This window comes from Pholcus phalangioides, unplaced genomic scaffold (assembly GCF_987345545.1).
Source record: "Pholcus phalangioides strain wild (caught in Gottingen) unplaced genomic scaffold, Ppha-v1.0 ptg000018l_1, whole genome shotgun sequence".
In the NCBI taxonomy this organism is placed as follows: domain Eukaryota; kingdom Metazoa; phylum Arthropoda; class Arachnida; order Araneae; family Pholcidae; genus Pholcus; species Pholcus phalangioides.
Genome location: NW_028301611.1, coordinates 873,997 through 1,162,354, shown reverse-complemented (window position 1 = coordinate 1,162,354; position 288,358 = coordinate 873,997). Strand labels below are relative to the sequence as shown.

Genomic DNA, 288,358 nt, shown 5'->3' with positions numbered 1-288,358 from the left:
ATTAAACTCAAATATATTATCGAAAGACTAAGGATGTAGAATAATGGGAAGAGAGATCAATTTTTCTATTACACTATACGCGTTTTTATCATGTAGATTAATGGATAAAAACACCTAATTTTTATTTTTTCGAAAAAGAAAAGAAATAGGCATGTTTGTGTTCGAAATACAATTTGTCTACCTCGATATGAATATTAATGATAGCGTGACGTTACATGTGCATTACTTGCGTTATTCCGCGAGGAAAAATAGCATTTGTAATCCGCTCTTTGCTACGAGAAAAAAAGAAAAGAGGACGTTTTTTTGCCTCTTCTAAAGAAAATTTTCTGCTGCAAAATCTTATCTCGCGTTCTATCTTCCGAAGCTCAATTCCTTTGATAAATCGACCCGAAGAGATGCTTATCTCTTATCTCTGGGTATTTGATTATTTTGTTGCCTGCGCTAGGAAAACTGCCGCTAATCTCTACAGCAAAAAAAAAAAATCTAACGTGAATGCGTATTGAAAAGAAGAGATCAGTGAGAAAAAACTTTGTATAAATTATTCATTACACGAATCCTCGAAGGGGTTTTAAGATATAGGAATTATGTTGGTTCTATTATTGAGGAAACACGAGTCGTAAAACATAATTTTTTTTACCTATGATGCACTCTATTTGTTGTACTGGTATATATATACGGGGTGATTATAAAAAAAACTATCCCGACATATGGGCCCCTAACTATCATACCATTCACAGAAACTGAATGAAATTTTGGCATAAGGTATTTTGATGTATTCGCTCAAGAATGATATGGAAAACAACAGTGCCACTCTAACAGTTACGGTTACGGTGAGAAAATATCAAATGGCAACACCAAGTTTTTTGTATTGGAATGCGATCTCCATTGTGAAAAACCCTAAATAGCGTTCGAACGGCAACTGTAGCATGAAAATCACCGGCGGTAGATAGGCTGAAAGTGAGGACAACCAATAAGGACAGAGAAGCAGCATAAAATAAAGCATTTTATTGTGTTTCACAAATTTTCCACATGACCTCCTTCACACACGATGACACTTTGCATGCGGCAGATGGTGGATAGCACTGCAGCACGTACCATGGCAATAGGAATCTCTTGAATCGCAGTTCTGATGGCATCTTTCAAATCAGATGCAGTTTGCGGACGAAACTGATACACTTTGGATTTCAGATATCCCCACAGCCAGAAATCCATTGGTGTGAGATCAGGAGACCTTGGTGGCCACGGAAACTGGAAATGACGGGAGATAACTCTGTCACCAAACTGTTGACTTAAGACATTTTGACTGAAGACCCTACTTGTGGAGGAGCGCCATCTTGCATCCACACAACTTCAGATAGAGCATTTTGCCGTTGCATTGCGGGAATCGCGTAACGAGTTAACATGTCCAGATAGCTAGTAGTATTCAGTTGCGAGCCGATCTCCCCGTTAAAAAGTCTCGCCACAGAGAGCAGCAGTCCTACAAACAGTACAAATATTCAGTCACTACACATCACTCACTTCACTTCTGAGATATAGATGGCAGCACTGAAAAATCATACACAACACCAGATACGCACTCAGACTGTTAGGTACACACCCTTACAATTCCGGCACAACTCGGTAGGTAGTAAATTGCCTATGGTGGTAGACCTGAGTTGTGCTCGGTAGGAAAGAAAAGAAAGTAGTATTCAGTAGTGTATATATATATAGATGATTTTTACTATACTTGTTATTAATTGTTCGGAAAAATCACGATCTTTTTTTCTTTAAATCAAAGTTACAAATATTTTTAGTGATTGTAAGTAAATTTTGTCAAATAACGTGAAATACTGTCTATATCAGGGTTCTAATTCAGTTACCAGGGATGGTGCACAACCCCCAATCTTAACCACTTTACGATCAAAGGCGTAATATTGCGTCCAAATGCCAGTGGAATAAATTGAAACCAGCTCTTTCTTGTTTTCTTTCCTCTCTCCTCATCATCGCGAAACTTTGCTGCAACCCTATCAAAAACAAAAAAAGTACTAGTTCTTTTTCACCTCCGCGATGTATCCCTCTACTGCAGTCGGTTCTCGTTTTAACGAATACCGTTATACAGAAAATCTCGTTTTAACGAAAACTTTTCCCACTGCCCCACATAAGTTTACAGAGAAACAATATAAAAATCAGGAATTCATTTATAACAAAATTTCGTTGTTACAAAATGATTGATTCCTCCGGTCTCTTGGAGTTAGTTATAATGTGATTTGACTGTGTATATATATATATGTATATATATATATATATATATATATATATATATATATATATATATATATGTATGTATACAGGGCGTCCATAATTAAAAGACCCTATTTTAAAGTGGCCCACAGGTGAAACCAGTCATCAGAAAATTTCGAAATTTTGTGAACTTCATGAAGTGATGGGAATTTGTTTCAGGGGAAAAATTAGTTGCACATGTCGCCACCAGAGGACGTTCTTTTTAAGAAATTACACATTTAGGCAAATGTTTACCATTTTAACAATGGTTAAACACTTTTACAATTGGTACTCAACAATACATGTCCCACATGATGGCCATCATTTCCAGATACCATGTGAAATCGCAAGATGGAATGTTCCACAACTGACCGAAGTGTGTGCGGGGCAATATTCAGCACGTGGCATGAAATGCTGCTGCTTTACGGGTCAGGTTCTTTGATTGTGAAGACTTACCAGACGTTTCAAATGCCCTTATAGATAAAAATCGCATGGATCAAGGTCCAGGGATAGGGGAGGCCATAGATTAGGGAAGTGCCGGCTGATGACACGTTCTTCTGTAAAATGTGTTTTAACAACATTCTTAACACACACTGCAATGTGTGGAGGAGCTCCGTCTTGCATAAAGATTGCGTCTGTAAGGCAGTGACGTGCTTGCAGAGAAGATAGCGTATCCACGCCTGACACTAGTGCTACCACGAGAATTCGAAACTCTGTCCTCTTCCGCCTGAAGCGAAACCTCTTGTACGACCAGGCCCGTCATTTGGGGGGGGGGGGGGTGGGCAGGGGCCCCTGGATTTTGAAAATACACTACAAGTGGTACATATATATATATATATATATATGCGTACCTTTAGTACATGCTCTTTGCCCCCCCCCCCCCCGGAAAAAGTTGAAATGATGGCCCTGTGTCCAGGACGAACAGCCAACGATCCTGTGATTTCAAATTTCATTATCATACTCCGAAGGTTTTAACATTCAATGGACCTTTTCGAATCCTCTTCCAAGTCCGATATTTCCGTAGAACCGTTACTGCGGAAAATTGCTGTTTTGGTAAAACAGTTTGATCAAGAAAGCCTGATCTCGTAAATTTACTGTCATTGTGAGCAGGAAACACATTGAGAAACAAGATCTCCGAGAACGTTTCTAGGTTTTATAACAGCTGCTGCGAGACATCACATAAATTTACATGTTTACTACAGGTATCCAAAGTGGAACGCCCTCTGGTGGCGACATGTGCAACTAATCCTCCGCGGAAACAAATTCCCATGACTTCATGAAGTCCTCCACAAAATTTCCCACTTTTCTGATGACTGGTTTCACCTGTAGGCTACTTACTTTAAAATAGGGTCTTTTAATTATGGACGCCCTGTATTTAAGAGAACAGGTAGGTAAGGGTGAAAAGAGAATTCTACTTCAGATAAGTAAGAGAGTATAATATGATAAATAAGTATATCTCTTATACAGTTGAATCCCGTTTTAACGAATACCGTTATAGCAAAAATCTCGTTTTAACAAACACTTTTCTAGATACGTTTCATAGGAACAATGCACAAAACCTGGAATTCCTTTATAACAAAGTGATTTCTCCTGTCTCTTGGAGTTCGTTATTACGGGATTCGACTGTACTTTTGTATTATGTTTTTTTCCTTCGTTCTCCTTCCTTTTTTTAACATGCGGTTGGGTTAGGACAAGATTACTATATTTATCTCCGATTCATCAAATTGAGATCATCCTAATTTCTTGCCAATCACTTGTAAGCGAAGGGGTTAAGGAATGGGCTCACCCATGCCTCACCACGGCACGGCCCAAGAGGCTCACAAAAATGAGATCAAAATGTTTTCTAGAATTTGCCAGGTAGGGCCTCAGAAAAATCACTTTACACGGGGCAATGATGCTCTTGACAGACGGCCCCAGTAAAGGGGATTTCACCCAGCCCGTGAAAGGTGTTCCGGTGGATAGATATCAGTAGTAAAAGCTTGCCATATTTTTCCTTCATAAAATTACGGGAAATCGGGATCCGCATGGAACTTTGCCCATTATCATAACTATCAAAGGTAAATTGAGTTTCCAATAATAGACATAAAAAAAAATTCAAAGGTAAGTAAAGGTGTCAATTATAGCCAAAAAAATTGTCAAAAGTAAAGTTGACAATTATGACCAAAAGCACAGGTAAAAGTATGGCAAGGTTTGACATTGTCAAAGGTACTTCAAACGGTTGCTTCGCAACAATGAATACCATACGATTGTTTCCTTTTTTGTGCAACAATGAGTGTCACACAATTTTTTTTTTTGTACAGCAATCGGTTATTAGATATTTGTTTGTATGACAATGAGTTCCAGATAATTTTTTTGTACCACAAGGAGTTCCAGATAAATATTTGTGCAGCAATGAATTTCAGACAGCTGTTCGCAGCTCGAGTTGTCAATGCGTGTATGTTCAATAGCATGTGTTTGACAGCACGAATTTCTAACAGCCATTCGTACAAAAAAGGAATTTCTCACAGCTATCTTTATTTCGTATTCTTGACAATTACTTATGTCTTTGTCTACGCAACAATAAATTAAAAAAAAAACTGTCATAATATCGACTTTCTGACAAACATCCGAACATTTGATTTTATACCAGACTGAAAATCAATAAATTTCTAACAGCTGCCACTACAACAATGTTTCAGCCAGTTGTGTGTGTAACAACGACTTTCAGACAGTTGTTTGTGCTACAATGAGTTTTAGGCAGTTTTCTGTAGACAGAGTGTTTTACTGTACAGTCGGTAGTTCTCTAATATGTCTCAGACAGGAATGAATTTCTAACAGCTGTCTGTACCACGTGGTCTTAACAATGACTCCTCTTTGTCCATTCAACAATATGCATTTCAAAGATCGGCCGTGCATCGAGTTTTTAAAAATTCGTTCATAGCTGTCTGAAAATCAACAATTTTCCAACAGGTCTCTACACAACAATGTTTCAGGCAATTGTTTCCGCGACGATAAGTTTCAGAGAATTGTTTGTACACACATCGATCTTATGATAAATGTCAGTAGGATACGTTTAAGATAGCAAGGAATTTCTCACAGCTGTCAGTATCACGTGCTGTTGGCAATGGTTCTTCTCTTTGTGTATGCAACAAACGTTTCAAAGAAAGGCCATAACATCAATTTTTTGACAAACGTCCATACATCTAGTTATTAATAGCTGATTGAAAATCAGTAAGTTTCTATGCGCTATTTATAGTGGTAGCAATGCCCATCAATAAGTTTCAGACAGTTTTCCGACCATCAATGAGTTCCAGACATTTTTCCGACCATGTAGAGTTTCACATAGAGTTGTTTCGGAAACAATGAGTTTCACACAGACAGTTGTTTGGGGCCGTTCAAGTATTACGTCATCATCGATGGGGGGGGGGGGGGTTCCGATTTGCTGACTTTTGATGACAAAGGGGGAGGAGGGGTTTGGATAATGCGTACGTCATCAACCACCCTTTATGAAAATATGAGTTAGGATTCAGAGGGGCAGAGCTGATGACGAAATTTTGCTGACAAGGGGGGAGGGGGGTCAAAAATGGCTAAAAATTTGCTTACGTAACAACACTTGAACGGCCCCCTTTCGGAAACAATGAGTTTCACACAGGCAGTTGCTTCGGAAACAAACAACACAGACAGTTGTTTCGGAAACAATTAGTTTTACACTGTGGCGATGCTGTCGGCAAGAGTGCGTAGGTGTTGGTTTCGAATATCATAAATCTGCCAACACCTCGTTATGTGTGCGCGCCTTTTTCTTTGCCTCTCTTCCACTGTTCGAGAGAGAAGGCTTTGGTTTCTTTCAGAGTCAAGATGTCTTTTTACTGTGTGTCCGTGTATTCCTGTTTCGTGTATATGTGTTAACGTACCGTGTGTTTCTTCTAACTAATAAACTGTATATTTAACCGTATCTACAATCGAACAGTCTTAGTGGAGTCAAATCAAATTTAACTATGGATAAATAGCCACTTTTCAATTTAAATGCCATTACACATCTCCGGCAACCATAACACAAACTGTTTGGAAAACCATCTGTTTTACACAAACTGTTTGGGAAACAATGAGTTTGACAGAGTTGTTTGGGAAGCAATGAGTTTGACACAGTTGTTTAGGAAGCAATGAGTTTGACACAGTTGTTTAGGAAGCAATGAGTTTGACACAGTTGCTAGGAAAACAGTGAATTAGACGCAGACAATGAATTCGACTGGGAAAAAATGAGTTTCGTAAAGTTGTTTGTACAACAACGATTTTCTGACAATTATTTTATCAACGACAAGTTCTGACAATTGTTTGTGCAACAGTGAGCTTCAAAAAGCCGTTTGTAAAACAATGAGTTTCTCGCAGCTGTCTATACCACGTGTCCTTCACAACACTGTCCATACAATTTTTTTTTTCGCTACCGATGTTCCAAGTAACGCTTTTTTTCGAGTTTCTGAAAAAAAAAACGATATTCAGCAACAATATTTCAAAATACGATGGTATTTATTAATTCTTTAGTCTTGTTTAAAAATTGATCAACTTCCCACACAAATTTCAAACTACAACCAAGAGTACTTCCACGTAACCTAAGATATCGATTTAGGTATCCTTTAAAGTTTCCTTGTGAAAACTGAGAATTTTCATTAAAACTGAACCCCAAGAAGAAAAAATATATATATACACATTCAAACCTGAAACACGTATTAATGAGATTAATGAAGCGCAAATTTTTCTTTCCTTAATTTGTTTTTAAGAATAAGAAAAAAAAAAAGAAGGTAAAGGATGTCATCATAATGATTGTTAATTAATTTGAAGCCCCGGGCTTCACGTTGTGAGCTCATTTGTTAAACATGAGAGTTATAATAAAGAGCGAAAATAGATATAAAGTAATAATAATTTAGAAATTTAAAAAAAAAAATAGAGTGTTCTTAATGTGTGGTTTCATTAATTTGAAGGCTTTTCAAGAAATTCGAACCTACGGCGATCGAAATTTCAAGAAGAAGAAGAAGAAAAAATTTCAATAAAACTAATGAATCACGATTTTTTTTTTTCGAAGATGGAAAAAAAAAATTGTTCTTGGAAGAAAAATTTGATGAAATAAAGAAGAATAAATTTTCTTATAAAAGTTGTGAGGAAAAATAGAAGAGAGTCTATCTTCGGCTCGTTCATTAGAGATGCCTTCCGTTTCCGAAAGGCTAATTAAGAAGAATGGGAATTATATGATCATTGTCTGAAGTTAGAAGAAAATTCAACGATCACTGAATTGATAATGATCTTTGCCATTTGTGTTTTTTTTTTTTTTTTTCTTTCACAAACGCTATCAAGTGACTTCTCTTTTTTTGAATTATTTCATAGCTGCGGTATGATAATCTGCATAAGAAAGATCGAGTGCTAAAATCGTAAAAATACGATTGAGAAATTAATTTCTGATAAACGTTAGAAATGCGCTTGAAACTAGTCACGATAAGCTGATATATTCCCTCGAGAAGACTTGAGATGCTATGGAGATACATAACAAGAAAATACAGGACGTCGCCAACTGTCGCTAAAAAGTGCCAAATGTGAGCAAAGTTGCCGATCATCACTGAAAATACCAAAACATCACCAATGGAAGGAAAAAAAAAGTTGTATACAGGGTGTCCTGTAAGTGCTGGTACGGCCTTTATCTCATTAACCGTCTTCCGTAGAGGTATAATGCCAATTTAAAAAATGCTCGACAGGCGTTCAAAAATTTCCCTGTACCAGTTTTCAGAGTGGAAGTACAGTGTGTGTCACAAAATAAAACATCCAAATTTTAAATGGTCCCCTCCCTTTTGCTCAAGAACCCAGTTACAAAGTTGTTGCCCTGTCTCTTGACTGCAAGAAAAAAATTCCATGTTTCTAAGTGCAATATACCCTAACAAATTCAAACAACGGAGGAAATTCGGAAAATAACACCGTTAAATGCGGGTAAAACGGTTTTTCCACATTTATCGCTGTTCTTTCTCAAATTTCCTCCGTTTTTCGAATTCGAATATCTCTGCGAATATTGCACTTAGAAACATAGAAACATGTATTTTTTCTTCTTTGTCTTTTTCTTTTTTTTGCAATCAGTAGAGAGGAGAGACAGGGAAACAACTTTCTAATTGGAAGTTTTTCCTTAAATATTTTATTTTGCGACACACTTTATTTTCACGCTCAAAACTGATGCAGGGTAATTTTTGAACTCCTGTTGAGCATTTTTTAAATTCGAATTATATACCTCTACGGAATACGGTTGATGAGGTAAAAGCCTTGCCTTGCCATCGCTTACAAGACACCCTGTATAATACTATGAACTGCAAATCGAGGTGGTTATGGAATGTTTTACGCACGACAATTATAATCGTCAAGTCCCCTTCGTGGAATCGAAGTCCTCCCACCGTGGAATCGTTTAGGAGTCTTGTACGGGCGTATCCGTAGAAATGCCCCAAAAATCAGGGCCGCCCTCACCAGATGCGGAGGCCAGGTGCGTCTCAACAATTTCGGGGCACAAAAAATGTTTAGGACCTCCTTTGCCCCGATTTTATATATTTTGTGGGAGGATCGGCATCCTTATTTCAGCATATTCAGGAATGCTGGGAAATATCCATGCCAAAAAATAATTTTAACACACAATTAAATGTAAATACGCAAAAATTGATGAAAACCTCTGCACTGAAAGTAATTTTAAACTATTGAGAGAGGAAAAGGTTCCCGAAACTAATGAAAGTTATAGAATTGATGAATTAAAAATGACTGAAAAAATGATTCCAGCACCAATGAAAATTCTGAATTAATGAAGAAATTATTTCAGTGTAGATGAAAATTCAAAACTAACGGAAAAAATAATTCTATTTATTGGTGAAAATTCAAAATTAACGGAAGAAAAAATCCTAGAATTGATGAAAATTCAATTCGCGCGGGGCCCGGTGCCACCACACCATAGACTAAAGATATAAATAGACCGCGCACGCTATTCATAAACCTTGTCGAACGTGAAGAAAAGATGAGCTGTATTGTCGGGGGAAGAAAAGGTTCTGCGCTATTACATTTGGCTCCTTTTCGCAGAACCTGGTGATTTCGTGTTAATGCTAGGATGTTGCTGTAACGAAATTTGACTCGATGGAGTTGATGAAAACTTTCCTTCATTTGTTCAATGAATTTCATTCATTCTTTTGTAAAATATTTAGGGAATGTGGGATTTGAAAAAAACTATAACATAAACAAATATTGAAAAACGAAATTGTTTTATTTTCCAAAAGGGATAATTCCTAATAATTTAAGACTTTTGAGTTTTTAAATCTTATTATATAACCTACCTCTTATATATACAGCCTATTTCATTTATATTTTTAAATATTCTCTTCTCATTCACTTTACGACTTTTAATTTCGAAAATTTATTTTAACTAGGGGTTATTAAAACATAAAAATTATCTTCCAAGAACATTAAAATTACTTTAATCATACATTTATTTTGAGTATATAATTATAATGCATCATATTATGTTATGTAATGTAACACATTCACACTCATACCATATTCAGTCATGAAATATTTAAACAATGAGTAAAAGTCATTCTCGAAAAACCTTTTATAACCTTATCACACAAAAATATAAACACTTACATAATATTTCAGGAATAAAATGAATTTTTCAAGAAAATTGCAAAACCTCATCGTCAGTACTTTTCTAAATTATAAGAAATGAAATTTCATGTAGCCTATATATGTAATAATACGTAATGTATGTACGTAAATGTATGTTACATGTGACATATGTGTAACCTCTTCGCTCCAGAAGTATACATATGTGAATCTTCATTTTTTTTTGGCATTAAGTAGTTTTTAGAATGATTCTTTCTTCAAGTTAACATCTGAGGTACACATAGTGACTTCAGATATTAACTCAGATGGTCCTAATAAAGATATTGACTGAAAATTAATTAATCAATTAATTAATTGATTTTTATTGTTTGAGGGCAATTTCACATACAACAAACACAAATTAATCAATAAAAAAATTTCTTTTCTGTAATAGTTTTATCTCAGGCGTGAAGAGAGGTAAAAATACTATTTTTAGAGGTAGTTATACATTTTTATGCAAAACTGCCATTGTCTAGAGGGTGAGTTTTCATTACATTCTATTTAAATAAAATATTTGCCATAAATTCCTCATTCCGAAAAGCATATTTTCTTCAAGTTGAGCGAAACTCGAATAAACTCACTAGCTCGCCAAATCTCGCAAAATCTTGCGGAGACGTATATTTCAGTTAAAAATTAATAAAACTCATTACTTCAATCATTTATTACCAAAAATTCTATTAAAAAATTTAATAATGGCTCATGACATTTGAATTTTACCAAAACGTGGAACTTTAATTGAATTAAATCCAAAATGGAATCGTTAAAAACTGAAACTGAGACAGAAATTCATTGAATCGTCAATTTAATATTCCAATTTTTAATTTATAAGAAGGGGAATCAGCAAAAAAGTACTCAATTGTGAAAGGATACTGGCCCCCCTTTCCTAAACCGTTCAGAACATCCGAAAGCTGCGCAAGTGTTGGCCATTCTAATCAAAAATAAGACAGCGCGTGTAGATCGCCATACGAATAGCCATAAGGAAAGCATTGAAAGCGAGATTCCCTGACCAGCCTTTTGACCGGAGTCACGTGACTCCGGATCTTTGCTTCACATTGTAACCCCTCGCGCGCTCTCTATATTATTCTTACTCTGTGCACCACACCTGTCGCGCACCCCTAAGGGCATCTCTACCAAAAATTCGAAAAGGCGTGCGTATCACATGAAATGCATAAGAGACTTGACATTCCTAAAATGCGTAGAGGGCGTTCTTACCCTAGGAAGCTTGCCCTTGTGGAGTGCGTATGCAGATGAGTCTTGCGGTCCTCTAGAAATGCATATAGCTGTTGCGGACCTCTAGAAATGCGTAAGAGGCTTGCGTATCCATTGGATCACATAAGATGTTTGTTGATCCCTGAACATGCATATGAGACTTGCGTACATCCAGATATGCGTAGAAGGTACGAGTAACCCCTTTAAAAGCATCGGATGCTTATTATGGATACGATTGATGCTCGCCTATCCTTGAGAATGCGCAGAAGATGTGCTTATACCTTGAAATATGTAGGAGGTTTACATATCCGTAGGACAGTGGTTCTCAACCGGTGTTCCACAGAGCCCTTGGGGCTCCGCGGCAACCCGAGAAAAATACAAAGGAACAGTAAATTCGGAAAAAATAATTATAAATATTTTTGAATAATAATAATAATAAATCAGTAACTTTGATAAATGAATGAAAAATAGGCTTACGGGGTTCCTCCATAGAATTATATACCAGAAAGTGCTCCGCGAGTCAAAAAGATTGAGAAACGCTGGCTTAGGAATTTGCGATAGGCTTGCTTATCTCTACAAATGTGTATGAGGCTTGCGTATCCCTAGAAACGCGTCTGTGCTTGCATATCTCTGGTAATACGTAAGTTTGTTTGTTTACCTCCAAACGTATATGAGGGTTGCGCACACACACCCGAATACTCATAGAATACGTGCGTACCCTTTGAAAGGCGTAGTATGTTTACTTTTCCCCGAGACATACGTATGAGGCTTTCATACCTCCAGAAAAATGCGTACCTCTTATGAACCTCTATAATAGAGCGTTAAGGGTTTCACGTACATCCCGAAAAAAGTCTCAAAATAAGAAACTTGCATATCCTAGAAATGTCTAGGGCAAATTCATTACTCAAAGAAAATGCGTAGAATGCTTGTTAACGCTTTGCTCTATCTTATTACTTTTCTCGTTCTTCCCACCATTTTGTTTATTCATTTATTTATTTATTTTAGTACCCCTGAATGGCCCCTATTACGTACCTCACCATCCTCACCCAAAGGTACCCTTACGACTGCCTTAAACGAATCCGTAACTAAGCGATTCCTATTAAATATCCGAGATCAATGTAATAGTCCTCGCGAATATTCGAAGGTAAATTTTAATCCCACGCGTTCTTAAAAAAAAATATTATCAGTTACCGTTATTACAGAATTAAAGCGTTAAATCAAAGTTTTAGAAATTTATCCGGTTTTTGTTTTCGGTATCCATCAATTCGAAATTTCACATTGGAAATTAGTTCGTGTCCGATCGAAATGTTCCGCCGAATATAAGTTTCGATGCATTTTTAATTGCCTCTTTCTCGTCTCTCTTCGTCCCCCTCCACACGCACACGCACACACACACCCATTATTATTTTCTAGAATGTTCGATTCGAGAAGAATGACGGAAGACATTTAAACCGTTTAAAGACGTTAAAATCAATTGCGAGTCCATTTGGCCACCCTCCCTCCGTCGTTAATCTCCGATGAAGGGACTCGTTTCTATTTTTTTTTTTTTTTTATATATATTTCGTAACTCTGTTAATTTTCTCGGAAAAAGTCTTCGCAAATTACAGCCGAGGCTCCAATTATCGAACGATGGAGTTAAATTTAGTCTCTCGATGAATTATTAATTGAATAAATACCAGAGAGTGTGGAACGTCCGTCTTTCTTCTTCTTTTTTTTTGCAACTCCCATCTCCCTTAATGATCTGATATTCGATCCGAGTGTATCGATGATTTTGCTCTAACGTTATCGATTTCGTTTCGTTTTCATTTAATTTTTTGTGATATTTTCAAGCTTCTATAGTGAAAGTCAATTTGGAGAGTTTCATGATTACACTTTCAAGAATCTCTCGTTTTTGTATGGATGTACATAGAAGCGGTAGGTGCCATTCAAAATAATACATAATACGAGGATGACGAAGAAAGATCCCTTCTAAAATAATTTATTTAGGAACAATTCTGTGGTGTTTGGTCAGAACATGATATCTCCAAAATATTGTTTTTTGATCTAGTAGTAAGTCTTGCCAATTATAACTAATTAGAAGTGAGATAAGTGCACAAATACGTGCGTACGGCTAAACAACATGCTGATGTATGATATTTTCATTTGCATTTGCGTGTATGCTTTATTTTTGATTTTTAAATGCCAATGAAAATGCTTATATCTCACAAGTGGGATTTTGGAGTTATCCTGTTCTGACCAAACACCACAGAATTCTTCTACAGTAGATGCTCGAAGTTTCTTGCCAGACGTATTGCATCGACGCTGCATGGACTGCCTCACCTTTTTCTGTATTGCGCATTGATACGCGTGTACTATCCATTGTATGCCAATACGTGGCTGTCTCGCACGGTTTTCTTCACTTTTTTGCTTGCTCCCCTAATTGTTTTGAGCAGTCTAGATAAAAATTACAGGTAACTTTTCATATACAACCCCATTTTACCGTTATCGACAGTGGCGGTTAGTGGTAGGATATTTTGGGAGGCACAGATTTCCAAAAATGTACCACAATCTCCCAGTGAAAATATGTAGTCAAGTACATGCAGGGCCGTATAACTAGGATTTTTGACACCCCCCCCCCCACCAATATTTAAAATTTGATCATTTTATATAATGGTGTTCTTTGTTCCCCCCCCCTAAAACTTGCCACCCCTAAATTTTTTCCGCCCGATGTAATCACCCTCTCTGCCCCCCCCTTCTTCAGTTCCGGCCCTGAGTATATGTACTATTTACAATCAGTAAAGTATATATACTGTATACAGTCAAACCTCGTTAATGAGTCATAATTTTTGCTTAGGAGAGCAAAAATATGACTTAGTAAACGGAGTAAGCCATAGCTGTGCAAATTCCTACCTGAGGACAATTGGGACTTTCCAAAAAGTGACCCGGTAAGCGGAGTGACGTGTTAACCGGGTGACGCACTAACGAGGTTTGACTGTATATATATATATAGCACTGCATTCGATCATTTTTCTTTACCACAAATTATTTTTCACATTATCGGTATACTGTACATATCTATGCAGCACGAAAATGATAATGCTCTATCAACGCAATTCGCGCAATGAGCCTTATCGATATCGGAAAACATCAACGTTGGAAATCATTATTCAGGTCCTGCAGTTGCCATCGGCAATGGTTTTTTGCAAATTGTGAAAATTCATGCTCTTGTTATTCTAATTTAAAAGATTTATTATATTTTAATGATAAAGTTTTCTAAGCATATAAAAAATTATTTTTTTATATTTAAATAGTATATTCCACTTTTTTAAAAAATGCAAAAGATAAAACAGATTTAAAAAGATGATAGCTGATAGATGACAGCATCAACGTCCGCGGCGCGTTTTTTGCGCGATTAAAACGAGCGTAATACAGTCTAATCCCGTTTTAACGAATACCGTTATAGCGAAAATCTCGTTGTAACGAACACCGTTATAGCGAAAATCTCGTTGTAACGAACACTTTTCCAATCCCTCAAATAAGTTTACATAGGAACAATGGAAACAACCTGAAATTCCTTTATAACGAAATTTCGTTATAACGAAGTGATTTCTCTGGTCTCTTGGAGTTCGTTATAACGGGATTCGACTGTATAACTTGTGTTAGCACTATCTCCTTTCTCCCTTCTCCCGTGCTGCTCAGTAATAAGGGTATCTCGTTTGGCCGCAGGACGGAAAGCACCTAAAGAGGAAAGAAGAACATGTCTCCATGAAAAGCTCCACCGAACCTTGACCATATGACCTGTACTTTACGGGACATTTTTTTTTTTATCAGTGCCTCTTGAAATTATTTCTTTCCTAATTTAACAAATTCATTTAAAAAAAAATTTCAATGGTACCAAATCCATTTGAATTATTAAATAAATGAGTTGAAATTTTCAAGGGGGGTGCACGCCGTCGTGCCTCCTTGCTATAGAACAGAGGGTGCACGCACAACCTCCGTCCCGCGAATCAAATATTTTGACACCACAGGTTTTTGTGGAACCTTCGATATCGTTACAACCGCGTTTGATTGTAATAGTCTCATAAATGTCGCAATGAATCAACAATAATGGTGGTTGTTAGACTGCATAGTTGATATTGCCGGAGTTTTTTGCAGGGTACCGTAGTATCAAAAACTATAGTATCTACATTTGCGAAATACCAATACAGTGATACTTCGGCTAACGAAGACGATTCGTTCCGGAGTCATGTTCGTTAACAGCAAGCATAGTCTACTATAAAGCTCGTGTTTACACAACCCAATCGAGTTCGTAGGAGTCCCCCATCGATTTGTGGTATGATCAGCTAATTTCTGCGACTGATACATGCAAGTGGAAAAGATATTCTCTTATAATGTTCAGACTGTTCAGTTTGATGCTGAGAGTCCTGCACTGAAAAGAAGCGCGCTCTGAAATCATAGGCTCATTTTCTTTAATGAATTTTCTATCAGCTGAATCTTCCATTTTACATGAAATGATTCAGAAACTTTAAAAAAGGGAACTGGAGGTGGCAAAGGGCAATGTGGAAAAAGTTTCCGAGGTGGATAAATGAGTTTATTGGGCTCTAGTAACAGCAATTCTGGTGATGATTGGCGTCAATATTCAGCTTCCAATTTATTATTGTTATAATGCATTATTATTATGTAATACAATTTATTTTATTTTGTTTCTCATTATTATTTCCTTGCGCCCCCCTTCCTTCCCCCGCAATGTCTTGATTAACCTATGGCTCTGCAGAGAATGTGTAATTTTATTCTAGTATTTGCTGATCTCGCAAAACGGGAGCAGCTTATAGAAAAAAATTAACTTATGGTTCGTTTTTTTTCCTAATCTCTCTCTCTCCCCTCGTTAGATGGCAGCTTTGTTTGTGCTGTGCGACATTTTATTTTTCCGCTATCATAATTACTAATAAGTTTCAAATATTTTTCCTATCTCAAATTCCACGACACCCCGCAGTTGATTACGGGGGCCGTTCAAGTATTACGTAAGCAAATTTTTAGTCATTTTTGACCGCCCCCTCCTCCCTCCCAGTGCCGTCTTAAGGCATGGGCAGACCCCGGCACGGCCCGGGGGCCTCAAGCGAAGTGGGGTCTCACAAAAATGAGATCTGGTTGAAATTTTCGAGAAGTTGTTTGCTAGGGCCTCAGAAAAATCAATTGGCCCGGGAGCCCATGATACTCTTAAGACGGCCCTGTCCTCTCCCCCCCCCCCCACTTGTCAGCAAAATTTCGTCATCAGCTCTGCCCCTCTGAATCCTAACTCATATTTTCATAAAGGATGGTTGATGACGTAAGCATTATCCAAATCCCCCTCCCTTGTCATCAAAAGTCAGCAAATCGGAAACCACCTCCCCCCCCCCCATCGATGATGACGTAATACTTGAACGGCCCCTTAGTCAGACGCCATCTTGAATTATGCTGCTCAGAAAAATCGTTGAATCTTTCCGATTTCCCATTATAGTTCACTTTTAGAAATATTCGTCTGTGAAAGAGTAAACTACCAAATATTGTAATAATTTCAGCATGGAATCACTTTCATATCCATACAGAAGTGATGAGTATCGGTCCTCTCATGACCCATGTTTTACTTCATGTTTTAGATAAGAACGCCATAATCTTTTTTATGGGCAGTGTATTATATATATATATTATAATATTTTTGGTGATATAGTTTTTATATTGGATTGCGTATTTCGGTTTATATTTGGCATTCATAATTTTTTTTAGCCACCTTGTTGGTAAATTTTGCCTTTTGTGTTTGCACAAGCTTTCGCTAATCGATCATTGTAGTCAATTTTAATTATTACAGCTCTTTCCGAGACTTTATCCCTCTCAAATCCGGAAATCTCCATTAAAATCCAATTAATTCCCTTTAACGTTTCACAAGACAGGCAAACCAAAGCCGATGCCCCTCGCCTGATCGATAGACAAAGTTGAGTGACTTACCAACCCGCGTCAGTTTTACAGCATTGAAGCGCGGCCAAAGTCAGGTCCGCGTTCAAAACCACCGCGGGTTCGAAACTTATTAGGACACGCCACTCAAATGCTCTCAATTCTCTCTCTCTCGCTCACTCCCTTCCCCCGAGCTCTGTGTTCATTTTCGACAGCTTCTCACTGGGCCTCGAGGGTTAAATATAAGAGACCTGGACGTACCGAAACGGGGAATAGATGTAATCCTGGCTTAACCCAGGCTGTTGTAGGTGGTTGGCCTTTGATGTGTTTATTTCCCCCCAACGAGGCATCGGCATCGTGAGTCAACGGTCTGAGCCCCCTTAAAGCTGGTAGTTGATCAACGCTTCCCCCACCGGAGACAATGAACACAATTCTCTCCATGTCAGCTTATTCACTGGAATGATCAAGACCCCGGAAAACTCGCACCGTGAAGATGGAATTCTCCTCAAGATAAGACCCTCCGATTTTTGAAGATTTCCGGATGAACATGAAAAACAAGGTCATTGGAATCATCCTGAAACAAACGAAGTAATAGATATACAGGGTGCCCATAAATTTGTAAATTGCTTAAAATTTCATTAAAATTGAAAAAAAATTAGTACAGTCGAATCCCGTTTTAACGAATACCGTTATAGCGAAAATCTCGTTTTAACGAACACTTTTCTAATCCCCTAGATAAGTTTACATGGGGACATTTTTAAATAACCAGGAATTCCTTTATAACGAAATTTCGTTGTAACGAAGTGATTTCTACGGTCTCTTGGAGTTCGTTATAACGGGATTCGACTGTATATCTGAAATGTAGTTTGCGAAAAAGTTATTCTCACGAAATGGGATTTTTTTTGTCACAGATAAAAAAAAAATCTTTTTTCTTTCGTCAATAGAGGGAGCTGAAGGAAAGAAAGTCACAGAATTTTTGGACCTATTCCTTTCTTCGATCTCTTCTGTGCCCGAAACGTTCGTAAAGCCTCAGCCGGTGATTCGTAGCTTAGGCAAAACAACTTCATCAGTGCTTTATTTACCAATGTCAACATCACAACGAAATCGTCATTTAAGCGACGGTAACAGGAAAATTCAAAAATGAGCTCATAATCGTACACCCGGACCCTGTTATAAGACTCTGATTTGCATATTTCAAGTGATTTACTTTCGTGCGTAGCGCCAACTATCGACAAAAGTTTGAACAATTTTTTTTAAAAACCCCTTCGTGAGAATAACTTTGGGCAAACCACATTCAAAACACTAATTCTTTCAGTTTTTATGAATTTTTAAACCATTTACGAATTTTTGGGACACCCTATATTTTACTATTTGCGTAAGATTCTTCACACAAAAAATTCCGTTGTGTAAATACAAAATTTTTGGTTAATGTCGAGGTACTATATTATGGTCCACTTGAATTTGGAAAGGTAATTTTTGCAGGGATTCATAACCTATGGGTCGCAGCCTCAAGTTTGGATGGACTTCGAGATGAGTCACACATATCCATTCAATATCCGGTTATATATCCATTTGTTGCACTATTGGTGAAACGATTTTGGTGTTGTGGACTGGGATCCAAACATTTTTTGGTCTCTCTTGAGTCATAATGTTACATATACATTTTTCAAAGGACTAGTCAATATTACTGAATGTACACAAGTATGCTGAAAATAATCTTTACAAAAATATAGGCACTGATAGAAAAACTAATGTAAATTCATAAATGATCAAAATTTTAAATTAATGAAAAAATACATGATTCTAGAATTAATAAAAACCAGAATTAATGGTAAATAACTGAAAATTAATGAAAGAAATGACTGAAAACTAATGAAAGAAATGACTGAAAACTAATGAAAGAAATGACTGAAAATTAATGAAAGAAATGATTGAAAATTAATGAAATACCTAAATGAAAATTAATGAAAGAGGTGACTGAAAATTAGTGAAAGAGGAGACTGAAAATTAATGAAAGAAATGGCTGAAAATTAATGAAAGAAATGACTGAAAATTAATGAAAGAAATGACTGAAAATTAATGAAAGAAATGACTGAAAATTAATGAAAGAAATGACTGAAAATTAATAAAAAAATTATTGAAAATTAATGAAATAACTAACTGAAAACTAATGAAATAACTAACTGAAAATTAATGAAATAACTAACTGAAAACTAATGAAATAACTAACTGAAAATTAATGAAATAACTAACTGAAAACTAATGAAATAACTAGCTGAAAATTAATAAAAAAATTATTGAAAATTAATGAAAGAAATAATTCAGAAAAACTCTCCGTGAAAAATTTATGACCCCTGTTTGATTCAGGACCCTGGGCTCAGGTGTCCGAATAAAACAACTGAATGGTTTTTTCCTAAATTAGAATTCTGTTGATGAGGAATATTTAATAGGCATTTTTTAAAATTAAAAATACACCCATGAATTGCGAAGTTGATCGTTTCCATTCATTTGGGGCCGTGGCTACAAACGGTCAAGAAACCCTAACAAAGAGAAACTCGCTCAACATTTGGAACGCTGCCCCTGAATAGATATGGTGATTATCTTTATACTTTCCGATACTGTATTATATGTTGTTATTAGGATGTATAGTTTACTTTTTCCTATAAGCATAATTTTCAAATATCTACACACCTTTGATAAACTCCCCTCCCCCCTCCCTCCGGAATAGAACATTTTGCCCCCGTAGCTTCTGCTGGTGCAACTCGTGAAATCGAGATTTCAAAAACTCCGAAATCCAAAAGAACACTGTAAAGTGTTAAAACAAGCCGGTCCACATATCACTTCAGCGTTACGACATCCATCCATTCCGTAAGAAGACAGCGAGAGGCAAAACTCAGACGCTGGGAGAAAAAGCAAACAAACTGATATTCGTATCAAAAAAGGAACACACGCACACACCCACATACGAACGAATCACGATAAAAGCACGGAGGTCATTACTAATTCCGCTCGAGTCTACGCAGGAGTTTGTATTATTGCATCTGATGTAATGGTTGTTTCCTCTCTCTCTCTCTCTCCTCAGGTATGTACGTATATATTTATACACACACACACGCACACACATTTGCATTGAGTCAAACCAACAAACACAACCCAACGCTGCCAACACGCGAATCCAAGTTAAGCTCCCGGAGAACAAACAAAAATTAAAAACTAAAGTAGGAAGGCACAAACTTGAAGCATTTGCACGAAACTCACCTGGATTTCCGGGAGGGGGAAACACCAAAATACACAAGAGAGATAGAGAGAGAGAGAGAGGGTGTGTGTGTGTGTGTTAAAGCCACCGATACCTCTTTTTACTCCAGAAAACCACGAAAACCTTCAAACAAAAGCCGCAAAACCGGAAATTAAATCCAAACTCGAAACAACCCGGAGATAGAGGAAACTCCAGGGGAAAAAAAAAAAGAGATTCAGAGAGAGAGAGAGAGAGGGGAGAGAGACTAAAACTATTTAAAATAGTTGCCTTATTTTTCACTTCTTCTGTGCACGAATTAATTGCGATTCCAGCACAAAAGTCGGTAGCGTTCCAGGGAGAGAGAGAGAGAGAGAGAGAGAGAGAGAGAGAGAGAGAGGTCACCGAGGAGGCGGATGCGGATAAAGTTTAATCAACAACATTTTAACGATAATAAACATTTAAAAAATAACTTTTTGAGGAAACTCGTCGGAAAGTTCCGGGAAAAAAAACAAAAGTAAAATACGAAAAAAAAAAACCTGATAAAACAGTGTTTCTCCAGGAAAATCAGACTAATTTTCGACTGCAAACACTCCGAGAAATTAAAACTCCGGAGAATATCCGGAGGTTATGTTAAACAAATTTCTATCTCTCTGTAAAACCGGCGCCCAATTACTTAGAGAATTATAGTTTCCTCCCCCCCCCCCCCAAAAACTTGAAAACATACAAAAAGACATTATAAATGGCGTTGGTTTCCAAAGAAACGGGAAGAATCAAAATGGATTTTTCCTATTTTGAAATTACGGGAGAACATCGTTCCTTGGGGCGTAAAATGCGAGAGGGATAGTCCGACGAAAATCGAATTAGGATAGGGGGGGGGGGAGTGGGTGGAGAGAAATATTTTAAAATGTGTGCAAACTATGACTTTAGTGATGATAAACTAATAAAGTCAAAAGGATTTTTCTCCTCCCTCGTCCTTTTTGAACAAAATTACAAATTCCTTTTAAAGTGGAAATTCCTTTTTAAGTGAATATGAGCGAGTGCGAGAGATAGAGAAACGGTGAGAAATTCAATTGCGAGAGGAAACTTGTTTGGGAAATACATCTCGAGAGAAGATAGAGACGTTTTTGGCTCGTTGGGAAATTGATTTTTCCTCTACGAGTATTTTCTCTTGTTACTACTACTGCTGTGCAGATACTGCGAATCGTACAATGCGAGGAAAGGATGCGTTTAATTGCATTTTCGTGGATTCGCGGAAACAACAGATATCGTGTTTTTCCCGGGCAATGGAATTCAACTTATGAAATTTCGCGTTGTAGAAGAAGTCAGTGATACGTAGAGAAACGTAAATTTCGCAAATAAAAAAAATACAAATTTCGCAAAAAATGACAATTTCGAATCGGAGATTTAGCATTTATTAGCGAAATAAGAAAAAAATTAAAAATTCTCAAGTTAATGATTTCGCATTCATCCGTAAAAAAATTCCAAATCAAAAAAAATTTTGCATTCGTCCACAAAAAAAATTTTGCATTCGTCCACAAAAAAAATTTTGAAATCAAAACTTTTTTATTCACTTGCAAAAAATCGAATCAAAAATTTCGCATTCGTTTGCAGAAAAAAAAAAAATTCAAATCGATAGTTTTGCATTCACGTGCAAAAATATTTTCCAAATCAAAAAGTTTTGCAATTTATCCGCCAAAAAAAACTGCATGCCTTCACCATCCTGTAGCAGGATCCCTATGCTGAGATTTTCTCTATCTCCCACCCCAGGCCAGATTTTTCACGGGCCCCACATAGTGAATTTATATTGCTAAAAAACAAGAATGATAATAATAGACCCGAATCTTCAGGCTGTAGGCTTGTCAGCCTCCCTCCTTTGTGGGAGATATGGCCCCCACATCCTGGAGCGGGGCGCCAAAGCTGGGAATTTTGGTAGCCCCCCCCCCAGACCAGACTTTACACGAGCCCTTTTATAGTCAATTTATAGCGTGAAAAAATTAACAAAATGAAAATGAACCTCAGGGTCCCAGGCTGGAGTCCTGTCAGTCCCACCCTCCTGGGGGCCATGGTGGGAGCTGTGTTTAGGGTACATGCTCAGAGCCGTTTTTACGGGGAATAAATCACTTCACCCTGACGGCCCATAAGATATGGTCTCGTATTTATACTGTATTAGCACATCATAAATTTAAAATTTTCCAGCCAATTCGATTATTGAAAATTCTCTTAGAATTTTGGAAATCGGATTATATATAATATTTTGATCCAGGGGTCTTCAACACATGGCCCACTGCCACTTGTGGCCCACCGAGCTTTTTTGTTGACGTATGTGTATTACAGCTAAGTGGCCCGCGGGACTCAATGAAATGTAAAATGTGTCCCACTCTGTGCCAACAGTGGAAGGCGTTCGTTTAAACCACAGTTTCCCGAACTTTTTGTTCCATCACCTCCCTCTATACTTCAGTAATTTTTTTCCTCTCATGGCCCCTCCCCTTACTCAAATTAACCCAAAGGATCCCATGTTAGATCAGTAGTATAGTCCCTTCCCCCGGACCATTCCATCGCCCACCAGGGGGCGATATTGCCCACTTTGGGAAGCTGGTTTAAACCAGTGTCCCAAACTTTTACCGCCCCCCCCCCCCCTCCCAAATCATTCAATCGTTCTCCTGGTGACGATGTTACCCATTTTGGAGAACACTGAAAAACATTGGGTCAGTATTTGTGAGACTTGGTTGGTCAAGCTCCCAGGTACGTCACGAGAAATATTTCCATATTTGACAGAGTACGATAAGAATTTCTAGAATGAACAGGAAAAATTATTAATGAACTGACGTCACGGGTCACGTGGGAGTATTTTTTTCATGAATGAAAAATGAAAATCTGAGAAATTTATGAATGAATGACGTCAGAGGTCGGTTTTTACATGGAAGTGACCTTTCTGTGACCATTTTTTGTTTACATTCGTGAAGTGCTATTAGTAGTACATAGTACTGCAAGTGAGGTCATTGACCCCAAACATTCCATGCATTGTAATTAACGTCTGATATTATTCATTCATTCTTAGTAATTCCACTATATCAGCGTTTCTCAACCTATGGTCCGCAGGCAGACTTGATAAAATTATTCACTCACTTAATTTCTATTAGTAATATCCATCTATATGTAACCTGGGGAAGAAGAAGAAGAAACCGCATACAAATCAGTCCCACTGGCGGATTGGGCAACCCTGTGGGGACACGCTCACCGTACATTCGTGCTGCCTTTGTGGTACTTACGTTTGCAGCTACGTAAATGAAATGCATGCCTGCTTTTTCAGTATTACTAAAGTGCGCCATTATCCCGTACGTTACAACTGTCACAACGGTTGCACGCTGGAATAACTTCACGGGGCTGGCGTCCGCGCCTTTCATTCACTATGAGGCAGTATTCATACCCCCACTTGTCATCAACAGTCAGCAAATCAGAAACCCCCCTTCGCTGTTTACGTAATACTTGAATGACCCCTTACCACAAAAAACAACGTTTGAAGAGAATAGTCATCGTTTTCATAATTATTCAGAACACAAACGATCACAGAAATAACAATTTCTACCGAGTTTTTTGTTACATAATGTGCTTCAATAGTTTTTATAACGATTAAAATTGCGCAGAAAACTAGTCCTTACACTTAACGACGTTAATGGACGTTATAAATAGATAAATGTTATAGGAAAAGGCACATATAAGATCAATATATATTCAAAATTTACTCAGCAAAAAAAAAGACAAAGACCTTGGAAGTTGTCGAATTCAATGCCCCCCTAAATAAGGAACAAAAAAAACGTAACCTTAATCAACAACAAAGTCTGGATCAAAAAGAAAATGATAATTAAAAACTTCCACTTTGTGTGTGTGTGTGTTGCTGATTAATTAATTTTTTTCCCCTCACGTTTTACTCTCACTGCCGTAACTTATTAACTTTGACTCTGATCCCGTTTGTGTTTTTTTTTGGCTTTTTTTTAGCGACATATTTTTCAGAAACTCTTAATTAACTGCGAAATCCCCTCTGAATTTCACGGCGGAACAAAAAGAAAAAAATGGAAAATTTATAAACATTTTCATTCTTTTTTGGGAAAACTCAACTCCTCAAATGTCTTTCCTTGTTCGGTGCTCCGTTTTCACAAAAATTGACTTTTTATCCCTTTTTTTTTTTTAAATGTTAAAATTCTACTTTTTTTCTTTTTTTTTGATAAAATTAAAATTCACTCGAAAAATAATACAAAAATAGTTTCAATCTGCGAATGATGTCGCTGTTGGACGAGACGTGTTTCCTATGTTCGTGTGTCGCCATTTAATCATTTATTTACTGCCTTTTCGGCGAATACTTTTTGGTTTCGTTGCAGCGTTAATTAAAAAATTGTTTCTTAAATAATTTTGTTTTGATGTGTTCTGGAATGTGAATGTTTTGGATCTTCTCCGGGTTCTCGTACTGCTTATTTCTCTGATGGTTCGGGAGATTGTAGATGAATGTAAAATGTCGTCAAAGAGAAAGTTTTCCCACATTCGTAGAACAAACATTTCTAATAATGTTTCAAGAAACAAAGGCTTCTTGATAGATTTTTCAAGAAACAAAACTTCTGAAGATTTTTGAGGAACAAAACTTCTGAAGATTTTGAAGAAATATTGCGTATTTTCAACAATGTTCAAAAACAATACTTACATCAACAATGTTCAAAAACAATGCTTACATCAACAATGTTCAAAAACAATGCTTTAACAATACTTTCATCAACAATGTTCAAAACAATACTTTCATCAACAATGTTCAAAAACAATACTTACATCAACAATGTTCAAAAACAATGCTTTAACAATACTTTCATCAACAATGTTCAAAAACAATACTTTCATCAACAATGTTCAAAAACAATACTTTCATCAACAATGTTCAAAAACAATACTTTCATCAACAATGTTCAAAAACAATACTTTCATCAACAATGTTCAAAAGCAATACTTTCATCAACAATGTTCAAAAACAATGCTTTCATCAACAATGTTCAGAAACAATACTTACATCAACAATGTTCAAAACAATGCTTTAACAATACTTTCATCAACAATGTTCAAAAACAATACTTTCATCAACAATGTTCAAAAACAATACTTTCATCAACAATGTTCAAAAACAATACTTTCATCAACAATGTTCAAAAACAATACTTTCATCAACAATGTTCAAAAACAATACTTTCATCAACAATGTTCAAAAACAATACTTTCATCAACAATGTTCAAAAACAATACTTTCATCAACAATGTTCAAAAACAATACTTACATCAACAATGTTCAAAAACAATGCTTTAACAATACTTTCATCAACAATGTTCAAAAACAATACTTTCATCAACAATGTTCAAAAACAATACTGTCATCAACAATGTTCAAAAACAATACTTATATCAACAATGTTCAAAAACAATACTTACATCAACGATGTTCAAAAACAATACTTTCATCAACAATGTTCAAAAACAATACTTTCATCAACAATGTTCAAAAACAATACTTTCATCAACAATGTTCAAAAACAATGCTTTCATCAACAATGTTCAGAAACAATACTTTCATCAACAATGTTCAAAAACAATACTGTCATCAACAATGTTCAAAAACAATACTTACATCAACAATGTTCAAAAACAATGCTTTAACAATACTTTCATCAACAATGTTCAAAAACAATGCTTTAACAATACTTTCATCAACAATGTTCAAAAACAATACTTTCATCAACAATGTTCAAAAACAATACTGTCATCAACAATGTTCAAAAACAATACTGTCATCAACAATGTTCAAAAACAATACTTATATCAACAATGTTCAAGAACAATACTTACATCAACGATGTTCAAAACAATACTTACATCAACAATGTTCAAAAACAATACTTTCATCAACAATGTTCAAAAACAATACTTTCATCAACAATGTTCAAAAACAATACTTTCATCAACAATGTTCAAAAACAATGCTTTCATCAACAATGTTCAGAAACAATACTTTCATCAACAATGTTCAAAAACAATACTGTCATCAACAATGTTCAAAAACAATACTTACATCAACAATGTTCAAAAACAATGCTTTAACAATACTTTCATCAACAATGTTCAAAAACAATGCTTTAACAATACTTTCATCAACAATGTTCAAAAACAATACTTTCATCAACAATGTTCAAAAACAATACTGTCATCAACAATGTTCAAAAACAATACTGTCATCAACAATGTTCAAAAACAATACTTATATCAACAATGTTCAAGAACAATACTTACATCAACGATGTTCAAAACAATACTTACATCAACAATGTTCAAAAACAATACTTTCATCAACAATGTTTGAAGAAACAAAGACTATTAACAATGCTCCAAGAAAACTAATAAACATTTCTGCAGGTTTGAAACTAAATATTTCGTCAGCTGGGGCAAGCATGCGTTTTGGCACACCTTGTAGTGTAGAAGGAGCTTTTAAAGGATTAATTCAGTGCACCCCCCCTCCTCTAGTTCAGCGCCCAGACTACCAGACCCACCTACCCCCCCCCCCCACCCCTCAATTTGAGGCCCTGCATTTCTGCCAGTATTTGTCGAAGCAAAAACTTCTAACAATGTTCCATTGTTCTAATTTCTCTGAGACCCCTCTTCCCTTGAGGCCCCCAGGCCGTGCCGGTGTGGGCCCATGCGTTAAGACGCCACTGTCGCGGAGCCCTTTCAAGTAAAAAAGTTCTATGGCGGTGCCCCGTAGGCCAATTTTTTAATTATTTATCAAAGTTACTGATTTATTTTTACTATTTGAAAATATTTGCAATTACTATGTTTTAGCTTTTTTTTGTAAATTTCCTTCGAGCGGCCGCGGAGCTCCTGGAGAGTGCACAAGGAGCTCCCCAAGGGCTCCGCGGAGCACCGGTTGAGAACCGCTGGTCTATAGGAATGCGTGATATTTGCGAGGGGTTAAACCATTAGCGACATTAACTTCGAAGGAGAAAAGAATGCAAAAGCACGTTGTTGTCCAGCATCACCATCATCATCATCGGCGCGTGGCTTCATACAATATGCAAAGCTCACTCCAGCGCGTACCGTAATAATAGCCGCGATAAAGTACCTATCCTCGTACGTGGGATATCGCGTGTAAAACACTGGGGAACAATGACTTCAGAGAGTAACACCGAGCAAATTGCACTCCCCGACTTACGCACGGATTTGTTGTTTGTTGTTTTCGCACAAACAAAGCAATAATCTCGTAATTGCACTTTCTCCAAAAAATGGGGGGAATTAATAAACTTTTTTTTTTTCTCCCATGTAGGGCAGTATTTCCCAGAGTGGGAAATTGCATTGAAGGAGTAAAATCGAAATGATTCCAGGCATATACAGTCGAATCCCGTTTTAACGAATACCGTTATAGCGAAAATCTCGTTTTATAACGAACACTTTCCTAATCCTCCGAATAAGTTTACGTAGGAACAACGCAAATACCTGGAATTCCTTTATAATGAAATTTCAGTATAACGAAGTGATTTCTTCGGTCACTTGGAGTTCGTTATCACGTGGTTCGACTGTGTGTATATATATATATATATATACACACACACAGTCGAATCCCGTTTTAACGAACACTTTCCTATAATCCCCCTAATAAGTTTACATAAGAACAATGTTAGGTAACCTGTAATTCTTTTATGAAGTGATTCTTGGCGTTCGTTATAACGGGATTCAACTGTATATCAAACTTGCTGGAAGATTGTTCTTCTTTTAAAGATGGGTACAGACGACAGTGCTCATGTGACCAGAAAAAAAGTTGAAGACCTCTGATATAGAGCAAGGGTGCTCAACGTTTAGGAGAGTGCGGGCTTCTTCATCGGTTTGAAAACGTATATTGCGGGTCACTTGAGTGATCTAGAATGGCGTGGCTACATAAATGATGTGGAAACTGCACCGCGGGTAACTTTGCTGTCCTAAGAAAATATGCTGCAGACCGCTGTGCCGCGAGTAACTCAAGTGATGGAGAATTTGTGCGCCGCGGGTGACTTAAGTACTATGGAAACTGTGCCGAAGGCCACTTAAGTGATTTGAAAATATTCCGCGGATCACTATGTATGTTGTTACTTCTAGTTTAATTGAGGGGGTCCCCTGAACATCACTTTGCCCGAGGACCCACCATGTTGAGAGATGGCTTCTTCATAAATAAAACCTCCAAATAATAAGGAAGCTCACTGAACTCTAGCGCGGCCCAGGGTAGGTGTGGACACAGGGTGATGTCCGGGAGGTACGATTTATCGTGTAGGTTCGTAGGATCTTCGTCTAGTATTTGACGCAGACCTATTCCCCCCCCCCCACATAATCCGGCTCTTGGTGATCAGTGATCAGATCGTATATTCGCTTATCTATAGCACAGAAGCTTAACCCATTGTCCACAGTCCAAATGTGACCCCCTCGGAATTATGTGTTGTGGCCCGCGACCTCAAACCTAATTTTTTTTTATAAAGGAACTATGTGGTACATTTACGGATCACTCAAGTGGCCCGCGACACATTTACAGACCTCCGGTGTGAAGCTCCACATCGCTTAAGTGAACCGCGGTGCATTTAAAGGTCATTGAGTGACCAGTCGTGACGCAGTTCCAGAGCACTTAAGAGACCCGCAACACATTTTAAATATTTAATTTACATATCACTAATGATATTTACATATTACGTAAATATGATATTCACATATCACTGATATGTGGCATGGTTCCAGAGCATTTCAGCGGCCCGTGGTGCAGTTCCATATCACTTACTCGCGGCACACTTCCATATTCAGGGCCGCAATCCGGCCCTGAAATCGTCTCGGGCTGGAGTCACGTCAGCCCCACTTTTGTGAGGTCCGTGGCCAGTGCAGTCTTAACGCATGGGCCCGGGGGCATTAAGAGAAGAGTTGCCCCACAAAAATGAGATCTGATTGAAATTTTCTAGAATTAACCAGGTGGGGCCTCAGAAAAATCACTTGGGGCCCGGAGGCCCATGATGCTCTTAAGACGGCCGTGTCCATGGCCGAATATTATCCTTCATTAGAGACCGTGTCCTTAATCTTATCGTGTGTCTGCTGGCACATACAGTTGCACATAGGTACAACAGGTCAGGCCCGTAGCCAGAAATTTCGTTCGGGGGTGGGGGGGGAACCAAAATGATGGAACAAGAGATTCGATTATCTTTCTCCCTTTTTTTCGGTCATTTTCTTGCACTTCGGGGAGACCAGACCCGCATGTCCCCTCCACCACGCAGGGCCGTCTTAAGAGTATCATGGGCCCCCTGGGCCAATTGATTTTTCTGAGGCCATACCAAACAACTTCTCGAAAATTTCAACCAGATCTCATTTTTATGAGACCCCTTTTCGCTTGAGACCCCCAGGTGGGCACATGCCTTAAGGCGGCACTGCTAACACGGCCTTGCAACAGGTCCATTTTAGCTATTATTTTTTTTCTTTCCCATTTATCACGATTATGCTTAAATTACCACGTACGACAAAAATTCCGAATTCCTATCACCAGCATCTCGTTTTTAGATGGCAGCACTAACTACTATCCAAATTAGTAATTTCCGAAGCGATTTTTTTTTTCAAATTAAAACTCTATACGTTGCTAACAGATGGCAGCACGAAATCAGGTAACGTGATTGTTAGCTGAACGCTGACCATATTTAAAGCCGGGTTTTCCTAGGAATAGGTTTGTTGTGCAGCGTGAACCGATGAGACTATTTCGCGCCGACAGTGGTTATCGTCCATTAAAATGAACTCAGGGCCAACTGCACCCCTGAAAAGGCGAGCATAGGGCTCCAAGACCTCATCCCTATACCTCACACCAGTCACAGTCCCTCTTTCAAAGACACGGAGAGGTGTGCGGCCATCCAACATGATGCCTGCCTAGACCATTAAACCTCCTCCGCCATAATGGTCGATTTCGCGGACATTGGAGGGTAGGTAGCGGGTCCCTGCTTATCTCCATATGAACGTACGGCGAGAATCGGTGCTTAGGCTGAACCGGGACTCATCAGTGAAGAGAACGGTCGTCCATTGGTCCATACTCCAATCTCTATGCTCTCTGCACCATGATAAACGGATTCTCCTGTCCGTAGAAGTGAGCGGGACGCAAACAGCAGGTCTTCTTGCAAACAACCCTCTCTCATGAAGTCTTTTGGAAACAGTCACCCTGGATACACGGGTTCCTGTGGCTGCATACAAGTCACGAGAGAACTGAGAAGCTGTAGCACTCCTGTTACGCTTCGCTATAATCGACAAATGGCGATCTTCTCTGGCCGTCGTGGCTCTTGGCCCAGGCTTTCTCTCGATGGATCCTGGAACTGTTTCCATAAGTTACACACGACGCTGGGCGTTAAATTGAACTCTCTACAAATCTGGACTTGAGATTGGCCTGCTTCTAGCCTCCCCACAATTCGCCACCTCATTCCATCATCTAAACGTTGGTGGTTACTCATTTTTACTGTTACAATTTGAAATTAACCGATTGCTGCAAAATAACACCAAGAAATTCGCCGAGGTGTGATAGCGAACGAAATGCGTCTTAACTTACGCGCGCTTATAAAGCCTGCTTCTCTACTGGCTCCGCCTACACACACGTGTACGCTTACGTATTTGACGTACAAGATTTGAATTTTTGTCTAGAAGCAGTGGTTTTACATTCAGTTCAGTTCTTTTCATGAAATTCGATAAAATATGCAAATTCTCTTAATTTATTTCACCAGTGTAGTATATGGCCTTTGCATCGGCTACTCTGTCGTCTGCATGCTCCGGTTTGAATGGAAGGAAAAGAAAACACACAAGACTGAAGAGAATATCAGCGAAACCGCAGCGCACGACGCATTTGACTCCTCCAGAAGCAGTCGACCAATCACGCCCGACGTAAAGCGCTGTCGTCAGGCGTATTGCGCTCTGTAGGAAAACAGTCATGCTGCTTTTTTTACTGGTGAATGGACGGCGTGTCGCGCTGGGTGAATCACGTTGCGCGCGGTACAGAAAACCTGCTCCTAGGAAAACCCGGCTTAATGGAAGAAATAACGGGCATTAAAAATACTTGTTGATTTTCACATAAAAAAAAATAATCATGAGCGGGGATACGAGTTCATGACAGGGTTCGAAGCTCACTGTTGGGGGAAAGAAGATTTTTCAAATCTCTTAAAAAAAAAAAAAAACTGTCGCAGCATGTCGTGACCATATGTACTGCATTTTGTCCTGTATTTTCCATGATAGTCAGGGTTTTTTTTTGCTTTTTTTCTCCATCCCAACTTTAAAAAAAAAATGTCTCGATTTTACCCGTTTTATAGTCGATTTTTTGTTGTTCAATATTATCACATGGAAATTCTGAAAATTTCATGAATTATCGCATTTCGCATGTAGGGGCGTACCCACATAGATCCACCCGTGGTTCATGATGGAGCCGACTGATCTAATTTATATCAATGCAGTTTTGGGAATTCACATCATCGCTCCACCCCAGGGCCTCTTCCTCTTGAGTTCATGCCCTTAGCAAACAAAGTTTTAGGCCCACTCCATAAACAGTCGAACCCGCTTATAACATTCTCATTTAGGACGTTTCCGCTTCGCTTGTTACGACTTATTTTCGCGGTCTTAGCTCTAGTTGCCATTAATATTTCCACGTTTAAAGCGTTTTTCCGCTTACAACGTCTTTTCATAACGATTTTTTAAAAAACGATACAAACGGGATCAACTATATAGTCTGAGTCATGGTTACCAGTCAGTGACTTCAGAGCCAGGGGGTGCAGTGAGTGCTCGAGCACCCACTGTATATTGGAGCTCCGATTTGAGCAGCCCCAGAAGTAAGGGGGTCCTTCAAGTATTACGTAAGCAAATTTTTAGCCATTTTTGACCCCCCCCCCCCTTCTGTCAGCAAAATTTCGTCATCAGCTCTGCCCCTCTGAATCCTAACGCATATTGGTGGTGGGATCAGAGACGTACACGGGGGATATAAGGGGCTCGTGCCCCCTTATACCCCACGATCTAAAATTGTAGATTTGTATAGAGAACATACACACACACAGATAGAAAATCAATTTTATATATACAGATAATAGAAATATTTAAATCTGTATATACTTTTTTTTTTTTTAATAATGTGTTTTTATATTCAATGTTCATGTATTTTATATTTTTATATGCATAATAAAGCACCCGACCACGCCCAGCCCCCTCATCCGGGGCAACGGCTAAAATTGACAATGGTCGATAGAGTCTGGGCGGTGCACGGAATGAAATGAAATGAAATAATGATAACTCAGCATATAAAGACTCAACAGATGTCACTGCAAATAGTTCGTTGTCTGTAACAAATATAAGTAAACAAATCAATCTTTCACCAAGGCCTAAAATGTAGTAAAAGCTCAATACACTTCTCTAAGCTTATGTTAATGTATCAGCATATAAAGACTCACTAGATGACACTGCGAACAGTTTGTTGTCTGTAACAAATATAAGTAAACAAATCAACCTTTTCCCACAACCTAAAACGTAGTAAAAGTCCAATATATTTCTCTCAGCTAATGATGATATCATGGCATATAAAGACTCACTAAATGCCACTGCAAAGCAAATAGTTTGTTGTCAGACACAAATATAAGTAAACGAACTCAAACTGGTACCAATGCCTAAAAAAATAGTAAAAAGACCAATATTATTCTATTATGATCAGCATCATCTATGATTATGTCATAGTATTTCGCAAACTCACTAGACGTCACTGCGAGATACATATTGTCTATTACAAATACCAGTGGACAAACTTATTTCTCACCTGCTATCAATGATTAAAAAGTGGGCTGAGAATATTATTGGCTCGAGTAAAATACGTAAAATTTTTCTTCGAAATACGGGTCATTGCCAATAATCGCCAAAAAGTGATGCTAACAGTGAGCAAAGTTGCCAACTTGTACTAAAATCACAGAGAAGTCACTAATCGAGGAAAATGAAGAGCCATTTCTCAAATTGCAGTGAATTTTAAAAAAAAACATGACAAAAATATCTACTCTGTAAAATAAAATCACAAACTCGAAAAGGGGTCGTTTCTATGTAACGGAAATTAGTGACGATTTTATGTTACGGAAGTCGGTTACGATTTTTTGGGGGTCCAGTTTTCATTTAACTCCTGAACACATCGGAAACTGCTTGACCTGTAGGGTCAAGTTTTGTGCATGTACCCAGAGGTATGTGCAGAAGTAACATCACCAGTACTCCCAGTATGTTCACAGGGTCCGGGTGCCCAGGACGCAGCATTGGACAGATATCAATTGAGAGGTTTCACTTCGAGTCGAGGATGAATCTCATTGTTTTGCTTTTCATTGCGCATTGTGCTGCATTTGCTTATTGTGGTGCATTGCAAATAATGGTGCATTGCAAATAATGCGGTGCGTTGCATATTGCGGTGCATCGCGTGCTGTATTGCTTGCTGTAATGCAGCGTTATTGCGTATTGTGGTATATTGCGTACTTTGTGCTGTATTGCCGAATTGTGGTGCATCGGGTAGTATGATGCTGCATTGCATATTGTGGTGCATCGGGTAGTATGATGCTGCATTGCATATTGTGGTGCACTATATTACTGATACACACATCACTCATTGTGATGCTTTACGTTCTGTAGTGCACTGAGTGCTGTACTGCTTATTGTAATGCAGTGCTTATGCTTATTAGTAGTATAAGCATGTCATTAATTGCGTGTTATGGTGCTTTGCTTATACGATACATCGCGTATTATGCTGTATTTCGACGTTGCATTGATTATTGTGTGATGTGTGTAGTGTATTAGTGCTTTTGCTTAACGTAATGCAGTATTGCGATGCATTCCTTATCATGGTGCACTACTTATTTTGCTGCATTGCCGAGGGTGTTGTATTGCATTTTGTGCTGTATTTCTCATTGTGGTGCACTGCATATACTGGTAGTATTGTGCTTTATTGCCGATGATGGTGCTTTGCCTGTTGAAATTCACCGCATATAGTTGGGCATTACTTATTGTGTATCGCCTATAGTTGTGTATAACGTATGTATTGCTGTGCATCAAGTATTATGTTGTATTCATGATGACAGTGCATTACTTATCGAAATCAGAGTGGGAAACTGGCAATTGAACGACTATTTTGATGCACTGTAAATATTAGTCAATTGCTCATTTTTATGCATCATGTATTTCAGTGCATCACGTGCCATATTGCTTATAGTAATGCAGTGCTGTTTTTCGCGTATATTATGGGCTTCGCTTATTGCGATACATAGCGTATTGCGGTGCATTACGTTTTATGCTGTATTGTGTGGTGCACTGTAAATATTGGTGCATTGCTTATAATGTCTGATGCATCGCGTGCTGTATTGCTGGTTATAATGCAGTGCGTATTGCATTTCGTGCTGTTTCGCTTACTGTAGTACATTGCTGATTGTACTGCGTTGCGTATTGTTATGCATTATGCATTATAGTGAATCGCATGCTGTATTTCTCATTGCAATGCAATGCTTATTACGTATTGTGGTGCATTGCGTATTGGGTTGTATTGCTTATTGTGGTGAACTGCAAATAATTGTGCATCGCTGATTATAGTGCATCGCTTTTTTATCGTATTTCAGTGGTTATGGTGTATTGTGGTGCTTATTGCGATGTATAGTGATGTATTGCGTATTGAGCTGTACTGCTTATTGTGGTGTGAGTTGCGTATTGTTAGGTTGTAGTGTATCGCGTGCTTTATTGTTTATTATAATGCAGTACGTATTGCGTATTGTGGTGTATTGCGCTTTGTGGTGTATTGCGCTTTGTGCTGTATTGCGCTTTGTGCTGTATTGCGTATCGTGATGCATTGCTTATTGTTATGCATTACGTATTTAGTACGTTGTGTGCCGTATTGCTTATTACAATATCGTGCCTATTGCTTATTACGCTGGTATTACTTATTGTGGTGCACTGCAATACGGAGAATTGCTGATTGTGGTTTATGCATCAATGCATTGTGGTGTATTGCAATATGATGCATTGCTGTTTGTGATGCATTGCATTTATTATGCATTGCTGTTTGGGATGCATTGCTGTTTGGAATGCATTGCTGTTTGGGATGCATTGCTGTTTGTTATGCATTGCTGTTTGTGATGCATTGCATTTGTTATGCATTGCATTTGTTATGCATTGCATTTGTTATGCATTGCATTTGTTATGCATTGCTGTTTGTGATGCATTGCATTTGTTATGCATCACGTATTGTAGTGCATCGCGTGCTGTATTGCTCAATATGGTGCATTGCTGTTTGTGGTGCATTGCTGTTTGTGGTGCATTGCATTTGTTATGCATCACGTATTGTAGTGCATCGCGTGCTGTATTGATTAATAAAATGCAGTGGTTATTGCTATTCTGCTGTATTGCTTATTGTAGTGCACTGCAAATAGTGGTACAATGCTGGTTTTAGTGCATCGCATGCTGTATTGCTTATTATAATGCAGTCGTATCGCGTATTTTGCTGTATTGCGTATTGTGATGAATTGTTTATTGTGATGCTTCGCCGATTGCAGTGCATTGCTGATTTTGCTGGTTGCGTACTGTTTTGCATTACGTATTGTAGTGCATACGTGCAGTATTGCTTATTGTAATGCAGTGCTTATGTGCAATGCTTATTGTTGTGCTTTGCTTAATGTGAGACATCGCGTATTGTGGTGGATTGCATATCATATTGTATTGCTTATTGTGGTGCACTGCAAATAGTGGTGCATTATTGATTGTAATGCATTGCGTATTGCAGGGCATCACGTTCTGTATTGCTTATTTCAATGAGTGCTTATTGCTTATTGCAAGTAGTGGCGCATTCCGTATTGTAATGCATTGCAACGCAGTTCGTATGGGGTGGATTGCGTATTATTGTGCTTTGCTTAGTGCGATATGTTGCCTACTGTGGTGCATTATATATTGTGCTGTATTGCTTATCGTAATGCAGTGCTTATTATTATATATTGTGGTGCATTGCATATTATGGTACTTTGCCTATTGCGATACATCGCGTATTGAGCTGTATTGCGTATTGTGGTGCAATCCTTATCATGGTGCACTGCAATTTTGTGCACTTATTTTTCTGTATTGCCGATGGTGGTGTATTGCTTTATGTGCTGTATTTCTCATTGTGATGCACTGCATATAGTGGTAGTATTGTGCTTTATTGCCGATGCTGGTGCTTTGCGTGTTGAAATTCACCGCATATAGTGATACATTACTTATTGTGTATCGCCTATCGTTGGGTATAACGTATGTATTGCGGTGCATCGAGTATTACGCTGTATTTATGATGGCAGTGCTTTTCTTATCGAAATCAGAGTGAGAAACTGGCAATTGAATGAATATTTTGCAGGCTTTCGAAGTGCCTGAGGAATGCTTTGCTTGATAATTAAAGATGTGATGAGTAGTTAGGTCCATTGGAGGACATTGGAGGACAGGCATTTGGGGGGGGGGGGGTTTAGACGCCGAAGCCGTCAGATGAAATAAATATTCTTATATTCGTAGTTGTAATTATCGCAATGTAATTTCTGAGTTGGGAAGATTATTTTAATCGTTGACTTGAAAGAATGAAAGTCAAGTTGGCTTCGTTGAAATTACATGAAAAACCGGGACATTTTTGCAGAAAAGTCGGGACAGTGAGAAAAACAAAAGAAACCGGGACTGTCAGATCACTAAAGTAATAAAAGCCCAATACTCCCCTTTCAGCTTATGATAACGTCATAAAGACTCACTAGATGTCACTTTGTTGTCAGTCACAAACATGAGTAAAAAACATCGACCTTCCACTAATGCTTGGAGTGACCATACGTCCCGTATTTCCTGGAACAGAATCGGCATTTTTCTGCTTCCTTTAGGAGTCCTGACTTTTTTGCAAAAATGTCTCGGTTTTTCACGTAATTTCAACGAAGCCAACTTGACTTTTTATTCTTCAAATAAACGATTGAAATTACCTTTCCAACTCAGACATTACATTAGGATAATTACGACTACAAACGAGAAGATTCATCTGACATATATATATATATTTTTTTAATTCACTGCAATTTGAAGTGGGGCTTCATTCTCCACGTTTGAAGACTTTTCTGCGATTATGAGTTGGCGACTTTGCTTACTATCAGCATCCTTTTTGGCAATAATTGCAACGGCCCATATTTTCCCACATTTCCGAGCCCGATTTCCCGTATTTTTCTCGAGCAAATATGGTAAGCCTAGCCATACCAAACAAGTGCGCCTAATATTATTGAATTACGCAAGATTTTTATAAGTTGGAATTAATGCTTTAGGTATAGCAGATGTATCTTTTTATAACATTAAATAAATTTCACTTCCCCTAATATAATTATGTATGCAAATTAATAACTGCACAATCTTTTGCAGAGTTTGACAGCGTCTTCTGCTTGGAAAAAACTTCCCGACCCTTCAAGCGGAAGAAACTAGTCTTCCTTCTGTATTCATCATTTTCAATACAATGTAAGATATGGCAAATACATTTTGACACTTCTAATAAATTTGAATTAGGCCTGTGAAAATTTAACTATGCACATGTAAAATCAAATACAAAAATTATATTGGGACGTGGTAGCCCAGGTCGATAAGATACTCGCCTAAAGTACCAAAGGATAGTTAGAGGTGTCGCGAGTTCGATACCTGGTCCGTCCTTATCAGAAACCTTTTCTGACACAAGGGTACAACATAAACGGCGACATGACCACAGAAAAAAATGCTACCGCAGGGATTCCCCCCATCGAGGGGTTAGCGCATCAGCCTCTTGACGAGTATAAAAAACAAGCCTGCCGTTCGGAATCGGCGATAAATTGTAGGTCCCGGTTTAATTAGCCCTCGTGTACAGAAAATGACCGTGGTGCGACAAAAATGATCAATGATCACAAATTATATCAAAGGATCCTTTAATCAATATCACTTATCTAGCTGAAGCTTTTCATTAGACTTGGAGAAATCTCATTGAAAGTTTAAAATCCACTCATCAATTTCAATCTAATTGAAAAAATTATTTTTAACTTAAGTAACAAAACAATTGAACATTATTCATCTATTAAACAGCACTGATCTCTTTCGTATTATTGAAAATGAAAATTTCATCTTATTTTAAAGATCATTAGAAAACAGATTATTATTATATAAATAATTACAGTATCAGGAAATATTACCAAAATCCTAATTTTCCTCACTGCAGTGCAACATTGAACCGAGCCGCAACTAGGGAGGAAAGATCAGGCGGGTCTCCTGCCCCAGGCGCTAGACCCGAGGGGCCGCTAATTTCATCCTGAAACCTCTCCTTCAACAAGGGGGCGTCAAAATGTGCGCTTGTCCCGGGTGACCAAGCATCTAGTTGCGGCCCTGAAGGCCCAAGCGAAAAAACAAAACAAAAGTTTTCCAGCAGTTGCATGCTCTAATCTCGATTTCTCAACTTAGAATAAATGAATGCAAAAGACGAGAAAAATTCTTTTGAGTCCAGCAGAACATGGAGTGCTTAAAAGCATTTCGACATATCTACAAAGTTCATCAGGTACGTCGCTGCCACGGTTAGGAAATTTTCGCAATTGCATAAAAAGATCGAAGATTTAATGAAGCAACTATAACTCATTTTTGTATGGGTTTGCTCTGTATTTCAATGTATCAGCTACAGAGAAATTGCAAATATAATGCTGATTCTTGTCACGAATGAATGGGGCTTTTTACAAAATGCTGATTTGATGTCTTATTTCTAAGTCATAAAATTAAGATATGAAAAGAGGCCACTATTCCCTTAATAAAACCTAGAAACATTCGCGGAGTTCTTGTTTCTCAACGTGTTTGCTGCTCACAATGACCATAAGTTTACGAGATCGCGCTTTCTTGGTCAAATTGTTTTACCAAAACAACAATTCCGCAGTAACTGCTCTACGGAAATATCGGATTCGGAAAGGTCCAATAAAAGTTAAAAACTTTCGGAGTATGATAATGAAATCTGAAACCACGGGATCGTCGTCCTGGAAGAGGAAGAAAAGCCGCTTCTATAGACGCAGTACAGGAGGTTCAGAACTGCCGAATTTGGGAACCAGAAAATCCGCACCCTATCTTAAAGGTTCCGTTGCATTCACCAAAAAGTGACGGCATTTTGTAGATTTACTGCATCATTTATATATTCTCGGTCTCTACTTCTACGAGGAGTTACGTTCTACGACTCCAGTGACATGTTCGATCACCGGGAAGCGATATGCATTGCTGTTACAGAACGAAATTGTTCCGGCTCTGCAAGCACGTCACTGCCTAGCAGATACAATCTTTATACAAGACGGAGCTCCTACACACATTGCAGTGTGCGTTAAGAATGTTCTTAAAACACATTTTATAGAACATGTCATCTGCCGGCACTTCCCTAATCTATGGCCTCCGGGCCCTTGATCCATGCGATTTTTGGCTTTGGGGAGAATTTGAAACGTCTGGTAAGTTGTGACAATCAAAGAACTTTACCTGACCTTAAAGGCAGCATTTCATGCCGTGTGCTGAAAATTTCCCCGCACACACTTCGGTCAGTTGTGGAACATGCCATCTTGCGATTTCACATGGTATATCAAAATATTGGTCATCTTGTAGAACATGTTTTGTTGCAATAACAATTGCAAAAATGTTTAACAATTGTTAAAATTGTAAGATTGCCTGAATGTGTTTCTTAATAAAACGCCATCTGGTGGTGACATGTGAGACTAACTTTTCCCCCTGAAATAAACTCCCATCCACTTCTGAAGTTCTTTTTAGTTCTACAATTTTCTGATGACTGGTTTCGCCTGTGGGCTACTTTAAAATAGGGTCTTTTAATTAAGGATGCCTGTGCTCAGGGCCGTCTCAAGAGTATCATGGGCCCCCAAGCCAAGTGGTTTTTCGGAAGCCCTACCTGGTAAATCCTAGAAAATTTCAACCGGATCTCATTTTTGTGAGGGCCCCTCTTCTCTTGAGGTGCCCGGGTGAGCCCATGCATTAAGACGGCACTGCCTGTACTTTAACTAAAAATTAATTAGTGCACATTCTTATTTTCTTCCAGTTTCTTCTATTGTTGAGTTTCTTCCATTAACAAGTAAAAAATCAGCGTTGGGTTTCTTACTTGTTAATTAGTTTTCAAATCGAAGTATGATGATACTGTTTGTCTTGTGATGCCCATCGATGCAAAGGGTAGGGCATATTACGCTTAAAAAAATAAGAAATGAAATAATATCTTATCAACTATATAACAGGTAATATCTTTATTACAAACTATAAATCATTACACTTTGAAAATTATGATTGAAAAAAAAGGAATATATTTTTCCTCCATTTCGAATAAAAGACCGATTAAATGTCATATGCATGCATTTGAATAAGCAAAAGAAAAGAACAAAGTTACCAGACCTGCTGTCTATGCAATAAAAATATAACTCAAAATTTACCCGAAACACAATCGCAAGAGATATTTACACCTGCGAAAAAGTTATATATATTTTTTTTACGAATTTTTCACACCAGTTCGTTATTTACAAAGAAAAAAATCATTTTGTTCACGTAGAATTATTGATTCCAAGTATCGTCATACAAAGAAATTTGTCCTTTCACACACATACCTTAATTTACAATAGATAACTTTAGACACCATTTATATAATCCTCACACATTTTTTTTTTTTCTTTCTTCTGCTCATTGCACATAGGAATAAGATTTGTTATCTCGAAAGTTATATATAAATACATATGTATATATATTACACTTTATTACATTTTTTTTTACCTCTCTCTGGTATAACGAGAATATACTGAAATTCCATGATTATAAAAAAAATTCAGAATCTGCACACAAATATAAAGCTTAGTAAATTTATGCTGTTGCAAACGAAAGCTCAAATAACCGAGAGGAACATCAATTATAAAAGCAGCCAAACCAATGGTGTGTTGTTCTCTCGTATAGTACATTTGCTTCGCACCATTTCACAAATGCACTTTTTTTCAATATCACAAAATATCTTCCCACTAAGAAAAACTAACCATAATTAATGCAAAATCTTGCATTAACCAAAACATTGGGTCGCTGGACCCACAATATGCATTTTTCCCCACCACCATCCAGCTCTGTCACACAGACAGTGAGCTGGATAAATGGTAATCATCTTGTGAAATGTACGAAACGGCCCAGGACTTGCAACAGCAGAAATCTGAATCAAATTTGTCAACACAGAACAAGTTGCAGTGGAATTGATCGTTTGAGGAGAGTTTTGTTTCATCTGAGGTTATAGTAGTTGTTTTTCTCCTTAGAAAGTCTGCTTCTCGATTTCCATATTTTCTCGTACTATTTTCATGGTTTTCAATACAAATTCATCTCATTATCATACTTTCTCTTTTAAAATTATTACCATGGGTTATCTTTGTTCATATACAAATGATTTAGCACCATGCTTGTATTACAGAATCCTGTTAAACTCGCTTAAAGTCACTCACCAAAAATCAACTTCAGATTTTTTATTCTTATTTGCTCACATCAATTAAATCGCATACAAGACAATACAAGCAAGCTACAGATTGGTCACATCCCCCAAAGAAAATTATACAGAAAACTATGACGTATGTCTCAGAATAATCTCGGAAAGAATTTCATGAAAAGTGAAGTAAACACTATTATATAAATTTGAACTGCAGAACATATACAACCAGCAGAGGGCTTGTTGAAGAATAATACAAAATATTCTGCTTGGGTGGGGGGGGGGTGGTCACATTGATAATAAATCTAAATATCGCAATGCCCTATACAGCCGGAGGAAAAGACAAGTAATAAAATTGCAGTGAAGTATATATTAAACTATTTTGCCCCTGGTTTTTTTTATGGGATGGTTTTCATTATCACCATTTAATATATCCAGCACAGATTGTGTGATTAAAAAGTACTGTTATATCGTCACTCTTACATTGATCAGTCATCAGCAGTGCACACAAAAACAATAGATGCCTGACTCTCATAATAATAGTGATAGTGCGAACTCGCCATCTTAAACCATAGTTACAATACAACAAGTGATACAAAATGTTCTTTTAACCAGATTTGTCGTTCAAGCACGTGTGAATTTTATTTCCATAGTTCAAGTCGACAGATAAGAGATTAAGGCTTTCAAAAAATAATTTTGAACGAATTAAAAATCTATATCCTTGCAATATGGTCACTCAAATGCCTTTTGGTCAGTAAAAGAGTTAACCCCTTCACGTGCACGCTTTTTGCAACAAATTTGTATAATCTCTATTACAAGTAGCGTGATAACTCTGGTAGCCTTGTTCGCACATTAAAAGAGGAAGGAGGGAGAGAAAGAAATAGAAGTAAGAAAAACAGTAAAGTAAACCTACACAGTAGATTACTCTTCCACCCTCCCCTACGTGTTCTGTGTGTGGGGGAAAAATCACTAAACAGAAGTACAGAAAGCACAAGAAAGAGAAAAAGAAACAATTTCTTTTCATAGAGTTACAATAAAACTTTGGAACGAGCAGAAAAGAGGTGAAAAAAAAATAGACAGCTGGAATGAATTTATTCTACTGGCATTTGAACGAGATATTTCACCCATGATCGTAAAGGGGTTAAAACAAATATAATTAACATCAAACTGACGGAATGATCTGTTTTGTTCCTTTCATATTTTATTATAATTGAATCAGTGAGAAAAAGAACAGTGCTAGTCAAAAATTCTCAAAATTCCAGGTAATCAAGTTTTAAATTTGAAAACAGGTGTCGTTCTTTTATTAGTTCAAATTTAAAACATGCCTGGAACCAATGAAAAAAGGCCGGTATAGTACTGCTCTTACACTAAATGTTTAGATCTGCATTTATCAAACCAATTCATATAAAAATAATGCAGGATTTAGACTTGTACTGCTCTTCTTGTTACCGATTCAATTTAATTCCTTTATTTATATATTTCTTGACACATATTTTTTGGATGATGTGAAGCTGAAATATCGCTAAACAGTCTTCAAATCTGGAATCTTGGTTCACACGTAGAAAATTGGGGGAAAGAAACGAATTAATTTGAGTGTTATTCGTTATGGACCAATGCCTTTCTTTTATTTCTTGTGTGTCCAGGGAACCTGTCGAGTAAATTTTTTTCTTATTACAGTATTTTCAATCCAAAAGAAGGTAAAAACAGTTACTGAAATTTTTTCGAACCTCACCCTACGGCAGTGGTTCTCAAAATTTCGTCACCCACGACTCCCTCGCCTATGTCATGGTTTGTCCGTGGCTCCCCAGTATAGTTTATAACATACAATATAACCATTAATATTTTCACTCATAAAAGAATCACATCAAAACATAAATAGGCACACAAATCAAAATCTCCAGCTCGCCACGACACGCCTGACAAAGGTTGGTGATACACACTTTGAGAAACACTGCTCTATGAATACAGAAAAAATGGAAATTTACATACAATATTTTTAAATTCACTAAGGTCAGATAGCTTGTTTTTGAAGAAAAAAAAGTTCAATTTTGCATCTCTGGCAACATGTAACACCTCATTCACACTCACTCGGTTTATTTATTTTACTTATTTTTTGCACGCAAAATATTTCCAAGATTTTTGTGGCGGGGGGAGATGGATAGGCAAGTGTTCAAACCCATACAAACTAGAAAACATGGAGATATCATTAAAAAATAGCACATAGAAACTTTCAGTCTCATTCCTAACTGCATATAAACACCAGAATACACTGGCATTTAATAAGACAAGTGCACTCACAATTTCCATACACATATTGCAAAGATAAATACTGTGATCAAGAAAAAATATTCTCGTAATGTAGAAAAATCAAAATTATTTGGGGGGGGGGGGAACTAGAAGAAACACAAAACTATGATCCAATATATGCATAAATCAAAATAAAATGATTGCAGTTCTCTCGATCAAATCCTTGACACCAAATTTGTGATGATTGAAATTATTGCTGCAGTGCAAAACTCGAGACAAAATTCATGAAAATAAATACTTTATAACCAGCAACCAACACAATTTTGAATTGTGCAACAGTAGCCCCTTGATAAAATGGAAAAAAAAAGAGGAAAAACTAGAAAGAGATCATATGTTCAGTCCATGTGGAACGTTCAAAGTGACCCCCCCACAGAAACTTAATACAGATTTTTTTTCCCTTCTTAATCTACATTACGGTCACTTCAATGTTTAAAAAATGAAAATCTAATTCATTTCACGAATGCAGCATAGATGCCCCAAACAGCTTCGTTAACATTCGGTTTCATCGCCTCAGCCTCTATGTCCAAATCCAAGAGCTCTCTGACTCTTTTCATGGCTATTTCGTAATCGTCATCGGATAACGGGGCAAAGGCATTCTCGAGAACATCAGAAGAATGCGCTAGAATGATTAGGGATAGTATTCTTTTATCCATGCGGTGCGGGTCGTTCACCCACTTGCTAAGAACAGCATCTTGGACTTTTTTGATCAGTTTGGCTTTTGCCGAGTTGTCTGTTAGAGGATGCGTCGTCATGTCGAAGAGTAGGAAATTCTGTTTCTCAGTCGTACACACCCCTTTCTCCACGAGGTTTTTTGCCAATCTCTCCCTCACATTTCGGAGCTGGTAGCGCAACTTGAGAGGATTCCAAGTTTCTCCTGAAATATAAAGGAAACAAAAGATCAGCATCCAAGAAACTGAATAAAAAAATATGTACATTCTTACGTGAAAGCTATGTTATGTGTTCATTTTTATACAAAGCTATCATGAAATAGAGCAAAGCCTTTCAAACTTTTCTTTCTCATCAACTCCCCGCCCTCAGAAAAACAAATGCTAGAAAATAGCCAGATACAAGAAGACTGAAAGACCCAAGCTGCCTGGTCTCCCTCATAGGATGCTACTCAAAAAATTTCAAAATCCAGAAGACTGAGGAAAAAAATTCAGTTTTTAGTTCTATACCCTCATACAATCACAAGAATATTTGATAATGCTATGTATGAGAAGATAAATGAGATCTTTATTAAAAACTTGACCATTTATCATGTATGTATAACAAGGAAAGACATCCAGACACAAGAACGATGAACCAAACTAAAAATGCAGTTGCACACAGGACTGGAAGTATAGTACGATGGGGAAGAAGCAGAGACAAAGGACGCAACTGTCCTGGGCAGCAAACTTTAGGGAGCTGCAAATTTTTAGAGATAGAACAAAAACATAGCTATAAAATCTAACTTTACGATGGCAAGAGTGACAAAATAATGTTTACCCCACACACACAAAACGAAAATCTTAGTTACACAGCCACAGTAGCACTGTGAAGAAGCGCGAAAGAGGGTGCACCCCTTTTTGAGGGTATGTGAAAGTAGCGCACTGGAACTATAAAATATTTTGCAGTCACTATGCTGGAGTAGCGAGGAAACTAGCACACCAAGTCAGCAGTCAACAGCTCCTGTAGGTTTTCTAGTCTTCTTTATTCCAAGCTAATAGGAATATATTCCAATTTCCCCCTTTTTTGAGAGGTGAAATAGAAATATGTTGGGTCTTGTTGATGCTGAGTCTTCCAGCAACAACAATATCCTAGTATAAGGCGGACCTCAGTGTACATTGTCAGTGTAGTAGCAATGCTCGCATTGAAACAAAGCAAGAAAAATGACGCCATGAAGGTCAAATTTCAGTATTGTGATCACTGTAAACTCAAAGCATGTATGAGCAGAAGACACTGTGGCAAACCTAAAGATGTGTTACGATGAAAGTACCCACGATGCTCGACTTTGTATTCAGGATGTGTAGCTAACTCCTTGAACTACAAATTACTCTCAAACCATTAATCCTAGAGGCATACTTCCAATTAGAAAGGGTATCCAAATAACATATAGCCCTCAGATGCATCATTCATATTGGAAGTGGGTTGTATAGCTATTAAAATAAAATAAAAATAACTTTTTAGACAAACACCCTGTGCTTAAAACCCAATTAGAAAGTTGTTACCCTGTCTTGCCTGAAGCCAACAAAAGAAATTCCACATTTCTAAGTGCAATATTCCCTGAGATATTTGAAAAAATGGAGGAACACTGCAAAAACTGCATAAACAACGAAAAATCATTGAAAAAGCATAGTTTGTTGTTTTTTTCAAATTTTCGCCATTTTTTTAATTTAAATATCTCAGCGAATCCTGCACTTGGAAATTTGGAATTTCCTTTGTTGGCCTAAGGAGCAGAGTCACCCTTAGGGGGGTGTGCAACAGGTGCGGTCGCATCAGGCTCCAAGCTTAGTGAGGGACCTGCATTTGTGGTGAATTATTGGAAGCTTCCAACAATTCTTAAATTATTTTACGCATTAATTCTGAATTTTCGTGAATTGCGGAATTCTGGAAATATTTATTTCATCGTGGTTCTGAATTTTCATTGGTGCTGGAATTATTTGTATGTCCTTCAATAATTTTTAATTCATCAATTCTAAAATTTTCATTAGTTTCGGGGATTGTATTTCTCTCATTAGTTTCAAATTACCTCCTTGGTACTAAATTTTCAGCAAATTTTTTTTTTGTACTAAAATACATTTAATTGTTTTTAAAATATTTAGTAATAATATTTATCAGCATTCCCATATATGCTAAAATAATAGTTGCTCATGCCCCCACAAAATATACATAAAATTAGGGAAAGGGGGTCCTCAACACCTTTTGTGCTCCAAAAATTTTTAGACACACCTGGCGCTGCGTTTGATAAGGGCAGCCCTGCTCAGGAGAGACAGAGTAATAACTTCCTAATTGGGTTTTTGAGCACAGGGTGTTCAGATAAAAAGTGAATTTTTTTTTATAATAACTGTACAACCACTTGCATGGCGCAACTGAGGTCCAAGTATTATTTGAATACTTTTTCTAATTGGAAGTATGCCTCTAGGATCAATGGTTCGCCAATAATTTGTGGTTCGAGGAATTAGCTATGCAACCAGTATGTATGATTTCCATTACATTGCCCTCATTTTAGAATTAGACCTGAAAGTATGGTTTGGTGATTTTTTTAATACTGTTCAAAAATGCAAAGAAATGTTTCAAAAATTATCATGTTGAAAAATGTATAAGAAATATTCAATTAAAAACTAATTGGATGATAATAATTGATAGATTAACAGATGAATCGGTACATTTAAAGAAAACAAAATATTTTGTTGAATTATGAGGATTATAAAGAAAATAGTGGCAACACTATTGCACAAATACCTATACCAATATCAGTTACATACCTACCCTCCCTCAGAGCAAATGAACTTCACCTTACCATTACACATGTCCACACACAATGACAACGACAACAATTATTGGAAGCAAGTGGTCTAATGTAGTACGGTCACAATATGTTCAAAACAGAAAGCAGCAGAGGTGGATCTTAATTTAATCTGTGAGGAGGTTGCTTAGCTTTCCAATATCACCAAGGACTCAAAGAGATTTGTAGGTCTCTCTCATCCACTTTACCTTACAGAACTGGAGCACAAAATGGGTTTGAACTGCAGTTGACAAGCCTTCAACAAAAACCACTCGATATGGAAAAACAACTGCTTGAAGAATGTCTACAACTATTCTCCAAAGTAGAATATGCTGAAAACTGCAACATATGTTGCAGAATAATCAATGCTGCTGCAGAACAATCTCAAAGAATTTTAAGAAAAGAATAGAAAGCACTATTATGGGAATGTTTACTACTACTACTTAACCGAACATGCACCTTGTACACATTCCTCTACGGAATTAGTAACGAATCGGCACATGCTGGAATGTGTGTTCTGAGTGTATGCTCAGCCATCACATATTTATGTTGTCGAGTTGCGCTTGTTTCGTGTTCATGCTGGCATCTGTCTTCCATTTTTTGAAGAGAAGATGAAAATGCTTGAATTTTCATGTTTTGTCACTATAGTGTTGTAGGCCTGCCTGCTCTCTGCAGAGAGACTTTAAAATGGGGAATGTTTACTGCAGAACATTTCCAGCCAGCCGAAGGCTCGTTGCCGAATGATGCAAAAAAAATCTGCTTTGGGGAAACTGGGAGTCACAATGTGGGTTTTCCCATCTTAGATCACAGCTAAAAAACTCATCATAAGACAAAACTCATTCTAAAGGTAGAAGTCACAAGCACTGAGAGCATGGGGAATGATAGAGCACTTCTCCAATCCCAGCGATTGTCAAAAAAATCAACTTTTGCAGCTCCTCCTTCTGCAGAGGCTTTAAGCCATCCTGCTATGATTAGATGCCTGGCAAGATTTTTTTGCAGTCCTCGATGACACTGTACAGCAGCACAACCTCTTACGCATCCAGCTTTTAATCCTCTTTCTGTATGGAAATGTTGTAACCATACTATGTCAGACCTCTAGTCTATTATCATTTCTTCTTGTCATCACATAGTGGGGAGAAAACACTGATTCCCTTTTGAGGCAAAGTAGGTAAGTAACTATCATATGGTGTAGCAGCATTGCCTCGCTCTACTGTTTAACATTTCTACAACAGTGTTGCCACTGTTCTTTACAGCCCTTGTATTGATTAACAACATGTATTGCAATTTTCCTACTCCTTGAAGTTTTTCCTACCATCCTGAAAAGAAAAAAATTTGTTAGATGAAACAAAACTAATTTAGATTAATATTTGGCTCTGGTACTTCCCATATTCACAATATCAACAGCTATTGACACCACATATATAATAGGGTTGGAAGGGGGGGGGGGGGTACGTATACACTCATGAAACTACCAGAATTAAAAAATAATTTGTGTTAGTACCAAGCTCACACAGATAAGCTACATTTAGAAGAGAAACGTAATTACCACTCAAATAATCTATCCAGCTTTGAAGATTTTCAGGAGGACTTGTTTCCTTGATATGCTTCAGCGCTTCATCCAGAAGTACATCCCCGGTAGGCGAGTCATTTTTCATGAGAACCTTTCGCATCAGCAAACTCCTGCGTCTCATTCCTGCCTTTTCAAGTTCAATACGTCCTCTGAGTGCCAGCTCTATCAGGATACATCCTCTCAATCCTGACGATATACAGTCATTCCAAAATGATGTGTATCCCTAATGGGTTGATGAAATCAACATTAATAAAATTAGTCTTTTATTCATCTGCTCTTGAATAAGAAAACTAAATAAATAGTGATACAAGCCAATGCGACAAACTTACAAGAGAAGGGAAAAAACAGAAAAAATGCATAGCTGCCAACTTGGAAGAACGAGAATAAAGCCGGGATTACACTATAAAAGTTTGATAAAAATTCTTTTATAAAACTTAAAATATGCTACACAATAAGATCATTGGTTGAATTTTCTAGAATGTATTATTGATGGCATTTTTCAAGTTTTATAAAAGTACTTTTATCAAACTTTTATAGTGTAATTCCAACCTTAGGGAGGTTTGCAAGTGGATCCAAGTCTCTGTACAAACATAAATAGAAAAGGGATTTCTGAAAAAAACAATAACTCATAACCAGATCATAGGCCCACGGCTGTCTCAATAAAGAGATTTTAGCAGGTGGTCCAAGAAGACCTGGGCCATACTGGAACAGGGTTTAAGCTACGGTCGTATTTTTCGCAAAATGCGAAAGAAAATCGTAGAATGCAAAAAAAGTAGTAGCCACTTTCGCAAAAATGCGTACAGGAGGTAGGCAACGTGTAGACATCCAACCATCAATCATTACATTAGGGGTCATTCAAGTATTACGTCAGCATCGGGGGGGGGGGGGGTTTGAAGGTTGCTTACGTCATCAACCACTCTTTGTCACAAAACCTAGAATAGGCCTATGTATTTAACTGCTTTGTTATGCAAACTGTTGTTTCACCTATGCACAAAATGTATAACATAATTTTGAATGATGAATGTTGGTTACTGTTCAAGACCATGGAGTATATAGTAGTTCCAGGCAAGAGAATATTGGCTTTCAAGCACATAAGAACGCAAGGTGCAAACACTGAGCAAAATTATGAACAGTTTTCGATTTTAAACGGTGAATTATCCATATTTCATGAAAAGTAGTTTTAAAAAATCAAATTTTTACATTTATTTATCAAAATTAACAAATTTCACATTTATCGGGTCATTAATTTTTCAAATTTTGCATTTCATAAATACAAAATTTACGTATGCCTAGGCATTAGCAATACCTGATTGACAATTTTACTTAACTTTGGCAATGACTAGGCGATTTTTTTTTTTTTTTTGGCAATATTAACAACTGACAATTTTATTTGTGTACCTTTAAAATTTTTTTGGGCAATGATTGATGATTTTCCATATCTTACATAAGCAATGGTAAATATGGGAAGTATTTCCCATCATTAAGACTGTATTCGTGCCTTTTATAAATACAGCCTATTTATAAAGGCATATTTTTAGGTTTTTATGGCATATTTTTAGGTTTTTATGGCATATTTTTAGGTTTTTATGGCATATTTTTAGGTTTTTATGGCATATTTTTAGGTTTTTACGGCATATTTCAAGTTTTTTATGGCACATTTCAAGTTTTTTATGGCATAAATGCATTTTTTTACCGAGCAAATTCTGTCGGTTTCTAGCTCATAAAAATCCTAGTCAGAGTTCTAGCAATATCTAAATGATTACATTATCCGTGATTTTAATAAGCCTCATCTACTGTATAATAGATCACAGCTAGAACAGCATCTGTCCTGCTTGGAGGCAACTTGAGTTCTGGTTTTCTTCGAATTTAGTCAAATTCTTGATTAGGAAGGAGGATAGTCAAAAGAAAAAAAACCTCATCCAAAAAATGTAAAATGAGGACAAGGGAGGGGGGGGGAAAGGGAGAAATTTAAAAATATATACAAGTATGCTTAAAATGACATTAAAAATGAGGACATGATTGGATATGGATAAATTAGAATCACTTGTAACCCTAGCTAAGCATCTAGAGGGGAAAATTTACATAAATGCATCATTTTCCAAAATTTTGGGTGTGTTGCGTCCAATAGTGTCACAGTGACATCATTGAGTCTAGATGTATTGCCGTTGGTATTCTTAATTTGGAAGTGATGCCTAGCTAGGTTAGCTCATCTGTCTACGATCTCGAACAAAAGTTCTCCCAATGGTAGATAAACCATTTGGTGGACTAGTTTGTAGCACATCTTCAGCAATTCTACGCCCATTCCAGAGAGTGTAAACCCAGAAATTCAAGTCTCTTGCACTAAGACTAGCTCCCACTTATGTCAACTATTCATTTGGTAAAGGACCTCTGTGGCTTTTTCAGGAGCTTTATGTCTTAAATATTGTAAGGGCTCCATACTTGTGAACAGAACTCCACAACCAGCGAACATACATATGGGGAGCATATCATAATGTATGAGATAATCCCTAAAGCATAATATGCTAAAATCTTCTACCTGCATCACAGAACAATTCAGAAGAATTTTAAGAAAAATGTAGCACTATCATGGGAATTTTTACTGCAGAACATTTTGAGTCTCAGCCAAAGGCTCGTTGCAGAACAATGCAAAATATTCTGCTTTGGAGGAGATACTTAACCCCGGCCTGGCAAATTGTCATACAGGGTTTCCCTGAAGGGTTTAATTTCTTTGGAAATAAAATCATATGGCAACGTATGAGCATCACATTTACAATATGTTGTGCATAACATGTATGAAATTCTATTAACTTTGTAAACTATGCAATGATAATGTTCAGTATAAGCCAGGATGCAGTTCATCGCAATGCATGTATATAATTGCTGCACCATTTCATTGACTAGGTCAGAGGTCAACTTTTTTTCTAGTCGCAAGCAGTGCCTGTACCCAACATCAAAAGAGCATCATTACGGCATGTTTGACATACAAATGCATGAAATTGGGTTGATTTCAGTCCTTAAATATAATTTGTACAAGGTGTTTAATTGCAACGTTGACCAATGCTTGCAAGCACGGACACTAGCTTTGAGCACTCTGGATGCTCGCAAGAAATGGGTTGAAGATGCCCCTGGCCTATAGCTGATAATATTCAGGATCGGTCCGTCAGCCAAAATGCATTGATCTGCTTTTTGATATTGAAATAGGAAGTTTATACTGACAACTCTACTGTAAAGTTTGTTGGCTTGAAATTTTAGATGAAATTTTCACCGATGCATAACATGCAGTGATATCATTGATGCGCTACAATGTGCCAAATACTCAAAATTCGGGAAAAGGCCGTATAAAATTGTAATTTAGGAATCCCACCATACACTTTTTACATGTCAAGGACCCAAGGTCCTCAGTTCCAGGGACCCAGAAGTTCAAGTTACCTAGAATCAAGTGACATCACTGTGTACCATAACTTAGATCCTTATAAACCTTTCCTATTTTCCTTATCTTTCTCTTAGGTTCCTATAATCTTTCTTTCTTTTTTTCATCATTGCTGCAGTGCCCTGCAACATCAACAATTCAATCAGTGATGTAATAATTAAAGACCTATACTATTGGAAATTGGACCAAACACTTCAATGAGACTTTCATCATCATGGATCCCGAGTGCTAGGCTGCTAAATTAAAGGGTTTGTTGGAGCTATCTTGCAAAACAACAACCAAATTAGAGATACAAAGAAATAAATAAATAGTCTCCAATCTGAACCTACAAGGATGAAGTAATTCAAAGAGACTCAGGTGGTCAAACAACAAGGACTACCTCTACCGCATACGATATGAATACAATGATTTATGTGCTTTTAATAATAGATATTTACCTCTTTATCTTTGAGGCCGAGCAGTAGGACTTCTTCCATGAGAGTCAAGCGCGTCTCTTTCGAATCGACGTCCTCTTCTTCTTCGTTATTTGAATCGACATGTCGATTATCTTTCTCGGTCGCCTCTTTCGCCTTATCGACATTTTGAGCGACGGCCGCATTTTTTCTCAACACGAGTCCCTCTGGTCTATTCATAGCGGATGCCCGACACCGAGACTCACCATTTAAAGAAGAGTGGAAACAACGATAAGTCTCTTGGTTCAAATCAAACACCGATAATATGTTTACTACCAATACAAAAACAACGATCATCCATTATGGCCGAGCAGGGAACAACACAATTATGTACGATATAAAAATAATAATAATAAAGCGAAACGGAAGTGGAATTCCTACACAGTGACGTATCGCCATCTGCTTCCGGAATTCAAAAGGCTCCACTGGCAAATTACGTCAGTAAAAAAAATTGATGAATGAATCAAAAGTTAGAATAAACTGCAATAACTATAATCAATGTGTTTATTTAAATTTTTTGCTCTGATTGAAAAATTTACTAGTGTTCAAAATTTAGAGAATCGACAAAAATCCAATAAAATCCGCCTTTCGAGTAGTTAGTTGATTTGAACGAATCAAAATAGGTTTCAGTTTTAATATTGTTATGTTTTGAATAAGAGTTCTAACGTGATTGAACAGTGATTTTAGATAGTTACGTCACTATTATGACATATTAGCATGGTATTGACCATATTTTCCAGAGGAAAAAATATAGGATGTTGTGATCAAAGAAAATTTTCATCAATTGTCACCAGTAAAGCCGGGTTTCCCTAGGAATAGGTTTGTTGCGCAGAGTGAACCGAATTAGACTATTTCGCGCCGACAGAAACGTGTTACATAATCACGCTACGCGTTTGTGTTTTCCTAGCGAGGCGCATCAGATCAGGGCGGCTATATAAAGTATATGGCTTTGGCATCAGCTACTCTGTCGTCTGCATGATCCGGTTTGAAGGGAAGGGAAAGAAAACACACAAGAGTGAAGAGAATATCGGCAAAACCACGGCGCATTTGACTCCTCCAGAAACAGTCGGCCAATCACGCCCGACGTAAAGCTCTGTCGTCAGGCGTATTGCGTCTGTAGGAAAACAGTCATGCTGCTTTTCTTACTGGTGAGTGGACGGCGTGTCGCGCTGGGTGAATCACGTTGCGCGCGGCACAGGAAACCTGCTCCTAGGAAAACCCGGCTAAAAGTTACGAAAAGTGCTTAAAAGTTGCCAACAATATGAATCACAATGATTTGAAATGTATTTTACGAATAAAACTTTTGAAACTTGCGATGGACTGGTTGAAAAAAAAATCGAATAAAAGGGGCAAAAATCTAATTTCATCAGTTTTAAAATTTACTTTAAAAATTGAAGCTCACAAGAAAATTGACATTTGAAATATCTCGTAAGCTTCAACTTTTCAAAGAAATTATTTACGAGAATCCAAGTTTGGTTCTGGTCGCCTGTGGAGAGATGCAAACTTTAAACGAATCAAAGAGCATTTAATTTTCAATTTGCTGTTATTGCTGATAAGAAATTTCATATGATTCGACAATTGTCCGAAATAAAATACATGCTATTTATCAAAAACTTCAAGATGAATTTTCATTTCATAATAAAAAAAAATATGCGCCGATAAAATTTTTAATTTGAAAAAATACAACGAGTCTCGTTGTTCAAGCTTGAAAATATATTTCATGATAATTTTTTTTGAAACATTTTTGGAAGATAAAAACTTTCTATTCCCAAAGCTTCGGGGAATCTGTTTCCATTGTGATTTGTAATCGGCGTGAAAGAAACGTGGTTCTAAATATTATTTTAATCGAACTCGTCATGACAGACGTCAGGATCCGGCATATGAAAATAAGAAGCGGTGTCGTTAAAAGGTTTGGAGTTGAATTTCTATCGTTGTAGTTGTTCTGTCTTTATGCCATAGAACTTCGCGCTAGTAACAACTTTAGCTTGCTTTGTTTATAATTTAATGTGTTTAATTAAATCTATCGTTCGTAGTTTTGAATGTTAACTTGGAATACCTCCGGGCTCTCATTTATCTGTCAGTTTATCGGTGAATTTATTTGTTTTCGGTGTCACCGACGGCAGTTTCTCCCCCCGCCCACCTTGAAGCTTTCGTCATTTGTGTACGGTCCCCGTACTAGTCGCCATCTTGGTTTCTCCAGTAGAGTTGATGTCCGCAGTTAATGCGTGTGAAGCATTTGGGGTAGAGTTTCAGAACAAAAACTTGTTTTTTTTTTTAATTTCTCTCCATTAAATCGGTGAGTAATGGATTCGAACGAAGGTAATTTGGGCGATAAGGATCCGCTGGAAGGCGCCAGTTTTCTTTACCGCACGATGGCCGACAGAGAGCGGGATCCGACAAAGCGCAAAGTCAAGCCAGTCGAGAACCACCTACAGCTGTTGGACTTCGGTGACCTCGACGACAGCTCCGACGACAGTGACTTCAAAATCGGTGACCAGTCGCAGGATTCCAACGAGGAAGAGGAGGAGGAAGATACCGGCGAGAGCTCGGCCGGAAACGATGACGGCAGCGATGACGAAGAGGAGGACGAGGAGCGGGGCGAAGCCGGAGATGACCATGGCGGTGCCGCCTCGAAGGTCAAGATGGAAGAGTCCGGAGGTGACTATGAGGTGGGAGAGAAGATTGTGACCGAAGAGTCGAAAGAGTCCGTGGAAAAGTCCCTCCTCCTGCACCAGGAGGATGTCAAACCGAAGGTCGAAGGACCGGCCAAGAAGCTCAAGGTGCTCATATGTAGCGTTTGCCTTGGCGACGTGAGCCTGCTGCCGATCACGGTCACGAGACAGGGAGAGAAGGTATTAAGTGAAGAGGATGATGAAATCGTTGAATGCGATTGCTGTGGTATATCTGTTCACGAGGGCTGTTATGGTATCAGCGACACCGAAACAGCTGTTAGTACAGTATCTTCCTACTCTACTGAGCCTTGGTTCTGCGACGCTTGTAAGGCCGGCAACATGGAACCTTCCTGCGAGCTTTGCCCAAACTCTGGCGGTATCTTCAAGGAAACAGATGTCGGGAAGTGGGTCCATTTGGTATGCGCTTTGTACATTCCCGGTGTGGCTTTCGGGGATGTGGATAAACTCTCGCCTGTGACCCTGTTCGAGATGCCTTATTCGAGGTGGGGTGCGAAAGCGTGTTCTCTATGTGAGGATGAGAGGTTTAGCCGCACCGGGGTGTGTATCAAATGCGATGCTGGGATGTGCCGGAACTATTTCCATGTGACGTGCGCGCAGAAGGAAGGCTTGCTGTCGAAAGCGTCTACAGAAGAAGACATAGCAGATCCTTTTTTCGCTTATTGCAAGTTGCATTCGGACAAGGCTGTGGCAAGAAACAAGCGCCGTAATTACCTTGCACTGCAGTCACAGTCCAAAGGTAGTAAGCTGAATAATGATCCCGATTCGGATGAGAAAAACAGAATTGTTCGCAAGTTGGCTTGGCAACGGGAGAAGTATCTGGCGGAGAAAGAAAAGAGACCTCAGCCGTGGGTTCCGACACAGAAGATGCCAAGGCTGTTGACAACCAGTCCTTCTGCGTGCAAAAAATTGTTGAAGAAAGCTGAGCTTCTTGGATTGAGCTCTTCCACCCACATTCCTGGTGCCGAGATGTTTGATATAAGACGGAAATGGCATGTGCCTCCGGCTTTCAGTGCAGAATTTGTCACGTATTATCTTGATCGTAATGCGAGGATGGTGTCGATGCAACATAGGTTGGATGAACTGATGCAGCAAAATGGACGTTTGCAGGAGCAAGAACAAACATTCAGGGCCTCATACGAAAGAATTGTCACCCAGGTTGAGGCCCTCAGAAAAGAGAACTCTGATATGATGGAGCTTGGCATGAAATACTGGCGTATGTTGTCTGACTTATGTGGAGAGAAGTTCCCTTTACCTGAGGCTTTGAAGCCCAGGCCAGTTGTGAAATCGCCAGGCAAGAACAAAAAGTCTGATGCCAGCTCAATAATAGCTGAGTGTGGCATATGCCATAAATCCCATGACCAGCACCAGCTGGCCAAGTGCGACAGCTGTCAGTTACACTACCACCTCGGGTGTCTTGATCCTCCGCTTTCACGCATGCCCAAGAAAACGAAATCTCTCGGGTGGCAGTGCAGCGAATGCGACAAGACTGAAAATGACGAACAGGTGGACGATGTGGACCCAAATGCTCCCAGGAAATTGCGTCATGGAAAAGGTGGCAACCCATGCCAATTCACTCCTCCTGAGAAGGGAAGACGTGGTGGCCGGGCACGGAAGAAAACCATCGATGCTGTCACTGGGGAAGAAAAATCTAGCGAGATATGGATATCTTCAGGCAACGAAGAGGATCCCAACATGGAAGAACAGGTTAAGCCCAGAAGTTCTGGGAAAAAGAAGCGTAGATCATCGGATTTGGGCTACCGCAAGTCCCGCAGGAGGAGTTCGAAACGCCGTGTCCCTAGAGAGAGCTGGACGGAAGATGAGGTGACAAATGAAGAGCCCGAAGCTAAGGCTCCCAGACATTCAACAAGAAGAACATCGTCAAGTTAATGAAATAAGACCATGGTGTATATCCGAGATGTATCCCATCTCATCTTAACAAGGATTGTCGATTTGTCGTTTTTTCCTTTCTGATCGTACAGTTAGTGTATTTGTGCATGTAACAAAAGTGACTTGATTTTTTTGTTTTATCTGTCATGTGCTGCACATTTTGTGAATTGTGAAAATGACGTGCGAGTTGACTTGTGACGAACTTTGAATATTCTGTAATATCTTGAGCTTTTTGTGACTGTCACTTTTTTTTTTTTCTGTTTTGTTGTGGATACTATACGTTTCGTATTACAGCGATACTATGTACTAGTAAGACATGTCTTCCTCCCTCTCTTTTATTTCTGATGTGTGTATAAAAATTGTACTTTCGCAATGAATAATATAATCTCGTGTTTCATAAATAGGGGATAGCTATAGTATAATCCCATTTGGTGAGCTTTTTCTTGCCGAGAAAAAATTTTGTGAAAATCATGTATCGTAGAAACCTATTCGTTTTCAGACAAAAAAAAAGTTTTCTTCAACAATGTAATATATTTTTACGTAATATAGCATAGCTGCCAAGTCTCCTGGACACTTTCTGGGAAGCTATTTCTATTTCATCTCCCAGATCATAATATTCCAGTGATTGTGAAAAATCCCTATTTGTGGAGGAAAAATTATTCTTAAGTTCATCCGGAAAAAAGACAGGTGCTTTTGTTTTAATCTTTTAAATGTCACAAGCGTAATGTAAGTTGTCCCCGTTATGTTAAATCATAGAAAAATGTTTCATTATCTCGGGGAAAAGATCTGCTTTGACCTTATATCCTGTAAAATTTTTATACTTTTTTCGGGCTCAATAACTTTTTGTTTTCCTACCGTAGTAATAAAATGTAACTTCCCAGTAATAAAAGGTAATTTAACCTGTTTCATAAATTGGTGTTAATCAGCGATGGCTTATACCATGTCACATATTTAAAAAGGGAAAGATCCCTACAATTTTACTTTGTCTTTGGAAAATTGCTACATTTTTCATAAAATCCTTTTTATATTGACTAGAGATGTAAAATTCTTGAGAATAATCTTTTGAGAATAAGTTCTTGATGAGAATATTATCCTGTTATTTATAATATAGTTACATATAATATCCTTGAAAATATTCTCTAGAAGGACTACTTTCATAAATTACTGGGGAATATTCTTATAGAAAATAATTATTCTGAAGTTATTAATAAGTCCTTCCAGAGAATATTCTTTAGTTACCGAAATCTTTCTGGAGAGTATTATCAAGAATATATGTAACAACATGTTTTATAATAATCTCGAGAATAATTATTATTTTCAATAAAAATATTCACTAGTAATTTATAATAGTAGTCCTTTCAGAGAATATTCTCTGTCCCTCTTTCTATTCAAGATGGGAATATTGAAGTTTGTAGACCACAATATTAAAGTTATGCAATTCAACCATGTTGGTTTAATTTCAAACTTTTAAAGAAATGTGAGTGATACAGAATTTAAGTGTATGTGCATTGTAGAAAACAACAGTTCTGTAACTTAGAATGAAGGTGATTATATAAGAATAGCTTCCTTATCAATCAACTTTGATTTAATTTCTTTTGTTGTGAACTTCTGAAAATTCATCTAATTTTAAAATAATTTTTTAAGGTTTTAATCTAAAAATTTCTAAAATCTTTATAACCAAACTTTTAAAACCCTCTCATCATGACCTGGAGAATATTCTGGAACTAAAGTTGTCATTGGGAGGTGATCATATCAAAAATTGTTTTGTTGTAAATGTTTCAGGCAATGAAAACTGATTTATATTTTACAATATAAACAAAATTAGTAAAAAAATTGAAATTATTTAAAAGAAAAATGAATATATTCTCGATTATTCTCCAATTTTTACATCCAGGAGAATATCCTCACATCTCTAATATTGACTTGTACAGAATTTGGATCCATGGGAAAACCTAAATTCTCATGATTTAATGGCTACGATATAGTTGCAGACGCTGTTGAATTTAGATCCCAGACTCCTAAAAACTATTTAAATCCCCAGAGAAAAAGTCACTTGACAAAAGGAGGATTATGCTATAGCTGTTCCAAGAAGAAAATAACTGCTGTTCACATGTTTAGACTTGGTTATTGTAGCTATATAAATCTTGGTATGAATAGCAGTTTCTTTTTTGTACTAGTGCATGCGCTTATTAGATTGCCTTGAGGTGAGGTTTGCCATTCTATTATTATCTAGACTTACACATTTTCATATTTGTAATGAAGGGCTTGTATGTAGCTGAAGCAAGTGCAATTTTATTATGATGTCCCTTCCGTTAGCGATTATTTGCGATCGTGTCTTTTCCCCCTTTATTTTATGTGTTTAATGTTATAAATTTGCGTACTTATGGATATATTTGTATGTAAAAGTTATGTTTTGTTTATGGCAAGTTTTTCTTTTCAAAATAGTATTGGAATATAATCAGTTTCTGTGATAACTACTAAAATATTTCAGTTTGATAAATTTCTTTCAAAACAGATTGATTTACCAACATAATATCAAAAACTAAGAGTTGGTTGTACTCAGGGGATAATATAGTAAGTGAATATCTCATTATGAGTGATTTGCTATATCCTATTAACAAGCTAATGTCACGATGAATGGGGTTTTTTTTTTCATAAAGTCAACAGTACAAATTTTCTAGCTGCAATAAAATGCAAGCATTCAATTCTATGCATTATCGCATAAACAATATCCATCTGTTATGAGTAAAATTTTTGCTTGTCACATAGAATTTCCCTTCAGTCCCGAAATAGACTATTGGCTATACCTACCTTTGTGTTCATACCTTGCATATTTTTTTCTAATCACAAACTGTCAAGCAAAAATCAAATAAGGCTGATTGAAATAAAAAGTAAATGTGGTGTCAGGTGTGCGAGAAAAATTTAATTTCCTTTGTAAGAAAAAGAAAAGACGGAGAAAATGTGATTGAAGCTTTTGAGAGTATATTAAATGGTCAGATGTCAGACAGATAAAAGATTGTACGGCAAAATAAATACATTATCCTGAGACATGAATTTGGCTATTATTTTGAATTTCCAGCTCCTGGGATGGCGGGAATTGAAAATGACGCAAGAAAAATGTGTAGTTCTGATAATCGATGCACATCATTTGAAATCTGTGACAGGAATAATTTTTCCATATTTCTGGGAGCACCTTTCTTTACATCAAAATTGTTTTGAAAGCTGTATTGCAGGGATGTAGCCACTTTTGTAATTTGAAATTTTAGCTGAAGTTTTTGCAAGCAACGTGAAGTGAAAGTGCACTACACCCCCCCCCCCCCACTTTCCATCTCTAATTTTCAGTGTCCTTTTATCAGCTTTCAAAATTGTTTGCAGCATTCAACGATTTCTGGGCATTCAATGTATATACAGCAAAGATTTCTTCAGTATCTATAAAATAAAGCATTCGGCTACAGAAATCCAATTCAATGTATCTGTAATTTAATGTCCTGGTAAAGTTGCATAACAAAACACATAGCAACTTGTTAAAAAATGTTGCATCTTTCTCGAAACTGGTGTACATCAGGACATGACTGATCCGGGGGGGAAAAAATTATGTGTCAACAAAATTTTGTAGACACACGCCAAACACATTTTTTTCTTTGCAAAAACAGACCAAAATAGTGTATTTTTTCAATTGTGTTGGGACTTAGGAATCCATTTTTTATGCTGCGTTCCTCAGACTTGATAAGGTTATCCTTACCTGCAAAACATTATGTGTCTGTATCAATTTTCTAGTCGCCAAGGCGACCGTGGAATGTGCATATGCATATTCTATATCCCTTGCTGAAAACAACTGGTGTCTCTGCAATATATCACAGTGTAACCTTTTCCATTTACTTTAAAACATTTTTCCCCTAGTTTCCATCAGCATATCTTCATGAAACTTATCAAATTTATCTAATCAAAATACCCATAAGAGTGAGTACAGTTTATTGTCTATAGCATATTTATTTTTTGTTGTCTTTGAATATGTCTCACTGTGCTTTCAAAATCAAAAGTATGAGTTTCCTATCGGAATTTTTTCCCGTTTTCAAATTGTGTTGACAGAAGGAAAAGAAGTTGAACCCTAATGATGTTTAAATTTAGTAAACTTTTTCGATAGAGTATGTCCAGCCAGTGTTATAGGTTTTGTGATGTAGGAAATCATTTCTACGTAAAAGTGTTTCAATCGATTTGTTATAATAGTGTCGATGTGAGGACATTGAATTTTGATTATCATGTCCTTAAAATATTTGGCACTTGACATTTCGAGAAAATAAAAGATTTATCCCGCATTGGAGAAGTATTATTATAGATCCTAAGCAAATGAAAAAAACATTTTTTTGTAACTTGTCTTCTGTCAGGATGTTGCTCTAATATAGAAATTATGTTTTCGTATGTTTCTCTCTGAATTAATATTGAAAACAGGTTTTTTTTTTAGAATAATCTGCTAATAGGTTTGGTACCTATTATGTAAATTTATGTAAAACGCTTTGCGAGTGTTATGTGTTGGTGCAATGGTGTGAATTTATTTCGTAGCTTGCTCGTGTATCAATAAAACAAAATTGCTTGGAAATATTTTGCGTTGGTTTTTGTATGTTAAGGATGTGGTTATTTCGACTCCCTTTTATAGTATACAACGAGGGGCTCTATGAGGGTGCCACTCTGTAAGAAGTGGGACATCCATCCGAGTTGTGGAAGGGCGAAAAAAAGCTTTGTCTACCAAAAACCTATTGTCTGTAAATCTGCACTAAGAAATTTGGATTTTTTTTTAACCAGTGTTCGTTCGAAGAAAAATTTGGTGCTTGTCGAGAAGGCAAAACTGCAAACACTAAAATTATTACGATCATCATACCAAAATAAAGTTTGAGCAATGTTATTTTATTCATTACCATTAATGTGTGTGTATACGTCAATGCAAAAGGCCGAAATTGGCCAGTTTGCACATTGACCAATTTCATTGTTAATTGACCCATCCAAAATCCGATAGAAGACATGATTCAGGGTCATTGCCAAGTTAGCATATTTTTCCGTGACAATTATGTCCACATTATCTATGCCAACCCATCAATCTGTAGTCATGATGCAGTAATAATTTTTAAAAATTTGACAAAAAACTGTCTGTTATTATTTTTATAGTTTTTCCCTCACTATATGGAGCTAATCCAATACAGCTGTTGTATATAGCCATGTCTGGTGATGGAAAAAATGGATTTCGCACCTACCAAACCAGCTTACATTGAACTTTGGCCAATGTTTTCCGGTCACTTCAAGAATTGGCCAGCCAAAGCCAGAGTAATTTCTGGAAATCAGACTTCAGCCAAAACTGTCACTTCCTAAATTGGCCACACTTTTGGCTTTGGCAGTAACATATGCACACATTCATTTCACTAGGGGAACTGTCCAACAATTTATTTAACTGCCTGGCTAGGATATCACTAATACTGTGTTGTGTATAGCTACTTAAATGTTTTATATCCCCACAGAATAAACTGAAATGAGCAATAATTTTATTTTAATGGAGACAGTTTTATTTTGGCAATGTTATCGAGACTATGGCAATCAAACCGAGACTTCCCTTGCTACTACTCCTAATCATTCGAGCATAACATGTCATAACATGTCAGGGAAAATTATATTCTCTTAGATGCTATATATAGCCAACCCTGAATTTTTCCTTATCTCTTTTTCAACAGCTTCACTTATTGATGTGTTGCTCATGGTTATTGGAGATGATTCTTACCGAGTTTTATTTACAACAAGCATTAACAAAACCAAAAATATAGTATTGAGGAATGAAAAGAGCACAGAACTTTTTTTATCGTGACTATCTCCTGTAAAAAGAAAGATTAGAACTGTCGCATAAAAGAGGAAAAATGCACAGCTAGCCTAAACCACTGTTCCTTCTTTCGTTTATTGTATCTGAAGAAACACAAAAGGGACATCTGGAGAAACAGATAGCTCCTGCTGTGGGTGGAAGATGTCAACAACTGAACTTCATGCAAAACTGAATGAAAAATTGTATCCTGGTATTTTCATAATTCAACCAAATAAGATATTAAAAAAATGTATATATATAACTGTTTAATGGAAAAAAGCACAATAGCGATATTTGTGGGGAAAATTTCTAGGATATCTTGCCAATCCCCTAGGATTGTGGCTATAGATTTTTGGTAACCATTATCAATATTTTTTTCAAAATTTTAAACCAATAAACATCAATTTGAAATGATATTTTTCCAGTATTTTTTTTTGCAAAATCATAGAAAAAATTGAAATACTCTGTATAAATGATCATCATAAACCTCTGATGTATGGGAACTGTGGGTCTTTTCTGCAGCCACCCTCTACCTTTCCCTTCACTGCAAAGTTTATCTGGAACGGACAAGGAACTGGAAAGGAAAGGTCAAGTTATGTGATCTTGCTCGTTTCATAGGTTGCAATGGAATGGGAGAAGAGTCTGATATTCTTCAGAGTAGGAATCCACATTGCTGAGAGAGTCTGCACTTTTCTTCTCATATTGTAGGAATTATTTTGCCGTAGTATTTCAATGGCCTCTGTACATTTGAAGAAAGGAGCCAACTTCGTTTGTCAGTTTGTGTTAGAGAATTCATTTTCATGATTGTTGTTGAGAGCTTGTGCAGCTATCAGTGACTTCTGCTTGACCCAATACTATTATTTAGTGTCCACACCATAGCACACTATTTATTAGTGTCCACACCGTCTTGACTAAAGTTATCTGAGATGTGATAATGGCAACCAGTAACATTGAAAACGTGATGAGAAGAAAATTAACTTATTTACAATGGCTCTGAGAAACCCTTTTATTTAATCAGTAGCTCTCCGAACCCTTATTTTTGTAAACTGAAGATATCGTGACACGATTTTCTAACAAATGCAGTGGAACTTAGTTAATTTTAATTTTGGATAACTAAAACGTTTACGAGACATCCCCCCCCCTTTGTGTTCTATCTGATTTAATGTTAAAATTTGTTTTTGATTTTTTTTTTCTTTTTTTTTTTTTTTTTTCTTTAATGCTTTAGATAATTTGAAGTTGGCTAAAAAAATGTGGTTTTTGTGTGAGCAAATTTAGCATAAAAAAATTCTGTAATCAGTCTGATTTTGTTTCTCTCGACCAAGTTATTATAAAACAAATCTTTGAAGACCAGAAATAATTTTAAAAATCTGACATAGTTTCAGTACACTGTGGGTGCCATGTTTTCGATCTTAACTTCTGATTCAAACTGCCCTGCGAACATCCTGTCTGTTGAGCAATGTGAAAAGAAAAGTGCAGCCAGTCCTGGAGATTATACTCAGTATAATAGACTTTTGATTATATAAAAACGAGTGCTACTTTTTTTGAAAACGGTACCCTTTTTATAAAACATGCATCCGAATTTGATTTGCTTTTCGCATTAGATTTATTTTCTTAACAAACTCAATTCAACAACCATTGTTGATCAGTAACCGGAAAACTGTGCTGACTGAATCCAACAAATTTGCTTCAATGACGATGGAGCTATTTCAAATAATGAATTGTCAGTATAAGAAAATACGAAATGTTAATTTATAAATTTTAACTGTTTTTCCTCTTTTTGATATTTTAATGCCCTGTTTGATATTGTTTAGCAGGAGTGCATCGAGAACGATTACCACTTGATACAAATTACTTTCAACCTATGAATCAAAGCTGATTTTTGTTCGAACAACCAAGGTTCACTTACGAATTTAATGGTGTTATTATTCCAGATGCAACTCTGGTCACCGATCTGAGTATTATTGATGCATGGCTTAGGTTTTCTGAACATTGTGCAGAGGTGGTCAAAAAATCGACAAAAGGGTCTCTTCCTCCTAAAGCGATCCTTCCACTTTTCCAGGGTTTATTTCGTCTTGGATCGGAGTATGCCATCATGTTTTGGAGACCATACTTACAGAGAGACATTGACTTGATCGAGAGGGATGCAGAGAAAAGCCACGCGTGCTCTTGATCGCACGCAGGGCTTAAGCTATAAAAAGAGATAAAATTTATTTTTTGAAAATGTTTACATTGGAAGAGTGCAGATGTCACGGGAATATGATTGAAGTGTTTAAAATTTTCAACAGGATTAATAAAATCGACCGTAAGATATTAATGCATCATCAATCAACTGCTTCAACTAGAAAACACCAGTATCATTTAGTAATGGATAGCTCTAGGTTGTGGTGTCACAGGGAGTTTTTTTATAATAGGGTTGTGAATAAATGCAATAGCTTACCTCTGGGGGTGGTGAATTCTAACAAGATTGTGACACGTTTAAAAATAAATATAATAAACATACTGGGATAAATCAAGAAGCTATCCATATTTAGATGAGACAAACCATAATTTTTTATGGGCAGTATATATTTTATCATAATTATTGGTTTTTTCATTGCTCTTATTGGGTTGCTGTATTTTTTCATATAGTTTAGATATGTATTCGGTATCCGTATTTTGTGTGGGTATTTTTTTAGCCACCTCGTTGGTCATTTTGTCTGTTGTGGCCTTTGTATTCGTATAAGTGTACCATTTAAAATCTAAAACTTCTTATCATTTTAAGAGTCAGGAAAATATCAGAAATTAAAAATTACAGTTATCAATCACACACTAAAATTTGAGGAGCAGTTTCGTAACGATCTAATTTTTATAATTGATAAGCGTCAATATTCACATCGGATAACAATTAAGTTGCAATTTGTAGTCATTTTATGGATGCAGCCCCCACCCCGAAGGAGAATATGTTGAAGTCTCGTATACGTTGCAGAACAATCAGTGCTTTCCAGTCAGCCAAGAGTTCATTGCAGAGCACTGCAAAACATTCTGCTTTAGGGGATCCAGGATAGATTAATTGGATAATTTGAAGTTTGGATGACACAAACTTTTTCACCATTGACTTTGAATTAGCAAAGTTTGCTTTGACTGTACATTCTTCGTTTCAGGATCGCAAAAGAAAAGATTTGCTATGAAAAGGAAATAGAACAACAAAAGAAAAGGATTGAAAAAATGAAAAATGAAGGCAAAGATGAATATGACATCAAGAAACAGGTAAATGTTAATTTTGTTAGAATTTTTTTTTTCCTTATTGAACATTGAAACTTTTGTAAGTTGACTCATCATTTTCATAAAATCATGGGTAGGTAATTGATTTAGCAGCGTACTAATGCTCTCGTGATGAGAACAGATTAACTGTTGAAACATAAAAACTGTCTATTAATTGTGTTATGTGTTTGATCTAACAACCCAAGAATAAGGAGTTATGATTAATGTACACAAATGACAATATTATTTTGATGTAATTGCAATGTTCTATCCAATGTCCAAATCTATTTTTCCAAATAGATTTGGAAAAATATTCAAAAGTAGAGAAATACTGAACACGCCTTTGTCAAAACATCATACTGTCTCCAACTTATTTTTTTTAAAAAACAATGATTATAGAAAATAAACTCCAACCAGAAATACGTAATTAATAAATGCTTATTATTGGGCTAGGATTTTTATGCTCTAAAAACTTCTAAAAAATGCTGTATAAAATATACATTTATGTTCTTTAAAAACTAAATAGGGCCTATGCCCTATAAAACAAAAAATATGGCCTACAAATTTTTTCATTCCTATCTCAAATAACATTAGTTTTAGAAAAATAATATGATAATAAGAAGTGTTGATGCAGTCCAAACTATTTTGAACAATTACTTATTGTATGAACAGAAATTCTTCGTTTTACTAACTAACCTCATCGAGCTAAAATTTCTCTCAAAAATTTCCCTTTTGAGCAAGTTTTTCCCCTCCAAATCCAGAATTAATATGCTGCCATCTATAGGTAAAAATACCTAGCCAAGTAGTGTATTTAGTTTTAAAAAAGCACAAAATTAAAAATAAGTAAATAAATCTTTTTATTTAATAAAACTCAACATCTCCTACAAACGTTAAAAAATTCCCCCCCCCCCCCATTCACTAATTTTTCCCACAAGTTGCCATCACTGACACCGATTCAGATGATTAGTCTGTTTGCAGCCGCACACCAGTGTCGTTGAAAGGCTAGTATTTTTATGCTCTAAAACAATTCAATGTCATTTGCTGATTGATTGGTAAAAAATCCTTAAATTCTGGTTTTTCAATCAAGAAGAACGTTCCATTTTTAGTGAATAAAAATCCTAGCCCCAAGAGCTCTTGTCAGAGGTAGAAACCACAAAAACCATTCTGAAGCGGGATTGAAATAGCAAGGAAAAAATTCACTTTTTATCAAAAATCATGAAATATGCAAAATATGCCTTAAAATTTTAAACATACTCTATCACGTAAACATGGCGAAATATGCAAAAAAATAAAAAAATATGCAAAGACATAAAAATCTGAGCCCTACTTATATATAATTACGGTAAAGCCTCATCACGGTGATCTCAATATGACAGTAAATCCCTGAACCGAGATATTTTTTCATATCTTGTTTGGAATTGCCTATAGTGGGATGTTAAAATTGTCTTGATACAGCGATATCCTTCATTATGATAAATCCCTCTTGATTCCTCTTACTCTATCAATAACTATAATCACCAAGGTTTCTCATCATAAATATCTGGGCGTAATCATTTTTGCTGGCATCTGTTGGAACCTCCATGTCAATTACGTCATTCTTGAGTGTCTTCAAAAACTTTTTTTTCTTTGTCAAAACCTTAAAAACTCCACCCGTCACCTCAGACATCTCTGCTTCCAAACCTATATCCTTCCAGTACTCTCATATGCTCTCCAATATAGAAAAATTAGAACCATTCAAAATAAATCTGCCAGCTTTATTTTAAAACTGCTGGTCATCCTCCACCTCCGTTACTGGACCTCAACTCAATATTCAACCTTTTTCTACCCGTAGACATATCTCTCGATTAACCTTCCTTTTCAAACTCCTCCACAGCCTTATTTCATATCAGCACCCCCAATATTCTAACCAAACCTTCACACTTTTCCGAGAGAATTACCCATTCCCAAAATTTTAAACCCATACTTGCATCCCCAGACTGTTTTAAATTCAGTTTCTTTCCTCAAATGGTAACTGATTGGAACAACCTCCCAGCAAACATTGATTGTACAACAGTTTCTGATTTTATTTGTAACATCAACTGTCTCCTCTGTCAAATTTCACAACCACATTCCTTTGTATTGGCCTTAATATTAAATAAATAAATCCCTCTATAACAACATTTTGTAGGAGATTTTGCAACTGCTACAACAATACTTTTGTATATTTCTCTCAAAATCATTACATTTTTAAATTCCTCGCCAGCTTTTGTTTTTTTCCGAGTGTGTTTAATAACATCAGTATTTTGTGTTATCTTTCTGTCCTCTGAAAGTGTAAATGATGTTGTTGCTAAGCTGCTTTCTGTGTAATGCACAACAGTAGTGTGTGTAGTGAAAGACTTTACAGTGTTGAACAACTAAGTGAATTTTATTAATCAAAGCAATCAGTTCTCTGCGCAGTTGCCTATAACCAGAAATTGCATAGGCTTAGATTGGGAAAGCAAGGTGGTCATTGAATAGGAGAGAAGTAACTGGTGACTACTCTTTCATGTCTCTGTGATGTGATGCTTTAAAAACTGTCATACATAAACTCTCATACCAGGTGACTGAATATGCAAAATCGATGAACAGGATTGACTGTCGTTTTCCTTTGTTTTTGTAGATGGCATTTGGGTGCAGGATTGACATTTCATTTCGTTTTGCTTCTGCTTGACATTTCATGCTCTTGACTGCATTTTATGTGAACTTTCTGCTGTTCCCTACCCCTTTCCTTTCACCAGAAGATTTTAGAAGTATTATTTCTGTGATGTCATATTCTCTTGTAATATTTGTGTATTTTATTTTTATTATGCTTTTATTTTTGGTCAAGCTACTGATAGTGTATTGTCACCGTAATTAAGGTCACACTATTGATCAATAAAAATTTATTTTTTATTCACGTATAAACTTTCAATATAATCCTGTTAAATATTACTGTGTTTTGTCTTGTCATGTGTAATTTTTTCCCTTATCTCTCAGGAAGAAGTTCTTCAAGAATCCCAAATGATGATACCAGACTGCTTGCAACGCCTTCGTGTGGCATATGGGGATCTTAAGAATATTCTTGTTAGTATTATTCTTAAATTCTTTTTTTATTCAAGTTATTGATTCTTTGATTATGTAACGTTTTGTTAAAGTCCATTTGCTTGAAATAAAGTAGAATCCAGCTATAAATATTAAGTAAGCATGACTTATTTTGTAGTATTCATATTTTGCTGGAGTTATTGTAATTTCCTATGTGTAATCAGTATAAACAGGTTCTGCGACATTGAGAAAAAATGTCATTCTATAATTCGTAGTTGCATACAATATGCTTTCAGACTTCCAGTTGTTATCACTGTAATGATATGTTAAGGAATGTTAAAGTTTTTGTGGTTCATGTCCAACAAAGACTTTTTATTATCTTTTACTTTAACTTTATCTTACCTGGCGTTGCATGCCAAGAATCGTGGGGCGGACCTTGTAGGGTCATTGGTCTGGGTATTTTTAGAAAAAAATGTAGGTCTATGCACCCACATCTTTGCTCCATATGTTATTTATGAATTAAAATAAATATTTATGTAAAAATACTGTCAAATTGGCAGAAACAGATAAAAACCTTCACGTTACCATTAGTCTCATCAAACTATCACACTATGGTAACTATTACTATAGTATGATATAGTAATTGAGGTTCTGGGGCCATTCTAAACCTTCAGCTTAAACAAATCTCATGTGAATTTGGTGAAATCTCACAATGTGCCAAGAGACTATCGTATCTGATTTCTCACATGTATTGTAAATGAGTAACTTGACACTTATTCATGCATTAAACATATTTGCATACTTATTCTAGAATATTCTTCTCTTATATATATTGCCCCCCCCCCCCAATCAAGTAGAACATATCAAAATGCTGAAACAACCACAAAAAAGATTCACTGAAGTCCTACCAGGTTTCTGAATTAAAAAATCCTACAGAAGACTGGAATATTTGAATCAACACTCACTTAAATGGTGTAGACTCTTGATCTAGTAATGCTCCACAAAATACAGAAGATTAAAATTCACATAGCAGTTGATCTCCTTACTTATTCAACAACAAAAGCCCATGAATTTAACAATCAGAATTTCATTTTGTCAAAATAATACAATGTACCATAATTTTTTTCATTCGCACAGCTTGCATATGAAACTCATTATCCAGCGAGATTGTGATGAAGCCTACAATCCATCAGTTCGAGGCTATTTCAAAAATCATGATCTGTCTTCACATGTTCGATGCTATGCTTTTTAACCTTTTTTTTTTTACAGCAGAATTTTCACTTTTTATCATTGTTGATCCAGTTTTTATTATGTCACTGTGCTTTTCACTCATCATTACATTATTTTATGTAATTTTAATTTTACACACCATTTTTTTTAAAAGATAGAAATTTCGAAGATATTTCTTATTTTTTGCATTTGATTTTACTTATGTAGTTTGTAAAGTTTTTGCATTTTCTTGTTTCTTTTATACGGTAATAATTTTTTTCCCCTCAATGTTTCTTTTATACATACTCATTCACTTGTTTTAGTCTTGCTTATTTACAGTCAACCCTTAGTTTACGAACTTAATTCATTCCTGGCATCTGTACGCAAACCAAAGTAATTTTTCTTATACAAAAAAATTTAAAATGAATTAATCCATTCATGGGATTCCAAAGATTTCTAGTGTGAACTTTTACAGCAGTTCCTGTGCATAGCGAATGATTGTCATCAAATCAACAATACAACAATGAAAAAATTGCTTTATCATAATTTGAAAGTGTTGAAACGCAAATGGAATAAAAAAGATTTGAGTCTGGAGATAAAGGTCTGGAGTTTCGTGAATATGTATCATCAATAATCTCAGTGTCAAAGCCCTCAAATCAGATGCGGTAGCCCAGGTTGATAAGATACTCACCTAAGGATGTTTAGAGGTGTCACAAGTTCTTGATACTCGGTTCGTCCTTGTCAGAAAACTTCCCTGAGGCAGGGATACAACAGAAACGGCGATATGGCCACAGAGAAAATAGCTACTGCAGGCAGTCCCCCTTCGAGGGGTTAGCGCACCAACCTCTCAATGAGTATAAAAACAATCCTGCCATTCGGAATCAGCAATAAATTGTCGGTCCCGGACTAATTAGCTATCGTGTGCAGAAAATGACCATGGTGCGACAAAAATGATCAAATGAAAGCCCTCAAATCTCTGCTTGCAACATTATCTGGCCACAAAATGTACTCCAAGCCAAATTGATGGTTCTGCAAAGCTTTGTAAATGAGAACTATGCTATATAGATAGTAAAATTATGTTTCCAAGCATTACTGATTATAGTTTTATGTCAGATATTATTGTAAAACATCTTTGAAAAATTTATTTTTTCCAGAGCCTCATAAAGTTTGAAATCACCTGCTGATCTATAGGCTGAATAAGAGGAGCTGTATTTGGTGGCAGAATCTGATGAAATATTATTCTTTTATTAAATTCTGTCAAAGGGGAGGAAAACTGTAATCTCAGACTTCTGAAGTGTGTTGGGATCTAGGCCACTTTACGTGTTCGTAAACTGAGGGTTGACTGTTTTATTTTATTCCTTTGTTTATTTTTTGTGGGTTTTTTCCAAACTTCTTTATGAATGCTGAACCTGCCATTCACAAATGATGTATATAAATTTATTCTCATTTGAACCTCTTGGGGAAAAAAAAAGCAAATAACATGCATAGGGCTATAATCTGAACCCAGAAACTTAGATGGTTTTTTTTAATCTATAATTAAGGGGTTATCAAACTATGTGCCGCCAACCTTTGACAAATGTTTTTCGAAGAGACTGTTTGTTAAACTGTTCTAGGGAGTCATGGATAAGTGTTGATTAGGAAAAGGGGTGATGCAGGTGGAAAAAGTTTGAGGACCCTTGCTCAATGGTTGACCTAAATAAAAAAAAATATAACAAAAAGACTAAGATGTTTGTAAATTGAATGTTAGCATATTGCACACTGGCGAGAATAACGTCACAACTCAAAAATTCACAAATTTGGGTTAACTCCATATTCAAAACAATTTTTTTCTTTACAAGTCGGTAATATTGACATTCCGTTAACTACAAAACTGGCCGCTAAGCAGCAAAAGTTTGGTTCTAGTAAACAGCCTTTTTTATTGAAAAAGTGAAGTTTATTTTTGTTATTCTGCAATTTTAGGTTTTTTGAGTCGTGGCGTTATACTTGCTGGTGTGTGATATGTTTAATTTAAACATGACATCAATACAACAATTTAATTAATTAGGAATAATTTTCAGTTCCCTTAATCAGGGCCATCTTAAAAGCATCAAGTAATTTTTCTGAGGCCCTGCATGGCAAATTCTCAAAAAATTCAACTTATTTTTCTGAGGTTCCCAGGCCATGCCTGGGTGGGCCCATGCATTAAGACAGCACTCTCAATTTGGTGAAATTTTATAAATCACATGAAATTTCACCAGCTCTCAAAAATGAGACTGATGAAGAATCAACTTTTTTACAATAAAAAAATGGTTGTACTAATTTAGCTTTATTTTGTACAGAAATGGTACTAAAAGATGTGCTTTCTAAAATGGGGCAGGGGAAAGAAATGAAATTGGTACAATTCTGTGGTTTTTTTGACAATGTACATTCTAATATATGGGACCCTGGAAGGTTAGCGTGTAAAAATCTGGAAACTGAGTTACATAGAGCTGGACCAGCACTCAAAATTAAACATGTAACGCATATTTCGATTTTTCTCCTGTGTGAGAAATGAACACAGTGAATCTTGACAAAGGGGTTCTCAAACTATGTGCTGCCAACCTTTGTTGGGGGTGTCATGAAGTGCCGCCTTGACAGATTTTTCAAAGAGATTCTTTATTAAACTGTTCTGGGGAGCCACAGATGAGTTGATCAGGGAAAGGGGACGCAGCGGATGAAAAAAAGTTTGAGAACCCCTGGTATAATCCATTGATTATATGCAGGAAATTATGGTGGTTTGAAACCCTATAAAAGAGTAAATAATATATGTGGCAGGTGCACTCACTCAGATTTATATTCATTGTATCAGTATTGGCCGATTGGCCTTGTGAAACTCTCTTCTCTTGAATATGATATAAATAAACCGTTATCTTTAAATGCTTACTGTATTTTTTTTTTTAACTTTTGTTAAGGACCAAGAATTGGATCTTTCTGACTCTGAGGTTTACCAGAATTCTCAGTCCATATTGAAGGATGCTGAGAAGGTCTTGAAGATCTAATTTCCCATGCTGGTACTTTTTCCCCACTTATCAACCATAACAGACTCAAGTCATTTCATCATTAGATGATTTATTTCAGGTGGAATTTTATGCAGGGGAAGTACTGCTGGAGCTGTTACTATGTGCGGACACAGTTTTTGTTATTGTATAGGAGTATTTTTCTCTTTTTGCCTACCCTACCCTTGTAAAGAAATTTTCCCCTTAGAAATTTTCTGAAAATATTAAAAAAATCAAATTAAAATCAAAAATTTTAAAAAACAAATTCACTGATAAAAAAAAACGTCTTTCTGCTCTGCAAACATATGAAAAGCTGTAAGTAGCATAATAATTACAAAATACAAAAATTTATTAATCTGCCTCTTTTATTTCAAATTTTAAAAACGAATGGCAGCTCTCTCAACATACTGTGCCCATCTCTGGCATCAAAAATATGTTAAGGGCATTCAGATACGAAGTTTGTTTAAAAAGTATCTGACCACAATTTTTTGTGCATAAATGAAGAAGTGCTGGGAAGGCTGGTTTGGTCCACATATATGGGCAATTCTCATGCACATGCGTGAATTTTTTTTTCTTCCTTCAGAAGCTGCCAGTTGCCACCAGATCGCTGATATTTTAGGAAGTGTGAGTCAGCTCTGTCAAATTTTCGTTTTTGACAAAATGGCAGTGAATCCAGGACTCATCATAATGGCTTACCCATAAACCTAGGACTTGTTGCATTTGAACACTGTGTTGAGGAAGTTTTGATCATTCTTTACAGTCTCCAGCATGTCCTATACAATCTCTGAGCAAAGTTGCTTCTGCTTGACCATTAGCAGCTTCAGCATGAACTTCGCTAAGATTCTCCTGAAGCTCAAATCATCAGTCAAAATAGAATGAATGGATCAAATGATAATGCTTGCTTTGTTTGCAAGTTCTCTGATTGTGATTTGATTATCTTGAATCATCGGAGTCTTCGTTTTGTCAATGGTAATCTCATTTCTGAATGTTGAGGGCCTACCAGAACGTGCTCTCTCTCCACTGATGTGCGGCTATCTTTAAAGCAGTTGTACCACTCTTTTATTGGTGTGGTATCTATTGCTTCATCTTCAAAGGTCTGTTGAATCTTGCGGATTGTTTCACTTGGAAATTGCCAAGCTTTACACAAAATTCAATGTAATAGCATTGTTCAAGTTTTTCTGCTATTTTGTCGAAAACAAAAATCTGACCAACTCGGTCTCTGGCGACAGACAGCTTCTGCAAGGAGAAAAAAATCAAGCATTTACACTAGGAGCGCATCAATACATGCATCAAACTATGCTTCCCTAGCTTCATTGGTTTGTACACGAAAAATTATGATCCGGTACTTCATGAACAAACCACACAGACACGTACATACAACATATTCCTGCATTCACCTATTCACTGAGACATTCCTGAGGAATTTTTCATATTATACTTTTTGATAAACTGAATAAACAGTAAATACTCATTTTTGCAAACTTACACAGACCACTGGAAAAATTAGTTCATAAAATTGAAATTTTTTTGTGAATGGGGAAAGATACTCAAAGAAATTACACATTGTTCTGGATCAGAAGACTAGTTTGTAAAATATGTCAGTTTGTGAAATTGAGTAGCGATTGTACTCAACAGTCCTGAATTATATGATGAAGAAACTGGTTCACCAGTAAGTGAGAATCTCAGCTCTCTTGAAGTTTGTAAGATAAGAGACTGATGTATATTTTTTCCATTGAAACAGTCAAGCAGCATTCTTGGTTTCCTTGTGTGGAAGATTATGTAAAGCATGGGGTGATGTAATGCACCCACCCCTCCCCCTCCTGCCAGCCTTTCATATCCATATTCCCCTATGCATAGGGCTCCAGTCTTTGAATGTTTAGCTTTTGCTGGTAATGTTGAAGCAGGATGGCAACCAGATGCTTGGTCAGCCAGAGTACACATTTATTTTTTGCCGCCTCTCAAATGTTGAAAGATTAAAAGAGTAAAATTTATGCCTTCTCCATTGTGTTCTTCCTAGCTGCAGCCCTGTGCTTAAGTTACACAAATGGTAAACCTTCCTAAAATTTCTGTTAGAATGGCTACATTTGTCCAATGAATCAGAGATGCCGCTGTACTGGGACCCATTCCCCTGGGAGCTAGGTTATTGGCTGAATCTGGGTCCTTTTTGAGTGACAGTGGGTCCCTCTCGAAAAAAAAAATCAAAGTATGCCCCCCCCCCCCCCCATCATTCACTGGTATCCCTGTGAATCAAATAATTCATTTCTAAAAACATGTTCAATCTAAAGGTTCATTGAAGAAAAAAAAAATTACCAATTTACCAGCTTATAACTAGATTCTTTTATTTTCATTGTCTACTAGGGATGCGTAGAACCAAATTTTTGTGCATGCTTTTCTGAAATCCCGAGTATTTGCCGCGGCATCTCTGATGAATGATACATTTTTAGAAAAGTTGAGAACCTTTCCTCAGTCAATTCTCATTTTTAAGCTTCAGCGATTAGGTCATAAAATCAAAAGTTTGTAAATGAAGAAAGACATTAAAAATAATTAGATCATTCATGACAAGAAGACTAGTTCCTAAAATAGAGTTTGAACTATTTTCAGTTTTGTATTTCTATAATAGAGACTGTGCATTTTTAGTTTTATATAATGCTTCATATTTTTCTTTTCAGGCCGAGTTTCGGAACCTACTGCTTTTCAATTTGTGTTTTTCTTGGCATTCTGTACTTATGTTTGTTTCTTCAAGATGTTCACTTTGCTGTTCAAAATTTCTAGAGCTACTTGGAGATATTTCTCTTCTGAGAAAGAAATTTTTAACCCAAATAAAAAAGATGAGTCTGATATAAATGACCAAAAAACTGCAATTTCGCTTGATGGTACTGTAACAAAAATTAGTTCCTACCAATCTTATGGCCTAATAAATGATGAGATATACTTTTCATTTGATGTTGTTTGTGGCGAAGAGAAACTCCAGGTGGGCCAGTCAGTTTTTGTTAATGCCATGAGGAGATCATCAGAACATGGGTGGATAGCGATTTCTGTCATGCCCCACCATAAACAGTGGACTGAAGATGTTGAGGTAGATGCTAGCTATCCAGAAATCCTGCCAAACGAAATCGCTGGAAGTGATGAGGCATGCAAAAACAACACTCTAGAATTAGAAGTGACTGAATGCTATGGCCGGTATGGGGTGGTGGGCAAGCAGTACAGGTTTAACATGCAAGATTGTAAGGTATGTTTTTCTCCTATAATTGGGGACATTCTGAGGGTGACTTTCAATGCCATTGGTAATCGAATCATTGAGTGGGAACCAAAGTCGTTGAAAACAGTTGAGGGTGTTATAACTTCTCACGAAATTGACTGCGGTATAATAGATAATGATGTAATATTCTTTTTCTCATCTTGCCAGTGTAATTTTCCATTGAAATATAACATGAAAATCTCGGCTGTTGTAGTAGAAAGCAATCAACAACTGTTCAAATGGAGGGCATTTGTACTGAAGAGATTAAGTGATACTGACTGCGGGAAAGAAGCCACAAAACCTTGTTGCCATGACCATGCATATGTGTCTATCTCGAAAGAAGTTGATTTTGGTCGTGTCTGTGTCCTGAAAGAACATGAGTTGGACGTAAAGATTGCTAACAAATCAAAAAATAAGCTCAATTTATGCTGCTGCCATTTTCAGAGGCCTGTCAAAACGTCTCCATTTTCGATATCCAAATCTTTCAAGCCATGCGCAATCAACTCTAATTCTGAAATTTCTGTCAAAATAAAGTTCAGTCCTACCTCCTCTGGCATAGATGAAGTCCTGCTGTTTCTAGAGTTCAATGACTTCATAATCAAGCGCAAAGTACATGCTGACGTGTTTGACCCCATGCAAGATATATTGAATCCGATCGCCCCATATCATTGCAAATCAAACAGCCAAAGTTCTTTGAGAGATCAAGAAGAGTGTGCGTTAATCATTCCTGGGGAGAAAGTGAGGTTCCCGAAAGCAAATTTTTTAGGACATCAACCCAGTTATCAAGTTCCGAAGCAGTTGAGACTCATTGTTGAAGGTAAAGGATGTGCCATGACTGAGAAGTTTCCTGTACTGCTGGAAGATCCTTGTTACAAAAATTACAGGGACAAATTTACCTTGTTGCTACATCTCGAAGAAATAAAAATGTATCAGCAGATGGACAAGTTTGACATGTATGAGGTTGTAATGGTCAGAAAAGGAGAGTTTTTGAATCTGAATGTTCCAGGACTGGCAGATGGAAGGCCATCTTTGTTGGTCGGAGATAAGGCTATGCTTCATGTTCCAAACGGAACTGAGTACTCTATTTATGAAGGATTCATTCATGAAGTTCATCGAGATGATATAAGTCTAAAATTCAATGATATGTTCCAAAACTCTTATAATGGAGAAACCTATAATGTATCATTCAAGTTTAACAGGAGTAATTTCAAGGCTATGCACACGTGTTTGCGAAATGTTTTCAAGACCAGCCCCACTATACTGTTTCCAAATCACCTCAGGCTACAGAAACCTCTTGTGTTGGTATCCACTTCATCGTCTGAAAATTACGTTAAAAAGATAGATTGGCAAAATGGCAGTTTGAATAATCGCCAAAAATCTGCTGTCTCGCATATTGTTGAGGCAAGGTGTAGACCCCTGCCTTACATAATCTTCGGACCACCTGGAACCGGAAAGACTATCACTCTTGTCGAAGCTGTCCTCCAGATATTTGGGATGTTCAGGAACTCTCGGATTCTTGTTTGTGCGCCGTCTAACAGCGCAGCTGACTTGATTTGCCAGAGGTTAGTGGAGAGCGATGTGGTTGGTAAATCTGATATAGTCAGGATGAATAGTTATCAGAGAAGCAGCGAGAGCATTCCCGAATTTATCAAACCATACTGCATTGATAAAGATAAAGCAGAAGACGCCGTGCGATTTCCGATCATTGTAATGACATGTTCTACTGCAAATGCACTGTGTAGGTTAGAACTTCAGTCAGATCATTTCACACATGTAATTATAGACGAAGCAGGGCAGCTCACAGAACCAGAGGCCATGATACCTATAAGTTTGATAAGTAATCACAAAAATGGCAGTATCGTCATGGCAGGTGATCCGAAACAACTGGGCCCTGTTCTCATGTCTGATTTGGCCAGAGATAATGGTTTGGGACTGTCATTTCTTGAACGACTGATAGAAAGTGCCCTGTACCGTCACTCGAAAACTTATTCAAGGACCAGTGGCTTTAACTCGGACCTGGTCACGATGCTGACTGATAGTTACAGGTCTCATCCAGCCATACTGAAGTTTCCTTCCGATATGTTTTATTTCTCAGAAGTGAAGAGTGTGGAAAAGAGGGATGGTCTGGCAAATCTGCCTTTCCTGCCCAATAATAATTTCCCAATAATATTCCATGGTGTGAGAGGCATCGAGGAAAGAGAAGAGAACAGTCCATCTTGGTTCAACTCCGCGGAGGTTGTAGAGTCTGTTAGTTATTTGCAGAAACTGTACGGACAAGGTCTCACTCCCACAGATATTGGCATCATATCTCCTTATCGGAAACAAGTGGAGAAAATCCGGCTGCTCATCGGGGCTCTTGGAGCTGAAGCTTGCAAGATCGGTTCAGTGGAAGAGTTTCAGGGTCAGGAAAAACGAGCCATCATAATATCAACAGTGAGGTCATCTAAAGATTACATGGAGCATGACGTGTTGTACAACCTGGGTTTCGTAAGCAATCCGAAGAGATTCAATGTCGCGGTCACCCGCGCCAAAGAGTTGCTGATTGTCATTGGTAATCCGCTAGTATTGAGGCAAGACAAGATATTTTTTGAATTCATCAGGTTCTGTATTCTACACGGGTGTTATACTGGTTGCGATGTAAATGTTTAGTGAGATGTGCTATTCTTTTATATTTTTGTGTGCATTCCACTTTTTATGGCATTTGTATATATATATATTGTTTGCATTTTTAGCTAACATTAACTTGGAATAAGGATAACCACATTTCTCTCTCGAAAGAGCGACAAGGTTTCATATTTAGTGTTCAATGTTTCTTTTTTTAATGGCATATATATCAACATGTACTTTTTTTAAATTGATTCAGGATATCTTTAGTGTCCCATAACTGCCTCAATGGAGGGAAGACATTTTTTGCTGTAAATCAGAGAAGTGCACAACTTTTTCAGTCCACTGGCCAGATATGCTGTAATTCTGCTGCTCGCGAGGCCAGAAATTTATATATGGGGTGACCATATGACTTGTAATTTTATGGGACATTCCAGTAATTTCCATTTTCTTAACTTTTTGATAAAATGTTAAATCTTTTCCTAATTTTATTTAGTTTAAAAAAAGTTAATTTTCATGACTTAATATAAATTAATGCTTTTGACAATTGTTTTGGCTTTTATAACAACACTTTACTCGCCTTAAAAATTTTTTTGGCTATTTAATTGCCAACTTTCTTTCCATTAGACAATTTTTTGTGATAATCAACAACTTTAATTACATGTAAAATTACATAAAATTATACATACTTTTGTGATAATTTTCTCAGATGGTTGGTGATATTTTGTATGGATCCTGATTTCCTATATTTTTATGAAGGAAATGTGGTCAGTTAGGCGTTTATTGTGTTGTGTGTATTGATATTTTTCTACCAGAGATTGTGCACCCCTGTTTAAATCGAAGTGATTATGTTTGCGATGAACAATATATTGAATTGTGTTGAGTTTTTTGCATCTAAATAATTTTGGGGGGGAAATAATGCAGATGTAATTAATACCTGCAGGTGCATGAGGAGTTTTTTGGTAAGGTAGATGGGGGAAGGCTTTTAGTAGGATAATCTAAATTGAATCACACTTTTGCTTTTCCGAATTCACCCTAAGTCTCATCGGAGGAGCGAGATGTTGCTGGAAGTATGCAGTGAAAATGAAATATGTATTTGGATAAAAATTGAAACACTGCCAACTCTTCCATTGTTTTTCAAAAGGCCTCCCTTGAATGCCTTAAATAAAGGAATTCTTTGATATTCGGAAAGATCATGTTTTAGGTTAGATTATGAAAGGCTGATAGACATGTAGAATTCTGAAGGTCACGAAAGAACATCTCTTTTGTATGATTGTTATCATTTTTCCAAGAATAAGAACCAATGTTTACTTTTGTGTGTAAATTTAGTGGGGTTTTTTTTTTTTTGTCCCACTCAAACGTTATGGTAATAATCACAATGTAAAATTATATTGTTATCAAGTCTTAATGTAAAAGCCACTTTGTTCCACCGAAAAATTTGTTTCCAAGAAATACTTTCGATGTAGAGTAAATTGGTGGAAAATATGAACATTCTCATAGAAATTAAGTTGTACAGGGGTGTCAATATTCGTTGTGGAGCATATGGTCATGAATGCAGCCTGGTGATGGCAGGAAGGTGACACAGAAAGGCATTTTAACTGGAGACATGGATGGAAAACTATGTAACTTGGTCAGTGGTAAAGTGCTTATGCCCTATTAGATACAGCCAGAAACAGTATCTTTCGTGCGAGCGCTATACCTTCTGCATCAGCGACGTTCATGTCCAATTCGGATGTCTGCACCTTTTAATGCATAACACATTCACCTCAGACACTCATAAATATATTAGAAATATACATTCATATAAAACTTTGCAGCACGCACCAATTTCTTAGAAGGAAGATTAGGAGATACATGTGAGGTTTAGTATCGACCCTGGTGGGGGAAGTTAGGTACTGAAAATCTGAAATGAAGGACACTTCCATATACACTGTATGGTTTTTTTTTGTACTATTTAAATGATGCTTTTTATCTACATTTGTTTTAGATTTTTAATGACTGATTCTGAAATCTTCCACTGGGGTTTCTGTTGTACAACTGATAAATAATGATGTATTAAAGTAGCCAACCCTAAGTTGCATGGGGGTAGCTTTCTCTATTCAAGTCTCTTTCTGTGCCGTCTTGTGTGGTTCTCTGTACCAGCACTAGGCTGTGTTTATGCCATCACAAATGCAGAAATAAAATATTTGATGATATATTAGAGTGGGTTTGGTATTTGTTATACAGTCCCCTTGGATCAGAGCGATTACTTTGAGGATACTTCATGTATATAGAGACTCTTTTGAACTTACATATCCAGTGGGATTATGTGTTCGGAATGCAAATAAATACAGTGTGTGTATCATACAGATTTTTTAGTTTTTTATTGTCAAAAAAGACTGGCCATTGATGATATTGTACGCTATAATGTTTTTTTTTCCCATTTTTTACTCGCTTATTTTGGCAAAAAGATTGTTTTGTGGTTTTTTTTTTTTAATTGTGATATATTTTTTATCATGCTAATTTTTTTTTAATTTCCCATTTTATATTTTTTATAATCGCTTTGTTCTTACTTTTTTTTTTATCATCAATGTTTCGATGTACAGGGTTGCATGGGAAAGCCCTTCTACCCTAAAATAACTTGTAAATCATGGAAGCTGCAGCTATGGCACTTAGACAATCATAGGCACACACAGAATTTTCTCGAGGGAGGGTTTCAAATTTTTTTTCCTTCCGGGGAGGTTACGTTTTTCCCTGCAAAATAACACTAATCTTGGCTCAAGGAGGGGGGTTAGAACCCCAAACTCCCCTCTGCGTACGCCAATGTACACAGTGGTATAGTAAAGTGACTGGCAAATGAGATGCTAGAAACAAATATCTATTTGGGGATTGCATAACGTTTTTTGTAATTCCCTCAATTGTTTTGCACATCTGATCAGGTGTTGCCACTTTACCGTCGTCTAAGTTTCTTGCATAGCTGTAGTATATGTATAGCTGCCTCCCCTCAAGTTATTTCAGATGAAAGGAGCTTTTGTGTGCACCCTAAATAATAAGTAACACTTGCGTATACTGTTTCGTTCAGAAATATTTGTCTGGTGTGTTCTTCTGTACTTTGAGTAAACTAGAACATTTTTAGTTTGATTATTCTCTGGGTATTTGTGGTTTTTAGATTTTTCTAGACGCTCTAAGATAGTGTTGGTCGTGGAAATCTTACAATGTTTGTTGGAACACTATATCAAATACAGTAAAACCTTTCTTAATTGCACCCCCCCCCCTTTTTTTTTACAACCCAATAATTTACCCGGTTTAATAAAAATATGCATTTCGAATCCTTGATTCAAAAGGGTCACCCCTTTTTTATTGGCAAATTCTTTTGCCCTGCCAGTGTATACAAAAGAGGGGTTTTACTGTATTTGATTTGTGAGCTTGAGACATACAAAGAAACAAATCATTAGACATGCAGAAACTTGTGTTTTGAACGAGTATGTCTTGTGAACAAAAGTGCTTTCATTCTGCATAGAACTACAGTGCACTAGTGCTATAAACCTACCGATTAATTTTTTACAAATATTGGAGTATAGATTGGTTTGAAGAAGTTTGATTACGCCTTGTTCAAGTATGAGATAAGACTTGGTTATGTCATGTTGAACGATTCGTTAAGATAGTGATTATATATTGAGTGACAGAGTGATAAATGTCACTCACAATCACTACCTCAGACCTTACGTCAGTGACTGATCTTTCAGGGTTGATTCCTCCTACAAAGGAATAGAATCATCCGATATGACATAGCCTAGTCTCGTGTTGTACTTGGAACACTATGCGGAGGCATCGTGAAGTCGCTATTAACCTGTCAAAATTTTGTTCGCTGTTGAACTTGCAACATCAGTTACTAAAAGCAGTGGTTCTTAAACGTCTGTCACATGCGGCTTTCTTGCCCTGGTCAACTTTCATGTGCAGCTCCTCAGAATGGCTCAAAAAAGAACCTTCCAGAACACTGAACAAGGGACAGCTCACCGCAATGCCCCTAGGAGCCACGACTCTCACTTTGAGAACCACTGGTTTAATAAGGCACTTATGCAGTGGAACCTATCGTAGAAAGCAGGCATACCTTCAGCACAATGCTTATATAACATGAAAATTCAAGCGTTTACTATCTTAACTTTAAAATATGGAAGACATCGCAGCACCAGCAGAGCATGAAACGAGCAGTCAACTCTGATAGCATAATTGCATTAGGGGCCACGCATATTTAGAAGAAAAAAAAAACTTGGAGCACGTGTACCGATTTGTTAGAAATTCCACAACGGGTGTGCGCAGGTAGTCCCAACTAGGGTTTCTGCTCGATAATTCCCGCCCGCCCATTCTCGGGAATTTTTTGCGATTTCCCGGGAAATCGGGAAAATTACTGTTGTGACACATTAATACTGAAAATGACATATAAAAGATTTTTAAAAAATCAATGAGAATATTTGTTTAAAATTTAATTCTCTTAACCTATTGCATAGCATTGCTTGGAAAAGAGAGATGGGGCTGGAGAAAGAAGAGTGAAAAAGAAAGGGTGGGGGGGGGGGCTTTTAGTTTGGGTAACTGCCACTTGCTACTTTTCCAACAGATACCCTTTACGTTAGAGGTTCCGTAAGAAATATTAACGTGGGTATCTGTCTGGTAATTCAAGTTCAAGCAACCCTGTGGCTTACTGTGAAATCCTGTACTGTTTTGGGAAAGTGGGAACAACACCCACACACGAGAGATGAATGGAGGAGATAATATCTGTAAAAAGGATGTGGTGGTGTTAGGATTCCGGGCCTGTTGTGATTTCTAAATCGCAACAGGCCATCATGAACAATTTCATGCTAGAAATCACATTCTTCTAGCATGTCAGTAGCTATCCCTATTCTATGTATGGGGTCCGTCCATTTCTCACAAAGACTGAAGGTTCTTCAATCTTTTTCAGAACTACTATTCTGAAGTCAAACATTTATAGCCCTACTTAAGGGGGTCCCCTTTTCCATGGAGAATAATTGCGTAATACCAGCACCTCCTGGAGATAGGTCTCCGCACGGGTTGCCATAAACGTCATTCAGACTACCTAGTTAGTTTGCCACATTTTGAAACGGGGCGCGGTAGCCCAGGTCTTTAAGATACTTGCCTAAAGTACCAAAGGATGTTTAGAGGTGTCGCGAGTTCGATACCCGGTTCTTCCTTGTCAGAAAACTTTCCTGACACGGGTACAACAAAAATGGCTACCCCATCGAGGGGTTAGAGCACCAACCTCTCGACGAGTATGAAAATCGAGCCTGCCGTTCGGAATCCGCATTAAATTCCCGGTCTAATTAGCCCTCGTGTGTAGAAAATGACCGTGGTGCGACAAAAATGATCAGATCAAAACATTTTGAAACGCAGCATCCTACTTCGTTTCTCATGTTGGCGTAGAATCTTCCCGATTAGCTCACAAATACCGCATAGTGATTCTTTTCCTCACTGGCACAACCAGGGAATTTTTTTTCCCTGAATATTCTGAGGGAAAATGGACTACTTGCTGACGTCACAAGCTGAGTGCGGAGGCCTTCTATCTCTAGGAGGTGCTGGTAATACCAGTACTGTCTTGCCTTTCTTCTCTCTACAACCTCTTAATACTTAAAAACTTTTGTACTTTTCGCCTAACCACCTGCAAGTGACACAGGAAGTTTTATGGCTTTACGATGCGCAAGTTTTGGTGCATATATTTTCCCCTTCCCTGGGAAAATTTTTCGTTTGCAAGTTTTTAAGAAATCCTGCAGGAAAATAAAAGTGGGAGTTGCCTATTTTACTTTCAAGTAGGGTGGCCACTCGTCACGATCCGCTTTAAAAAAAAACCGTGAAATACGGGGGGGGATGATCACTATGCAACGGACGCTATAAATTTCAAGCGTTTTAAACGCAGTTTATAACGCAGAATTCTCGAATGCTTATTATGTGTTAGTGGGATAGTGGATATAAATTATTATCAAGGCCCGGATGATGTTGACCTAAAAAATTGCAAAAATGACCTGAAAACAAAAAATGCCGGAAATCTTCAAAAACAAATTCCTGAAAACGACAAAACATGCATCAGAATAACAATGCGAAGTCCTTGAAAACCAGTTATGTTCAAAAGTCTAAAAAAATGTTTTAAGAACAAAATCAGATTTTTCTCTTATTACATTTCATCAAAAATTACCAATAGAATTTTCCTGATAAAAATGTAATTTTTGAATGTGGTATGTAATCTGAAAGCAAAAATATATATATGCAAATATGTACCGCGAAAACTCACTTTTTTAAAGGTTTAGATGTTATAGGGGCATATTTGGAAGAAAAAAACTGATACAATCACAGTTCGTCTTCAATCTCGAAATTTTCGAACTTTCCCGTCAAGACGGTAGAAATTTTTTTGAGGGTAGTTAAGTGCACTGTTTTTTTTTCAATCACTCTGTGGAATTTCGCTACAACATATTGGCCAACTCCGCCTTTGGCATGCCTAAGAACTTCCACTGGATAGCGGGGAAACCAAAATACTGAAGTTTGACTTTATGTACTCCAAAATTATGTCCTTGTCCTTCAATATTCCCTTGGCAAAACAAAGTTTGTGAAATTTTAATGCATGCAGAACTTCCTTATCGAATTCATTTAGTATGGATTTGAAAATTTTCACTAGAATATACAAGCATTTAGCCATGTTCCCCCATCGCATAGTAAGCTTTTTGGAGGCAAAGCTAATGTAGGAATTTGGCTTTAAAAGGTTCTATGCGATAAACGGGATGTCCCAAAAACTTTTTAACAGCATCTTTAAACTTAAACTGCTTCGCAAAACCTTTGCCAGTACACAGTTTGGTCTGGTTTTTCCCTGGTCTAGACATTAGGAGCTTATCTTCATCTGCCTGTATCAGACACAAATGAGTCGACCAAATCTCATAGTTGGGACGCCTATGAACTTCACTGAGTTGTGTTGGTTCCAGCTTTTAACAGACTAAGCTGGTGTCGGTTGTTTGCATAGTACAAAATAAAGAGATCTTCAGTATATCTCATCTTCCTGTATATTCTCATTTATAAAATTTTGAAGCTGTGCATTTTAGCCTTTAGGTCAGTTTTTGACATTTTTATAGCACTCCTTGGTGTTTAAACAAAACATTTAAAATTTTGACAATACCTAGGACAAACCAAACTATTTTCCATAGCTAAAACCACTAGGTTTCTGAGGAAGATTTCGCATTACGAACATGATTCTGGAACAACTCTTTGTTAGCCTAGGTATTAGGGCAGAGGTCTGCAACCTCGTATTCAGTCATTGCACTTCACTACTGAAGTATAGATAGCAGCACTGAAAAATCATACAAAACACCGTATACGCACCTAGATTGTTAGGTACCCACACACACACACACTTCCGGCACAATTCACTAACGTCGGTATTACACTAAAAATTGGATAAAATTCCTTTTATAAAACAAAAAATCCAACCAATGAAGCTCATAGGTTACATTCTAGCAAATGCATCCGATAATCTTATTGGTTGAATTTTTCAAGTTTCATAAAAGGACTTTTAGAAAACTTTTATAGTGTAGTACCGGTCTAAGTAGTAAATTGCCCATGGCGATAGACCTGAGTTGTGCTCGGTTAGGGAAAAAAAAAAACCTTTCTCGGTGCCGAAAAAGAGCACCCCTTATACCGCAGAGCTGCCATAATTGTAATAAATTGAATGCAATTTTTGCAGGGTATTTACTTGGAGTATTAAGTTCTCGCTAGTACGAAATCGGGTACGAACACTTTGCACTCTTGATGCTTTCAGAGAGCATCATGGTGCTCGCGAGCAAGGGGTTGAAGATGGCTGTGTATTAGCGGATTCTTTTTATATTCAACAAAACAGTGATACCTCGGCTTACGAACATTTTGGATTACGATTTTTTTTGCCTCTGCTAACCAATACAAATTCGGCTGCGGATGATTCGATGCGGAACGAACATTTTAGTAGATATGGATGTATGCGGCTGCAAAATTTTCAGTCTCAGGCCTACAACAGTAAAAATCTTCAATCATTACACTTCACTCATGGTTCGAAAAATAGGAGGCAGGTGGCAGCACTATAACAAGCATTACACAGAAACAAGCTTCACATTAGGTTCACAACACGGACACGTACATTCCAACAATATGTACCAATTCGTTAGAAGTTCCGCAGAAGAATATGGACGAGGTGCATGTGTGGTTTAGTAGTAGTCTCATGGGCTGTGCGCTTTCAAGAGGTCCTATTGTATTTTTGTATTTCCCAACTTGTTATCTGAGGTTTTCTAACTTCGAGGCGTGAATTCGAGTTGATTTCCCATTTGAAAAAGTCTCTTCGCAGACCAATCAGACCTACAACATGGTACTTACATTTAACATGAAAAATCAAGCATTTACCATCTTCACTTTAAAATATGGAAGGCAGGTAGCTGCACCAGTAAGAACCCAAAATAAAAAAGCATAACACTGACAAAGTAAGTACATTAGTGGCCGCACATCCACTCAGAACACCTTTTCGCTGGCATAAACTGATTCGTTAGAAATCCTGCAGCTGAGTAAGAGGTGCATGTACGGTTTAATTGTATAATTGATCAGGGCTTAACAGAAAATTGAGGTGCCAAGCACTTTCTGTTTTCCGAAAAACGGTCAAAAAAATTTTTTTCAGCTTGTCCGGGACTTGGCAATCCTTCTCTATGTGCGTATTAGACAAAATTTTCAAATATTTTGTCCTATTAGACTATGGTGACCTGGTGCCTAGGCTTGGTTAAGTTATACTTGCTCAACCCGTGGCACGCATGCCAAATGTGTTCCTCTGAGTTATCTGATGTGGCCAGTGCCACATTTTCAGGTCACTTAAGTGACCCACTGCACATTTCCATATCGCTCAGGTGGCCTGCTGCAAATTTTCAGATGACCTCAGTGGCTCAAAGTACATTTCCAGATCACATAAATTGACTTACTTTTATTACCAGACGCACCCCGCTCCCCATCCGATACAGACTTCAGAGCGTTCCCGAAGGTCGGACACGCCTGTAAAATCAAGCCAACTTTTCCCCCTTCGCCAACGGACGAAGAATTGAATCGTAATCACCGCCAATGGACGGACCAAATCTTAATCATTAAAAATCAAGAATAGATGACATGATATAATCTTTGTCTTGAGCATTCTTTGCACGCCCGTCGTCATATCAGGATCTATTGCGTCTAAAAATATTTTGAAATTAACAGTATGATTAGGATTTTAAATTTCTATCAGTAATGATCGATTGATCTATTTTTTACCTCTGGAGTAGTGACGGACTCGCATCGCGAGAACCCGGGTTCAAATCCCACCATCGCCACAGTGGTGGTCGGCTGAAGTTGGTTTTCTGTGGTTCCAAACTTCGAGGCACAAATGTGAGCCAATCTCCCCGTTAAAAAAGTCACGCTGCAGAGAGCAACAGGCCTACACAACGGTATATTATTCAATCATTACACTTCACTCACAGTTAGAAAAACTGGTGGCAGATGGCAGCACTACACATAACAAGCATTACACAGAAACAAACTTCACGTCAGGTTTCACTACACGTACACACACATATTCCCGCATGTACCAATTCGTTAGAGGTTCCGCAGAGGAAGAGGAGGAGGGACATGTATGGACGAAGTACATGTATGGTTTAGTAGTAGTAGTAGCTCCGGTGGTTCATTGCCTACTATTAAATAAATTACATCTGAGGTTTAGGCTGATTGCAGCTAGTGTTGTTAATATTCGACACAACCTATTCCAGAGCGTCTTGGATTTTGTTTGTGGCAAGAAACGGTTTTAAACAAGTAATAACATTGAAGAGTTCATATACAGTGAATCCCACTTATAGCGTTTTCTAAAAACTCATGAAAAACGTTGGTGCTGGGAAAACGTTTGAAACGGGAAATTTCAATAGGTGTTAAATTTAGAGATCACGAAAATAAGTCGTACTAAGCGAGAAAACTTTTTAAATGGGACCGTTAAGCGGAATATGCTGTAGTAATTTTAAATTAATCTACATTTTCTCAAATGTAGTTCTAACGTGTTTTAGAATGTTTTTCTATATTTTTGTGAATTCCACATCCCCCTCCCCACATCCTGGAGTAGGGCCCCAAGGTTGAGATCTTTAGCGGGCCCCAAGACCGACTTTTCACGGGCCCTTCTGTAATGAATTTATTGCGTGAAAAAAAATTATAGTTATTGTCCCGGATCCCAACGCTGGAGCCCTGTCAGCAGTGACGCCACGGCAAGAGAAAAGGGGCCCTCAACAAATATGAGATTATAGTTGAAATTTTCGAGGAGCATACATGTAAATTTGCCTGGTAGGGCCTCAGAAAAATCACTTAGCCCGGGGGCCCATGGTGCTCTTGAAACGGCCCTGGCACCCGAACAAAGTGATATATCGGAGCCCAGGCCCGTCATTTAGGGGCTTTTGAAAATACACTAAAAATGGTATATATATATATATATATATATATATATGCAAATATATATATATACCTATTGAGTACATGTGTTTTGCCCCCCCCCCCCCCGGAAAAAGTTGAAATGACGGCCCTGTGTCGGAGCCCCTCCCTTCTGGATGGAAATGCTCACCTAATAATTTGTTTGAAAAATGCTCCGAAAAAAAGTTCACTAAATATCCTATTATTCTGCCCCCCCCCCCGGGTGGACCCTGGCCCGTAAAAGGGTTGGGGCAACCAGAGTCCTGCCTCGAGCAAATAGGGGGGGGGGGCTTACAAAAAAATATACACTTATTTTGCATGATAATAAATCATTTCAAGAGGGCCCCAAGAAAGTCTGCCCCGGGGCTCCGAGAAGTCACGCTACCTCCATGGGTGGACCCCATAGGATCCTTCCCACAAGCAGGGTCGCAACATGGTCTATGCTTGGTCAGCAGGGCAATATCACATTTTGGCGCCCTTTGTAATGTTTGGTGCCCTCTCTTGTCCGGTGCCAGGGGCACTAGACCCGCTTGCCAACACCCACTAATTGCGGTCCTTCCCACAAGAGTAGGCAGGATTGCAACTAGATGCTTAGTCAGCCGAGGCAAGGACGCATTTTGGTGCCCACTCCCTCTGATCCGACGCCCGGGTCACAAGACACGCTGCTCCCGAGGGCCGCAACTAGAGGGGAGCAGACACGGGACGATAATTATTTTTTTGTGTATTTTCCCACATTATAAACTTACTACAGAGGGAGGGGGCATGAAAAGTTTGGCCTGGAGACGTACCAGAAACCCCAGCCTAGGAGCCATGCTATATAGGATATGTCATCTCCATGGCTTTTATAAATTCATTACAGAGTAATGAATTATAGTTATTGTCCCGGATCCCAGCGCTGGAGCCCTGTCAGCAGTGACGCCACGGTATCCGGTAAAAAATCTGACACAGTGGCACTCCTTCTGGAGGGTGGAGGGAGGCCTGATGCACCAATATGCGTTAAGAGCAGGGGTGATTCGAGACCCCTGCGGACCCATGCGGAGAGCGATCGCCCCTCCCAAGACCCGCAAATATGAGTCTGTCCCGTGAAATACGGATGATCCAATGCACCTACACAGGAAGTCGCTTCTCCGACACATCGCCCTGGATCCGCCTACCTTCACTCCATTCAAAGCTGAAGATGTCTGCCACGGCTTTATTCGCAGCTAAAGATGCCTGTCTTGGCTTCATTAGCAGCTAGGATACCTGCCTTCGTTCCATTCGCAGCTGAAGATGCCTGTATAATAAGTATAGTCCACCGATCACGAGAAGAACACTGGCTACGTCACGTCGGACGATTCTATTATCTACTTTGAGGTAAAGCAACTGCCCATCGAGAATAGCGCATTAGCAACGGCGCTTTCCCGTTTGGCGTCTTTAGCGCTATTTTGGCCTCCTAGAAATTTCACTAAAAGCGCCACGGCAGTGTTCTCGATAACGTCGTCATCGCAGTGTTTTTGTTACGTAAACACCGGCTGTTCGACAGTGCCGTCTTGAGGCATCGTCGCATTAGATTCACAAAAATAAGATCTGGTTGAAATTTTCCAGAATTTACGTGGTAGGGCCTCAGAAAAATCACTTGGCCCGGGTAAGCCCGTGCTGCTCTTAAGACGGCCCGGCTGCTCGAGCACTTACGGCACATTATTTTAATACAAAAAATATATTTTTTTATTCGTTCATTATATTATTAAATGAGAAGATTAAAGATGCGCACGAAATATATGACTGATTGCCTTGGGAAAGGGGAACGGGAATATCCGGAAAATCCCTAATTCTCGCGAACGATTTCGCATGCATTTCGATGGGTTGCCGTGACGTGAAAAATATTTCGCTCTTGAACACCTTTGGTGAAAATATATAGTAGCATGTATTTCAGGTCTTTGTATGGCATAGAAATAAAACTGGGACGGAAAATCGTCAGGGAAAACTTGTGAGCGGAATCATTTCAAGATCCGTGTTATTAAAAACTCGTTTTTAACTGGCATTCAAACTTTAATTTTATTCATTAAACATAATAAATGCATGTCTATTCGTAATGTAATTGTAGAAAGATTCGGTTCAGCAAGAAAGGCTGGAGCAGCCTTTTTTTAATAATCAGTTCCATGTATCAAGCTGAAGCCGAACACTGCTCATTTAAAACATTTTCGACCATGGCCCCCAGAAGGATAGGCTACTACACCGCACACCAACTCCGGTCATATATCGCCAGACGGTAATTTCCAACCAGTGGAGTCGGGTGGGAAATGAAGGCTCCATCCATCGGTGGTCGCCCTAGGCCACGACCACATAGATAACCTTTTTTTTTGTTTTTCTTTTTTTTTTTCAAACCGAGCACAGTCAGGTCTATCGCCGCAGGCAATTTACTACCTAGTGAGTTGTGCCGGAAGTGTAAGTGTGTGTACCTAACAGTCTGAGTGCGTATCTACTGTTGTGTATGATTTTTCAGTGCTGCCATCTATATCTCAGAAATGAAGTGAGGTGGTCGTGTCTACGCTCGGTAGGTAAAGAACTTGCTTCGAATGTTCTATGCCCGGATTCGAACCCATGGACCTTGATGGTAACCTTTGTAGTGGCAGACGAGCTGAAGACGAAGGATGGGCTGACAAAATCCAGCCTATAGGAGAATTATTGTAATTTTCTGTTTTTTTTCCACACTGTAAATTCAGAATGGACGGTCGGTGAGAGATCCCAGCCAGGATCCCTGCTGCAGCATGAGAGGACCATGCTTCCGATGCCCTTAAGCAGGGGCGTAGCCAGAAATTTCGTTCGGGGGGGGGGACCACTTTCATTTCGGGGGGGGGACCAAAGTGACAGAACAATGGATTTGGCCATCTTTTTCCCTTTTTTCGGTCATTTTCTCACATTTCGGGGGGGGGGACCAGACCCCCAAGTTTTTAAATTAAAAAATTTAATTCACTTCCAAAATTTATAATTTTCGAGTAGTATGTACATCTTTTAACAAACGCCAACACAAAAAGCGCAGCTCACTCAAGCGTGAAGACTGACGGAGTTCACTGAAGCGTGAGGAATACCCACATACAGGTATTTGCGCCAAGACGGCCTTTACTGGCAACCTGGGATAATTTTTATCCTTTCCCCGCGCCGAAATGGACCCTCTCCAGAGAGGGGGTTTCGCGTAACTCTTCTCGTCATCTGAGGACTATACCTCCGCTCCATTCGGAGCTGAATATTTCTGCCTCCGCTCATTTCGCAGTTTAAGATGTCTATCTTAGCTTCTTTCCCAGCTGAATATTTCTGCCTCTGCTCCATTCGCGGCAGCTGAAGATGTCTGCCTTTGCTCAGGAACGGATCCAGGGGTGGGGGCGATAGGTAAGAACCGAATAATATTGGAAAATTTTCCTGTCCCGTAAAATAAAGGACAATCCAACGAACTTACACAATTCGTCTCTCCCGACACATCGACCTGGATCTGCATCTGGCGGTGCCCCATACAGCCGAACAGGTCGCACGGCCAAAGAACCGTCCCTAGTTAAGAACACCGATTATGGTTTCTTCTCTGAATTGTTTCCAACTCTGTTTCAACATTGCAAGAGGGTGCCAAAATGCTTGCTTGATACAGCTGACCAAACCTCTATCTTAAAGTGGTATTGATGTACAAATGGGTAGGGGCAGAAAAGAGAAAGGCATCTCTGCCCGTGCGGGATCTATTTTTGGTGCCTCAGATGACGTTTCTCCAGCTCAACAATTTTTTTTTACCTTCCAACTCGGATTTGGCACCCTTTAATAGAGAGGTGCCCCGTGTGGCTGCACAGGTCGCACGTATTCTGTGGGGGCTGAAAGGATTCAGCCTAGTTTCTTATAATTTTTGCTATTTTTTCATGCTATAAATTCTTTATCGGGGGACCAGTGAAAAATCTGGCCTCTAAGGCTCCAACAAAGATCCCAGCCTAGCGACCCCTGCTGCAGGACGTGGGTACAATAAATGCATCCAGCCTTCCCGCTAGGCGAGTACGTTCTATAGATATTGTATCTAGGAAGTAATGAGTCCCGTATATACCGGGTGACTCGAAACGTTACGCCATCCGACAATAGCAGTTTTTTTTTCCTTCTAGCACTTGCAGCGAATTCACAATGGCACTAACAATTTTAAGGGAATTAAAATTAATATTAATACTCTAGAATACTCTAAGACATTTATTTTTAAAAATATTGTTGGTGCTGCTACCTACTTTCAAAATCAGAAGTACCTTATGTGGTGATGACGAAGCTCAGGTATAAAAAACTAAGTTCTTCTCTCTCTCTCTCTTTCATTTAGCTTTGCTCCTTATAAACAAAGCTCATAAACTGACCTGAAAGATCAAACTTCCAGTTCAGTAACTTTTTCAAGACCCAAAGGAACTCCACACAAGCAGATGACAGTTAAGATCGTAAAAAGTGCATTTTTCCACATTCCACTTTAGAGTAATGTGCTGCCATCTAATTTTAAATTTAAAAGTGACTCAAGTGGTGATAATGAAGTTTATTGTAAAAAAAACTATATTCTATATTCCGCTTGGTTCCTTATAAACAAAGCTCATAAACTGAACTGGAAATTTAAACTGAAAGTTCGGTTATTTTATTTGAGAATAAGGAGACGTCCAAAACAAATAACCTCTTAATGAGCAGACGACAGACAAGAAGTCGGTTCCCAACGAGCTCAGCTCACAAACAGAACTGGAAGTTCGAACTGCCAGTTCAGTAATTTCTTCAGGACACAAGGAGACGTCCAAAACAAGTGACCTGGAGAGAAGCAGACGACAGAGATTCTTGCATCGAGCTTATATTACTGGGGGGAACATCCAGCCGCCGCGACTGCAGCGACATCGAATGTAAGGAAATTACGTGACTCGGTGAAAACAAAGTTCCCACCTGGCGATTTGCCCATAGAAATGTACAGTTCGGTCTCTAAATATTGGGTTTTAAAGATTCAAAAAAAGGATTGGGAACTCATCTAAAGGTGAAAAAAGATTAAATTATTTGTTTCATTAATACTGGATTCATTTCTTTCATCAATTCTTGAATTTTCCTTTATCAATTCTGGATTTTACTTCATTATTTCTTGAATTTTCTTTTATTAATTCTGGAATTATTTCTTTTATTAATGCTGAAATTATTTCTTTCATTAGTGATGAAATTATTTCTTTTATTAATGCTGGAATTATTTCTTTCATTAGTGATGAAATTATTTATTTTATTAATGCTGAAATTATATCTCATTGATTCTGAAATTATATCTCATTGATTCTGAAATTATATCTCATTGATTCTGAAATTATATCTCATTGATTCTGAAATTATATCTCATTGATTCTGAAATTATATCTCATTAATTCTGCAATTGTCTCTTTCATTAATTCTGCAATTGTCTCTTTCATTAATTCTGCAATTGTCTCTTTCATTAATTCTGCAATTGTCTCTTTCATTAATTTTGGAATTATCTTTTTTCATTAATTTTGGAATTATCTTTTTACATTAATTTTGAAATTATCTTTCCTTCATTCTGGAATTATCTTTCATTAATTTTATTATCTCTTTCATTAATTTTTGAATTATCACTTTTACCAATGCTGAAATTATCTCCTACATTAATTCTAGAATATATTGCTTTCATTAATTCTAGAATATTTACTTTCATTAATTCTAGAATATTTGCTTTCATTAATTCTAGAATATTTGCTTTCATTAATTCTAGAATATTTGCTTTCATTAATTCTAGAATATTTTCCTTCATTAATTCCGGAATAATCTCTTTCATTAATTCTGGAATGGATGCCATAAGAAAATAACGGGGGATCGTGTTTGTTTTCGCCGAGTCACGTGATCTTTCGACGGAGATGGGGGACACCGTTCTCAGCACTGCCAAGGCGAAGACCGCTGACGTCATACTCTCTTCAGTAGTAATATTAAGACGCCTTCATATACGTGTATCACTGAGCTATAAGTAAAGTTTACTTATAGCTCAGTGACGCGTATTAAGGGGTTCTAGTAATATGAACTCGATGGAGGCTCGATTTATATACTGTTGGTGCTGCCATCTAATCTCGAAATTAGAGGCAACTCATGCGATGATGAAAAAAGAGAGAGAAAGAGTGTTCTTTTTTGTGTGTGTTATTTTTTAGCAAAATTTCTCTTATGAGACGAAAATTTCACTAACAAAATTCGTACATTTGCAATAATCGATTTTATGTGGAAAAAATATATTATTTCTTTCCACAAAAAAATTCGGACAATATGGATGATCGAACAAATAAGTGAAAATACGGATTATGTGGTCTTAACGCATGCCTCCTCCACCCCGGGCCGTGCCCGAAGGACCTCAAGAGAAGAGGTGCCTGAGAAAAACGAAACGTAGTTGAATTTTTCAGGTATGGCCTCCAAAAAATCCCTTGGCTCGGGGGCCCATGATGCTATTACGATGACCCTGCCTTTCAGCTCCACCCTTGTGGGGGGGTCATGGAATTCCAGTACTTGATTCCTTTACTTCTATTAATTTACATTAATTAAACAACAACAGCAATAAAAAATTCGAAAAATTATCAAAGTTATCGAATTGCAACGTATATTTGATAAAGAGATGATGAAGCGCTTTTAAAAGTGTGATATGTCTGTTCAATATGATTCGAGCCACGATGAAGTGTCAGCAGGTGGATCACGTTAATTGTTATTAATAATTTATGAATTTTGTAAAACTAATTTTTACATGTCATTCCCTCTCAATGGATGGTGTTTGATTACGATTCAGACTATCAACGCGTTCCTGAAATAATAAAAAAAATGAGTGTAAGGGAATGCGTTTCTTTGTGAAAAAAATTTCCCCTTCAAGATTTACGTTCGTAACTCGAAAAATTTGTAAGTCGGGGAGCAACTGCATAAAATTTTTTAGAGGGGGCCCGCAATTTTTTTTTTTTTTTTGCATTGGGCGGCGAAATTCTTCTAAGCCCGGACCTGCCTCAGATTTGTGAATTTAAATATCTCGGGGAATAATGCAGTTAAAAACATGTAATTTGATTATACGAAGTACAAAAGCCTGGAAAACCAAGCGGAGATCGGGATGTAGTTCGGAAAGACAATTCACATTCCTTTCTCTTCTTTCTCTCTTTCCTTCATTCTTTCCGAACTACATCCCGATCTCCGCTTGGTTATCCAGGCTTTCGTATGAACAGCGGAGTGACATCGTTTCTCTATCTATGTCGCCATCTGGAGGCTAACGTCGTAAGAGCTATTAGCTGAGCTAGGAGGCTGTCCATGCGCGGTCCCGTTCAGCATTCATACATATGCTGTAAGGCAGTGTTTTCCAAAGTGAGCAATATCGCCCCCTGGTGGGCGATGGAATGGTCCGGGGTGGGGGGGCGATAAAAATTACAGGTTTAACATAGGATCCTATGGGTTCACTTGAGTAGGGGGCGATGAGAGAGAAAAAAAATTCTGAAGAAGGGGGTGATGGAACAAATAGTTTGGAAAACTATGCTCTAAGGAATGAAAATACCTATCTTCTGTAGTTCAATGGTTAGAACACACGCCCTGACAATGAGAGATTGGTGGTTCGATTCCCGACAGAGGAATGTGAATTTTCTTTCCGAACTACATCTCGATCTCAGCTTGGTTATTCAGGCTTTCGTACTTCGTATGAACAGCGGAGAGTGACATCGTTTCTCTATGTAATTTGTTTGTTGGGCTCAGAAGAGAAAGAGCAACACTGCCTAATTGGAAGTTAGAGGACGGGGGGATCGTATAAAAATTTACATTTTCTTTATTTTGTGTACACTATTTTTTCACCCTCAAAACTCGTACAGGGTGATTTCTGGTCACATTTTGAGAACTTTTAAAATTAGAACCATACCACTACGACGAACAATTGATGAGATAAAGGCTGGCGTAACAACACTCCAAGGAGAAACCATTGAATGACTATAATATTACAAATAGGCAGGGCCGCAAGTAGTGGGGGGGAGCAGGCGGGTTTGGTGCCCCGGCGCATCACAAAAGGGGGGGGGAATTTCACCATTCAACCTATCCTTCAGCATTACGGGGGGAGGGTGCCTAAATGAGTGGTTGCCCGGCTAACCAAGTATCCAGTTGCGGCCCTGCCAGTAGGTATCTTATTTCTGACGAATCACCGTTATATAATTGAGTATTTTTTCTTTTAGATACATTCTCAAGTTTGCAATTTACACCTGGTAGCATTTCTTTTACTTCTATGGATCAAACTACACAGTTGATCCACTAATGACCCACAAAAATCATGTCCTTATTCTGTATAACTTGGTTTACAGCATGGGCCCATCTGGGCACTTCTGGAACCGGGGTGTCAAGTGACAATTAGAACTGGTTCCGATTTTCAAGAGTAAATATGCAAATAGGTAGGTAGGAGTGCCTCTTTCAGAAAAATCGCTCTGTATGTGGGCGTATGATGATGTTAAGACAGCCCTGGGCGTACTTTATGAAAATTGTGAAAAGCTAATCAAAAACTCAGCAAAATAATGTGGTCTAGTTTGCAATATTAATAGTTTCTCATCTTTTGTGCCATCCTTGTGATAAGGATCTTCAACTATACAATCAAGTGTTCTTACAATTTTAGGATCTTCTATCGGATGATCGATTTTGAAAAAATTGTACATTAAAAAAAATACCATTTGATATCTTTTTGTGGTGACCCTTTTGTACTGATGCCCTAAGCACGTGCTTATTTTGCTTAATGGTTAATGCGGCCCTGATTAAGCGACATCTGCTTGGCCGAAATAGTTCGCCCAGCAGACGCAGCATTGAACAGCTTGACGCATACAGCTGTGCAAACATCCTATACTGTCATCTGGTCAATCTTCGAGGCGTTCCACAAGCAATGATATGAACTTAACGGACTGGTCTTCTACCCCTACGGCGGAGGAGTATGCACGTTTACGGACTAATGCTAGTACTGTTCAGCAGTCTCCTGATGAAAAAACGGTATTTCGAATACTAGGCGGCTGCAATCCGAGACTGTATGAGCTGAGAGATCAGGCGTTGGATTGTCGAGCGCATGACAGTCAGATGCTGAACTGTGTTGATGTACTGAAAGAGGGAATCAAACCAGGGAACAAAACAGACAGTTACCATGCGGCGAAGAAAATCGATCGACCAAAACACGCCACCAACCACGTGACACAGGGCAGTCTGATGCCCACCAATCCAACAGTTGCTCAGGATAAGCGTGGACACTTGGACATGCCTACGCTTACATTAGAAGACTTTCCTAATTTCAGGGCTATATGTTAAAGACAAATGGCCACAATCTCCACTTCTCACAGTGTCCTTATACGCAACCCACACTGCTGTAAATCAAGGAGATACCCAAACTATGCAGAACGCGTAAATGGCTGACCCTACAATGTATATAACCGTGGACCAAGGGTAGCCGAAGCAAAAAAAAAAACCCTCCACTGAAAAGGCCTCTAAAATGGTCATGTCGTTAAACGGCCAGCCAATAACGAAAGTCAAGGACGGAAAATAGCGCTCAGCCGCGGCAGTCATACACATGGCCCCCACATCCTGGAGCGGGGCCCATAGGCTGGAATCTTTTGCGGGGGCCTCCGGTCAGACTTTTCACGGGCCCCTTCTGTAGTTAATTTATAGCGTGAAAAACATAAATCATATCCCGGGCTAGAGCCCTGTCAGCCCCCCCCCCCCTTTGTGGGGGCCATGGTCATACACGTGAGAAGACATTGACCCCGCTATGAATCCAATGCCGAGTACTGCAGCAAGTCCTCAGCTAGGAGGCCGAGGTGGCGCAATCCGACGACGCAACGGCACCACACTTCTCGCTTGGCGAACAATGCAAAAACTCCGACACAGGTTTCAATGCGAGACATTCCTCCGCAGCTGCTCCCACCACGGCCCCAACGGTTCAATCAGAAGCGATGAGGTAATGATCGACAAGCCACATATTACTCAACTGCTGTAGATTATTCACCAGCAACACCAACGATTTTCAGAGGTCATTACTCAGCATCACAACTCGTTAGGACAAGCTATTCGATGCGACGCGATTCGGACTTACGACAGGACCAGTGGCGTCGGAGCCGGGGGTGCTGTGGGTGCCCGAGCACCCACGGAAGTTTGTAGAACGGGTCCGAGCACCCACAGAATTGATTCAAAAATCGAAATTTCCTACATGAATCTCAAGACCGGCACCCACAGGTTCAAAACCGTGTCCGGAAAATTCACCGCCAGCAATTCACCGCCGGAAAATTCACCGACCAACAATTCACCGCTAGGAAAATTCACCGACCAACAATTCACCGCCATGCAATTCACCGCTAGGAAAATTCACCGACCGACAATTCACCGCCATGCAATTCACCACTAGGAAAATTCACCGACCGACAATTCACCGCCATGCAATTCACCACTAGGAAAATTCACCGCTAGGAAAATTCACCGACTAGCAATTCACCGACAACAGTTCAATGCGAGGGAGTGAGCGATTGAGTTACTGAGTTAGTGACTGAGTGACCGAGTGAGTAAATGATTGAGTGACCGAGTCAGTGAATGAGTGACCGAGTGAGTGAGTGACCCAGTGAGTGACTGAGTGACCGAGTAAGTAAGTGATTGAGTGACCGAGTGAGTGAGTGACCGAGTAAGTAAGTGATTGAGTGACCGAGTGAGTGAGTGACCGAGTAAGTAAGTGATTGAGTGACAGAGTGAGTGAGTGACTGAGTGACCGAGTAAGTGAATGAGTGACCCCGTGAGTGACTGAGTGACCCCGTGAGTGATTGAGTGACCGAGTCAGTGATTGAGTGACCGAGTCAGTGAATGAGTGACCGAGTCAGTGAATGAGTGACCGAGTGAGTGAGTGACCCAGTGAGTGACTGAGTGACCGAGTAAGTAAGTGATTGAGTGACCCAGTGAGTGACTGAGTGACCGAGTAAGTAAGTGATTGAGTGACCGAGTAAGTAAGTGATTGAGTGACCGAGTGAGTGAGTGATTGAGTGACTGAGTGGACGAGTAAGTGATTGAGCGAGCGAGTAAATTGGTTAGTGAGTGAGGGAGTGAGTGAATGGTCAGTAAGTGAGTGAGGGAGTGAGTGAATGGTCAGTAAGTGAGTGAGGGAGTGAGTGAATTGGTTAGTTAGTTAGTTTTTAACCTAGTAGTGTCACAAATGATTAAAAAATCCGATTGTTCCGAAAACGTATTTATGATGAAGTGTTGATTTGAAGACACTTGGATCGGGCGTCCTCTTCGTCGTCAGCCGCGCTTTGACATGGACATTTGGAACTGCTTTCAAGGAACGCGTAACGATTTCCCTAATACCAACAATTCTATAGAAGGATGGCATCGAGCGTTCCAACAGCAATTATCTGCTCACCACCCAGATATATGGAAGTTCATCGGTGCCATAAAAAGAGAACAGAGTTTGAATGAAGTTCGGATGGAGCAAATTGTAAGTGGACAAAACCATCACATTAGGAGAAAGAAATACCGGGACTCTGCGCAGAGATTAACATACCCCCTGTGAGTGGCCACGAAAATTTTTAATTTTTATCAATTTTAAAACGAATAAAATCCAGGGCCCACATCTAGTAACGGGGACCCAATACGCAGATATTTAGTGGGACACCCATACACTGGATTTATCTCGGACTTCCGCTGTTGAAAATTCTACAATGTTAAACGACAGAAAAGAATGAGATTCATCCAGTGCCCCCAAAATGAAACGAGACCCCTGACTCGGAAGCCAATCGGGCATCCCCCTGTGAGGGCCACTGCAAATATTCATTTTACCAACGAATAAAATCCAGCCCCCCCCCCCCCACGCAATTACCCTTGACCGAATTCGCAAATTTTATGGGGTCCCAGACTGGATATACCTTGGGCTTCCACTATCGCAAGGACCCCTGGAAATGAAACCTTTTAACTTCCCCATGAAGGTATATGTGCAATCCCCCGGGTACCCCGACCCTGTATGTTGGGAGCACTGGTGATATATGTATATTTTACGTATACATACCTCTCGGCATGACCCCCACGATGGCAGGGCTGACAGGGGCCGGAACGTTTCTTATCCTTTGTGATATTTTCACACTATAAATTAAGCACAGAGGGGCCCGTGAAAACGCTGGTTTGTGGGCCCGCCATCTATTTCAGCTTAGGGGACCTGCTGTAGGATGTGGGAACCTCTGGGTACATGCACATAACTTGGTCCCGATATATGCAAGAGTTAAATGAAAACTTGATCCCAAAATCGTAACCGACTTCCGTAACACAAAAACGTAACAGATTTCCATCACTCAAAAAACGTCACCGACTCCCGTAATAAAAAAATCGTCACTAATTTCCGTTGCATAGGAAGTATATATATACGTATATAGTAAATATAGAGTACATATACTAGATACGCACTAAGGCGGGATTCCTGAAAGTTCATCACGTGAAATCGCGGATAACAGCTAGTTCATCATAAAAGAAATCCATTGGTTACTGATGATCAGCGATGTTTTTTATAACATCAAAGTGATAACAGGAGATGATTTTAAGCATTTTTAGGAAGTTAATTCATCGCGTATCCACCTACTTTATTATCTTTTAATTCTGTTATTATCTCTTTTAACATTTCATTAGAAGTTTCTGAGTAAAACAGAGTTAATGGAATTTTGTTCAATATACTATCTTGTATTGGGCAACAGCAATTTGTAATTTATACAATTACAACGCCACAACAGGCAAAACGCCCAGCGAGGTGGCTGAGAAAAAGATGCCCACAATAAATATGGATGTCATATATTTCAAAAATACAGCAACCCGAATCCGTATCATCTGAATTTCTTCTCATAAAGTCATTATTTAAACTTTCCGCCATGTCTTTATGATATGGCACTTATTCACTCAATAGATCACTCACTTACTAGATCGCTCACTCACTTAGCAGCTCGCTCGCTCGCTCACGGACTGACTTACTCGCTCATTGAATCAGTAACCCACTCGGTCACTCAGGGCTGTATTCACCGACATGGTTTAAACAGTAGTCACAATTTTTGGATAAGAGATCACCATAGATTGGTTAAAAACCTGAATTTAACCAATCCGTGTCGATCTCTTATCCAAAAATTGTGTGTGTGTGTGTGTGACTACAGTTTAAACCATGTCGGTGAATACGGCCATCAGTCACTCACTGGGTCACTCAGTCACTCATTCACTCACTGGGTCACTCACTCACTCAGTAACTCAATCGCTCATTCCCTCGCTAACTGACTCGCATCGAACTGTCTTCGGTGAATTGCATGGAGGTGAATTGTTGGTCGGTGAATTTTCCTAGCGGTGAATTGCATGGCGGTGAATTGTTGGTCGGTGAATTTTCCTAGTGGTAAATTGCATGGCGGTGAATTGTTGGTCGGTGAATTTTCCTAGCGGTGAATTGCATGGCGGTGAATTGTTGGTCGGTGAATTTTCCTAGCGGTGAATTGCATGGCGGTGAATTGTTGGTCGGTGAATTTTCCTAGCGGTGAATTGCATGGCGGTGAATTGTTGTCGGTGAATTTTCCGTAACACTTTATCATTTCAAACACACATTTTCAAAACACTTCCGACGCGCCTGGACAGGACGATTACACAACTGCTGAAGGTATAGTTGCAATACATAAATTGTGTGCAGCACATTCCAGTGGATCGAAACGTGTTTACAAATCAATGAAATGGTCGCCTTCTGATGACCATTTCATGACAAGTTGATGAAGCACACAAACTCTCATCAAGCTTAATTCAATGTTAAGCGCAAGTTTTATTCAAACTTTTTTTTACATTTGTGAGTTTTTTTTTTTGTTTGTAATTAATCGTGAGGACAAATTTTTTTAACCTTCAAAAAAGTAAAAGGTTTCGCATCTAAACAGGATTTCACATGAACATTGAAACAAAATTGAAAAAAAAAATTCAAATCAAAAATTCAAATATCACCGCAAAACACCATCGAAAAATCCAAATGAGGAATTAAATGCATTAAAACAAATAAGAATAAAAAATAGCAAAATAATTAAATTCATATAAACAAAAAAAAACATAACAATCTGTCTTAGGAAACGACACCAAAAAAAGGTCTCAGTCTTATTTTCGTTAAAACAACGCAATCAAAATAAACTTTGCAAAAGCAAAATACATTTATGTTATGTGTATATATATATTCTTTTTTTTTTCTTTCTCAAAATACACTTAATATATATACTTTAAAACCATATAACTGTCTTATATAATTTGTATATTAAAATTCAATCTTTGATGTACAGTATTTACATGATAAATTCAATCGTACATTGACTTGGAGCTCATATAATCTCTGAAACGTTTTATTTTTGGTCGCACGCAGTCACACCACACACATAATACACACATAAGTTTAACTATCATACAGTGGAATTGAGGGAGCTAAAAAAAAATAAATGTTGGCATTTTGTTCGTTTCATAAAAACGAATAATTCAAAAATACAAATGATAATTTCATGATTTAAAAAATATGTAATTAAACGAGATCCAACAAGAAACAGGAGACATGATTATCTAATGATTCCTGACTCGACTTTCTATGAATCAAAAGGGATTATGGTTTGCACCCAATTCAAAATAATGGATGATGCACAGGGTTAATCCACAAATACTTAAACAACTCATTGAAATTGGTGCATTTGAATGTGACTCACAAGAAAACTTTCTCATGAAATAATTGTTAACAGCGAGCATGTCTCACAATCAAGTAAGAATCAAAATTTCTGGATAATCCAATATGCATAAATTAAAATGTCTAGACCATCGGTTCCCAAATACTTTTTAATCATGGACAACCCCCCCCCCCCCCACCGAAATCTTGGTATCTATCATTGGACTCCCATTTATAGCAGTAAAAACTACAGCCATCTAAAAGCGAGAATATTCCCGAACAATAGAGGACATTCTATCCAGTACTAGTAAATGTGACTAGCAATGCAATCTACTGTGGGCTGTAAAAGAACTAAAACAATGTTTCATACTCCTATGAAAGCTGCCGCCGCAAATACAATTTTTATCAAATCATAATATTACTGCTGTAGTCAGAAATTGCTTTTGCATGTTAATTTTTATTAAAACATTTTTTTTTATAATTCTACAATTGAGTCGCAAACTTCTGGAGACCCAGGCACCCCTATTTGCGAACCGTGAGTCACTGTCTACAATGGATATCGCCATCCTTCGCTTTGCAGCTATATCACAAAGTTTTTTGAGCAACATTGGTGCTGCTCCAACCAAGCAATTCCTCAAAAGCATCATATTTGCACTGTGCAAAGTTTCTTGGATGGCGTAACACATATAAATTTTCTTCAGTATGAGAATTTCGGACTGTGGTAATAATTTCCTCATCATTCAAAAAATAATCAATATTACGATGTAATCATTAAGGACACTGATGCTATTTAACAAAGTTATTTAACCAAGGTTCTACTGTACAACAGTACAACAAATCAGTAAGTGAAAACGCTGCTAACCATGGCATGTGTCTGCCCCAAAGCAGAATAATCAATGCTACTGCTGAACAATCTCGTTAAGAATTTTAATAAAACTCTTTTGCTTAGAAAACACTGAAGAAAATTTTACCTCAGAGTATCAGTCAGTTGGAGGGCTTGCAAAACAATGTAATAAGTTCTGCTTTGGGGCATGTCTGGGTGGATGTTGAAAATTCTGTGTTGAATGGCATCCTTTGACTATGGTACACTTGAGACTTGAAATTTAAATACAAAATTAACATGTTTTTAAAAGAATTCTGCAATTTGATTTGTGAAGTGCCCTTACGATAAACATTCAAAACCATTCTTTCCAACAAATAATTTTTTCGCAAACCACAGATTTCTTAAATTGTTACAAATCCTTGAAGTATTTATGGAACACCCTTAAGTATGTATAACATGATTTCTAACTGAAGATAAACACAGTATTTTGCTCAAAAATGATTAAATGTCAGTTTTTTACTCGACTTTCAAGCAGAGCCACGTCAATAACATCATGGATCCTCTGGCAAAGCAATGTCTTGGATCTCCCCTAGCTGTCTCAAGAACATATCAGCCCATCAATTTACATATTTACTCTCCCAAGATCTTAGTTTGACATAGTGCCTTTCTTGTTTTCAGAGCAGCTCCCAGGTTTTACTCGTGTGGTCTCATGCGTTAAGATGGTCCTACTCACAAGATGAATTTGTAGAGGAAACAATGTAGATTTTGAGAAATTGAATTTTTGTCATAACATTCAGAAAATTCAATTTCTCAGTATATTTCAGGCCAAAAAAATACCATTTCTTAAATGTAGATTTTATTTGCATTGTTTATTATTTACTCATCCTCCTTTATTTTTCCAAAGAAACATTTCCACTTTTTTTTCAAAATACAGTTTTAAATAGTTTCCTTGATCTTTGGGATAAGTTTATTGGGGATAAGTTTTGGGATGGGTTTATTCAAACAGGAATATTTTTGGTAGCAATTACAATGTATCCAACTTGTTCATTTACTTCAGTATTTTCATATTCAAAAAGAAGCATAACAAAGCAGTTGTCTTTCTGGCATTAAGAGATTTTTTTTTTTAAACAACACATTTTTCATAAGTGCTTTCAAAGTGGCATTCTACAGTAGAGCCTCTCGATAACAGACACCCATGGGACCAAAAATGTTGTCGTTAATGGGTTGTAAAATCATCTATGTTCAAAAAGTTCTGAGACTTATTTATTTTATTATAGAAGAATGAATACAGATAAAACTTTTTTTTTTTTTGGTGTTTCATTCAAAGTAACTACCCTGTGCAATTATGCATTTTTTGCAATTGCTCATAAAAAGATGTAAATGTGAATTGCAAACCTTTTTTGCCGCATCTTTCAGCGCCTTCATCATTGCTTATAGCACCTTTTTGGAACATGTTGCTCATTAAGCAAATTCTTAATTCTAAGAAAAAGTCGAATGGAGAATAAGTTGGTTGTGAAAAAAAGTATCGGAATGCGATGTTTTGACAGGTAACTTGACAGCTGGAGGGATACATGGGCCAGCACATTGTCACGATGGAGCGCCCCAACTTGGCCTTTCAAAGATTCAAATCACTTGCATCTCACCAAATCCCCCAGACGTTTAAGGACTCTGGTTCCTGTTGGTGTCAGATTACATGTCAAATTCTGATACTTTCCAACCAGCTCATTCACTCTCCCCTCGATCTTGCCCCTTGTAACTTTTTCCTCAGGATTAAGAATTTGCTTAAAAGGCGATAATTCTCAGGTTCCAAAGAAGTGCAGGAACAAAGCCACTGGAAGATGTGACAAAACAGGCTTTCAATCCACATTTACATTTTCGAATGAACAATGGCAAAAATGCATAATTGCACATGGTGATTACTTCAAAGGAAACACAACATAAACAGGTTCTATCTGTATTAATTTTTACAAAATAAAATAGGTATCTGAAATTTTTGAGTGTAGTAGTACATTGAATCCTGTGGACGAAATTCAAAAAAGTGTCGGTTACTGGACATGTCCATTATAAGAGGTTCCACTGTAGAATAATCACATTTCTTACGTTACTCAGGAGAGGACAGTAAGGGTACCTTCCTTGGCTAGGTGAACCTTCTAGAATTAACAGATAGCATAGAAATTTCCAATTTTCAGACATAAAAACCAGCTCTAATTTTAATCAAAAGGTAACATTTCCACTAATTTTCTTTCAAAATGGAACATTTTGAAAATTTAAATGTCAATAACTCCCATGAATGTTGATCAAGAAACATATTTAAATATTCTTAACCACTCCCATATACTACTTATTAGGCTATTTTTACATTTTTTTTAAAGCAGCCTATTCCAGAGAAAAAAGGTTTTACCTCTACTGTAAATTCAGTAATTGTGGAAATGCTCCCTTTCAAAAACAAGCTCCTTAAATAACAAAGGCAATACATCCAGTACATTGAAAAACAGTGAATACCTTCATTCAAAAACATCTATTAAAAGAGGATAAAATTTATACGGTCTTTGTATTTGAACACAATGCAGGAGATTTTTTCCTGAGGATGCTGGAAGCCAAAAGGATGCAAAAATTTAAAAAGAGGGTGCAGGGGATTTACAAAAAATACAAAGGGAGAGTAGAAATTAAAAAGTTCACAAAAAAAGGGAGAGGGGTAGAAATTCAGAAAATATCATTTTTATGCACGTAAGACATGAAAGTGACACTGACTTATTAGACAGGCGACAGATAATTAAAACCACAAGAGCAAATGTCACTTTTCCACAAAAGGCAGAGGGAGAGCAACTGCGCTCTTCAAGGCCATAAACTTGTGCCTCCCCACATATTACCTATTTTCTACAACCTTACACCTATGTGCCCCCTTTGCCTTACCTCTGGCTCCAGCATCCTTAGATTTTCCTTTCTTGATATCTAAAAGATGTCCTAAATGAATACAGAGAGGGGGCTATCTCTCATGAAATATCTAACTAAGTGTATTCTATTGAAAAAAAATAGAAATATCACACAAGTCTATTGCCATACAAACAATTCAAAACCATTTCGACTCAAAACAGATGATTGTGTCAAATTTGATTATTGCATAACCTAACTGTGCATTTTATATACGTGAAATGCCTGTTATGTGTTGCCATCTATCTCATGAATCGGAAGTGAGAAACTGGCTAAATCAGGGTTTTTCAAACTTTTTCCACCTGTGGTGCCCCTTTCCAATGCTTATCCACAAGCTTCACTAGCTCCCCAGAGCTGTTTAACAAAGAATATTTTTGAAAAACCGTTGTCAGGATCACCACTATGCGGCACCCCTGACAAAGTTTGGAGGCACAGTTTGAGAACCCTGGGCTAAATGATTATTTTTCTGAATGAAATTTAAATGTTGCAATCTCTGTTACTCACCGTGGTGGAAATTTTTCCAATGGGAAAACCAATCTCAAAGTAACTTAGGCCATTAATTGTTTCAGGACGGGCAACATAAGTCGTGGAGTAAACTTTTCCAATGGTAATGCCTTAAAAGGGCATTAAATTAACACATTTTCTTTATTATTTTATATGTATTCATCTTACAAAACATTTCCTCCTAGAATTTGACCTAAAAGCCTCTAAGGTTTGGTCAAAGTGTGTCTTATAGGAAAAAAATATAATTGTTTTTGCACGAGACATCAATGTAAGATGAAGTAGGTCTGGGTATTACTGTACTAGGGCTGTCTGTCTACAGTGAGACAGTGATGTGATACTCAGATGAGCACACAGTGGCTGTCTCTGCAAGTGCATGATGTTTCTTTTTCAGTAATGCTATTTTTCGGATTTGATACTGAATGTTCCGTAAACCAGGGGTGCTTACATCTTTTAACTTATGAGTACCATTCATGCTTGGCACCAGAAAAAAGAGCACTCATAGTTAGCAACTCTGACAACATATTCAAATCAGGATAATACTAATCCTTAAATGAGGTTTGATCAAAAAACGTGCAATTCCAAAATCAAGCTCAAACATAGAGCAGACTTTGAGAAAAGGGATTCGCAAGCAACTAGTAGAAAACATGAATGTCCCTTACAACTTAAAAACATCACACAGCTGTAGAAATCAATATTTTTGGATTGTTCTGGATTTAGATGAATTAACTTGAGAGTAAACAATCCACTGTTTAAAAAATTTACAGAAGTTCTGCTAAAAAATTTTCTTTAGAATTTCTGACATTTTAGATTATTGATGAAAAAAAATGCATTGAGATTCAAAAATTCTTTAAAAAATAAAATTTCATAATCACATTCATTCAAAATCGAATTACGAGAACATTTTACCATTAGTATGATTTAAAATCACTCATTTCATATACACCTGATATGGGCAAGATAATACGTGCATTGGTATACTAAATACCAGGCAAGCATAGAATATTGTGAGGTGTTCAGAGTTCTTTAGGGAGCAATGTATTAAGGCAAAACATAACAAAATTTGGTGCATGCCCACACTGGAACATGTGATTTCAATTTCCAAAAGGGGGGAAAAAGTTACCAAAAAAAAGTAATTTTGGCATGGTTCACAACCAATGATCTATCAGATTCCCTGACAACTAAATCATCCTGCGATGATTTACAGCCAACTACTTCTTACAGAGATGGAGCATGACAGAAAATAGACACAGTTTACAAGGTAAAATATACAAATTGCATATTTATATCCCAAAGTGGTCAAATGGCCCGCTTCGCCAATGCTGTTGGGTATTTCAATATGCCACAGAACTTTGTGATCCACAGCTGCAGCAAGGTCTGAATTTGATATTTATTCAAGATAGTACACCACAAACCCTGTATCTTCAGGTGAAGCATGCGTTGCTGTAACATTTCTCTGAGAGAAGAATCATCATTCATATTTTGCACAGGATGATCACTATGAACAGGGCCGCAACTAGATACTTTAGCAGCCAGGGCGAGAAAGCATTTTTGCACCCCCATCTAATGTAGAAGAAGCAGTTAAAGGGTGCATTCGGCGCCCCCTTCCTTCAGCACCCGAGGCACAAGACCCGCCTGCTGCCCCCTAGTTGCGGCCCTGACTATGGTCACCTGATCAGAGTTTCCATTTCATATGGCTGAGTATTTTTGACAAATGGAGCACAGGCATTGCCCTATTGCAACTTTAAAAGATCAAATAACTTACGGGTGAGACAAATCAATTCTGACACACTGCAGGTATTACTGTGAATATTGTGAAGCACAGATGTAAAGCAGAACCCTGATATATATAGCTTAATATTTTTATATTTTTACAGGTTTCCCCCCTCCCCCCAAAGTACTGGTCTAAGTTTTGACTGCTCGTTTTTCACTATCTTCTCCTCACCCTTCTATGTGACTTAGACTTGTTTTTTTTTTCAGGTTTGCATCTCTGATGAGATCTTTCATTTTCTTCACCCTTCACAAATCCAAAACATACCCATACGCCCTATCTGGGCCGTCTTGGATTTTAAACAAACCTTGCATAGAACCAGAAATTTTCAGCGATAAAATCTTCCGTAAATGGAGATTACACAAATTCAACTGTGATTCTGTATAACATCACTCATTATACTGCTAGAATTATGTGAAATAAATGATGGTGTTAACTCAGGATTCAACTGTAGTCCTTGAAATATCGGAATGGTGGGTTATATTGAATCACATCTCTAATTGACAAATACAGTCATAATAAAAAAATTTTTAAATTGACTTATGCACTCTCATTTGGCAATTACTCGCTCATTAGTCACAAATGCATTTTTTCGCAGCGTCAAAATTTCCCCCATTGGCAATTTTTTAAACTACAAATTTTTTTGAAATTGATGTCCCACTATGAGCGCTCATCAATTTTGTTACATTTTCTACAATACAGCCCTTGCTACATGGCTCTGCAAATACCAACATTATTTTATACTCACCCAGTACTCTTATAAGATAAAATACTACAGAATATTTTGGCCGTTCTGGAGATTGAATTCGGATTTTCAAATTTTCAATGATATCTGAAAATCATTAAAAGAGATACATACATTATCAAGTTTTTTAAAAGAAAAATAAAAAACGACAAAATTCTGATTATGAAAAGGGAAAAGTTGCGAATACTTCACAGGAAAAAATTATGAGAGTGAGTTACGACTCTAAAAGCAGGTCACAGTCTACATATAAATGACGTTAACGATGAAGATGAGTATTTGAACACAGAAAATAGAATTATTTTGTGCGGCATGATGACAATATAGACATATATATATAATTTCAAAATGTTTTCTTTTTTTACAAAATGGTTTCACTAGAACGAGAGACAAGCGAACAAATCAATAGATGAAAAAAAATATGATACAATTTTTTTTCTACGTCTATTTGATCGCGCTCAGTGAGACATGAATACCTTTGGTTTGGGTTTGTTCATGTAATGGATATTCAGTAAATTAACATTTCCCATGTTTTTTTAATCTCCTGTCCATTATAGGTTGAAAACAAAAATTGATGGCAAAACCATTGTTTCTACTTTTAGAAAGAGGTTCTGCCACTAACACATGGAGTGTCACTTCCAGTCCCCTTTAGAGATGTGGCCACACTGAGTCCCACACAGCATTTTTAGTGAGTGCCACATTCAAATATAAATTAAAAACTTTTTCTTGCTGAAATAAAACAAGGTGGATGCTCTTCTTCAACTATGAAAAAACTATTATAAAATCATTAAAAAACAAAGTACCATGAGACATTGATCTCTCAATAACATAATATTATGCACCTGACAATTTTGTCCACAAAGAAGGAGTGTCACCTATTAGGTAGGGAAATGTTAGAGAGAAATGATGTCACTCTACAAACTGTTGATACCAAATACAAAAGCCTGAATACCAAGCGAAGATGAAGTTCTTAAAGAAAATTTGCATGCTTCTGCAAGGAATCAACCAACAACCCCTCGTGGACTGGGTGAGTGCTCTACCATCAAGCTACAAGACTGACATTTTCTTTCCTTAAAGTATACATGTTTGCTAAATGGAACCATGCATGGTTAGCCTCCGAACTAATGGTTTCCCTAACGACGATGGTGGCATACAGAAAGAAACAATGTCACTCTCAAGCTGTTCATATAAAGTACAGAAAACTGAAGGTACGGTAGCCCAGGTCGATAAGATACTTGCCTAAAGTACCAAAGGATGTTTAGAAGTGTCGCGAGTTTGAAACTTGGTTTGTCCTTGTCAGAAAACTTTTCTGGCACAGGGGTACAAGCGAAACGGCGACATGACAGCAGAAAAAATTGCTACCGCAGGGAGTTCCCCCATCGAGGGGTTAGCACACCAACCTCCCTATGGGTATAAAAACAAGCCTGCTATTTGGAATCGGCAATAAATTGTAAGTCCCGGTCTAATTAGCCCTCACATGCAGAAAATTGTCGTGGTGCGAAACAAATGATCAAACATAAAACTGAATGCCAAGCAGAGATGAAGATGTAGTTCAAAATATAATTCACATGCCTCTGCAAGGAATCAAACCATGAATCCCTTGTAGACCGAGCAAGTGCTCTACTATTAAGCAACAGAGGACTGACATTTTCCGTTTCTTAGAGCATACATGTTTTCTGAATGGGAAAATGCATGGGCGGCGTCCTTGCCCAGTCTTCAAGGGGTTGGTGATTATGATTTCCCACAGAGGCATGTAAAGTGTTTATGGCAAAACCGTTTCCAAACTTCATCTTTATCTCCACTTGGTATCCAATCTTTTGTACTTTGTAGAGAAATGTTAATCTCTAACCAGGGGCGTTTGACACTTATTTTGAATAAGGTAGAGGCTAAGCAATCACTTAACAGATGAACCAAACAGATGGGTCAACTTTGATCAAGTGTAGATTTCACTGTGTCACACTCATAATGAAGATTGATAGTGTGTGATTACGCGAGTCCTAGCTCTATCATACACATTCTGTGACATAGAAAAAATACTGCTTACATTAAGATCTGGAATTCTCACTTATCAAACATAATTAGAGACTATCATACTATTTATCCTTTACATTGATACCCAAGCCGAATAGATTCTCTCTCTCAGCATTTTCTTACTGATGAGAATTTACTGAATATCCAGAACATGCATTAAATATTTCTATTTTTTATTTTTTTACACACATAAATCATTGAATCTGGCAGTGAGATGAGTCAGGCTTATGTTTTGGCCCCTGTAACCCCCTTCGCTGCAAATGCAGCGTGTTCTTTGTCTGTACACTGAGAAACATTTTCTGAACTGCTACGTGAATTGGTGGTTTGTATGCTGTCTGACGATGAAGGCGAATCAGTTTTGTTGTTGGTACTGTGAAGCTTCTGTTTGCAGTAGCACGAGGAACAAAGGTAATTGGTGCTTGCTGTGCCGTACATCATACAACCTGGTGTAATGCACTGGGATGAGTAACTTGTTATGTCTCGCTTCCGGTCCTCTCTGGGCTGTGGGCGCTTGCTATCTTTCTCCCTAAGAAAGCGAGACCTCGCCGAACTTAAGTAGTTCCTTATCATTTCCTCTTGGTACTCGTGCCTGTTGTCTGTATGGATAGTAGCAGCTATTATACTGTGCGGAGTCCCAACAATACCACTGGATGACATTTTGATACTAAAAGAAGATTGGTCCTTGACTTTCTTGCTTTTTAATGAATCCGAAGATTTACTCACAGGCGTGCCCTTCAAAGAATTTGTCCTACGGGTGATGCTACCAAAGTTTTTCTTTATTTTTCTGCCCATTGTTTTGCCAATACTGCCAAATTGCCTCGCAACACTTTGAAGTTGTTTTGTAGCTTTGCTACGATGCTGGGTCGAGGTTCCATTGGGACTCGAACTCCCAGACGTGGCATCAAGTGTGCTCTCATCCGAATCGAAGCTACCTGCAGCAGACTGCCGATCAGCATCTGTGTTGTTCGATAATGTATCTTCTTCTGGAAGATCTGCTTGTTCCTGTTGGTTGTTGATGGCCATTGGTATCTCAACCACATCTAGGTACTCATTCAGCAAACCAAGCTTGTCTTTATCTGTCAGTGTCAGCTTCGACATCATTGCAGAATCATGCTCATCTTGACCCCATCTCACATCAGTACCAGGATCAACAGCAAATTGAATTGGTAAAAGTCTATGGTCAGGGTCGATAAGAGGAATGGCAGCTGGAAATTTAAAAAATAATTATTTATATATACACTAAGATTGTGTACTAAATTTTAAAAATCGTATATATATATATACATATCATATTTCTGCTCTTATATAAAGATTTACATATGGGTATATTATTGAAAAAAAAAAAAGAATATATTTTTGTTTTAAGATAGCAAATTATCATTTTTAATTTGGAAAAATGCACTGGGGACAGCTAGGAAAAAGGCATTCCCTTAGCAAACGAAAATTTGTTCGCCGCCTGGCAGTCCAGTGGTTAGGGAGCTGGCTTCTGACTGTGCAGATCTAGGTTTGATTCCCGGTTCAGGCATGGATATCTACTAATACTAACAAATTCCCTGGACAGATCGTAAAGATCTCTTGGGAAAACAAGCTGATCACGTTATTTAAAAAAAAAATTGATGAAAAAAAATCTATTGAGGAAAAAATTTAAAAACATAGTGGCAACATTTTAGAAACTGGAATATAAATAGAAAGTGACAAAAAAAAAGGCTCTGTGACATATATTTAATACAAACTGTCAGGGACACAATCCAGGCCAATTTCATGAGAATCATCCATATACATAAATAGGCCAAGGGCTACTCAAATCAAAAAATATTTTAGATGCTACCCAAATTTCTTAGGAGCTAAGAATATTTTTTGTTAAAAAACTGCAAAAATAGAATTGTGTTAATTAATAAGTATTATTAATTAATTATTTTTCTGTTTGCCTAGGATTTCTTTGTTGATAGACATGCTGATGCAATTCCTAAAAATTTTATTTTATGTTGCTCTCTAACTCCAATTTAGTAATCAAACAGAGAAAACTTTTGGTGCCAATTCTCTAGTCACCATGACGACCTGAATTTGTCAAGCCGAAAACAAGAAAAAAAAAATAATGCAATCCTCATGCACTCCCAAGAGACTCAGGGCTGAATTCGCCCCTTGTACTTAGCTGGGTTTTTCTCCTTAAGCCCACTGTTTGTCCTTAATTAAGGAAAAAAAGAAAAAAATTCTGTATTCTTCGCTTGCCTTTCCTTGCACAAGGAACACTTTGCTTCCTTAGTTTAGTTAAGGACAAAGATGGCGCTAATGAAGGAGTCAGGAGACTCTCGTTAAGCTCAAGGACAACTGCATTTTCAGTAATGGTGGTGGCGATGTGTGTGCTCTGATGGGAGTATTCTTAGATTCAGAAAATTCTTTTCATGTTTTTCTATGCTATTAATGCTTGATATATGCATTTAAGATGATACAACGAATTTAGATTAACGAAAAATACAGTAAGGAGGCCATGAAAGGAGTTGGAGCTAAGATGAAGACAAGACTTGCTGTTGAGCGGAAGGAAAGTTAACGTGATGAAACCGATTTTTCTAAATATTTTTCTTAACCTGGCATTTCTCTTACTTTGAATGTTAATGTACATTAAATAGTCAAGGTTTTTAGGAGCAAAAAAAATCCTATTTACCGACCTCCTCATAAAATATGTGGTTTCTGATTGCAAGATGATCATATATGCCAGCTATATTCGTAAATGATAAATTCGTTCAAATATGAATAACATATGTGTTACAATATTTTCAGGCTGTCATAATGATGTAAAGGAGCTCAAAGCTTTGTTCTGAAAATGCCATAGGCATATTTGGGGGGTAAAAGTTGACATGTAAGCATGATACACACACTTGCAACGTGCAGAAACGCTTAAAAATACCTGCATAAATATATAATGCATCCTAAAAAAACATGCCACCCATTCAGACCACTATATATTTTCGCTAAAAAATTTTTAATTCAACGCAAAATAAGTGCTAAATTCTATATTTAATTCACATATTTTCTTTAATTACTGCAGGCTCTAGGAGTATCATGATTTTGAATTATTTTTTAATGGTTACATGTATTACATAGTTTATTAAGCACTTTATTTATGTAACACATGAGAAATTAATTTTTATGAGTGAAACTTCAGTTTGAGTGGTATTAATGTTAATATTTTGTAAGAGCAATTGAGAGCTTAGTGTATTCTGGAGGAGATTACAAGCAGATCTCGTAGGATTTTTGCAAATTTCTTTAAAGGCAATTTTCAACATTTTATTTGAAATTTTCCTACATCTTCAACCAATTCTTTAACAAAACAAAATTCTTTTCTGATAATCAGCATGGGTATCCACCTAAAAAAATACTGAAACAGCATTATTAACTTTTACTCAATTTGTCTATGAAAACGTTGATAAATCCCACAAAGTAATAGCAAAATTCTTGGATATAAGAAAAGCTTTTGATTCAATAAATCACGATATTCTCCTTTCAAAAATGTACTCAATAAACATCAGGGGTGGCACACATGATTTGATGAAATCGTACTTGAAAAATAGAATCCAAAGAGTCAGATGTTCAAATTTCTATAGTTCTCCTTTATTAATTAAAAACCTCAGTGCTTGGTTTTAGGTCCCTTATTGTTTCAAATATTCATAAATGACATTGAAATTTTTGGTAAAATTATCTGCTTCGCTGATGATACAGTGGTCATGTATGCAAGTAATGATCCACTAGAGGTATTGAACCAAAAAATAAATGAAGATCTTTTAAAAATTTGGAATTGGTTTCTTATTACTAATCTGGAAATTAATATTGAAAAGAGCACAAATACATGAAATTTTCCCTACGAGATAATCCACCTGACCCTATTCAATTGATATACCATACTAACCAATGTAATCTCACTTCATGTTCATGTAACTGTCTTGAAGCTGTCAAAAGTACTAAATATCTCGGTCCCTATTTCGATAATAATTTAAAATGGAAATCACACGTAAACTTTCTGCATAATAAATTGAGATAAAAAAACTTGAAAATCATGTACCTCAAGTCATGTTAACAAAGTGTTCATCAGAAATTTGTATTTTTCGTGGTTTCAATCACACATGTACTACGGTCTTTGTGTATATGGTGGAGATCAATTATAGGACAAATATTACTATTGTAATCTACAAAAAAAGTAATTTGACTAATATATAAGGACTATAACACCCAATCTAATATTCTTTTTCGTAATGCTGACGTTTTAACCGTTCGCCAGCTGTACTTGAAGTTGCAATTACTCTGTACAAAAAACAATACCATTTGCCCATGCGCACCACAGTAAATCTACATAGACCAAATTGTATTTTTTCCATAACACATGCACACCAAAATATTTTGCAAAAACACTTCATTTTCCTAGCGCCAAGGTTTTTCAATTCAATACCATATGAAATGCAAACAATTACTACTCTGCCTCATCTCAAAAGAATAGATAATATTGAAATTTATTTTCACATAGTTCCGTAACTGCAAAACTTATTAATCTACCTTTTAATGTCTAATTGAAGTATAACTCAGAAAGCCAGCCACAATATGTACTTTACATGTATATACATTTCTTCAACATTTTACTTCAACATAATGAACACATTATACATATTTACTATTTAATTTCAGGATGCTTGAACTACTAATTAACTTGTTTTTGAATTTATATACATATATTTTTTTTTCCCATGAAAAGTTTATATCAGTTTTTGATTTTGTTTTTCATGATTATAGCCCCAGTATTGGCAGCCATTTGTCTCTTGGGTAGTGTTATTTTTGAGAATGTAACTGTTATTTAATAAAATAAATTGAAAAATTATAATTTTGTAACATTAAACTAACATAGGAAATATTATATAGTTAAGTGTAATTTTTAGTTCATGAAATAATGTGTATTTTATTTGAGAAGCATGCATTAAATCATTTCTTTTTCTCATCACCCCTCCCCCCAACTTGAGCAAACACATAGGACCCCATGCTATACCCGTAGTTTCTATCCCCAAAGCAGAATGTTTTGCTTTGTTCTGCAATGAGCCCTCGACTGACTGGAAATGTTCTGCAGTTCCCATAATAGCACTGATTGTTCTGCAATAGCACTGATTGTTCTGCAATAGCACTGATTGTTCTGCAATAGCACTGATTGTTCTGCAATAGCACTGATTGTTCTGCAATAGCACTGATTGTTCTGCAATAGCACTGATTGTTCTGCAATAGCACTGATTGTTCTGCAATAGCACTGATTGTTCTGCAATAGCACTGATTGTTCTGCAATAGCACTGATTGTTCTGCAATAGCACTGATTGTTCTGCGATGTACGTCGCAGAATTTGGCATATTCTGCTTTGGGGGTTTCTATCTTCCCCTTGGACCTTCCATTGCCCACTAGGGAGCAATATTGCCCACTTTGGGAAACACTGAATTAAATGAACAGGTCAGTCATTTTCCATGTTTCATAAATCAAAATCCTGCATGTTATTCTGATGTCCACTGATTGATTAAGGATGTTTTTAATACAATTGTAACAATAGCAATCATTTTTTTTTTTTCACCTGTCGTCATTAAATTACTGCTGAGCTCTCTTAGTAATAGGGTGGTTGCAGACAGATTGCAAAATATCCAATATTACAAGTTCTGAATTAAATCTTTTGATTTACTCACTAATTCAATATAATATTGCAATTTATGTCATTTGTATTAAACAATGCATCTAACTAAAATTGGTTTGTATAATTGCCACATTTTTTATGAACTTGTTCAAATCACTGACAGAGATGAATTTCAAGTTAGGGATTCTTCAGATTTTTTTCCCTTATAAGATATAAACATATAACATAATAAATTATAAGCAATAAATTCTTGACATTAATGAGTCTATAGAGAAATTTGAGGAAACCATAATCCTCTGTACTACTGTGAAAAGATAGATGGTTGTGCATTGAACATGCAACATGGGTCATAGCAATGGACTCACATCATGGGACCCAGGATCAAACCCCCCCCCCCTCCTTCGCCACACTGGTGGTCTACTGAATTTGGTTTCCTGTGGTTCCTAACTTTGAGGTGCAAATGTGAGCCAATCTTTTCGTTGAATTGGTTGGAATGTTTATGCATGTGCAGTGAATCTGATGTGAAGTTTATTTCTCTGTAATGCTCGTTATTGTGCTGTCATCTGTCATTTATTTTTCTAACAATGAGTGAAGTGTACTGATTAAATAATTGTACTGTTTTGTGCTCTGTGGCAAGACTAAAAAGAATAAAAAGTCTTGCCACAGAGCACAAAACGGTACAATTATTTAATCATTAAAAAATTGGAAATTGTTTATTATTATTTACTTGCCTGGAGGATGAGGCGTTTTATCTGCATATGTCTCCTTCTCCATAGCAACAAGAGCCGAAAAATGAGCTGCATCATACGTAAGACATAAAGGCGACCTAAGGCAATCTGAAGGAGGGCACTCCAGGGGTAAATACACTCCACCAAATGGTATCGGTGCAAAAGGTTCGCCAGTGACGTCCTTAAGAACCGTATCAGCTATGACGATAATTGGCCTTCTTAGTACATGAGACAGAGCCAGAACATGAAACTCCTCAAGGCTTTCATAGATGTCACAGGAAATCTCTTCTTCCGGTACTGGTCCCAGAGACCTGTAAAGTGAAATTTTCTGATATTTAATCACCCGCTGTGAATGCTAATTTAAATACCCACAGACATAAAAAACTAGACTAACCATAGCAAAAGAAAAATAAGAAATAGAATTTTCATCTACATCACCTTTAGATATTCAATATATGAATTGCAGTGATCTACAGAATACTGTCACCCTGTGTTGTAAAAAGCATCTGAACACCTAATGAACTGTGACTGATCAGCATGAATGTTAAAACATATCTAAACGTTCTGAAAATTTGGTTACTTAACTGGCTCCTGTATTACGTAGTGAGACATTACACATTCCCACATAACAAGCTCTGTCATATTTTACCGAGTAATTAAGTGTCAATCTGAATTAACTGCTTAATTAAGATTAAGTAGTAATTTAAATGACTCTGCTGTGGGAAAAATTCTCTGGCCTGCTCCAAGTCTTTGGGATGAACTGGAACAACGTTCCTTACCAATCACATCTGATTTCACTATCACAATTAGCTTTCATAGTGAATGAGGAATGGCGGAATATTACCAAAAATCAATAGCAAGTATGTCCAGAGAGAGTGGAGAGAGTAATTGTAGCCAAAGGTGGCCAAGCACTTCATTAATTTTTAAATAAGACTTTTCAACATTAGTATTTATGATCCAGTTCTCAACATATTTAATATCCACTACAATAACCCAATAGAATTTTTTTTCCTATAGATCAAAAACACAACTATTACAGAAAGCTGTGTCAGATGAATTAACCCAGATCCTTGACTACCTGAGCCAGGACTCTACACACACACTTTTTGAACACGTATTCAATTCACAACTACACTATTTTTCTCCTACAAGATATTGTGATACAACTTATTCTCAATCAAGAAAATTTAATTTTTTTTTTCAGAATTGACGCAATAGTAAATTGTCTCGACGACTATAAACCAGAAAAGTAGGTAAAATAGAAGTAGTGAACATACCCTTTGCATGATTTTTCAGTGCCATTTGTTTTCTGGTAAGGCTGAATACGTGGTTCTGTTGATGCCATTTTGAGTAAGGCTTCCCATTCTTTTGTCCACTCTTCTTCACAATATACAAGCCCAGCCTTCAAATTCAAAAACAGTTATACTGTCTCAAATGAAAATCTCATAGAATAATATCATGTTTCATGCATATCGTGTATCATAAATTTTATGTTCATGAGTCCATGAACAGAAACAAAACTTACCTCCTTGTTCTGCAAAGCTGTCTGCCATCGCCACCTCCTATAGAACGCTTCTGTGTAATTACTGTTAGACAAAAGGCTATGCAGAGCTTTGCGAAGTGTTAAAAGGCGATCATGGAAACCCCACATACCTATGAACATATTTTATGAAAATTATAGTTAGTCTAAACAAATATTTAAAATGATTGATGATCTACATAAATACGTCTTGCAAACTGCAACATTTCTCAAACCAGCTTGACTTTCAATAAATCATCAAAACAATTGTCACATCATTCAGATTGTTTGCATTCATCAATCAACCATTTTATTCTGTTGTCGAAGCCACTATTTACTCTAAATGTCTTCTTTGTTGCCTATAACCTTGAAAATTTGTTTTGCAGTAATCCACAAGCACTACAGGACTACTCTGAAGTTGTTTGTATTTTATGAATGTCGTTTTGCCCATGCACAGTTTCTTGATTAAAATATTAGAATTAGGGCGTATGAACTTGGATAATGCAGTGGGAGTCGAAAAATATATGAGGAACATTAAATGTGTAAAAGCTTATTTCATAGCTTAGCCTGTAATCTCAGCTTCAGATTCATTTTTTTAATAAAAACGTTAATTACTTGAAAGGTATCTTAAATTTTCAAATCTTATGAACCATAGTTATTTCATGATTTGCAAACTTCTGCCACATACACTTTTGTCTTTTGCCCAATTCATGGTTCATCTGGAGCTTTCCAGAATAGTTTAGTAGATATTTTCACTTATAAAAGAATCACTTTGAAACATAAATAGGTGTACAAATGAATATTTCAAGCATGTCCTGATGCCCCCCTAAAAGCCATAACGCACACTTTCAGAAATGCTGACCAAAGAAATCCAGCAGCATCAGAATGTTTGCTCGATAACTGATTTAACTCTATCGAGGACATTAAAAAATTAGCAAAAAAGGTATACATTTGATTATTTTTGCCGTGCCACAGTCATTTTCTGCACACAAGAGCTAATTGAACCTGCAAGTTATTGGAGATTTTGAATAGCAGTTTTTTTAATACTCATCGAGAGGTTGGTGGTGGCTCAATGTGGAACGCCCTGCAGGAGCAATCTTTTTCTGTGGTCACATCACCATTTCTATTGTACCTCTGTGTCAGGAAAGTTTCTAATAAGGACTAACCAGGTATCGAACTAATGATACCTCTAACCATCTTTTTGTACTTTAGGCAAGTATCTTATGGACCGGGCTACTGCCCACACAAAAAAGGAGTACTCATGAAACTATTAAACATTGATAATAAAACCAAAAAAGAAAAAATAGAAATAGATAGATTGGTTGAAAATAAAAAAAAATTACTGAATGATCAATTACCTAATGAAGCAGCGTGCAAAAGACAGTTACCATCACCAGTAGTTGCTAGAGGCCACAGTTTCTGACATGCCCCTTTCTCAGCCCACCAGTTCAATCTCCCTAAAAAATTGTCACAAAAAAACAATATATGCAGATATTCCAAAAAAAAAACCAATTAACGTGTAATGTCAAAAGACAGTCCAGTCAAAATTCGGGTCCGTTTTTCAAACCCTTCACAAAATTCTGAATCTGAAAAACAGACCCTTTACAAAATATAAATTAAAGAAAATAAATTTGAAATTTCATTTCTCTTGTACAAAATTAATTAGATTGTTTCACTTTTGCAAAATTATGGGTCATTTTCAGAAAAATAGGACTCTCAAAAAGTCTGACTCATGGTCAATTGTACTAAATATTATTAAATATCAAATAATTATCTCAATTATACTATTCAAAGGCTAAGTATTCAAAGTATTAACTATAATTCTTAAAATATAATAGAATGTTATAAAAAAGAACATATTTAAATACAGTAATCACTTTCTTTCTGCTGTTTTCTTCCCAATTTTTGTTTTTTAAGCTTATTTTGATTAAAAGAATCAATTTCATCTCCATTATAATTTCAACCAACCTGTTCTTTTTCTCCAATTTTTGTTACATAATTTTACAGATTTTTACTAAGGTTATAGACTCTTCTTGACAAAATATGTAATATAACTTTACTCATTAAAGATTGTGATGGCGGATTTCACAGAGGATTCCAGCAAACATGAACCTATTGAGTACAGACATTAGGACTTACATTCAACACATGATGTTACGAACCACCAATTTATGAACTAATTTTCTGATCAAAAACAATATACTATTCTCAGGCCTAGAAGTGAAAAATTGGGGAAAAAAAAGAAAATAGGAACACCACTGACAAAAAAAGACAAAACAATGGAATTCCCAAATTTTCGTAGCATTTAAAAATGTTCCGTCGTTCAGATTCACGACTTAAATATTTTAATTATAGTGTACTATCAATTAATATTTCAAGAAACTCAAGTTTTAACAAATTTAAAAATCTTCCATTTCCACAGAATGTAGTATAGAAAACAATGTATAATACAAAAAAAAAAAAAAAAAATTAAATTTCTATTATTACTTGAAAAATCCAATCAATTATCATGATACATTTTTCCCCCCAGTGCTTTTTCAAAAAAGCCCCTTCTAGGCGCCATAGAAATATAACACATGCATGCTCAACCAATAGCCTGATGCAGAGTGTGGTCCCAGAGTCATCTGATTTGGCCCACAGCCAAACCTAATTTTGCAAAAAACAGACATTTCTAGATCACATAAGAGACCCACCATAGTTTCAGGTCACTCAAGTGGCCTGTGTCATGATCACAATTTCCCCTTTGAAGTATTCAAAAAATCCCATTTCAAATATTAATTTGAAGTTAAGATGTTCGTTAACATCAACTTACATTCTTTCCCAAACTGAGAATCTTGCCACATTCACTTCATTTATATTAGATATAACCGCTCGGATCAATCAACCACATTAATGTCAATATGTGAAAGCAAATCATGACATAAAAGTCACCATGCCATAATATGGCTTGTTTTTCAAAACATTTCTGACATCAGAGAAAATATGGCAAAGTTTTCATCTTATGAATCATTGCTATCGACCCAATCCGGATTTTACCAGTTGTAATTCAAAACACATTTTCCTTTTCATGCTTTGATTTCTTAATATAAGATGAGTGCAAAAGCGCCTTATCCAACCAATCACATTCGATGTTCGCTCTGAACAAAGAAACTAAAGCTAAAACAATTCTGATTTGCCTGGTGAGACAGAGCACACACACACTCATTCTTGTGAGTTCAATAAGGGTGTAGTCCTTAGCGTCGAAGTGCTAGGCACTTCAGAATCCTTTTGTGACAATGCATCTTTAATTTCTCTTTAAGCGCTAAAAGATGCTTAGTGTGTGTAAAATAATTTCACGTTTCTAAGTGCAATATTCACCAAGTTGTGCAAATTCGAAAATTGAGGAAATTTGGGAAAAAACAGCGTTAAATGCGGGTAAAATGGTTTCCCGCATTTAATTCTGTTTTTTTCCAACTTTCTTCGAATATCTCAGTGAATATTGCACTTAGAAACGTTGAAGGTTTTTGTTGGAGACAGGGAAACAACTTTCCAATTGGGTTTTGGGGCACAAGAAGTCAGTATAAAAAGTTAACATTTTTATTTTGATAATTATGCAACCCCTGGCAACATGAATCAAATATCTGAGGTACTACACATTATTCGGGTACTTTTTCCAACTGGAAGCTTGCCTCTAGGATCAATGGTTCGCCAGTAAAATACCATATGCCCCATTACCTATGTGCCCTGTATATTAAATATAGTGCAGACTGTTATGTGAAATATATTGTGTTGTGTTTAAGCCAACTCGCACGTTGCTTCATTCGCCTGTGAGAGAGCGGCCACATTATGAACCAAAAAGCCACTTGAAGGTAGCTTGTCATCCAACAAAATATCAGATTTTCACTGTATTGAAATTGAAGTCAACAAGCTGATAATTTTCTTATTTGAGGATCTGATTATTTATATTTTCCGATGGGCTTGAGAAATCCTGATAATGAATCTTTATTATGTTCACATGAACAACAGTTTTGTCAGTGCAGCATTTTTCTGGAACAAATGGTTCAAACAAATATTTAAAAAATTTTCGCACGTAGTTTAGTTCATTTTTTTAAATTCAGAGTAGAGCTACAACATGAACCTATATCCTTGATACATGTATTATTGTTGAAAACGATGTGAAAAGTTGAACTTTTCAGTTGTGATTCATTTGTGTGGCTACTTCCTCATTACTACTTTTATCCGCATGAAGAGAATAAAATTAATAAAACTGCTTGCTACCACTTTTTGTGATTTTTATCACTACAAGAATGCACATTTTGGAAGCTACAACTGACATTTCTCAATGAAAAACCATAATTATTTACACACAAAAAACTAATTTGGAAATAATAAAAATTTCATCCAGTACAGTAACTTGATGACATTGTGTCGTCTTCAAGTGTAGAGTTTACATTGATCGCAAATGATGTATTCTATTTTTTTACTGTATTCTATTATGTTTATTTTTCTTTTATGTTATGTTATTTTCATAAATTAAAAATTAATCAAATTCAATTTCAAACATATTTACACTTAAGAAAATTTTTGAATAACTATCTTCTAATGGGAAAACCGGGGGGGGGGGGGGGTAGAAAATTAGTTATGTTCGCAGGGGGCCACGGGAATGAGAAATGGTTGAAAGGGGGCCATGGACAAAAAAGGGTTGAGAACCAATGATTTAGGTGACCCCCGCCATATTTACAGATCACACGGCACAGTTCCAGAGCACTCAATTGACCCTGACACATTCACAGATCATCTTAAGTGACATGTGGCACTGTTTCAGATCGCTGAATCAAGTTGCCCATGGCATATTTTCAAATAAATGAAATGGCCTGCACTCTAACTACTGAAGGTTGAATGGAGTGTGGGTCACTTCACTGCTTTGGAAGCGTGTCATGGGCTACTTAATAAAGTGATGTAGAACAGTGGAGTAGGCTACTTGGGTGTCTGTAAATGTGCTGCAGGTCATTTGAGTGGGGTCTGGGGATGAGCCGCAGGTCACTTGAGTGGGGTCTGGGAATGAGCCCTGGGTAACTTAAGTGATCTGGAAATTTGCCTCAAGCCACAAGTTATCTGAAAGTGTGCCACAAAGCACTTACGGTTTTATGTGTGTGCTGCACCAAGTTTATTTTTAAAAATTAAGTTTGAGGTGAAAGGACACATTAGATGACTCTGAAGGCGGCATTTGTCTCATGGGTTGAACACAAGTATGCCTTAAAGCAGGGTTCTCAAACTGTGCACCACCAACCTTTGTCAGGGACGACACGGAGTAGCAGCCTAAAAAAAAAATTTCAAAGAGTTTCTTTGTTAAACTGCTCTGGGACATCATGGGTGGAAAAAGTTTGAGAACCCCTGCCTTAAAATAACATAAAGACATCCGAAAGTTATTTTCTGACGATTAAAAAAACTGGGTTCAGCTAGCGACTACTCTGCTCGTTCCCCCCCCCCCCCCCATAAAACCAGACGTGGCCTGGGTTCGGTTCTGTCCCTTTAGGGAGGAATGCTAGTTACAGGATCCAGAGAAAAGCAGCAATATTCCTGGGTACATTTTAGGTGCAGGATCCAGGGAAAGAAACCCTAGTCTCTCCTCGAATCTCTTGTGGACACGACCTAATCCTTCCCCTCCACTTTTTTTTTTTTTTGTCTTCTCTCATTTTATGGCAAATGATTACAACATCCACAAAAAAGATTCACTTTTCCAATGAAGTTCAGGCTTGTTTTGCATTTTGACTGAGCCCTGTGGCAAAAAGATATGCTTGCCATCATTCCCAACTCCTAAAATGCACATTTAAATAATTAGAATAAAGAAAAATATTACACTCAAGGTGATGATATAGTAATACACCCTCATGGTACATTAATTAGCATATAACAGAATAATTGGCAATGTGGTTTTGAGCTGAGGTTATTTGAAAACATTTTAATATTCATAAATTTGTATTTCAAAAAACACAATTGCAGCAGTAATGCTGCAAGCATAATGATGAAAGATCATACTGACCTGCATTCTCAAGAGACACCAAAGTAGATGTCTCAATTAGATCTTTTTCAAGAAAATCTTGGAAATCATCTGGGTAAATGGACAAATCAGGTAACGTGAAGGTATATACAGGAGTCTCAAACCCAAAATGCAAATGACAGTTCTCATACCCAGAAGAAACAAACTCTTTGGCAAATTTATTTCGAGCTTTTGATACAAGATTCACATTATCTGTAGCTCTTGATATTCCTCTTGATAAACGCTTTGCTGTAGGAGAAAAAAATCAAGAAATCAAAGCATAACTATCAGAGAAAGAAATAGAACGCTGAAGAATATTGTGTTAAACACCTTTATGTAAAAACTCAACTATTCTGGAAATGGAAATTAAAAATAATAATTATTGAAAAGAAAGACAGAATTTATAAATAAACAGAAATTCATATGCAAGCAGATGGAAATATAGAAAAAGAAAATTTGGCTTCCACATCGATAGAAGAAGCTTGAAAAGGTATCAAATAAGAAAAATAGATTTAACAGAAATAACGCAATGAAACACAGTAAGCAAGCTATCACAAACTAACAAGGAAGGTATACACACACACACAAGCACCATTTAAGAGCTATGAGAAATTGCTTTTGCTATTTTTTTAACCCTTAAACTGCTTACATCGCACTCATAGACAATGAGTTTAAAATGGTGCTGAATCTCTTTATTTGAGGCGAAAAACTGAACAAGTTTTTCTCACATGCATAAAGAGGTGTATTTCTGAGGATTTGAATAATTCCAGGGGTTAAGAAGCATCAAGCTAAAAACTTTTCTTCAAACTCTCTTACCAGTTTCGACTAGATATTTAGGCAGATCTGATATGCCACATATCAGCATTGGCAAGATATCTCCCCTCATTAAAAGCCTTTTATTACGGCAATGAAGAGATCAGATGTTTTATATAGCTACTAAACCACACATACACCTCATCTGCGTTCCTATGCGGAACATCTAACGAATTGGTATATGTTGGAATGTGCGTGTACCTAACGTGAAATTTGTTTCTGTGTAATTAATGCTTGCTATATGTAGTTCTGCGATCAATTTTTCTAACTATATGTGAAATGTTGATTGAATAATTGTATTCTTGTAGGCTCGTTGCTTTCTGTGGCGAGACTTTTTAACGGGGAGATTGGCCTGCATTCATGCCTCAAAATTAGAAAATACAGAAAATAAAAATCAGCTGACCATCACTGTGGTAGTGGTCGGGTTCAAACCCAGGTCCTCGCATTATGAGCCTGTCACTATGACTACTCAACCACCACAACAGTTGTTTGTATATAGCTGTGTGCTATACAGCGAATTTTTCAATGGAATATATTTTACCCCAATCTTGCACTTATTGAAAATCAGAAGAAAGCAAACTTTCTGAGGAAAATAAATGTCGCTTTAATAGAATATTGTTTATAAAGCGGGTTCAATAATTTTTGCTTTGTGACGTTCCCAATGCAAACTTTTAAACTTATCTGTGCCAGTATAAGGGTTAAATAAACTAGCTTCTCTGAAATAAAGGACAGTTTTAGAAGCTATCATTGAGAAATGTTCATAGAAAACAAGATCAGATCAATTAGGCCAGTGATTCCCAAACGGTACACAACAGCACCATAGGTTGCTTAGTTTATGGGGGAATAGTTCTCAAACAATGTGTCATGGGAATAAAGAATGCAGTCAAAGTGGCTCGCGATTGTGTAGGGGTGCCATGAATGTATAACATTTGGGAATCACTAAACCAAACATTTTTAAATGTCTGTAATAATAAAAAAATTCTGCAATCAAATATGATAAAAATTATTTTAGACAGATTTATGCATACACAAAAAGCAGATACACACGTGTGTATCTTAATTGCCCAACATAATTCCAGCGAACCTACACCAATAAGTCACAATTAATGTATGACTGGGATTCGTAACTTTTTTGTTCCATGGACATCCCCCCCCCCCCCCCCCCGTGCAGATGAAATGAAGGCCACAAACTCCTTTACAAAAATAATATTCAGTATTTAGCAATGATAAAACAATGAGTAGTTCAACCATAAGTATTGTACCCAAACTCACTAACCCTCCACACACACACACACACACCCTGAAACCTCTCCAAGGACTTTGAGCCCTCCGTCTAGTTCAGAGCCCCCGATCTAGGAGGAGGGGAGTCCAGTATCACCCATACCAATTGCAACAGACCTGTAAACAATTTTGTCATATTTGACATAAAGTTGCAAAGTTAAGGAAGACCAAGTTTTTAGCAAGAAATATTTCTGAAACCCAATGTACTCGTTACTCAAACTGAGCAATGCCTTTGAGGAAAGACCCAAAAGCATCATTGGTGCTAATTTGCAGTCATGAAGTCAATTTCATTTCCATTGGTAAGAGAATTTTGAACTTTAGTGATAATTTCATTACTAAGAAAAAAATTATCACTAAGATTGACATTGGTTACCAGAGATAGAGGAGGGGGTTGGACAGTAAAAATATCACTGTATTTGCAATTTATGGCTTAATTTAAAAATAACAATTTTTTACTTTTCTATTTAATATATGTTGCTGCTGGTTAAGATAAATGGCTCATCTCCCTAATGATCACTGATCATTTTTGTCGCACCACAGTCATTTTCTGCACACGAGGGTTAATTAGACCGGGACCTACAATTTATCGCCAATTCCGAATGGCAGGGTTGTTTTTTTTTTATACTCATTGAGAGGTTGGTGTGCCGACTCCCTGCGGTAGCAATTTTTTCTGCGGTCATGTCGCCATTTCTGTTATACCCATGTCAGGAAAGTTTTCTGACAAGGATGAACCGGGTATCAAACTCTCTAAACATCCTTTGGTACTTTAGGCGAGTATCTTATCAACCTGAGCTACCGCACCCCTCACTAATGAGAATATGCTTAGTCATCTTGTTCTGAAACAAGGTGTATAATGCATATTTGCCTCAGAACGTGCAACCATGTCAATTTTACAACCAACTTTGCCACACATATATCTAAGAACTGAAACAGTATACTAGTTACTGGCATCATTCATCATTCTATAATATTACCACTAAACCACAGATGCACCTCATCCATATTCCTCTATGGAATTTCAAACGAATCGGTACATCTTTGAATGTGCATGTACGTGTAGTGGACATAACATGAAGTTTGTTTCTGTATAATGCTTGTTGTGTATAATGCTGCAATCTGCCATTGATTTTTGTAACTATGAGTGAAGTGTAATGATTTAATAATTGCATCATTCTATACTGTCACCCAGCAAGATCAAACCCATCGTAGCATCAACTCGAATACGGAAGTATAAGAGCAACAAGATATAAGGGGAAAAAATCTCTTGATATTATTCCTTCCTTGTTAGTTCTGCAGCTTTCGTTTTTGGTTTGTAAATACATTACATACAAGAGGATTCTTCTACATCAACATTTTCTTCTTTGCGAGTTGATATTGAGGAAGGAGGAGGAGAGGATTGTGAACCTGCATCTGGATGTTGCTGCTTGTGTCCGCCAGAGAATTTGGGACTTGGGCTGCCAGAGCGAGACTTGGTTTCATCCCTGCTAAAAGAAGCTGCTGGTGTAATGCCTTTCAACACATAATATGCAGAGAGCGCAGAATGTAGGTCCCAAGAGTGGCCTGTAATTATAGAAAAACCCTATTACAGAAAACACTCTTTTCAATCAAAAGAATATAAAATAAGTTAAGCAAGCAGTAAAAAAATTAGGACCTAAGCTATCTGTCGAGTATTGCAGTTGTTTTCAAACTTGATTCAGTACACTTTTGTTCGAAAGAGTGTGCTCTTAAAAAATAAAAATAAAAATCTTTTGAGCCACCAATTAAATTTCTTAAAAGCCAATCATATGTTTCAAGCTAAATGGTTAAAAATAATGTTTTTTCTTCTACTTTTCAAAATTCAATATGACCCCCTTTTATGTTTATAGATATAATTTAAAAAAATTGTGTTCTTCTCACACTCCAATCATTAATAACGACACCAGGGAAGTACGCACATTCTCCCCAGCACGATCCAACCCACACAGGTAAAAGGCTTACATCCCGGAAGGGACAGAGCCTGGGTCATGTCTGGTCTGACAGACTGTACACACAATCAATCTTCGGAGGGAGCACAAAAATTTTATTCCCAAGAAATTTTGAGTTACACCTTTCAAAAAGAATTGAAATTAACTGAAATTATTTAGCATATAAAAGGTATTTCCTTTCTATATATACAGTAAAACTTGTCTTCAATGGAATAGCAAGGGACAGAGATTTTATTCCATTGAACAGATTTCTGCTTAATAAAGGTTCAATTGATATGTGCAAAATTATGTAACGATCTCGTGTGATTGAAATAAAATGATAAAAATAAAAAAAATATAATAAAAAAATAAAAAATTAATTTAAAAATAGATAAAATAAATAATAAATTAATCTATAATTACAAATACTGTATTTTGGTTTTGACAGTATATGTACAAAATTCCAACCTACAGTTTTTCTTGTATAATTAAAAATAACTACATTTACATCCTTTTTAACTTCCTCCAAAATTTTCAGTTGGGGGGGGGGGTGTCAATATCTGTTGTCAGATTTAGTTTGTACATTATTGTCTATGTTTATGTAGTCCCCAGCATCAGGGCCATAAATAGGAGTTTTGTGAGGAAAAGAGCAATATGATTTTGCCCTTCCAGTGTGAAATTTGATAATTTTTTAATGGTGTTTTTGTTCCCACCTAAATTTTGACACCCCTAAATTTTTCTGTCAGACCAGTTGCCCTCTTTGCTTCTCTCTGATTAACTCCAGCCTTGTGATCATAGAATGCACACACCTTTCATACAAGTTTGTAAGTCTTACATATCATTTGGAAATTCAACTGTTACACTGATTTCTTCCATGGAAGAGCCAGCTTTTCTCAAAATTTTTGCTTCAATTTCAGAAAACATCTGCCTTACTACACGTCTTATCAAAACCACAGCATCAAGTACAAAAACAGATTTTTTGCTAATCTAAGAATGGATGATAAAATAGAACTCACATTTGCAAGCATAGATTGCGTAAAAAATTTCAGTGGAGCACTTTCTGATTTTTTGGTCAACAAACACTCACAATTTTTGTGCGAAATTTCCCGTTAAAGGGTACAGTTTTCTTCTCTGTTTTCACATTAGACAGGTTCCGTTTAATCCAGGTTTTTTTAATGTGTATTTTGGCACTGAAATCACGGGACCACAATTTTTTCCCCATTGAAGACAAGCTTCCGCTTAATATAGGTTTCACTGTATACTTTATTATTATTATTATTATTATTTTTATTTTTTTGGTTGGTTTGGGGGAAGGGTGCACAGGTATGATACTATAGAAAAATGCTACTTTTTCTGCATTAAAACGTCATTCGGAGCGTTTCGTTCTAATATTAACAAATGAACAGAATCCTGGCCATGAAATTGATTTTTTTTTTCACACAGCAGTTCTTAAGACATATTTGCATGGAATTTTATATTGTTGAAGTGATTTAGTTGACAAACAATTAAAAGTCTCAATTACTTTATCATTTCCATGGCTGCATGAACTCAACATTTTCCTGCTAATTCGAAGGCTTTTTTTGCATGATTTTTTCAGTCATTCAGAAATGACTGAAAAACTGCAAGTTCTGGTCCCATGACCTCTTAGTCACTGGAAGACACAAAGGTCAGATAAAATCATCACAAAACCCAAATGCATATAGTGAAGAAGCCGAAAAATAGGAAGGAGTTTAAAAAAAATTAACTTTTCTCTGTCCATTATTTGTTATAAGCACCTCAGAGTAATTTTTACAAAGAGCATGCTTCATGATAAGAGTCTCTCTCTTGGAGAGAGAAAGAAAGAAAAAAATAGCATTTATTTTTGAGAATTCTGCAAATGCTTCCTAATTTTCAACTCCCTATAATGAAATATTTTGTCAGACTGTCAAATACCAAATCTTTTAACATTAGGTATTTGACAATCACTTGCAAATCACTCGTTGTAGTGAGATTCTTGTTATAAGCTGTACTCTTTATAACAGACTTTACCGTATTATATATAAAACCCTGATTAACTGAAAAAAATGCTTTCATGGAATTCGTGACCGACTTTCATCTCATAAAGTAGAGCCATCCTCTTGATGCACATACACGAATGTCATTATTCTAGTCATTAATCCTCTTGGTGCGGTTAGAAAAAAAAATGTCTTTTCAGTCATAAATTTGTTTTTGTGGGCCTAATATGTCCTATGCAATCTATATTTTCAAGTCCTTGCTACCAGGTTTGAAGACAATTCATTATGCCACCTTCAAAGCTCAACATAACATATGTGCACATGCTTATTACAAAACTGCACAATGTCTGATAAAGAAATTTTTTCAGAAATGACAAACCTTCAAGAAGGTCACGTGCTAGACCTGGATCTGCAGATGTGCGAGCAATGAATTCTGATAGAACTGAATCCATTGTGACGAAACACTCATCTCTTGGCTGATGGAACTCCGGACATCATGTGCTCGATACAGAAATCTAAAAATTAAATCATATGTGAATCAGAAAAATCGTATTGTGAAGATCTACAGATAATTTCAATAGCTTTTAATATGAGAAACAAGCCAACATTATATTTGAGAAAAAATATACATAGACTTTATGCGCTAATTGAATTTTCTTAGCTGATTTTAAGGCGCAAGCACGTATATATGTTAAGCTATCATTAGCAAGGGCATCCAAGTCTTTTAGATAACTAATTTTTCAACACCTATTATATATTAACAACCTAAATACATTTTCCCATGCATTAAAATGGCTGTCAGTTCTATATGCTCTACATACAATCATGCCCCCCCCCCAGGGTGGACTCTGGTTAGTTTTTTACAGGTTTCCCCCCCCCCCCCCATATCAAACTTATAGTGTGGAAAACAAAAAATTAGAAGTCTCAGCTTGTAGGTTAGAAACCTGTCAGCTTCTACCCTTGGGGAGAGGCATCTCAATAACCTTGTTTTTACTGTGTTAATATAGTGTGTCGCATCTTCTTTTACAACTTAAATAACAGGTTTACAAGAATTATTTGCACCAGTATTTGTTAGGGTTGTCAAAAAATTGTATTTATTTAATATAAAGTATCACCAAAATTGGTGTTAGCAGGAATAATGTTGGGTGAGAAAATAGCCAAATTGTGATAAAAAAGCTAAAAAGCTTTTCTGTGAGTGTTTCAATTCATGTATCACAGGTATTACTGTGGTGAATGCCAAACTATACTTTGCTATGCGTAATTGGAATTGGTGAAAGCATGCACAGAAGTCACACCCACCTTAAAACTGGGCACACACTACACAATAAGCGATACAACCTGCAACTGACCATAAACTGTTAAAAACCAGGTTTCCAGAGGACATATATATGTAAGAGATATGAACATAAATTTTGTGTGCAATATATTTAAGCTAGTAAGCTATGTCTATGTCTCATGTGTGTCCATGTCTATTCCTTCTGATTTGTCTCCTTACTCCAGCCGTCTTCTGACGTGTTGTGTTTTTCCACAGGTACTATTTATTTCTGAAACAGATGACCATTCTAGCATAGTTTGCCAGAAATTTCTATGTTTACAGCATGCTAAGCATATTTGCTGAGGCTGCAAAGTTGTGATTTTATGAAATAAGTGATTTTTATGCCTTACCTGTGCACCCTTCCCCCTTCTAATTTCTAGGAAAATGTGTATAATGTTTGCAATCACTAGTTGAAAATTCTAGTCGTGCAATTTTTAGTTCCTTTCAAGGAAACAGATATTTTCTGGATTATTGGGCTGAGAAAAAACCATCAAGCTCTCTTTTAATTCCTTTGTTCGTTTCCGCATACTTATGTTGTGATTTTTTTAAATATAAAATATAAGTTATTTTAATTTATATATATATATATATTCTTTTCATTTATATAATACTAGCCATATACTAATTACACCAAAATTTCAATTACTGGATTTTCATAAACTTGAATTTTACAATAGCGACTCTAGGATAAACATGCAACACTTCATGTTGATATAGAGTTTGTACCTGCTGGAAGGTTAACCAATCGATGTCGAGTTGGCATCTATATCCCTTATCGTATCCAGTGCGTGTACCTGACCTAAGTATCCCAATGACTTAAATAAAGGGGGCACGGCAGCACAAACTAATTCTCCTATGTGTGTGTGAAAATATTAAAATCACATCCGTGACAAAATATCTAAATTATGGTATTCAAGGTACCATTCGAGCACTGCAGGGTCCAGCATTGATTAAATATCATCGTGTGAACTATACATAGTAGAAGTTCTAAGTGTAAGTCAAAACTCATAGTTTGTTTGATAAAAGAGTTATCTAAGATTCTGTAAGCAGAGTTGCACCAAATTCAACGAGTTCCAATTTCACCAATACTTTGCCTATTGGTGACCTAGAATTCTTTTGCTCATCAAACATCTTTAACATGGTGAACATCAAGATGGCAGACAAAAAAGAATTTTCGACAATTCTTTTTTATTTTATTTTTTGTGATAATTCTTTTTTGGCAAGCTAGAATATCACATTCTGGAACCATTAAAGAAAGAAAGCATTGGCCGTGGGATTCAGCAACCCATTACATTTGAATTTTGTGTTCCTATTCCAGCAACCAAACAAACCAAATTTCTTGGTGCGATAGCTGTTCAAAACCATGTTAGCAGCACATTTTGGGCAAGAAACTATGGTATCCTGCACACTTCTGTCAAAAACTGAAGTCCTTGGTCTGACTAAAGAATGCTCCTCCATGAACAAATTCAAAAGTTCACAAAGGATGCACAATGAAAAACCGGGCTTAGACTATTGCTCAATAAATCTCAGTGGTGATGAACACAATAACAAGATAATGATAACTTTAATTATGCTGGTAATAACAACACTGATAATAATGAGAAATTAAAATGGCTCTAAAATAGATGGATAGCACGTTGGCTTGTAAAACATTGTTGCCATTGAAAAATGTTGAAAGAGCCAAAGCGCCAAATTTGGCACAACTCTATGGAATCTTAGCCAGAAAGTTAATATAATCAATTAGACCAGGAATTCAACTAGATACTTTGTCAGCCGGAGCAGCAAGCACACATTTTAACACCCCCCCCCCCCCAAACATATAGATAAAGCAACTGAAGGATGAATTCGACATCGCCTCCAGCTACTGCAGCCCTGGTTTGGGCACATATTCAGTGCAGTCTTAAAGCATGGGCACAGCCCGGGGGGCCTCAAGTGAAGAGGGGACCTCACAAAAAATGAGATCTGGTTGAAATTTTCGAGAATTTGTTTGGTAGGGCCTCAGAAAAATCAGTTGGCCCGGGGGCCCATGATACTCTTAAGACAGCCCTGCACATATTTACTGAAACATTCAAAATTAGCTTTAACTACATATCTCGGCTTAATAGCTTGTTAGCGTATGTATAATCATAGCTGCTAGGTAATTGATACTGCAAACCTCAAATGATTTCAATTTAAATGGGGCAAATCCTTTACATTTTGTTGAAATACCATACAAATGACAACATTTATTTATTAATAATATAATCGAGTGCTCTTAAAGAGACAAGTTCCAATTGAGGGAAAGAACAATAAAATTGCGATTTCTTAAGTGGGATTTAACAATGATTTTAAAGTCCTATAGGTCTCGGGTTCGAGTCCCGAAGTTAGTATCAGGGCGTGATACATACACCACTAGTCTGTTCTACACTAACGAATCGACATAAATTAACAAATATTGGCAATCAACTACGAAAATACAAAATTAATTACATTAATTTCTGATTCACAGATTAATTAATCGAAACGCCATTTCAATTGTACTTCAAAATAATTATAAATAATTTGAAATCCATACCACCGACCAAATCATAACATCAGCGACATGAACACGTTAAATTTGTAATGAGGAAAATGATGGATTCTCTATTCCATTTACAAGTGAGTTAAGCATCTTGAAGCCCACAAATTTTGATCAATCAGAATAGAGCTTTTATTAGTGAAGTCGACAAAACAAAATTGAAGCTCTTATTTGATTGATCAGCCGAATTTGTCATCGTTCATATGATCCTGAATGTAAAACTCGATTGTAATAAAATAAAATGTCAAAATTAGATTAGTAATTAGATGGCAGCACCAATACTATGTTTCCACAGGTCGTCCGTTTTGCTGGATATACTCTGCTGGGAGAATTTTTGATTTGATCCGGTTCAGTTTTCCAGCTTCTCTTGTCAAGCCAAGTTTTCCTAGACGCAGGTTTCTACAGCGCGTGCAGCGTGAAAACTCTGATTTGTCAAAATAACCTGAATTTCCCGTTTTTACGCTGCACACTGCGCAGAACTTCTCCTTGGAAAACTGGGCTTCAGGAACTGAATTGAACGAAGACTTTTAGGTTTCGAATAAATATTTTTGATTTTCTTCTATCTCAGTGCATTTAATCAATTTATCTAATTTTCCTTAATCACTCACTTTTTTTTAAGCCGGGTTTTCCTAGGAATAGGTTTGTTGCGCAGCGTGAACCGAATTAGACTATTTCGCGCCGACAGAAACGTGTTACATAATCACGCTACGCGTTTGTGTTTTCCTAGCGAGGCGCATCAGATCAGGACGGCTATATAAAGTATATGGCTTTGGCATCAGCTACTCTGTCGTCTGCATGCTCCAGTTTGAAGGGAAGGAAAAGAAAACACACAAGAGTGACGCATTTGACTCCTCTAGAAGCAGTCGGCCAATCACGCCCGACGTAAAGTGATGTCGTGTCAGGCGTATTGCGCTCTGTACGAAAACAGTCATGCTGCTTTTCTTACTGGTGAGTGGGCGGCGTGTCGTGCTGGGTGAATCACGTTGCGCGCGGCACAGGAAACCTGCTCCTAGGAAAACCCGGCTTTATGTATACGCTTTGGTAGTGCTACCTTGTGATGATAAATGTAACCATTGGAATGGGAGTTTGATACAGTTCTTAGCTCAGTTCACATTAGGAAGAATAAAAAATTATTGATTGACGAAAACTTTCGTTAAGCCTACAGAGCGCAATACGGCTCACGACAGTGCTTTACGTCGGGCGTGATTGGCCAACTGCTTCTGGAGGAGTCAAATGCGTCGTGCGCCGCGGGTTTCGACTTATGTTCTCTTCACTCTTGTGTGTTTTATTTCCCTTCCCTTCAAACCGGAGCATGCAGACGACAGAGTAGCTGATGCCAACGCCATATACTTTATATAACCACCCTGATCTGACGCACCTCGCTAGGAAAACACAAACGCGTAGCGGGATTATGTAACTCGTTTCTGTCGGCGTGAGATAGTCTAATTCGGTTCACGCTGTGCAACAAACCTATTCCTAGGAAAGCCCGGCTTAAAGCCGAAAATTTATTCAACAATGTGCTATACATAAGGTGATTATACGTCCCGTATTTCCCAGAACAGTCCCGGTATTTTCTATTTTTTTGGCTGTCCCGACTTTTTGACAAAAGTGTCCCGGTTTTTCCCGTATTTTGCACGAAGCCTACTTGAATTTTTATTCTTTATTGAAGTGAAAGATTGATATTATTTTTCAACTTATAAATTATATTATGATAATCACAACTATAAATGAGAATATTAATCTCCCACATTTGTCTTAGCGAACGTTTTTTTTCGTGGAATTCATTTTAATCCACTGCAATTAGCAGTAATGCTGCATTTTCCACCATTGTGATTTTACCGTTATTTCAACAATATTTGGCAATTTTGTTCGGTTTTGGTGTCATTTTTGGCGACAATTGGCGATGTCCCGTATTTTCCCGTATTTTGAATCCTAATTTCCCGTATTTCTCTCGAGAAAATATGGTCATCCTAGCTATACAAGCCACCATTCATCGTGGCGAAAAAAAATGACACAAAACAAATATTCTATAAATAATTTATTTTTAAAATCAGATAAGTTTTTCGAGGAAACTTAATTTATTCATTATTAAATATTTTATGAGTCTTATTTGGAATTTTTATGGAATGGGGGGGGGGGCCCCCCGCGAGAAAGAGTTCAAACTGTGGAAGGACCAAGCATCATATACTAACCAAAATTTATCTTGTTTAAAGACATCATAAAAACCATTTACACTTCTTTTCTCCTCTCGTTGTTTAAAGTGATATTTTAAAAATTTAATATCCATTTTTTATTTTAAAATTCATAAGAAATGTCCGTTGCATCAGATTCGATATCCATTGACGGACTCAATGATGATTTCCAAGTTGATGAAGAAGGCGATCGTGAGTTTATGAATGAACGCATTTTAATGAATAAATTAGTGGATAGTAAACTTATTGTTTATTTTTTTTTTTTTGTTATCACGTGGACCTTCATGCTCAGTTTTCCCCTACTTTGAAGTCACGTTTAGTTGTATTTGATGATTAAACTAAGATTTTATTCCTTACATGGCTATGGGGAAACGTTATGTGCAATATGGACCCCCCCCCCCTTTTTTTTTTCACCTGGATACTAGCTATTTTAGGATGAGCAGTGCTTTTACGTTTCCAGTAAAAGATGCTGATCAAAGGAGAAGCTGGGAACGCTACATTAATTTAGGGAAATGCGGAGCAGCTATAATCCCTTTTGGCAAGGTGTCTGGCGATATTTTTTTCTTTGTTGAGAAAGACCAAAAGCATGACGAGAAGTCACCAAGAGTGAAGAACGGAGTTGTGTTTTCAAATGTCTTTCTTGCAAAAGAAAAAAAATCGCCAAAACAGGGATAATACTATGGCTGTTGAAACGGGAAAAGATGACGATAAAAATTGACGATGAAACCAAAACATCCTTACTCCTGATAAGCAATCAGAATTAAAAATACAGCATGCTAGACCCGATACAGGATTTAAAACAATAAACCATCGCTGAACACGAAGAAAAGCGCTAAGAGGTTGGAAAAGAAATCGCCAAGGAAAAAAAGGGATTGATTATACTATAGCTGTTTTACTTTTTATATTTAATTCTCCCAATGCAGTTACATGCATTTGTTTCCACTTCCAACGTTTCCTGTTAGAATGTTCTTCTGCACAGTACAACTCATTTTGTGATTCTAACTCTTATTAATACCATCAGGATTTCTTGTTTAAAACATTTGTTCACTGAAAACGGCATCTGCTGGACTCACTGTACTTCATTTCAAGTTACTTGCAAGTGAGAGGCTCTATGCAGAATATCGATTATGACTGTCAGGTGTTATATTGCTGAATCACAGTTGTTGGCAACGTAAATTGCTTTTATATTACCAAACTATCTCCATATCCTGAGCTGCCCTACAATAATACTGATACGGTTGATGCTTGTTATAAAGACCCTGTCAAAAAAGGGCATTTCTCTGGGATGTCATTATATCAAAAGAAAACAAGTTTGATGGTCGTTACATTAAAACATTTGAGACTTGTTGCTTTGGTCATTGTGACGGAATGAGCAAAGATGGTAATACTGAATTTTGCATTATCAGAGGATATAATAAATGGATTATGTGGATATTAATCTTTTAGTGTATATGTATCGGCTACTAAGATGGTCGAGAACCACCGACATATTTTTTTTTTTCATGAGAATTGCTTTTGAGAGAAATGACTTATTGAACTCATTCAAATTCTTTTTATTTTTCACAGAGAGCGTCCAGAAATTGAAAGAAAGAGTGAAAAAACGCAAAGGACGAGGATTTGGAGCTGGTATTTTGTTTTATTTGTTTATTCAAATTGTCATTTTAATCGAAGCATATTTTGAGAAAGTAATTGAAGTTGAAGGAGAACAAATTATAGGCCTACTGGATAAAAATTCTGACAAAGTTTCTGCTTTAGAAGCAAAAATACAGTACACACTTGGTAATCCGGCACATATCAGACCAGGAGTACACAAGATTACAGAAAACTTCAGATTACTGGAAGGTCTTTGAAAAAAACAATGCATTCAACCTATTTAAACCACTATGTGCCAGAATTTTATTACCAAAATGCTGTATAAAGCCAAAAAAGAAAACTGGCCTTTATATATGATTTTAGAATATTGTATATTTTGTGAATTTTTAATAAAATAAATTTACATAGTGAATATACATTTGTTTTCTGTACAAAAGAAAGAATTGCACACACATTATTCCAATTGTAGTAAAAAAAACGGGGGCTGCTCAGAGAGGGACAAGTTACTTGGCAAAGTCAACCAACTTCTTGCCTTTCTCAAGCTTTATACTGATCTCTCTTAACGAGAATTAATGTTTTAATGCATATGTTGTTCTCCAAAAAAAAAAAGTGGTCTGGTGAGAACATATAAGAGAGCCAGCAAGAAATGCCAGATTACTGGATGGGCTGGTTTACCAAGTTTCTATTGTAGTAATTTCTTATGAAATTTGGTGTGCTGAGCAGGAATTTGACCATAAAAAGCTGGATTGGCCATGGTTTTCCCCAAAATTGTGTATTTAATTCACACATATAGTGGTGCAGGGTGGTCATAAAATAACTTTGCCTATATGCGAGTCCTCAGTGACAGCAAAAATCATTGAATGTGAATGAAATTTGAGATGTGTGTTTGAGAGTATGTGCTCGAAAATGAGATGAGAAATAGAATGAAAATCCTAGCTCTCACAGTTACAGTAACAAAATTTCAAAAAATACAAATGCAACACCCACTTTTATGTATTGATGTAATAAAAACCATGAATAGCATTGGAATGGTACCTGCAGCACCATAAATAGCACCAGACAAAGAAAGACCTCACTAAGGGGTAGGTGCACTAGACGCTTTATCAGGGACTTAACGGTTGTTTTTTTTTCCGATATGCTGATTCTCGATTTTGAGTTGTTATATCTGTAAGGACAGTATTACACTATAAAATTTTTGTAAAATAGCTTTTACAAAACTTTTATAGTGTAATTCCAGCCTTATCTTTGAATGACCATGGTCTTAGCCACATTTAAACATATACAACCTCATAAACCTGCAGTAGGTTTAAAACGAGAGCCATGATCTGTAGAGTCACCAAGAATCGGAAGTGTCTCAATGGTTTCTAACATTGACAAACAAACATATATATCAGGGCATGGCAAATCCTGGTCATGAAGGCTACTAAAAACTTGATATTGGTGCCTATGATTTTCTGCTCAAGGCAAACGAAATATGATTGACTCATGAAATATTTGGTTGTCCCCTGGATTTTTTATTGATTGGTCAATCCTTGACATATATTGTTTATGCATTGATTCTTATTATTAACTGTCTTAATCACATTGTGAATAAATCAATATTTTGTCTTTTTTTTATGCAAAGATACCTCAACAAGGGAAAGGATTCAAGATTATGAGAGCATGGATCATGATGGTACAGATGAACCTGGACCACAAAGATGTATGTTCATTGCCTATGATTCCTTGTAATACTGTAGTTTAACTATGATTTGGTGCTACCATGTGTTTCAAAGAATTTTGACACACTAACTGATTTGATGACCTACAGTTCATAAACTGATTCTAAACATCCAGTTTACCTTTCTTTTTTGAGGACTTGGTGTGTTTTGAAATGATTAGACTCTATAATAGAGCTTGACAAATCCCACACTGCAGGTCGCCACTACAACTGTAAGATTTGCATTGGCATTAAAATTTTCTAAGATAAATGCTGATTTGGCAATTATATAAAGGCTAGGATTACACTATAAAAGTTTGATAAAATATAAAACCTTTTATAAGCCTATTGAAACTGATATAATACAATTATTGGTTGCATTTTTAAAGTTTTTTTAAAAGCTTTTACAGTTTAATGCTGTGTCATCCCACATGAGAGGAGCCATTAAGTCTTGGAAAAGTTGAAAAAGTATTTTTTAAGAATGTGGGGATTTTTAGCAAAATCTGCTTTATCAAAGATATCTGTGATTTTCCCTGACAAAAACTCAGATAGAAATATACACACCAGGGGCGTAGCCAGAAATTTCGTTCGGGGGGGGGGGAGACCACTTTCATTTCGGGAGGGGACCAAAGTGACAGAACAATGGATTTGGCCATCTTTTTCCCTTTTTTCTGTCATTTTCTCACATTTCGGGGGGGGGGGCAGACCCCCAAGTCCCCCCCCTCGCTACGCCCTTGATATACACAGTATTTTAACGTATATAAGGAACCTCCTGATTTTTGGGCTTAAAATTTGGGAAAAAGTTGAAAAGGTATATCTACAGGGTGATTCAAAACTCAATGTACAAATTTTTTGGGGAGGTAGAAAACACAAAAACAAACATACAGGAACGTATGACCAGTAACCCCAACCTGATCAGCTGGAGGATAAACGAAGATGCACGAATGACAAGCCAATTATGGGTGGATTAACTCTTTATTTAGCTGTACTTTACACAAGGACAGTACTTGTATACGTTAAGTTTCACAAGTGCTCGAAGTTCTTACCATCCACAGCTATGCATGCTTCACAATGGCGGTACATTGATTGTTGGCCCTTTAAGAAATACCTGACATTTCACAGACGTTTGCTGCGACATGGATGGTAAGAACTTTGAGCACTTGCTGTGAAACTTAATGTGTTCACTTACTGTCTTCATGTAAAGCATAGTTTCCCAACCTTTTTTGTCCCATCGCCCCCTTCTTCAGAGAAATTTTTTCCTCCCAACTCAATCCAACCCATAGGATCCTATGTTATACCCATAGCTTCTACCGCCTCCCCGCCTGGCACATTCCATCGCCCCCATTGGGAATCACTGATGTAAAGTATCACTAAATGAAGAGTTTTCCATTATTGGCTTGTCATTTCTGCATCTTCATTTATCCTCCAGCTGATCAGGTTGGAGTTTCTGGACATACATTCCTATACGATTCCGTTTTGTTTTTGTGTTTTCTACCTCCCCTAAAAGTTTACCTTGAGTTTTGAATCACCCTGTATAATACTGTCTATACATAAGAAATCCCTCCTATTTTTGGGATTCAATTTTTGGCAAAAAAGGGGTTTCTTAGACACTTTAAAATACAGTAATTCAAAATCTTAACCTTTCAAACTGTCTAATTTTTGTTTTTTGAGTTTGTTTTTTCCCTTTCAAAGAACTTTTCCCTGACTTTTATCAAATATTTGCATATTTCCCTTAATTTTGTCAAATATTTGCATATTTCCCTTAATTTTGTCAAATATTTTACATTTTCTCTTATCATTTTTCATTTCTCTGACTTTTCCCAGTTGCTGAAAACCTTGGACTGTTTTTTTCTTGTCTAACCCCTAATTTTTTATTTTGGCAGATGTTCAGCGCCCAGTGAACTACATTTTGCCCTCAATACATTTAAAACAATGATTTGCCTTCATTAATTTCAACTGTATATCTTTCTTTGTATTGGAAAACTTGGTCATTTTATTATGTGTAAATAAGAGTTGATTTTTATAAAAGCAAATCAGTTCTCTTTGAAGTGTCACTATAATATTGTATATCCACAAAGATTGCAATGTAAATCTGACCAGCTGTTCAATTGATTGTGTGGCTATATCTCTTTAATTCACAAGTTTCTTGTTTTTTTACTGAATTAGTATTATTTTTTTCTTCTTTCATGCACATTTGCAATCATTTTTTTTCCTTTCCTGAAGCTGTTGAAGGGTGGATTCTCTTTGTGACCGGTGTCCATGAAGAAGCCCAAGAAGATGATATCTTTGATAAGTTTTCAGACTATGGTGAAATAAAAAATATTCACCTCAACTTGGACAGGCGAACTGGTTACCTGAAGGTGGGTTTGAACTTTTGCATCATGTTGTAATTTGTGCAATAATTCTGAAATAAACATTGGTAAAAGTAGTTGATGATTAATTCAACAATATTGAAGAAAGGGGTGAAAAATATGGTTTATTTGTTGATTATTGTTACTCTTTTTATTTTATGAAGCTTTTATTTGTCCTTATTTATTTTAATATCTTCTTGGCCTAACCACTGCTGTTAATAAACTGTTGTGTTAAAACTGAAAAACCTATGATCCACCTCATGTGTTTGCCCTTTTTAATGGCATTGATAAGATATCTTGCCTCCTTTAAAAGCCTCTTACTTTAGCATTAGCAAACCCAGGTATTTCTTAAAGTTGATTTCTCAATGGAATACAATTTCATTTTCCCAAATACCTTAGTTTACATCTACCTTCACCTAAAAGATGACATTGTGGAAAGTGTTTAGTGAGTTCTGCTGTGCCACTTAAAGGATTATCCCTTAACTGGCATTGCGAAAATTCTGTGCGTAACTGGTGTCATGGTGCCATTTTGACTCCAAGTATTAATGTATTTAGACTATCAACAAAAAGTTTTCATTAAAAAAACAATGGGTTTGTTACATGACTTCATTGATCCATCAGTTAAGCCACTAAATAATTTTTGAATTTTCTTTTTATTTTCTCAAAATGGTCTTTTACTAAGGTATGCATTCGAAAGAAATGGTGGAGGCATACAGCTTTTGTATTTTTTTTTTTGAATTACATATTAAATTTTTTAATGCAATTTTCATGTTTGAAAAATGAACATATGTTTTTATAAAATATGCTCAGGAAATGAAATTTAAAAAGACTAATATTTTCATAAGCACCGAAATTGAGAACAGGCCTTGTATGAACAACACAGGGCTCGGCACGGGTCACTTTTTTCACTAAAAGTCACTTTTTTAGAAACTGGTCACTTTTATTACGTATTTTCAGGCCCAGGTCACTTTTTCCACTTTTTTAGCAAAAAAACCTCGGTCTCGCGCGCTTTTCTGCTGTCAGTGTTTTTCTTTTCTTCAAGGAGGAACTTTACCTGTTCAATATCGCTAATTTTCTCCCTCCCTTCATTGAACTACGATCGAAGGCATCTTATCTTCCCGGGAGCATACCGTGTGACGTCAGTATAACTTGATTTCAAGGCGCTTGGAAAAAGAAAGCTCCTTGGTTAAAGAATCGTCATTTTATGGAAAAGCCGGTCGGAAAAAAAACTAGCATAAAAGGCGTACTTACAACAAAGAATTTTTTCCCCCCTATACTACCATTCTTTCTTATTTCCCCACGTGCTCACTCGTTCTTTCATTTTCATCTTATTTTAAAATTGATCCTTTATTTTATTTGTTTTAAAAAATTTTAGTCCTAAGGGCCGAATTCCTTTCTTGGAGCATCGAGCAAGTTACATTTGTTGTTTGTTCTATTGTTAATTTTTTAAAATGTTATTTGAAATGACGATTAGAGAGCCCGTGCAGAAGCTAACTTACGCGCAGCGCGTATTAAAGACGCGTATTATGAATACGTATTAAGCGTATTAATACGCTTTGGAGAATACTCTTGTAGCTGGCCAAGGTTAAAGAAGCTCGCATGTATTTTGAATTTACTTACAATAAAAAAAAATCATCCGATTGAAAATCGCGATCTATCGACAAATAAAATTCGTACTATTTTTCTAACTGGATTTAAATCTCAGCAAGAAACAGTACCCCCAAATTTGATCGAAAGGAGAACTATTTATGAAAAGATCACAGAATCCTGCAATTCAACATTTAGTTTAACACAAGGGTTTCCAAATCAGATGAAAATTGGTCATCAGGCTGATAAAAACTCAGTTAACGTGCATGCGAGCCGTAAATAGAGGCGGATTTAACGATGGGCACACCGAGCGCGCCTTTGGCCCCTACTTCATATTTTTTCCCTAATTTAAAGGGCCTAATATTAATTTTTTTTATGCCCGGGCCGTAACTTAATTTAGAGCATCTTCACGATACTGATTGTTAACTTAATATTGTTGGATTGTTTTCCTTTTTTTTGCTCTCCATGCACGTGCGGGAACCGGTTGTTCCGACGCTGTATGCAAATCGGCGGGGCGTACCCTCACGGGAGCACGGATATATAGACTGGTTTTTTCTCTATAGGTGAGATATCTATTTTTTCCGCATGGATGTATGTCGGGATTCGATTTGTTTCTCCCTTTTGATTGCCGGCCGTATTTTTGATGAACGAAAATGATCTTGTTTTTTGTTTTTGCAACTTTTATGGAAAAAGAGTTCAAAATGAACTTCTGATCATTGTTTTTCTTCAGCTCAGTCGGTACGCTCTGCCCCCCAAGAAATATCGACATCTTGCGTGCCATTCTTGATGTGTAAAAAAATCTTATTTTTAGACCTCGGAAGTTATTAAAACGTTTGTCTCGAGTCTGTTATGACCGCAATAGGAGAGGGCGGGGGTCTGGTTCCACGGGTGTTGAACGAGGAAAGGTGCCGAGTTTACTCATTTTCTGTTAAAAAGAGTGGATACCGGCCCCGAGCGATAGTAAATTTTCGTTCGTACTTGCGACCCGGATTGCTACATACCGTGATCAGATCCAAAAGCGGGGGGGGGGGGCAATGCCTTGGACGGCGTTTTTGATGGAATGGTATATTTTAGAAAAGGCAATAAAAATTTCTTTGCAAAATTATCGAACTTCACAGTCAAGGGGCAGTAAAATTACGTTTCCCCTCCATAAAAAACAATTGTATTACGGCCATGGTAAATCGGGTGTCCCGGATGGGGGCGAATTCACTATTTTTGTTCGTTGAAAGTTACGGGAGGAGTCAGCGCTAACGTGGCGACTTGTTTTCGCGCTAAAATAGGTAGCCCTGACAGCAACATCCATAAACTCTGTATCAACCGCATTTATAAACCCCGTATGTTATTGATTCGATTTTTGTGTTCATTTCATCCTAATTTTCCGTATTTCCCGATATATTTCTATCGATTTTCGCATATTAGGTTAATTCATATTATAAATTATATATTTTTTTGTAATTTTTTGTGTGCCCTTTGTCAGCCATCTTGAATTGACTACCGCAAAACGGCGATTCCTTGGCTCGAAAAAAAGTCGCTACGTTGGTGCTTACAAGGTTCATGGGAAATTTACCGGGGAAGGCCGCTGAGTCTTTTTTTCTGTTAAAAATTACGGGGGGGGGGGGAAGGCCAAAATTATACTGTTTCCAGGGGTAGGAACACCGCGCCAAAATTAACATCTTGCGCCATCCTGCTCCAATAGTGTTTTCGTATTTTTCTGCGCCAAATAGCTAATTTTGCTTCGTATGTCCAGAATTTCTTAAAGGACGCCAAAAATTTTTTGTTCCTGCTTACCGTGAAACGATTCTTTCTAAGAGCGTGTTTTATATATATTCCACTGTACGCCTTATTTAAACTATCGTCCTTTCCATCGTGAAACCCCGATAATATCCGTGATTGTGCAACTGAAGATAGTTTGCAATGGTCTTTCAGCTTTAAAGTACGCCGCTGTGGTGGTCGAGTGGTCATAATGACGGACTCGCATCGCGGGGACCCGGGTTCGAGCCCCATCGTCACCACAGTGATGGTCGGCTGAAGTTGGTTTTCTGTGGTTCCCAACTTCAAGGCGCAAATGCGAGCCGATCTCCCCGTTAAAAAGTCTCGGCACAGAGAGCGACAGTCCTACAAACAGTATAAATATTCAGTCATTACACTACACTCACTTCACTTCTGAGATATAGATGGCAGCACTAAAAAATCATACACAACACTAAATACGCACTCAGACTGTTAGGTACACACACAGTTACACTTCCGGCACAACTCACTAGGTAGTAAATCACCCATACATGGTGGTAGACCTGAGTTGTGCTCGGTTTGAAAGAAAGAAAAAAAAAAAAGTGTTCGTCAATTACTGTACCTTTTATACTCGAGGACCCGTTAGTCAAACAGATTTGAGAGTACTAAATATTACTACTTCTTAACCGTACATGAATCTCGTATATATTCGTCTGCGGAATTCCCAACGAATCGGTACACACCGGAATGTGTGTTATGAGTGTACGTGTTGCTCTTAAAGTATTTATGTTGTCAGAGGTGTGCTTGATTCGTATTCTTACTGGTGTTGCGATCTGTCTTCCTTATTTTATGGTAAATGCTTGAATTTTCATGTTATGTAAATATTATGTTGTAAGTCTACACTACACTCACTTCACTTCTGAGGTATAGATGGCAGCACTAAAAAATCATACACAACACTAAATACGCACTCAGACTGTTAGGTACACATACTTACACTTCCGGCACAACTCACTAGGTAGTAAATTGCCCATGGCGATAGACCTGAGTTGTGCTCGGCTTCAAAAAAAAAAAAAAAAGCTTTAAAGTGCAAATGCGAGTCAGTTGCCGTTTAAAAAAAAAGTCGCCACTGGAAGCAGCAGAAATTACTGTAGTCGATCGTCATTGCGTCAAATCCAGATGTTTCGTGAAAAAAATTTCCATTCCGGAAGTAAAAAGTGTGTTTTCGCCGAATTACGAATGTTAATTTAGAAACTTTGCCGAATAACGACTGTCAGATCGCTAATCTCGCCAAATAATGCGTACTTAATCGCCAAACGTCGTGTTGATTCTTCCGAAATTCTCCCCCATTTTGCAACAATTTCTTTCCGAGTATAAAAAACTTATAGAAAATTTTTTGCTCATTTGAAGTGCTGCTGTTCAAGACAGCAAATAGTGCCCTCAGTAAGCAAAAATCATCTTAAATAGACTGGTGTGAAAAATTTTATGACAGCCTCTCTTTCAAACAAGGTGTCAAAAGCCTGAAACACCAAAAACAAAAAACAAGCTGATTAAAAGATTTTTGATAACAAAAGACAGTGCAGTTTTATTTTGAAAAGGGATGAGTGTTAACGAAAATATTCTTGTTAATTTCCCTGCTCCAAATCCTATATTTTGCTGCTCCAAAACTGATCCGAATCCTATATTTTGCTGTTCCAAATCCTGAATTTGCTGCTCCAAAACTGCTCAGAATCCTGAATTTTGCTGCTTCAAAGCTGCTCCGAAATGGACTTTGTCACTTCCCACCCCTGTGTTTCTGGGTAAAGGAGTAAATGTGTTTTTTTTTTTTTTTTTTTTTGCAGGGGTGTATGTTGTGTGTAAAAAAAGGGAAAATATATATTTTTACAAATTTCAAAACTGGTTTATTTTTTCCCTCACCCAAGGACAGTATTATTTTGGTGCCCCCGCCTGTAAAATAGTACTCGCCACTTTTCCCAGTCTAGCCATAGGTGGAAATACTTTAAGGTCTTAGGGGTGTGGCACGATGACAATTGATATACATCATATATATGTATACATCAGTAGGCTCTGCCATTGACGCTGGGGGGAGGGTGGATTGCCCCTCCCTCAACATATAATAATCAAAATAATTAAGTTAATTTAATAATTTGAATACTTTATTCAATTTAATAATTTAAATATTTTATTCAATTTAATAATTTAAATATTTTATTCAATTTAATAATTTAAATATTTTATTCAATTTAATAATTTAAACATTTTATTCAATTTAATAATTTAAATATTTTATTCAATTTAATAATTTAAATATTTTATTCAATTTAATAATTTAAATAATTTATAATTCAGTAATTTAAGTAATTTTTTAATTTAATAATTTAAAATGTTAAAAATTTAATTTTATGGTTTTTAATCATTAAGTAAATTTCTTAAAATTTGTTGGAACATATTATACAAACCTAGGTATGTAAATCCAATTTGTACTAGTTAAAAAAAGTTTGAGTACATTTTGTATACTGTCATTCATAGCATGAATGAAAAATCCACTGGAATGTAGATAGGACAAATTCTCTCATCAAATTTTGTGTTATTTCATTTTTTTCCCTTCTTTGAATGGGAAAAATTTTTCCCGCTTTGAAGTTTATCCTGCTTAAATTGATTTTAAGATGGGTTGTGGAAAGCAACATGGGGGAAGGCATTGCTGCTGTTACTTAAAAAGGATGTAATGTAGTTATTCTCTCACACATAGTTGTTGATAAATTTGATAAGTTATTCAAAACTTTTCTGGTTAGCAGAATGCGTTTGAGTTTGATTTAATTATTTCTATCTATTATGTAAAAAAAGCAATTTCAGTGAGTTCTATTGAAATGCAAAGTTAAAACTAAATTCAATTTCAATTCATTCAATTTGGTAATAAAAATTCATTGTCCATTTGGTCTCTCTCTAAAAATATTTTGGTCACTATTTGGTCACTTTTAAACATTTCGGTTACTATTTGGTCACTTTTTCAAACATTTTGGTCACTATTTTCACTAATTTTGAGGCCATGATCCGTGCTGACCCCTGACAACACCATAACATGTTGAACACATAGATCTTACGCATGATTAACTAACAGCACTATCCACATGCTGAACCACAGATATCCACATGCTGAACCACAGATATCCAATACTGAATATATTTTGACATTTTTATCAAGAAAAATTATGCTCTTTCGAGACACCATTCCGATCTGAACACTCCAGCCATCAAGCAAAAAACCTTACGCAAGTAGTATGGTTTGGTCATTTTGACACCACGAAAGCTTCGTTCAGTTATATAAAGGGAGGAAAAGGTAGAACAATGTCACAAATTTGTCAAATATGTGTAAACCACCAGCCTGAAGGGTACTGAAAATAAGATGAGATGGTCCAAATGCATTTTATGAAGGGGTGGTGAAATAAGCAATGCGTCGGATCGAAATTATCCCACCACGTCAGTTAAGGGTTAAGTAAAATATTTTGTGAAACATCTGAGTGAAGAAATACTTTTATGAACTGAAATGAAGAGAGCAATAAATAAAACAGATCTGCTTTGTTGTTTAGTCATAAGGCTATAATCATTGTAAATTTTCAGTACCTTATATTTTTGGGACATGTATGTACAGTCCTCCAACCACAAGATGAGACTTGGCTACGGTATGTTATATGATGTCAGATGGTCCTATTTTTTGTAAGTAAAGTGATTGTTCATCAAGAATCATTCATCAGTAGCTGAGCTTTCAGATTTGGCTGCTTCTAGAAAAAAAATTTGTGAGACATGATTGATCCTCTGTCTCATCTGATCCTTAGAGCACTGTACGTATATGTCCCAAAAATGTAAGACTGAGAATTGACAAGCTTGAAGAACTATACAACATACTGAATTTATATGGGAAAGAATTTTTCAAGTGCTCCTGATTCACATCGCTGGTATAAGTTTTGAGAAAAACTTAATTGTATGTAAAGTCATAATGAATGATATTTTGTACCAAAGTTAGTAACTTAATTTATCTTTCTCACATTATTTCTTATTCGTGTTTATGACTATTTAACTTCGCTTCTTTTTCTAGGGTTATGCTTTGGTCGAGTATGAAACATACAAGGAAGCACTTTCTGCGATGGAGGCACTCAACAAGACAGATATCCTTGGCCAGCAAATAAATGTGGACTGGGCTTTTGTCAAGGGTCCAAACAAAAAGTGGGTGGTTTATTTAAATAAGTTTATTTTGTGTTCGTGTGAATTTTTCTCAAACATCCAGTGTTTTGCAAATCTGCAAATTTTTTCTCAAATTTTGTTGGCATAATTTGTATGGCAGTGTTTTGAATATAAATTTGCATCTACTAAACTATCACTTATTGAAAAAGGCGTGTGATGATAAATCGTAAACACGTCCCTCATAATATTCAATAAATATATTTAATGTCTTTATATAATGAGGGGAGCATTTATGATTTATCGTCACACGCCCTCTTCACACTATTGTGAAACATGCATAAAATGGAACATCAAGGGACCAAAGCAATGAAGGGGTGGGGGCAACTACCAAGCTTGAAGTAACAAGTTTAGGGGGAAAATTATTTTTATTTCAAAACAATGCAGAAACATTGCTATAGAGCTTTTGAGTTTTACAGTGATAGGGTGCTGTTTCAAGTGTCTGAATGGATAACATCTTTTGCAAGTGTGTGGCGTGCTATTCAGAAACATAGCAAAAGGATCTTCTGCGAACAAAAAAATTGGCTACTTAGAATGCAAAAGTTCCCCCCCCCCCCCTCAAACAAAAGACACCTCTCTGAAAAAATGTCCACGGATAAAAATTTTGGGTAATGAAAAGAACCAAATGAAGAACCATCTGTTGCTTGAAAATTTAAATTTCTAAAATGTGACGGATCGCTCAAAATATGATGTCATTAAAATATGAGCTTTAAAGTTATTGTGCATAATAAGTCAAATTCTTATAACTCCAATTTTTTTAAACCACAGTGATTTTAATATCAATCAGGAAAGCATTTTGACATATTGAAAATTACTTGTAAATGTGTAGCTGAATACAGTCTGACTCATTTATAATGAAATATATCAAATTTTTCACACATAACAAAGCTTTTATATTTTTTATTTCCAAGTGATTTTCGTATTGTGCTTATCGAGGCAGTACAGATGCAACTAAGTTCACGCATAACAAATACATTTCCATTGGTTTTTTTTTTTCCAGACTGTTATAAGCAGGTCCGACTGTATTTCATTCTTGCTCATTTGCTAACTCAAATTATAATAGGGTTTTGATTTACCTCTTGGCCAACCGCATTTGTAATTGGGGGAATAAAGTGTTGGCCTTGTTCAACTACTTCACATATGAGGGCTGGTCAATAAAATAAGGAGGTCTTTATATCTGAAAGCAACTAAATGATAAAACTCTGGTATAAAGTGTGGTTGTGTTATCTTGTCCATATTTTTGCATTCAAATATTTTACATAATTTGTGTGTTAAAAAATTATCTTCTCAGAAAACAGTTTTTTGCTAATTCTCTTCCCTCACATTTTCACATTTATAGAAAGAGGAGTCGTCGCCGTGGATCTCCTGACAGAAGGCGTCGAGACATGTAGATTGAAATGAACTTTTTTATGTGTGGGCTTGACTCATGAAAATAAAGTTTGTATTGTAACCAAAAGACATTTCAACTGATCCATCTTGTGTGCTGTAGCTGTCAGTGGAGACCTTTTGGTAACTCTGTATGATTGTACTATATCAAGCTATTTGAACTCATGATGTTTGAACCACAAAAGTTTCTTCTCATCCCTCCTCCCACTTGCTCTGAATCAGTGTGTTATGGGAAATCACCATCCTTGATACATGATTCATCTCCTTTACTTTTCAATATGTCTAATTGTGAAATAGCATGACATTGTGACAAGCATTTTCTAATAGAAACCTGTATCAACCAGCAGTTATCTTCTAAATATGTTAGGTCATATATTTTATTGCATTATGGTGACGAGAATATGAAACACGATGACAGCATAGAAGTTGTCATATTGAAAGTGTTCATTTCTTTTTTAAACACTAACTATTCATCTGTCCCTGTGACCACAATATCTCACTAACCCTCTGGTTATCAACAATTAGATCAAATTCTGCTTCTTGTATTTCCAAGAGATTAACATGCAGTGATATTTTTCATCTTAAATCGATGAATAGTGAATGAAATATCAGTATAGTAGGACTGAAGTATCTGTAGGTGCCATTCCCCTGGCTGGATATCTGAAACCATCCATGAAATGTTTCAATAAAATTAATAAAATGAAATATATTTATAGGCATTATTCACATTCACACACTTTCAGAGTACTCCCAACCAGACATTAAAATATATATCAAGTAAAAATTTGTAAAGCATTATACGTATTTGCTGTTCGTAGTATGCTTCCTGTATTTGATGCATTTCCTCCAAAATTCTTTCTAATTTGAAAGAGATCTCATTGTGTCATTGATCCATTTCTGTTTGGCATCACTTCAAGATAACGGGCCAATTATTCTGAGAAATTTTATTCCTCTTGTGATCACTGTGTTAAAAATGTAGATATTAAATAAACAATACTGTTTGGGAATTGCTTTAGTTGATCTCATTATTGAAAAAGTGACTACTCCACATATCCCATTTGAATCAACATCTCAATAGGCAGAAGTTCTAGATGCTGATGAAAATTCTATATGTAAAAAAAATATGTACTTGCCTCACTTCAAAGGGGAAAGAAACTACATTCTATTCTAGTAGAATGTTATCTTTAAAGAAGTTATATATACCGGACTGACTTCAGTAATTTTTTCTATTGATAATCTCTCTCCTCTCCGCTTAGGCATAAACATATACAGGATCCTTGAACGGGTAGGAAGATGTTGACCTATGCCTATAATACAATTTTTTTTAATGGGGGGGGGGGGCATTTCATCTGCCTATGTCCTAAGGAGGAGTATAGGGAGATAAATATACAGTTTTTCTTAATTCTTTGTCATGAATTCGTTTTTTTATGCGTCTCTCATAGAGGGAAATTTCTATTCCTAGAACAGGATATTAAAAAAAAAAAAAAACCAGTAATTTTTTGTTTCCGAACATGTTCTATTTCCCCTTCCCCAATTCAAGCAATCTGTCATAGGATCTCAACTAAACCCATAGTTCTGTTCCCTGAACTATTCCACCCCCCCCCCCTCCAGGTGCTATTGCCCACTTTTGAAAACGCTAATCTAATTGGAGGGGGGGGGGAAGAACATTTTTATTGCAAGGCAAAACATACATGTCAGGTATCATACCAGTTGATTGAAAAACATTCTATTTAATATGTGTATATGACAACTATTTTAAGATGAAGTGAGAGTCTCTGGTCAACACAGCTACATCATTATTTTTGATTAGCAAAATTGAGTTGTTGAAACAGGTAGGGATAAATATAGAAGAAATTGTAACAAATTTTTTCTTCTGATTTAGCCATTCCAGGTAAAACTGTTTAATGTAGATCAGAGGTGGCCAATATCTCACTGTTCAAGGGTCATCAAAATTTTACCCTGCGCTCCACTTCTTTGTAAACTGATACATATTCTTTGTTTATCCCATCTAGATACATTGAATAAAAAAATCATAGTTTCTTCTGCAAATGATTACATTCAATAGCATCCATAGTTTAAATTATAAACACAAAACATTTTTCTGCAATTATTTTTTTTATTAACCCTTATTTAGTGGGACAGCATGGGTTGAATAGACACTCAAGGAATATTGATTCATGCACTGGCAGACTTCAATAGGTGTTATTATTTGGATGAAAAGTGTGCCAAATGCTATAAACCTGGATTTGTATTGACCATCTGGAAAGGTAAGGGTACCATGATATACATAAATTTCTGTCATCGATGATGGAGGACGAAACTCCCCAGGTGGAGTACGATCGATGAAGCAAGTTGAAGATAAAACTTTAAGATTGAAATGTAATGCCAAGAGGTGATCTCGCTGTCACCTTATATGGGGTTGATTGCTGTCGAGGCTACCAATCAGCGATCTCATTCCATTTGCATATAATATATTGTTCCAGACGTGAGATGGCGGATGGATCCCGACGACGATCGGCACCGCATCCGATGACTTCCGGTCGACGATATTTCAGGTGAAACTTAATGGAAATATTAATTATTTAAATGGGATGACCCCTCTTCACCCGCCGTGGGTCCGTACCGTTACATTCCCCTCGATCAACAAAAGAAAAATTATTCAGAAAGTTTTTTTGCTCAGGGTAAAATCCATGAAGAACATGAAATACAATCAAAAAATAATTATTCCACATGAAATCTACAATTATTTTTACAGATACATCCAGGGTCCTGACCGACTATACTCTTGAATGCATTAAAACCCGAGGCCCACGTGGAACTGAGGCAATTCCACCGGTCTCGTGCCCATGGGCGGAGATACAGGAGGGCCGTGGGGGCATTCCCCCCCAGCGTCAAAGGTGAGTTGATTGATCTAATGTATATATGAGCTGACATCATCGTGGGCCCCCCCTCCCCCAGACTTTCAAGTCAATCTCCGCCTATGCTCGTGCCTCGGACCCAAAGGGACGTAAATTTAATTCTGAAACCTTTCCTTTAACATTACTAGCGGGCGTCAAATTGCGCACTTGTCCCGGGTGACATCCCGGATAAACAAAAAATGTATATAAACCAATATGATACGGATCGGCGGCGACGGAAAGAAAAACCAACCCATTGCCCTAGAAAAAAAAATATCCCGACGCAAAAAGGCGTCGAAAACCGTCGCGTGTCAAGGACGCCGCGATAAGTACTAGAGGGAAATTTAAATTTTGAATGCGAACTCCGACTCTTGAATCGCTCGCGATGATGCCCATCGTCACATAACCACGAGATCGAACGATCCCAGCCAATATCGGACCAAACTGATCGGAATCGGCGACGATCGATCATTGCCGAACCCCATTTTTGTTACGATTTATCATTACCGGGATCAAAAAATAAGCATCATGAGCAAACACAAGAGTCGACAATTAGAACTTATTACAATTTTTATTACTGAATTTAATATTATTTAAACTTATGAAATCCGAAAAATTTTGGCGAGTTTGAATTTCACTTGTCTCGCTCCCTCGATGCGACAATCCGGATCTTCGTGGAGAACAGATATTCGAAGATGATCAAACGGCCAGAGTTTAATTCAGGAACATCGATGACGGAAGACCAGACTCCCCAGGAGTCGGAGTACGACCGGTGAAGCAAGTTAAAACTAAGATCGAGACGAAACGTTGCCAAGAGGTGATCTCGCTGTCACCTTATGTAGGGTTGGCTGCTGTCGGGGCGACCAATGAACGCCAATCCCACGCCATTTGCGTATAATTTATAATTCCAGAGCCGTCAGATGGCGGAAGCAACGGCGCCGCCGTGTCGTTTTGCCGTAACGGCGATGGTGCAGCACCACATCGGATGATTTACGGTCGACCCCAGACGATATTTCAGGTGAAGCTATTAGTATTAGAAATATTATTAATTAACTTTATTATTTAAATGGGGATTCGTGAAAGAGCCATCTGTTAGTAGTGAATAACTTTTTGGACTAAATTTTTCTTAATTAAAGAAATTCCCACGACTTCTGTGCGAGAATACATCCAGATATCACCCAAATGCAATGAATGTTGCACAATGTTGTTTCGAGCTGCCATATGTCACTTTTTGGCTTCATTTTTCCAAGTTCTTTGTTTGTAGTGTGTTATATACATATTTTCTACGTGAAGAGTGTTTTCTGTATGTTTTAAGTGAGTTATGTAATGACATAGGTAAAAATGTCGAAGTGAATGGGCCAAAAAATCAGGGATTATAAAAAGTATGTTATATCTGCGGTATATGTTATAAGTGTACTAAACTGTATCTGTATATTGGTTTGAAAAGATATCTGTCTGCTTCAACGTGGAATGCCACCAACCTGCCATGTCAAAATTTAGAGACAATTGCTTCTCTATTTTCAATATAATTGTCAGAGTGTGGAAAACTTGTCACGGTATGAACTCGACCATCGAATATGGCACATTCAGAATTTTCAGGGTCAGGTGAAGTTCTGAGCTGCCATTGCAAGTTGGAATTCACTTTGAAAAAGTTTCATCCCAGTTGAGCAGAACACCAAAATATACAGATACAAATACAGAGGCCTCCAACAACAAGTAATTTGCCCAATGAGGTGAAACAAATAGGGGGAAAAAATGTCCATATCAAACTTTAAGAACAATTTCTGTGATCGAAAAAGGCAGTGCGATGAGAACATTGCAAATCATTACCATTACTGGAAATAATGAATGCTACAACCAATAGCAAAAATACTTATCAGAAAATCAATTTGATACACAGTATTTTTACCTAGTCTGGACCGCACAAAATTACCAGCTCTGTTGTAGATTATGGTACTTGATGTATGTATATTATATGTGTCTTGAAAAATTATTTCTACTGATGAACTATGAACTGTCCAAGAACTGAAGAGAATTTTTTAAACTTTCATTTGCCTTTACAACAGGAAGTCCACCGAGTATGCAGTGCCAAACTTTGTTGGATTATAACGGCTGATACGACAAAATGAGAAAAGTGTGAATAGAGTACAGAAATACGTCAAGATGGGAAGGGGGGGGGCGTACAGTACTCTTGCTATAATCTGGTACTGATAATTATAAATAAAGTTATTCCTGATGTTTTGATAAACATACTTTGGGAAAGTGGTAACATTATCCATGATTCTGTTAAACATCATTCATTTTTCAAACTTGAACTGCATCGTAATACAAATCGCTTCTCCTAGTAAAACGTTGTTACAATTTGTATGTAATTCAGCTTCCACTGATCCTACTTTTTGATAATATTTTTACCAAATCCTATCAGCAAAATGCATGTAACTGATTTCAATTGAGAAGGGAATCATTGATATACTGCAATAAATCATTCTGCCAAAGAAGGAATTGTATTGTTTTTCAGGTTATTTGGGGGGGGGGGGGGGAGTGCACATAGACCATTTGGTTTATAAATCTCTTGCTTAGTTTGAGGGTTCAAAAAGTAGAAGAGGAATTAAAAACTTCTGTCTGGATGGAAAAAATAATTTTTTAAATACTACTTCTCTCATGGTCTTGAACAGTAACTAACACTCATTGTTCAAAATTATGGTATACATTTTGTGTACAGGTGAAACAACAGTTTGTATAACAAAGCAGTTGGATACATAGACCTATTTTAGGTTTGGTGATTCTGATGCTACCCAATAGCATTCAATTGTCTTCTGTATTTTTTGGGCATGCAGAGGCATAAACAATATTTATAATGCTCAGCAAAGAGCTAGAAATGAAAGTGCTTCATTTGACAAAAATGATTACACTGGCATGAACAGTAACATTAAAAAAATGATGGACAGCGCAATAAAACCATCCGGTTCACCTTGACTTATTTACATTGGACCTTGCAATTTACGTATTTTGCACTGTGCTTTTGCAAGTGGTCTTGAAAGAGTGTCATTTGTAAAAATTGTACTTATGATTTGCTGTGTATTGTCAGAGAGAGTTAACGGACTGGACTGTGGAAGACTCCAAAAAAAAAAGAATGTAAACATTGTGAGGAGAAACAGAAAAGAATAATCTATGGTTGCTAGTACTGTTTTGGCCAAAAAAAAAATTTGTAACCAAGTCATTTCTGTCATTTTGCTTTGGCTCAAGTCAATCTTATATAGGATACTCACATAGTGTCATGATTTTTATTTAGTTTTTGAAAATGCTAAAAAAATAAAAGGATTTTTTTAATCATGCCGTGAGGGGGATATCCTCTTACTTTTTCTTCTCATGTTTCGAGCGGGAGCCCTGCTAAATGCTCAGAGACATTAATTTCAAAACCTTTAAACTATGCTTACCTGCTCATTGCTATAATCTTAAAATTTCTGGAACATGGTTTAAGAAACCAATACAATAGATGATAATCTGGCGTTTTTTAGGTGATTTGTCTTTGAACACACACACAGACGAGGAAAATGTGTCGCAGCAGGTCTTCAAGCAGAATTTTACATTATTTAAATGGGGCTTATTCAATTGACTTATAGTAATCTAATGATCTCTGTAATCTGGCGCAACCTGGTCTAATATATGAGAGTCTACTGTAACAAAAATCACACAAAAGAATTAAGAAGTTGAAACTTGTTTGATGATTTATTCGAGATGTTTTTTTTTCTTCTCCATTTTTAATAGGAACATCATATGAATTACAAAAAACAAATGAAATTTTGTACTATCAATTACCTGCGTCCTAACATTGCAGCATTAAACACATATTCACATATAAAACACTCACGCACTCTAATTTACATAATTGTACTTGTTAGTGTATCAGTAATTCAATAACAATTAAAATTTGTAATAGCTCATAAAGTAGCGTTTCGTTGAACCGAACAAAAGTTAGTGCTTGAACATGAGCTTGATTTTAAAATATTGTTGAATCATATCACTTATTTTTCATGTGACTTATCAGGCTTTTGGCAACAAATTTGAACAATGAACAATTGAAATAGCAAAAAGTGATATATTGTTAACATATAGGAAATGAAAGGAAAAAGGATGAGAGGGACAGGTTTTCCATACTTTCGTATGTATATAAATTCTGACACAACATGGGTATGGTCTTTAGAGAAAAATTATAATATATACACTATATATCACACAGACCACTTGGATTGTATACCAAATCTTCTGGTAAGTCAGCGGAAAAATGTGCACTTATACAAGTCAGGGCTACTTTACTGCACATCAACTCTGGTCAAATATTGCTATATGGCAATTTCCAACCAGTGCAGTTGGATGAGAAATGAAGGCGCCATTTATCGGTGGCTGCCCCAGGATCAGTAGGTAAAGAGCTTGTTTCTGATGTTCTTTGCCCGGATTCGAATCCATGGACCTTGACGGTAACCTTCATAGTGGAAGATGAGCATCTTACCACTGCGGCACTCGAGGGACACACACATAAGTCAGGGATGGACAAATTCAGGTGCCAAGTCATCAAAGCGACTGAAGAATTGATATCTGTGACTAAAATTTTTTGTAGTTACAAAATTGCAGGCTGAGAGCAGCACAAAATGTTTGAAATTTATAGCATAATACACACACACACACATATATATATACATACACACACACACACACACATATAATATCTCCCAACATATATGAAAGATCATCACTATGCCTTGAAAAAGTCAAAGGCAGCATTATATTTTGGACCTTTTTCTTTTGGCAAAAAATTTTTGGCACCTAAATTTTTTGTGGTTTGTCCAGCCCTAGTACAGGTCGTGACGTTTTCTGACCCATGATGTTTGATTTGTACAGATGTTTATTTTTTCCGCTGAGTAATCTGAAGATTTAGTATATAATCCAAATGGGATCCTCAGTCAGCCAGATAGTGGTTATATTATATACACGGTGCATAGCTAGCTACTAGCATGCACCACATTTTACTGGTGAACCGTTGATCCTAGAGGCATACTTCTAATTAGAAAATGTATCCAAATAACTAAACCACACGCACACCTCGTCCATATTTTCTCTGCAGAACCTCTAACACATAGTTTCCCAAACTTTTTGTTCCACGCCTCCTTCAGAAATTTTGCTCTCTCATCGCCTCGCCCAAATCAATCGCCCTTAGGATCCTATGTTATACCCGTAGCTTCTATCACCTCCTCCCTGGACATTTCCATCACCCGCCAGGAGGCAATATTGCCCACTTTGGGAAACACTGCTCTCACAAATCGGTACATGCTGGAATGTACGTGTCATGAAAATGACGTGAAGTTTGTTTTTGTGTAATATCTGTTGTGTGCATGGGCGGAAATACGGGGGGGGGGGGCATTGCCACCCCTGTGTCAACGGTGGAGTCGACTAATCTAATGTATATATGAATTGACATCATCGTGCCTCCCAGCAATAATGACCGTGCTCCCCCTCCAGACTTCCACGTCTATCTCTGCCTATGGTTGTGTGTGGTGCTGTCATCAGTTATTCTAACTTTGAGTGAAGTGTAGTGATTGAATAACTGTCGTTGTAGGTCTGTGTTGCTCTCTGTGGCGAGACTTTTTAATGGGGAGATCGGCTTGCCATTATGCCTCAGAGTTGAGAAGCACCAACTTGCGGAGACAGTGGGGTTTGAACCAGGGTCCTTCAGGATGACCACTCGACCACTACAGCTGCTGCTATTTTATACTGATTTTTTTTTTACTAACTTTCCTCCGATTTTTGAATTCAAATATCTCAGCGGATATTGCAGTACTTGGAAACATGGGAATTTTTTATTAGCCGTAGGAGAAACAGCAATATTTTTCTAATTCGTTTTTTGAGCACAGGGTGCCGTATAAAAGTCAACGTTTTATTTACTTTAATAATTGAATAATTGTCCAACTCCGTGCAACATGAATGATGTATCTGAGGTCTCTACATGTTATTTGGATACTTCTCATCAGAAGTATGCCTCTAGGATTAACGGTTTGCCAGTAAAATATGGTGTGTGCTGGTACCTATGCACCTTGTATATTTTCTGAAGACGCCCTTTTTTGACTGGTTTTTTTTTTTTGTGAGATTAGTGTTTTCTATGTTCTCCTTTAAAATTTTTCAAGATTGTTTTGTGATGTATATCAGTTTTGGGAATATTCTGCTTTGGGAGGGGTTGAAATGGTAGTGCACCCCTTCCATAAGAGGTCCCATCGGTTTACCTCACATGTTAAGACAACCCTGTCATTGGTTAGGATCCTCCTATCAAAGCGATTATTAGACAGATAGCTTCAGGTGAAATTTAAGTCTTGATAAAATGGGTCAAAAACGAACAAATCAAATTACATTGATTTTTTTTTTGGGCCAAAATACTGACAAAAATGCAGAAGCGATGAAAGTATATTCCTTGGTCCACGGCAAAGACTGTTTCAACAGGGTTCTCTCTGGTTTTTCATTAATGTAGCAATTTGGCTGATCAAAAAATAAATACTGATAATAGTGATGAAATGACAGAAAAAAGGCAGCATTGGCAAATTTTACAAAAACGTTACCAAATAAACATTTCAAAATGGTCTTTTGCAAGTGATCAGCAATAGCCTTGATTCAGACTTATCGCAAATTGAAAAGCATTCTGACCACCTAGTCAATTATTATCAATTAGTTCAAAATGTGAGGTGGAACCATACACTTAGCGTTTCCTGTTCAAACCAAACTTTTGTTTGATAAAACTAAAAAATACAATATTATTGCTCAATATACAATCAATCGAAAAGACTGTTTTAAATTTTAGTCTTAAAGTGACTGTATAAAACGGTATTGCATAGTTTCTTCTCCCTTTTGAATTAAGTTTCCATTAAATGTGCATAGAATATTCCCTCTCTTATAACGCGAGCTTACAATGAAATGTTGAAATGAAATTTACATAAGTTGTACATGGTTTTTGTACATTTGACACACTCACAGCGCAGACGAAACATATTTCAGATAGAACATGAATATCAAACAACACACACACACTCACACTATCAAATACTAGACGCACACAGTACATACACACGCACAAAAAAAACCAGAAATCAATTCACCAATCTCTCGTTCTTAACGCACCTAAAGGCATTTGCAGAGGAGTCGGGACGTAAATGTATCAGTTCGTCGAGAGCTTCGTGGATGGCCATGACCTTCTCATGCGGAGAGGATAACTTTCCCGCCAGGTCGTCTATAGCAGTGTGTATGTTCTGCATCTTCGATTCTATGTTCTCTGACGGGAAAGGATTCGGCGGGACAGTTAGCATTCCATTGTCCGCGTAGAAACCGGGTGGCCTAGGTAAGAAACTAGCCACGGATACCGGGCCGAATCCGGTGTGGCCCAAGCTTGCCTGGAGAGGGAGTGCACAGGGATTGAAAGGCTTATGCTCCCCCGGGTTCCCGACGTTTATCTGTGGCGTACACAACTGTAGCTGTGATGCTGTGGGGAACGAATTGCTGACTGTGACAAGACCGTTGGCTTGAACCTGGGGGAAATTGTTTGTGGCTGACATGACAGCACTATTCACAGATGAAGGAGCCAAGCTATATCCACCAGCTGCTCTGTGATGATCTCTATCTTTTGACGAGTCCTTACCGGTGTTTTGCTCATTGTTTGGCGTTTCGCATTTCACTCTTTTTGGGGTGTTTTTCCGACGTTTATTAACCTGAGGTAGATTGTTCACTTGATTGCAGCTTTCGGATATATCATCTTCACTTATGCGGGAGCTAGAGGGGGAGCCAACTGTATCTGCGGGATCAAGAGCCAATATAAAGCTCTCTCCAGAAAGACTAGGAGTTGGATCAGGATGCGATGGAATATCTGCGTCTGTGATTCCGTGTTTTTCTTTGAGATGTCTCTGCATGTTCCCCTTCAGAGTGAAGGAGCTATTGCACAAATGACATTTAAAAGGTTTGTTATTGCGATGTATCGCCATATGCGCCCGCAGATTATGGGCACGAGAGAGTCCTTTGCCGCATATATTGCACGCAAATGGTTTGACGTCAGAATGAGAAATCATGTGCATCTTCAAAGTCTGTGGCTGAGAAAACTTTTTACCGCACTGCTCGCAGGTGAAGCGACGTTCAGAGTTATGAATGAAAGTGTGTCTTTCCATGTTAGCCTTGAGAGTGAAGCTGCGTCCACATATGGGGCATGGGAATGGCTTAACGGAACTGTGAGTCGCCTGATGAGCTTTGAGGTGATGTTCTTTCATGAACTTCATCCCGCAAACTTGACAAACAAATCTTCTAACCCGGGTGTGTATCAGCATATGATCACGTAGCTGACTCGGATACTGGAACACCCGCTCACATATTTCGCACCTCAGCTGCGACTGGACCGTAGGGCGAGACCAGTGACCCACAGAGACTAGACGTTGTTCAAAGTTATGGAAGCTGCTGGAGTCGGACTGATCCACATTTATACAAAATTCCCCTTGCTGAAAGCACTGGTTGGCATTATCACAAAGGGATCGTTCCCATTTCCTTTTTTTACCCATCGAAGCCGAGCGGATACATTTGACTACCTTTCATTTACCATCATTACATGGACCTATGAAATAGTATCATATTGGGAAGACATTGAGAGGACAAGATAAGCAGTCCTGTTTGATTTTTGTAATTCTGGTTTTTCCACAGCCATCCACAATAGATAATGATAAGTTCAAATTTGCAGTCTTCATCCTCACTTTGATGAAAGCCTAAAATATAACAAAATAGACATTCAATATTGACTTTTTTTTTGGCTAGAAAATTCTAAAAATCCGTCAAAATACATACTTCTATATTATGGGAAAGAAAAAGTTCCGGGTCTGTTTCTAGCAGCGCCACAATTTTAATTATCATGAACATACTTGAGCAAACTCTGGCAGATATGAGCCTGTGAGAAAACAACTTTAAACAGATATTGGAGTGGAACCCCCACCACCTGCTTTCTATCTCAGGAGTTAGTGTTCCAGAGCGGATGGGGTTATGGGAAATTTTATTAAATAATAAAAAAAAAATCAATACATAGTCACATATATAGCAGGACTACCCAAGGGCACAAGGAGCCGAGTCTTTGAACACCCCCCCCCCCCGAATAAATTTTGTGGGGGGGCTGGAGCCCTTCCAACAATAAATTAATATGCAATGCACCACTCCCCCATTCTGCATGAAGGCTTGTGTTCCATATGTACAAGAGTACGGGACAGCTGGCAACTTCCAGCCCTTCCCAATGTTTTCTGCATGTTGGTGCATCTTTATACAGTCAAACTCTGATTCAAAATTTCTCGATTTAACAATTTTTTTCAAAAATTTTACAAAAATAAAGGTTAAACTTCTATTTAATGAATGAAAACCCTTGATATAACAATTTTTTTCGAAATATCAGTAATCTATTTTTTCTTATTTCTTGTCACCTGAAATAAGCCGAAGATTTGTCTTCTCAGGGTTTGACCTTTGTGGCAAATTACTTGTCCTAACCAGGATCTAAATGAGTATCATGAAGTAATCCAACTCGCAATAAGAGTCACGAAATCTGAACAATTAAGATTTTTATTTCTCAGATTTTAAACTTTTTTTTTAGAATTTTGACAAATATTTAAGATATCACCAGTTCACCACAAATCCCACTGTTCTGATATACCAGTCTGAACTCCAGGATCATCAGTTTATGGTATCAGGGTGACCGTAGATTGTTCATCAGAATGTTGCGTCGAACATCTCCTCCTTGTACTTGGGCCTTAGAATACAAGCAAACTGCAGCTAGTGGACTTCAGGAAAGTCAACAGAGTTACCCATGGCTCAAAGGATCCGCCTCCTTGAGCGGAGCCGGAAAACAACTGGAGAAATAAGTACTAGGTGAAGCGAAGAGGCGATCCCGCCACTGCTATATATAAGGGAGAAGCAGTTAATCCCAGCTGACCATATCCCAAATTTTCACATTTTCCGAATTTTTTCATAATTCTGGATCCACGATGTGGCAATAGCAGCTATGATACATCTTTTACTGCAACAGTCAGCTACAGATTTTTTGGGATCAACATCTACAGCTTGGAAGGACGTATGGCATGATGCCAACATCAGATCTAACTTGAGATATTTAGGTGAGAATTTGAGCGATGTTTGAATGGGATGTTCTCTTTCCGCCTGCCGCAGGTTCGTACCATTACATGTTTAGCTCTCTCTTCTTAGAGGCAAACAAAAAGGGGGATTGTAGGAATCTGTTCTTGTTTGAATAAAGCCATTGGAGAGCGTGTGTGGGAAAGATTTCAGCAGCTAAACTGTTGCACACCAATACCATAAAACATTGTACTGCCTCGACAAACAAAGAATGGCAGATCATCTGAAGGGAAAGCATTTGTCAATTCGTAAAAAAAATGACAATTTCAACAGAACTTGATGAAAATGTTGAACATACCAAAAAGCTTCTATCAAGCAATTTTTTCATTCCTCATTTCATTCTTAAATATATATTTGGTTGTCATAAATAAATTGTAACAGCAATCCCAAAGAAAGCAGCTTTTAACCTTTGCAATGCCATTTCTCGAGTGTGGTTATGCTCGATTGACGATTATTATGATTTCGATCTTATGATTTAACGATTCCCTCGATTTAACAAATAAAATTGCAGTTTCTCCTGATTTGTTAGTTTGACTGTTAAGTATAAATCAAGTCGTCCAGTTGCTAAACTCATTAAGTCCCATTCAGATTATTTTAAGCCTTCAGTACTCGCACGGGATATTGCTCTGTTAAGATAACAAGGTGTCGCAGAGACACCACGAACCTTGTTCTTTTAACAGAGTACTGCAGGGTTAAAGAAAGTGAAGAAAACTTTTGTAGAGTGTATTTTTCAAACTGACGGCTTGTTAAAATGTTAATCATTTTAACAAGCCGTCAGTTTGAAAAATACACTCTACAAAAGTTTTCTAATACATGTTAATCATTTTAACATGTCATTAAAATGTTAAATTTCAAGCAGTCAGCTCGAAAAATACACTAGTTTTGCAACTGGACAACTCAATTTTTAATCATAGCTATAAAAGTCACTATAACCTAGTTGGCACTATTGATTGAACTCATTAGTACAGCATCACCACCATCAATTGTCATTGTCAGTTGTTGTTCAGGGGGAAGCATCCTCCATCATCAGCCCTTGCCATTTTCCCTCTGTATTTCGGCATTGTCGATCTTGAATACAAATGGTGTGTGATCGAAGTGAATATGTCAGAATGAGTATGACATTACCATGCGACGGCCGATAATCATCTAGACGTTTCTGCTGCATCCGTGGTGCTTTTTTAAAAATTTTTTATGGTGCAGCACATGTAGATTCTTTTCAAGGAAGCAACTAAGAACAGTCTGTTCTAAGTTGTTTTTCTTTTCAATGACAGAAAAGGCAGTTGATTTATACCAGTAAAATAAGATTTATTTTTTGAAGGTTGTCGCTACACAATGGGGTTTGCATTGTGTTGTGTTTGTTGCTGGTTTCTAGATTCCCAAATTCCATTTCTCACACATTAATAGGCAGTCTCACGTTTCAATACAGGGCACCAACTAGATGCTTGGTCTGCCGGGGCAAATACTATGCATACTACTACTACTTCACCAAACACCAACTCTGGCCATATCGCTATATTGCAATTTACTGCCATTAGTGAGATGGGTTGGAAGTGAAGGCGCTGTCTATCGGTGGTCGCCTCGAGTTCTTTAGGGAAAATATCTTATCTATATCCTCCCTTGGGTTCGAACCCGGGACCCTGACAACAACCTTCACGGTGGTAGACGAGCATCTTACCACCATGCCACTCGGAGTGTATGCATACTGGCACCCCTTCCCTATAATGTTGAAGGAGAGGTTAAAGGTGAAATTTTGTGCTTCCGTCTGGTGTAGCACCAAGACCCACTTGCTCTCCCTATTTGTAGCCCAATTCCCCAAAGCAGAATGTTTAGCACTGTTCTGCAATGAGCCCTCAGCTGACTGGAAATGTTCTGCAGTAAAAAAATCCATGTAATAGTGCTTTTTGCACTTTTTCTTAAAATTCTTCCAATTTCTGCAGTAGCACTAATCGTTCTGCAACGTACGTCACAGAATTTAGCACATTCTGCTTTGTAGGCCCTATTTGGACATAAGAAAATGTAGCCAGCACCAATTTCAATGGTCACAGACATTTGCTGAAACTTCGATGATCACAAAATCAACTATGATATTGTCAAAGTTTGAGTTTTTTTTTTTTTTTTTTGTGGGCTAAGATTCTGTGATTTTATTTATTTATTTTTTTTTTTGCCAATCGATTACAGAGTTTCTTTCTCAAAATGTGCCATAAAAAATAGCTTCAAACAGCGATCACCATAAAAAATGTGGTTGGTGTTGGGTTTGCCAGAACAATCCAAATGTAAAGGTTCCATGAATCCCATGACAAACAAGTTTTTTTAATGGTTCCAGAATCCCTCCTCTCAATGTTTGCATTATTTTTTTTCTGCTTCCATCATGAAATTGCTGATAACCTTTGGTGACCGTTTTGAATATTTACAATGTTGAAGATGTGCCACCAAAAAGGCCAAAACCTTAACAAAATTAGGAATTCGTAATTTGGCACTGTGATTTTTATGTTGCTTTTGTATCGCATCTATCATCAATCACAGCAAATAATGCCAAATAAGGTTGGGAGATAAAAAGATGCGAAATTCTGACAATGTTGCAGAAATTCACCCACTATTAAATGCAGCTTTACTACAATGCACTAGAACAGCAGTTCTTGACCTTTTGAATGGGTTGCAACCCTTAATAAACGCCAATTTTTTTTTCTCACACTGTTAACATTTAGATTCCAAAACCTACTTAAATAGTCCGTACATATTAGAGTATTTTATACTTTACATTCCTGAGATTGTTCTCTTCTATGCCTAGTCAATAATCATTGCACAACAGCATCAATATACAGTAAAACCTCTCTTTTGTGGTCATTGGATGGGAAACAAAATTCATCTGTAAAAGAGCGGCGACTGTTAACCCTTAAAAGAAGAATGTCCATTAAGAGGGGTTCTTACTGTACTTCATATATAGTGAAACCTCGTTACAATGATACACGATATAACAATAAATCCCTCTACAACAGTATTTTTTAGAAATATCTGTAGTTCGGAAACGTCTGCAGTGTAATGTTGAACGACTGCTGCTCAATATAATAATCAATCTGCAACAATTTTTTTTTCTTGGTCTGCAGAGTATCATTATAACAATAGATTTTACTGTATGTCATATTTTACTCTTAACAAACCAAGCCTTTATTTTCCAACAATGTACATGAATGGCAAGTTATTGACGTAAAACATGTTAAATTCTCTTTGAAAGCTCTGTGATTGGATCATGGACATAAATAGAAATAAATAGGATCAGTGATCAAAATTGATCACTGACTGACAATTGATCACTACTGTTTTGTCAAATCAATTTCGACATAAACTATTGATCTTTGTATTCTACTCAAAACAATTGATATACAATTGCCACAAATAATTTATTGGTAAATTATCAAAAGGTATGTAAATATTAGAGATAATGCATAATAGAGATTTGAATTGAATTATTGAAATCAATGATAATGTTTACTAAACTATCTCTACAGATTTGATCTTATTAATGAATGGCGGTTAGAAAAGGGGGAAAAATCTCACCCAACAGCTGCGATTTGTTATTTATTCATTTCTTGAAAATGCAGTTTTTGTTTAACGAAAAAAAGAAAGGCATCTACAATATATTTTCAATACTCGTCTTTTACACACAAAATTAAAAAAAAAAACCAAGCTTTTTATTAAAGGGAGGATGCACTGTTGCCAAAATGTCAAAAACGTTAAATTATATCTACCATATTGAAAAAATAAGAAAACCACGCAATTATCTGGATAATTATGCAGTAGTTGTTCTCCTTCCAATTAATAAATATCAACTAATAATTGACTAAAACTGCTTATTCCGATGATTAAATTAAACTATACGAAGAAATATAGTAATAAAATAGAGTACAAAACGATACAGTTAAAAACGGGATATATGGTCTTGATTTCTCAACACTTTTTCTTTCGTGTAGCTGTTTTTTTTTCCAATTTTTTAAAACCTAATTTCATTTTTTTTCAAAATCATGATCTTTTTATTTCAATGCAAATCAATCTTCAACGAAGAATGTCCCGTTTTTTTTAAAAATGACTTGTGTGGGTCATCTTCAACTATGAATACTTTCTAAAGAATTAACTAACAGTGATAAAAAATCAATCGTTGATATAAAATATCAAAATTAAATCAAAAACCTAGAAAAAATAAAAAAATCTTTCAAAAACAGTCAAATTCTTCATTAGGCCGGAACACATGGTCCTGATGCTGAAGACCAAAATTTTATGAAATAAAAATATTTTTCATCTTAATAATCACATAACAATTCAATCAGCATCAAAAAAACAGTCCAAAAAAATTACTTCCAAGTGAAATATAAAAAAAAAAAAAACTTTTTAAAATTATATTTCAGTGGCATTTATTTTTCCACGTCTTCCTGCCTTCTGCTATCTCGCGACGAATCATGTACACACTCATCCAACAGCGAATCAAAGTATACATTCATTCCTACAAAATCACGTCTCAAAATAAGAACTCAAAGGTGATTGGTTTGTGTTCCTGAGCTGATGGGGTGTAAGCGCATGTGTATTAAAAGGAGCCGTTATCGTGTGTTTGCGTGAGCTTGTTTTTATTTGATTTAAATCGCCAGGTGTTGTTGATGCAATTTGATTTCGTCGTTGCAGAACCAAGAGCAAAACTAAAACTGAAAATCTTTGATATCTCCATCGATATAAAATCATCAACTCGATATCCAAAGTGACATTTCAGTGTGACATCGTCGAAGAAAGAAATAATAATACTCGGGAGATCTCCGTTGCATGTCCCTACTTGATAAGTGCTAAAGAAAGGTTTGAACTCTTCCCTCGATTATAAAAATATCTATCCACGTTGCAATGAAATGCATTTTTTGAATTGCTTTAATTGCTGTGTATTGTATTGTTATGCATCAGCGTTTTGATTCTAATGTTTTGTTTCCATTAATTTTCAGATTAACGTGCTTGGTTTGAGACCTTGAAGGGTTTTTTCTTTCCCAGGAAGAGCAACGATCTTTGAAGAAACTATTATTTATATTGTTCCAGATTTTTGGTGAGTTGGTCTATGTAGTTTCATTTTGTGGAAGAATATGTGGTTTTTTCTTTTAATACATATGTGAGAAAATTCTGTGGATTAGAAATTGTGGTCAAATGGAAAGGTTGGGAGAGCTGCATAATGAAAATGCACAGCACATTTTGTTTGTGGTTTTTAGTGCCCTGTGATGTGGGTGATGGTATGTGTGGCGTTACGCATTTGAGAGAGAAAGATTGAGTCCTTGAGATGAAGTAGGCTGGCCACAGGGAATGGTTGTGGTAGCTCCTAAAGCTGTGCTTTCCTAAGAGCACTATTTTATTTTTCACCATGTGCAGCATAAGGAAAGGAATTTGTCAAAAACTTGAATTTCCGGGGTTGAATCTATAATGGCTAGCATGCAAAAAAATAACGAAAATGAAAATATGAAATGTACAATACATGATGAAAAAAATTCAAAATGATATATTCCAAGAGGGAAAACTAACATGCTGGGAAAACGGTGTATATGATACATGTATTTAAAAAAAAAAAAAAATTAAGCTCTAAAATTCTAGTGAACTTGATTCAAAGGTGGTGGTCTACTATAGGTATACTAAAGCCTATAATAAACTAGCAACCTCTGGGGGGCCTAAGGAAATAGTGGAGAGAAAAAAAATGCACACGGAAGAAAGTTCTTTTCTTCATCTATTGAGCTAAGAAACATCATTCTACTCTTGAAAAAAGTTTTACGTTAAATATATTTAATGTAAACTGCTGTGGACATAATTGGTCAATTTTATGAGAATGATGCATATGGAATGATTATCAATAGTAGAGCCCGGATTATATGCAAATGCATATTTCGGCTTTTTTTAGCATTAATGCATATAAATACATAAAGTCAAAGAATTTTTAGTATAAGTGCATATTTTTGAAGGTTTAGTTCACTCAATTTTTTTTTATCATTTTTAAAATAAATATATTGTTCATAATATTTTCCATAACATCAGTTTTTTTCCTGCAGGTGAAATGTAGTGAATTAATTTATAAAATATTTTATGAATATTAACAGTTTTATTGTAAGGATATTTCTAGAGATATGTCAAAGTGTTAAATTTTTTTAGAAATAGTGTTGAAATACTTTTGTTAAGGCTATTTTTGTTATTGAGCAGCTACGACAAATTGAAAATTAAAAAATGGAATAAAAATATGTTGAAGATATTTGTATATGCGATATATGTATATGAGGGAATATTTTTTTGTAAATGAGTTCATATGCACTAAGAAATAGAAAACATGCATTTTACAAACACATCTGCTTTTTTTGCATGATTTTTTTTTTAATGCATATTTTCTCATTTTTTATACATATTTTGGAATTTTGGACTTTTTCGAGATTTCTAATGTATATTCTGGGGATGTTTAATACATATTTTGGGATTTTCAGTGCACATTTTGGTATTTCAAGTTCACATTTTGTATTTCAAGTTCACATTTTGTATTTTAAGTGTTTATCTTTGCATTTTTAAGTGCATATTTTTGCATTTTTAAGTGCATATTTTACCACTTTTTTAGTGCATATAATCCATGCTCATACTCATTAATAATCATTAGCCTCGGTTATTGTTTTTTGTCCTGAAACTTCTATAGCCAAATGCATGACCCTGCTTGTGGTTCTGTTTACTCTCATAGAAAGTGTATAAACTTGATCATTTCCTATGTTGAAACTCAATCAACAGTGGACTGTATGATTGAGTATGATGATGTGTTTTGTAATGAATGATTGTCTTCGAGTATGATGCTTACATAACATGAAAGTTTGAGCATTTACAATCACCACTTTCAAATATGGAAATTAGATGGCTGCATCAGCAAGAGAATATGAAACAAGCACACAACTCTGACAACATAAATACATTAGAGACCACACATATATAGTCCTCCGACCACGAGATGAATTTTCACTGCGTCATGTCACGTCACGTCGGATGATTTTATTCAATTTTTTTTGGTAAAACGATTGCACATAGAGAAAAGTTCATCAGTGACTGAGCTTTCACGATTGGCATGTCCTTCTAGGATGAAATAGAATTGTTTGACGTGATGTGCCGTAGCTAAATCTCTTCTCGTGGTAGGAGGATTATACCCAGAACACTCATTCTGGCATGTACCCTTTCATTAAAATGGGGTAAATTGAGAAGCTTTCCCATACTTAGAATAAGGCAATCAACATAAATATTTTTTATGGGCATTGTATAATATTATGTATATATATAGTGTTTATAATTGCATTTTTAATTGGGTTGCTGTATTTTAAAAATATGACGTCTATATATTTGTTATGCAATCTTTCTCTCAACCACCTCATTGAACATTTTGCCTGTTGTGGCCTTGTATTTATATTAGAAATTCCACAGAGGGATTTGTATGAGCTGTGTGTATGGTAAAGTAGTAAAGGTGGTGGTTAGTGTCTATCTGACACTTTCAATGTGGAAGACAGATGGCAGCACTTCTCAAAATTGAATAACTCTCTTATCATTAGAGCTTGGATTATATGCACTAAAAAAGTGACAAAATATGCAAATATGCACTTAAAAATGAAAAAATAAGCATTTAAAATACCAAAATGTGCACTTAAAGTGCCAAAATATGCATTAAACACCCCAGAATATACACTAGAAATCTTGGAAAAGTCAAATTCTGAAATATGTACAAAAAATGAGAAAATATACATTAAAAAATCATCATGTAAAAAAAAGCAGATGTGTTTTTAAAATGCATATTTTTTATTTAGTACATATGTATTAATTTACAAAAAAATATATCCTCATATATATATATATATACCCACATATGAAAATAACTTCTACATATTTTTCATTCAGACATTTTGGAAATTTTTAGTTTGTTGCATTTGCTCAATAACGAAAATACCAATAACAAAAGGATTTCGACACTATTTCCAAAAAAAAGGTAACTTTGAGATATCTCTAGAAATAACCTTACAATAAAACAGTTCATATTTGTAACATACTTTGTAAATATGTATTCACTTACTAAATTTGGCCTGCGGGAGAAAAATAGATGTTATAAAAATATTATGAACAGTATTTATTTGAGAAATTGTAAAAACAATTGAGTGAGCTTAAATACACCTTCAAAAATATGCACTTATTCTGAAAATTCGTTGATTTTATGCATTTATATGCATTAATGTTAAAAAAGGCCATGCATTTGCATATTATACGGGCTTTACTTATCATGAATATGGTAGCATTTCTCTAACATCAATTAGGTTATAACTCTGAGGACCAGTGTCTCATATACACATAATGCTTTGAATATGAAAAGGTCCCTCCCATCACGCATACAAATAGTAGAATGAAACGTTCAATATGATCTAGCCTCTTGTAAAAAAATGCCTATTCCTGTTTTCTCAGAAACAGCATATTCGGTTGTCCAGCTTTTCCTGCTTTTTTGTAAAATGACCTACTTTTTTACTATTTTCTAGTTTTTGTCTTCTTTTTTTAACCAAATCCTATCAACAAAATTGTATTGTTTTTTGGGTTGTTTGGGGGGAGGGGTGTATGTGGACCATTTGGTTTGTTAATTTTTATTTTGCTTAGTTTTAGGGTTCAAAAAGTAGAGTAATCATCAAAAACTTGTCTAGATGGAAAAAATAAATTTGTATTTACTACTTCACGACTGGTCTTGGACAGTAACCAACATTCATCATTTAAAATTACGGTGCACATTTTGGGTATAGGTAAAACAACAGCTTGCATAACGACCTATTCTAGGTTTGGTGATTCTGATGCTACCCAATAGCATTCAATTGTCTTCTGTATTTTTTAGGCATGTGCAGAGGCATAAACAATATTAACAATGCTCAGCAAAGAACTAGAAATGAAAGTGCTTCATTTGTCAAAAACAATGGTACTGGCATCCAACAGTAAAATGTAAACAAATCCCTTTAAAAATACATGAACAAGGCAATGAAACCATCTGGTTCATCTTGACTTATTTACATTGGACCTTGTAATTTACACATTTTGCATTGTGCTTTTGAAAGTGGTCTTGAAAGAGCATCATTCTTAAAAACATACGTCTCCATAATTTGCTGTGCATTGTCAAAAAGTTGTCAGCAAGGCCGTAGTGGGAGGGGGTACTTGGAAGTCTGACCCCCCCCCCCTCCCGAAATGTAAGAAAATGCTTGAAAAGATGGCCAAGCCTATTGTTATATCGCTTTGTTCTCCTTCCCCCCGAAATGCAAGTAGTCTCCCTCCAAATGAAATTTCCGGCTACGTACTTGGTTGACAGACTGAACTGTAGAAGACTCCAAAAAAGAATGTTATATATATTGTGAGGAGAGACAGAAAAGAATTACCTGTGGTTGCTAGTATACTATTTTGGCCAAAAATTGCACCCATCAATTCTTTCATTCAAAGTAGTCCCCACAGAGAACAGGCAGTCCAGCAACACAATATTTTATGAACAAAAAAATATATATGTATAGAATTGATATGTGTGCACATATTAAAAGGTAACTGTGTACACCAAGGTGTTAAAATAAATTGTGTACCTGGCACATTAAAGCTGGATCGACACTATACTTGCTACATGCTATCCTTTTAAGATTTGTGAAACTCCTATGTAATGCAAGTGGGATGACAAATTACACCCGCGCACAAAACATACAACTAATTGACTGCTGGTGAGGTTCCATCACATGCTGCACAATAGGTATGAGAGTACATATACAAAACACACATCAGACCCTGGGAATCATGCTTGATGGAAAGCTGTGGTGATGTGATCACATTGGGTTTAAATGTTGTCGAAAAATAAAAATAAATAAAACACAAAAAGGCCACTCATATTCCATCAGTAAGCATACTAAAAACCCCTTTTTCTGGTCTTTGGATTAAAAAAAACTAAGTTTACACAATTATCGTTTACTCAGAGCATCAGAGCAGCGTTATTCTGATAAGCACTGCCGAAGAATATCTTCCTGGTGTATTACAAAAGGTATGAAGGACCATCTGTGCTGTGTAATATTCTGAATTTTCAACATTCCCTTGTCTTGAAATATACCCCTTCTTGCTGAACACTTTTAAAAACTGCTAACTAGGAGAGATCATAGTCAGTGCTTTCATCCCATTTTTTTTGTTCATGCATAAAGTTTTTATACATTTTGAGTTTAACAGTTATCTCGGTTTACACTGGTTTATGTTCATTTTTATGAACCTGTATGAACATTAAAAATTAGTTCTTAGTGAGAGATATTTAAAAGAATACGTTTTTTTTTTTAAATTTAAAATCAGAAAATCAATTCATAAAAATGTGCGGTTTATTAGTTGTAAATTCATAAAATAGAGTATTGGCTGTACCTTGTTTCTGGATGTGTAGCTCGCTAACGTAGAAACAAAAATGTTCAGAATTGTCTTTCAAACTGTAGGTATCTTTGTAATCTCTGCTGTAATCAGTTCTTGTAAGTAGAATAACCATGAAAATGGTTAGATTGTGTTTATGTACTTATATAATCCACACAATGGAACAAATTTGCTGAAGAGGTAAGGATATTTTACTTCATCAGAGCAACCATGATTCATATTCATTATCAAAAGATTAGATACAGTGGTGCCACCTCTCAACTATTAATATTTTATCACATTGTATAATATTTTATCACTTGTATATATTGTTTATAATTTTTATTAATTGCATTTTTAATTGGGTTGCTGTATTTTTGAAATATGACATCCATATTTTTATGGGCATCTTTTTCTCAGCCACCTCGTTGGGCATTTTGCCTGTTGTGGCATTGTAGTTGTATTCGTTGTATTTGTATAATAAAATTGTACAAGATTTTTGGAAGACTGGTTAATATCTGAAGATATGATTTAGGATGGATGTCATTTACAAGCTGTTAGTTGATTGCTGCCGCCATCCATTACATGAAGCCATTGAGCATATACATGCTCTAAAGAGGAAATACTCTGTTTCCATAGCTTAGGGGTAGAGCCAGGGGTGGCAAGTTTTTGACACATGGCAGTTTTTGATGGTTTAAACTGCAGTTTAAACTGTCACGTCAAAAACCTCAAATATTGCTTTTCAATATAAAAATTCCCATTGGAAATGCACACAATAATTGCATGTAATGTTTAAAGTGACTATGTTATACAAAGAATAGATATTTAATATGATTCTAAAATAGTTTTCTACTCTCTAAAGAATTATTTTGGACAAATTTTTTTTTTCTTATAAAATATACAATTTGAATAAAGCATAGCATATAAACACTGGAAGGAAACTATGGAATGATTTGACATTCTCTGATTCAAGATGATTCTTGACCTTCCAAAATTTCTTCAACTGCTTATATATGTGTTTTGATATAAACCATCTGCTGTACTTTTTTTACAACAGATAAGTGTTTAAAAAGTTTATTACATCATATATGTAATGTTGATTTCTATTATTAAATTATCTAGATAATCACTGAGACACTCTTATTGTGCATTCTCCATTTTTTTGTAATATTTTCAGGTTGCAACCTTTCACCCGAAAGTCATTTGTCGTCTATGATAGAGGTTTCTGATGGATGCATTATCATCTGATGCCCAGAACGCGGGTGTGAGAGATGACATAATCGAGAAGAAATCTGCTGCTTCGTCTTTAGGCGGAGGAACGGGAAATGATTCGGGATACACGGAACAGGAATTGCAGTGGTCGACTGCTGCCAGAGGCACCAAAAAGAAAAGACATCCCAAGACCAAGAACATCGTGTTCGTTTCAGGAAATGACGACGTGCCTTCGGGAAACGATATCGATTTCGTAGGTCGTTCCGGATCAGAGAAAGTGTTAGGTGTCTGTGAAAGGTTCGGACCTTCCGGAGATGAATTTGTAAAGCCTGGAAGAGGACATAATCGGTATCGGTGCGTGAGCTCGTCCTTCGAACTCCTTTCTGTTGATGAACTGGAAGACGATAACAATGCTGTCTGTGGTGTCAGTTGTGCCGAAAACGATGAGCCAAAAAAAGTCTATTCCAATGGTGACATGGTATTTCCGAAAGAACGAGCTTCAGAAGTGATCGAAACGGATGAGTTCGACGGTGTCGTCCACAACATTGCATCCGTTGACGGTGTTGGTGATACGAACGCTAACGTTTCTTCGAAACGAAATCGACAAATCTCGACCGATTCTAGCGGTTCTGCCGCCAACGAAGCCGCTCTGAGCCGGCAGGCTAACAAGAAAATCAAGAAAAAGGTTCGCCAGAGGACCCAAGACGATGAAGAGATCGAAAGAATTCTATGCGAGCTCTCTGTCGGGTGCGAACCGGACCATCCGAAACCACCTCAAGATCTAAATGTTCAACATTCGACGTCGGAGGTAATCGCGGACAGTTACGGACAATCGAATAAAAAGAAGAGGAGTAGAAAGCGCATGGCTCGGAAAACCCTCAAGATGCCGACATCGGAAAATAACGGAGACAGGAGTAGTGGTGATGGTGTTTCGCCAGATATCATCGATGACGACGATCAGGGAACCACGGACGAGAAAACAGACTGCAAAGCGGATAATAGAAAAGATCGCAAAAAACCAAGCAAGAAGCAACTCGAAGCTATCCATCAAGCACTAAAGAAAGCGAGGGAAGAGGAAGAGAGGCACAAGCAAGAGCAAATGACTCGACAGAGGAAACTAGAAGAGGCCGAGAAGCTAAGGCTCGAATCTCAGAGGTTAGAGCAAGAGAAAAAGGAGCGCAAGAAACAGAAGGTAAAGGATAAGAAAGATAGGCTGAGAGCCGAAGGAAAGCTGCTCACCAAGTCCCAAAAAATGGCCCGGGCCAAGGTCGAAGCTGCCTTGTCCGCTTGGAGGGAACACGGAATCTACGTCCCTCAAGTCGGTGGGAAGAAAACGGAGTCCAAAGAAAACCTTGGTAAGTCAGACTCGTCTCGTAGGCCTACCGAAAGCGACGCCGAACCTTACTCGTTGATGTCCGCTTCAACGATATCCACGGATGCGGACGAACATTCCTGCTGGGAAACGACAGATGGCGAAGCTGCCGGAGCCTCCTCGGCAGTGCCGTCAACTTCAGACGGAAAGCAGAGGCATATGTCTGATCCCGTTCAGGAAGGTGTCAAGGACTGTCTGTTGCATCTGGATGACGGGACATCCTTCAAGCCCGCTTCGGAACTCCATAGTGGAGCCCGACTGAGGGCGAAGAGTGCAGTGGACCTACGCGCGTCTCCTGAAGCAAAAATGTCAGAAGGTTTGACGCGGAAGCTTCGGAAGTCGAGCGAATCGAGTAATGACCCGTCACAGAGCGTCCTGCGATCTCCCGTCGTGTGCGTCCTGGGTCACGTGGACACGGGCAAGACCAAGATCCTCGACAAGATCCGGAAGACCCACGTCCAGGACGGAGAAGCCGGTGGCATAACTCAGCAGATAGGCGCCACCATGATTCCCAGTGAGGCTATTCGCGAAAAATGTGGCATGACTAAATCCTTTCACGACTTCGATCTGGAGATTCCAGGACTCCTCGTTATCGACACACCTGGCCACGAGTCCTTCAGGAACTTGCGGTCGCGGGGTTCGTCTCTGTGCGACATCGCCATACTTGTCGTTGACGTAATGCACGGTCTCGAACAGCAGACGCTGGAATCTATCGATTTGCTGAAGCAAAGGAAGACCCCGTTCATCGTCGCCCTGAATAAAATCGATCGCCTGTATGGGTGGCAACCTGCCAACGACGAAGACGTCGCGGACGTCGTCAAGAGACAAGGCATCACTACGTCCACGGAATTCGATAAGAAATGCCAGCAGATCGTTGCTGAGTTCGCCAACCAAGGACTGAATGCGAGGCTGTATTATGAAAACGAAGATCCGCGCTCATTCATATCCATGGTCCCAGTATCTGCCATAACCGGTGATGGCATGGGAAACCTGCTGGTAACGGTTGCGCAGTTGTGCCAGACCATGCTATACAAGAGTCTTGTCTTCTCTGGAGATTTAAAAGCTACCGTTCTCGAAGTCAAAACAATTCCCGGGTTAGGGACCACAATCGACGTGATTCTAGTCAACGGCCACCTACGTGAGGCAGACACCATAATCGTAGCGGGCCAGGATGGACCGATAGTGACTCAGATTCGATCCATTCTGATGCCGCAGCCCCTACGAGAACTGCGTGTTAAGAGCCCTTACCAAGAGTACAAAGTAGTGAAGGGTGCTCAAGGCATCAAGGTGTCGGGCAAAGACCTCGATAAAGCGATCGCTGGTCTCCCGCTGTTCGTTGCCAAACGCCCCGATGCGATACCCGATCTCAAGGAAAAGATGACTCGACTGTTTCGTAGCACGATAAGCTCCATAAAGGTCTCCGAGAGAGGGGTCTACGTCCAGGCCTCTACTCTGGGTTCCTTGGAAGCGCTCCTGGACTACTTGAAGGGCTCGGGGATCCCGTACGCGGGAGTGAAGGTCGGTCCCGTCGTCAAGAAGGACGTTATAAGGGCGTCGGTGATGCTCGAACACGACATCCAGTACGCCGTGATCCTCGCCTTCGACGTGAAGATCGAGCGTGACGCGCAGGACCTCGCCGATCACTTGGGTATAAGAGTTTTCCACGCCAATATAATCTACCACCTGTTCGACAGGTACGTCGTGTACCGGGACGAGCTGGCCGAGAAGAGGAGGAATGAGCTCAGGAAGCTGTACGTCTTGCCCTGCAAGCTGGCCATCCTGTCCGAGCACGTAGTCAGCGTCCGTGACCCTATCGTCCTCGGGGTCCGTATCTTGGCCGGGGTCCTTAAAGTCGGGACGCCGCTGTGCGTGCCTTCAAAGAATTTCACCGACCTCGGAACAGTCGCTTCGATCCGGGTCCTGAACCAGTCGCTGGAAAGTGCCAAGGAAGGAGACGAGGTCTTGGTAAAGATAGAGCCCTTGTCCGACCAGTCGCCGAAGTCATACGGTAAACACTTCGACCACGAGGACTTGCTGGTAAGCAAGATCTCGCGACAGACCATCGACGTCTGCAAGAACTTTTTCCGGGAGGACCTCCGCAAGTCCGACTGGCAGTTGATGGTCGAGCTCAAGAAGCTTTTCCTCATCGTGTGACGACCGGGACTGAATAGTTCTTAACTCACCACGTGGTGCGTGCGTGTGTAGATGACCATTAATTACTGTGTTCACGATTATTATCATTACGATTGTTATTGTCTTTGTTGCTCTTTTATTATGTTGCGTTTGTTCAATGTTATTGCTGTTGTTGTTGATAATCCAATTGTACATCTCACCTGAAAGTTGTCAGAGTGATTGTTCTTGATGATCGTGAATGTTACTCTCCCGTGAATAATGATGCTTTAAAAAAGGGGGAGAAAATGTGAATTTTTATTTTTTTGAACGCAGAAATTGAAATAAATATTTGCCATGGTATGACATTGAATTTTTATTTTTCCTTCCATTATCATTATTGACATTCGCAATGATGTGGCACGTCCAGTAATGTGACATGAATACATTGGGACTTCAGTTTACGAGCATAATTCATTCCGTGAACGCGCTGGTAATCCGAATCACTAGTATATGGAATCAAATTTTCCCATGGAAAATATGGTGATATTAGGCATCAAGAGGAACAAAAATTGCCATAGAACATGGTACCTCGAACTACGTTTAGTCGGTGAAAATCGGAAAAATACTTATGAAGGGTGTGACGTCGAGTGGGACAAAAAAGCCAACAAAATAAGTTGAAAAAAACATTTATTTGACAGCATGATTACAACACAGCCTGTGGTATGCAAAATAAAGTACAATAATAAGTACAAAATATCTCCTGTAATCATTTCTCTTCGTTTCCTTTCTGATATTGAACAGTGCTGCACAAGCTGTATTGTAATCATGCAGTCAAGTACAGTAAAACTCCTCTTAACGGACACCCATCAGATGCGGTCACCCTTCTTTTACGGCCAAATAATTTACCCGTATACTAATAAAAGGATGTATTTCAAACCCCCTGATTAACGGTCACCCCCCTCTTTTACAGACGAATATTTTTTGTCCCACCGGTGTCATCAAAAGAGAGGTTTTACTGAAATGGTTTTTGTTATTATTTTACTTGTCTCGCTTATTATTGTACTCTATCAGGGCCGGACTTAGGCAGGTGCGGGCGCACTGGGCCGCAAAACGAGAGAAGAATACTTTGATTACATTTTAACAAATCAAATAGCTCAAAATTCTACCCAAGGACTCTAAAATTCAGACATCGAGCCCTCTGGCCCAGGGTTTCCACAGATAATCGATTCTCTATAGCCTGACAGCCCCCCACAACCTTTAAGTGCCTGGAAGCACACTTGAACACACTATTATTCAAATTTATTGTCGAATGGCTTTCTCAAATGCTTTTTATGACCATGGGAAAAAAATAGTAGTTTGATATTAATTATTGGGTGCAAATGTGAGCCTGGCGTCCACCAGGGGGTTCATGGTTATGGGGAGTTGCGAAACTTCGGTTTAGAGGGCCGCAAAATATTTAAGCCTGCCCTTGTACTTTATTTTGTAAACCACAGGCTGTGTTGTATAATGATGCTGTCAAATAAATGTTTTTTCTTATTGGCCTTTTTGTCCCACTTGAAGTCACACCATAAGTATTTTTCCGATTTTCACCGACTAAAGGTAGTTTGCGGTACCATGTTCTACGGCAATATTCGTGTCTCTTGATTCCTAATATCACCCCTCTGAGTTTTTCAAGGCAGCACCCTATATATAAATGTTAAAGATATCGCTTTGACGAATTGCCGTATGAATATCGGATGTAACGAATTTTTTTTATAGGATTAAGTTTCATAAAACCGTAAATTCTCTTTCAGAAAGAAAATCAGATCGCGAAGTACAGTACTATCCTACTCATGGAAGCAGGGCTCCTGCTCCACATCCTGGAGCAGGGCTCCTAAGCTGGTACCTTTGGCGGGCCCCCAGACCAGACTTTTCACGGGTGTAGTTTTTATAGATAGTTTTTATAGTGAATTTGTGGCGTGAAGTAATAAAAGATGAGAAGTGTCCCGGGCCCCAGAGATGAACCCCTGTCAGCCCCACCATTGTGGGGGGGGGGGCATGATACTACTATTCGGAAAACCCTCGGGTTTTCGGGTGTGTTTTGTCAGCGCCCATGTATAGCTAGATGACGATCTCTAGCTACAGATAGCATTGGCTCTGTTAATTTCCAGGACTGAGCTCCTGTAATTTCGAGTAAAGAGGGATCGGCACAGATTTATTCATACCAGCATTTCTCAGTTTGTAAAAGACCCCAGGACTATTAAAATGTCTGTAACGGTTCGACGGGTTATTTGCAACAATGGTTCTTCAAATTCCGGTCAGTCATGGGCATTTAATAGCGGGTGCGCTCGGGGCCCTGACTTCTAAAGGGTCCCGAAAAACCAAAAACTTCACACATTTTTTCTAATTTAAGGGGCTCAATATTTTCATTTGTGCTCGGGGCCTCGACCGACTTTAATCCGCCACTGCTCATGGGGACTCTCTTGCTAAAGTCAACGTTTATTCGCGGCTCCCCAGAATAGTCTAATAAAGAATAACTTCAAAGCCCTGAACAGGAACACACACCAATATCGATAGCTTGCCTGACATGGGTTGGCGACGCCCCTAAGAGCAGCGAAGAATTCTTTGAGAATCGGTTTGACCACCTGGGCACGGCCCTGGGCCTCAAGAGAAGAGAGGCCTCACAAAAATGCGATCTGATTTAAATTTTCGAGATTTAGCTTGTAAATTCGGCTAGTAGGCAGGGCCGTCTTAAGAGCATCATGGGCCCCCCGGACCAAACGATTTTTCTGAGGCCCTACCAGGCAAATTTTCGAAAATCTCAACCAGATCCCATTTTTGTAAGGCCCCCTTTTCTCTTGAGTTGCCCGGGTGGGCCCATGCCTTAAGACGGCACTGCTAGTAGGGTCTCATAAAAATCATTTGGCCCAGTGGCCCATGATGCTCTTAAGACGGCATTGACTCAAGATCACTCTTGACTGCACTCTTTTGGTCACTCACTGACCTGATTCCTAGCTTTTAGGTCAATCTTTTGGTCATTCTCATACTTTTTCACGCTTTAGGTCACTCTTTTGGCCATTCACTGACTTGATCCGCCCTTGCTTTTTATGCGACTATTTTCGTCATTTATGTGCTTGCCATCCCCTTTGGAGGCTCTCTAACCTGGTCTCTTACTTTCTTGTTTGGTCACACACTTACAAACTCTATAGGTCACTAACCCGAACCTATGATGGAGGATGTGCAAATTTCGCCACCCTTCGCCCATTCCACTAATTTTCTTACCCAATAATTCTTGACTTTCTCCCCTCCCGAGGCCATAGCCAGCTCAGCCCCCAAGTGATACGCCTTAAAATAAGCCCTAATGCATCTTTGATAGCAAACATTAATATAACATCGGATCTTATTTCCGGCGAAACACGGTAGGTACACATAAGCAGTTCTGTTTTGGTCAGAAAGAACCAATTGTTTCTCTTTGTTTGCATAGTGGCGTCATCTGTTGTGAACTCATATAAATTATGTTACTATAAGGGCGCGCAAATGCGTCTTCGTTTCAAAGTTTCGGAATCATTAACTTTTCTCGTCTTCTAACCCCTACATCGACCTGCGTCTGATCAACACCTTCTAGAGCAAGAAGCTTTCGAAGGTATTGGTCTGACGACCGATGAAAATTGAACGGCTGTATATTGCCATCTATTATTAATACCTGTAATGGCATAATTTTGTCACATCTGGTTGTCATTAAAATTCTACATTGTGTCTGACAAACATTCAGAAAAGAATCAATCTTTTATCATTCACTGTTTTCAAGATATTCAATTTTAAAGATGAGATTACTTTTTTTTGGGCACCCTGTATGTAAAACTGTTCTGGTTGGGAAAAAAACTGTGGTGTGCCGGCGCCCTCAATTCATATTTCACTCGCCAGATGGCGTCGCCATACCATAGTGTACTTCCATACTCAGTACAAATTTTTCCTTCTTGTACGAAGTGTACAACTCCACGATGGCATGTTATTTTTTAATCAGTTGTCTACACGCGCCAGAGACGGAGAGACACGTTGTTATCTCGGGGTCGCGAAACGATCCTCATGTTGTAAATTATTAAATACGCTTTAATGTAATCATACTTCTGATTCTCTTGGAGTCGTCAATATGCCTTACAACTGGTGACCTTTTCCGTGTTCCTACACGCTACAAGTTTCGACATCATACCGACAGACCGCTACGGTGCCACAGCGTTGTCTTCATATCAATCCGGGTGCATCCGTAAACCGTAAGCTTTAATTTTCCTCTTCATGTCATAACACTCAAGTTAAACGTTTGAAACGAAGCCGTCCGTATTTATTCAGCATTATTTTCGTCATATAATATATATTCCCTCTCGACCATGCCTCAGACTGACGACCAAAATTCTCCCACACCATCGGCGCAAATCGCCCGCGTAGCAGTAAAACCCCCTCCGTTTTGGAAAGCGAATCCAACTCTGTGGTTCAGCCAAGTGGAGGCGCAATTCACACTCGCAAACATTACCACGGACACTACTAAATTCCATCACGTTGTTTCGGTTGTGGAGTCGGACGTTCTCGCATCGGCCAGCGATCTCATCCTTAACCCGCCAACAGAGAACAAGTACGAGGCTCTGAAAAAACGACTTATCGACTTGCACTCGCAAAGCGAAACCTCGCGAATCCGCACCCTGCTACAAGGACTGGAACTCGGTGACGAACGCCCATCACAACTTCTCACACGTATGCGTGCGTTATCAGGAGGTAGTGTGGGAGAACCTCTACTCAAATCACTGTGGCTCGCCAGACTGCCGAGCACTACCCAAAGCGTCCTCGCCGCGTTGGGAGGCGACCTCAACCAGCTGGCAGCCATCGCCGACAAAATTTGTGACCTGGCCCTTCCGGCGCAGGTCACTGCTATACAGGTGCCACCACAACAATCGGAACTGGCGAGGCAAGTGGCACAACTAACCAAGCAAGTGAGCGAGCTAACGGCTGTCGTCCATGCATCTCGCAGCTACGACCGTAGCCCCCACTTCCGCCGAAGGAGCAGCTCAAGAAATCGACAGTACAAAGAGCCGGAGAACGGTATGTGTTTTTACCATACGAACTTCGGTTCAAGAGCCAGGAAATGTAACCTTCCATGTGAGTACCGCGCCCAGCCGGAAAACTGAAACAGCGATCGCTAAACGGCCACAACAGCGATCGCTATATCGACAGAATTGTTTTGGCCGACCAGACTTCAAAAACAAAATTTCTTATAGACACGGGTGCTGATATTTCTGTGCTCCCGAAGAACTTCGTACCTCAAGCCAAAACGCCAGCGGACTTGCTTCTATTTGCCGCGAACGGCACGAAAATTCCAACTTTTGGCACTAAAAGACTTACCCTCGACCTGAAACTACGCCGTCCCTTTACATGGACATTCATCGTGGCAGACGTACAACAACCTATCGTCGGGATCGACTTCCTGCAACACTTCAACCTATTAGTTGATGCCAAGAACTCTCGTCTCATTGATGGTAACACTAACCTTTCTTCCTATGGCAAACCACCTAGCTCTCAATTGTCGCCAACCACCATCAGTCTTCTTTTGGGTGATTCTCGGTTCCATGAAGTTCTCGCGAAGTATCCGGATATAACCAATCCATCTCAACTATCCAACAAAGCAGAACTTTCGACAATATATCACCACATTGAAACTAAAGGACAACCTGTCTTTTGCAAACCTAGGCGCCTGTCACCTGAGTTGTTGAAGATAGCTCGAAAAGAATTTGAATTTCTGATGTCAGCTGGAATAATTCGACCATCAAAATCGCCTTGGGCAAGTCCTCTGCATATGGTTCGCAAAGCTAACGGCGAATGGCGTCCATGTGGAGACTACCGTCGCTTGAATTCTATTACTGTGCCCGACCGTTATCCAGTGCCACATCTGCAAGACTGCACGCAAGCATTTCATGGCAAGACGATCTTCTCTACTCTGGATCTCACCCGCGCGTATCATCAAATCCCAGTGAATCCAGAAGACGTCCCAAAAACAGCAGTCACTACTCCTTTTGGGCTGTTTGAATACACTTGCATGCCGTTTGGCCTCCGCAATGCTGGCCAAAGCTTCCAACGATTCATGCACCAAATCTTTTTTGGACTCGACTTCTGCGTCCCATACTTTGACGATCTCCTGATAGCATCAACCAGTGAAGAAGAACACGTTCAACATCTACACCAAGTCTTCTCTCGATTGAAACACCATGGTCTTCAACTCAACCCATCAAAATGTGTACTCGGAAGAAGTGAAGTGAAGTTCCTAGGATGCCTTATTACTTCGACCGGAGTGAAACCCCTTCCAGAGAAGGTTCAGGTTATTAGAGAGTTCCCAAAACCAAAGACAATCAACGAACTCCGACGTTTCCTGGCAATGCTCAACTTCTACAGACGTTTCCTCTCACAAGCTGCACACACTCAAGCACCACTACATGAATTCCTCAAAAATTCCAAGAAGAACGACAAACGACCTATTCCTTGGACAGACTCTGCTGTCGCAGCATTCGAGAAGTCTAAATCAGATTTGGCCAATGCTGCTGCACTAACATATCACTCTCCCGATCATAAGCTATCAGTTACAGTCGACGCATCTAACGTTGCTATAGGCGCTGTTCTTCAGTCACACACAAATTCTGGTTTACAGCCCTTGGCCTTCTTTTCTCGCAAACTGAAGCCTGCCGAATGTAACTACTCTACCTATGACAGAGAGCTCCTGGGTATATATTCAGCGGTTCAACATTTTCGCCACTACCTGGAAGGCACCAACTTCATAATCTTCACAGACCACCGTCCCCTGGTATACGCCTTTCAGAAGAATTCCAATTCCTGCTCTCCTCGCCAACTTCGGCATCTGGACTACATTGGCCAGTTCAGTACTGACATCCGACACATTTCTGGCTCTAGCAATGTAGTCGCTGACACACTGTCCCGCATCAATGAAATTAATCTCCAATGCCCGAACCACACAGAACTTGCTACAGCTCAGGCAGAAGATGAAGAGCTGCGAAACCTGATGAAGAAGACAGACTCTCAGCTACACTGGAAATCACTCGAACTGTCACCTTCTACTCATGTTATCTGCGACACTAGCACCGGAAGTGTTCGCCCGTATGTGCCACATAAACTGCGCCGTCAAGTCTTCACATTCCTTCACAACCTGTCTCATCCTGGTATCCGTGCTTCAAAACGACTAATCCAGGAGCGTTTCATCTGGCCTTCTATGCTGAAAGATGTTGCAGAATGGACAAGGTCATGTGCCCAATGCCAAAAATGTAAAGTGAACAAACACACTCGCAGTTCACCGCAGATGTTTAACCTGCCCTCAGCAAGATTCGATCATGTGCACATAGACCTAGTAGGTCCACTTCCACCATCAGACGGTTACAGATATCTCTTAACGTGTGTCGACAGATATACCAGATGGCCAGAAGCATACCCTATTCAAGATATATCTGCTGACACAGTTGCTCGAACATTTGTCTCAGGATGGGTCTCAAGATTCGGCATCCCGTCTAATATTACCACAGACCAGGGCAGACAGTTCGAGTCCAACCTCTTCAGGGCACTTACAGCTCTCCTTGGTGCCCGGCGCATTAGAACAACTCCATACCATCCAGCATCCAACGGCTTAGTGGAACGGTTTCACCGTTCACTAAAACAGTCTTTAATGTGCCACTCCAACAAGCGTTGGACTGAAACACTACCAATCGTGTTACTAGGTCTCCGCTCTGCCTACAAAACCGATCTTCGCAGTACTTGTGCTGAACTAGTGTATGGCACCACCCTTAGGCTACCAGGTCAACTGTTGTGCTCGTCGACACCGTGCCAAGCTGAAGATCCCAGCAGCTTTGTTGAACAACTGCGCCACACTATGGCCAAGTTGCAGCCAGTACCAACTTCAACTCACTCTACAGGTTCTACTACATGTTTCAAACATCCAGCACTGTCAACCTGCACGCATGTCTTCCTCAGAGTTGACTGCGTCAAACCTCCACTAACTCCACCTTATGATGGCCCGTATCCAGTTGTGTCTCGGACTGACAAACTAATCACTCTGGATGTAAATGGCAAGAGATCAACTGTCAGTCTGGACAGAGTTAAACCATGTTTCTTGGACATTGCAGAAACCAACTCCGAGCAAAACCAACCATTAACTCTAACGGCATCAAATCTTCCGAACATGACTGTGAAGAACAAAAAGGACTGCGATGAAAAAAAATCTGGTGTCACGACTCGTTCAGGACGAACTGTTAGATTTAATTTTAAATATCGTGATTGTGTCTAAACATTGTAATCATCCTAATTTCTCTGTACCTCCAGTACACATTGGGGGGGAGTACCTGTGGTGTGCCGGCGCCCTCAGTTCATATTTCACTCGCCAGATGGCGTCGCCATACCATAGTGTACTTCCATACTCAGTACAAATTTTTCCTTCTTGTACGAAGTGTACAACTCCACGATGGCATGTTATTTTTTAATCAGTTGTCTACACGCGCCAGAGACGGAGAGACACGTTGTTATCTCGGGGTCGCGAAACGATCCTCATGTTGTAAATTATTAAATACGCTTTAATGTAATCATACTTCTGATTCTCTTGGAGTCGTCAATATGCCTTACAAAACAAAATTTTTTTTCGTTCTTTGTTGGTACAGTAGCGCCATCTGTTGTAAATAATATCCGTCACCGTAAGTGTGTACTCATTTTTAAGTGTGGGGGTCATTAAAGTATTACGTCAGCATCGAGGGGGGGTTTCGGATTGCTGACTTTTGATGACGGGGGGGGGGGGTTGAAGGTTGCTTACGTCATCAACCCCCCCCCTTTTTGAAGATATGAAATATTCTAAGCTGCTGACGAAATTTTGCGGGGAGGGGGGGGGGGTCAGTGTTTTGCTGACTTTTGCTGAAAAGGGGGGGTGTGGGTCAAAATGACTGAAAATCTGCTTACGTAATACTTGAATGGCCCTTTCGAAATCCAGCAACACAAAATCGAGATGAAAGGCCCGTTAAAACCGTGATATCTGGTCAGGGTATTTTTTTCTGGTTGAGCTATCAATCAGCTATAAAGCTCGATTGATCAAGAAATGCCGTTTAAATATATCTGATGCTATTTTTCTTTTCCTCCCTGCTCATATGACTGAACAGAGCTGAAAATTTGTTTACATCGGGGTTTTTCCTCATTGAGAAATAAACAACTGTATTTTAGTGATTTCGGGAATACAGTAATTTTTGTTTTATTCAAAGAAATGAATAAAGTGGCGAAATTGAATTCTCAAAGTGCTGGACGCGATCGCTTGTTTCGGTGACATGAATATTTCTAATTAATCAAATATTTCATATCTAAAGAGATCCTTGAAGGATCCTGTCCCTATTTCATGTAGCTTTTAGGATTAAGAATCAATTATTAAAAATAATAATATTAATGCAATATGGCACAATGCATGAATTATTAATGCAGTTGAAAACTGTGACTTGGGGGAAGGGAGGGAATTCATCAATCAAGAGCTTTCTATTTTATCAACAAGTTGTAATTTGGATCCTTGTCCTTAAATTAGGAAAATGGTGGTGTTTGATTGAGCTAGCCCAGGGCAGGGTTGCAACTAGGAACAAATATTTACTCTGTCGCCCCCGGGGGGGGGGGAAATTCATTCCTACATGGCCCAGAGAGGTAACTTTATGTGGTGCTTGAAATATTGAATATAGGTTCAAACCTCCGTTCGAGGACACCCTCTATTTAAGGCAGAGGTTCTATAGGCAGCGGCCGAAGTGGGGAATTGAGATGGATCCTACAAATCCACTCACAGTCAGGGATTCTTGAGTTATGGGTCACAACCCAAACTTGAGGACCCGGGTTCAAACCCACAGCCATCATAGTGGTGGTCGGCTGAAGTTAGTTTTCTGTGGTTCTTAATTTCGAGACTTGAATGCGAGCTGATCTACCTGGTGAAAAGTCTCACCACACATAGCAACAGGCCTACAGCAGTTCAAATATTCAAACATCACACTTCACTTAGAGTTTGTAATGTAGATGGTGTCACTAAAAATTCCCATGCAACACTATTGCGTACTCAGATTGTTAGGTAAACATACTTGCGCTACTGTGCTCGGTTTAAAAGAAAAAGACCCAAACGTGATTCGTGGGGGGGGGGGGGGGATTTTCAGAGAAGATTCAAACAAATAAATTTACAGGCCTAACTAACTTCACTATTACTAACTTAATTCCCAAGGGCTTCTTAGATGATACAAATACAGTTACAGTCCTCTTATAAATGCACTTATTGCGTCACTGTAATCTCTAATTTCGAAAAACAAACAGTCCCAGGGGTCACAATGCTGAGCTTGTTATTGATTTTGGGTCACGGCTGAAAAGGGTAAGAGCCCCCGGGTTAAAGGGATCAAAAGCTCTGTCTCATTGGGTGTTTCTTATTGAGAGGTTTTACTGTATATAAAAGTTGTCAGACACATATACCTATTTCTCTACTTTCACGTGAGGGGGTTCCCGGGGAAATTAGGGATTGGAGAGGCCCCTCTGCTACTGGAGTGGTGGGGGGGGGGGGGGAAATTGATCTGTGGTTAGTCAGTGAATAAGGGACGCCCATCAAACCAGTCTTTTTAATCCTTCAAATAGAGGTGTCCCCCTTATTCTGAGGTAAATATATGCCTGTTCAAAGGAGGAAATGAATCAAGACACCTGTCCTGTAATTTTTTGAGCCGCTTTCAAAATTCCACTGATCCACATTATAACTGTCACAGTAGAGGTCACTAAACTCAGTGTAAAATGCCACACCTGTTTCCAAGGAGTATATTTTTTCCAATTTTATATGCAGGTACCCCGTTCCCCTGAACTTCTTCCTCTGAGAACAATGAACCAAGGAAAAGAAATACTCTAGCTTTTTGTATTATTTATACTCTTTTGATATTCCTCTACTATCGCCTGAAGGGAAGAGGGGAAAACAGTCACTCTCCTTCTACTATTAAACTTTGAACAAAAACAGATTTTGCCCACTGGCATTTGATCTGACACATTGCGGGGAAGGAGGGGTGGGGGGAACATGTCCTTGAGGCCCGTTTACACAGACGTTAAGGGTCGTTTAGGATTTTCACTATATTTATTATTGATGCAACTGCATATAGGCCTATATTTATTATTGATGCAACTGCATATAGGCCTATATTTATTATTGATGCAACTGCATATAGGCCTATATTTATTATTGATGCAACTGCATATAGGCCTATAATATTCATGTATGTGATAAATTATAATTCTTTGGGTTTGTTTTTATTTTTCCACAGGTTGATGCAGTATGGTAGTCGTTTCATTTGGGCATACCTAGAGAACTACCAATATGACAGAGATGTCATAAATAAATTGAAAAACTTGGAATATTCGTTAAGTACAGCTCGTAAACGTAAGTATCATAGGCGGGGGGCTCAACCTTTTTAGTCTACGGGCCAGATATATGGTATTTCTCCTGCTCTGAGGCCTTAAACTTGCATGTGCCACACCCAAAGCACGAAATCGGCCAATTTGCGAATTAGCTGGTTTTGTTATAAATTGACCGGCTAATGTTCAAAGTTCCGGATTTGGTCGACCAGTTTGCAAAATGGCTGGAGATCTCTAGCCAAAGTTCAATGAGAAAAGGTATGACTCAGGCTGTCATCACTGAAAAAGACCTGTTTTATGAAAATTTATCCTTTATTTATTATCGTCACTTATTGAAACAAGGTGAATTTCTATTGCATTTCAAATTGCACAACAGTTTCTCATTTGTAGTGATTTGTTGCGTGCTTAGTCACAGTATGGCACCTTTTTTATTGCCGCATGTATATGCATGACACCGTCAAACTAGGAGATGCACCTCCTAACATAAAACATGGAAGGATGGCTTCCGAAAAGCATCAGGCAAACAGTTTTTATTTGTGATAGGTCTGTGTCTGAGTTGATGATGTCACTGGAGGGTCTGTGTTTGAGTTGATGATGTCACGTTGGCAATGAAAGAAAAAAATAGATGCGCTGCCTACGTATCATTTACACACACACAACAACTTACAACAGTACATCAGACTTAGCGTATTGACCAGCCAAAACCCGAAAAAACACTTCTCATTTCTGAAATTTTGCCAAACCTCCTGGCCAATTCGTGAACTGGCGGAACTTCAGATTTAGGCATGTTAGGCATGTCAAGTTAAAGATTGACCCGTATTTTATGGGATATTCTCGTAATTTTGACCATCGCAGCTTTTTTTTTTTTTTTTTTTATGAAATGTCAAGTTTTTCCTCTGTTTTGAACTCTTGGTTGAATTTTTGAAATTAAGAAATATTATTTTCATTACTTAAAAATTATGTTATGGTAATTATGACTCTATAACCATCATAATTAATTATTAGTCATATAAATATATTCATCTCACGCATTTTTCAAACGTACGTTTTTTTTGGCAACTTACATATTGACTTGCAGTACCTATCAATTTCCGTCGTATTTCCATATTTTTATCAAAGAAATATGGTCAGCATAGGCGTATGCAGAATTTTCTTGGGGGAGAAGGGGGGGGGGGTTTCAAAATTTTTTTTCCCTTCTGAAGTGTTAAAGGTTTTAAGTTTTTTCCTGCAAAATAACACTATAATCTCGGCTTGATGATCTGTTCCCCCCCCCCATCCTTTGCTTATGACAGTGAGCCCAGGTATTTATCGTGTTGCGTGTACAGATACTTTTCTACTGGAATAACGTGCACGAGCTGGATGGAACCTCTTTACAGGTTACATTTGGCCCGTGGGTCCAAGATTGTGCACCCCTTGTTGATCTATAGTTTTGAATTTTATAGCATCATAACGATACTTATATCATTAATTGTTTGATACACATACACCATGATCCTACCTCTTTAGGCTGTATGAGATAACTTTGTGCGGCCAAGGGAGATTGACCACATGAGCTGTTGCTGTAAGGGTAATTATTGCAATATTATGATATAGCTTAACCAACACAATCATAGGCCTTTCCGTCTTTCAATATTTGCCTAAACCTTGGTAATATTCAATAAATATCTATTGAAATATCAAACTTTAATCTCCCCCTCAATATTTTCGTAGATGCCTTGCATTATTTTATGTTGCTGGCAATATCAAAGGATTAAGGGATGTTAGTTTTTTCCAACTGGTTCCACAGAGAACATCAAAACTTGTTTACTCTTGATGCAACATTTCTGCGAAAGTCAACAAGCAAGATGTGTAATGTCTTGCGCTTAATAATCATCTCAGATGTGAAGGAAGGTTAGATTAGAAAACGGAATTTCAGACGTTGTTGAGATTTGTGTTACTTGGAATCCCCCCACCCCTAATAAATCTTCAAGAATCACCTCTGTTTGATGGATAAGCTTATTAGGGCTTGACAACTCAAAAATAAATTAAGCACCAGTCAAATTTCTTAGGAGCTAAAAATACTTCCTTTCCCCCCCCCCCCAGAAAAAAGGCCGAAATAATATATTTTTCTCACACTTTTCTGGGCTTTGGCAAACTTTTTTTCATGTTAGTGATAGTGATGGGAAACGAGAGACACCCAGGCTTTGTCACACTCAGTGATATAAGTACATTTTTCTTGGGAGTTCAGGTGCCTCTTCGGGGGAATCTAACCATTTATTGAGCTTGAACAAGATATTTATCCATGGGCAAGTGTCATTATGCACATCACCAATAAACAAGTATAAAATTTATGATCAAAAAATGGTGCAACTCTGTGAAGTGCCTATAGACCAGTGTTTCCCAAATTTTTTGATGTCATGACCTGCTGCAATGAAGGTCAATGCAGAGTGGACTCCTGTGACAGTCAGTGCTTCAGGGATTTCCTGTGGTGAGGGTGAATTTTGAGCTCATTTCCACCACCATAAAATCTGAAATGTTTTGTTTTTAAAATTGGCGTACCACAAAAAATTGTAGTAATGAATTATTATTTTGCAGCACTAAATGTGCCATTAATATGGCGGTGGTAAATGAAAATGATCATGCGGACCCCTTACAAAGTGCTCACAGACTCCCAAGGGTCTGCAGACCACAGGTTGAAAAACACTGGCTTAGACCTCAGATGTGATAAAATTCATGTTTTAGGTGCAAACGGTGCCAGTGACTTTAACTATTTAATGCTCAATTTTTTTCGAGCTGATAATTTTTTTCATAGTTAATTACATGTACTGAAAGCCAGAAAAATCATTCTAAAAAATCTATTTTGAATTGGTTTTGTATGGTGCATGATTGATGATGTGCAAAGCTTCAAAAATCACACTTAAAATAAATGAATTGAAGTAATATTGCCTTCAAATATAAAGGGTAAATTTTTCGATTAATCTGCCAGATCAAACGGGGGATGAAAGATGAGCATAAGTGGAGCATAAAACAAAACAGCAATTCCATCCTATCTTTTACAGTTTTCGAGTTATGGAGGATAGAAGGGAAATGTGTCGTCAAAAAAACCCAATTTTATGAAGTTTCTCAAAGACCTGCACGCAAATTGAGCACATATTTTGAAAGAGCAGGAAAAAATCCTATTAGGTGACACCATCAGAATATCTGGATTTAATGGCGAGCTACAAGCACTGAGAGATTGGCAAAGAGCAAAATCGAATTATTGCCAAAATCTGTAACTGCCAATTGCACAATCACCCTTCTACATGGTGTTTCTAAATTCCCGCACATGACATCATCAAATGCTTTTTTAAATGAATGTACTTTTTTCAATGGAACACATAGGACACATAGGCACATTTTTTTACCAGATCACTCAAAACTTTACGAAGTCTGCGAGACTTAATGTCTGATATTGCATTAATGATGTTAGTTTTGAGTTCCTCTATCATATGTGGATATAGCTTTGAGACTATCTTGAAAATGTGACAATCTATTATCATAGGATGTCACATTTTCAAGATAGCCTCTAAGGATTAATTTATGAATTGAAACAATACTTTAAATGAAATTTTAAAACAATTTTGAATTTACTGTAAATGTTGAAAATGTTGGCCCTTTTTTTCCCGGACACATAGGCACATTTTTTTTACCAGATTGCTCGAAACTTTACAAAGTTTTTGAAAATTAATGTGTGATATTGCATTAGTGATGTTAATCTTGAGTTCATCAATCGTATGTGAATTATTTCAGTCAGCCATATTTTTAAGATATCCCGGAATTGTGGTATTGGTCCAATTGCAAACCCTAATATTGTTCATGAACAGCCTTTAGGTGATGGAAAAAAAATTGGTTTTGGTGCACCTACATAACGCTGTCAAATTGTGGGGGCCTATTATTTCTGATTGCACTGTTTATGCCAAAGTCTACACAGACATTATTGCTCAATTTATGTCACTGGTGAACAGCGATGGATGATGATCCTGGTTTCAACAGGATAGTGCCACGTTAAAAGAACTTTTTCACTGAATTTTTTGTAGATTGTGTCATTATGCATGGACTTAGGCTGCCTCTTTCACCAGACGTGTAACTTCATGACTTTTTTCTTTGAGGCTATCTTGAAAATGTGACATCCTATGATAATAGATTGTCACATTTTCAAGATAGTCTCAAAGCTATACCCACATATGATAGAGGAACTCAAAACTAACATCATTAATGCAATATCAGACATTAAGTCTCGCAGACTTCGTAAAGTTTTGAGTGATCTGGTAAAAAAATGTGCCTATGTGTCCGTGAAAAAAGACAGACGTTTTCAACATTTATAGTATATTCAAAGTTGTTTTAAACTTTTATTAAAGGTAATGTTTCAATTCATAAGTCTAATCCATTATTTTCTGTCAAACAGTGATATTCTTTTAAAAAACATCCGTAAACTATGATGTGTCCGAATTTTGAAACACCCTGTAACTACAATCAGTCAAATTTAGCACAAAAGTTTCTATTTCATGAGCTTTCAAAATTGCCTGCAATAAACCATATGTTCTAGAGAAATTTAGCTTTTTGTTTGCAGTAAATCACTGAAATCTGCACTTGTCGTAGTAGACATTTGACGAAGAATTGGAATTGAAGATTACAGATTTTGGCTACTATTGATTTTGCACTTTGCCAATCTCTCAGTTCATTTAACTCGTCAAATCCATATATTCTGAGGGAAATTGTGCCACTTTATAGGATTTTTTCTGTTCTTTCCAAGTATGTACTTAGTTTGTGTGGAAATTTTTCAGAAATATGGATTTTTTAAGACTTGGGACATTTCCTTTCCTTATAATCTACCATAACACGAAAACAGTTGGAGATAGGACAGAGTTGCCAGTGTTTCGTGCTCTGCTTGGGCTCATCTTTAACCTGCTTTTGTTTGGCAGAATAGTTGCAATTTTTCCTGCATAACTACCTTCTTTTTGATTCAAATTATGGTAAGAAGAAAAAAAAGGAATGCGAGCAAAATATTTTAACAAAATCACAACCTTACATGCTCTGCGGCAAACAAAGAGTTGTTGTTATTGATTAAGATATCTACCAGCAAATTCAAAATACAAAATGGAAAGAATATGACTTTACCTTATGTGCAAAGGCAATCCTGAATTTTCATCTTCAAACTGGCTGCAGTAGTAATGAACATCTAAGGGACTCTTTGCACACATGCAACGTTACATATTTAAGGGTTAAATCAGGAGGGTGGGTTTTCAATATTTTTCACCCACATAGTGCTGCATTCCCTAATAAATGCTTATCAGCACCTTTCCAAAGCAATTTAACGAAGAATAGTTTTGAAGAACCTTTGTCATGGTCGCCCCTTTGTGGGTTAAACAAGCCTAACCAAGGTTAGTGGTGCCCAGTTTAAGAACCCCCCCTGGGTATTTCATTCATTACCAATTTCCCACTTCACAATTATAAGGTAGATTGTGTCCAAATCCTGCAGCAGTGCCGTTATCATGCTTATTCATGTTGTACATGCTGGATGCTCACCGTGAGGATCCAGGTTTGAACCCTGTTGACGACACAGTAATTAGTTGGCTGAAGCTGGTTTGCTCTGCAGTTTTCCAACTTTGAGACGTGAATGCGAGCCGGTCTTCCATTTGAAAAAGTCTCTCTGCAGAGAACAGGTATACCTTCAACGTGATACTCTTACACAGCATGGAAATTCAAGCATTTGCCATCTTCATTTCAAAATATGGACGGCAGGTGGCAGCACCAGCTACAATACAGAACAAGCCCAATTCTGACAACATAGATACATTAGGGACACACACTGCACATTCCTGCATTTAACTATTCAATAGAAATTCTGCAGAGGAATGTGTACGAGCTGCATCTACGATTAAGTAGTAGTAGTGCTCCTAGGCTGGGATTTTTGGCTACTACTACTAAACCATACATGCACCTCATTCATATTCCTCTGCGGAACTTCTAAAGAATTGGTACAGGTTGCATTGTGCGTATTGGTGTTGTGAACCTAATATGCAGCTTGTTTCTGTGTAATGCTTGTTACAGTGCTGCCATCTGCCTCTTATTTTTTGAACTATGAGTGAAGTGTAATGATTGAAGATTTTGCTGTTGTAGACCTGTTGCTGTTTGTGGCGAGACTTTTTAACAGGGAGATCGGCTTGCATTTGCATCTCGTAGTTGGAAACCACGGCAAAAGGGATTTCTGGCTGGCTCACGATCCCTGGTTTCCACGGGCCCCTCTGTAGTGCATTTATAGTGCGAAAAGACAAAAATCAAAATAATTGCCCCATCATATCCCTGGGCTGGAGTCCTCCCTATCAGGTCCACCCTTAAGGGGGGCCATAATGGCAGCCCCTACTGAACGAATAAAATTGAATGTATTTGCATGTTTGGCTTATTTTTAATAAGAAAAAGAACTCCAGCACGATTGAAGGCAGTTCCATTGATGGCAATGTTGATTGATAAATCCGACAGGCTTTGTTGTTGTTTTTTTTTTAAATTTGGTGACAAAAATAGTTTTTGTGAATATTTATATTTTATTTGTAATAGGCCTGTTTGTTTTTTTTGTTTTTTTCAGTGTACAGATTAGGAAAAAGTGCCGATATTTTATACAGTGCTCTCAACACCATCAATTACGATGACCCAATTCTGCGGTACACCATAACCCTGTCAAAGATAAACATGGCACTGTATTTTCTCGCAGATCATGTTCTGTGGATCGAGCGTGTCGGATTGGGATCCGTCGACAAGCGTAAATGGTCTCGCATATCGTACAAGCTCTGGCTCTATTACCTGGTCATGAACTTGACTAGAGACTTCTATGAGATCCTAAGAATCGCCAACACTTCCAATACAAGGTGTAGATATCAGGGGTATTCCATGAGCCCTAGTTCTCCGTCTCTCATGACAAGACTGTCTGCTGTTTGCAGGTCATTGTCGCAGCATAAAGATGTTGTTATGGATACACTGAAGAATGGATGTGACGTGTTTATTCCGCTCTCCCAACTAGGATATGTGTCCATGTCACCTGGTACTGTTGGACTTCTCGGTGTCATCTCTTCTCTGGCTGGTATCATGCCGTTAATCGATAGTACATATAAGTTGTCGCCGGCGTAGACTTCCGGTGCTTTATATGAAAATCAAACCCTGAATTAGTAATTGATAGTTTATTTGCTATTGTAAGTGTTTGTTAATCAGCGTCACTTTTTTTTAAAACTTGCAAATGTAATCAGAGGCCAAAAAACGATTCATGATCGAGTATTTATCTGAAGTTGATCTTTAATTATTTACAGGCAAGATGTGTTGATTACTGTACATTATAAATTGAAATGACATGCTTGAGATTGTATCATGTATTGCCGAATTTTGTAAAAGAAGTTGTGCTGCAAAATTGTTGAGATTAAGGTGCATGATTTGTGAATACAGTGGAACTCTAATTAACAACCATCTTGTGGAATTCTGGTGCAACAATAACAAATTCGTCATTTTATTTAATCACGGTTTAATCTGTTTTAACCAGTATATATTTGTTTACTGGAAATTTTTGACACGAAGCAGCATTGGCTGTATATCGGGGTTGGACATATATATATGTGTGTATTATATGTCCATATATAATACACATATATATATATATATATAGGGGCCATCATTCAAGTATTACGTAAGCAGATTTTTAGCCATTTTTGACCCCCCCCCCACACCTTGTCATCAAATGTCAGCAAATCTAAACCTCCCCTCGATGCTGATGTAATACTTGAATGACTCCATATATATATCTTTTTTATATAGCCTACATTGTACATTTTTTATATTGTTGTAACAGGGTTTGACAAATCTCAAGCACCTGGTCGCCATGTCGACTCAAAATCTGCCATTGCTGTCAGAACGATATAAAATTTTTTGAAACTATCTCAGCGATCTTTTTCCAGATCAGTGGACACGCCGAGTACAGTGCATGCCCGATTAATATAATCACATTGGGGCTCTGAGTTTCTAATAACCAATTGATGACTATTTAGGTCATATGGAAATGATTGACACAAATGCAGTCATGGGGTGGAAAATATTTTATTCATACAGATTATAATATTTTTTTAAATGTATGTTATGTTTAACGCTCTTTGATATCTCACTGAAATATGAAGCGGGGTGTGTCTGGTCTTGAAAGGTATGTTCCGGTCCACAGATTCCTTTTTAATGTCTTTTGGTCGAGGAACTGTGAATATGGTCAATTAGAAGAAAGTGACCAAATACTGACCATCACTATAGGGAAGAAACTGCAAAAACTGCACCTACGCGTACCTGTACATGGATCTTAGTAGCTATTACGGCTCGATTAGGACATTTTGACAAAAATTTCTGTCATCAGTTCACAAAGGGAGAGTGTCACCATCTGACTTCCTACATGGTCTTGCAAGTTGATAATGATAATTTCTACGGAAAAGAAAGTCTGCATATGTAGAAACTAAGAATGAAAAAGAAAACTTTTTATGGGGAGAAAATATAAACTGAGGCTCTCTGATCACTATAAACAAATTTTTTCCCCATGTTATGATACTGGCCTGTTCCGTACTTTGCGAAAGGGATAACAATACCCAAATGATAGCATTATCTGTGATTAAGTGGCGCCTACTGTACCTAAAAAGTTAAAACAAAAGAAAGAAAAGCAAACACACTATTTTGTATTTTTCCATGAAAAATGACAAAATGCGAAGAAAAAATATATGCTTGGCTATTTAAAAATTTGGCTGGCGCCAAAATTATTTTTTGATTTGTCAAGCCCTGCATCACATGCAGTGGCGTACACAGAACAACCTTTGTGGAAGGGACACACACACAAAGAATTTCTTTCAGAGAAATTCAGAGTTACCAAACTTAAAAAAGAATTTAAATTAACGAAATTTTTCGAAATACCATATACAAAGCTGTTTCCTTTCTATATTTTTCTTCAATATTTTAAAAATATTTTGAATTTTCGATCGTCTTGCAAGCATGAGTTTCCTGTGCACCCCCTCCCCTTTCCACATGTGTACGCCTCTGTTTGTATGCATTGGTTTTTTTGTTTTTCATTTCATGTATAAAATCATTGGTAAAGTCATATGTTTGAACAAATTTTTGTTTTCCTAGTACACTAAAACCCCGCTAATCCGAACGGCTCTTTAAAAAAAAGACAAGATAGGTGAAGAATCGGCAACAGAAAAAAATAATAAACGCTCATAAATTCTGTATTGTAACCTGTTATACAGGGTGTTCTGTTAATTGACGCAAGCAAACTCAGAGGGTTGTTAGTAGACATCAAGAGGAACAAATATTGCGATGGAAAGATGGTGTCGCAAACCACGTTGCGAGAGTGAAAATCGCGAAAAACGCATGTAGGCACTGAGTCCAGAGCAGACGAAAGGTGGGATGTCAGTTGATCGCTGAATGCGTTCGTGGGTTCGTTCGCCATATCTGACGTTAGCAGCGTCGCGGAACGCATGCGCTGGGGACGATGTTAATTAGCGCTATTGCAGTAGTAAGCACAGCACATATAGCAGTTAGTTGTTTGTTTCAATGAGTACCGTGATGGCTGACTACACGAACGAGGAATACGCTGATTGGTATCTGATTTACGGTCGAGCAGATAACAATGGGCGCTTAGCCAACACCTTCTAAAGCACCTTCTGCTTTAAAAGGTGTTGGCTTAGCACAGCGGATGTAACAACAGAGTAATATCCCTTGGACACACCGGAGGATCTCATCTGACATCAAAAGCGTACCTGGTATCTTCGAACACGTCCGGGAATCGTTTTTACGTCGTTGTAGATTGTGCAATGACGTCAGCGGCCGTCACTTCCAACAACTCTTGTATTAATTAATCAAATAAATCTTTCTGTAGTTATTATTGTACTTTTGTCGTTCCGGGGTGACGTCGAAACCTGCATGCGTTTTTCGCGATTTTCACCCTCTCAACGTGGTTTGCAATTTTCGTTCCTCTTGATGTCTACTAACGACCCTCTGAGTTTGTCGGTCCATTAACAGAACACCCTGTATTTTGCATATGGACAATGCATTGTCGATATATATATCATATTCATAAATACATGATCATAATGTCTCATAAGGATGAATTAATTGCTTTGAAAAGAAAAAAAATCTGTTTTTTTTTTGACAAAGCTACGTATGTACCTAGATGATGCAGTTCGTAGCCATCGTCTCAGGCACACAATGTCCATAGGCATACAGAAGGGCAATCTCCACTTACTCCCCATTAAAGCATACTATCCGCTTATGTCTGCAAGGGTTGTATTATCATGCAGCTCCATGTATTAAAGGGCAGTTTCTAAAGCAACCACAGGTGTGGTTGGCAGGGCCGCAACTACGGAGGAGCAGGCGGGTCTCGTGCCCCTGACGCTGGACCCGATGGGGCGCCAATTTCATTCTGAAACTTATCCTTCAACATTGCAAGGGGACGTCAAAACGCGCGTTTGCCCCGGGTGACCCAGCATCTAGTTGCGGTTCTGGTGGTTGGTAATGGATTTTTGCGGTTTCATAGCCCCCTTTCCCATAATCTTTTGTGATTAAAGACACCAGTGTATCAAATTTCGGTCAGTGTTCAACGAAATTATCTGGTAACAATTATCCTATCTGCAGGGGATTGCAGTTTTTAAGAAGCCGTGTTTTTTTTAATGTCGAACCCTGGTAATCCGAACTTTTCGCTAATCTTAACAGGTGCAAAGTGGTTCAAATCTGCAGGGTTCTAGTGTATTGATGTTATGATCGAGTGACATTTTTATATTTTGAATGTACATTGGAATTCCGTTGATTTTACTCTATTAAAAAAAAGTGATTTTATTCATGTTGTATCGCAGTTTATTTGTTATAGTGTATTGCTAATGAGAGAGGTGCATAATTTCTGTCCCGCCGGCCCTTCTTAGAATTTGTACATTGTGCGAAACAGTTGGTTTTTCATCATAATTTTTCATTCATATTCGGTCCTTGAAGATTTCACTTTGCTGCCCATAAAGGTAACATTGGGTAGAATGCGAACTGCAAGCCACAAAAGTTTGTGCATCCATGATATGATTTCCCAAGTGGCATCTTTTCTTTCTTTTTTTTTTGTATTGCCGTATCATTCCCGAATTGATTAGCATTTAAATACACAGGAAAAAAACCTTATTACTGTTCCACTACTTGACCATACATGCACCTTGTTTACATTCCTCCGCGGAATTTATAGCAAATTGGTGGATGTAGAGTGTATGTATATATGTGTGGTCCTAACGTGTTATGTTGGTGATGTAATGTGTGTTTCGTGTATATATGCTGGTGCCGCCATCTGTCTTCCATATTTAGAAGTGAAAAATGGCAAATGCTTGAATGTTCGTGTTATGTAAGTATTGTGTTGAAGGTCTGCCTGCTCTGTGTGGAGACACTTTTTCAAATCGTAGACTGGATCGCACTCCTGTTTCAAAGTTGGGAAACCAACTTCAGCCGACCGTCAATGCACTGTCAACAGAGTTCGAACCTGGACCCTCTAGATGAGAGTGAAGTACGATGCCCACAGTGGCCAATTACTGTACTGTCGCATCATATCGTATATGTAGGACTGTCTTCAAGTGCGGATTCAGAGGAGGGGGCAATCACTCCTCCGAATAGTATGGGGTGAATTTGTCTGCCCCCTCATATACGGGATGATCCAATGCACCTACACAATAAGTCGCTTCTCCAACACATCACCCTGGATCCGCCTGCCTCCGTTTAATTCGCAGCTGAAGATGTCTGCGTAGGCTTCATTAGCATCTAAAGATGCCTTGCTCCACTCCGTATGTTCTTCGGGACACTAAGCTAAAATCACCTTGGTGACAGAGCCTGATTATACCCTGTTTACGCTGCCTTCACTACATTCGCAGTTGAATATATCTGCTTCAGCTTCATTCACAACTGAAAATATCTGCTTTCGTTCAGCTGTGGATCTAGTGGAAGGGGTGGGTGTTTGGGATAAGAACGATTGCCCCTCCCAAGAGCTGAATAATATGAGAAAATTTGTCTGCGTCGTAAAATACGGAATGGTTCAAAGATCATACACGCACACACACAATTCACCCCTCCCGACATGTCCTGGATCAGCGCCTGGCTCTCTTGTCTATGTTTTTGATAGCATAACCATTTCTGTACCATATCCTTGGGCCTGTTGATCTTGCATTACAATAAACATCAACTATGCAGGTTAGTAAGGGTTCTAGGGCAGCTTATGATGTCTCGTTAAACTACTCGGGACGACCTCAACTTAAAATTGTTTAACGTTAGATAACCTTGAGTAGTTTTCTATGAATTTGATGAAGTGTGCGAATTTCTTTAATTTTGCCCACTAGTACATTTTAATTGCATGCTATGGTGAATTAAAATACAAATTAGCACATTTTAGTAGTTAATGCCATACTCCCCCCCCCCCATAAATAATGTTTGATAGCTTTCAAAAATTGTATTGATATGTAAATACCAATACCTGAACTAATTATAGAAAGGATATGTATACTTGGAATGAAAGACTTCATCTATTCAGATGGCTGCCAAGTTTTCTTGAGAGTTTTCAAATTTTCTAAGATAATTTGCATTTTAGAAAGTATATTATTCCCCTCCTTCCTCCGCAACATCAATTTCTAGTTTGATATGGTGAGTAGAGAACTTAAGAGGGAGAGGGAGTTTCCATGCTCAACCTGTGCCAACACCATCTATAGCATAATGCCTCTCCGCGCGAGGCTTGTGACGTCGCTGAAGTTTTCTCCTATAGTCATTGGATATACATACTTCAAAGAAAGGTAAACATATCGCATGAGTCGGCCTACTATACCTAATGGCTACAGATGAAGTAACTTCTTCAGTGACGTTACGAGCTTCGCGCAGAGATCTGCTATAGATGGTGTTGCCTGTGCAGTGCAATCAATGCAAAGGGGTCCGTGGACATTATTTGACTTAGGAGCTTCGCGGAACGCAAGGCTGTTAAAAATCCCTTACCTAGAAAATCATGTCACCACAATACATCCTAGGGTTAAGGGCCGTTGTGTTAAGCAGTGCCGTCCTAATGCATGGGCCCGCTCGGGCTTCATGAAAAAATGGGATCTGATTAAAACTTGTGAGAGTAAGCATGCAAACTGGTAGGCAGGCATTTCTAAATTACTTCTCCCGGGGATCCATAATGCTCTAAAGACGGCCCTTTGTTACGTTAATCTTAGTGTTGAAAGTATCATTTTCCGGAGTCTCGGTTCCATACTTTCCTCTGGAGATGGAGGCGTCTTACGTATGCGTCCATCCGGGAACACCCCTGGGGGTTTTTTGGGGGGGGGGGGGTGTGAGCGTCGTGTTAATGAGAGGCTATGATTTTCGTGAGCATGTGAATTAGGTAGGAAAGTAAGTAGTACTTCAAGCTTGGTATATAGAGGTCCCCCCCCCCCCGAAATATAATTTTTCCCCGTGGTCCATGATGTTCAAAACATCAAAGAGACGGTCCTAGAAAAGGGGGAATCTAAGATGATATTCAGCAGGGCCAGAACTAGAAAAGGAGGGAAATTTTTATTCAATTCGAAAAGAATGAATGGTCATTCTCTCGTATTTTTTTGAAGAAAATTTTTTAACATGAATTTCAACGTATGTATAAGTACGCCCTTGAAATAAGTGACGCGATGGTGTCTTTCTCTCATGGAAGGAATCGCGCTTATGTGAATGTTTTTCCCCCTAAATCGGCCTCATTGTTGGTCTCGCGATGAATCTAAAAATAGTGGCCAGATTACTCGAATTACTTTTTTACGAAACCTTTCTTATATGTATGTGGGCGATACCTTCTTCTCCTCTGCCTCACTCTCCTCTTTCTCAAGACAGGGCGAGAGAGAGAGAGAGAGTTCTAGAAATATAATTTCTCCGGTTTGTTGGTTCTCAATACAGGCACAAGCGCCCGTTTTCTTGGCAACGACCAATAATTTCTGTGTGTAATCAAGCTACAAATGTTTAAAAAAAATTGTATTATTGATTAATGTCTGACTCAAATCAGAGCAGCAGCCCTTAAGGGGAGAGGGATGGATGACAGGTACGGTCGCACCGGGCCCACACTCGTAGAAACAGGAATAATCAAAAATTTTAACTCGATTCATGATCAGCCGCACCGCAATAGTGGAAATGTTCATGTACATAAATAATACAAGGAATTAGCAAACTATTATACAGTATAATTCGTTTCATGGTATAGTTAACAGGGCTCCAGATAGAGGCATTTCTAGCCCGGGAGGGGGGGGGGCAGTGGCTCAAAAAAATCACTTCGCCACAGCCAGGGCAGCAACTGGGGGGAGGGCAGGCAGATATGGTTCCGCGGGTTCAACAGATGGGGGCGCAAGTTTAATCTTTTAACCTCGCCTTCAACATTACGAGTGGGCGCCAAAATGCGTGCTTGCCCCAATTGATCAAGCATCTTGTTGCGGCCCTGGGCCCCTGTTGGTCACCCCTGGTGTAGATAGTTGGAAACGTCATTCAAATGCTATCTGGTTACTCTCCGCCCCCGAAAGAAGCAATCAAGACGGCTTCGTTATTTTAGTGCAGTGGTCCCAATACTTTCGTGCTTGAAGTACCTAATGGCAATGATGAGAACGCGTGAATGCGCGAGACGGATTTGCAGGGACATTCACCCAGGAATTCACAGAAGGCACTGCAGGCTTAACCTTTTTAAGGAAGAGGCTTGAGTAGACCCCCCCCCCCTCGTAGGAGGCCTGCGTTTCAATAGAAATGCGTGGAAAATGTGCGAATCCTCAAAAAAAGCATTAGGCTTGCTGGCTCTTCCCCCCCCCCTAAAATAGGCATACAAATCTACTTAGTTCTACTTAGTACTTAGCGGTAGAAATGTTATCAGTTTTTACTCCTACTCATCATCCTTTTTATGAATTTCTGCCTCCCTCGTCTTTTTATGAATTTCTGCTTCCCTTGTCTTTTTATGAACTTCTGCTTCCCTTGCTCCCTCTTCTGAATTTCTGTTCCCAGTTCTACATCCTTCCTTCCTACACGTATCCTTCCCCTAGCAGTTCTTCAGCGTGTACGTGTATGCATGCAAATCCACTCTTCACCACAATGTCATCACCACAATGGACGCCGGAAACTCAAAAGGGCAAAGGAGAAGAATATTGGGATAAGGGCAAAAAAAAAAAATATTGGTAAACATTTTGAAAAAAACGTTCTCATACTCCAACCTATGTAATTAGCTCACCTGGGCAGATGCGTCTCTGTAAAACATCATGGGGGCTAGTGGGCAAAGTGATTTTTCTGAGGTCCCTACCACAGGCTATTTAATATAAATTTGTGCCTTCCAATTTACATGCTTGTACTAGGAAATTTTAACCAGATTTCATTTTCATGAGAACTTCTCTGCACTTGAGGTCCCCGGGTGGACGCCATGCGTTAAGACGGCGCTACACCTGGGAGGGAACAATTTTTGAAGAAACTTGTCCATTTCTGAATTTCTGCTTTTCTCTTTAACGAGCTTCGGGGCCCGTTTTGCCCCCAACTTAACCCTTCCCCCAGCCTTTTCCACTCCTCCTCCCAGAATTATTTTCTGAATTTCTGCTTTCCCCTTCCCCTTTTCTGGATTAGTGTCCTCTCCCACCCTTTGCTAACTCATCGCCACCGTTTTGCCTTTTATAAATTCTGGCACCTGTAATTACAACGCTGGGAATAACTGAAATTGAAGTGATTTAATAAAACAACTGTCCCCCTTTTTCCAGTCATTTATTGAAACCGAAACTAAATAGTTTTCTCATCACATAGCTGATTACATTGGAGGAAAGTGATTCATCTCTGGCTGGAGTGCTGTCAGCTCCTCTCTTCCGGAGCCCCTGGAAAAGTGATTTTTCTAAGGGCCACCTACCCGACTGGAAAGAAATGCCTGTCTATCAATTTGCATGCTTACTCTAGATATTTTATCAGATATAATTTTCATTTGTCCCCTCCCACCTTCATCGAGGTCCCGTGACCACTTGGGCCCCATGCGTTAAGATTGCACTGGACGGGGGGGGGGGGGGCATGACTTATTGAAAGTAGACGCTGGCAACCAGGAGCAAATTTATGGTTTTGCCATCCTTCTCCCATTGCAGTCTAATTTTCTTGACCTCTCACACACTTCAAATTTGCCCCCTCCCCCATCCAAACTAAAGCCCGCGTGACACCGGCTTTCCGCAAATATGTAAGTCACTCTTTTGGCTACTCACATGCTTGCACACGTTTTTAGTCACTCATTTTATTGTTTACTGACCTGGTTATTCGCTCTTTAATCACATTCGCATGTTTGCACACCATAAATCACTCTTTTGATCGCTCACCGAAATGGTCCATCACTCTGTGGGGTCACTTCTTTGTTCAGTAACTGATCCCCGAGATATGGGTTGGTCTCTCGTTCTTCAGGTCAGTCTTCCCGTCGGTCGCTCACAGACATGGTCCTTCACTCTCTAGGTCAGGGGCGTAAGCAGTATCGACCTTTGGAGGGAAGGGCACAAAAAGCTTGAGGGGGGGGGGGCATAAGTCTTCTTTCAAGAAATTTTGAGTGACCACTCTCCGAAAAGCATTAACATTATCAGAAATTGGTTAATTTAGCATATAAAGGGCATTCTTTCTATATATTTCCATTTTTTCACCGAAATATTGCTTTTTTTTTCTTCCGAATTCTTGATCGGGTGGTGGGACGCGGGCTCCTTGAGCATTTGCCCCCCCCCCCCGCTTACGCCTCCACTTTACTTTAGACCAATGGTCTCAAACTTTTGTCATCAACGGTTGTCCTAACCAATTCATGGTTTATTAGCGGTTCCTCATCAGAATAGTTTGGTGGATATTTTCACTTATAAGAATCACTTTTCAAACCGTAAATAGGTACACAAATCAATATCTCCAGCTCGCAGCGGTGCCCCTAGGAATCACGCACACTTTGAGAAACACTGCTTTAGGCCATTCACATGCTTGCACACATTCTTAGTCACTCTTTTGGCCACGGCCAGACCTTGAATGGATGGGGCAATGGGCAGAAGCGGCATTGTCCCCCCCACCCCCGTTCCCATCGACTGTGGTCGAAAAGGTTTAGTACGTCAGTAAATACGGTACATGTTTTTTTCTGAAAAACGCATTAAAAAAAGAATACACACTATTTTAAATGAGAAATGTAATGTAAAATTCCCAATGAAATATCTTATAATTAGAGCCCGGATAATATGCAAATGCATAATTGCATATGCAATTGCATATTTAAGCACTTTTTTTATAGTTACTGCATACAAATTCATAAACCCACCGAAATTTTAGAACAAGTGCACATTTCTAGCATTTTTTTCTATTAATTCCCTTTTTACTAGTGTTTTCAAGAATTTTTTTGTTCTTCAAATTTAATCAAATTTCCTTAATTTTATCAAGAAAATTTTTCGCAATCTGGTTTTCATTTTAGGGCACATTTTTAGGCATTTTTGAATGCATATTTTTGTGCTGCTAAATGTATATTTTCTCATTTCTTGCATAAATTTTTCAGTTTTACTGCATATTTTTCTTTTCTCTCAGGTCATATTTCAGAGCTTTGATATATGTGTATTTTATTTTTAATTTTTTTTTCTGCATATTTTTTTAACTTCTATGCATATTTTTCTATGACTTTTTTGTACGTATTTTTCATTTTTATGTCAAATTTCTGCATTTTAAAAAAAAATCCTCTTTTTCTCACTTTGTTTTGCGCATATTTTCCCTCTTTAGGAAAGCTTCACCGTTTTAAATGCATTTTTTTCATTTAACGTACATATATTTTTTCAATACTTCCATGGGGCATATTGAAAATTTTTTAGATTTTTTATTTTATGCATATTTCAGTTATTAAATGCGTATTTTAACAATTTTATATGACTTTTTAATTTTGTAGCACTTTTAAATGCATATTTTTTTCATTTTTGCGTATATTTTTTATCTGTAGTCCCATACTTTAGTATTATTGGATGAATTTGTTTCCATTTTTTTGCACATATTTTTGATTTTATGTCATGCCTCGGCATTTTTGAAAATTTACCTTAATTAATAGTGCGTACTTCAGCTTTATTTAGCGCATATTTAAGCGTTTTTAGTGCATATTTTGTCCTTCTTTTAGCGCATGTAATCCTGCCCTTTTTGCACTCATATGAGCAGAATCATTGATAATGTCATCAACATGTAATTTTTGCGTTATTATCTAGCAGCTTCAATACACAACGACGCTAAGGGGATGACAGTTTTCATTGTCTATTCAGACTTGAGCGAACTGATGATTTTATCCCTTTTAATAAGACGAATAATCTTTCTCCAGAACAGTTTGATATTGGTGATGTTGTCAATGCTGTCTCAACATTTGGAGAAATGTCTCTTCCGAACCTCTAGCGTTGTTTAACACATTTGTGGCATTGTGCCACCAACCTGAAGGAAGGATGAAAATTGTTTTCAGTTCGTCTGAAAAAGTGTTTGCAAGATCACAGTGGCGTATTTACGGGAAGAGAAGAAAGGCTTGGCGGGCTACAGCCAGGGCGGCAAGTTCTGAGGGGTGGCAAATTTGAGGGAATGTGTAGCCGAAAAAATAGTATAATGGGCGGCAAAATTTGTATTACCTGAAATTAATCCGCCTCAACGAGACAGTTAGGGTCAGTGAGTGACCTAGAGAGTTTGCAAGCACGTGAGTGAGCAAAAGAGTAACTGAGAGCATGAGCAAGCATTTGAATGACCAAAAGAATGGCCTAGAGCAGTGTTGTGCAAACTTTTGAAGCGTTTTTGACCAAAAATTTTTTTTTATTTTGGATAATGTCTAGCGACCCACAGTTTGCGCACCACTGACCTAGAACACGGCAAATCGAGCAAATGATCAAAAGAGGGGACCCGTAAAGCAAGGAACCATGTCAGTGAGTGACCTGCAGCGTGTGCAAGTATGTAAGCTACGAAAACAGCGTTCAAACATGTGAGTGACCAAAACAGTGTGCAAGCATGTGAATGACCAAAACAGCGTGCGAGCATGTGAGTGACCAAAACAGTGTGCAAGCACATCAGTGACTAAAACAGTGTGCAACCATGTGTGATCAAAACCGTGGGCGAGCATGTGATTGACCAAAACAGAGTGTGCTAGGCATATGAATGACTGCAAGAGTGATTTAAATTGTCTGTGAGCACGAGAATGATTATAAGAATAACTTTAGAGACACAGGCTTATTTGCAGGAGGGGAGGGGAGGGAGGCCAAGCGGGCCATAGCACGGGCGAATCCGAATGAAGTGTAATCAAGAAAACTAGACTAGAACGGGAGAAGTGGGCAAAATTCGTGTAGCCCATGGGCGGCATGGATATAGATGGCAGTACTGAAAAATCATACACAACACTAGATACGCACTCAGACTGTTAGGTTACACTTACACTTCCGGCACAACTCACTAGGTAATAAATTGCCTATGGCAATAGACCTGAGTTGTGCTCGGATTGGAGAAAAAAAAAGCCCATGGGCAGCAAAACCATAAATGCGCCTCTGCAAGATCAGATGTGTAAAATTTTGTATTGCAAATGTACAGAATCTTCATGAAGATTTGAGGATTTCATGTTGATCAAACAAGCAAACTTCCTCTTGTCATTGTTTCATAAATCATTTTACGGTCTAAAAGATATCAAATTGAGGAAATCGAACAAAAGACTGTGATACATTCAAACCAGTGGCATCGGAGCCAGCGGTTCTCTAGCACCCACGGGAATTTCAGGCATGGGTCCGAGCACCCCCAGAATTGATTCAGAAATAAAAATTTTGTGTGTGAAGACTAAAGACTAGCACCCACGAATTCGAAACACTTCCGATATTCTTGCATATGAATACGCAAAAGAGTAGCTTGGGGACAGTGGGGCGCGGAGGGGAAGAGGTTGCTGGAGCACCCACGGTAATTCCCACGTCATGGGTCTGAGCACCCTGAATTGATTCAGAAGTCAAAATTTCCTATATAAAGATCAGGACGAGCACCCATAAGTTCCAAACACTTCCGACGCCCCTGATTGAAACATGCTTTTGTCACATACTTAACCACTGTACGATCAAGGACGTAATATTACGTCGAAACGCCAGAGAAATAAATTCAAACAAGTCTCTCCGTTTTCTTTCCTCTCGCCTCATCACCGCGAAACTTTGCTGCAACCCTATGGAAAAAAAGTTGTTATTTTTACCTCTGTAATGTATCCTTCTACTATATACATGTATATAAGAGTGAAAGAGAACAGGTAGGTAAAGAGTGACAAGATAAATCTACTGCGCATTTTACTCTGTTATCTGAGTATTACTATCTATTACACTGTTGTCTTTTTTTCCCCTTCCTTTTCCCAACATGCGGTTATGTTACGACAAGGTTACCATATTTATCGCCGATTCGTCACACGGAGATCATCTGAATTTCTTGCCTTGTAAGCGAAGCGGTTTATGCGCATTATACATGCTGTGTAAAGTTTATTACTGACTAGTGTAATGCTAAAACTAAAATTTAATGAGTTTTGCTAATAATGGACACTTTGGAAATAGTATGATATGGTTTAGGGAACATTCTTTGATTTTCCAAAATTTTACTAAATAAAATTCATAAAAATTTGAGTGAAATTATTATAAAGTCATTATAATTTTGAGGCCTTCTTAGAACAATGCCCATGTTGCGCATGCTGAAATGGGGCCTTGCTTTTTAGCCGCTCACCGACAGAGCCGTCTAAAGAGCATCGTGCCCCCCCCCCCCCCGGGGAAAATAGATTTTTCTTATTCCCCGACCTGCCAACACCATCTATACCAGATACTACTACCATATGGTGTTGGCACCGCTCACCGATTTGATATCTCATTCTCTCTAGATCACTCTTTTGACACTCACTGATCTGGTTCCCTCGCTTTCTAGGTCATTCACGTGCTCAAAACATCCTGCAAGTTTTTCTTTTGGTTACTCATACGCTTGCACGCTTTCTTGGTCGTTGGTTCGGCCGCACAACGATCTGTTTCCTTCACTCTTTAGGTCACTCCTTTGGTCACTTACATACTAGCCAACTTCCTAGGTCAGTGTTTCTCAAAGTGTGCGTCGCGTTTCCTTGGGGGCATCGCCAACCTTTGTCAGGGGTGCCGCGGCGAGCTGGTGATAATTATTTGTGCAGGGCCAGCACCAAGCATGAGGTGGGCTTTTAGGGCGGCATTTTTTTAATGACAGATTTATGTTTCATTTTTCAATAAACCTCCTATCTTGCACTTCCAAAAAGTGTCTCCTATCTCTAGAGGTCGTAAATCCCCGACTTGCGTATCTATTTCTTGTAAAAAATTAGGTTTCTTCCCTTTTTTGCAAAGGATTTTTTCGCTCTTTATCAACATTTTTCCAATTGAGTTTCCCTTCTTTAGTTGAATTCTTCCAGCATAATTTTTTTTGGATTCCTTGTTCGTCATCCGACAAATTGTTCTTTCTACAAACACCAATATCTACAATCTCTAGGTGTGGTGGTGTTTGACTCCGGAATGTTCTGACTGCATATTTCTGTATACCTCTCTGTACCAGGTTGAAGTTTTTCGCGGAACCCTCGATAGTTATAAGGCTGGTCCGTTAAACCCTTGATGATAATGAGGCTGGTCTACAGAACTCAAACAAATTTTTGTACATATATTTAATCCAAAAAAAAAGTCTGTCGCTATTCTCTAGTGTCTAGTGCCGTCCCAACCGCATCATAGCCCCAGGGCAAACTGAAAGAGAGCCTAGGCAGCAATTCTTAATTTACATATTTATTGTCATAAATCATTGTGCCAGATATTATCGTGGAACCTCCTATTCTGAGGTCCCTGCATGGCCTCCACAAAGCAAGTGGGTCCGACAGGATTTCTGTCCGGGAGCCCGAGATAATTCTCCTCGGAAGATGTGATTCTATTTTTGTTTATCACACTTCAAATTCATATTAAGGGATCCGTGAAGAATGGGGACCCAGCAAAGATCTCAGCCTAGGGCCCTACCATGGGATGGGGAGACTGTTATTTAATTATTATTATATATATTAAGTCCTTTAATTATTGTTATTATTTTTTTAAATGAGGCATATTGCCTTTTACTTCACCTGCACAGACCTGTTTCTTTGCTCACAGAATTTAGATATCTGCGCGGGATGATAAAGTAACATGCTGCTTTATGCGATATAGGAAATTTTTATCTGTGCAGCAAAAAAAAACAGTGTACACGAAAGCATTCCCAGACTCTAAACGTCCATATTTTGTTAACTTATTCACCATGGAAAAATGGTGCTTTTCTTGGTTATTTTTCTCCATAACCAATAAACGGGTAAAAAAAAAATTTATCAGTAAAAATATGCCTTATAGAAAATATTGAAAACAATTATGCACACACACACACACACACACACACAGTATAGTATTATATTAAATGCAAAAAAGACATCAATGAAGTAAAAAGCCCTTCCACCATTCTAAGCTTTCTGCGATTAAAATCGAAAACAATATGAAAACCAATGACATTCCTAAATCCTAAATATGTCATAGTGGCCTGTGGGTTCCGACTGAAATTGGCAAACAGTGCATACCCCTGAGTCATTTCTTAGCCATCCTGGACTAGTAGTGCAATTTTCGCCAGGGTTGTATATTTTAGTATTTTTTAAACTACTTAGAGTTTAATATTATCCATATTGGGTTATTAATCTAGGGGAAAAGAAAAAAAACAAGAAACACAGAACGTCACTTCATCAGCCTGTTAAGTGGTCATTCAGTTATGATCGATGGGTTTTTTTCTCTAACATTATAATTTGTTAGTTTAACTTATATTAATTTACCTCACACAAATAACAACTGTTAATATTTCAAGGCAAACTTGACAATTTTACTAATATTTTTACTTATAAAGTATCAGCTGATATCATGTCATATTATTTTTTGCATGTGGCTCATTGATCAGAATTTGGTCGCCGATTTTAATCGAAGAATTGTAACAGTTTTTATTTGATAGATGGCGGAAGGGATTCTAGTTCATTAATTTTTCTCGTATGTGAATACAGGGTGATTCTAAATTCACGGAACAAACTTTAAGAGGTGATATAAGACACCTAAACAAGCACTTTTGATCGTTGAATGTGTGGTTGAATCGCAATAGCAAAGGCAGTAGAGGGTGTTTTTAGACACCAAAAACATATTTTTCAGACGGATTTGCTGAGATATGTGCTATCACCCATTCGAGGGTGCATATCCACCTTCGGATTGGAGTTTGTTTTTTATTGGCACCATCAAGGTTATGGTGCGTCAAACAATGATCGAGCGGTATAATGACTCGTGGTAGAATTTGCGTTACCAACTGCCACCACGAGAAGGCCTACCACATTACAATTTGACCTGCACCCTGGTCACGAGCATTGGCGTACACAAGATAGACCTTTGGAGGAGCACATTGAGAATGAGGAACACAAAGAATTTCTCCTAGAGAAATTTTCTGCTACCAACCTTCAAACAGCATTTTAAATTAAAAGAAATGGATTAAACACAGGTTCGTAACATACAGTGTAAAGGTATTTTCTTTCGATGCTTTAATATTTCACTAAAATATTTGAAAATATTTTTAATTTTTGATCGTCTTGGGTAGAGATGTAAAATTCTCGAGAATAATCTTTCGGAGAATAATCTTTCGGAGAATATTCTCTGCTAGGACTACTATTATAAATAACTTCAGAATATTCTTATAAGTTCTTGATGAGAATATTCTCCTGTTACTCATAATATAGTTACATATAATATCCTTGAGAATATTCTCTGGAAGGACTACTTTCATAAATTACTGTGGAATATTCTTATAGAAAATAATAAGAATTATTCTGAAGTTATTAATAATAGTCCTTCCAGAGAATATTCTCGAATATTGTCCTCGATGAGAATATTCTTCAGTTAACGAAATCTTTCCAGAGAGTATTATCAAGAATATATGTAATAATATGTATTATAATAATCTCGATATATAACTTGAGAATAATAATAATTATTTTTGTATAATAATTATTATTTTTGATAAGAAAATTCTCTAGTAATTTATAATAGTGAGAGAATATTCTCTGTTCCTGTCTCTCTTACCGTCAAGAAGATGGGTATATTGAAATTTGTAGACCCACAATATTAAGGTTTGAAAGCAAGAAAATTGAACCAACATGGCGGAATTAAACAACTTTTAAAGAAATGTGAGTGATACAGAATATTTAAGTGCATGTGCATTGAAAAAACAACTGTTCTGCATCTTCTTAGAATGAAGGTGATTGTATAATTGCTTCCTTTATCAATCAACTTTGGTTCAATTTCTTTTGTTGTGAACTTATTTCTGAAAATTTATCTAATTTTAAAATAATTTTTAAAAATTTTAATCTAATGGTTTGTAAAACTTTATAACCAAACTTTTAAAACCTCTCATCATGACCTACTACTACTAAACCACACATGTACCTCGTCCATATTCCTCTGCGGAATCTCTAACGAATTGGTACATGCGGGAATGTGTGTGTACGTGTAGTGAAACCTGACGTAAAGTTTGTTTCTGTGTAATGCTTGTTATGTGTAGTGCTGCCATCTGCCACCAGTTTTTCTAACTATGAGTGAAGTGTTATGATTGAATAATTAATCGTTGTAGGCCTGTTGCTCTCTGTGGCGAGACTTTTTAATGGGGAGATCGGCTCGCATTTACGCCTCGAAGTTGGGAACCATAGGAAACCAACTTCAGCCGACCACCACTATGGCGGCGGCGGTGGGGTTCGAACCCGGATCCTTGCGATGCGAGTCCGTCATTACGACCACTCGACCACCACAGCGGCTCATCATGAGCTGGAGAATATTGTGGCAATATTGTCGAACGAAAGTTGTCATTAGGGGGCGATTATACCAAAAATTGTTTTGTTTTAAATGCTTCAGGCAATGAAAATTGATTTATATTTCACAATAAAAAACAAAATTAGTAAAGAAATTCAAATTATTAAAAAGAAAAATGAATATTCTCGATTATTGCCCAACTTTTACATCCAGGAGAATATTCTCACCTCACATCTCTAGTCTTGGTGGGGGGCGCCTCCCCCCCCCCTCCCCCCCAATGTTCTCTCTTGAGTACTACGCCTCTGGTTACAAACGTATGAACTCAGGGATGTCACTTTGCTAGAAAATTTCGCAGCAACGTATAAATAAAAGGGTAGGAAAAATTTGTCTTTTATATATATGCTACGAAACATAACAGCATATAAGCAACTTAAGGCGGAGAATCACGATTTCAAAAACTAGTAAATAAGGAGAGCGATTCTCCGATCAATAAATAGATTTTCTCTTTGGATCCAGAATAAATAAATAAATTTATTAACTTCCATGTTTTTTCACAAAGTGTGCTGTGATACTGGATTGAATACGATTTTCCTTCAAATTAGTTTCAGTAAATTATATGTAGAGTTTTAATGCGTTATATGATATACAGGGTGGGCAAAAAGTCTGTAGAAACTTTAAAAACGAATAAAAACCGGAAAAATAACCAGAATGAAAAACGGTTTGTAGGGTTAGCATCGCTAGGTCACGGGAATTTTTTTAAGACAGGAAAAACATAATAACAAAAAACAGCCGGGAGGTCGCGCAGATATGAGCGGCGTCGGTGGGAATATGCAAATGAGATGGTTATAAGAACTTGCGCTCCTAATCCACGATCAGTTCACCTTTGTAAACCATGTACGTGGGCCTGCTGCACATGCCGTTGCTGGATTTGTGACTCGCCTGCAATGTGTAATCTCTGTGGTGGTGGTGGAACACATACTGATGTAATAAACGATTTGGAGGTATTTCTGTTCGTTAATTTGCGTATCTTTCCTTTGACTTGTGTACGTCAGCGCCATCTATCGGTTGTTTTTTAGTTATTTTTTTTCCTGTCTCAAAAAAAAATTCCCGTGATCAAGCGATGCTAACCCGGCAAACCGTTTTTTATTTCGGTTATTTTTCCGGTTTTTTATTCATTTTTAAAGTTTCTACAGACTTTTTGTCCACCCTGTATATGTGCTAAATAGCTCAATTATTTTTCCAAAACTCACAGGAAATTATGTAAACAGGTGCGCCCACTATGGGACCACCCTCCCGCTTCAAAGAAGAGTTATTTAATTGATTTGCATCAACGTTGGGTTGTGACCAACACTTCGGGAACCACTGTATCAAGGTAATAGAGGTGAAGAAAGAAAACTCTTTTCAGATAGTCGTATTTTAAGGACGGCAAAATCAAGATAATATTCGCCTCAGGCGGCAGAATTTCTAGGACCGGCCCTGGATTTGTGTGCTTATTTATGCTATAAAGTGGTTCTGTTACAATTGTGAAAAATATCTACTAAAAACTGTTCTGGGGGAGCCGCAGACGAATCATGATTTGGGCAAGGGAGCCGCCGGTGACAAACGCTTGAGAACCACTTCTCCAGATCTTTGTTTTGGTTGCTGACTGACCGGTTCCTACCTCTCTCTAGGTCACTCACATAAAACTATAAGTTACTCCTTCCATCCACTCACTGACCTAGTCCCTCCTCAGGGGGTCGGGGTGTATTTGTAGTCCTACCGCCTGTGAACTCAAAGAAATTTTGTTACCCATCACCTTATTAATTTTTTTGGCCACTCAAACTTCAAATTTGCTGTGAACTAGCCACCCTGATCAGGGCTGCAACTGGATACTTTGTCAGCCGGGACAAGCTCAAATCTTGGCGCCCCGTGTAAGAGGAATGTAGAAGGAGCAGTTGGGGGTGGTGAATTCGCCCCCACGTCTGGTCTAGCACCTGGGACACCAGCATGGCCCCCACAAATGGGGGGGGGGGGGCTGACAGGGCTCTAGCCCTGTGCCCGAGTGGCATGGTGGTAAGATGCTCGTCTACCATCGTGAAGGTTGTTGTCAGGGTCCCGGGTTCGAACCCAAGGGAGATATTTGAGAAAAACGAACTCGAGGCGACCACCGATAGACAGCACCTTTACTTCCAACCCATCTCACTAATGGCAGTAAATTGCAATATAGCGATATGGCCAGAGTTGGTGTTTGGTAAAGTAGGGCCCGGGACAGTTCTCATCATTTTTTGCTTTTTCACGCTATAAATTAACTATAGAAGGGGCCCGTGAAAAGTCTGACCGGAGGGCCCGCAAAAGATCCCAGCCTAGGGGCCCCGTTCCAGGATGTGGGGGCCATGGACACCAGATCCGCCTGATCCCCCCCCTCCCCCATACACATACGCCTCTGCAATAAACTTTTTTTGATCTTCTCAAGATGTGTCTTTAGTTCTGTCATTTAAGAAAACACAGGGGCTTCCATTACATCAAGACACTAGTCCGGAGAGGAATCTTTCTCCAGGACCAGAGGCGTAGTATTTATGGTTTTCTCGCCGGTGGGCTATTGAAATTTTTTGTCTATCTTCTATTCTACTCTAATTTTCTTGATCACACATTTCCTAAGTTTGCCGCCATAGGCGGAGATAGATTGCTGAGGGGGAGACATGAGGAGATGCCAATTCATATATACGGATACACATTAGATCAGTTGGTATACCTAAGTCCAGGGCCGCAACTAGGGGGGAAGCAGGCGGGTCTCGTGCCCCGGGCGCTAGACCAGAGGGGGCGCAAATTTCATTCTGAAACCTCTTTTTCAACATTACAAGGGGGCGTCGAAATGCGCACTTGTCCCGGGTGACCAAACATCTAGTTGCGGCCCTGCCTAAGTCGTCATTATCATCCCATGCATCCCCACGTATCTCCGCCCTGAGCTATTGCTTGCTTAGTGTCCCGCTTCATGTAAATACGCCTGTTTAACATGTTTATAAGTCGCTCTTTTGGGGGTCACTCAACATGCTTGTACACTTTCTTGGTCATTCATTTAGTTACTCACCGACTCGGCCTTTAGCTCTTTAGATCAATGTTTTGATCTTTCACAAGCTTGCTCCTGATCGGTCACTCGCATGCTTGCACATCCTAAATAATTCTTTTGGTCATGCACTGACCTAGTCCCTATTGCTCTTTAGGTAAGTCTTTTGGTCGCTCACTGACATACGGTCCTTTGCTCTCTAGGTTCGTCTTTAGGCAATTCACATTGTTGTTGTCACTTTTACTTTCTTCGCCCACTCACTGACTTTGGTACCTCACTATCTAGGTCACTCTTTTGGCACTCACTGTTCTGGTCCTCCCTTTTCCAAGTCACTCCCATGCTCTAACACTCTCTAGGTTTTCCTTTTGGTTACTCGCATGCTTGCTAATTCTATATAATCTTTCTTTAATGGCTGACTGACCTGGTCTCTCGCTCTCTAGGTCAGTGTTTTTCAACCGGGCCCCTGACATCAGTAAAACCGGGCCGTGAGTGGTTCACCGTTTCATTTTTGCCCATTTGTCCTGTCCGACCGGGCCTTCTACCCGCAAAAAAGAAATTAACAGGGTCGCGGGCTTACAAAGGATGAGAACCACTGCGCAGGGGTACCTAGAGCGCTCTAGGTCACTCGTTCTGTCACTCATTGACCTAGCCCCTCGGCAGCAGTTTATTTATTGTTTTGTCTCCCTTCTTTTCTGTTCTGCTCTAATTTTCTCTCTTGACCTTCTTCAAATTTGCGTCCAGGGTACGCTGAACCCCCGTCCCCCGGAAATATGCAGCTGTCCAGGACGAGTCCATATTCTCATAAATGGGAAGAAAAGAAAAACCCACGAGGTACACAACTTACCTCCCACGAAAAAATCCCTTCTCAACCCCCCGAAACATGATGTCGAAATGCCCCCAGCACGAGACAGAGAGAGACAGACGACAGAAGAGACCAAATCTCGATAAATCCCGAAATCCACGAGGTTTTTTTTTTATTTATTTATTTTTTATTTAATTTCTTTCCTCATCGTCGTCTGCGCCGTCCGTCCAATCATCGAAGAAGAAACCCGTTGTAATAAAAGGGAAGGAGAGAGAGAGAGAGGGAGGGAGGGAGAGAGAAAGAAAAAAAAAATGTTTACAATAAACAATTGTTTACTTCGCCCGTGCTACTTTTAGAGAAAACCCCGTTGCAACGAAAAGTGCGAGGGTGAGAGGAAGAAAGACATAGGGTCGGGGGGTAAGAGAGGTAGGGAGAGAGGGGAGGGGGAGAATGTTGGGAAGGTGAGCGACAGGGGGAAGAGAGACACGGCGAGCATCCACCACAACCAACCACGCCATGTTGTGTTCCAGAATTGTTTGAGCAGTCGTCTGCTCTGTGATGTGACGAGACGTCAGCTGACGATACGGAAGTAAACATTTTCTTTTTTTTTCTTTAGGGGGTATAACGATCCGGAGAATTTTTTTTTTTTTTTTTTCGATTATTCTTTTTCTTGTTTCCATCATTCGAAATTTGTTTCCGATCGCCAGGCGAGAATGTTATCCCATGTTGTGTAGAACGACCCTGTTTTGTGAAACATTTCTCCGAAGGAAGCGGGAGAAAATAAAAAAGCGGATTACTTGAAGAAGGAAAAAAAAAAAAGAAAAAAAGAAGAACCGACATGCGAGAATAAAACGCTAGTGAGCGAGAGGGAGAGCGAGTCGTGTCGTCCACCGTCTCAGTGTAATTAAAGCCCTTTTGGAGCTGGTGCTGCATAATCGGGGGAAAGAAGGAAAAAAAACCCCTTTTTTTTGTATACTAATTTGTTTTGTTTATTGTTCATCATCACCACCAACAGATAGAGAAGGATCAAGATTCACTGGGAAATAACTTGATCAATAGGTGAGTGTGATTTTTTCGATTATGTTCAAAAAATGTTTTTTAAGGAAAGGTGTGTGTGTGTATGGTTATATAGAAAGGAAACAAAAATTATCTCTTCCCCCCCTCCTGTTTTTGTAAATGTGGCGGCGGCGCCAGAATCCCAGCCACGGCAAGCTATCCGACAACGGCTGGAAACGGCGGTAAAAACATTTTTTCGTTATGGCGGTTGCGCCTTTAAAAACTGTCCCTTTTTTTTTTTCTGTTTCTTTCTCTCTTTCCTGTTTTTTTTTTTCTTTCCTTTCATATTTGGTGACGTTTAAGAATGGAGGATAGGATTATTATTATTTTTTGTTTTCTCCTCCAGGGTTATAAACTTCCATGATTTTGTTTCTTTTTGTAGAAACTTCCAAAAAAAAAGGTTTTGTTTATTTTGGTGTTGGAAACAATTTTTACAATTTTTGTTTCCAACATGGTTGTTTTTTTTGAGGATGCGCGAATTTCTATTGGAGCGGCCGCCCCGTGATAATAAAAAAAAGAGTTGAATGACTTTCACTAGCGCTTAATGAACTCCGATTTTTTTTTAAGGTTTATCTTTGATGGAAATTCCCAAATAAGCTTGAATTGGTCGCTAAATTATTGATTATTTGTGTAGTGGACTACACTGAGTTCTTGTTGTAGCTTCCTTGTAGACAATGAATGTAGGTTAACAATGACCGTCTTAGAGGGATATAAATAGAATGATTTATGTGGAAATATCTGCAAAGAATGCATGAATAGCTCCGATTTATCCATGGGAAGTTTTTAAGATTTGAGATTCATAGCGAGGAATTATTAAAAAAAAGGATCACTTCTATCGTAGTGGAACCTCGCTGCGACAATGCTTGAATGATGAATCCCTGTTTAACGATAGTTTTTCTTGGTTGGCAGATTCTCGTTATATAAGGTTTCAGTGCATTTCACTTCTATTATTTCATTTCAATGCAATTGAAGCCAAATAACAGCTTATACAACATGTTTATTCTTCCATTTTCATAAAAGCCTAAAAAGCTGCCAGTAAACTTATATGCAGAACAAAATGAAAAAATTAATGAAAAGATCAGATGTTGTCACTTCATGTGAAACACCATTCTCACGAATGATGAAAATTTAGGGCATGTTGCGCCAGATTCCATCATCCCATGTCACGTCGGCACAGTGTGAACCAGGGCCTTAACTAGGATTTTTGCTTCCCCCACAACTTTAAAATTTGATAATTGCATAATGATGTTCTTTGTTCCCACCTAAAAGTGCCGCCCCCCCCTAAATTTTTGCTGCCCTGGGCAGTTGTCCCCCCCTCTGGTTATGGCCATGGTGTGGACATGCATACAGAAGACTCACAGGGAGAATTTCATGTCGAGTGTTATGAGTCTCATGTCATGTTAAAGTATTGTGTGTATGTACTTTTGGAGCCATGGACTCCCACAATTGTGGGGCTGACAAGACGGGCCCCAAGATGATTCTTACCTTTTGTTTTGTTTTTCACAATATAAATTAACTATATAAAGGAGCCCATGAAAACTCTGGCCTGGATCTGCTGGAGGCAACCCAACCTGCAAGCCCAGCTGCTGTGGTGGTGGTCATAGTGATGGACTCGCATCTCGAGGATCCGGGTTCAAACCCCACCGTCACCGCAGTGGTAGTCGGCTGAGGTTGGTTTTCTGCTTTTCCCAACTTCGAGGTGTGAATGCTAGCCAATCTCTCCATTAAAAATCTCGCTGCAGAGAGCAACAGGCCTACAACGTTAAATTATTCATTCATTACACTTCACTCACTATGAGTTGAGAAAAAACTCATAGTTAAAAAAAACTGATTGCAGGTAGCAGCACTACACGTAACAAGCATTACACACAAACAAATTTTACTGAAGGTTCATTAGGTCTATACATACACACACATTCCAACATGTACCAATTTGTTGAAAGTTCCGCAGAGAAATATGGACAAGGTGCATGCCTGGTTTAGTAGTAGCAGCCTGCAAGTCCCGATCTGGGGGGGAATCCATGGTAGATCATGTAACTTTTTTTTTTGGTCAGACAGTGTATGTATGAAAGTCACAGAAAAATAATTGTGATACAGATGCTGCATATTACCAGCTTGAAAAGATTAATCTACTAGAGAATAACATTTGTAATCAAGATTAAGTGAAGTGTTCAGCTAAATAACAGTCTTTGTTAAATTTTTTTTTTTTTTAATGAATAACGTTCCACGTAGCTTTCATTATCCATTCCTCAAGTCAGTTCTTGCAGAAACCAACAGATGACGTTGCTACGTCACTTTACACAGCTGCAATTTAAACAAAAAAGGTGTTTCCCATTCAGGAATGACTTTGATTGTCTTCTTTAACGTTTGATTAAACGGCATAGTCCTTATTTTGCCAAACACTTCAATTGATAAAATGAGTTGTGATTGTGTCCATCAGTGAGTAGCATCACTTTTGAGGACGATCAAAAAAAAAAATCTGTAAAATCAGAATTTCATGAAGGGTATGGCATTCCATCATGGATGCCTTCAGTGTAGCAGTTCATACACAGGTTGTTCGTAAACTGTATGTAAAAAAAAATTTCGGAATGATAGTGCCTATTAAGACAAACTAGATTCACAATGAAACCTATGGTCACAGTCCACTCAGAGCGTCAGAAAAATCTATATGCCAACCATATATTTTAAGGGCCAAGCATAATTTTGCCGTTTTTGGCCAGATAGATAATATACTGAAGTACCAAAGGATGTTCAAATACAAATACAAAGCCACAACAGGCAAATTGCCCAACGAGGTGGCTGACTTAAGAACATCATGGATCCCCGAGCCATTTTTTGGAGGCCCTACCTACTACTGCTACACCACACATGCACCCCCCGTGTGGAACCCCCAACAAATTGGCACATGCGGGAATGTGATTGTACGTGTAGTGAAACCTGATGTGAAGTTTTTTTTGTTTATCTGTAATGGTTGTTATGTGTAGTGCTGCCATCTGCCACCAGTTTTTCTAACTATGAGTGAAGTGTTATGATTGAATGATTTATCGTTGTAGGACTGTTGCTCTCTGTGGCGAGACTTTTTAACGGGGAGATCGGCTCACATTTGCGCCTTGAAGTTGGGAACCACAGAAAACCAACTTCAGCCGACCACCACTGTGGGGTTCGAACCCGGATCCTCGCATCGCGAATCTGTCACTATAACCACTCGACCACCACAGCAGCCGTTCAGAGATGTAACGAGCTCAATAGCTGGTTTGTCCTTGTCAGAAGCTTTTCTGAGGGGGGGGGGGGTCTGCCATTCCAAATCTGCAATAAATTGTAGGTCCCTGTCTAATGGTTCTAATTAGCCCTCGTGTGGAAAAATGACAGTGGGGATTCCATTCTAAAATCCTGGCTAAAGCTTCATCTTTACATATCGTATCCTCTTAAAACATTGGTAGAATAATTTATTAAATATATGTTCTGATTGAATAAAACATTTTTTTTACTTGATCATCACTTAATGATCTCCACTTTTTCTGCAATAATCCAGTGATTATGCTTGAATTTCAGAAATGCAATTCTCAAATCGCATAACTCAGAGTAAGTTGGGTATTACTGTTCAGTGAAACCTCATTACAACGATACTTGATATAGCAATAAATATCTCTACAACAATATTTTTTTCCTGACCCCACGGAGTATAATTATGTCAGGATTTTATTGTATCAGGGTTGGCAAGTTTTTGCCATAGGTGGAAAAAACCATGGTAAAAACTGAGACCTGGCAAAAATAAGACTCTTTCCCTCATTTATCTTTGCATGTGAGGCATTTTTATACATTTGTATTTCCATTTATTATGCAAATGACATAGTTTTGAATGCAAATTTTGATTTAATAGGCCTAATCAATAATTTTTATGCTGGGAAGTTTTTGCCATAGCTGGAAAAAAATAGCGTAAAAAGTCCTTTGCCAAAAATATGTTTTTTGCCTAGCATGAAAACAAATCGATACTTTCTATATTCATTTATGTCTAATATCATTTGAATAAAAAAAATTGATGCACAAGAATTGTATATTGTTATAATGACCCTTCATCTGTAGGAAAACATAACTGACTTTTTCTAAGGGCATTGTAATGAATGATCGTTATAACATGGGGTCATTATAACGCATCAATCACTGTATCGCTATTTATTTATTTTGTACTGTGAATTCCAGATTACTTCACAGTACAACAGTATAAAGTTGATTGCTGTAATGATTTTAAGTCTCAGCTACATATATATACATATTTAGGCAAATGTTTTGATTCATAAAATAATTTTTGAGAGTTTTTCCTATTTTTGCCGGCAAAATGCCTAACCTTGTTTGACCAGAATTTATAGCCTATATTTATTTCTATCTATATCTGCATATGATAATACAATCATTACGCATACAGAATTTATCACAATATAATGAAATGAGCATACATAAGTACTTTAATAGGTATTACTGTGCAAGGTTACGTTGGTGAATTTCTAGGAAAAGTGAAACATGAAACTGAAAATACAGAATCCTACTGCAATAAGGTGGAAATGAGCATGAATTATACTAACTCAATAACTGAAGGCTGCACCTAGACAAGAAATGTATTGAGCTACTGAAAAGGGCAAAGAACATGTCAAGTGGGAAATTAAGTCATATATTTTATGATGCATTGCTTGAGAGTAAATAATAATTGACATTTTCTTAATTAGATGTAAAACTGTAACAAGTATTGAAAAAAAAAATTGATTCTGTAAATACAGTGATACCTCGGCTAACAAATTTTCCAGCTAACCAAGATTTTTTTAATGATTTTTCTGCTTCGGCTAACGCCAGATGATTCAGCTATTGAACGTTTTAGATTATAGGCCTATGAATGCACACACAAACATAAAATAACTGCATTGTGAGCTGAATTTTCTCACCAATCATCAGAATTAGTCACTAGGGCCCAATAAACTCATGTCCGTCTTGGAAACTTTTTTCAGATGTACCCACATTCTTCTTTCTGAAGTTCTTTGAACCATTTCGTATAAAATAAAAGATTTGGCATGCATTCTTTCAGTGCAAGATACTTAAGCCGGGTTTTCCTAGGAGCAGGTTTTCTGTGCTGCGCGCAACGTAATTCACCCAGCGCGACATGCTGTCCACTCACCAATAAGAAAAGCGGCATGACTGTTTTCCTACCGAGCTCAATATGCCTCACGACAGCGCTTTACGTTGGGCGTGATTGGCAGACTGCTTCTGGTGTCAAATGAGTCATGCGCCGCACGTTTTGCAGATATTCTCTTCACTCTTGTGTGTTTTCTTCCCCTTCCCTTCAAATAGGAGCATGTAGATGACAGAGTAGCTGATGCCAAGGCCATATACTATAATATAGCCGTTCTGATCTGATGCGCTCCGCTAGGAAAACACAACGTGTAGCGTGATTATGTAGCACGTTGCCGCTGACGCGAAATTATACTGTTCGGTTCACGTGGCGCAAAACACCTATTCCTAGGAAAACCTGGCTTTAGCATCAAGCTGAACAGTCTGGGAGATTTTCTTTTCCGCCTGCATGCATCAGTCACAGATATGAGCTGACCATGACCAAATCACAAATGAATGAGGACTCCTATGATTGGGTTGTGTCAACACAAGCTTTATAATAGACTGAAGCTGTTGTGTGTTGGTTGTGTACATACTGGAAAATAAAAGATCATCAGTATCTCGCATCTTTGTGTATATGTTCATTTACTACAATTTTGAAGTTGTTAATTTTAGCCTTCAATCGGTTTTCTTCTTTTTTTTATAGCATTCCTTGGTGTTTTAAAAAACTTATCTTTAAATTTTGGGAAGAAGCTGAAACGAATCAAACAATTTTCCCTAGAAACCTGTGGGAAATCATGTTTCGACTAATGAACGTGATCCTAGAATGAATCATCTTCATTAGCCAAGGTATCACTGTACTATTAAAATATATCAACAAAAATCTTTTGGTTACCAGTTTTTTAATATTTATTTAAGTAATACATAATTCAGATTCAAGATCAATCAGTTGAAATTACCAATAATTTTATTTTCAGTTAAAAATGTCAATTTTATTTATAATTGTGATGAATTTCATGAAAATTGTTATTTGGCCAAATCACTACCTGTCCCATCCCTAGTAAAAACCATCAGTGGTAAACACAGTTCCAACCCTGAATTCATCAAAGCTGTCCATAGAACCAGGGTCATCTTAATCCAGTGTTCTCACCCTTTGGAAGCATGTAGCCTGATTGATTTCTTTTTATGAGTGGGAGGTCTAGTCTGATCCACAACTAATGGGAAATAAATGATGAGAAATGAAACAGTAAATCACTCATGACCAGGTTCCATTCATGTTAGGGCTGGGGTATTAGGCAGCGGACTGTTGAGAAACCCTGTCTTACCCCATAGGCTCATGACCTCATATCATAGGGGGGGGGGGTGGTGTTCTGATTAGATCTGGTACTGTGATTTTCAAATGTAAGTATGCAAATATCTAGGCTGTTACTTCCAGCTGAATATGGGGCCTGCAGAACATCACTTTGCCCAGGGAATCTTGTTGTTCAAAAAGCCATTCACTATACTGATTAGAACATACATGGAACATTATCAGCAAAAAAAAGAGAGTTGTGATAGAGAAAACTATCCATCTCCTCTGTTTGAGAGCATGTGTTTCAATGCAGAGGATATTCTTGTGAAGTTGTCATCTACTCTCTGTCAGTGTACTTTGTTGTTGTCTGTTTTCCTCAGTGTGGAGTGTGTGTGTGACAAGATGGTCATGTTTTGAGGAGCAGTATCTCTTTAATAAACACAAGATAAAAGGTGATAGGGTATAGGGTTCTAAGTACAGTGAGTGGAACTCATTCAAAAATAAAAATAATAACTTTAATAAACACAAGATAAAAGGTGTTTTTATTTTTATTTTTGAATGAGTTCCACTCACTGTTCTTAGAACTCTATATCCTTATTGGTTTGTCTTGGAGCAGGAGCTGAGAAATACTTTCTGTAGAATTGAGATCAAGGGAGTAACCACTTTCAATTTTATCATGGCTAATGTTATCTTGTCCCAAAAGAGTTTTGAAGTCTTTACTTTGGAGAATCCTCCTCCTCACCAGATCATGGCCCACCACTCTGTCTCAGTGAAAAGATTTTGGCAGGTGAGCAAAGACCTGGGCCATGCTGGAAGCTGTGCATGCATGTGTCGTGAACCTGTTTTCTGTGTAATGCTTGTTATGTGTGGTGCTATCACCTGCTGTCAATTTTTCTAACTGTGAGGAAAGTGTAATGTTTGAATAATTGTATCGTTTGTGGCGAGACTTTTTAACAGGGAGATCAGCTTGCATTCGTTCCTCTAAGTTGGGAACCTCAGAAAAATTTCAGCCGACCACAACTGTGTCAACGGTGTGGTTCGAACCTGGGATCTCGCTTCGCTTTTGAGACTGGAATCTAAATTATTGAATTTATCTTCAAGGGGATTCCAGTGAGTTCACTGTCTACGTTAAAAATCAGTGTGATATCAAAGAGTCTGCTTCAGAAGTATTCGTGACAATTGAAACCCTCACAAGGTGGAAGTTCATTGCCTGCCCAGAGTTGGCACGGATCCAGGGTGATATGTTGGGAAGTTTGATTTATTGCACAGGTTTGTTTGATCGTTCCGTATTTTACAAAAACCTATTTTCCCCATATAAATCAGCTCCTAAAAGGAAGATGATCAATCATTTGAATCCATGTCTGGCCCAAGGTTCCAGAGATCAATCTTATTAAAAAAATTTTTGTTAGTTCTAAATTGAGTTTTTTGCCTAAATTAAATTTGATAATAAAGAAAGTGCCTCGCTGCTGGATGAGGGTATTGGACCCAAGATTGGGGGGGGGGGGCATGAAAAAAAAAGGTCTGTAAGGGAGCCATAAGCTGAAAAAGATTAAGAACCATTGCTCTAGTGCAGGTGTCTTAAACCACTTACACAACGGGCACAGGCCACATTTAAAGTTTCAATCAAGCCCACAGGCCACTATGCCTATGTTATACTACAAATGTCATGAGCTGACCACCAAAGCACTAGTTACATGTTGGATACCCTTAATTTAAAACAGCATTTCTCCACCCTTCTAAATCCAGGGACCAGTAAAGTAAAATGTCTGAAACAATGTCACAGATGACTAACTTACAGCGCGAGTAGTGTGATCATCATATGTCTTGTATTTTACAGGACATGTAAATGTGGGAGTAAAATACATATAGCATGGGAATTTTCCTATTTTACTTGGCATTCCCTGTGCTTTCTTCTAGGCACCAGGAAAATTTTTAGGTGCTAAAAAATTTTTACCTGAAGGAAAAGGTCCAAAATGCTTCTTTTGACTTTTTCAGGGCATAACTGCCCTCTTTTATGTTGATAGATATGCTGCTATAAATTCTAAACATGTGCTGCTCTCAGCCTGCAGTTTAGTAACTACACAAAGAATATGTTAGGTGACAATATCAATTTTTTTTGTCCCATGACGACCTGGTGCCTGGGATTTGTCCAGCCCTGATGATGGCTTATGGGAACCCTTTTTCGTGACGATTATCAGCCTCCCATATTTTGCTATGTTAGGGATCCCGATTTCCTGTGTTTTTCCTCAATGAAATATTATCACCCAGTAATAATGAATATTTTTCTCTTGAAATATATTTTTGTGTACTGGGATTTGCTGCAGCCCTATACTTCACACTTCAGTATGTTATAATAGTGATAATTAGCAAATTTGTTGTAATTTTTTGGAAATAATTAGTGATCTATATAATATCCCATGCAGTAGGATCTTTCTGCATTTTTTTGCGATTAGATATCATATGGTTATTTTAAGTACGAAGATCTAATTTTTATTTGAATTCATAAGAATATTACTAATGTCAATTATGACAAATTAATCGCTTTACATTCAAGGAAACAGATATTTCGCTCTATATTATACTGAGGTGAACTCAAGAAGAAAAGTCACCTGGTCTCCGCTGGGACTTGAACCCAGACCCTCTTGCAAACCGAGCAAGCATGCTACCATCCCCAAAGCAGAATGTTTTGCATTGTTCTGTAATGAACCTTCGGCTGATTGGAAATGTTTTGCGGTAAATATTCTGATAGTGAACTGTACCTTTCTTAAAATTCTTCCAGAATGTTCTGAGGTAGCACTGATTGTTCTACAATGTATGTCACAGATTATGGCATATTCTGCTTTGGGGGCTACCATCTGCACCACTGGAGATATGACCCTGCCTTCCTTATTTCATGCACTGTGGCTTGAGGCGCTGAAGTAAAGGTATTAGTAGCCTTTCTTTAACTTCAGCAAATGGCCCCCAGGTGGGACAGTAAAGCTAGAGATAGACGTTTTTTTTCTCATCTGAATATATCAAGGAAACATATTTTTGATATTAATATCCCAGGTAGAGACATATTTTTCTAGATTTTAATATCCAGAGAAATATCTGTTTCTTTGATATCATGAACTCAGAACAAAAAGTCGTCTATCTCTCTCTACCGTCCCACCTGGGGCCTTATGCTGAAGTTAACACATTAGCTTTGTGGTTTCAGAAAATGATGTTGTTCTCTAAATCATTATTTTTAGATTAGGCCATAGAAATGTTTCAGAGGTGTATCTACAAAGAGGAGAGCAGGCTATAGCCACAAGGGTGGGAGGCTAAAAGGGTTCCAGTCAACGGCCAGGCACAATTTTTATAATTTTTTCACAGTATAAATTCACTATATAAGGGCTTGTGATGATCCCACCCCCTAGGGACCTGTTGCAGGATATAGTGGGGGGGGGGCATACCCAGGCAGCAAGTTCAGATGGGCTGCTAATTTGGGAAATGGGTATTCGAGGAAATTTGACTAGAATGGGGCCAAGGACACTTCCTTGAGGAACTCCACTTGTGACGCCTGTTCAACCAGAGAATTCGCCGTTCACCATAACTCGTTGTGACCTATCTTTTAACCACGATTCTATCCAATTCAGCAACTTGCCCCCAATTCCAATCTCGTGTAAACGCTTCAAGAGTTTACCATGTTGGACACGATCGAATGCCTTCTGGAAATCAAGGTAAACAACATCTACATTTTTGCCCTTACCCAAAGCCTTCGTCACGTGATCATAGAAGCAAAGGAGGTTAGTTACACATGACTTCCCCTTCCTGAACCCATGCTGATTATCCGACAATACATTATTCTCGTCTATCCACTTCACAAACTGCCTTTTGATGATAATTTCCAAAATTTTCGAGAGGGAACTCGTGGAACTCACTGGACGATAATTGGACACAGCTTCTCTACTACCCTTCTTAAATATCGGAACAACATTAGCAAGTTTCCAATCCCTTGGGACGTTACCCTCAGCAACACTACTCCTGTATATCTGTGCGACTGGCCCCAACAATTCATTAGCACATTCCCTGAGGACCCTGGGATAGATATCATCTGGTCCTGGTGCTTTGCTTGCACATACATTTCTTAGAAGATTTAGGGCCTCCACGTCTTCTACTTGAATATCGTTGAGGGTTTTATTACTCCATGCAACACCCGTAAATCGAATATCATTATCTCCATTAAAAACCGATGCGAAAAAGTCATTGAAAGCACTACACATGCCTACATTGCTCTGTAACGTAGAACCTCCTATTGAGAGGGGGCCAACTGTCCCCTTACATCCATTATTGACGGATCGAAAGAATGATTTTGGGTCAGAGCCAATGTTATCTGCCAACCTAGATTCAACTTTCTTTTTACTATCGCTTTCTTCAACACTCTTCTTTTATCAGTAAACAATAATAGGTCACCTTGTCCACGTTTATACTCTCTGCATGCTTTTTCTTTTCAAGATAAAGGTTACGCATGCGATGTACAAACACGTTTTTTTCGAACAAAGGGTATGAGGGTATGACGTCGTGCAAAACAGAGAACAGCTTCATACTAAATTCTTCCCATTGACTTACCACCCCTACTGATTCCAACCGGTCTTTGAAAACTTCCGCTAACCTTCGTCTCAAAACATCAAAGTTAGTTCTTCGAAAACAAGGAACCAGTCTTTTGTTATCAACCTTACCCGAGGAAAAGTTACAGTGAAATCTGACTATACAATGATCACTGGAAGGAAACTCTTCCCCCACCGAAACATGTTCAACAAGATCCTCAGAACTAGTAAGAACTAAATCCAAAATAGCAGTACCCCTAGTGGATTCTGTTATATGCTGATACAAAAAATTTTCGAGTACCAACTTAAAGTCTCTTTCATACTGATCTCTAGATGAAAGATTCTCCCAATCAATACCTGGGTAATTGAAATACCCTAGTATGAGAATCCTCATACGCTTCAGCAACTTCATATATTGCTATATGTTTACCAGGATTGCTTGTTAACTAGTCATCTTCAACTGATCTAAATCTTGGCCCATACACAGATACATCTAATGGTTGTGTAGCCGATGACTGCAAGGGAAGGAAATGTAAGGACTACATTTTTTTTTGTTGAATTAGAACTGCTAGTTCTATTCATACTCATCACTTCTAGAGATCTAATAAAATAATAAATGGTTTCCTTATGGCGATCCACAAATCCTTGTAGCCAGTGTATTCCGGTACATTCATTTTGACTCTTAAGTAGGAGGCATATTCACTTTTAAGTTTTAATGCACATGCATGCTGATATACCATAATATGAGTTGTTAATCCATAACATGTTTTAGAAAGAGTTTTAAGGAACTCTCTGATAAGGATATTTCTTGTTGCAAGTAAATATTTTTTGATTTCCAATGTTTGGCTTAAAATAATAACTCGAGAGATCAGTAGTACGTTTTGCTTCACTTTCATAATGGGCTAATGAAGATTTGTGAATGTTGTAAGCTACGACTCTGATAGCTATGATTTGGATTGATGTTTTCTTCTCTATAATTTCTTTTACAGCATCTTCTACTTCTGTAGCTGATTTTTGTTTTCCATCTGTCTGTCTAACTTTTGTCCACTTTGAGGCGTTTCTGCATTGAAATATTTTGGGATTTATTGGAAAATTTTTTAGAAGTTTCCCGGGTTTTATGGAGGTTCCCCTTTAAATACATTATTTTGTTAACCAATAGGCTAACTAAAACAACAATCATTAAAATTATGTAGGTCTATACTCAAAATAAATATCCAGCTAGGCAACTTCAGCACTCAATATATTTTTCTAAAACAAAACAAATTGTGCCTTTATTCAATTCCTTTAAAAATTAATAGAGTAAGAATTTCAAAAATCACATTTGGAAACCTCATTTTGGATCTAAAAAATAAAGATATCAATTTGAAAAAACACCTTAAAAATAAACCCTGCCTTACTTTAATGTAACAGGGATGAATTGGACAGCCTCAATCATCCCCAATGCTATAACTTTTCATTTGCAACCATTTTGTAAAGCATGCATTCATAACACAGTAAAATAAACCATGTATTTCTATTAGGGATGGGACGAATAATGATTTGGCAGAATACCAATTTCCTTAAAATTCATCAAAATTATAAATAAAATTGTTTTGGATCGAAAATGAAATAATTGGTAATTTTAAATGATATTGAATTTCAATTATGCAATTTATTATTTAAATAAATATTAAAACTGTAAAACTGGTAATTGAAAGAATTTTATTGTCATGACTCTGACAATCAAATTTAACGATGATATACAGTCAAACTTGGTTAATTCAGTCCAAAGTCACTGGAAAAGTTTGATATATCCAAAATTCAAATTATCCAATTAATTTATTCTGGACCTGTATAAAGGCTACAAATTTTAACTTAATCATCAACATTCACATGGGGGTGTGGGGGGGGGGAGGATAGTTATCAATTGTTAAAATTTTATCATCAGTTGCGAAACTCTTTCCTCTACGAAACTCTCTTGATGAATGTCTGGCAGAATGTGTCTCAAGATGAGATTAGGAATCTTTATCCCTCCTTACATCGACGTATACAAACATGCATCGCTGCCAGGAGGGGTTTCACCAATTACTGATTTGAACATTCAATGTGTAATTGCTAGCCATTGGTGGGTCCTACGGCTTTTAATTTTTAATCATCTGTGTATGAGCTTTACACATGTTTAATTTCAATTAAAAACAGTCAATTTCTCCATGGTGCTTCGTTTTTTTTTGCAAAGAGTTTTTTTTGAAAATTTGTTGCTTAAAAACTGTTGTCAGATAAAACGAAGTCTGTGTAACTTCTTTTAGAATTTTTCCAAACTAAATTTGCTGATACAAAAATCGTAATTTTTCCCTCCAACTTCGAATTATCCAAAACATTCGAATTAATCAAGTTCTACTCTGTATTGTATTTTAATATTACTTAAAGAATCAATTTTTCAATACTTGTCACAATTTTACATCTAAGCAAGAAAATGTCAGTAATGCATTATAAAGGAATTTTACAGCTTGGCTTAAATTTTGAATGTCTTAAAAATCCGGAATTGTTTAAGTTGTAAGCCTTTTCCATTTTAAAGTTGAAATGGTGTGGGTATCGTGCTACGTAAATGAATTACATATTCAAGGTTGTTCTTGTACAAGAAATCGTATGTAGGAGTATAATAAGTGATGGTTGAAGGTTTATTTCATAATCCTATGATGACACGGAGCCTATAAACTGCTCACATTTCTATGAAGTGGAAAAACAACGAAACCACTTTGCGCTATATGGGTATCACGAATGTTCTAATACCAGAAAAAACATTAATGTTTTCGTTTTGTGAGAAGAGGGAATTCAAATATTTCCCGATGTTGTGCTTATACAGAGTTCTTAGCAACATGGAAACGAAAAATAGACAAGGAAAATGTGAAATAGGCTATTTGGCAAAAATAACACATTTAAAGGTCAAGATTTTGAATAATATTTTGTTCTTCTCACAAGAGTTTCGCTCAGGGAAATGATCGAGGAGATTTTTCTGAAAATCCTGCTATAATACTGCATGACTCGAAGACTCGTTCACGATTCTCCGACCACTCTTTGTGTGTGTGTGTGTAGTAATCTATCATCGTGAAATTAATTTTGCATTATCTTGCCGCGAAATGTGCGGAAACGGAACCCGAGCGATGAATGCCATAATCGTACTATTCTTCTATCGAGCGAGGTTAGTTGATGGATAACTTTTCAACGTTGTTCTGCCTTTGGGATATTGTTTGAGCGCATCGGTAGCAGCCAGTTTTTTTTTTGCAGGTCAAAGACCTCCGTGATTTTTTTTTTTTTTATTCAATGGTCAGGAAAATGAACGGTAATGAATGAATGATACGATATAAATTTTGCAATAAGAACGCTTTATTTATTATCCTCTTTCGAAGATGACGGAAGGTGGTGATTATAATCGTGATTCGATTATTTTTCCTGATAGGAAAATAACGGGGCGATATGATATATACACATACATACAAGTACATTAATGTTTCGCTCTAAGATAACGAGTAATTCGATGACGGCCCTTTTTTTTCTTTCTCTCTTCCAGTTGCGTAACGATGGCTTTGTGGGATCGTGATTTGGCACGTGAAATGCATGTATTGCATGCTTGTCCCAGTTAATCAGCCTACCAGAAAAATAAAGACAGCTACTTTTTTTAAAATTATTTTAGATATTGTTACTCATAATACACGCAGTTGTGTCATTCGTAAAAGTGGAGTAACGCCTGGCTAGAGATCCTTAAAAAAAATATGATAAATTCAGATATGTAGCTTTTCGCCATCAACGCACACGTCTGCTTCCAGAACAGTTTAAAACCGTCCTTACGTCTGAAGAGGAATCGCTACCTTCTAGTGATTTATATCACTAAAAGGAGCTGGTAGTGATTTTTCTTGTGATTGAAAAAAATGTTTGATCGAAGCATCAGTGTTTCATTCGAAACATTGTTATGCTAAAACGTACGTTTATTTCCCAATTCGAAGTTTTTTTAATGTCTGGGCCGTGACAAAAACAGATTCGACCTTTTACGAAATGAAACGACAGTTTTTTTTAGATCAAGGACATCACCGCCGATTCTTTCGCTGATGTCACATCTTTGAGAATGGTTGAGAGAAACTGAAAAATTATTTCTCTAAAAGGCCGGAATTACACTATAAAAGTTTGATGAAAGCTCTTTTTTTTATAAAACTTGAAAAATCCAGCCAATAAGCATATTGGTTACATTCGAGCAAATGCAACTAATGATTGGTTGCGTTTTTCATGTTTTATAAAAGAGCTTTTCTAAAACTTTTATAAATCTTGAAAAATGCCACGAATAAACGCATCAGTTTCATTCGAGCGAATGTAATTGATGAGATTATTAGTTGTTTTTTCAAGTTTTATAAAAGGACTTTTATCAAATTTTTATAGTGTACACTATAAAAGTTCATTTATAAAACTTGTAAAATGAAACCCATTAGCGTATCGGTTACATTCGCTGGAATGTAACCGATACGCTAATTGGTTGATAGGATTATTGGTTGTTTTTTTTCCCAAGTTTTGTAGATATTTTATTAAACTTGAAAAATGCAACCAATAAGATTGTTGGTTGGTTATTGGTTCCTTTTGTCAAGTTTTATAAAATAACCTTTATCAAACTTCTATAGTGTAATTCCGGATCGACTTGCCGCCTGGCAGTCGAGTGGTTAGGGAACTAGTCTCTGACTGAGCAGGTCTGGGTTCGAATCCCGGTTCGGGCATGGATGTCTACTGACACTAACAAATTCCCTCGACAGATCGTAAAGATCTCTTGGGAATATGTGATAATCACATTAAAAAAAAATATATATGTATCGATGAAATCTCAATACAGCGATATCCTGTACTACGATAGAGCGATATTTAAAAAAAGTTATAGCAAAACTAGAAATATTTGAAGAATTTTGAATCCGCGTCGGGATTCCAATATGGCGTATTTACCATTGGAGTGTATTACGCTTCGATATGCACACGCTATATACTTTTTTTACAATTTATGGAAGCCATTTCAGGATAGTCCAAGCTTAGTAGAGTGAGGTCTTTGATCTTTGTCTACTATTTATTTTATTTTTCCTTCCTATTCAATCTTCCTTTCACCCCTTTTCTAACTTTTTTGGTGGAGTAGCTGAAAACCAGTTTTAGGTCTCGCTGTGCACGGGTTCGGCCCTCTTATTTTCTCAATCCAGTTTGGGTGTTTGTGCGCAGTTTGTTTGTTACCCCCCCCCCCTCCATATCTAACAATCATGTAACAAACCAACCCTGTTCTTGTTTAGCCGTCGTCGTTATTGTGTGTGTGTATTATTATTGCCATTATTATTTTTTATTACTGTATTATAATCGCACTCTCTCCCTCGTAGCGTTACGTGACACGCGTCTGTGGTTGAGGTCAAATAAAAATGGAAAATAGGCGCCATTTTGTGGTTTTTCGCTTCTGTTCCCCTCAGTCTTCCGTTTCCTTGATAAATGCGTTTATTATATAAAATATTTGGTACATTAAAACTTAAATATCATGACACCTCGGGTATAAAGCGAATAAGCGGCGGACCCAGTCGATTCTCGGAATATTACTGAGCCTCGTTTTTAACGCCAATGTCTTGAAAGTGGACCTTATATATGTATACTCAAGTTTTTGTATGACATGATTTCTCCATGGATCGTGGCCCATAACTCTGAATCAATGCATTAATGGTCTGAGCTTTCATAGAGATTTTCTGAAAAGTTTCGAAATTTAACTTTTATGCAGATACCCTGTCGTGTGAGTTAGGGTGTGAACACAGTGCATCCGTATTTCAGATTTCGGAAACCCGCGTCTCGTCTTTTTATAGTTAACAAATAAACTATCTCGGATGTTACAGAAAATAATAATGTTCTAGGGTTTCTGAAAAAAAGACATCGCAACTTTGATTACCTTAGAAAAACTTTTAATAAAAAAGTTTCTGTTATATGTTCGTCAGCATAGGCGTATGAAGAATTTTCTCAAGGGGGGGGGGGGTGGGTGTTTTCGTTTTTTCCTGCAAAATACCACTATAATCTTGACTCGGGGGAGGGGTTAGCCCCTCTTTTTGATTACTCCAAATGTTCGTCAGACGGAAGGCCTCTGCACTGTTTGCCATAAACGTTATTCAGACTACCTAGCAAGTTTGTCACATTTTTAACCATAGCATCTTATTCCGTTTCTTATTTTGGCGTAGAATCTTCCTGATTGGCTCACAAATACCGCACAGTGATTGGCTGTGGGGCATAGAAATCGCCAATTCGGAGCCCGATCATTTCTTTTCCTCACAACGATGATACTGGTATGAGCAGGGAATTTTTTTCCCCTGAATATTTCTGAGGGAAAATGGACTACTTACCGACGTCACAAGCAGACTGCGGAGGCCTATCTCTAGGAGGTGCTGGTCAGACACAGCTAAAAATTTTCATCACAATCTATAACGATCTTGGTTGAATATTTCATCTAGAGATGGCACTGTGCTAGTCCAAACCAGATATATTAAGTCAGTTGTCTGCATTGTCAAATTTCTTCAGGAATTGACATCTTGATTGAGAAAGGTAGAGATCCTCGAGTGTTTGTGCTTTCACCGGATACATGAACCTGCGTGCGTCTGAGGGTCAATGAAAGTCCGTTAACTGTACCGCCATCTATCGTGGAAATCAATAATTGCATAATTTCGTCAGACCAGATAGTTTTAAATAAATAAAATAAAATTTTATTAGGGGCTGTCCAACAAACGTGCAAAGAATTCGTTATCATTCGCTGGTTTTTAAGACATTCGATTTAAAAGTTGGGAGTGCCCCTTTTCTGTAAACCCTGTACATATGTATCTATTTCAAGATTATATAACACTAGCTATAATTCCCAGCGTTGCCCGGGTTTTCTTCAGTAAGGCTTTTTGGATCACGCATCACGTGATATCTCCCTCTTTCTTTGAGGGACATACAAATCGTGTTCAAGTTAACCAATACGGCGACTTCCTGCGCCAATCATGAAAGAAACAAATCTAAATTTAAAGAAACGTACAAATGAATATTTCCCCCCCCCTTTTTTGAGGGGCGCTAGGTATTTCGATCTCCCAACTCAATATCTAAGCCAACTCAATATCACAAAAATCGAGAATTCAATACAATTTTTAAAATTATTGATGTGACAGGAAACCCCCACTAAAAATGTCCGCATTTATACAGTAAAATCGGTAATTTTAACACTGATTTCTATGGGGATCATCCTTTGCCTGACCCTCAAAGTGATGCTGATGATGATTCTGACGACTATTGAAAAAGTGACAAACCATTGTAAAGGCATATAGACGTCTGAAACGTATTGCTAGGGAACCACGGTAACCAAAGGAAACGTTCGGAAAGTGATTGTTGAGGCCCAAAAACCATTGTTGCCCGACAGTTTTTTGCCCATTTGGGGCATTTGCCCTGCTCTGACGAAATTTTAAAGTAGCCTATCGTTCAAGTCGGGTCCCATTTGGTATATATGCAAAATTTGGTGACGATCGATCTAAAATTGTAGATTTGTATAGAGAACACACACACACACACAGACATACAGAAAATCAATTTTATATATATAGATACATACTGACCACTTTTAATATATAATGTATCATATTGAGTGATAAATACAGTCGGATTCCGTTTTAACGAACTCCGAGAGACCGGAGAAATCACTTCGTTTCGTTATAAAGGAATTCCTGATTTTGCATTGTTCGTATGTAAACTTCTCTGGGGATTAGAAAACTGCTCGTTAAAACGAGATTTTCGCTATAACGGAATTCGACTGTGTGTGTTAGTAATTTATACAGCATAGAACGTACGTTACTTTAGTTTGACTTTTACTTTATTATAAGTACAAACAAAATCACTACACTAGTATTTAATACATACTACGCGTCAATTGAACCTCTATTCAGCGAAAACCTATCTTTAACGGAAAAAAATCTTGGACCCTTGATATTCCATTGAAGACAGCGTTTACGGTATAAGTTATATACACTACCACCTCTTAAAGATTTCCCCATCTTTTCTGAAGCACCCTGTATTGATATAAGGCCAGGGTGCATATACTGTACTCACATGGCGTATGACATTTTACTGACGAACCGTTGATCCTAGATGCGCACTTCCAATTAGAAAAAAATGTTCAAATAACGTGTAGTACTCACTACTCAGATATGTCATTCATGTTGCAAGGGAGTACTAGAGTCAATAAAATAAAAATGTCAACTTTTTATATGGACACCTTGTGCCGAAGAACCCAATTAGAAAGTTGTCCTCTGTCTTCTGATGCTAACAATAAAAATTCCACGTTTCTAAGTGCAATATTACTGAGATATTCGGGGGGGGGGGGAGAATTCGAAAAACAGAGGAAAGTTGGGGGAAGAATAGCATAAGTGCGGTTAAATCGTTTTACCTTATTAATTTGTGTCTATTTACGTTTTGTAAGTGGAAATATCTAAAAAATATTCTTCGTGTAATTGAAAATTCTAATTTAGCAATCATGTTTTGAAAATTTCAGGCTCCAATACCGATTTTCTAGTCGCCGTGGCGACTTGGTGCCTGGGCTTTGTCAAGCCTTGGGTAACAATTAAAATTTTTCATAATGCGGATTGCAGGATGACACTCACAAAATAGTGAAATTTGCATGTGCGGACTATATGCAAAAAAATTACGGTACACATCCAGGGAAGGACAAATCAATATTTTACAAGCTGTTGGATAGGCGATTAAACAAAATCCAGAAAAACAATCACTAACCCGTGTCAACTAAACTGATATTAGGTTCGCAGTTTCAAATTTCTGCAGATTCCAATAGAGATAATCGAGACGAGCATTTTTTGATATGCAACACGGTGGGCTCATAAAAGAAATCGCAATTGGGTAATGCAGATTCGGTAGACTATGACAATATATTAAGAGCCCCCAATGTTACGTATGAAAATGCTTATCTCGATGATCTCTATCGGAATCTGCAGAACTGATTCTGCACACCCTGTAGTTATTCCATTAAAAATTTTAATTTTTCATTGAATCATAATTTTCTAACTTGTTTATTGATTTTGTGGACAAAACTGAACGGGGAAAAAAAACAAGAAAAATTGAATTTTTCAGAAATATATAAATGCTGTAAGTTAAGGAAGCGTTCCTCAACTCTATGGTCTGCGAAAATTGTGCTGGTGGCCCTCGAACTTCCAATTATATACATCACTACAAGTAGGTTCAAACAGGGTCGCAACTAGGAACGAAAATTTACTGTATCGACCTGGGCGAGACCATTTCGGTGCACGTCGTAATTTCGAAAAAAACAGTAAAATCAGCGCCCTTTCTGTTCTAGCGTCCGGGACACCAGACACCCCCCCCCTCCGTGTCACACCCTAATGTGGCCCTGGGTAGAAACAAATTACACCTGAAAATCGACTGTGGTTATCATTTTTGATATCGTTGATGGTTCTGGTTTTGATTTTCTTTCAGTATTTGACCCAGGGCTTACAATCTTGCTAAAACTGTGTTTCGAAAGAAATAATGTTTCAGGAATCACTAAAAAAAAAAAATTTTTTTTTTTAAAGGTGTCTGAAAAATATGCGATGGTTTCTTTCTAATGAATGAGATGGCCAAAACGAGTTCTGAATTATCGGCGGTGCTCTACGCGGATATCTACATATTTCGATGGTCGCTGAGTAAGTCATCAAGTGAATATCAGCTCACCCGCGTAAAACGGAAATTGAGGTGGAAAAAAAATATGGCGGATGATGATCGGAGAGAAGAATAATAATAATATCATGAAGCGAGGGGGACATATTAAAAGCTATTTCTTATCTCCATCACCTACCGAAAATAATAATGAAAAAAAAAAATCTTTAGTTTTTTTTTTAATAATCTCGAGTCATGCTAATATGTCGTTCGTCGTCGCCATTAAAACTGGCCCCGGAACCCCGCGGCTTAATGTACGTGTAGTTTTCTTGTGTGTGTGAAGTGAAGAGAAAAAGGAAGACGTGGTGGGGGGGGAGGGGGTCCAGCAGCGGTGGCGGATCCAAATGGAAGATCTGCAGGCGTTGCCTTCAGCTGCTGCTTCTCTCTCTCTCTGCAGCCTTTTACTATTACATTCGTTTGTGAGCCGCCCGCACGACCCCCCCCCCCCCCACACCGTACCTTCAGAGCAAGCTTTCCCTATACGCCATTTTGTGTCTCTTACCCTCGCACTCCTTCCCCCGATAGATTCGTTTGAAATAAATTGTCTGGCTGGGAGAGCTCTTGTGTGTGTGCTGTCTTTTGAGGAGAAGGCGGGCGGTGTGGCGCGCGCGCGCGGACGCGTGTATAGCGCTCGCACACACACACACATTGCTGCGATAAGATGTGCCCCGTGTGATACGACGATCGATATAAGGTGTTGGTTGTGCGGGGGGGGGGGTGCTTTGAGAAAAGCATGTAGAGGAAGAATTAGGTATTAAGCTGCATGTTGTGTGTGTATGTATGAGTATGAGAAGTGAGGGTGGTGGTTAGGTCAAGTGTGCGGGTGCGGGGCGAGGAATTAGTTTTGCTTTTTTTTTTGGAAGTGAGAAGACGTCGTGACTGGGGGAGGAGATCGATAGAATTCTGTTGCTGTGGGTTCCCCGGGTTTGGGGGGGGGGGGTGGCGATGGCGGTGGTTTTTGGGAAATTCTATATACTTTGTGCTTCTGAATTTTATTGAAATTTGACCTTATACATGTTCGTGTTGTGTGGCGATACGTTTCGCAGCTTCTACTGAAATCAGTAATTTTTTCCCTTGGGAAATTTGGATGGAGTTCGATTTTTGAATCGTGATTGAATGTGCTCTTTCGAATTCAATATCTTATACATGTATTTTTTGAGTATTTAAATGGCTAAGAGACATACGTGTACGTGCGTGGTTTCCAGATAAAATTATCTTGAGGTTTTTCGCGTTTTTTTTTTTTGTCGTGGTTATGCAGTCGTATGAAATTTTTCGGTCGAACCCCTATTTGATGAGTCGGATCGAGGAAAATCGTTAAATCTGAGCAGGGATGATTGCAGGTATGTGCGCAGAGATTTTTTTGGGGGGGGGGGAATCGAATTCGAGTTCTGTTGTATTAAAAACGTGTGAATTGAAAATTCTAATGAAATTTCTTTGCTGGATCGACAAGTCCTCCTTTTATTTCAGTTAGCCGTAAAACGGTTTTTGGCAAGTCACGGCCGCTCGAGGAAAATATAAAAGAACATTAAATTTGAAAAAAAAATTACAAATATTTTTGAATAATAAAAATAAATCATTAACTTCGATGAGTAAATAAAAAATGGGCCTACGGGGTTCCGTTATACATACTATATGCCAGAAGGGACATTAAGAATCATATCATAAGTATTCTTTATGGGCATTGTATAATATGTATTTATATTGTTTTTAATTGCTTTTTTATTTGGGTTGCTGTATTTTTGATATAATGACATCCATATCTGTTATGGGCATCTTTTTCTCAGCCACCTCGTTGGGCATTTTGCCTGTTGCGGCGTTGTATTTGGGCTCCGCGAGTCAAAAAAGGTTGAGAACCTCTTCTATAGGCTATTACACACCTTGCTAAAGAGTTCGGTGGGTGTAGTTACCAATTGGCCTGTGGGCTATATGTTGAAGACCCCTGCTGTATACCTATATGCCTGCTCTATTCTTTTTACATAGCTGAACGCCAGTGAACTTTGATAAAATTCTCGTACCCCCAGTCAACTTGAAATTACATACTCGCATGATGGTATTTTTCCATCCTGGTTAAGAATCAGTGCTTTGTATTAAAAGAAGAGCACTTCCTCTGTATAGAAATTCGACGTATGCTCGAACTCAAATTATCATCATGGTAATCCTTGGATGCAATTTCAGTGTTGCATTTGATCATGCAGTCGATCAGTACTTTGTGAGTACAAAATTCGATATTGAGTTCGGTATGAATCGGACTTCTCATGATCAACAGGCTGAAGGCGCTCGCCTCTCCATAAGAATAAATCTGAATTAGTTTCAGACGCTATGTTGCATCTTGAAACTTGCATCATGGTCAGCTTAAAGCAGAGACTTATAGGTTTGAGAGAGAGAGGTAGATATATATATATACACACACACACACATATGTTTAGTTTAGGCGTTTTTCAAAAAATCGCCGTGAAAAGTCGTTGTAAGCGGGATAATACTTTAATTGGAAAATCTCGATGTGTATTTGTAAGAGTTCACAAAATCAAATTTTACTAAGCGAGAAAACGTTATAGGGAGGGGGGGGGGGAACGTTATGAGCTGCATCCAGTATATCCAACCGGGCTTAGGATTCATCTTTAAAAAAAAAAAAACTGTCAGAGAAAGGATTTTTTTTAGAATCATAAAATGGCTGTTCTAATAATCTCTCTGACGTAGGCTATCTTTGATAATCATTTAGAATAAACGTAATGTAAGTTACGGTCTAATTAATTAGCATTCGTATGCTTCAATTCTCTGGGTATAAAAATAATCAAATTATTGCGTATTCGAATGTCTTTACGTTGGTCGCTTGAACAGAAGCAGCTGGAGACAAAATTTTCACCGAGACATTTTTTGGCGCCCTTCCCCTTCCAACAAATCGTCTTTGGATCTTACGAATTTTTATTTTAAATATTGTTCGTCCCCTGGGTACTGTTCAAAAATATAGGCATGCACTATACAAAAGGATATTATTTTATTCTCTATCGGTTATTGTTTGGCAGTTATTATTTTCCCTTCTGATAGTTCCCGGCCGCACGGGCTTATAGCCACTTTTGGGAAACATATTTAAAAGAAACAAATACAGGGCTGTCTTAACGTGCTCTGGGGCTCGGTACAAGCCCCGAGTTGCAATTAAAAAAAGCGGAGGGAATTTGGCATTCCAAAAAACATACTCGATCACAGAAATACTGCAATATACGTGTAAAAAAATATGAACATATGGAACAAAAAGTGGCAATTTAGAACTAATTAAGAATCAAAAAATAATAACAATTTAAAATTCATAAAATAGAGAATAAAATAAATTGAAGTCTTCAACTACTTGGGAAATCTCTGTTTGACTCAGACGCCTGGTTGTTCAGCCAATGATTCTCAATGTGTGCGTCGCCAACCATTGCCGGAGTGTCGCGGTGAGTTCTCGATATTAATACGAGTCGGTTCAGTGCTTTGAAGACTATTGTTCTTTTTCTTTGTTAGACTAAATAATGGGGCGCTGCGGATAGGCATTTACTTGAGCACGGGAGCCGCTACTGACAAAAGTTTAAGAACCACTGCGTTAAGCCGCCACCAAACAAATGAATTAATGAACCAAGTTCATGAACATTAACAATATTTCGACTTCAATTTTTTGCGAGAAAGTAAGCATTAATTTTTATTTTATATAGGAGCCTTAAAAACTTCTGAAGCCAATTAAACGGTTTTTTCCCCCTTTCATATAATCCCTGTTTGGAGTTGATAGCTTTTCAGCGAAGGGGGATAAAAATGTTATTCAAATTTTCACATTATTATTTCAAAGCATCAGATGCCGAATATACAGCTGTATCAAGAAAGAACATGCCTCAAGCTTCTCAACTCCGATTTCATTCCCTGACATTCCTTTGTATAAAGTATTTTGAATGAAAGTTAAATCTCAATTTTTTTAGGCTCCCTAATACGAATATGACGACCCTCAAATCTTCAAAAAGAGTGTATTTGAACTTTAAAATTGTATTATTTTCAAGGTCATCTTTTTTCTCTCCCTTGGGATGTGTAGTATGTATAGGGGGGGGGGGGGGAGAGAAAAATCAAAGCGCAAACAGCTGCCGATGAAGCACTTGTGCCCCTCCGAACTTAAATCCTATGATATACCTTCTCCTCTCCCACAGCGAGAAAATGGTCACCGACTGGAAGTTCTTTTATTTTCCTACATCTCTTTGCTCGTTTATATGGCCTTTGTTCGGTTGCGTTTGACGCAGTGAGGAGTATTAATAAAAAAAAGGACCAGGGAAAGATGTAGCAAAGAATTGGCGACAGGAAGTGATGGCAAAGAGAGGAGGGATGCGGTCCAAACCGGCAGTGGCAATCCACTTTGATTGGCCGAAATTTCGCGAGATACCGCCCTTTCGTTGTGGAAAATATCTGTCATTTTATTTTTATTTCCATTCATTTCAATTTAACGTGTTTAAGTTCCAAGTCGGCTTGGTCTGCGGTGAGATTGATGTATCAATATAGGATTTTTCTTTCATTTCAAAAGAACAGATTCATCCCTTTAAGTCCATCTAACCAATAAGGAATGTAAAAAAAAAAAAGTGTTTGCGAAGAAAGCTGCTCTTGAAAAAACTTGTGCTTGTTGAATATTATACTTTAGTCCTCACACAAAACTTGTTTCATCCATTACACTATGTCTTATACAGTCGGCCCCCCGGTATTCGGAGTTTTTTTCTTTCCTTTATTGGACAAATTTTTTTTGGTAACACTCAGCAATCGTCATTCACGTGTTTTGTTCACAAAATTTGAGTTATGCTTGATTAGGATGGCTCATTTTTCTAGTGCTGCTGATGATTAGAAAATATTTAAAACAAAGTGAAAACTTTTTGTTGTCAATATGTTCGATTTTTCTTGTATTCTTGGCGAAAGTAAGTCGATTGTTGCTTAGGCCCGCCATTACGGAATCGACGAATCTACGGTGAGATACATCAAGAAAAAGGTATCTGAAATTCGAGTAACAGTGGAAGGCCTACGCAATTCAAAAATCAGCAATATATTATTTTCATAACATAGATCCCTGTATGGTACGTTCTTCACATGTGGAAAAAATTGGTAGGGGAAGCCTTAACACACACATACTCCAACATAATGAGACAAAGACGAAACGTCAAACATAAATCACGATGTTCTTTCAGAAAACACCGCCAACTATTACAAAAAAACAACCTATGGTGTCTGTTATTTGCGGATTTCCCGTATTCGCGGTCACTCCCGGAACTGTAACTTAAGCCCTGCGAATATAGGGGTGGGGAGGGGGGAAAACCGTATTCTGACATTTTTCAGGTATTGAAAAGGCAGCCATCCATTATATCCCATTAATTTTTCTGAGTTATATGGATTTTTTGTATTCTTAACTAGGTATTGCTGTTTCAGCTTTGTGTCTTCAGAAACCCTCATCAAATAAAGACATTAACAAGATTATGATGATATCAAAACATTACTTAGAAAATATTGATAAAAGTGTAGTGAGTTTGGTTATTGATCATAAGTACGGGATAGGAAATTTTCGGGTTTATGAAAGAGATGCGAAAAAATTTGCGATTTTAGATGAATGAATGTGACAATTCGATTTTTACCACTTTTCTGCCAAATCCTGATAATTTAAACTTTTCTAAGCAAGAATAGGTAGTAATTTTTCTGAACGCTTGAATTTTCTAGAATTTTAAACTAATTTTGAGTTTAAAATTTTCTTTTAATACTTGGGCTCCTAAATATGAAACAAATTGTGTTGTTAGTTTAGTTATATGTATAGTGTTTGTGAATGAACGCTAAATTTTTGATTTCAAAAAATATTTTTGTAGATGAATACAGAATTTTTTTTTTGCGAATGAATGCTAAATTGTTGATTTGAAAATTTTTTGCAAGTGAATGCAGATTTTTTAGCTTGAAAATTTTAATTTGTTAATTTTTGCAAATAAATGTAAAATTTCTGAATTCGAATTTTTTTTTCTGTTGCAAAATTTGGATATTTTATCTGTGAAATTTGCATACCTGTAGTCTCATAAGGTATTTTTTTTTTTAAACATAATCTCTCACATTTCCAAGAATCGTTGTCTTTTATTCACGGACGCAACTAGAATTTCTATCAGTCTATGAAAAAAATTTGGTAGTTTTATAACAATTTTTTTTACCTTATGCTTCTAATTAAAAATCACTTTTCCACTTTAGGGGTCATTCAAGTTTTACGTCAGCATCGATGTGGGGGGGGGGGGGGGTTCGGACTTACTGACTTTTGATGAGAAGGGGGGGGGGGTTGAATGATGCTTATGTCATCAACCACACCCTTTATAAAAATAATTCTTAATAGTATCTTTACTTAGTATGCCATAAACAATAAAAACCTTTCTTTAGATTGTGGGCACCTGAACTAATATTCCCCTCATTGATAATCCCTCTATAGAGCAACTTTAGTAATCTGGAAATGTCTGAGCCACTTAAGAGCTTTAGAATTGTGTCGTGGGCCACTTAAGTGCTCTAGGACTGTGTCGCGCGCTGCTTAAGTGCTCTAAAACTATGCTCGTCTCTTAAGGGGTCTCTAAATGTGCCACTGATCGCTTAAGTGTTCTGGAACTGTACTGCAGGTCACTCAAGTCTGTAAATGTGATCCGAGCCTACTTGAGTGATCTGAAAATGTGCTACGGGTGGCTGAAATGCTCTGGAATTGTGCCGCATGTCACTTAAGCAATCTGTAAATTTACCGCTTGGTTCATTTTTACAAAATTAGGTTTGATTTGGCTGGTTATCACATCAGATAACCCCAAAGGCCACATTCACTGAGCTCAATGGCTTATAAGGGTAGGTCGCAATGAATTTCTTAAAGAGAAATTTTGAGATCTTAGCCTTCAGATAGCATTTAAAAATATTTTTCGCATTAAAAAAAAAATTTTTGATCGCCTGGGAAGAGGGCAGGGGAGGGGCTCGTGCCTCCCACAGTGTGTACATCTCTGATCCCAATGTGCATTAGGGGGTAGAGGGAAAAGCTTGACAAAATTTTGCTAATGGGGGGGGGGGGGTTAACTTGCATATATGAAAAAAAAAAAAAAACCACATTAATTTGTTACATGTGCACATTGAAAGATATGCATGAGCTGAGAAGTTTTACACGATGTCAATGATCGAAGAAAATGTGAGTTGAAAAGGGAAATTCTCCATGTAACGGGATAATAACCTGTTATATGGAGTATAGGATATTAGCCTTTATATAGCCTTTTCGCTATCTTTCAATTTTTTCTTGGCTACTCAAGAAGGAACTTCATACAGTTCCAAAACGTACCTAGCTGTTGTTCTCTTGTTATTTCGGGTCTGCTGGCGTCATTTCCCTGAGTTGATCGGTTGGATTTTTGTTAAATTGTACAAATAAAGCAAACAAATTTCTACAATGTCTGACCTTTTATTAGCTTCGAAGCTCCTTATTTTAGCTTAGCTTTTTTTTTTAAAGCTCAGTGGAGATATTTATCCATATCCTATAATTTTCTTATTAATCATTGAAATTTGATTCCTTTGAGTATTTGAAAAAAGCCAAGCATTTAAATTTCTTATTATTGTTATAGTATATTATTCTGTAATTCAATCTGGAAAATTTCTTGAAATTGTCATAGACATTACTAATGTATGTGAGGGAAAATTGATTGAATCGTATTGATGAGAGTTATTTTTTTCCTTTTTGCCATTTTTTCATGATTGATGTTGAAAAGGAATGAGTTGACCTTTATCAAAAATGAATTTCATGTTCAAATATTCTTATTGAAATCTCAATTCCAATTTTTTCTCAGGTTCATCTATTTATCGTTGTAAACAAATTTTATATTTTATTTGAGTGTTCAACTTTGTGATCTTATCCTTGTTGCTAATCTGTATGCCATTATGCATATTTGCTTTATTGGTCTTTTTCTTTTTTTCTTATATTTTGAATTACCATACAAGCCATTATTCATGTTGTATTTCTCTCTTTTAAGGAGGAAGATGCCAAAAGAATGGAATGCACCTCCTGATTTTCATGTTGCTGGGCTGTATGCAGCGGCAACCCAGAATAGGTAAGTTTTGTGTCTAAGATGGAATTATTGTTTCACTCTCACATATGAAAACATCATATTTTACAGTGATTTAATTATTTAGATATATCAGTAATCCTTTACTGTGTCTCATCAAATTAGCCAGCATTATGTAAAAATCAAGGGACACCAGCCTTTTGAATATTAGAGCTCATTCTCAGCATGCTGGGAAAAGCAAGGTTTAATTAGGGTCATTGAACCTGATCCATCCAAAAGACTGATATCAATTAATAAAAAATACTAACTAAATAAGCGAATAAAAAATGAAATACTGTGTTCCCCCACATTAGCTGGCATGGCAGGAAATATTGAGGGAGGCCAGCATGCAGGGAAATTTGAGTCACAGATTCTGGAAAATACTTAATCACTTAACAACCAAGGACGTAGTATTGCACCCAAACGCCAGTGGGATAAATTCAAACAAGTCTATCTGTTTTCCTTTCTCTCTCTCCTCACCACCACGAACCTTTGTTACATGGATAGGTCCAAAGAGATAGTGTAGCTTGCTCAGTGCATGCGCTTTAGAATATTCATTGTTCCGTATCCTGATCCATAGCTGCTACTACCCCCCACCCAACTTTATTTTCTTACACGGCCGAATGTGTGCATGTATATTGACCACCACAACCCATCTGCTTCATTACACAATCAGTTATTCTACGGAACAGGTTGTGAGGAAAAGAAAGCGTTTCACTTTTTGTGATGATTTTCTCTCCCTCGTACTGTGAGTGACATAGAAATGTCACTTTAGAAGTTTCACTTCAAAAAACATAACTGTTTATTTTGGAGGGGTTCCGGTTTTCAGATATAACTCCCACGTGCATGTGTGCTGCTGTACATGACCTATATTTATATTACACACATTCCATTCAAGAGGGATTTGGGATTATGGTTCCATCAGAATTCTGTAAAAAATGAAAGTTACGTATAACATAATTGTTTATCTGTTTGTTACAAAATTCAGCATCAAGCACCTCTCGAAAAATCTTGACAGAGGAAAATAGGAAGCAATATAAGAGTCGTGTTACTTTTGTTGCGTTGGGTTAGCATGCTTGCTGCCAAGTGACTCTGTTGCATGGGATATTTCGTCACCAATATCCTTGTGTGAGGAGGTCCTTATTAAACCTTGCTTTTGCCAGCATGCAGTGAATGGACCAGATCCCAACATTCAAAAAGCTGGTGTCTCTTGTGTTTTGCAGTGTGTCATCTAGTATGGGGGAATTACAGTACTTGTTTTTCACTGTAGCAAACCAATTTTCCCAGGAATTTGATAACGATTAGGAAAAGTGTTTTTACTTATTGCTCTAATTTAATTATCAGCCCAATATGAAATACATGTACTTTATTCTGTATGTTTTTCTGCATGTTCAGAGAATGAAGACATATACAAATACAAAGAGTACAACAGGCGAAATGCCCAAGGAGGTGGCTGGAAAAACATGCCCATGAAGAATATGAATGTCAATTATATCATCATTTGATAATTTTTGTCTCACCCCTGTCATTTTCTGCACACGAAGGCTAATTAATTAGACTGGGACCTACAATTTATTGCAAATTCCGAACAGCAGCTTTTTTTTTATACTCTCCGAGAGGTTGGTGTGCTAACCTCTCTGTGTGGGACTGTTTCTGTTGAACCCCTGTGTCAGGAAAGTTGCTGACAAAGACAAATTGGGTGTGAACTTGCAACACCTTTAAACATCCTTTAGCACTTTAGGCGAGTATCTTATCAACATGGGCCACCGTGCCCGTCAATTATGTCAAAAGTCAGCAACCCAAAATAATAGCAATTATCACGAAAACATTAATAATTGTATAATAAAATATAATGCACTGCCCATGAAAAAAACCATGGTTGTCTTATTCTATGTATGGATTTCTCGATTTATCCCACTATGCTTATTCTACTTCTTTTTAAACGCGTCAACTATTTTAGAAATCACAAACCCTGGAGGTAAGCTATTCCATTTATTAATAACTCTATTAGAGGAAAAACTCCTTGCGACACCATAACCTGGAGTTGTCCCCCCCTTACCAACTGACACATAGTGCCCCCCTTGTTGAAGCAGTGGATTGACAATGCATTAAGATACTTTTTTTTTTCTTCAAACCGAGCACAACTCAGGTCTATCGCCATAGACCTAATAAGATACTGGTAGCCTCTTTGTTGATGCAGTGGATTGGCAATGCATTAATAACTTGTGGTCTGTCCTATCCATCCTGTTGAAAAGTTTAAACATATCTATCATATCCCCTCCCATCACCTGCTTTCTTCTAATGCAAACATGTTCAAAAAAATCAAGTCTCTCTCTTCATGGCACAAATCCTGTGAGCCAAGATCACATGTAGCTCTTCTCTACACCCCTTGACCAAGTCTACGTCCCTCTGTCCCTTTGTGGTCATGGGCAACCTCATGGCATACTGTAGTCCAGCACAAACTAAGTCCTGGAAAGGTGGAAGGATCTTTTTAGGAGAACAGGAAGAGATCTTTTTAAGAATGATTCCTAGCATTCTATTTGATTTTTTGATCACTATATGCTGTCTGTTTCGTATTAGAACATCATATTGTGCTGTGCATTTCTTAATTTTTTGCTTTGTCATTTAAATTATACACCCATGATCAAGGATTACAAAGTTTGCAAAACAAAAGGATCTTAAAAGCAAACAAACAAGTTTCAAATCTGCCAATTCAATCGATTCTTCAAGTCCAGATTATTAAGAATCATTCAGAATCTAAGACTCTAATTTCCTAGCATACTAGAGTATACGAGTATTCTTGGCATGTGCTGGTCTCTTCGATATTTCTCTGCATGCTGGCTAATGCGGAGGAATATGGTACATAAATATTTTATGGTAATATTTTAGGTAATGTTTTAAATTACATAAATAAAGCATTTGAAATAAAAAAAAAAGTTTCTGCAATGATTAGCCCGAAGATAAGTACTAAGGGTCTTGTTGCCATCATGACTAAGAAGTTTGTGTGGATGCTCGAAATTGCAGTTGATTTTAGAATGATTAGCTTAATGATATGAGTGATCATCAATCATTATGAAATTCCTGCATGTATGTTATTATTGTGAAATTTGTGTTTGTAGATTCTTGTGTAATCCATTTAATTTTTTAATCACCAGAAAAGCTGTATTCAGACCACTTATACCTCCAGAACAGTATGGCAGTCGATTCACTTCTATGGAATTTGAGGAAGCTGCTGATTTATCATTAAAGTGAGTAGAAGTCTGAGATAATAATATTATTAATCACCTAACTTGTATAACATATTTCAAATTTTTGCATAGTGAAGGTCCAAACTTGAGGTAGGATGCATGGAAATTCATATAATGATATCTAGAAAGAAACGAGGCTGACAATTCAAATTTATTGTGTTCAACCAACGGTTATTAGTTATCTCGTGCAGCTAACTGATATTAGCTAATTATATTGAATTGCTTTTGTGTGTAATAGTTGAACAATTACACATTTTGTGTGTTCAAAGATTTGTTTTGAGATCTGTTTTTCTTAGCTCTGTGGGGGAATATTTATGTACAGGGTGGGCAAAAAGTCCGTAAAAACTTTAAAAATTCATGAAAACCAGAAAAATAACCGAAATAAAAAATGGTTTGCAGGGTTAGCATTTCTAGGTCACAGGAATTTTTTTAAGAGGGGGAACCTAAAAAAACAGCCAATAGGTAGCGCTGATGTACATAAGTCAAAGAAAATATATGAAAATAACAAACAAAATGCCTTCAAATCATTTATTACAGCAGCAGTATGTGTTCCACATGACCATCACCACAGCGTATAATATATTGCAGGCGAGTCACAAATCCAGCAACGGCAGAGTGCAGCATGTCCGGATGTATATATGACACCTCTTGGCAGATTGCATCTTTCAGTTTCGACAGATTGGATGGACTGGATCGATACACCCAGGATATCGATGGGATTACTATCAAATTTGCAGATGATGTGAAGCTAATGGGGGTAATCGGGAATGAAAGCGATAGGGAGTTGCTCCAGACCAACTTAAACAGGATTGCAGCATGGGCAAATGAATGGAGCATGACGTTTAGCGTTGATAAGTGCATGGTCGCTCATTTTGGTTTGAACAACCCACGGTTCTCTTACGAGTTGAATGGTGTCACTATCTCGGATGCAACTAGGGTCACCGATTTGGGAATTCTCATTGACAAGCGACTTAGGTTTTCTGAACATTGTTCAGCGGTGGTCAAAAAAGCGAATAGCTTGGTCTCATTTTCAAAAAGGTCTCTTCGCGTTCTCCTAAAGTCATTCTTCTGCTTTTTCGAGGATTAGTTCGTGCTGGACTGGAGTATGCTGTAAGGTTTTGGAGACCATACCTACAGAGGGACATAGAATTGGTTGAAGGGGTGCAGAGAAAAGCTACGCGTGTCCTTGTTGGCACACAGGGCTTGAGTTATGAAGAGAGACTTCATTTTTTGAATATGTTTACATTGGATGAACATAGGTGTCGAGGAGATATGATCGAAGTGTTCAAAATTTTCAATGGGATGGATAGGATGGACCATGAACTTTTAGTACACCGCCAATCGACTGCTTTTACAAGGGGACACCAGTATCGATTGGTGAGGGACAATGCAAGGTTATGGTGTCGCAGGGAATTTTTCTCTAATAGGGTTGTTAATAAAGGGAATAGCTTACCCCCGGAGGTAGTAAATTGTAACACAATTGACACGTTTGAAAAGAAATACGATAAACATGTTGGGGTAAATCGAGAAGCTATCCATTCTTAGAATAAGACAACCATAAGTATTCTTTATGGGCATTGTATAATATTTTATCATGTGTATATATTGCTTATAATTTTTGTTAATTGCATTTTTAATTGGGTTGCTGTTTTTTTTTTTTTTTAAATATATGACATCCATATTTTTATGGGCATCTTTTTATCAGCCACCTCATTGGGCATTTTGCCTGTTGTGGCGTTGTATTTGTATTTCAAGTATCCCCATAACCAGAGGTATGCTGGTATCAAATCTGGAGACAGAGGAGGCCATGGGAACCTGCAACGCCTGCTAATGATTTTGTCTTCCCCGAACGTCTGTATCAGGAATGCCTTGACTGGAGTAGCAGTGTGACTAGTTGCCCCTTGCATAAATGTGACGGTAGAAAGTGCATCGCTTTCACGCAAGCAAAACGTTGCTGGATTTTTGACTCGCCTGTAACATGTTATCCCCTGTGGTTATGGTCATATGGAACACATACTGCTATAATAAACGATTTGGAAGCATTCCGTTCATTATTTGCACATTTTTTCTTTGACTTGTGTACATCAGCGCCACCCATCAGCTGTTTTTTATTTATTTATTTACCCAGTCTTAAAAAAATTCCTGTAACCTAGCGATGCAAACCCTGCAAACTGTTTTTTATTTCGGTTATTTTTCCTGTTTTCGTTCATTCTTAAAGTCTCTATGGGCTTTTTGCGCACCCTATGGATGATTATTCCTTTTTAGTATCTCAATTGAATAATCTTCATTTATTTATGTATGATTACTGATAACTATTTATACAATATTTATTTTTTCATGACAGGAAAGACAGGACGTTGCCATATGAGAGTCGTGAAAAACCCACATATTCCTCCTATGGCATCGATGAGACAATTGATCTTAGTACTAAATGGCGTGCACCACCGCTCAGTGAAAGAAAAGCTGGCAGCTCATCCAGATCAACCTTTGCTTCTTCAGCCCCAGTGCCTGAACCATCTGAGACCTCAACAAAGGAGAGAACGTCAGAAAATCGAAGCTGGAATCGAACGCTTAGCCATCATTTTCGATTACAGCCGCGGAAGCGTCCACGTCTTTCTGACCATCATGCACAAACTTCTGCACCTGATGTCATCGTGTTATCGGACGAAGATCGCCCAAGAATTAATGGCCATATCAACGGCTATGAAAGTGACTCCAAAGTGTCAGACAGTGAAGTGCTTGAAATGCCCCCTCTTCCTCCTGAGAAAATATGGGACCCAGAAGAATTGAAAGCAAAACGAAAACTGTTGAAAGAGATAAGGGATGAGCTTCGCAGTGAAGAAATGAAACTTGTGCTCCTTAAGAAGCTCCACCAGAGTCAGATGATTAAGGAAAACTTGTTCAATCCTTCTACTGCTGCTGCGGCAGCAGCCGCTGTTACGAATAAAATGGTTCCTACTTCGAATAGAGCTCTTCCCAATACTTCCTCTCAATCTTCTCTTTCAAGAAGTGGTTTGCTCACACCTACTACGAACAAGCTGTTGGGTCATCAGTTACCACACCAATCTCTCCTTGGATCTTCTCAGGTTTGTACTTGCTTTTTCCCCAACTATATTGATTTTAAAATGGCTATTATTGCTTCAAAAAAAATCTTTAGACGTTGTTTACCAGTATGCCTTTGGGCATCCATGATATTGCCTGTGAAGTTTAAAATTCTGAAAGCGGTTGAATTCGATAAACCGTTTTAGACCTCAAATTTTTAAAACTTAATTTTTCATTTTAGTTAAACTAAGTTTAATTTTAATTATGCATTGCAATTTAATAAAAAAATGTAACAAAAATTTGCATGCATCTTAACATTTCCATTAATTTCCTGTACATAGCGATGTTAGGCAGATGAAATTTTTTTCCAATCAAAATTCCAATATCTCTCTTTGTCCAAACAATTTATTTTTGTCTAATTATATATTGTATATTTACAACACTATAAAAATGTGATTCATCATACAGCATGAAGATGCAAACCAAGCATTCCACCCTGTTTTCTTAACCGAGCCTCTCAGTGGAACCCCTTTTCTTGAAAGTCTCTCAACTCTCCCTTGCTTTCTGCTTTTCTTTTCTCTCTTCTTTTGGGGATGACCCCACATTGCTCCCCCTCACTTTAGGTGACTTCTTGCCCCTTGGTCATATTTATCTGTGAGCAGCAATGATTTATTGTGCAGCATGTATGTTAATTTTAATAATACCTAGTTTTTTAATATCATAATGAATGAAAGCATCCTATTATTTATTATAATATATGTGGGGGACAGACTGGAGTTTCATTTCATTTTAACCTTTTAATGGCCAATGTTCTCAATTGGGAACATTGGTTTTTTTTAATTAGGAAAAAAATATTTTTCACGCATGTAAGGGGAAAAAAAATCAGGGTGAAATTTTTTTTTTCCCTCTGAAGGTATGATATTCCAGACTTCCCCCATATTACCCCGAGGTGGCAAGCCTAAAAAAATCTGGTCTGAAACTTTTTGAATGCCAATCTGGTGCAGGGGTTGGCAACCTTTTTTGACTGCTGGTCAAAATCAACCAAAATGTGTGCATGAATAAGACATTTTGGATATATACTTTATACACCTGAGTATAATACTACTTTATTTTCGGAACCCAAGGGGATCACTTGAAATTATGAAATGGGTCATAGGTTGCCGAGGCCTGGTCCATTCTCGACGTGTCGAGAAAAAAGAGGTTTAATAGGGATCACTGAATAAAATTCAAAAGGCTGATATCAATATAGGTTGAGAAAAAATAAATAAGCGAATCAAAATAAAATGATAATTTTTCACTGTCGCATACATATTTTGCCCAGATATTCAATAACAATAATGAAAATGGAACATGTACTTCTTGCTCTAATTTCATTATTGTTAATCTAATGCAGAACACGGATATTTCAATAGCTTTTTTTTTTGCCTGTTCAAAGATTAAAGAAATATGCTGTCGTTTTTGTGTTATGTTACCATGTTTTGCTGTGCAATTCATTGATTTTTCACTGCTTATCACAATTTTACACACACTATCAAGGAATTAAGAAATGCTTTGCAGTCTCTACTTATATATATATATATTAATTCCCAACTGGTGGTCAGTCAAAGTTGATTTTCTGGTTCCTAACTTTGGGACGAGAATGTGAGCTAATCTCCCTGTTAAAAAGTCTCGCTACAGAGAGAAACAGGCCTACAACATACTGATCTATCTTTATCTTCAATCATTACATTTCACTCATTATTCGAAAAATAGATGATAAATGGCAGCATTGCAGCAAGCATCACACAGAAACAAACATCATGTTAGGTTCACAACACACATACATACAGTCACATTCAATATGTACAAATTTGTTGAAAATTCCACAGAGGAATGAGGACGAGACGTATGGTAGTAGTCTCTACTTATATATCCCCATCTAACTTACCTAATCTATGATGATAAATATGCTTAGTATCCAACATTTTTGACAGATCAAGATTTGTGACTGCAAAAGCAAACTTAAAGCATGGCTTGTAAAACAAAGAATTCCAAACTGCAGGTTCAAATCAGTCAGTTCAACCAATTCTTATAGTGCAGGTATTTAAGAAGAATTATCCTGCATTTGCGACTCAAATTACCCGGCATGCTAGCTGGGGGGGGGGGGGGGGGGGGGGAGAGAGTAATTTAGAAAAAAATTTTTATTCATTTAAGCACTATCCATTTTTTTAGTCACTTAATTTTAAGGAAGAATAAAATATTTTTTTGTTTTTAATTTTAATGTTTCTATCGACGTGGCAAGTCCAGGAAACTCAGTAAAAGTTGTTTCATTTTGTAGAATCAATCAACCATGTAAAGCAAGAGACACCTCTACAGCAGTGCTTTTCAATTTGGTGTCCCTCAATTGAACAGTCTCACAATTCCAATCTTTAATACTTTTATCTTTTCACAATCTTAAAATTTCTGGAATCACACATGTATGAAATTGCTAGGCTGATTTCTTCTATTTGAATACAAGCAAATTTTTTTGGCTTATCCTTAATAAAGCCATTTAGACTGCTGAAAAGAATGTTGGTCCCCAAAATCTGTGAGTGCACGTACTGTAGATTTGTACAATTTTCAAGTCAATTTCTGTGTACATGAAATAAACATATGTTTTATTAGGTGTGCAACCAAGGCACTCATGGAGGTTCTTCATCACACATCGGGCCAAGAGGAATGAGTGGTGTATCGAATAACTCATCAATATCTTCGAATTTGATGCCTGGTATGATACGTACCAGTCACCTGGGAAGACCACCCATACCTCTAACTACCCCATCAAACCTACCACCAATTGGTGGTTACCCTTTGCAAAGCATGCAGTCATCGGTTCAGGGTAGCCAACATCAGATATCGAATCAAGTATGTATTTTCCCTCTTTTTTTCAGTATTAGGAAAATCATTATAAAGGTTCTTATGTATGAAATACAGTTGACCTCCAATTATCTGCACAGTTGAATACCTGGAGAATCTTCATGTGAAGTCTTTATAGACCAAAATTCTCTGCATAGCTTTTAATGTAGAATCATGATGTTTGTAAAGAAGTTTCACCAGAAAAGTATGTTTTTGTAAAATAAACATCACACTGGATATTATGTTGAGGTAGAAAATTAGGGATGGAACGAATAGTGATTTGGCTGAATAGCCGAATATCAATTTTCTTAAAATTCACCAAAATTATAAATAAAATTGCCATTTTTTATTGAAAATAAAAAATGGTAAGGTAAATATTTCAAAAACTAGAAAACCAAAAAATTTTTGTTGCCATGATACTGACAATCAAATTTAATAATGATATATTGTATTTTAATATTAGTGATACCTCAGTAACAAAACGAAGAACATTTGTTCCAGAATCACTTCATTAGCCGAGCGTGATTTCCCATAGGTTTCTATGGAAAATCATTTGATTCCTTCCAGCTTCTGCCAAAAATTTAAAGATAAGTTTTTTAAAACACTAAGGGATGCTATAAAAAAGACAAAAACCGATTGAAGGCTAAAATGAACAGCTTCAAAATTGTATAAATGAGAGTATACAGGAAGATGAGAGATGCTGATCTTTTTATTTTCCAGCATGTAACAGAACTAACACCAGCTTTAGTGTACTGAAGCTTGTGTTGACACACAACCCAATAGAATTCATAAGTGTCCCCATTCATTTGTGATTTGGTCAGCTTATTTTTTAGTCTGATACATGCAGATGGAGAAAATTATCTCCCAGATTGTTCAGCTTTATGCTAAGACTCTTGCACTGAAAGAACAGATGCTCTTAAAACATAGGCTACCTTTTTTTCTTTAAATGCATTTTCTATTTTGGCTGAACCTTTCATTTCATATGAAATGGTTCAAAGAATTTCAGAAAAAGAAGCATAGGTATATCTGAAAAAAAAAGATTCCGAGGTGGAGTTTACCGGGACCCTAGTGACAGTAATTCTGATAATTGGTGTGATAATTCAGCTCACAACACAGGTATTTTATGTTAGTACGTGCATACATGCCATCAAAATGTTCGTTGACTGAATCTATATTCATTAGCCAAAGCAGAAAAATCACTAAAAATCTTCGTTAGTTGGAAAATTCGTATGCGAAGGCGTTTGTTAGCCGAGATATCACTGAACTTACAGAATGGATATTTTTTTTCAACACTTGTTACAATTCTACATCTAATTAAGAAAATGTCAACCATTATTTATTCTCAAGTATTATAATGCATCGTAAAATTTAAGACTTATTTTTCCTCTCTAGATGTTCTTTGCCCCTCTTAGTAGCTCAATACGTTTCTTGTCTAGGTACATTTTTCAGTTAGCAAACTTGTGTAATTAATTCATTCTCACTTTCACATTATTGCTGTAGGATTCTATTTTCAGTTTTGTTTTCCTTATCCTAGAAATTCACCCTGACATAACCTCTTGCACGAAAAGGGATAGGTGTGCACCACACAATAAAATATAATCAGTAAATTGTTAATATTTATGTGAAAAATTCCAATTAATATAATTTTTTAAAATTAGTTTGTTGTGCTAAGATTTACATAGATATTTGGCCAAACCGAATATTCAGCAAAAGGGCTGAATACCAGCTGAATATTCGTCCCATCTCTAGTGAAAATGATTATCCATCTCTATTGCCACCACGTGGAAGACATTCGCTGAAGTTAAGAGAGGTGCTGTCTCTACTCAGCGATGGCACTTTACTGTGCATGTGTGAAGGGGAAAAAAAGATATTGTCTCCATAGTATAATGGTCAGTGCACTTGCCTGGTTTGCCAGAGGTCCTGGGTTTGATTTCCAGTAGAGACAATGGAACTTTTTCCCAAGTTCACCTCGGCATAATATCCAGAAAGTCTTGATTTGGAGGATGGGAAATGTTTGGATACCCTGCCATGAAGCTGGAGCTGTTTGGTCACGTGTTTACAAAAAATTAGCATGTGCACTACCATTTGCATAGAAAACACTATCTAGTGGTGAATGTCTGAACTGATTTTTGTTTTTTTATCCAATAAGTAGTTTCCAAAGCTTCATAACTTTTTTGATCAATAGTTACTGTTGCAGACAGCTCTGAATAAGTGAACTTTTTAATTACGTACACTTTAACTTTGTTACTTGAATTTCATTAATACAAGGATGCCTATAATTAAATTTGACTCGTTTAGAGCTAGGCAACAACTTTCAATGCAAAAAAAAATTGAGAGTGGGGGAAAAAAATTTGGTTCTGATTTCCACACTGCTGGAGGGCGTTTTCTTTACAAATGGCTGTGCACACATTAATTTCTTGCAAACATGTGACCAAACCTTTTTGGCAAGGTATCAACATCTCCAGCAGAAACATTTCCATTCCTTTATTAACGAGTTTGACGTTGAGTTTACAAGAGCTTGCTTTGGTGGTGACTCTTTCACTGAATCTGTGATTCTAGAAGAGTAAATAAAAACCTTTGCTTAATATAAAAAAATATGTCTATTCAAGTCAAACGTCGATCATAATGAAGCTGAGAGCTTGCATGTAAGTCTAATGCAATCACAATCCATCAATCAGAATGTTATATTAGACCGGTGGCTCCCTCACCCAATTCATGGTTCATCTGTGCCTCTCCAAAATAGTTTGGTAGATAATTTCCCACACAAAATAACCACCTCAAAGCATAAATAGGCACGCAAATCAATATCTCCAGCTCAGTGCAATGTCCCTTGGAGCCACGATGCGCAGTTTGAAGAAAAACTGCATTAGACTAACATGCATAGCTTCATTCTGATCATGACATTTGATTAGAACAGGCATATTTTTCGGCTTAGCAGCCAGGAGTTGAGATTTGGTAACAAACCCAAGTGGAATCCTTGGTCAGTGTGATAGTGGTTATATTTATCCGCTGAAGACTGTATTCATATAGTGTGTCAAAATGCATTTTGAATTTCATATTTTTCCTTGCACAGTGAAACCTCACTGCGACGATACCAGATATACCAATAAATCTTTCTACAACTATATTTTCAAATCTTGTTCGCAAATGCAATGTAATGATAATCCCAGCGTTGAGTATTTGACTTTTTCCTTGGTTTCTTTTTGAGAGCTGTCATTCCGTTCGAAAAGCCATGTAGGGACTTTTTAAAAGGCTTCGAAAACTCTCATTTTTCCATTAAGATGTTCCTGAAGTGTCACAATTTTTTAATGAGTAGTCAAGGCAGTAAACAGCTCAAAACACACCAACTTTGAAATCTTTATATTACAGTTCTTAAAATTGCAAAAAGATGCACCAGTGGATAAACTGTCTCTGAATAATCGAGAGTTGACTGTATTTGTGAAGAAAATTGCAGTTATTATTGTGGATGTAATACAATACATAATAGCACATAACAGTATTGTACATTATACTAGTATTATTATATCGGTACTAATACACAATTGTTGCATACGAAAAATACAGGTAGATACTCCTATTATGGCTTTTATATTTGAAAAAAAAACCCATATTTTAATTGATATTTTAATGTTTCCTCTTTAGATTGCACCTCCATCATGTTCATCTCCACAGACTTCCGTGCAATCGGCCGTGCAAACGGATAGATTAGACAACCAAACCCCGGCTCAGAGACAAGCAGCTGCAAAACTCGCTCTGCGGAAACAGCTTGAAAAGACACTCTTACAAATTCCACCCCCAAAACCGCCTCCTCCCGAAATGCATTTCATCCCTAATGCGAACAACCAAGAATTTATTTGCCTCTTAGGCCTTGAAAAGATTGTGGATTGCTTGGTCGAAGATCCAAACATAAACAGGCCTCCACCCGAGCCCTTCGAATGTGTTCAATGCGGGACTGATTTCAGTCCTGTGTGGAAGTGGCAGGATGCTGGTAATACTCGTCACCGAAAACCTGCTGTTATTTGTGAAACCTGCGTCACGTCAAATATAAAGAAAGCATTGAAAGCAGAGCACACAAACCGCCTGAAGACGGCTTTCGTCAAGGCATTGCAACAAGAGCAAGAAATCGAACAGCGCATGTCTCAAGCGATGCCGAGTCCACCGCCACCTGTGAGTGCTTCACCAACTCATACACCTAGCTCCACTCCTACACCAACAAACGTGAGCTCAAGCACGTCTGCTATCCCAACACCTCCAGCACCGCATAGCCCTGTACCTGGGCTTTTGCCAAAGATGGGTAGCAGTAGTACCTCGCTGCCTCCACCACCATCAGGAATGATGAACTCTGCATCTCTACTACAGCACTTGCCGAAGCTCAGTGCTGCCCACCAGTCTCTTCTCCAAGCACAGGCACAGCAGTTGCAACAGTTTGCGCAGTCTCTGCCACAGCCGCAGCCTGCACACATGTTGCCGTTTGCGCCGCTGTTAGCAGCTCAAGCTTATTCATATCAACTGTTGGGCAAATCTCCCATGACCTCGGCAGAGCTCCAGAGGCAGTACTTGTTAGATATGATACCTCCCCGTTCCCTGCCTCAGAACTCGATGAATTGGAAAACGTGATCCTGAATTGAATTTTTTTCCCGTTGCTGTGGCGAATATTTCAAAGAAGAAAGAAAACATTCTATTTCACTCTGATATATAGATTTCTCTCAGTGTGTGAATGTAAATATTGCATGCAAACTTCAAAGTATGCTCTACACTTATTTAACGTGTAACGGCGATATTCACGAATCTCGGTGACTTCTGTGTTATACCTTGAGTGCAAATGAAGTTGCCAAAAAAACAAAAACAACACAATTTTTTTTCCTCTTTATCAACACAACGACATACGAACAGAAGCTCACCATTAGATTTGTTCGCAGAACATGTAGAGAAAAACTTAAGATGAGGAGAGCAGTTTGTTGATTTGTCTCATAAAATGGTGGATGCGGCCGTGATTGGTCGTCTACCAATGTTTTCTGTTTCTTTTTTTTTTTTTACATTTTTTAAGTTATTCACGAACTTAAGGGTGGAAGGAACAAGATTTGATGCATTTTCTCTTTTTTTCCCCTTCAAATGTTTCTCCTGCTTTTTTTCCTCCTAGTCAATCAAACGGAGCTGGTTTTTTTTCCTGATTTCGTAATTTTCTCTTTCTTTTTTTACATTTACATACGCTTTTCAGGTTATGAGAACTGATCTGCGGACAAATTACAATAAGACTGAAAAGTATTTAGAGAAGAAAAAGACCTCAAGAAGTCTGAAGGAAACAGTAACGAGTGTTATTTTTGAGAATGTCTCATTTATTCTTGACTTTTTCTCTAATCTAGAATTAATTTTTTTTTACTCTGTCACTTGTGTGTAAACTTTTTAATCAGGGAATTCTGGTTGTTGTTACGAACGTCATGACGCTGATTCAGAAGATCAAGAAGCGAGTGTAAGATTTGACTGTGATTCTGTGATTTTTAATTGTACGCTCAGGAAGTTTTCTCATCGGATACCATTTTGAATCAGCACGTTATTTAGGTGTGAAAAAAAAATTTCAAGCGATATATAATATCTTGTCATAGTTTGACTCAAATTTCATTGTTATAACCTTCTTTGAAGCACATGTGAGCGGAATTGTTATTTTTGTTCGACAATTTATTTCTATCAGTGGGTGTTTTTAGCGATACTCTCAAAGTAGTAAAATACAATTTTTTTCTCACTCTTCAAAATTTCAATTATAAAAATACTAAATTTAGAATGCAGCACACTTATATTCCTAATTGCTTCTACATTTATGATTGAGTCTATTTGCTTTATCGTTGAGCGCATATACTTTACGTTATCTCAAATTAGTTTACGATTTGTTTCAAAGGGAATGTCTTTAAAACAAATTTTAATACCATTTAAGTGTTTGCTCTGACTATGAAGTTGTTATGTGTGTTTGGAAACTTGTCTGTGCGTTATAACCCTTAACGAACTTATATTGAAATTAATGGGTTTATTGATTCCGAAGGAAAAAAATCAAACTCAATGATCAGTGATATTAGCCTTAGGGAAGAAAAAAAAATATTCTCTGCTCTACCTCAAGCATTTTTGACAAAACGTTTACTCTTGTCAAGTATATTTTTGAACTTTCTCTCCCATTTTTTGAATCGTGATTTCCCCCCGTTATCCTTCAAGCAATCTCTCGTTTTAGACACTTACTTGTTCTCGATACATGTAAAAGTATGTGTCACTTCCAAGCGAATAACATGGTTATTGCATTCTTCATATGAAAGAATACCTGTTAATGTTTGTTAGGCCTCATTTAGTTTATGACCCTCTATAAGTCAGACTTATCACATAACTAAAATTCCCCAGTAGATGTGGTGGAGGATATATACTCTTGTGATGCATGCTATCTACTACATTTCTTTTCATGGTTTTTTTTTTAATCGAGAGGTGAATTGTAGAACAGAATGATCTGTATTAAGTTATATTGCAGGCCTGAAACATTGTTGATGCATAATTTTCGTAAAGGTAACATCTCGCTGCTATGATATAGAACAGCATTTCTCAACCTCTCTGAAGACCAATAAAATGTCCCATAAAACCTTTATTTTAAAATAACCAATAAAATGTCTAAATAGTCTAATGTGCAGTATGTAATCAGTTCAGCGTGGTCCAGCCCCTCGGGGTAAAGCGCTTATATCCCTCTTGGGACAGAGCGTGGACCATGTCTGGTCTTACAATATGTAATCAGAGATTTCAATCTACAGTAGGACCTTTTTTTTTATTACCCAGGCTAATGTAGACAAAACCTGCCTCGGATAATCTGGACTTCACAGAATTTTGATGTTAAATAAAATAAAGCCACAAATGGCGCCGTTAATTTTCAATTGTTGTATATCAAGGCAAGTATCATAAAATTACATAAAATACTGTGATGTATTTTATGTAATTTTTTATGTATACAGTGAACATTACATACAGTACTTAAAAAATGGTTTTTCAATGTCTTCAGTCGTTGAGCACACTTGAATTGCTGGCGAGCAACAGGTAGACTATGTTTGTTTTGCCCCAAATTTTCCAAACTTATTTTTCTCATCTCTGCTTCCGTGAAAAATAAATTCCTATCGCCCCTCACCCCCAGCCAAGCCAATCCATACGCTCACAATCTGTTGCTTTCATCAACACCCCCCTGCTTCTAATAAGTGATATTGCTCATTTTGAGAAACACTGGTCTAAGTCTCTACCTATACAACGCGTGTAGCTCTCGTTGCATGCTGTATCATTCTGTGAACCGGTTTGTCTTCATGCAAAGTGGTTTAATGCTTTGTTTTACTGCCCCTAATTTTTAATGACTTTATGAAAAGAACCTCGGATAACCCAAAACTCGGGCAATTAAAGTCCTACCATACTTAAATATTACTCAATATTTGCGAAGTAAAATTGGATTTCCGAGTCTGCCTTCGCAACCGCCTGTTTCATCATTGCAGGTCTGGTCTGCAGACCATAGATTGAGAAATGCTGGTATAGAAAGCTATGTATTTCTTTGCTTACTTGTTTTGTGTTGTTTCCATCTTTTTCGAGTATGTACAACATACCTTTTCTTTGTTTTCTAACCCATGATTTATGTAAATGATCGCAAAATATATGATTGGGAAATTTGTATCTGATTTAAATTTGGTGCTAAGTCAGAAAATCGAATCACGAACTAACATACTTTCTATGGATAAATTTTATTTTTTTTGTCAAGTGGATATTTCTCTTTGACTCGTTAATTTCTTTATTATTTGTAATCTAGAACTGGGATGATTGCGAATCTTTTCATTTCTGTTGCACGCAATTCTTAACAAGGAAAAGAATAATAACACTTACTACCTCTTCTTAAAATTAATATGCTCACACGTTTGTGCACTGCCCGATGTATAATTGTACAATTTCAAATCGATGCTCCGACGGTGTTGTAGTTTATTTTTTTATACGAATCGAATCGTAGTATGTATTCAAGAATTCTGTACATAAAAAAAAACAGGAATTTGTTTCCCCTTGAATTGAGTGTTGAGAAATGTATTGTAAATTTTCAGATACATTTATGTGTATGCATCTAATGTATGTGTTGGTAAAATTTTCACTGAAGTCCTTTTTCTCTCTGCGTGTTATCTTTTGCTTATCGCAACGAAAATTTTTGCGAAAAATAATTTAGCCAGACCGTGTTTTTTTAAAGTTGAAAATGATAATTTAAAAAAAAAATTGCAAATTATGCGATAATTTGAGATGTTTGGAAATGATGTTTATGTTACGATTAATTTCCGAAGTCTTGAAACTTTGTTAATTGGCTAGGAACTTGTCAGCTGATTTCATGAACTGGCCACCTTCTTGTTGAACATTTACTACAGGACTGTAGTGACCTACCATACATGACCCAGGCTCTGTCCCTTCCAGGATATAAGGCCCCCCCCCCTTCCCACTAAGCACAACTTTTTCAGTCTACTGACCAAAAACATTTGTATGTAGGGTGACAATATGGGGTTATCTTTAGGATTGGCCTGACAATTTCTTACATGTTGCTCAGCAAATAGAATGTTAGTCTGGCTGTTCGAGCCAGAATTACAAAAAAAAAAAAAAAAAAAAAAACAAACACACACACACACACGGCACCCACTGTTGGCCTAAATTAAGATGCATCAGAATTTTAAAGTTTTTTTTTTTGAGATTCACTTATTTAAAAAATTGGTCTGTAGCTAGCCCTGGATAATGAAGATTGAACAAATTGGCCGAGAAAAGGTGTCTGACTGCTTGTAGATTTCCCATTTGCTCATACTAAAAATCTTGATTTTTATATTCATAATTCCCCCTCCCAACCTTGAATTATCAAAATATTAAAAAAAAAAAAAATTCAAATTAAACAAGAAATTTTAACATTTAATAAGATGGAAAACTCACGGGGAGTTCATAAAAGTTAAAATTATCCAAAATTTGAAAGTCTCACGATAAATAAAATCCCCAAATAATACAGGGCGCCATTGGACCCACTTGTTAAGACGCTATGTGAATCTAGATACCACAGTATAACTTGCTGGTCCTTGGGTTTCATGGAATTTTTCTTTTGGCCTGGAATGTTGAAGATCTCTGCTTTTAATACAAAACAGACTAAGCACGACCTAAGTATGACCCATTTTTGTGTTCCTAACATTTACTAATACTCACTTGACATTTCTCCCTTACATTTCTTTGAAGAACATTATAAGCGTGATACATTGTATTTCTATAGGTATTTATGAAGACTGCAGCAAATATCAGCGAGGAAGCTTGAGCCACAGCCCCACAAGTCATATTTTTTAACTATACAGTATTTTGTTGCATCACAGACAACATACGTTACCTATTGAAGGAAAAATTAAAGATTATCGTGAAAAGTTTCCGTACAAATCTATTCAATTTCATACATTATTTCCAAACTTCATGCATTATGCATCGCTCTTATACTATCGAAGCTTTTTTCATGACATGACTATGTAGGGCATCTATAGTGCATTCACAAATTAATCTTACGAATGTTATTCTATTTTCTAGCTGATAATACACCACATCCGTATCGTAGTTGTCATAGTGTTTTGTCACCTTCATACACTGTCTGGCCAAAATAAAAAGTTGCACTATCTAACACCGTGGTTCCCAACCTTTTTTTTTAGGCCATGCCCCACCAAAGCATCTGTAGAATCCTGTAATCCGATCTCCCCCCGCGCATAACTAGAACTTTGGGTCAGGGGTCTCACCTTTTCCTGAAACTTCATCGTTCTATTACACAGAGTTTGGTTTTAAACAAAAACTGGGTCCCCCCCCCACCCCCCCCCCCGTTCTTTTTCTTTCCCCGTTACTTGAAATACTTGTTTTAAAGTAAACTCCTATTCTCATTTAGGGTAAAAAAAAAGTCATTCACTTAATTAAAAGCACACAGTGGTTCTTAACCAGGGGTCCTTGGAGAAACTTCGGGGGGGGGGGGCTCTGTGAGCTTGGATGAGAAAACAATTCATTAGGTAGGCTTTCATGGCCAGAGTTTATAAGAGTATTCATACTTTTTGGGCTGTCATGCAATGTTCGAGGCTTTTTATCAGCAGACGTTTCATGCACTGTTGCGGTGGACATCATCATTGTTACAGGTGACAGCAAGCAAGGAAATGAAATGGCATCTTTGAAAGACCATTGACTATTTATGCCGTCGATGCGTCATTTGTTCCACATCACAATGACGATACAGATTCCATGGCGTCTTCAGCCAAAGATGCCAGTAGATCACGGTCTTCCTAGGAGGTTGTTTTGTCTCCTTGCTTACTGCCTCCAATAATATCGACTGCAATAGTGGATGAAACGTATGCTGATGAAAAGCTTCGAACACAGCATAACAGCCCGAAAGTATGTGTACTCTTAATTAACTCACTGCTTTTACATTGCTATATACAGAATATTTTTTAAAGTCTGTGGTCTTCATTTTTCTCTATTTTACTGACACAGGGGTCCACAGAGTTCATCTTACTGGTACAAATTGTCTGTGAAACACAAAACGTTTAGAACATCTGGTCAAACCCCTTGCAAAGAAAATACCGAAAAAGAGAAATAAAAGAAAGCTATCATGAAATTATAAAAAAAATTGAACCAATATAAAAATCTGGGGAATTTTGAAAAGTTCTATATAAGCCTAAATGGAAAAACTCATTCTCAAATTGCGCCACATTGGGAATCAATCAATCACTCTTAACACTTTTATTGGATTGCTTCTAACCAAATTTCAACATGTATTTGTCCTGGCATGTAGGAAATCTCGCGATATCTCACTACATTTTTTGTTAAATTTGCTTCAATGTATCACCAAGGTCCTTGTGGCAGACCAGGAAGAATCCAATGATTTGTCAGACACCTTTTACACCCTTGATTGGATTTAGGGAACAACTTGGTTGACAATACAAATGTCTGAATCGGAGTGATGAGTCGTGCTCTATTTACAAATTCTCCACAGTTTGAGACATGCATTGCGCGCGTGTATAGATATATATCTTTAAATCCTCATATTCAAGAGCGTGCCACCATGTTTGGAAGAGACAATAATATCCATTGATGGGAAGGGGGGGGGGTGGTAAATATGATATATTGAGTATGCTAAAATACTCTGTAGACTCTATCTTAATCCAGAATGCAACAGAAATGATCTCTGCTCACATTTCCTCTTGCGGCTTGCACAGTACATGCAGTACAGTATAGTTGACCAATCTTCAGGAGAGTTTGGGTCACTTCATTGGTTTGAAAACATGTCACATGGCTTTTAACTCATCTGTAAATGTGCTACAGGTCACCTTAGTTACCCATGACACATTCCCAGATCACTCAAGTGATGTAGACCCACATCACACGGCCTGCTTAAGTGCTCTGGAACTGTGTCGTGCAAGCGATAGGCCAATTAAATGATGTGGAACTGTAACCCGGATCACTTAAATGACACATGATCTGTAAATGTTCCGTTGGTTACTTAACCAGCCATCTGGCCAATTAATTCCGTTTTTTAATTTGAAGCTAATTAACTATATTTTCCAGATTTAAAATTTGTATGAATGCATTGAAATTGTCTTCTGTTCTTAACTTATTCCGATTAATTGACAAATTATGATTATTGAAATAAATATTAGTTTTCCAAAATATGAAATAATTAGATTAAAAATTTTTGCCGTTGTAACCAGATGGCCAGTTAAGCACTCTGGAACTGTACCTCGGGTTATTTTGAGTGATCGGTAAATATGTAGTGGGTCCGTTAAGTTATTTGTTAACCTTTTAATGGCCAATTGGGAACATCGATTTCATGAATTGGACATTTTTTTTTTTTTGTACATTGAAGGATTTGTTTTCCTCTCGAAGGTGTGATTCCAAACGTTATTTACGAAAAAAAAAAAAAAATTACATTCATTTCAGCACATACCATTTTTTTTAAACGCCCATTTTTAAGGAAGAATAATTTTTTTTTGTTGCAATTCTAATGTTTCTATGGCCATGGGAAAAGTCCCAAAAACATAGTAGAAAATGTTTTTTGTAAATTTTTTGAACGATATCTCTAAGCCAGCGGTTCGCAACCGGTGCTACGCGTGCACTTCCCAGGGGCACCGCGGTGACTCAAGGAAAATAAAATAAGTAAATTTGATAGATAAATGAATAAAACAAACCTACAGGGTTCTGCCATAAAAATTATACACAAAAAAAGGGCTCCTCGAGTCAAACAGGGCTCCGATATAAAAAATTTGTGTACTGAAAAAGGATCAGCGAGTCAAAAAAGGTTGAACCGCTGCTCTAAGCTAAAGGATCAGAGGAATCTAATTCTTGATTCGGCCGATGAAAGATTAATTTGCCTAGTTCATTTTTAAAAATTAGATTTGAGGTTGCAGGCCACGTCACGTGACTCTAAGGACCACATTCGGGCCATGGGATGAGCATCTATACAGTAAAGTATGTTACCTTTTTTTGGCCAGGCAATATATTTACACTGCGGTGTTACAAAGAAAAAAGTTGATGCCATTTTCTTAACTATGACAAGTTTCAGCACTATTGAAGCATTCAGGATATGACAGTGGTGCGTTTTCAATTTATTTCTTACACTGCTCAAAAAAAAATTTAATATACTTAGTTTTTCTTGGGTCATTCTAAATGACAACGATATAGTAAAAAGTTGGCATTTTTTGTGTGTCATTAATTCCGAGCGTTAAACATGTTTTGAAATTAATGTGTTTTAAATTAAAACAGCTGTGGCAATTCATAGTTGGTATGTAGAATCAGAGAGAAACGTTAGCTCCACAACATGTAACATACTTGTGTATTGTACATGTATAAAACATATAGAGCACACCTTTTCTTCGAACAATTTTTCCCGAAAGTATAATTCCAGATTCTATATTATAAACAAGACTTTTTTCAACTTGTGCAAAGCGAAAGTCCTCCCACCCTCTTTATTATATATATATACATACATATTTATATGGTATACTCATGTTGTTTTATTATTAAATATGCAAATGTACAAGTTCACCTTCTCCATCATATTATTGCGCTGTAAATTTGCTCTTGGTTTTTATTTTAGTTATTAGTTCTTTTCAAGGAAAAAACTCTACTCTCGCAGCTTGTTTTCTTTCTGGAATTATGTGGAACGATATAATAATGAAAAAAAAAAAAAAATCTATTGTATAAATGTTGCTTAGAATTCTTGTGTGTTTATGTAAATGAAGCAGTTTATAAAAATAAAGTTTTTTGGATAACTTGAATCTGTGACTTGTATTTCGATCGGGAAAACAATTCTACAATCTTTCAAAGAGAGAGATGCAATGGTTTAGGGGAATTTTGTCTCTGATTGCGTGACTGATCACTCATTACAGTGAGGGGCAGAATTTCCTGGGACGAAATTTCCAAATCCTGATGCAATGCAGCATCATAGCTAGGTACCTGCATCACAAAGGCAGTTCCTGTTTGTGGATTATTATCTTGCCAATATATATTAACCCACATTAGCAGTAGTGCTACGATCTTGCCAAGCCACTATACCAAATTGTGCTTGGTATAATAGATTGGTAAGATTGTTGTCCGACTGTAGGGTTACAATCTTACCAATCGAATAGAACAAATTCCCCCCTGTACGGATATAATTTTGCCAATCTATTAAGCTAATTGCTAGCATAGATATAATCTTGTCAAGCTGTTGTACAGGATGGGCAAAAAAAGTCCATATAGATACTTATAAAAATTCAAAAACCGGAAAAATAAGTAAAAACCATTTGTCGGGTTAGCATCGCTAGGTCAAGGGAATTTTTTTTAAGACTGGAAAAAAAATAACAGCAGAGATAGGTGGCGCTGACATACACAAGTCAAAGAAAAGCCTCCAAATCGTTTATTACAGCGGTATGTATTCCACATGACCACCACAGGGGATAACACATTGCAGGCGAGTCACAAATCCAGCAACGGCAGAGTGCAGCAGGTCCACATACACTGTTTATAACGTTGAACTGGCTATAGATTAGGAGCGCAAGTTCTTATAACCGTCTCATTTGCATATTCCCACCGCAGTAATTCGTGCCAGCGCCACCTATCGGCTGTTTTTTTCGTTTATTTTCCCTGTCCAGGGAATTAAAAAAAATTCCCCATTACCTAGCGATGCTTAACTCTGCAAACCGTTTTTTATTTCGGTTATTTTTCCAGTTTTTATGAATTTTTGTCCAACCCTGTACTAAATTATGGTAGGGCTATGATCTTGCCTGTCTACCAGGGTCTGAAAAAGTCAACTTTTTTTTTAAAAATTCCAATCAACTGACTGCTTAGTACTCAAAGCTTCTTTTTTTTTGATCACAAAGAGTTAAGATGGGGGTTCTTAGAACTTTTTTCCACCCACAGCTCCTGTTTCCTTATTCAATGCTTATCTGCAAGCTCCACCGACTCCCCAGAGCTTAACTAAGAACATTTTCGACAAACCTTTTGTCAGAGTGATCGCTCTGTGGTGCCTCTCACAAAGGTTGATGTTTACTTATATATACAGTCGAATCCCGTTATAACAAACTCCAAGAGACCGGAGAAATCACTTCGTTATAACGAAATTTCGTTATAAAGGAATTTCAGGTTGTTTGCATTGTTCCTAAGCATGAAAAGTGTTCGTTAAAACAAGATTTTCGCTATAATGGTATTCGTTAAAACGGGATTTGACTATATATATAAGCCTTAACTCTCTCTGGGGTTCTCAAACTGTGCGTCCTGGTGCACCATAGGCAGAGATAGACTTGGAAGTCTGGGGGGCAGGGTCATTATTGCTCGGGGGGGGGGGGGCCACGATGATGTCAATTCATATATACATTAGATCAGTCGACTCCATTTTTGATGCTAAGGGGGGGCAATGCCTCCTCCATATCTCCGTCCATGTGGTGCACGTATATATGTGTGTACACCCATGGCAGTTAAGGGGTTAATGAATAAATGGCTAAGATTTCATAAGGAGGGTTGTGCCAAATTTGGCGATTTCTAATTCCGCCAAAGTCTTTCCTTCGTGGTGACCTGGATTTTTTTGCTTGCCCAACATCTGTAACATCGTGAAAATCAAGCTGGCCGAAAAAAAAAAGAAGAAATTTGGCACTTTTCTTTTGGCAATCTAGAACATCATGAGGAGAAAATCTGGAACCAATGAGAAAAGTATTGGCTACAGGATTCACTGACCCATCACATTTGGGCTTCGAGTTCCAATTCTGGCAAATCCAATGCCAACAGAGTTTCTTGGTGTGATTGCTATTTGAAACCATTCTAATAGCACATTTTAGGCGAGAAACTAAGTATTTTTTGCAGGTATCATGCCAAATCTGTCAAAAGCTAATTTTTTTTGACACAAAATAAAGTGTTCCAGACTCTGCCACGAAGCTGGGCTGGAAGAGACCGTGGCAACGGGATAAGTCCAGTGGCAAAGTTCTGGGGTTCATTCATTTATTGTCAAAAACTCCTCAGACTAGACTTTTTATACATGAGCTCAGAATGCTCATCTATTAAAAAATATGAAATATTCCCTAGCAAAGAATACATGATGACAAACAGGGCTTCAGCTCAATAATGACGAACACGATATAATGAGACCTAAGACGCTGGTGAAAATAAGAAATGAAAATGTTGCAGAAAAATAGATAAGGGTAGCACGTTAGCTTCAAAAATGTTCTCACATGGCCCTCACAAAAGGTAGGGCTGGCAGGGCTCCATCCCAGGGGTAGGGGAGGTTCAAGATGAGATCTCATTATTTTTTGTTTTTCACGCTGTAAATTCATGATAGAAAGGCCTGTACTTTGGAATCATGGATCTCAGATTGAGAGAGATATTCACAAATCAAGAGCTTTGATTACAACAATTACCAGAAGAGAAAAGCTTTCGTACAACAACCCTGACTGCAATAATCATGATGCTAATCATCCATAGAGTATTCACCTGAGTAGTCTGTAAATATATCCAGAGTACAAAATTAAGCGTCCATCCTGAATGGTTTAAGTCAGCACCATTACCCCTACAAGGTTAGGGCTGGCAGGGCTCTAGCACGGGAGACTGGAACAAATCTCATTTTTGTTTTACTTTTACACTACAAATTCAATATAGAGGCGGCCTCCACCAAAGATCTCAATCTAGGAGAACTTGTCTACAGGATGGCGAAGGTTGGGGGGAGGGGGCACGCTGACCGAGATGTTAGCACAGGGAAAGGAAAAATTTTACTCCAGCATACAATGTGTCCGCTAATTTATTTTTTTTTGCAGATGGGGGCACATTGTCTTTTATTTCATCTGCACAGACCTGTTTCTCTGCACACCAAATTTTATTATCTGTGCGGAATAACAAAATAACATGCTATTTTGTGGGGAATTTTTTTTCTGCACAGCCCCCCCCTAGAACCCCTCCTGCCACCTATGGAATAAAAAACACAACTGTTGTAATTCTTCAAGAGAAATTGGTGACTGGTTTTTGATTAATGTACCACATGAAAAAAAGCAAAGTAGTATGAGCAACAATATGAATTAAATTATCAGTTTTGCCTCGAAATTTCAACAGTTGTTTGATTGCCATGAAATAATACAAATAAAACTTATGTACAAAGAGGAGTCAGCCCTCCTTGCGCTTTTCGTAAATGTGGTCCAAGAGGATCCAGGTCCTAAAAAAACCCAAGGAAGGCAGATTCCTCTTTTTGTTATTTTACTGCAAACAAACAACAACTGTTAAAATTCCAAGGCAAACCTGATAATTTAAGTTACATTATTGCTAAAGAAATATCTATTTGATATCACACTGTATTGCTCTTTTTTATGTGGTATATTAATCAAAAACCGGTCATCAATTCCAAAGAATTACCTCAGGACCAGTCAATGTATGGGCCTGCCAAGTATTGCCCGGATGACCTTCTCGGATGCATAGGGCACTTCATGATAATGGGATCAGGTGCTATGATGAATAGCAGGTGCTGTGCGCTTGGGCTAATGCGTCGTTTTTCCACAAGAAGGCCCCCCCCCCCCATAAGCGAGTGCTGTATAAGTGAATAGCCTTATTATCCTGTATCTTTGACCAGCAGAAAATCATCTTATAACTGAGAGAAATGTATAAGTGAGAGATCACTGTACTAGTTGTTTTGTTCTTCCCTCCCCAAAGCCCAACTGGAAAGAGGTGGGTAAGAAAATAGTTACCAGAGAATGATAATCTGTGTGGGATTTATTATATTACAATGGCAATGAAATTTTTTCTGTGTTCAAAGGCGACACTCGAAGAACTTCGACAACACCGACACTGTCGTCAAACCAGCTGGTCACGTGAACATTATCGAAGAAATAATAATACAGACGATCCTGACATTTGTTCCTCCGGTAAACAGATCTGGGATCATTTTTCAGTGTTTTCGTTATCATGCTCTTCACTTGGTCGCAGTCCTGTAAGGAATCAAGACAGTGATCGCATTTAGCATCATGTTGGTTTCTGCAGTGGAACTTGGAAAGGTCCTGTTCGGCTCTGACTGTGAACACAACGCTCAGTTCGGACACTGGTGGAGAATGCAGCCACGTAGCTGTCTTCACCACACTGCATTCATCGATGAGTGTTTCCAGCTTCCCTGCAGGATTGTTCACAACATCGGTACAAGTTTTCACTACAGCATTGTTGATAGACAGATTTTCATCTAGGGAACTTGCACCTAAATTTTCAGTTCGTTTTTTTGTTTCAGTCTCACAGATCATGTCTATGAATAGTTTGTTGTTGCTCTCAGGTTCAGGAGGCAGTGAACACTTCTCTTCACTTTGACAAATGCTTTCCACAGCACTGCAATCTTTTGTGTTATGCACCACTGTATCAACAACTGGAGAATCATACGATGGGATGTATGGCTTTATGTCGATGATAGGAGTACCATCTAAGAGATCGACACCAGCAAGATGAAGAGTGCAACCTTGAATAAAGCAATCCCAATTATTGAATTAATATAAACAAAAACAATCATTTAAACTTTCAACCATCTCACAAATTCCCATTATGTGCAAGACTGATTAGTCACACAGCCTCAGTCACTATAATACTCATATTGCCACACGGTTATTAGACAAAAAGTTTACCTTCTATTCTCTCCAACCTGACTAATGACAAACCAATGGGATTTGGTCGATGTGGTGACCGAGTTGAAAACACTCCAACAGCTTTACCATTTAGTCTTGGGGGACGCACTTTGGCTTTTGTGTGTGAACTTTTCTGGTTCTTGTGGAAAATGAAAATGACCCTAAAAATATAAAGCGAACTGAACATTACCAAAGGAAGTAGAGAAAAAGATACAACATATATATTCCTTTGCTTCAAAGAGGGTTGTATACACATAGGTCATTTTACATGTTTCAAGATACAAAAAAAAAAAAAAAACCCCATTAAATTCAGACCATTTTAGGATTTCATCTTTTGGAAGTATTCAATAGAAATGCATAGACATCAAATGCTAGCCGATTCACAAAGTGACTGACCAATGGCTGCGCACTTTTCAAAGATGCCAGACTTCCGACATTAATCTTGGCACATGAACCATATTTTAACGTGTGTAAAGAACCCCTTTTGCCAAAAGTTGGGTGTTTTAAATAAGGGGTGGGAGTTTCTTTATACATGAATAGTGTTATAGATATTAGCAAATTACTCAATTTCCAGAAACTCGAATCTTTGACTGGTTGTGATATGAAACTACACGTAGAATTGTAACTCTGTACATGTGTACTCAATTTTTTAAAATTCTGCTTGTGAGAAAACTTCAGGCAGGTTGCGTTATTCAACATTACTTTGTGAGGCTAGCTGATGAATAGAAGCTGCCCAGTTGTCAACGAGACTGTGTCTAGAAAGACCATGGGACTGGAAGTGAATGAAGGATGACATTCAAGAACTAGTGAAAGAATATAGCCAGGAGTTGATCATAGGCGAACTGATGGATCTCCATTGAGCCCAAGAGCTTATGGACAGGTTCTTGTCTGAAGAAGAGAGAAACGAGGATTCCCTCACTTCAAATGAGATTAGAGAGATGTATAGAATGTGGGAATATCTGCAAAATTTTGTAGGAAAGCAACCCTCCCCACCTCGCCAGAGGTGGCGGTGTGTGAGCAATGAATCTATCCAGCGTTACAATGCTATTTCCCATTTCCTAGAAATCCTAAAAAAGGAGGCCAAAGCAAGTTTCATTGGATAAAATTCTTTTTGAAATTTACGCAAAAAGATTAAGTCTGCAGACAAGTAAACCTAAATCTTGTCATTTAGAGTAAGTTGATTTGTAAACATTATCGTATAGTATATTTATATGTATATGGCAATATTACATTATCATATTATTATTGCATTGCATTACTGATTAAATGTCGTTTTTAGTGATTTTCACATGAATGAATAATATGCAACAAATTAACAGAGTTTCCATTATTTTCTCCTATGGGGAAAGTTTCATTCAATATACGAGTGATTCAGACAACAAGCACGTTCACAGGAACAAATTAAGCTTGTTAGGGGCCATTTAAGTATTACGTCAGCACATTTTTAGCCTTTTTTGATGCCCCTTCCCCCTTGTCAGCGAAATTTCATCAGCTCTGCCCCCTATCTCCTAACGCATATTGGTGGGATCAGAGACATACGGGGGGCACAATCCCCCTTATGCTTTCCCCCAGCCGATCAAAAATATTTTTTGATGCAAAAAAATTAAAATAACTGAAGAAAATACCTTTATATGTTGTTATAATCAATTTTTGTTAATTTCAATGCTGTTTGAAGGCTAAGAACTCAAATTTAAAAAAAAGAAATTTCGGCCCTCCTGATAATACGTACACCTCTGATTGGGATTGCCCTTCGAGAATATACAAAGGGCAGAAGGGCGAAAGACAATTCCCTCCCATTCGAACAGCATATATCCACTTATGTATGTGTGGGGGTCCAACAAATCACTCAAGGATAATGCATGTGATGCACTTGAGTGAGCGCAAAACCGCTTAGCCGACCTCCCCTCTGAAAGTGAGACAGGACATGGGATGGCACGTGTTTGTTGAGGTCTGCTAGAGGAGGTCTTTGGAGGGGAACGTATAAGTGAAGGGAATGTTCGTTTAGGTGACCACAAACTAGGGAAAGGGGTTTTCTCATTTTTTGCACTCCTAGTAAAGGTACCATTAAGAATATTTCATATTTTTATAAAAAGTGGTTGAGATGATGAAAGCATCAATTAAACCCCCTTTTCCCCATCACCAGAAGTCAGCGAACCCGAAACCCCCTTCCCCCATCTATGCTGATGTAATACCTGAATGGCTCCTTAGTTTCTTGAAAAGAAATACTGTAGACTGTCCAAGAACCTATTTAAGATGGCCTATTCGATGACGATGCCATTGGTCAGACTCAATACCCTGTCAAGATGCAACAAAATTTGTCTCAACTAGGATTTCCAGTTTTTTTTCCCAAAATCCAAAAAAACTTTGAATTCATGATTGAAAACAAACAAGGCAGCTCCGATAGAAAAACAACTGCATGATATTTACCAAATGTACGAGAATTCTTCCAATCCCACAATGGAATGATCTGGGTTCGTAAATGTGCTCTTCTCTATTTCAAGAGTTGCTTTTGCTTCTTGGCTGAGTGACGCTTGACGAGGGATGCCATTCTTTGCACGGAAACAAGTTTTGATGTATCCGATGGGTTTCACGTCAAACATAATTGAATTAGATCTAGAAAATGAAGCATTCAGTAATTAAAAAAAAAATTTTATTCTGAGATTCAGAGATTAATATTTGCATTTACGACTTTCAGCGACAATCCCAAGATATCTCGTCAAATTTGATCACTGCTTTCTTTCTGTCACTGCAAGATATTTCGTTTCCTAAAAACACAATGAAGCTATTTTTACAATAAAATATGTTTTCCGACCCTGAATCAATCAATTGCAATGGGCGGAGTCAGCTCTTGTTCCATGTTAGATAAGAAAAAAAGCGAGAAAAGTAGAGAAAGAAATATTTGCTCCGTATTGTTCTATTTTGACTTAAAACTTTTTTCTTTAAATTTTCCAAGTGAACTTTCTAATTTACATTCCCAATTTTCAAAAACTAATTATAAATAAAGGAAAATATCCGAAGAAAATAAGCTCACTATGTAGCACCTACACATGACTAACCACGGTTTAAGCTGGATAAAAAATTCCTTTAGCAAAAAAGCGAAAATGGGTGGAAAAACTTTAACAAAATGCTGCAATGTTAACAAGGGCGTAGGGAGGGGGGGGGGCACTTAGGGGGTCTGGTTCTCTCTCCCCCCCCCCCCGAAATGTGAAAAAATGGCAGAAGAAAGGGAAAAAGATGGCCAAATCTATTCTATCACTTTGGTTCGCCCCCCAACGAAATTTCTGGCTACGCCCCTGAAATGCTAATGTTATGATTGATGGTTGGATGTCTACTCGTTGCGTACCTCCTGTACGCATTTTTGCGAAAGTTGTTGTTACTTTTTTTGCATTCTATGGTTTTCTTTCGCATTTTGCAAAAAATGCGACTGCAACTTAAACCCTGTGACTAACAGAACACAATTCCACAAACTCTGATTATGCCTACATGATAAAAAACTTGAAGACCAAAAATTTTTGACAAATTTAAATTGTTGCTCTTATGAGGCTAGAAGCTAATATTGCACAGAATAAATTCAAGGTATATTCACAATTCTATCACATGGGGGACAACAGCAATAAGAAAAACACTGGAAGAAGGCTTATCAAAAGACCGTCTTTAACACAGTTTTATTATTTTCATGTCCCCCAGTTATGCATCAATTGAAAGAATATTTTCAAATTTTGTTATCTTAGAAATCATTTTGGCACAAATAGGGCAGCTAAATAAGTTATGTGTTATTGAATGTTAAAAGCGGCAGCTGCGTTTGATTATTACGTAAGTTTAATTTCATTCTGTAGTCATATCTATTGCTTTTTTCTAATTTCCATGTAACAAATTTTTATCCCATTCTTTTAACTTTCATGTTTTCATAAATCGAATACAGGGTGATCAGCGAATAAGCCCTTATTTCAAAATTAAACATCTCTACAACAAAGATCAATAGAATTATGCAGTAAACGGTACGTTTATTAACGAAACTGTAAGAATGTTGTACAGAAATTTCAAAAATTTAGTTTTTTTTAAAATTTTTTAAAATTAAAAAAAACAAAACAAAACTGGAGATTTTGGGGTTCCCAAAATCCTCATTTGTGTGAAGAGAAACCACTGCATTCGCCTAAAGTTACTGCATGGGCTGCGGTATGCGCCGGAGGCATTATCGGCCCCTTCTTCGTGCGAGAAACGATTACTACTGAACGTTACGTTACAATTTTGGAACAATTTGTCAGCACACATGGCGCATACCGCAGCCCATGCAGTAACATTAGGCGAATGCAGTGGTTTCTCTTCACACAAATGAGGATTTTCGGAACCCCAAAATCTCCAGTTTTTTTTTTTTTTTTAAAATTTTAAAAAATTAAAAAAAACCAACTAAATTTTCGAAATTTCTGTACAATAGTTATAAATAGGAGGTTTTGGACAGTTTAGGATACCGTGGTTTTTACCATACTGTCCAAAAACTTGCCAACCCTGTATTATTAGTTTTTGAAGACGCCACACACTGAAACAAATTTTAATTGTTACATATAATTAATAAAATTACCTTTCATTAATTTTTATGACAATTTATAGCAGTGATAAATTTAAATTAAAGGCAATATCACAGCGATTTAACCTGGCTATGTATTCCTCCTCCGGTGCGCCATGCTTGTTTTTTGTTGACAACTAGAATTCGGACGCCTTTGACCTTCGGACGTCTCCTTATGTACCGAAAAAATAATCGAACTTTTAGTCCGAATTACCAGTTCAGTTTGTGAGCTCAGCTTATAGGAAACCGAACAAAATGAAAGCTTCCCGCACTTATATCAGCATCAACACAATAAATTGGAGTGTGAAAATTGATATCTTGCCTGTCGTCTGCTCATTAAGAAGTTCTTTGTTTTGGATGTCTCCTTATGCCCAGAAAAAATAACCGAACTTTTAGTTTGGATTACCAGTACAGTTCATAAGCTTTGTTAATAGGGAACAGAGTGGAATGGGGATATAGATTTTTTAAATTTAACTTGATCACCAGATGAGTCACTTTTAATTTTGAGATTAGATGGCAGCACCTACACTATGAATTGAAGAGTTGGAATTCACCTCTTACCTGTCGTCTGCTTGTTTGGACGGCTCTTTGTATTCCGAAAAGAAATCTGAACTGTTAGTTTAAACTTGCAGTTCAGTTTATCAGCTTTGTTTATAAGGAACTGAGCGGAATGAAGAATAGTTTTTTTATCTGAACTTCCATCATCACCCAATAAGTAATTTTTCATTTTAACATTAGATGGCAGCACTAACAGTATTTTAAAAAATGAGAGTTTTCCACGTATTAATCAATATTAATTTCCCTAGAATTGGTAGTGCCTCTGTGATTTTGTTCAAAATACTGCAAGGCACAAAGAAAGAAAAAAAAAGCTGCTACTGGTGGAGGTTATGAAGTTTCGCTTCAGCTGGTATATGCGGGACTCAATTGTCATTACTTCTTACATACGTAGGGTTACGAGGTTCGAAAACTGAGAAAGAAGGACGCTTGCACGCGCATCCTTTACCCAATTTTCATATGTATATATATATATAACAGATTTCGCCAGTTTTTTTCTTCCAAAAACAAAGAAACCCATTTCCATAATGACTTTTGCCAATCAAAACAGAACCGCTATATGTTACAGAAATTTGATAAATCCAGTTATTATGCATAATGCCGTTGAAGAAAAAACCGAAATTGATATATTGTTTATTGATTTTCACAAAGCATTCGATAAAATAGACCGCTCTCTTCTAATCACAAAGCTATTGAACTTGGGTGTGCCAGAAAAGATGTGCCGAATACTGCAGTTATATCTGGGCTCTAGAACTTTTCAGGTTCGTGTTGAAGATTGCCTCTCTGGGAAAAAATGCGTATCTAGCGGTGTAGTTCAGGGCTCTGTGTTGGGTCCACTGTTGTTTGTACTATTCACGTATGACCTTGCTTTTTACACTCATCCAATTCCACTAGTACAATATGCTGATGATGTTAAACTGTTTTTTCCCACGTCTGAACACACAGAGCTTAATTCTGCCTGCCAACGTCTCCACAACTGGACTGTGGTCAATCGTCTTCCAATTTCCGTTAACAAAAGTGGTGTCATGCACATAGGGGGATACAGAATGAGTCCAAGCTACTCGATGGGTGGCGAAGAGCTCCAGAGGTTCACTTCCTACACTGACTTGGGGATCACCATTTGCAATACCAGAAATTTCGACTTACATTATTCGAATATAGTGTGTAAAGCGAGACGCGTTTCTTATGTCCTACGGAAGGCGTATGGAAAATGTGATACCACTACACTCATGCACGCATTTACCGTTTTTATACGCCCAATCCTGGAGTATTGTTCGCAAATATGGTCTCCGTACAAAGTGAAAGATATAAAATTCATCGAAAAGGTCCAGAAGTCATTTACCAAACAGTTTTGCAGTCTGCGTCATCGCCCATACGAGGAAAGGCTGAGATGTCTCGGCGTCCACTCTTTAGAATGGCGTCGCCTTGAAGCCGACTTAAAGCTGTGCTTCAAACTTGTACACAACTTAGTATATACGGGTCAGTCAACTCCATTTTTTGAAATCAATCCCAGACCATCACTGAGAAGACATTCATTACAAATAAAAATTCCAACTGCCAGGAACAATGCTAAATTTTATAGCTTCCGATGCCGAGTTGGAAGAGTATGGAACAAATTACCACCAGATCTCGTATGTTCATCTACATATCACAGATTCTGTCACTCTCTCAACGCTTCTGATCTTTCAACATTTTTAATATGCTATGCATTTTAGTTCATGTCGGTTTTTATTGATGCATATATGCTTGTTTTATTTATATAACTTTTTTTTCCATCAGTTCTATTGATTATTTCAATTTGGAATTACATGTGATGATTTTTTATTTGTTTATTTATTTTTTTTTTTGTGTTTTTTTTAAATATATATATATATATACATGTATTTTTTTCTGATTTATATATTGAATTTTATTGTGTAAACATGTTTATTTTATTGTTGTTTTGTGTTCGGGGATTTTTTATTTTTTTTATTTTTTATTGGCGTCATCTTTTATGAATTTTTCTCTTTGTATATATTCGTATGTATGAATGTGTACTGATGTTCCCTGCCGTCTCTTTCCAATTTTATTGATTGTTTGAATAGTGCACCTGTGGAGTTAGAGCCTACTGGCCTTGCACAGGTTTGTATATAATAAATAATAATAATAATCACCAGCTATTATGCATAGTTACCAATCATTTTCGAAAGTTTAATAAATTTTGGGTTTTCGCATTTACCGGTGATTACGTGTGATCCCCAGCTCGTATTAGTGCATATGATAAAGCGTCAATGAATTATTTAAATTTGTTGGAAATTTTTCTAAAATTTCAATCTAGGATGATGGATTCGATTAGTGGTGTTGCTTCAGTTCGACCAGTGATGTTTCAAAGTGTGGAGAAAATAAAATTTCCCCAGAAAAAATGAAAAATAATGCCGGAAACCTGAAAAGGAAGACAAAAAGGCTAATTTTCCGAAATGTAGGAGGACGCTTGAAATGACATCAAAAAGGAGGACACCAGTCCCGTTCTCATGGGAAACAGAGAAAGCGGGTTTAGAACCTGCTGCAAGAATTTTCACCAATAACTGTTGTCAATTTTTTTCCTTACGAAAGAAAAAAAGTCGTCATGCGGGTGCTAGAACTCCCAATGCTACAGCAATATTTACAGATGTGAACGGGACTTAAGGTAGGGTTACCAACCGTCCTCCTCTTTGGTGTCATTCAAAGCGTCGTCCTACGTTTCGGAAAATTCGTTCCTTTGTCCTGCTTTTTAGGTTTCCAGAATCATATTTTATTTTCCCTGTTAAATTTTTTTTGTTCAATCTGTAAGATATATCTCTTCATTGGTAGAGTGTGTGCATGTGTCTTCCCCCCCCCCCCACGTTTTTACACGCTTTGACTAACGTCCTCGAAAGTTCCAGACGAATCCAAATTTCCTCCAAACGGGGCAGATGCTATTCTAATTATGGCCCAGCTTGTCCGAGAATAAAATGAAAAAGAAGTCGGAAAAACAGCTCTGAAAGAAAAAAAAAATCCCGCAATATCCATTTTGAGAATACCATTGTTTGCTCGCCAACAGCAGATGCCGTGTGCTAAAGTGGAGGGAGGGGTTACCTATTCTACATGGTATGGTAATTCTACACTGGTCATATAGTGACGGACTTGCATCGCGAAGATCCAAAACCAACAACGATTCCTGATCTGTCCCCATAGGGGATGCATGCTACTTTCCCGTACACCAACATCGGTCATATATCGCCAAACGGCAATTTCCAACCAGAGAAGTTGGATGAAGGCTCCATTCATCAGTAGTCGCCCCGGACGCGGTAGGTAAAGAACTTGCTTCGAACGTTCTATGCCCGGATTCGAACCAATGGTAACCTTCATAGTGGAAGACAAGCATCTTACCACGGCGCCACTAGGGCGCAGGGATGAATGCTGTTCAACCATAACTGGTTTAGGCGTTGGCGGAAGATTGATGCCACGCCCGAAGCACTACGAGAAAGACATCGCGAGCGCCCGGGTTCGAGGCCCACCATTGCCACAGTGGTGGTCGGCTGAAGTGGGTTTTCAGTGGTTCCCAACTTCGTGGCGCA

At 37.6% G+C, this 288,358-nt stretch overlaps 12 protein-coding genes across 18 annotated transcripts; 8 read left to right on the top strand and 4 right to left on the bottom strand.

Moving 5' to 3' along the window:
• Window positions 1-40,551: 40,551 nt before the first annotated feature.
• On the bottom strand, window positions 40,552-53,367 carry sau (Golgi phosphoprotein 3 homolog sauron). Its single transcript, XM_089247582.1, has 3 exons — window positions 52,997-53,367; window positions 49,106-49,352; window positions 40,552-44,949 (listed from the first exon to the last, which is right to left on the bottom strand). The coding sequence occupies exons 1-3, from the start codon at window positions 53,306-53,308 to the stop codon at window positions 44,525-44,527; spliced, it is 984 nt and encodes a 327-aa protein (XP_089103708.1). The 5' UTR covers window positions 53,309-53,367; the 3' UTR covers window positions 40,552-44,524.
• Window positions 53,368-54,794: 1,427 nt separating this feature from the next.
• On the top strand, window positions 54,795-73,947 carry LOC149071509 (tubulin-specific chaperone A-like). Of its 2 annotated transcripts, none has more exons than XM_089247843.1 (4): window positions 54,795-54,920; window positions 66,571-66,676; window positions 69,665-69,751; window positions 73,849-73,947. In XM_089247843.1, exons 1-4 carry the CDS (start codon window positions 54,868-54,870, stop codon window positions 73,933-73,935), a joined length of 333 nt encoding a protein of 110 aa, XP_089103969.1. In that variant the 5' UTR covers window positions 54,795-54,867; the 3' UTR covers window positions 73,936-73,947. The 2 variants fall into 2 exon arrangements, with proteins under 2 accessions (XP_089103969.1, XP_089103970.1); XM_089247844.1 differs by lacking the exon at window positions 73,849-73,947 and adding an exon at window positions 72,073-72,297.
• Window positions 54,930-62,188, top strand: LOC149071510 (PHD finger protein 14). The gene has a single exon (XM_089247842.1). It carries the CDS (start codon window positions 55,315-55,317, stop codon window positions 57,589-57,591), a length of 2,277 nt encoding a protein of 758 aa, XP_089103968.1. The 5' UTR covers window positions 54,930-55,314; the 3' UTR covers window positions 57,592-62,188.
• Window positions 73,948-76,668: 2,721 nt separating the features above from the next.
• On the top strand, window positions 76,669-82,897 carry LOC149071508 (RNA helicase Mov10l1-like). The gene has a single exon (XM_089247841.1). It carries the CDS (start codon window positions 76,676-76,678, stop codon window positions 79,817-79,819), a length of 3,144 nt encoding a protein of 1,047 aa, XP_089103967.1. The 5' UTR covers window positions 76,669-76,675; the 3' UTR covers window positions 79,820-82,897.
• Window positions 82,898-112,016: 29,119 nt separating this feature from the next.
• LOC149071507 (OTU domain-containing protein 7B-like) lies at window positions 112,017-137,535 on the bottom strand. Of its 4 annotated transcripts, none has more exons than XM_089247982.1 (9): window positions 137,501-137,534; window positions 134,011-134,146; window positions 131,099-131,254; window positions 127,604-127,849; window positions 122,940-123,038; window positions 121,588-121,715; window positions 121,340-121,464; window positions 120,066-120,373; window positions 112,017-114,889 (listed from the first exon to the last, which is right to left on the bottom strand). In XM_089247982.1, the coding sequence occupies exons 2-9, from the start codon at window positions 134,081-134,083 to the stop codon at window positions 113,910-113,912; spliced, it is 2,115 nt and encodes a 704-aa protein (XP_089104108.1). In that variant the 5' UTR covers window positions 134,084-134,146; window positions 137,501-137,534; the 3' UTR covers window positions 112,017-113,909. The 4 variants fall into 4 exon arrangements, with proteins under 4 accessions (XP_089104108.1, XP_089104106.1, XP_089104105.1 ...); XM_089247980.1 differs by having other exon boundaries at window positions 113,117-114,889; window positions 131,024-131,254; window positions 137,501-137,535; XM_089247979.1 differs by having other exon boundaries at window positions 113,774-114,889; window positions 131,024-131,254; window positions 137,416-137,535.
• Window positions 137,536-139,694: 2,159 nt separating this feature from the next.
• On the top strand, window positions 139,695-155,285 carry tsu (40S ribosomal protein S12 homolog tsunagi). The gene is made up of 6 exons (XM_089247978.1): window positions 139,695-139,887; window positions 141,262-141,321; window positions 142,913-142,990; window positions 145,211-145,347; window positions 152,750-152,877; window positions 154,232-155,285. The coding sequence occupies exons 1-6, from the start codon at window positions 139,815-139,817 to the stop codon at window positions 154,281-154,283; spliced, it is 528 nt and encodes a 175-aa protein (XP_089104104.1). The 5' UTR covers window positions 139,695-139,814; the 3' UTR covers window positions 154,284-155,285.
• Window positions 155,286-158,090: 2,805 nt separating this feature from the next.
• Window positions 158,091-182,820, top strand: LOC149071504 (eukaryotic translation initiation factor 5B-like). 2 transcript variants are annotated; one of them, XM_089247977.1, is made up of 3 exons: window positions 158,091-158,193; window positions 172,334-172,431; window positions 178,942-182,820. In XM_089247977.1, the coding sequence occupies exon 3, from the start codon at window positions 178,993-178,995 to the stop codon at window positions 182,500-182,502; it is 3,510 nt and encodes a 1,169-aa protein (XP_089104103.1). In that variant the 5' UTR covers window positions 158,091-158,193; window positions 172,334-172,431; window positions 178,942-178,992; the 3' UTR covers window positions 182,503-182,820. The 2 variants fall into 2 exon arrangements, with proteins under 2 accessions (XP_089104103.1, XP_089104102.1); XM_089247976.1 differs by lacking the exon at window positions 158,091-158,193 and adding an exon at window positions 171,936-172,193.
• On the bottom strand, window positions 163,749-171,051 carry LOC149071505 (uncharacterized). The gene is made up of 2 exons (XM_089247774.1): window positions 170,913-171,051; window positions 163,749-165,955 (listed from the first exon to the last, which is right to left on the bottom strand). Exon 2 carries the CDS (start codon window positions 165,752-165,754, stop codon window positions 164,306-164,308), a length of 1,449 nt encoding a protein of 482 aa, XP_089103900.1. The 5' UTR covers window positions 165,755-165,955; window positions 170,913-171,051; the 3' UTR covers window positions 163,749-164,305.
• A 3,551-nt stretch (window positions 182,821-186,371) lies between the features above and the next one.
• LOC149071503 (uncharacterized) lies at window positions 186,372-187,975 on the top strand. Its single transcript, XM_089247765.1, has one exon. It carries the CDS (start codon window positions 186,825-186,827, stop codon window positions 187,614-187,616), a length of 792 nt encoding a protein of 263 aa, XP_089103891.1. The 5' UTR covers window positions 186,372-186,824; the 3' UTR covers window positions 187,617-187,975.
• Window positions 187,976-191,620: 3,645 nt separating this feature from the next.
• On the top strand, window positions 191,621-202,540 carry Pex11ab (peroxisomal biogenesis factor 11ab). Its single transcript, XM_089247681.1, has 3 exons — window positions 191,621-191,781; window positions 193,776-193,891; window positions 200,468-202,540. Exons 1-3 carry the CDS (start codon window positions 191,726-191,728, stop codon window positions 201,004-201,006), a joined length of 711 nt encoding a protein of 236 aa, XP_089103807.1. The 5' UTR covers window positions 191,621-191,725; the 3' UTR covers window positions 201,007-202,540.
• Window positions 202,541-223,047: 20,507 nt separating this feature from the next.
• LOC149071501 (uncharacterized) lies at window positions 223,048-270,410 on the top strand. Its single transcript, XM_089247952.1, has 6 exons — window positions 223,048-223,624; window positions 252,292-252,369; window positions 255,519-255,611; window positions 257,956-258,697; window positions 261,297-261,536; window positions 265,170-270,410. The coding sequence occupies exons 2-6, from the start codon at window positions 252,299-252,301 to the stop codon at window positions 266,142-266,144; spliced, it is 2,121 nt and encodes a 706-aa protein (XP_089104078.1). The 5' UTR covers window positions 223,048-223,624; window positions 252,292-252,298; the 3' UTR covers window positions 266,145-270,410.
• Window positions 270,411-278,744: 8,334 nt separating this feature from the next.
• On the bottom strand, window positions 278,745-284,566 carry LOC149071500 (tRNA (adenine(37)-N6)-methyltransferase). Of its 2 annotated transcripts, none has more exons than XM_089247893.1 (4): window positions 284,244-284,566; window positions 282,092-282,277; window positions 279,665-279,825; window positions 278,745-279,501 (listed from the first exon to the last, which is right to left on the bottom strand). In XM_089247893.1, the coding sequence occupies exons 2-4, from the start codon at window positions 282,262-282,264 to the stop codon at window positions 278,783-278,785; spliced, it is 1,053 nt and encodes a 350-aa protein (XP_089104019.1). In that variant the 5' UTR covers window positions 282,265-282,277; window positions 284,244-284,566; the 3' UTR covers window positions 278,745-278,782. The 2 variants fall into 2 exon arrangements, with proteins under 2 accessions (XP_089104019.1, XP_089104020.1); XM_089247894.1 differs by having other exon boundaries at window positions 284,316-284,417.
• Between the last annotated feature and the right edge of the window lie 3,792 nt (window positions 284,567-288,358).

Coding starts and splice junctions, on each gene's coding strand:
- sau (XM_089247582.1), bottom strand. CDS start 53,308: ATGATCGTTGTTTTTGTATTGGTAGTAAACATATTATCGGTGTTTGAT. Junction 49,353..52,996: donor TCGGCCTCAAAGATAAAGAG/GTAAATATCTAT, acceptor TCAACCCATTAG/GGATACACATCATTTTGGAA. Junction 44,950..49,105: donor CTGGATAGATTATTTGAGTG/GTAATTACGTTT, acceptor TTTATATTTCAG/GAGAAACTTGGAATCCTCTC.
- LOC149071509 (XM_089247843.1), top strand. CDS start 54,868: ATGACAGACGTCAGGATCCGGCATATGAAAATAAGAAGCGGTGTCGTT. Junction 54,921..66,570: donor AGAAGCGGTGTCGTTAAAAG/GTTTGGAGTTGA, acceptor TCTTCGTTTCAG/GATCGCAAAAGAAAAGATTT. Junction 69,752..73,848: donor GGGATCTTAAGAATATTCTT/GTTAGTATTATT, acceptor ACTTTTGTTAAG/GACCAAGAATTGGATCTTTC.
- LOC149071510 (XM_089247842.1), top strand. CDS start 55,315: ATGGATTCGAACGAAGGTAATTTGGGCGATAAGGATCCGCTGGAAGGC.
- LOC149071508 (XM_089247841.1), top strand. CDS start 76,676: ATGTTCACTTTGCTGTTCAAAATTTCTAGAGCTACTTGGAGATATTTC.
- LOC149071507 (XM_089247980.1), bottom strand. CDS start 134,083: ATGGATTCAGTTCTATCAGAATTCATTGCTCGCACATCTGCAGATCCA. Junction 121,716..122,939: donor TTTGCACGCTGCTTCATTAG/GTAATTGATCAT, acceptor ATATGTTCATAG/GTATGTGGGGTTTCCATGAT. Junction 114,890..120,065: donor TAAAACGCCTCATCCTCCAG/GCAAGTAAATAA, acceptor TTAAATTTCCAG/CTGCCATTCCTCTTATCGAC.
- tsu (XM_089247978.1), top strand. CDS start 139,815: ATGTCCGTTGCATCAGATTCGATATCCATTGACGGACTCAATGATGAT. Junction 139,888..141,261: donor AGTTGATGAAGAAGGCGATC/GTGAGTTTATGA, acceptor TATTTTTCACAG/AGAGCGTCCAGAAATTGAAA. Junction 145,348..152,749: donor GGCGAACTGGTTACCTGAAG/GTGGGTTTGAAC, acceptor TTCTTTTTCTAG/GGTTATGCTTTGGTCGAGTA.
- LOC149071505 (XM_089247774.1), bottom strand. CDS start 165,754: ATGGGTAAAAAAAGGAAATGGGAACGATCCCTTTGTGATAATGCCAAC.
- LOC149071504 (XM_089247977.1), top strand. CDS start 178,993: ATGGATGCATTATCATCTGATGCCCAGAACGCGGGTGTGAGAGATGAC.
- LOC149071503 (XM_089247765.1), top strand. CDS start 186,825: ATGCCTCAGACTGACGACCAAAATTCTCCCACACCATCGGCGCAAATC.
- Pex11ab (XM_089247681.1), top strand. CDS start 191,726: ATGAATAAAGTGGCGAAATTGAATTCTCAAAGTGCTGGACGCGATCGC. Junction 191,782..193,775: donor GGACGCGATCGCTTGTTTCG/GTGACATGAATA, acceptor ATTTTTCCACAG/GTTGATGCAGTATGGTAGTC. Junction 193,892..200,467: donor GTTAAGTACAGCTCGTAAAC/GTAAGTATCATA, acceptor TGTTTTTTTCAG/TGTACAGATTAGGAAAAAGT.
- LOC149071501 (XM_089247952.1), top strand. CDS start 252,299: ATGCCAAAAGAATGGAATGCACCTCCTGATTTTCATGTTGCTGGGCTG. Junction 252,370..255,518: donor GCAGCGGCAACCCAGAATAG/GTAAGTTTTGTG, acceptor TTTAATCACCAG/AAAAGCTGTATTCAGACCAC. Junction 261,537..265,169: donor AACATCAGATATCGAATCAA/GTATGTATTTTC, acceptor TTTCCTCTTTAG/ATTGCACCTCCATCATGTTC.
- LOC149071500 (XM_089247893.1), bottom strand. CDS start 282,264: ATGTTTGACGTGAAACCCATCGGATACATCAAAACTTGTTTCCGTGCA. Junction 279,826..282,091: donor GAAGAATTCTCGTACATTTG/GTAAATATCATG, acceptor TTATATTTTTAG/GGTCATTTTCATTTTCCACA. Junction 279,502..279,664: donor CAGGTTGGAGAGAATAGAAG/GTAAACTTTTTG, acceptor GCTTTATTCAAG/GTTGCACTCTTCATCTTGCT.